The 232,204-nt window shown below is 47.1% G+C and overlaps 1 protein-coding gene across 10 annotated transcripts; it reads left to right on the top strand.

Moving 5' to 3' along the window:
• The first annotated feature begins 8,186 nt into the window (after window positions 1-8,186).
• Window positions 8,187-219,157, top strand: slco4a1 (solute carrier organic anion transporter family, member 4A1). Of its 10 annotated transcripts, XM_038803499.1 has the most exons (17): window positions 8,198-8,262; window positions 8,747-8,853; window positions 50,549-50,662; window positions 65,946-66,052; window positions 73,842-73,942; window positions 152,831-152,880; window positions 156,437-157,335; window positions 172,516-172,606; window positions 180,727-180,848; window positions 191,383-191,494; window positions 197,958-198,112; window positions 201,212-201,407; window positions 205,581-205,746; window positions 209,132-209,304; window positions 214,361-214,425; window positions 215,359-215,507; window positions 216,609-219,157. In XM_038803499.1, the coding sequence occupies exons 7-17, from the start codon at window positions 156,603-156,605 to the stop codon at window positions 216,747-216,749; spliced, it is 2,103 nt and encodes a 700-aa protein (XP_038659427.1). In that variant the 5' UTR covers window positions 8,198-8,262; window positions 8,747-8,853; window positions 50,549-50,662; window positions 65,946-66,052; window positions 73,842-73,942; window positions 152,831-152,880; window positions 156,437-156,602; the 3' UTR covers window positions 216,750-219,157. The 10 variants fall into 10 exon arrangements, with proteins under 10 accessions (XP_038659428.1, XP_038659432.1, XP_038659433.1 ...); XM_038803500.1 differs by lacking the exon at window positions 8,747-8,853 and having other exon boundaries at window positions 8,187-8,262; XM_038803501.1 differs by lacking the exon at window positions 50,549-50,662.
• Window positions 219,158-232,204: the final 13,047 nt, after the last annotated feature.

Here is a 232,204-nt window from a genome sequence, read left to right as displayed (position 1 = left end):
TTCCAGGTGAATGCATTATCGACGCATTACACTAGAAAGGGTGGACCATACAAATATAGAGTGACTGAGCATGTTCCTCTTCAGATTGTATGTACTGTGTCTACGTGTACTTCACTGATGGAAACAATTGCCGCATAATATTTGTGTGGAATTGTCTTCAATCTTGAATGTGTTGTTTCTTTGCAGAAGGCTGGCTGCATTTGCATGTAGAAGAAAACAATAGCTTACTTATTAAAGCTTAATTTTCTCTCGTGTGATCGTGTGAAATTATGCCACACAGTGCTTTTCTTGTTCTGTGAAGAACAAGATGCGAAGCACTGCTGTGGAAATGATCAGTCCCTTTTTAGCTCTGACTATTATGGAAGAAACTAAAATTATGATGAGAATATTGTAAGGGATATTTACTGTCTGGCATGGTGTCTGGAAGCATGTTACCAAGACCGTAAGCAAAGGATACACAACTAGATCACTGTGTCAGCAAGCAAATCAATTACTGAAGCTTTTCTTCAAAGCTAATGTTTAAAACTAACTATGTTGCAGTGGTTATAATGTTTTAAAAAAGATTTAGAGTACCCAATTCATTTTTTTCCAATTAAGGGGTAATTTAGCGTGGCCAATCCACTATCCTGCCCATCTTTGGGTTGTGGGGGTGAAACCCACAAGAACACGGGGAGAATGTGCAAACTCCACACGGACAGTGACCCAGAGCCGGGATCAAACCTCGGCGCCGTGAGGCAGCAGTGCTAACCACTGCACCACCACGCTGCCCCCAGTGGATATAATGTTTGATGTACAGTGATTAATATTTCATCTTTTGAGAAAGGTCGGTGTGGTTATTTCCTAGTGGTTATAGAAATGTTAATGTCTCAAAGATTCATCAGTGCATGTCTGTACCTCTCTTGAAAACCAGATTCCATTTACTGTGGAATGACTGAATCTTAATAGCATAGGAAAAGGTCATTCAGCCCTTTGAAAGACCTTTTCAATTGGTCCTACACCTCTGCTCTTCCCTGTAGCCTGCCAATTTTGGGCCTTTCGAGTGTTTATCCAATTGCTTTTTAAAAAATAAATCCGCTTGTTCCACCTCTTCAAGCAACGTGTTCCAGGTCATAATAACACACTTCATAAAAATAAAATTCTCCTCTGATCACCTCTGGATCTTTCACTGTCACCTTAAATCTGCGTCCACTGGTTATCAACGTCTCTACCAGTGGAGACAGTTTCTCCTCATTGACTCTCTCAAAATGCTTCATGGTTTAGAATATTACAGCGAAAACCTCCTTTTAATATTTACTGCTTTAAGAAGAACAATCATAGCTTCTCCAGCCTCTTCATGCAACTGAAGTCCATCACCCTGACACCAAATCTAGTAAATGTCTTCAGCACCCTTTCATAGGCCTTACATCCTCTCTAAAGAGTGGTTCCCAGAATTGGGTACTCGCTGAGGCCTAAACAGTGATACATCAATTTTGTTTGGTAAGGCTCCTGTGAAACACCAAATCTTTAATCTTGTTAAAGTTGCTGCAGTACAAAAGTTACTATTGTCAGTTAGTCGTTTGGAGTACAGAACTTGAGTATTGGTGAAAAAGGAGACATGTCGAAGATTTTTGTCTTGTGTTCATCAGGACAATTAGCAAGGATAACCATATGAGGGAAACAACAATTTATACCGTGTGGGAAGAAAGTGCTGATTGGCTGATAAGTGGACTCTGATTGGTCCATCTTGTCATGGAAAATGCACTAGGGGACTATCAGTAAACTGGCAAGTATTGTTTGAAATTTAAACCAGGCAGTTTGACACTGATTGGTCAAGGCATGAGGTATAAGTCAGCGAATGGCTGTCACTTATTTTGTTTAGTATTTAGTTATTTTCCTTTAGTTATTAGAGTTGGTGAGCATAACTTTCTTGCTTTTGTGTTCAATGCCTCTGTTTAAAAAGTCAATGATCATATACGCTTTTAAACAGCTTTATCAACTTGTCCTACTGTCTACTTTGCCTAGCTATGAAGAAGAATTCTATTCTGAAGAAATAATTTCTCAATCACCATTTACTTTAAAATCACTGCTCTGTTTAACATGTCTTTACTTTATCTGTTTTCCCTCACTTTTAGAAGATTTCTCTTTGCGCGTTGCATTCTGACAGATTATGAACGAATGCCTACAATTGGAGAATGCAATAAAGCAAAGAATTATTATATTGGGTTGAGATGGTAGAATCACTGATAAGCTTATTAACTGTATCTTACCTCAAGTTACTGCAGATGGCTTATGCTCTGGAGTTTCGGAGGCAGCTGAAGCAACTTCCCCCATGACATTTACAGCTCTTTTCTATTTATATTTATTTGACTAACATTGCATGTTATAATCATTTGAATAATGCACTAAGCTAACATTTTAACTTCCAGAACCCAATTTCTACATTACCGTAACCTTTTGGGTAGTGCGGCCACAAGAATTGAAACAAGTTAGCTTTTAGACAGAATCAGATGTAACGATAAGTCTTTTTTTGGTGTAAGTTACACAATTGCTATTTATTTCTGTGTCATTGAGACTTTTGGCAGAGATTTCTGCATACCTGCTGTTACTTTGGTGTAAGGTTGCTGGAAAACCTTGAAGGTGTGGAATAAAATAGTGGAAAATATCCAGAAACCCTGCAGAAATTCAACACCACGAATTATACTTTGACCTTTTCACATGATAATACATATGCAGATATTTAGCATACGCCTCTACCTAGTGTTTACCTGATTTTGTGGCCTGTGCTGTTCTGACAAACAGCTTAGAAGCCGATCAAGGATTCACTTTGGAAGTACATAATGATCTTACCATTCTGTCCTTTTGTGCTGGCTCATTGATTCGCTCGTTAAAATGTCTAGGATGGGTTTTTCCTGGCTTTCCCATTGACGGGATCTTCCGATGCCATAAATGGTGACCCCCCCCCCCGCCGTGTGACAGGATGGGAAGCCACGCAAAATTTTGTTCACATCAGCAGGACTGGAAAATGCCCCCTGTAGCCAATAGCGAGCCGCCTCTGCCGCCATGGGGTGGGACTGGAAAATCTCACCCTATCTCAACACTTCTAACACAGAGAGGCAGTGCCATATTAATGGCAATTTCTCTTTCAGGTCAACATATATTAGGTTTATTCATTGAAAATTAGTGCTATTGAAATGCATTCAGACAGTTATCCAACTGTGCCATTCTGTCTCCTAGTTGTGGATGGTGCAGGTCTTCCTGTTATTCCATTGGAATGTGGCGTTTACTATTCTGTGAGTCTTTGGAAGTCTTCGCCCCTGCAACTGTGAAGGCTGAGTCATTGAATGTAGACTAAGACAGACAGATTTTTTGAATTGTAGGGGAGTCAAGTATTATTTGCCACAAGCAGGGAAGTGGGGTCGAGGCCAGGATAATTCCAAGCATGATCTTGTTGGATGGCAGATCAGGCTCGAGGTGCCTCATGGCCTTCTCCTGCTCAAAATTCTCATGTTCCTCTGTTCAGTGTCATCATTGGCCATGGACTCTGCAATGGCTGTCCTAATAAACCATCACCTCCATTGGTGTGAGGGCTTGCAGCCTCAGCTGTCCCCCTCAGTTCACCAGCTGCTGCCTCTGGTTGTGCGGTGCCTTCTTCTGCAAGAGTGGGATAAGTATGAAGCTAGTATTCTGCCATCTGTTTGTCTGATGTGACTGTCATGAGACAATAGCTGGCAGCATGTGCAAGCTGTGAGTCATGGGTGTGAGGCTGACAAAATTTGTACGTTTGTGAGAGTGGGGTGAAGCAAATGAGTGTTAGATATGTATCCTGATTGATAGAGATTGGCAGTAGGTGAGTGATGAGGGTATGGCAACTTGAGCAATGTATGAGGCTTGTGATGCAGTTGCTGGAAATAACATTTGAAAATGCACTCACAGACTCTGACCATTTTGTGCAGCACTCACTCAAATCGTCTGGACTTGGCTTCTGGTATTCACCTCAAAGAGCTATCTGCTCCAGTTGACTTCTACAAATACATCTGGACAGCCTCCTGTCCCTCTGTGATTGCAGGACATAGAATCATAGAATCCCTACATTGCAGAAGGACACCATTCAGCCCATTGAGTCTGCACAAACCCTCTGAAAGAGTACCCAACCTAGGCCAATTCACCCACAATCCCGTAACCCTACCTAATGCTTGGACACTAAGGGGTAATTTAGCATGGCCAATCCACTTAACCTGCACATCTTTGGACTGTCGGAGGAAACCAGAACACCCAGAGGAAACCCACAAAGACATGGAGAGAATGTGCAAACTCCACACAGACAGTTACCCAAGTTCAGAGTCGAACCCAGGCACTGTGAGGCAGCAGTGCTAACCACTGTGCCGCCCATCTCTCTTATTTTCTCCCTCCTCCATCCTGGCCTCCAGTGCAGTGTCCAAAACCCTTGAAGCTCACTCTGCCCCATGTTGTGCCATTCTTCACTGTTTTTTCTGGTCAGATTCACTTCCTGAATAACTGCTGGCACCTGATCAAACGCCACATAATTTCTTTAAAATGTGCAGCCTAGTTTAAGCACTGCCGGCTAACTTTAAGTTGTGCAGGCTAACATAAGTGGTGCAGGCCAGCTTTAAGTAGTGCAGCTGGTACAAGTGCTAGCAAGTTGCAATTTTAGTCCTGCACACGGCAATCAATCAAATAAGCAGGCACCGTGAAGTTGACCTGCTGCCTATGTTACATTGAACTAGCATTGTTGACCATGCACTAAAATCCCAGCAGCCATTTCTATGGGCTATCCAATTTTGCACCCCCAATGTCTGGAAAACAATTTCATATGAAATGGCACATAACATACAGTCGACTTTATTTATAAATCAGCTTCAACAAAAGGACTTTAAAATTCACTTCAAAAATATGTAAGGTATGCAGAAGGATATAGGTGTACGACATTGTGTCGACAGTAATATGACACCAGAAATAGTTGAACCGTGATATTTGATGTAACCAGCCATTAAGAATTGCATTTGAATATTCTGTACTAATGGTTATAGGCATAAAGCTTCCTGTCTGAATTTTCTGAAATGGTTTTTGAGGTTTATGGATTCAGCAAGTTAGTATTGTTGTAGATTTTTTTTTACATATGCTGAATGTGAAAATGTTACCAGAGGGCACATATTGAAGGTGATTGATTAAAAATAAGTAATGGCAAGGTGAAGAAAAATGTTTTTACATAGCGAGCAGTTGGAATCTGGAATCCACTGCCTGAGAACGTGGTGGGGGAAGATTTGATTGTGGCTTTCAAAAGAGAATTGGACCCCGATCTGAAGAGGAAATATTTATTGGGTAAGTCAGTTGCTCATTGGTAGCAATCATGAGTCAGAAGGTTGTTGGTTCAAATTCCACTTCAGGGACTTTGGACAAACTCCAGGTTGACATTTCAGTGCAGTTCTGAAGGAGTGCTGTACCTTTCAGATGAAATCATAGAATGCCTGCAGCACAGAAGGAGACCATTCGGCCCATCGAGTCTGCACTGACTCTGGACCAGTCCCCCACCCTATCCCTGTAACCCCACTGACCTTTGGACATTAAGGGGCAATTTAGCATGGCCAATCCATCTAACCTGCACATCTTTGGACTGTGGGAGGAAACCGGAGCACCCGGAGGAAACCCACCTAGACACGTGGAGAATGTACAAAGTCGACACACACAGTCACCCGAGGTCAGAATCAAACCCAGGTCTCTGGCATTGTGAGGCAGCAGTGCCACCGTGCTGCCTTACTAAAAGCTAAACAGGGGTCCTGTCTATGTGTAAAAGATCTTGCAGTACTATTTTGAGGAAAAGAGGAATTATGCCTGGTGCCCAGCCAATATTTATCCCTTACTCAATACCACTGAAAGTGATTATCTGAACATTATCACATTGTCGTTAGTAGGAGTTGCTGAGTACAAATTGGCTGTCACATTTCAAATGTTACAATTGCGACTACACTTGAAAAGTACTTAATAATAATAATAATAATAATAATAATAATAATCTTTTTATTGTCACAAGTAGGCTTACATTAATACTGCAATGAAGTTACTGCGAAAAGCCCCTAGTCGCCACATTCCAGCGCCTGTTCGAGTACACAGAGAGAGAATTCAGAATTCTCAGCTGGTCCAGGAATTGAACTCGCACTGCTGGTCTTGTTTTGCAATGCAAACCAGCCCACTGAACTAAACCAGCCCTAACGTCATAGGCTGTAAAGCACTTTGGGCCTCTGACTCTGTATGAGATGCTATGGAAATGTCAGCCTATTTTTAATGTTGGTGGAGAGGAGTTGGATTCATTCAGTAGAGACACAAGAGCACATTAAAAGAACTGCCCATGAACTGTACTAAAACAGCCTGCAATACTAGAAAAGCAAAATACTGTGAAGGCTGGAAATCTGAACAAACTGAAAATTCTGGAAAACCTCAGCTGTTCTGGCAGCAGCTGTGGAGAGAGAAACAGAGTTAACGTTTCAAGTCCACATGACTCGCGTCCAGCCTACAATATTTATTGAGCCTTTGATAAAAAACGAAGTCAGACTATAAGACGGAAGAGCAGCATCAACTTTAAAACTGACTTTAATGCAAAGAGCTAATTGTTATTTCTTTTTGGGCAATACAATCAACTCCCTTTTAAAGCTGAAGGCTTTAATGGTAACTGGATGAACTATTTTGTTTTCTTTTTGTGGATAATACTTCCTGTGTAATTTTCCACATTCTCCAAATGACCAGAATTATCGAAGAGACAAGTGCTCTTCGGGTCCTCTGGTCAACATCACATTGCTGTTTGTGGGAGCTTGCCAATCGCAAATTGGCTGCCCTGCTCCATATAACAGTGATTACACTTGAAAAGTACTTCATTGCAAAAGTACTCCACTGGGCTGCTTTAGCTCTGGGCTGGCTTTGAAAGCAGACCAAAGCAGGCCAGCAGCACGGTTCAATTCCCATACCAGCCTCCCTGACAGGTGCTGGAATGTGGTGACTAGGGGCTTTTCACAGTAACTTCATTTGAAGCCTACTTGTGATGATAAGTGATTTTCATTTCATTGGTTTATAATAATAATCTTTATTAGTGTCACAAGTAGGCTTACATTAACACTGCAATTAAGTTACTGTGAAAAGCCCCTAGTCACCACACTCCTGCGCCTGTTCGGGTACACTGAGGGAGAATTAAGAATGTCCAATTCACCTAACAAGCTTTGAATCATAGAGTGGCTAAAATACAGAAGGAGCCATTCAGCTCCTCATATTTGTGCTGACCCTCTGCAGGAGCAATTCACCTTGTGCCATACCCCTGTAAATGTGTCCTTCAGATAATGATCGGGTTCTCTTTTGAAAGCCTTGAATCTGCCTCCCTCAGTGCATTCCAGATCCAAACCACTGGCTATGCAAAGACGCTTTTTCTCATGCCACTATTGCTATTAGTGTCTCCTGGTTCTAGATCCTTCCATTAATGAGAACGGTTTCTCCCTGTCTACTCTATCCAGGCCCCTCGTCATTTTGAATACCTCTATTAAAACTCTTCCTAACCTTTTCTCTGAGACGAACCGCCCAGCTTTCCCATTCTATCTAACCAACGTTCACCTTCAATTCTGGAATTATTTCTGTGAGTCTCCTTTGCCCCACTCGCATCCTTCCTAAAGTGTGGTGCTCAGAAATGACGCCATACACAATCCAGTGGAAGCCGAGCCAACATTGAATACCATTTATGATAACAATAAATCTTGATAAAACACTGGAGTGCCGCTGTCCAATTCTGGGGGCGTCATGCAAATCTTTATTTCACTGAAAGAAGCTAAATGAGGTTTGGGGCAGGTCCAAAACTGTGGCTGAAAGTCTTTACGACTGGAATTTCTTGGTTTTTGCAGATTATAGGATAACTTCGGTTGAAACAAAGGTAAATCAAATCCATTACATGAACAACTGCCACCGTGCAACAGGAAGTAACAATTTCATTATGCGAGAATCACACTGACTAGGGCATAAAAGATTACCCCCTTGACAGCGTGGGTTCTTGAAAAGCAAAGGGACAGGCATTTCTCCCTCGTTTGCTGTGACTGGGCAATGTTACTGTCACTTCGCCGGTGTTGCAGCCTCTGGTTGGACACACTGCATAACGCCACAACCCGATAGCTAACAGCAATTGGTCCAGCCGGCTGTCAATCAGCAGACTCAATTATTCCTTGCTTCATGAATGAGGGTTTGAACCTGAACATGGACATGGGCAGAACGTGAAGACGGGAACAAACGTTACATGTGAGTCTCTATCTTTTTTCTTACTTTTCCAGATAGTAAACCGTAGACAGTTACACGCATTAACCTTCCTCCAAAAAAATGATCCAAATAACACACCCTGGGATGAAAGCTGACATAATCAAACCCAGATCTCCCCAGTCCAATGCATATAGAATTATGGATTACAATTTGCAACGTGAGGTCTATGCGAGCTGATCTATCTGATCCTTTGTTTGTATTTTTGGGGGGACATGGTTTGTTTAAAAAACATCTTACGCCCTTATTTTGTTGGTAGGATTGTATGAAAATATCCAGATACACGTTGTTACATATTGATCCTTAGTCTTCTAATACATCGTTATCTTTTGTGATCTTTAGGAAGGTTTTATGTAGAAATGGTCGTTTTAAAATACTGCCGGTTTTAAAAACATCAATAGGAATAAAATGCGATCTCATCTAGCGGTATCAGAGTCATCTAGCCCTCATTTAATTTTTTTTTTGCAAGGTTGCTGTGAGCGACAGGGCAGTCACTGGGGTTACTACAGGTCACACCTGCTGTATATTCGTCCCAAGCCCGACTAGCAGGTGGAGCAGGGTGTGCTCCAGATAATGGTGACCAGTTCCTGATAGCACTGCACAGCGGAACAGTTGTAATCACCTGGAGATTGAACACGCTGTTGAGGGGCATTTCTGTATGTCTGACAGAAGGCACTACACCACGCACATGTTCCCTGAGAATCGGCAAATTGTGATGATCTCTGATTTACACAGAGAGATTTTTTGGAAACCGCGTTGACGTTGCATGAGTCATCCCGAGCGTGTGTAAAGTACTCTCTTTATTTCCCCTAAATCAAATAGAGCAGGCGTTAAGGTTTTTTTTTTGAAGGTGCCTTATTCTCTTTTCCTGTGGCATCATTTTATTTTCTGGCTGGGGACCTCCCCAGTCCAAAAGATAGAATTAACCTTTTGAGGCATATTTCACCCGTCTGGGTGGTTATACGGATAATATGGGGGCGAATTCTCTGTTGGCCGACACCAAAATTGGGAAAGGCGATTGGGCGAAGAATCGGTTCCGATCCCCAAATCGTGGCAGGCGTTGATTTGACGCCAAATCGCAATGCCCCAGCACCTCGACGGTGCCGTCAGTGCGTTCCAGAACGCACGTACAGTAAACACTGTTTGTATATCATTAGCGGGTCCGGCCCGGTATCCTCCGGGGCCTCCGCGATTCTCCACGTCCGATGGGCAAGTTCCCGACGGCACGGTTCACTTGCGCTTTTAAAAATCGTGAAACTAATGTTGTGGTTGCTGAGGGAGGGAGAGGGGGTATGGAAAGTGTCCAACATTACTATAGTTTGCTGACAGTTGTGCCGCTGGCCGGGGTTCTTCTGCCAGGGCCGGGGGAAGTAGCGGGTTGGGTGGGGGGGGGGGGGGCAGGAGGTGTGCTGTGGGGGCGGGGTGGAGGAGCATGGACTGCAATTGCCGCAGTTGGCAAGGTGGCTTTGCAGCTGCGCACACTGCCAACAGCCCACTTTGAACTTAGTGCCACAGGTCGTATAACCGACCCATCAGCTGTATGGGCACCCTCCAGCACAGCCAGTGCCATCTTGTTGGCTGGGATATGTGTGTGTGGGGACTGTAATGTGTATATGCAGCTGCAGCTTGTCAGCCTCCCGAGTGTCAATCACGGACCCGGTGAATCCCGCACCGTTTTTCATTGGAATCGATTGTGTTCCACGCGGCACCGGTGCTAGCCCCTCACCAGTAGCAGAACTGGTCCAGGTGTGGTGCCAGATTTTCAGTCATGAAAGTCCACGAATTCTGAGTTGGCGTCAACACTTAGTCTCAGAAACGGAGTATCCCGCCCTCCATCTTTCCTGCCCTGAACTCGCTCTTTCTCTTCTCTCTCTCTCTGCAGTACACGGTCGACGATATGTTTGTAACTTTAGAGTGGAGTTGTTCAAACTCAGATTTCTAATTCAAGTCTTATTAAAAGCTCAATGTTATCCATCTTTCCAATTTAGGTGAATTTAAATGAAGATGTGGGGGGTAGGGAAAGACACGTGGATTAGCTTGTGAAGTATAAATAATGTCTACTGATGAATTCAATCAAATTCTAATCAGGTTGTTTAAAAACAGAATCTATTCCATGTAGCATGTATTTTGGAAATAAATTTGGCAAAGTATAGACTTCGGAAAAGAACAATTCTCTCGGGTGAAAGTCACGCTGGTTTTTGCTTGTACAGTGGCTTCCTTGGCCATTCTTTCCACTGGCATTATAATTCTCTGTTGGGCTGCTGCAGTCACTTGCTGCTGAGGCTCTGCTTTCTCTGGTTGGAATTTTTCTAAGTCTGCTTAGACATTTCTGATTTACTCCTGTATGTTCCAACCTGTGCTGGACGTTTGCTCCCATGCTGCTGTTGAATGATCTCTGCTTTTTGCCGCTGTCTACTTGCTTCCTGGCCCTTGACTGAAATTTGATTCCCAGGTATGGACACTGTGACCTAAACTGAAGCTTTATGACCTTGGCTACACTTTCCTCTGGCTGCCCTGCCCAAACTCCCACACTCGGGGAGTCCTCCTTTGTCGCCAAGTCGCACCTTAGTCTCTCCCCCTTCTGACTGGCTGCTCTGGTAACTTGTCATTTTAATTAACTCACGCTGTACCATCTCTCTTCGCCTTCCTTTCAAACATTTGTTCTAAACTGACACCAGTTTCCATACCCTCCTCCCACAACCCATCCTTAGATCTTTGTCCTCCTTTTTTTTTAATCAACTTGTGGATCTCCTCATCCTCTGATTTTCTTCGGCTGCCCATATGCTCTCTTCTGAATTCACTGCTTTTGTATCTTCTCTAAACCGCTCCCTTTATCAGATACATAAAAATATGTTGCAATCTTCTAGAGTCATGAGTGCTGACAAGGCTATCTCTCATCATTTCCTTCCTGCACATATTATGCACAGCCTCACCTTCCCTCTAGCCCCGATTCCCTATTGTGCCTGCTCCTCGAAATAAACATTTTCTCTTGTCCGTTCACTGGCACCCCTTCACTTACAATGTACTTTCCAACTCCCCATGGCCTAACCTTTGGCCAACCATGCACATTTATTGACACTTCTCCAGCCATTGATTAGCTAGCACAGCTACCCCCTTGGAATCACAGAATGGGCGCAACACAGGAGGAGGTCAGGAGGTCCACTGGATACATAAGAACATAAGAACTAGGAGCAGGAGTTGGCAATTTAGTCCCTCCACCATTCAGTACGATCATGGCTGATCTCATCTTGGTCTCAACTTCACTTTCCTGCCCGTTTTCCATAACCCTTCAACCCATTGCTCATTAAAAATCTGTCTATCTCCTCCTTAAATTTAAGTTGGCTCGCTGCATGAACAAGTGAGCTGGTCCTACCCCTCAACCCTTTCCCTATAGCCCTGCAATATTTTTCCCTCAGGTGCTTAACCTTTTAAAAGACACGATTGAATCTGGCTCTGCTACCCTCTCAGGCAGTGCACTCCACTCAAAGTGGGATTGTCACTGGACTAGTAAACCAGAGACCTAAGGTGCTGCTGTGGGGATTGGAACTGAGTTCCAAATTCCACCACAGCAAATGGTAAAATTTGAATTCAATAAAAATAATGACCATGAAACCTATTGTAAAGGCCCATCTGGCCTCCTTCTGAACTGTCGTGATTCTATGATTCTAATGTTATTTTGAGAGAGAAATCTGCCATCCTTATCCAGTCTGGCCTATATATGACTCCAGATCCACAGCAATGTGGTTGGCTCGGTAGCACGGTAACACAGTGGTTAGCACAGTTGCTTCACAGCTCCAGGGTCCTAGATTCGATTCCCGGCTTGGGTCACTGTGCGGAGTCTGCACATTCTCCCCGTGTCTGCGTGGGTTTCCTCCGGGTGCTCCGCTTTCCTCCCACAGTCCAAAGATGTGCAGGTTAGGTGGATTGGTGGATTGCTAAGTTGCCCTTAGTGATCAAAAAGGTTGGATGGGGTTACTGGGTTATGGGGATAGGGTGGAGGTGTAGGCTTTCCAAGAGCCGGTGCAAACTATTCAGCCCTTTGAACCTGCTCCGCCATTCAATCAGATCATGGCTGACCTCTTCCTGGTCTCAAATCCACCTCCCTGCCTGGTCCTCATATCCCTTTAACCCGTTTTAAAATCGGAAATATATCTATCTCCTTCCTGGAACCATTTAATGATTCAGACTCCACCGGACTGTGGGGCAGCAACTTCAACAAAATCCACCTTCTGCGAGAAGTAGTTCCTCCTCATCTCACTTTTTATTGTGTGCAGTTTTGGTGTCCTTATCGAAGGAAGGTTGTCCTTGCTATGGAGGGAGTGCAGAGACACACTTTCAGCAATTGATGCACGAGGACACCAAGGTCTCGATGAGTATCTACCTCATACATCTCATAGTCCAGAACTATGGGTCAGTTTAGGATCAAGAAGCCTTTTCGGACTAAGGTGAGGAGAAATTTCTTCACCCAGACAGTGGCAAATCTGTGGAATTCACTACCACAGAAAGTAGTTGAGGCCAAAACGTTTTGTAATTTCAAGAAGGAATTAGATGTAGCTCTTGGGGCTAAAAGGATCAAGGAATATGGGGGAAGGCTGGATCAGGATATTAAACGTGATGAGCAGCTATGATCATAATGAATGACGGAGCAAGCTCGAAGGGCCAAATGGCCTCTGCCTGCTTCTATTTTCTATGTATGTTTTTATGTAAGTGCATTTTGTCATGTTAAAGTTGCTATATAAATGCAAGTTGTTGAAATATTATGGAGGTTAGGAATGCGGTCCAGTGTTCAGTCCAAGTATTATTCCTGGGCCACAATAAAGTATTTTCGGCGAGTAAAATAGTTAAATTTGCATCTGTTATGAAAGATGTGCTATTCCCATCCTTTCTTTATTGCAAATCTGCCAGAGGGGATCACACACCCTCTCGATAAGGGTTGCATGGTGACAGTGGTTAGCACTGCTGCCTCACAGCTCCAGGGCTTAGGTGACTGTGGAGTTTGCACTTTCTCCCCGTGTCTGCGTGGGTTTCCTCCGGGTGCTCCGGTTTCCTCCCACAAGTCCCGAAAGACATGCTTTTCGGTAATTTGGACATTCTGAATTCTCCTTCTGTGTACCCAAACAGGTGCCGGAATGTGGCGACTAGGGGCTTTTCACAGTAACTTCATTGCAGTGCTAATGTAAGTCTACTTGTGACAACAAAGATTACTGTTATTATTATTCTCGTGCAGCTGTTGGAGAATCAGATACATTCATGCAACATTCCCGATTTTCACATTTACCTGCTCACGTGGGTTGTCACCTGAAGTTTCGCTCTCTCATTTATGTTTTAGGCATTAGCCTAACCACTATTTCTACAGCGCAATCTGGTCCATTATTTTTTTGGGCATAGTTTGCTTTTATTTTGGTCGTTGAGGTTCAACCAGTGTTATTAAAGTGGCCAATTACTTGATTTATTGTTTGTAATGCCCTTAGATGTTAGAAAGCACATTACTTCCTCTCAACAAAAAAAACAACATTTTATTTTTAAGGGAAAGGAGCACTTATCAGCCCAAGGACAAAATGAGAGAGATCACAATGGATAAATTATTATGGCTTGCAAGTTAACATCGTTGACCCATTGGTTAAAAAAATAATTCTTGATCATGAGAAGAGAGAAGTGGCTTTGTGGTAAAGTGCTTCCCCTTAACGTTTGGAGTAGTGAAAAACAAATTTTTTAACTTTTGAGGAAATAGTAATTTTGATTTAACCTTCAAAATACTATGAATAATTTTGCATGCATATGGAAAATGAAGAGCTGAGTGTGAACACCTGAAACAATGCAGTGAAACTTAAAAGGGGATAACAACTGGAGAATATTTAATCTTCCTCCTACCCTCTCTCCCAGCATCTTACATCACTGCTTTCAGTGGCATCACTGCTTTCAGTGGCCTTAGTGGTTTCCTCTGTACTGACAGGTGTTCAACGCAACAGCAAAGGCAGCAGAGCCAACTACATTGTTTGATTATGTAACCTTCAAAAAAAGAAACACAACCAATTTTACCGTTGTGTGTATTTGTACAGTAATGAGTCCTGCACCCATTCTGGGGATTAATGTGAAGGTGGAGTTTCCAATCAGTAACCTAAAAAAGCACATACACAGTATCTTAACTGTTAAGATCTATCACAGAGGAATGACTCATACCTCATTGTAGTAAAATAATAAGGGCTTTGAGATGGGAGAGAATAGGGTTGTAAGGAGGCTGTGGAGGCACTTAGCAGACTGGCTTAACCTGACGTGAGATATCAGAACAGCAGGGGCATAGCTGAGAGTGAAAAATGGCAGGAGTGGGTACTCCTACAAATACTCCACAGCTAGAATATTTGGTTGTCTTTGGTGGCAGTGAGATCAGAGGTAGAGCAGAGAGGAGGCAGATCTTTGACGGACAAGACGTGAGCTGCAGGGCACTCGGTGCGTCACACCCACGAAGTGGGGAAGGAAGCCTAGCTCAGAACTGTTACATTTAACAAATCATATTTCTCGGTTGAAAAATGAGCAGCTACATCTGGCGTAAAACACAACACAATTCCCAAAATATGAGTTTCCTCTGATCCGCTAGACTAGCTTAACATAAATAAAAACAGAAAATGCTGGATAACCTCAGCAGGCCTGGCAGCATCTGCGGAGAGAAGAAACCAGAGCGAACGTTTCGGACCTAAATGATCCTTCTACGGAAGGATCACTTCTCAGTTGTGCAGAAGGATCATTCAGATCTGAAACTTTAATTCTGGGTGCGATTCACCAGAAACATTTCCAAGCCCAGTTTCGGGAGTGTTTGGTGAAGTGTCTCTCGGTGGCTGCAGTGCCGGGTTTGACACTGCTATTCAACGGCACTTTGCCGTTTTTGGAGTGTTTCGGGGAGGTTCTTCCCATCGTGGCCACACTTAGGGAGTTTTCCTACACTGGGAAGCTGACCTTGCCACCAGCACTGGCTCCTCAAAGATTGGGGTGCCATTTATTTTTTAAATTTAGAGTATCCAATTCATTTTTTCCAATTAAGGGGCAATTTAGCATGGCCAATCCATCTACCCTGCACATCTTTGGGTTGTGAGGGCGAACGCCACGCAAACACGGGGTGCCATTTTGAACGGCTGCCACGATCTCTTACCCCCCCCCCCCCCCACACACTTTCAGGACACCTCGCTTTAAGGACCACCCCCCCCACTTCATCCCCTCAACTTTTCTTTGGCTCCCTCAGACTCTCCCCCCTTTACATGGCCCCCCAGACCCTAAATCCTTGACAGTGCCAACGTGGCTCAATGATACTGCCAGGATACCAGGCTGGCAGTGCCCGGGAGTGCCAGGGTATAGCCTGTCCTGTTTCTGACCGCTCAAGGGGCTTTAATGGCCTGTGTGTGATCCTCAGAGGTGCCACCACGCCTGGTCCACGATTGTGGAAACCAGTGCCACACGGCGTCTGGTTGAGGCCTCGCAGACTAGGCAGTTAACCCCCGGCGCCGGGCGAATACGACGTTTGGACATTCAAATTAATCACACCCAGCAAGCGTGTGATCCAGGTGGCGCCGAGTTTGCAACTGGCACGGAGCCTGATTTGGGGCTCTCCCGTGATTCACTGGGCGTGACGCGGTGGGAAAGTCACGCTCTCTGTTTCTCCACAGACGCTGCCAGAGCTGCAGAGTTTATCCAGCATTTTCTGTTTTTATTTCAGATTTCCAACATTCGCAGTAATTTGCTTTTATTGGAATAGTTTTAACAACCTGGCTGATGTTTGAGACATTAAGGATTTGCACAGAGTCAAGGGAAGGTCATATTTCCTGTACATATCATCAACGTTGAATTGTTTGCTTGTCAAAAGGTGGTTTTGAATGATTGTTTCAAGAGAAATGAGGAAGTTGCTGTAATTTTAAAAAGATTCCAGCCATTTATGCCCTTGAATGTAATAACCAGCTACCAGAAATTCACAAAACTATTTTTGTCGATTTTTCTCAGCAGTTTGTGAATATTTTGAGTTATCAGATCATTAAAGGGAAACAGATGTAAATTGAGCGCTGACCTCGCAGTACATTGCCCAGAATGACTCTGGTTGTTTTTTAAAAAATTATTGATTCACAGAATGTGGGCATTAGTGGCCAGGCCAGCATTTATTGCCCTTTTCTAATTCCCCTAGAGAAGGTGGTGGTGAACCGCATTTTGAACCACTCCAGCCAAATGTGGCATTGATACACCAATAGTGCTGTTACGGGGGTGGGGGTGAGTACCAGGATTTTGACCCAGCGACTGTGAAGGAACATTGATGTATCTCTAAGTCAGGAGGTTGTTTGGCTTGGAGGGGAACTTGCAGGTGGTCATTCTCCCAAGCATCTGCTGCCCTTGTCTTTCTACATGGTAGAGGTCACAGTTTGGAAGTTGCTGTCGAAGTAGCCTTGGTGAGTTGTTGCAATGCATCCTGTAGCTGGTACGTACTGTTGCCACTATGCATCAGTGGTGGAAGGAATTAATGTTGGAGGTGGTGGATGGGGTGCCAATCAAGCAGGTTACTTTGTCCTAGAGTGTTGAGATGCTTAGGTGTTGTTTGAGCTGTACTCACCCAGGTAAGTGAATAATTCTAGTCTTTATTATTGTCGCAAGCAGGCTTACATTAACAGTGCAATGAAGTTACTGTGAAAATCCCCCAGTTGCCACACTCCAGCGCCTGTTCAGGTACACAGAGGGAGTATTCAGAATGTCCAATTCACCGAACAGCACGTCTTTAAGGACTTGTGGGAGGAAACCGGAACACCTGGAGGAAGACACGGGGAGAACGTGCCCACACCGCACAGACAGTGACCCAAGCCCGGAATCAAACCCGGGAACCTGGCGCTGTGAAGCAGCAGTGCTAACCACTTTGCTACTGTGCTGCCCAAAGACTTGTGTCTTGGGGATGGTGGACAGGTTTTGAGGATTCAGAAGGTGAGTTATTCACCAGTGGAGTCCTAGTCTCACACCTGTTCTTGTAGCAACAGTATTTACATGGCTGGCCCAGTTCGGTTTCTGGACAATGGTAACCCCCAGGGTGTTGAGAGTCGGCTATTCAGTGGCAGTAATGCCATTGAATGTCAAGGGGTGATGATTAGGCCCTCTTTTCTTCAAGGTATTCATTGTCTGGCGCTTGTGAGGTTCAAATGTCATTTACCACATCGCTTCCCTCTTTTCGGCGATAACTCGCTACCGAGTAAGAGTGTCCAACTGAGCTACCCCGTATTACTGGCCATCAGTTCTGTGGGTTCTTGCATGGCTGATGAGCTTGATTCTAGCTAAATCTTTAACTGCGCACTTGGCAGGTGTTTCCAGGAGGTAGGATCACTCCTTGGACTCCAGATCGCTGGTATTCCTTTCCCAGGTTCCTTTACTGGGCCCCTTGCCATTGCATATCCTCAAAGAATTGTGTCCCTTCAATCAGGAGGTCTCTCCAAATGGGTCTCCTCTGAGCAAGGTCTCAGGTGTTGACATCTATGTTGCGTTCTTGAGATAAGCCTTCAGGGTGTCTTTGAATCGCTTCCTTTGTTCTCCTCTTGTTTGGAGCCTTCCTTGAGCTGGATAAAGAAGATTAGCTTTGGCAGTTGGGACTCCTAAGCGTATGGCTGGCCCAGCGGAGTTGAGTTCGGATGATCATGGCTCGATGCTGATGCTCTTGGCTCCTTCAGAGATGCTGATATTAGTACGCCTGTCCTCCCAGCTGATGTGGAGAATCTATCTCATGCAGTGTTGATGTTACCTATCCAGGGCTTTCAGGTGGAGTCTGTATGTAGTCCAGGTTTCTGAGCCGTATAGAAGAGTTGGGAGGACAAACACCTTGTAGGCGAGGTTCCTGGTGTCAGCACGGGTGTGGTAGTCGTCAAAAACTCTCTTCCTTAGGTACCCGAAGGAGGTGCTCATGCCTTCTCAGCCCACTTAACAGCCTCAGCCTGAATGTTGCCCAGGTCTTGCTGCAAATTAACAGGATGTTTCAGTATCTGAGGAGTGACGAATCATCAACAAGCATCCCCACTTCTGACCTTATGATGGAATGTTGTAGCCGTACTGAACAGGGAAGGGGGCAGCTAGTTCTGGAGCAGTTGCTGGAATGTTGTCAGGGTCCATAGCCTTCGCAGTATCTAATGCCTTCAACTGTTTCTTGTTATCACATGCAATGGATTGAGTTGTTGAAGACAGGCATCTGTAATGCAGGGGACCCCAGGAGAAGGCCTAGGTGGACCACCCACTTCCGAAACAAATGAAAACTCCTTCTGTGATCAACGAGACTGGAGAGGGACTTGAACCCTAACCCCATCAGCTCAGTGGTAGGAGCAGTAGCAGCTAAACCAGTTGGGCTGTAGCAAACGGGGTGTGAAAATAAAATATAGGTAGGTTTTCAATATGTTTTGAATGGCTTTCTTTTCCTTCCAGTGCATGACAGCCAGTCTTTTTGGGTGAGACATTCAATAAGTTCTTTCCCAATTGGATGCCATGGCACCTTCAAGGAAGATCGGTGCAGTTCCCCTCATGTGTTGACCAATATTTGTCCCCCAAACAATACCATATTTCAGTCATTGTGGTTTGTGGGACCTTGATGAGTGCGAATTGGCTGTCGTGTTTCCTATATTCTAACAGTCACTACATCTCAAAAGTATTTGATTGTAGATTCTATGATTCTATAGAGGGATATGGACCAAATGCAGGCACACAGGTTTAGCTTAGATGGACTTTTTGGTTGGTATGGATCAGTTTGGGCTGAAGGGCCTGGCTCTGCGTCGTAAATTCTCTGATGTAATATGTTTCTGGGATGTCACAAGTCATCCTTTATTTTTATTAACCTAATTCCATGTGTCTAGAAATAGTACTAGGGAATTAAAGCACTAAATTGAGTGGAATAAACTCACAAATGTTTAGGTGGGACATGTTATGTTTCTCTTCCTGTGCCGAGGATGATCCCGAATGACTGGGGATCATGGACACGGATCAAGGATTTCATGTTGTAATCAATTTTTTTTAAGGCACTTGGGTAATGTTTATGCTTAACCTGAGAATTAATTGAGTGTAAGGTCACCTCTGAAGTACTTGTATTCACACACAAGTAACTGACTGTAAATAACGCAGTTAATTTTATCTGGTTGCCTGGTTATTGCCTTCTTGAAGGACAGGAGAGTCAATCTTGTGTTAGCCCTGTTTATTTAGTTTCCAAAGTGCGTACGTGTCGCAAAACATAAATTTGAAATAAGAGTACAATAATCATTGTCTTTACTTTCCTCTCAGTTGGAAACTCCTCCCTTTTTGCTCCAATCTTTCGCAAATATTTCAGGAAGTGCAAAATTTCACCAAGATAATAAGATCAAGGTGATCGCCTCCTTATCTTCTGGATTTTTGTTTTTGAAACAAAACGTTGTTTGAAGTGCAGACAATATACTGTGCAGTTGCGTTCTAATGCTCAGAGGTCAGACTAATTAAATATACAGGCAGAACTTAGTTCGCATTGCTGTGCTTTGTTCAAGGAACAATTGACCTTGAGACTGAAGGCTTGGTATTTGATTACTTTGGCCTCAGTTCATTCCAAATAGTTGTTTATTGCATTGTTAGTACATTTCTATCGAATAAATTCAGGGTGCGCAATCTTTGTGAGGAAGGAATGGTTGTTTTAGATTTGTAGATATTTACAGCACAGAAGGAAGCCACTCGTCCCATTGTGTCCACAAAGATCTGACCACACTAATCCCATTTTCCAGAGCTTGGCCCATCGCCCTGGAGATTATGGCAGCGCAAGTGGCGATCTAAATACTTCTTAAAATATTATAAGAGCTTCTGACTCAACCAACCTTTCAGACAGTGAACGTTGAGGACAAACTTCCTCAAAGGTACTACAGGTCTCAACCCTGTACTCTTGAGCACCGCTTTGCTGCTGGGAGCTTGGGAATCCCTAAATATACCCATTTATGTGAACTTGTGTACTCAGTTTTTCGCTCTCCTCTCTTCGCAGCTTGGAGATGACTACATGCCCTAGTTTACTGTCTCTCTCCTATAGTGCGACTTCTTTTTATGAACTATGTAAGTTGTCACCAGAAAGAGTTAACAGATGATTCTGCTCATAATCCAGTTGGCTGATAGTGCACGCACATTCCATTGTGAGGACAACAAATTGCATTATTATACTGCCATTAACTCGGATAAATGTCCTGAGGGATTTTGTGGACGTTTGGTGGAAAATTGACACTGATGAAAGACAGATTGTGAGCAAAGGCCAAAGGAAATGGTCTTTGCTTGGATTTCAAAAGGTTTCAGGGCAATGGGAGAAGTGCGAGGGAGCTCAAGTGTGGGGATAAAGGAGAGTGAAAGGGTGGCTGTCAACAATGGGGCAAAGAGGCAGGGATATGTACAAGCAGCCAGTTAGAGGAACAAGGAGCCTGAGAGGATTTGTAAGGCTACAGGGGTCATAGTGATTGGGAGTGGCAAGGTCAGGCAAGGACAAAGTAAATAATATTAAACTTGGGACTTTGGTAGGTTAGATTTCAAGGCAGGTTGGCGAGGCCAGGATTGATGCGAAGGATTGGCATGTGATGGGACGTGAGTAACAAGAGTTTCTATGAGCTGGACTCTTGTGGAGGATAGGAGATTCACAAAGAAACCTTTTCAGCCTTAGATTCTGGAGGTGACCATGGCATAAATGAGGGAGGGGTTCAGCAGCAGATGGTTTAAGTAAGGGGAGTGGAAGAGATGTTTTGGAGGTGGAGATGGCCCTGATGTTGTGGACATTTAGCTTGGGTTCAATGAAGACTCAAATTGCAAACAGTCCCGTTGAGATTGAAGTTGATAATCAACAGCGAAGTAGTAAAATCATTGTCAAGGACCAAATAGTGATGCCTTCAATCTTAAGAACATAAGAAATAGGAGCTGGGGTAGACCACATGGCCCAGTGAGCCTGCTCCACCATTCAATGCCATCATAGCTGATCTTGGGCTGCAACTGTTATGTCCCAGAATCTCCTCATGTCCCTTAATTCCTCAAGAGACCAAAAGCAGATCTATCCACACATTGAATATATTCTTTTTTTTTTTTTTAAATTTAGATTACCCAATTCTTTTTTACAATTGAGGGGCAATTTAGCGTGACCAATCAACCTACTCTGCACATTTTTGGGTTGTGGGGGCGAAACCCACGCAGACACGGGGAGAATGTGCAAACTCCACACGGACAGTGACCCAGAGCCGGGATTGAACCTGGGACCTCAGCGCCGTGAGGCGGTTGTGCTAACCACTAGGCCACCGTGCTGCCCTCACATTGAATATATTCAACATTGGAACATGTACAACTCTCTGGGGTAGAGCATTCCAAACATTCGCACTCCTTTGAGTAAAGAAATCATTCCTCATCTCGTCCTAAATGATCGGCCCCTTATTCTGAGACTGTGGGCCTGTATTTTAAATTTCCCCCAACCATTGGAAACAGTCTCACAGCGTCCACTCTTTCAAGCCCTCTCAGAATTGTCTAGATTTCAAGAGATCGCCTCTCATTCTTCTGAACTCGAGAATATAATCTCCGTTTACTCAGCCTCTCATCACAGGACAGCCCCCTCATCCCAGGGACCAATCAGTGAACCTTTGTTTCTGATGTAAGTATAACCTTTCTTAATTGTAGAAGCGAAAACTGCGCATTGAGGGCAGAATTCTTCCACGCCCCCGCAGGCGGGTTCAATGGCGGGCATGGGGGGAGGCCCAAAAAAACGGTTTTACGACAGTGTGAATTTTCCACGGGATCTTCCAACGGTGCCTGCCATGGTGGATTGGGAAACCGTCTGTTGGCCATCGTGAAACTGATTTTTACCCCACTGGTGGCGCGACTGGAACATTCCCTCCACGTTCATTTTCCACGATGCCAGCGGGAAAATACGTTGGTCCAGACCACATCTGGAACAATGTGGCATGCAGATGCCTGGACTTACCTGAAGAATGCTTAGGCCTGTCTCCAAAGTTCGGAATGGAGGATGCCAGCAACCCTGAACCTTGAACACCACAGCTGTGGGTGAGTGAGCATCTATCAGGTGGACCTTCCAGCTTTAGTGTCATCGAGGAGTTCCATCTTACAGCCTCAGGGTGTTCCTGGAAATTCATCTTCTTTAGCAGGAGGCCCATCTTCTTTCCTCAGGAGGTCTAGCTCTTTCTTCAATGATGGGTCAGTGATGTTAGGCACCTTTTCAATATGACACCCAGATATGATGGCAGAATGTGAAACTCAAGCCCTCCCCACCACAGATTACAGCACTAAACCACTAAACAATTAATGAGTGAGGGACTGGAAGATATGGCATGGTTTCCTGTCACCTGCACCGGGAAACACTCCCGACCCCGCCTCCCCCATGGGAAGTTAGTTGCAGATAGGAGAATTCCGGCAAGTATTCCAGATGCTTCCCAACATTTACCGGGAGGAAATTGCACCATCAGGATCGGATATCAAGTATTCAGTCTAATCGACAAGAGGCATTAGAGAGATTGGGAGAAATGATGGAGTGGGAAGCTTTAATCTACTCTTTCAGAATCCAATCCTGAATCAGGCAAGCGATCCTGAAACCAACTCAATCCCAGTGATGCAGTCCACCTCTTCCTCCCCTTTCCATGGTGGGTAACCACTAGTTGTTAACAAGGAATTGAATAAACCAGTTTGAGGAACTCTTTCCGAGAGGCATACTGAACAGCACAAATGTTCAAATATAACCCTCAAGATAGATCATAAACCTTGGATGGTATGTCACTTGGAATAATTGTCAAGATCTTTTAGAAGGAATTCCAGGACTACTTTCAAATGTAAGCAGCATTGTTGGCATACCTGTTATAGGAGGTAACATGCTGCATTTACTAATGGGTTAACCAATGAGAGATGATGGGTTCCCACGTCTGACATGGTTTGATACAAATCAACAGAATCCTAATTGAAGGATTATGGGGTGGAGAAGGTTGTGTGTCAGTTCATACCTGTACTTGTCCTGGTAGATGCCAGCTCTGACAAATTTAGAAGAAACAAAGAGTTCTTTGATTTTTCTTGTCTCGCTTCAATGATCTAACCAAGACCTAAATCAGGTTAGCTTGGGACTTATCAGCAGAGTATCAGAAAAGTCCTTGGGGGGTCCAGAAGTCTGAAGCAGACAACTGAAGAGGTTCTCATGTTCTCAGGTGAGATCTAAGTTTTGAGCAGAGACAGAGTGCAGGGAGTTGAGACTTCAATTCAGCTACCACCCAGCAACAACGTAAACATGGAATAGGTCTCTCTGTCTCACCTCCTTTAGGTGAGGGCCTGTATTGAGTTAGCTTGTTTGATACCTTTGTGAGGGCCACAAAGAATCCAGCACGAGTTTGTAGAGTCAAGCTGAAAGTAACTTTATCGACAACAATATGTACACAGGGCCAGGAGTTCACTACTGGTTTCCTCACTAGCCGGTACCACACTGGCCAGCTCTATTCATGCAACTGTACTGCTATTGATTATAATATAATAATAATCTTTATTGTCACAAGTAGGCATACATTAACACTGCAATGACGTGTGAAAAACCCCTAGTCGCCACATTCCGGCGCCTGTTCAGGTACACAGAGGGAGAACTCAGTATGTCCAATTCACCTGATCGCGCGTCTTTCGGGACTTGTGAATGGGAACCGGAGCATCCGGTGGAAGCCCATGCAGGCACAGGGAGAACATACAGACTTCCCAAGCCGGGAATCGAACATGGGACCCTGGAGTTGTGAAGCAATAGCGCAAGACACTGTGCTACCATTCTCACTGGGGGAGCTCATATTACTCAAGTTATATGGGGGTAACCAATTGTCGCCAGCCAATTATTGTCAGAAGTAGGCTTACATTAACACTGCAGTGACGTTACTGTGAAAAGCCCCTAGAATCCGGGCAGGTTATAACAGATACCCAGAACTATGGCATAACATGCCAAATAAATCAAGGTGACCAGTACATCACATAGACCTATCTGTCAAGCTGAAAGTTATGTTCTTCACACTGCTGAATAGGATGCTCTGATGGTCAGGATGGTGGAGGCTGGAAGATGCTGTCTATGCACCAGATGTGGAAACAGAAGCCCGTTGTGACACGGCTGCACAGGGAAATCGGTTTTCTTTTTGAAACTGGTTTACCCAAACCATCAGCGCACCTCTGAGGGTGAATATTAAAATGTATCCACAGCCGCCCTTGAGGCTTATCATTTTAATTATAAAGCTGTGACTAAGGACTATTGTGCGCTTTTCAAAAAAGAAAAAACAGATTTGCAGCACCATTTCCAACGCCTGACCACCGATGATTTCACAATTGAGCTGACAACAATTATTCAATTCATTTGCTGAATTCATTTCAACAAGATGTTTAAATTCCTGTACGTGCTCCTTATAATTCTCATCCCAGAGGATATACAGTTTATACGCCTGTGAGCTGGCAAAATATCACACCATGCCCTGTTTCTGCTCCCATAGAAACACACCAGATTTTTATAGGGATGTGATGCTTGCCTGTTCAGTAATTGCTGTCTTGCTTGTTTTTTTGTTTCGCTGTGAAAAACATAAGAATTTGCATGAATATGTGACTTGCTGGGACTTTTCAAAGGGAATGATCTTCATGACCTTTTTGAAAGAGTTCCAGCTTTTAAGTTCCCTTTTCTTGGAAAAAAAAAAGTGGAATAGTTCCACAAGTGCCCGTTACCTTGAACTTCATTCTTACAGTCGAGGATGATTTGCTTCCACACTAAAAATGAGTTCTCAGCTGACTAAGGAGCCCAATGTGCAGCCGACCATCTCTGTCACAGGTGAGGCAGGCAGTGGTTAGACGACCAGGTGGGTGGGGTGCTCGGGTTGCCGTGCGCTGCTTTCGCTTGGCTTCACCTTGCTCTCAGCGATATAACCCGAGGTGGCCGGCTCCTTCCCGGATGCTTTTTCTCCACTTCGGGTGGTCTCGGGCCAAGGATCCCCAGGTGTCGGTGGGGATGTTGCACTTTTTTCAAGGGGGCTTTGAGGGTGTCCCCAAAGCCTTTCCTCTGCCCTCCAGGGCCTCGCTGCTGGTTACAGTGGTGGTTACATTACTGGACAAGGAATCCAACCCCCCATGACAGCTGGCGAGTTTAAAACCAATCAGCTTGGGGCAAAAAAGCTGGTATCGGTTATGGTGACCCTGAAATGATAGGATTGTTCTAAAAACCCATTTAGTTTACTAATTTCCTTCAGGAAATCAATCTGACACCCTTACCAGTTCATGGATTACTCTGATACATTCTCCACTGAAGTGGCCCAGCAATCCACTCAGTTCCATTCAAGAAGATGGCACACCCACCACCCTCTCATTGGTATCTAAGGATGGGCAATGGGCCAGGTCCGCATCCCACGAATGAACTTTTAAAAGTATATTCTTGATGTGTGAGTTGCAGTGAGTAGAAACTCAGAATGGTTACCTTCCTCCCTCAAACTAGGGGTACAGAAGCCGATATATTTCCTGCTATCTTGGCTTAAACTGGTTGCCTCAGCACAGATCAACAACAGGACTGGAGGTCTTTGCTCCACAATGTTTTGCTGACCAAACTACTGAGGGAGAACTGGGGACAGTTTTACTCTCCTCCTCCTTGAGGTATTCAGCTATCAGTTGATTCCACACAGTGAGCATAGCAGTTGTTCCCAGGCTCCTCTTGTGCACCCTGAAGTACATGCTAGGCTTTTGCTACCTTGATCACAATAGAATGCCAGGAATTAGAGAACAGATAGTAAACCACCAAAGAGTGAGGCATCAGAGCTGGCAGGAAAACTAATCACTGGGCAGCTAAGGTCAGCATTAAACATTTCTCACCCACCGACAGCACAGCCTTGCACAGCAAACCTTTTCTATTCTGTTCACATTTGATGTGTCCCATTCGCAACTCAGAGTAGCACCCCTAGCAGTCTGACCTCTCTGTCCTCCAATTTCCATTGTTAATGGGAACTTTGAAGAACGTTACCAATTAGAATTGAATTTGGAAGGTCTGCACAGCACTGTTGGTCTGCTTGTGCCAACCAGGAACTGGGGCAAGACAACATAAGTTTGTTTGTCTTACAAACCTGAACCTTGTAATGTGCAGAGAGGGGAATGTTTCACACTCTCTCAGAGGTGGTATCATACCCAGGTGGCACAATGAAAGAGGCCTGTGTTCATTCTCTCTCTCAGAGGTGGTATCATACCCAGGTCGCACAATGAAAGAGACCTGTGTTCATTCTTTGGAACCATTCAGTTTTTTTGAATGTGTGCTATTTTAAACAAAATAAATGGTGTATACTGGATTGTTTCAAATGCTTTCTTTGTTAATTCTTTTTAATCCTCAGGATCTTTACAGCAGTCAAATATAGACCAGAACTAACTGTGTTATGGTTAATGGCTTTTTCCTCTGTTTCCATATAATCTGGCACGGTAGCACAGTGGTTCGCACTGCTGCTTCACAGCGCCAGGGTCCAAGGTTTCATTCCCGGCTTGGGTCACTGTCTGTGCGGAGTCTGCACATTCTCCCTGTATCTGTGTGGGTTTCCTACAGGTGCTCCGGTTTCCTCCCACAAGTCCCGAAAGACGTGCTGTTAGGTGAATTGGACATTCTGAATTCTCTCTCTGTGTACCCGAACAGGTGCCAGAGTGTGGCGATGAGAGGAATTTCACAGTAATTTCATTGCAGTGTTAATGTAAGCCTTCTTGTGACAATAAAGATTTTGATTATTATTCTGAGGAGTGCCGGCACCTGGTGGGCCAGCGATTGAGCATGGTCACGCCCATCCCCTTGATGATACTGCTGGGGAATGAGGGTTTCCAGTTGGAAGGGCTGGGTGGGTTTACACATGACCAGAAGCCCTCAGAGCATTTTCAGGATACTGTCAGCTGTCAACACCCTTAACAGCCAGGAGCCTGTAAGTTGCAGCTAGGGGTGGGTTTAAATTAATTTATGCAGCAATAGGAGTCTCAGCCAGGACACTCCAATCCCGAGGGGGACACCCCAAATCCACGCTCTTGCCACCAGGTCATTCGCCGCTATTCCCTGAGGTCCAGGCATAGAACCCCCACCAAGGCCGAAAAATTTGAACAGTTTGCTTACCTCTTTGCTCCCATACTTGCACCAATTTTTGTCCTTGTGACTCCCAGCTGAGAGGGCTGGAGCATCACGAGAGGGGTGGGGAGAATAGGGCTTCCAGCCTATTAACCATATTAAAATGCATGGTAATCGCGCTTTTACATGGTGTCGCCATTGGCAGGCGAACAAAGAGTTGGAATGGGGTTTGTACCCGGCACCGATCCCATTTTTCAACTCATACTCCATTCTCATTGGATGGGGAAATCCACTACCGCCTTCAGGCAATGGAGAAGCCACCCCCTATTCTTCAATGCTGACGTGTTCCCCATTTCAGTAACTAACTCTGGTGGTGCATTCTGAAACCTTACAGCCGCTTGTTTATTTTATTTATTAAACAAGTTTTCATTCTACCCAAAGTGTTCTAGAGGCAAGATGGCACAGTGGCTAGCACTGCTGTCTCACAACGCCAGGTTCAATTCTGGCCTCAGATGACTGTCTGTGTGGAGTTTGCACTTTGGCCGCATGTCTGTGTGGGTTTCCTCCGGGTGCTCCGGTTTCCTCTCAAAGATGTGCAGGTTAGGTGAATTGGGCATGATAAATTGCCCCTCAGTGTCCAAAAGGTTAGGTGGGGTTACAAGGATAGGGGCAGGGCATGGGCCTAGGTAGAGTACTCTTTCCAAGAGTTGGTGCAGACTCGATGGGCTGAATGACCTCCTTCTGGACTGTAGAGATTTTACGATTCTTGCATTTAATTATCTATGTTCTCACATTCTCGAAAATTAATGCATTTCGAACCACCCTGTCTGATATTTTCATAATTTTAGATTTATCAGACCGCTCTTTCTTGATGTGTTTTTAAAAATTTCCTCACCCCAGACCACATCCTACTGAATCTATCTTTTCTATCGCTTTAACATCCACAGAATCACAGAACCGTTAGAATGCAGAAAGAGGCCTTTAGACACATCAAGTTTGCACTGGCTCTCCGAAAGAGCATTCTATACGTCCCACTCTCTGCCTTATCCCTTTAACCCTGCACGTTTTTTTATTTTCAGATAGTAAATAATTCCCTTTAGAATACCTCGATCAAACCTGCCATCCACCACCCTCTCTGGCAGTTCGTTCCAGATTCCAACTACCTGCTGAGTGAAAATAAAGTCCTTACATCGCTTCCAAGCCTTTTGCCTATTATGTTGAATGTGTGCCCCTTAGTTCTTGGTGTTTCCTTGCGAGGGAACACTTCTCACTATTTACCTTGTCCATGCCCCTCAGGATCTTGAATACTTCTATTCAAATCTTCACTCAACCTTGGATTGGATTTTGTTTATTGTCACGTGTACCGAGGTACAGTGAAAAGTATATTTCTGCGAGCAGCTCAAACAGATCATTTAGTACATGAAAAGAAAAAAAAATACATAATAGGGCAACACAAGGTACACAATGTAAATACACAGACACCGGCATCGGGTGAAGCATACCGGAGTGTAGTATTAATCAGGTCCTAAGACCACAAGACGTTATAGCAGAATTAGGCCACTCGGCTCATCAAGTCTGCTCCAAAAGAGGGTGGTTTAGGAGTCTGGTAGCAGCGGGGAAGAAGCTGTTTTTGAATCTGTTTGTGCATGTTCTCAAACTTTTGTATCTCCTGCCCGATGGAAGAAGTGGAAGAGTGGGTAAGCCAGGTGGGAGGGGTCTTTGAATATGCTGCCCATTTTCCACAGGCAGCGGGAGGTGTAGATAGAGTCAATGGATGGGAGGCGGCTTTGTGTGATGGACGGGGCTGTGTTCACAACTCTCTGGAGTTTCTTGCGGTCTTGGGCTGAGGAGTTGGAATACCAGGCTGTGACGCAGCCAGATAGGCTGCCTCCTTTTCTCCAAGGAATACAGACCCAACCTCTCCAATCTATCCTCGTAACTACAGTTCTTTATCCCTGGAGTCATTCTTGTGAATCTCCTATGTTATCTTTCCAATGCCTTCATAGCCTTCCTCAAGTATGACACAGAAATGGGTGCATTCCTCCAGATGAAGCTTAACTAGTGTCTTATACAAGTTCAACATGATCTCCTTACTCTTGCACTCAATGCCCCTAGTAATAAGACATAAGGTGCTATGTGTAACATTGACCGTTCTCTCAACATTCAATGACTGATGTACATATACACCGAGGTCCCTCTGTTCCTGCACCTCCTTTAGAGTTTCTCCTATTATTTTATGCTGTCTCTCCACATTCTTCCTGTCAGAGTGAATCACCTCACACTTCCTTGGGTTGAACTTCATCTGCCACTTCTCTGCCCAATCCACAGATATGTTTAGGTGCCTTTGACGTTCAAGTCTATACTCATTGTTTTTTCCAATTAAGGGGCAAGTTAGCATGGCCAATCCACCTACCCTGCACATCTTTGGGTTGTACGGGTGAGACACACGCAGACACGGGGAGAATATGCAAACTCCACACGGACAGAGATCCAGGGACGGGATCGAACCCGGGTCCTCAGCGCCGTGAGGCAGCTTCACTAACCACTGTGCCACCATGCCGCTCACAAGACTGTACCCATAACAATTGACAACTCTTTCAATTTTGGCATCATCTGCAAATTTTGAAATCATGCACTGCACACCACTGCTATATATCAGGAAGAGCAAGGGCCCCAACAATGACCTCTGGGGAACTCAGGGGATCTCCATTGCAAATCCTCCACCAATCTGAACAACAATTAATTATCACAACACTGTTTTCTGTCACTCAGTCAATTTTTTGTCCAACACTTTACACTATCCTTTAGTCCGTGAACTAGAATTTTGCTCACATATCTGTTGTGTGGCAGTATATCAAGTGCCTTTCAAAAATCCATCTGCACCATGTCAGTGGCATTGCCCTTATCAACCTTCTCGATAAACTCCTCAAAAAACTCCAGCAAGTTAGTTAATCATGATTGTCCCTTCATGAATCCATGCTGGCTTACCTTAATTATCCTGCACTTGTCTAAGTGACAATTGATTTTGTCCTGAACTATAGTTTCCAGAAGTTTCCTCACCACTGAAGTCAGACAACGGGCTCATAGTTGTCGGCATTATCCTTGCACCCCTTTTTGAACAAAGATAAAGCACTCGCAATTCTCTGGCACCACCCTTCTTATATTGTAAAATCCAAAACTGGATGCAGTACCTCAACTATAGACCACAAAGTGTTTAGAAAGATTCACCATTGAGAAACCATTTTCTGACCTCCGGTGGCGAAATGCACATGGTGAAGAGAAGAAACTGCGGGTGTATCAAGGCCTGGGAGCAAAGCTGGCCAAGAGGAGGGCCAGCTTCAACCGGGTCAAGGTGGCCATCTTTAAAACGGGGGTGAAAGTCGGAGTAGTGTACCCGGCCCATCTGTGGGTGACCTTCCAGAAGCCCGAGTACTATTTTGGCATGCCGGAAGAGGTGATGGGGTTTATGAAGGACACTGGACTGGGAGGAGAGTGAGGACATTGAACTTTGAAAATGTTTGTGTGTTTTTTTAAAGCTTTTTTTCCTTTTAAAAAAAGTCTTTGAAGGCAGGTTTTCTGGAGGGCAGGCCTTCCAACGGGGATCATCGAGGGTGAGTGCACCTTTTGTTGCTCTTCAGGGGAGTATAGCTAGGGAGGGAAGTGGAATTGGGGTGATGCACGATCAATCACTACTGAAGCGAGATTGTAGTACAATTGAAGGCTTTAATGAACAAGTAGTTACCCCAGCAGCTCCGGTACAGAATGACTGCTGTGGGTGAAACACAGACTCTTATGCTCCGCCTGCTGGGCGGAACCAGCAGGCAGGTTCTACCACTCATACAACAGTATAAGGTACATCCCACCGAGATACCGCGATCCCCCTAATATAGCCTACCACATGGGGGTGGTAGGGAAGTTGGAGGCCTTGGACGGGGACCGCTATGTTTGCTGGGCAGGCTAATTAACAGGAGTGAAGTGGGGGGTTGTCAGGAGGCAGACATGGGGGGCTGGGGGGAAGGGGTTGGTGTTTTGTTCAAGGGTGGGGTGGGAGTGTTGTTGACAAGGGTGGGGTTGATGTGGAACAGTTGGAAAAGGATCGATGAGGGTGGACATCCGAGGATGGGCCTGGAGGGTCGCGTGACTAGGGGCTGGCCCAAAAAGGGATATGGCTGATCGACAGGGGAGGGCGCATGGAGCCCTCCCAACCAGGATGGTCACGTGGAATATGAGGGGGCTGAATGCACCCGTCAAAAGTTCACATGTGTTTGCGCACCTGAGGATTCTGAAGGCGACGTGGCCTTTTTGCAGGAGACGCACCTGAAGATAGGGGACCAGACGAGGTTGAGAAAAGGATGGTGGGGCATGTGTTTCATTCACGACTGGACATGAAGACGAGGGGTGTGGTGGTGTTGGTGATTAAGCGGGTGGCATTCGAGGTGGGGGACATTGTGGCAGATTCGGGGGTGGGGGGGGTGAGATCCGTGATGGTTAGTGGAAAGCTGGGGAAGATGCTGGTGGATTTGGCAAACATTAATGCTTCAAACTGGGATGATGTAGATTTTATGAGGTGAGGTGTTTGGGAAGATTCCTGACTTGGACTCGCATCGGTTAAATATGCGAGGGGTGTGGTTTAATACGGTCCTGGAACTGAGCTTGGCCCAGTGGAGTCTGAAGTCGGTGAAGGTGTCGGCAGTGATGAAGGAGCTGGAGGAGTTCATGGAGCACATGGGGGGGGGGGGGGGGGGGGGGGGGGGTGGGGGGGGGGGGGGGGGGGGGTGGACCATGGAGGTTTGAAGGCTGAGGGCGAAGGAATTTTCCTTCTTCTCCCATGTGCACCGGGTGTACTCCCGGAATTATTTTTTTCGTGTTAGACAAGGCAATGCTGGTGGGGTGGTGGACTTGGCATATTCGGCGATTGTTTCCGACTACGCACTGCACTGGGTGGATTTGCGCGTGGCCGGGGGGGGGGGGGGGTCAATGCCCACAGTGCCCGCAGTGGAGGTTGGATGTGGCGTTGTTGGCGGATGAGGAGGTGTGTGAGCGGGTGCCGGCTGCCATTCAGGGGTACGTGGAGCCAAACGACATGGGGGACGTCATGGCTGAACACTGTAGGCAGTGGTCAAGGGAGAGTTTATCTCAATTTGGGCACATAAAGAGAAAGCAGAGTGGCTGGAGATTGCAAGGCTAGTAGACGGGATTTTGAGGGTAGACAGGAGGTACTCGTAGGCCCCGGAGGCAGGGCTGTTGAAGGAGAGGCAGAGGCTCCAGATGGTGTTTGAGTTAGTGTCTACGGAGAAGGTGGTGGGGCAGTTACGGAGGGCCAGAGGGGCAGTATATGAGTACGGGGAGAAGACGGGCAGGATATTGGCACACCAGTTGAGGAAACAAGAGGCGGCGAGGGTGATTAGCAGAGTAAGGGATGGTAAGGGTAAGGACCCAGAGGGGGTGCATGGTATGTTTGAGGTGTTCTATAGCAGGTTATAAGAACAAAGAACAATACAGCACAGGAACAGGCCCTTCGGCCTTCCAAGTCTGTTCCAGTCATGATCCCTTCCTTTGCCAAAACCCTCAACAGTCCCTCAGTTGAGGGACGAGATAGAGGAGGCGAAGATGTTCGAGGTCCACGAGGAGTTGGTGGATTGGGAGGGGGACCCTGGTGGGGGATACAAAACGTAAGTGGGAGGAGGAGCTGGGAGGGGAGGTGGGGGCCGAGTCGTGGGCAGAGGCCCTGCGGAGGGCGAATGCGTCCTTGTCGTGTGCGAGGCTAAGCCTCATTCAGTTTGAGGTAATACATAGGGCACATATGCCAGTAGCAAGGATGATTAAGTTCTTTGAGGGGGTGGAGTTGGGCAGTGTGCGGGGAGGCCCGCAAATCACATCCGCATGTTCTGCGCATGTCCAAGGCTGAAGGGTTCTGGCTGGGGTTGGTGGGCATAATGCCGAGGTGCTGAGGGTAGTGGTGGGAGAAGTGGGCGGTATTGGGAGAGCGGCGGGGGGGGGGGGGGGGGGGGGGGCGGGTAGGGCTGTTTATCATGTTGTTTGGTTGTTGTTCTGCTTTTGTTTGTCCACATGAAGAAGCCTTGAATAAAATACTTTTAAAAAGACCATTTTATATTCTACATTTCTTACAATAACATTGAGTATTCCATTGCTTTTTTAAGGACCTCATCCAGGCGAAGTGCTGCTTTTAATGTCTTGTTGACCTTCCTTAGCCCTTAAATCCCTTTGTTTTTTTCACATTGTCAAGTATTCCATCATTCATAGAATGGCTACAGTACAGAAGTAGACCATTTGGCCTGTCGCTTCCATGTCAGTTAGTCCCATCGCCCCCGCCCTTTCCCTGTACATTTTCTCTCAATGTGTTTATCCAGATCTGTTTTGAAGGCCGTGATTTAATCTGTCTCCACCACACTCTTAGGCAGTGAATTCGAGATCCCACCCACTCGCTGCACAGAAAGGTTTTCCTCATGTCGCTGTTTCTCCCTTTGCCAGCCACTTCTAATTGGTGCCCTTTGTTTCTTTACCCTTCCCATCTGCTCCGTCGTGATTTTGAACCCTTCTTCCAAATCTCCACTCACCCCCCTCGAAGGATAACAACCCCAGCGACTTCAATGTTTCTACAAAACTGAAGTCCCTCATTCTTGGTAACCTCAGAAAATAAATCAAACGTAACCACCTCACATTTGCTGGTGTTGAATGCCATCTGCCACTTGGTGGCTTTTCCAACATCTCATCACTGCCCCCTTGCATCAGCTTTTGGTCTCAGATTTATTTTCTGGCAGCAGACTGACAACAATGGAGAATAGTTCATACGCAGCAGCATAAGATGGAGGCTGCCCCCCTAAAACCTGGTGCAATAAGGCATTGGATTTGCTGACGGGCAAGTAATGAATCTAGGTCATCATCGTTGTTTTCAATGCATAGCCTCACGATAGCTTTGACAATGAGTGGACTAGTAATTTGAACAGTATTTAGATAATTGATTGTACTTCAGATTCACTGTGCTAATTTGTGGTTTAAGGCTTTAATCCAACATTTCAGTCGATACTCTGGGCACTATTTCACAATGAATAATATCATTGAGGATCGCTTTTAGTTTAGAGTGTGCTGGGCCTTCATTGCGGATTCACTGAACGTAAATTGAGTTATGTTCTGAAGTAATCCTTCTGAGAATTTAAAAAATATATGTGTCAGGCAGTACTCGTGGGATGAATGTACAAGTTTCTCCTCCAATGCATAGATTCATGCTTTCAGATTGACAGAGGCCTGTTTGCCACGTCAAACCCTTGCTGTGGTCTCTGCATGTGGCTCTGCGACATCATGCCCTCATTAGCTCCATCCCTTTCATCGTCCCCATCGTCAGAGGAGATAGCTTGCTCCTCCATGCCTCCTTCAGCCAAGGCATCTCCTCTTTGTAGTGCTAGCTTCTGCCAGGTGCAGCAGATACGCTGATCCAGGACATCCTCTGTGCTAAGTATTGCAGAGTCCCGCCTGAGTGGTTCAAACATCTGAACCTCACCTTTATGGGGCCTAGCGTCTGCTCAATCATGGGCCTATTGAAGGCATGTGTGGCATTGTAGCTCTCCTCAGCAGCACTCTGCAGACAGTGAATTAAAGCCATCTGCTACGTCTTCTGGGGGTATCCCTTGTCCCCGAGGAGCCAGCCCTACAACCGGCAAGATCCTTCAAAAACCTGTGGCATCTGGGAATGGGTCAGAATGTAGCTTTTGTGAGAGTTTCCTTGGAACCAAGCACAAACATGCAGGATTTATCTTCTGTGATCACATATGAGCTGGATGGTCAAAGAGTGCAACCTTTTCTACTGACGAATGTGACTGGCTATTGCCACAGACCTCTTTAGGCCTCGCTAGTGCCCGACACGAGCTAGAACCTAAGATTGCTGTAAATCCCAATGCTCCTGTAGCCTGGCTTTCCGGCAGAATTGGACAAATCAATGTACTGTCCTGGACAAGGCATCTGAGGCATCCTGGGTGCATGTGTGTGTAGCTGATCGGGAGATGCTGCACAGACCTCCAATAAAACCTAGAAAGAGCCACTGGCACAGAAGTGACATTCAATGCCACAGGCTTGGGATTCCCTCGTTGTCTTTGCAGCCACAGGTCATCGTGGAGAAGTTGGCAGCTGAGTACAGCCTCACTCTGGGACATCAGAAGGCACCTCCAGCATTGACTTTTGCTCATTTGTAGATAGCTGTACTGCCTGTGATACACCCACGATTGGGGCTTTGCTCACCATTGCAGTTGATCCTCACCTCTTGAAGCCCCTCTGCCTCTTGCTGCTCAGGTTGTTGCTCCACCTGGCCCTGGGCCAACATGCAACAGACCCTCCTTCTCCTCATCTGGAAGAGAACCAGCAGTACAGCAGGTATATTGAATTATCAGGCCTCAGTGGATATGTGAACTAATTGAAGTAATGAATCTAGTGAGCATATCCTTTGCAGGTTTGCCTCCAGCCCAGAACCATTAAGCTAAAGCTAAGCCCTGTGCTCAGCTTCTGCCTAGACATGACAGCTTCACTCCATGCCTTGTAGGTTAAGAGCATCCTGTGGAACCTGAGATGAGAGCCTTGTGCCAGAACCCACCGTCTGATACTGTTCAGTTTGCCTCCATTACCCCTCGAGACTCTATAGGGCTGTTGCCTTGGTACCATAGAAAGACTAAGCACATGAACTCTTGCCAGCCACGACCATTTGCCAAGGAGGACGGAGGTTTGAGGTTGGAAGTTTCCTGCACTCCACAGGCCATGTCCTCTGCGCTACCTCTGACTGCAACACAGAATGGACGCAGCTCCACACCTTGCTGGAAACGCAATGTTATGAGACACACGAGTGAGGGAGCAAACCTGTTGCTGAGTGGGTTTCACCACAGAGAGGAGAACACAATTGAGGATGGTTCTCATCCAGTTACCTCATGATTATTAGTCAGCACACTATGATTACCTTGAACTCCACTGACCCGAAACAGATCCTCATCCTAATTTAAGGAATCACACTCACTGACTAAACTTGCTCCACCACATTCTAACCCCCTACCCCACCCTGTTACCCACTAACTTCCCCATCACCCTTGACCCACTGAGTTAAACCACTCTCCTCCCCTCTGTAACCCTGATCCTTCCCCCGTACACTTGCACCAATATGAAAGTATGTCTGCTACAGCTGTGATTGAAATTGAGGTTAATCAGTGATTTTTGCAGGGAAACTGTTTTGCTGATAGTGAAAAGCCATTTTGCAGAAAGAAAGCTAATGTAATGTTGTCACAGTTATAGAATAGAACAGTACAGCACAGAACAGGCCCTTCGGCCCTCAATGTTGTGCCGAGCCATGATCACCCTACTCAAACTCACGTATCCACCCTATACCCGTAACCCAACAATCCCCCCCCTTAACCTTACTTTTATTAGGACACTACGGGCAATTTAGCATGGCCAATCCACCTAACCCGCACATCTTTGGACTGTGGGAGGAAACCGGAGCACCCGGAGGAAACCCACGCACACAGGGGGAGGACGTGCAGACTCCACACACACAGTGACCCAGCCGGGAATCGAACCTGGGACCCTGGAGCTGTGAAGCATTTATGCTAACCACCATGCTACCCTGCCGCCCCATTGAGCTGATTGTTGCCAACTAGCCAGTTGAGCCTGGCTAAACAAATCAAGGCACATCTTGTATCAGGAGACAAAAGAATGCTGTGTGCTTTGTGTGCAGCTGGTGAAGCTAATGGGAGGGGTCAGTTGTGTCTGGAAAAATTGAGTTACTTCCAGGGTTTTAAACTGAGCAGAAGGTTTTCACTTGATCCTAAGAAAGGTTTCTCTCTCCAAGGATTCTGCACCAAGATAAGCAACTAAAACCTGGTTGTTAACTTTTTAAATTCGTGGTCAAATGTGGAACATTTCCCATACCCAGGGAGCCACCTCTCCTGTAAGACTAACATCAATGAGGAGATCCAACATCTATCCAATCCAGTGCCTCGTTTGGACACAGAAGGATGAGAGTTTTTGACAACCGCAACGTCTGTGCTGGCACCAAGATCCTTGTGTACAAGCCATCCTACCAACTCTTCTATACGCTCAGAAACTTGGTATACATACAGATACCACACCAAGGCCCTGTAGAGGTATCATCAATGCTGTCTGAGATGGATTCTCTGCATCAGCTGGGGGCACAGACCTACTAATGTCAAAGTCCTTCAAGGAGCCAAGACCACCAGCATTGAGGCCACGACCATCTAAAACCAGCTTCCTGGCTGGCATTGTGCGTAGGGAGCCCGAGCTCCGACTTTGCCCAGCTCAATGAAGGCTTCCGAACAAGAGGAGGACAAAGGAAGCACTTCAAAGACACCCTGAAGGGTTATCCCAATAAATGCAACATAGACGTCAATGAGTGGAAGACCCTTGCTCAGAAGAGACTGACTTGGAGGAACCTCCTAACTGAAGGGACACAATTCTTTGAGGCCATCTGATGGCAAGAGGTGGCCCGGTAAAGGAGTCTGAGAAAGAAACACCAGCGATCTAGAGTCCAAGGACCAATCCCACCTCCCGGAAACACCTGCCAAGTGTGCAGTCGAAGATGCGGCTTGAGGATTGTGATCATTAGCCATACAAGAACCCACAGAACATAGAGTATCTTAGGTGAACAATCATACTCATTAGCGAGTGATCACCGAAGAAGACATAAGTGGTATTTGAAATATATGGGTTGCTTAATTGGAATATAGAGGCAGGTTTCAGGAAGCAAGTTAAGATGTTATACCTGTTAACTGCAAAGCTTTTTTTGTTGTTAATGTGCTTAAGTTTGTGTTCAAATTAAAGTTTGTTTTAAAATGAAAACTGATGACTGGTCAATGTTATCACTCCCATGGTGCAGTAACATTTCCTCACAGTTTAACCAAATAGTTGGGTTCTAGTAGTTTGTACTGGAGTGCTGACTTCGGGCTACATTAGAGGGCTAAAATGGGAGTTTGGTGACTGGGAAATTGAGGGTTAATTCGGTGTTCATTTTTATCAAAAGTCTAGCCTTTATTTAGTAAATTAACTTAAAAGTTAATTTAAAAGTTGCTGTTTGGGTTGGAAGAAGATGAGTTTTAAACAAGCTTTAAATGGAGTTCACTCAGGCTCTGCTTGCAACTGCAACTTGTTAATTTCAGAGGCTAGAGTCAGACAGTATAAAAGTGATCTTACAATGCTGACTTCTTTTGCATTAGAGTGCTGACTTTTGGCTGCATTAGGGTGCTAAAGTGGGAGTTTGGTGACTGATGGAGTTCGGTGAGTAGGGAGCAAGGTGTTCCTTTCATTTCCTATATTTCCTCAAAGAGTGTGAGGGGAGCCAGGAGTTTACAAAGAGTGCAGCTGACTGGGAGTCAGAGGGTGGAGTTCCAGCCTGTGAGTGTATAAACCTACCTTAGGGACTTTCAGGTCCAGTTCAGGGAGCAGGGTCGGAGGGCGGAGTTCCAGCCAGGAAGAAAACAGAGGACTTGATGTCAGGTGAGTGTACAAACCTACCTCGGGAATTCTCAGGCCCAGTTCAGGGAGCAGGGTCGGAGGGTGGAGTTCCATCCGGTGAGTGTACAAACCTACCTCTGGAATTCCCAGGCCCAGTTCAGGCTGCAGGGCCGGAGGGCGGAGTTCCAGCCGGGAAGAAAACAGAGGACCTGATGTCAGGTGAAAACAACTGAAAAAGTGACATCACAGGAAAGCTGTGACCTGGTTGGCTGGCAGGGAATCTGCACTCAATTTGAAAATAAAACATTGTGAAACTAATTAAACCTAATTAATTAATTACTTACTCATAAGTAAAGGGGTATTTAAACCAGAGGCAGGAGATTACTGTATTTAGCATTTTACATTTCGAATAGAAATCTAGTGCTAGGAAGCATATAGTTAAATATAACTTATTTTAATTTATTAAGTATTTATTTTAAAATTAATTTATTAATGATATCTAGAAATGGCAGTTAGAGGAGTAAAATGCTTCACTTGTGAGATGTGGGATGTCCGTGAAGATTCCAGAATTCCGGACAATGACATCTGCAGGAGGTGCATCCATTTGCAGCTCCTCACAGACTGCATGGATCGGTTGGAGCAGCAGTTGGATGCATTCAGGAGCATGCAGGTGGTGGAAAGCGTCATAGACAGGGGTTTTAGAGATGTGGTTATACCCAAGATGCAGGAAGACAGATGGGTGACCCGTGAGAAGGAGCAGGCAGTCTGTCAGTGCAGGAATCCTCTGTGACTGTACCCCTCTCTAACAAGTGTACTGCTTTGGATACTGTTGCGGGGGGGGGGGCCTAGCGGGGAAAACAGCAGCAGCAGCTAGAGCAGTGACACAACGGCTGACTCTGTTGTTAAGCAGGGAGGGACAAAGCACAGAAGAGCAATAGTTATAGTTTTGCCTGCCTCCCATGTCCAGTCTCACTTCACCCTTCCTTCCTACCCCTCTTCCACTCTTCACCAACCTCCCTTACCCTTTGTGCAGTTTCTCCTACCGTCATGCGATATGAGTCAAGTTGTGTGCGGCCTCCAAGAAGATGGGATCAGCTTCTATTCACATCAAAGTCATGGAAGTAGTCAAGCTTACCAGGTGCACGCCACCTGTGTACAGTTTTAAAAGTGAAGTTACTAATTTCTTGCTGGCGGGGATCTTCACTTGGTGGGGGAGCTTATAATTCTGGCAAGGTGGCCTTTTAATCAGCATGCAAAGTACAGGAACTTTCCACCGCCCAGGCAATGAGAGGATGTTTCTGCAAACTAGTCATGGTGCTTTGACAGCAACTTTGATTTCCAGGATAGATTGTGCCAGAAGTTGCTGCAGCATTTTCACTGAGGAGCGTTGGGATGCTTCAGAAGATTGAAGGTGCTTTATAAGTACAAGTTACTGTTGCACTTAAATAACGACAATTGCGATTAGTCCCACTATTAGTTTGATTGCAGATTTTGGGACTCCCTCCAGTTTTGGTCATTTACGGGGGGGAATTCTTCAGCACGTCCCGCTGGCGGGATTTTCTGGCCCTGACAGAGTCAACCCCGCACGGACAAGGACTGTAAATCGGCATCGGCTCCAGCAGGACCAGAAGATCGCGTTGAGGCGCCACCTCTGCCATGGGAAAAAGCTGCTGTGGGGGCAGGGGGGCTGGAGATTTCCGCGTTACATCTTAACTTGCACTACAGTATAGTAAAATATTGTGCAGAATGGACATTCTCTTGCATGCAAGAAACACAAGCTGCTTCCGAGAGTGATCAGCACTGTTGTACTTCAGGGGATATCGAAGCCAGATCCAAATGAGTAATATATGTGTCTTCAGTACACTCGCTGTACATAATCTCACTTAGAATAGTCAGCACATAGAATCCCACATCCACTACCTCCACTTGAGCTAAAATACTTCCAACAACCTGTTATATTTTAAGGGGTTTTCCTTTACTTCACAGTAGAGACAAAGGATAACCAGGTTGCCACGCCGTAGGATATTTTACCAGTTGTCAGAGTTCATTGCAGAGGTCGCTCACAGTACTCAGAGAAAATCTCGCAAATGCCTCTGGTGATGTCGCCACGTATCATGGGACATGCTTTCCAGAAGGACATTGGTTACAATATTTAACACAACCCTTTTTATTGTCATAGCTTCCCAAGCCGAAGGACATTTATGGACGGGATTCTCCGAACCCCCTGCCGGGTCGGAGAATCGCCGGGGGGGGGCGGCGTGAATCCTGCCCTGCCGCCCCGATGCCGGCTGCCGAATTCTCTGGTGCTGGGGTTTTGGCGGGGGCGGGAATCGCGCCGTGCTGGTCGGCGGCCGCGGGCAGCAGCCCCCCCCCCCCCCCGCCCCGGCGACTCTCTGCACCGCGATGGGCTGAGCGGCCGCCCGTTTTCGGCAGGTCCCACCGGCGTAAATCAAACCAGGTCCGTACCGGCGGGACCTGGCTCTGTGGGCGGCCTGCAGAGTCCTCGGGGGGGGGGGGGGGGGGGGGGGGGGGGGGGGGGGGGGATCTGGCCCCGGGGGGGTGCCCCCACGGTGGCCTGGCCCACGATCGGGCCCCACTTAACCGCATGCGGGCCTATGACATGGGGGAACTCTTTCCCCCCCGCACTGGCTGCTATCAACCTCCACCATGGCCGGCACGAAGAACAACCCCCCTGCGCATGTGCTGGGATGACGCCAGCACACGCTGGCACTCCCGCGCATGTGCCAACCTGCACCTTTGGCGCTGGTTGGCGCGGCGCCAAGCCCTTCCACACCAGGTGGTGTGGCGCCAACCCCGCCGGCGCCGGCCTATCCCCTGAAGGTGTCCCTCAAATGTAAAAAATTTAAAAATATGACATTTTTTAAATACTCCTCGGCGACGATACGGCCCGCCCCGCCGGGTAAAGGAGAATCGCGCCCCACATACAGTGAATGGTAGAACCCTCAAGAGTATTGACAGTCAGAGAGATCTCGGTGTACAGGCCCACAGGTGGAGAAGGTAGTCAAGAAGGCATACGGTATGCTTACCTTCATTGGCCGGGGCACTGAGTATAAGAATTGGCGAGTCATGTTGCAGCTGTATAGAACCTTAGTTAGGCCACACTTGGAGTATAGTCTTCAATTCAGGTTGCCACACTACCAGAAGGATGTGGAGGCTTTAGAGAGGGTGCAGAAGAGATTTACCAGGATGTTGCCTGGTATGGAGGGCATTAGCTATGAGGAGAGGTTAAGTAAACCTGGTTTGTTCTCACTGGAATGATGGAGGTTGAGGGGCGACCTGATAGAGGTCTACAAAATTATGAGGGGCATAGACAGAGTGGATAGTCAGAGACTTTTTTCCAGGGTAGAGGGGTGAATTACTAGGGGGCATAGGTTTAAGGTGCGAGGGGCAAGGTTTAGAGGAGATGTACGAGGTACATTTTTTACACAGAGGGTAGTGGGTGCCTGGAACTCGCTGCCGGAGGAGGTGGTGGAAGCAGGGACGATTGTGACGTTTAAGGGGCATCTTGACAAATACATGAATAGGATGGGAATAGAGGGATACGGACCCCGGTAGTGCAGAAGATTTTAGTTTAGACGGGCAGCGTAGTCGGCGCAGGCTTGGAGGGCTGAAGGGCCTGTTCTTGTGCTGTACTTTTCTTTGTTCTTTCTTTTTTGTTCATTTCCCATTTTCACTCATAAGAAATATCATGAAACCAGTTGCATTCCACATCCATTAGGGTGATTAAGATGGGAAGCATCACTAAAATAACTAGCTTTGTATTATTTGGTTCACCGAAGATTGTAACTTAAGTGGGCATGTCTAGGCGGCACGGTGGCACAGTGGTTAGCATTGCTGCCTACGGCGCTGAGGACCCGGGTTCGAATCCCGGCCCTGGGTCACTGTCTGTGAGGAGTTTGCACATTCTCCCCGTGTCTGCGTGGGTTGCACCCCCACAACCCAAAGATTGGCCACGTTAAATTGCCCCTTAATTGGAAAAAATGAATTGGATATTCTAAATTTATTTTTAAAAAAGTAGGCATGTCTCCAGATTTAATTTTTAAAATATTTTGTTTGCCATGACAACGTTCTTGACTTTAGGTGTTTCATCACAGCACTTTACCCTTGGCCATCAAAACTAGTTTCTGGTCTAGTCTGATTACCCAACTAGTTCAACAGGCTTCATATTTCTTTGATGACGGAAGACACTTAACCAGGATGCAAGTGACACATGAATTGGATTGTTGATTTAAAGTTACTGAAGTCCAAACATGCTTAATATCAAAACAAATATGTTGAACAGCACCCCAGGCCACACTCTCAATTTTAAATTTGACTTGATTCTTTATTAAAAACACATTTCTAAAGATTCCATTGTACCACCCCCCTGAAGAAATCAACATGCAACATGGAGATGCTTGAAAGCCTTCCATTAAATGATGCCAAAAAAATATTGTGCCATTTGTTTTGAGTTGGACACAACTCATCTTCTCTGAAATGTCAAAATCAAAATATTTGTCTTTGTGATTCATGTACCAGGACACTCTGAACCCTCTGCAACACAGATCTCACTGAAACATACCACACCCTCGAAACATCATTCGGCTCGTAAATGCACTTGTTTACAGAATCATAGAATTTACAGTGCAGAAGGAATCCATTTGGCCCATCGAGTCTGCACCGGCCCTTGGAAAGTGCACCCTACCCAAGCCCACGCCTCCACCTTATCCCCGTAACCCAGCAACCCCACCTAACCCTTTTTGGACACTAATTTAGCATGGCCAATCCACCTAACCTGCACATCTTTGGACTGTGGGAGGAAACCGGAGCACCCGGAGGAACCCCACGCAGGCACGGGGAGAACATGCAGACTCCACAGACAGGGGCCCAAGCCGGGAATTGAAGCTGGGACCCCGATGCTGTGAAGCAATAGTGCTAACCACTGTGCGGCCGTGCCACCCCAGTTTGCGTTGTTTTCCTTTGAAAATACCACCCGGGAGAAATGTGGTTTCACATTGATTGATCCAACTTTCATGAATTTCAAGATTATTTTTCAGCTGTGGGATAGTCCACTTTAATACGTGTATTCACCCCCCCCCCCATCCCCCCCGCCCCCCCCCCCCCCCCTCCCCCCCCCCCCCCCCCCCCACCCCCCCACAACACCACACACACACACCCAACCCGGTTGCTCTTCAAAGCCCCCTAGCAACCAGTTTCCCTTTAACCTATCGGTCCTAACTTCAAGACCTGTAGGACAAGCCGCCTGTCTAACAAAACTGATTGCTGCTTACTTGATACCACAGAATAAACACTCCCTTCAACACTCCCCTGGGCAATGTCTATGTGGAGTTTACACATTTCTCACCAATTGGTCTGCATGGGTCTCTCCCGGCCACAACCTCAAAGATGTGCAGGGGTAGGTGGGATTGGCCACGCTAAATTGCCCTTTAATTGGAAAATTTATTTAAACGGAACATTCAAGTCACCATGCCAATGGAACACATATAATCACTGGTGGCGTCATCAAAATTTGTGTTTTAGAGACAGGCATTACGTTCTCAATAATATCTTCTATTAGCCTAATTTACTCTTCGTCTACCATAGTGGATCTTTTCACAGGAATTTTATCCTTTGACAGATAGGATAAACAACTGTCTATATAATTTTCAGACAGCTTGATTTTTAAAATACATTTAGAGTACCCAAATCATTTTTTCCAATTAAGGGGTGCTTTAGTGTGGCCAATCCATCTAGCCTGCATATCTTTGGGTTGTGGGGGCGAAACCCACACAAACACGGGGAGAATATGCAAACTCCACACGGACAGTGACCCGAGCCGGGATCGAACCTGCGACCTCGGCGCCGTGAGGCAGCAGTTCTAACCACACACCGTGCTGCCCGACAGCTTGCGTTGTACTCCTATTCTCATCTCCTGATGCCATTAAAAATCATTTAACACTCTGATGAGAAACATCAGGTACTGCTGGGAAGACACAATGCCAACACTGGGTAAACTGCAGATCCACTGACCCTTTAAAATAATTGCCTTAGCATGCTCCATCTCAAGTTTCACTTGTGCCCTTTTAATAGAAGGTTTATTCATTGGTATATGAGTATACAAGTTAAGAGCAAGAGTAGGCCGGTTTGCCCCTTGAGCCTGCTCTGTCATTCAATAGGATTATGTCTGATCTGGTTGTGGTCTCAAATCGACATTCCACCTACCCTCAATAACCTTTGACCCCTTGTTAGTCAAGAATCTTATCGATCTCTGTCTTAAAAATATTCAGTGAGGCACTGCCTCTGCCGCTCTTTTGGGGAGGGAGTTCCAAAGATTCACAACCCCCAAAGAAAAATAATTTCTTCTCATCGCCATCTTAAATGGGAGACCCCTAATTTTTAATCAGTGACCCCAACTTCTAGTCTCTCGCACAAGGGGAAATATCCTTCCAGTACTCACCCTGTCAAATCCCTGTGGAATCTCATATGCTTCAATAAGACCACCGTTCAATCTTCTAAACCAGTAGATACAGGTCCAACTTGTCCAAAGTTTCTCATAAGATAACCTCCCACTACACCCCCCCCCCCCCCCCACCCACAAGATATCAGTAGAGCGAAACCTTGCTTAAATACGGAGAACCAAACTGCACACAGTGTTCTAGATGTGGTCTCACCAATGCCTTGTACAACTGTAGCAAAACATCCCTACTTGCAATAAGCAACATTCCTTTGCCTCCTGAATCACTTGCTGTACTTGCATGTTAACCTTTCTGATTCATCTAACAGGACCTAACGACGGGATCCCTATTTCGCCAACGAGCGGGTCGGTTGCATTGCAAATAGTTTGTCACCCGGCACGGTTCTCGTTTTGGCCTCTCCCGTTATTCACCGGTCCCGTTGCACACTTGCTCGAGCGAAACAACCGCTACTGAATCGCACCTATAGTTCCAAATCAGGATGAGTGTGACTGGAGGGGAACTTGCCGGTGGCAGTTGTAGTAAGGACACGGGGATGTCCACACCGAGTAAAATAAAGAAACGTAGTTTTATTTACAACACGGTATAATACACTGCCCGGTAGATCCCTACTGGGCTCATTCTGGTTGGTGGCCTTCATGGCCGGCCTTTTGTACAAGGTTAATAGAGACCCCGTCCCTCGCTGGGGAACTCGTACTCCGCGAGGGTACGGGGAGATAATTATTTCCAACCTGTGCCGTCTATTACAGTGGTCTTTCACGGCATCCGCTGCCCTTCTCCTTCCAGGTGTACTCGGAAATATCTCCCTAAATGTTCACAACTACAGCTGTACATAATCTAATCTCCCAGTTCACTTTACCCAGCTCTGTCTTCATGCCCTCATGATTGCTCTCCTTTAAGTTTAAACACCACTGTTTAGTACACCCCCTCTGCCCCTTATACTCAGTGTGAGATTCATTCATATTATTTATGTTTACTACTACCTCGGGCCCTTTTGTTATAAAGTCATTAATTAATCCTGTCTCATTACACATTACCAGATCTAGTATACCCTGCGATCTGGTTGGTTCCACAACGTATTGATCTAAGAAACTATAAGAAAATACTCTATGAACCCATCATCCGAGCTGCCTTTGCGAATATGATTTGTCTAATCTATATGTAGATTTAAATCACCTATGATTATCACTGTACTTTTCTCACAAGCCCCCACTATTTCTTCCTGTCCACCCCATCCTACAGTGTGGTTACTTTTAGATGGCCGATAAACCACTCTCCAAAGCTGCTCCTCGTCTTTTTTTGTCATCTCTACCCAAACTGATTCTACATCTTGATCTCCAGAACTAAGGTCATCTCTCTGAGGTATCTCACTGTGACTACATCAATGTTTCGGAAATAGTTGACTCCAGCTGTTTTACTTGGAACTACAACCTCTTTACTATCGCAGTGTGTGTTGCCAACATCCAACGAGGGAAGTAGTGCTTTCCCTAATCTTATATTGAGCCTCACAACTTAGTGAATCAAGTGTTAACCAGCCTGCTCCATGAATTGTTGATACGCAAGCAATATCTAGCATTCCACAATTTAGAGTCTGTGACCAACACATTCAGCATGGAATTAAAACTCATTAGGAGGAGTATAATTTTTTTTTCCAGTTTCATTCCCACTTTCATCCTCTTCCTCAGAATTCTTTGTGTAATTTCGAGGACCTCTCTGTTTTGGGCACGAGACGTTGAATCGCACCTGAAGCGCCTGATAACCTTTCCTTGTGCATTCCTGCGATTCATTTGTTTATTATTGCTGTTCCAGCTCTGACTTCTACTTTCACAGTCCAAACTGCCTCTTAATTCTGCTTTGCTTTAATCCTTCCATGGTATTCTCACCGACATCCAGTATGTGGACAATTTTGAGACCTTGAGTGTTTGTGTCACTGAAAAATGGGCTATTTGTGTCATTAAAGGGCTGATGTCAATGATTAATTCCCCAGGAATGTTTTTCTTGGCTGAAGACATCTGATCCAGAAGGAACAGATCTCTCCAAGAACCAAACACTCGTAGAATGATGAGATAACCCGTAGGAGACATTTTAGTGTCATCCAACAATTAAAGCGGAAGTACTGACCCAGCAATGTCCACACGGATTTTAATCAATTCTTGATACAAGCTATTAAAGTCTATGATATATTCCTCCAAGGAATGATCATCTATTTTTCCAAAATCTATTGAAGTCCAACCGTGCCTCGAACATGCAACAAATGACCCTTCTTTTAAATTTCACCCAAGCCTACATTGCTATCCAACTGACATTAATAAGGGGATCAGGGGTTATAGAGAGGAGGCTGGAAAAGGGGGATGCGAAACTATCAACCTTGATTGAATGGCGGAGCAGACTTGATGGGCCGAATGGCCTAATTCTGCTCCGATGTCTTATGGTCTTATGACCGACATCCATCTCTGAAAATAGGGGATGAACCGATTCATCTCCCTGTGAGCCTTGTGAAGTTCAAGCTCCCCAGCTTTGGGGCAGGGATCCATCAGCGAGATATTGGACTTGGGAAGTAAAAGTCAGCCTGGGTAGGAGCCGTGTTGTTGTGCGCAATCCTGGCTGGGCTTGGAGTTGTGCTTGTACAGAGTTTACTTTGACAATAAACCTTTTTGTTGAACTCTTTACCGGACTCCTCTGTGACCAATAAAAACACCAAGAGCGTACGTTGTTTCCTCACTGCTAGGGACATAGTGTCTACTCAATTATTGCATTGGTTACTTGGGTCAGACTCTGAGGACCTCAGAGGATCATCATAACCTGACAATTTACCTTATTTTTCACAATGTCTGCTGGGATTGTATTTTTCTGTCAGCATTTCCTTCTTCATTTCCAGATTTTGTCGCAATCAAACTCTGCTATCATGTTTTGTTTCAGAAAAGCGGTTGGTGAAGGATAACGTTTCTGGCCATCTTTACGCACTCATTTATTTATTTGCACAGTTATATACTATAAGCATACACCTCCTAACCTAGCAACCGCAGTTTTAGCCTGTGTGCATTTCTTGTCTTTCAGTACACTTAGCTGTTTAATATTTACATGTACCATTCTGAGACAAAAACAGCAATGCAGCTGACTAAAACAGCAAAGTAGAAGGAGTGAGTTTGCTCTTTTCCATTTTCAGCCATTTTTCCTCTTGCTTCTTCTTGGTTGGAGGAGTACCAGAGCGTCTTTCGCCGGCTTTGTTTTGACACCTCGCCCGTTCCGAAATGAAATGGATAATGTGTGCAGCTTCAAGCCACGCCTAACATCAGGGATGCCTCAGGCCTCAGCATTCTAAAAACAAAGTAGAGAAACGTCTCCTTCATTTGACCAAACTGGTTCAAACTCGGTGGCGGGAATTGTGAAGAAAGAGTCGAGACACCAACCCTGCTCCTCTCTTCACGGATGCTGCCATGACTGCCGAAACTTTGATTTCCACGGCTCGAGCGAATCTCCAGTTAATGGCCACTGTTTGTGTACAATTAAACACCACTTATATGCAGTAAACATACTTATGTAGGTCAATAAAAGATGCACCTGTGTGTTGCTATCAATGTGTGCTTGTGCATGTATCAGCATGGGATTAGAAGTGAAACTGCATAGTTCAAAGCTTCAGGTCTGCAGCTGCAATATCTTTCAGCTAAAAATCTCTTAAATTTCAAATGAGCTGGAGGAGGCGAATGACTTAAAAGCATCCTCTCCCCTTGCATTGCCAATAACGCCTGATGAAATCATTATTTTAACAATTCCCAAAGCAACTGGATTAATAGAAAACCATATTTATCCCAATCACCCCTTGAGAGTTTATCTTGACAAAGCCGTATTAACATAAGACACACCTGATTGTTGCCTAAAGTAAACCACAAATTTGCAAGGTTGTAATCTTCCAATGCTGAGGAAGCTACCAATGACTGTATTTCTTCAGTGTCTATTCAGCTTGCATTTTATTGCTCTTTGCAGTTTAGTGCAAAAATTTCAATGATCAGTTTAGACCCATAATTTGGTGCTATTCTCACCTCGAAGAATTTTTAGGACACAATGGAGAATAATTCACCGTGCAGGAGAATTACAGAAGTGTTACTTCTGCCTTCGGCTCTTATGCACACGTATTTTCATTCTGCTGTGTTCCTGAAAATGTTTTGTAGTGTAATATTAAACGCGGTGTTAAATATTACTGAGCGTTACTCCCTGGCAACGGAAAGAAAATGCAATTTCTGAAAAACACAATTGCTGTGCAAAGCTCAAAATACCATTTGTGCATAATTGCAACACAATTTATTCCATTATGGCACAATTTTGCACCTATCAGCAAAGGTTCAATGAGTAGTGGCTGTGCTCTGTTAATCTTTGTTGTTAACCTATAAACAAGACTAAAGCTAGCTATAAGCTGCAAGACTCTGCTCACCATTAGTGCCCGCTGAACCGGCCTGGCTAACCACACATAGTTGGAAGCGCATGGCAGCAGATTTCAGTATTAAGAAAGTTAGACAGAACGATTATCCATGCAATGAAAGTCAGCTCCTTCCACAAAACCTGCCTCACTAGCATTTCGGGCCCAGTCCCATGTTGCAAAGATTGCCCCACAGACCAATTAAACAACAGCCTGACGCTGTTGCACTCTCACTCATATCTATAAATCAGCGTGTCAGATTTCACCATCACCACCCTTGGGTGTTGCCCGTCCCACTGACTAGGTAGACAAACCAGAGAAGCGGTGGGGAACAGTGAAATGTAGCAAAGAAGGTTAGATTTGACATTCCTTCACATTGATTGTGAGTCTCAGTAAGTCTTTTGACTTCATGTCTAACAAGGCCAAGGAATTCTCACATTGATCTCTACAACATTCTCTCCCCTTCAACTGGGATGAAGGCCTGGGACAAGCAATGGCACTGAATATTTAGTGAATATTTAGCAGCAGAAAAGTCCATATATGGAAATAGAAATATCCCAAATCTACTTAGATGTCAGAGTAAATCACACGTGTATAAATAAGTTAACTGATGTGGCCTAATGTAAAGAATGTATGTTTTTGAAAAGTAGAATATGTGCTCAATTGAAGAAGTAGACAAGAGAAGCCTTTACCTCCAAGCATAACACCTAGGTCAGAGGGAAATGCTTTACAAAAGCATTGAGGTTATTTTGCGGCACCCATCTGCTAAATGATATTCTCATTGTTGGCAGTGGTTAGAGTGTGTGTATGGATAATAGTTTGAATTTCGGCAATCTTGACTGTCACTTGACTTTCGATTGTTGACCCTGTAACCAGGTGGCGAAATCATCCCTACTTCCGTTGAGAAAATCTGCCAGCAGAGACACACATTGTGACCTAAATGCCTGGGCGAAACCAGCAAAGCTTCCAACCGAACCCAAGCTAAAACAGGTGATATGACTTTTTAACTGACAGATGAAATAGAATTTTGAGCAGTGCTATCTTCAAAAACCCCTTTGAGCTATTACATTAAGAAATCTAGCACGGTGTTTGAGTTAGGGCTAAATTCAGTACTTGAGCATTTTTTAAAAATCTATTTTTAAATTTCATGTTTGGACTAATATTGGAGAATAATACTTCACTAATTTCATACAGGATCTCATTTAATATTCTTGGATGCACCTTTTTGGATGGAGTGCTTTTTTCAATTTAAGAACAGCCCATTTGTCACTAATATTTTTTTACCGACCACTTCCCCTGGCTTTACTGGAACCTTGCACGTGGGGAAGTTTCTCTTGTTTCCGTACCTACTGACAGTGTGGATTCCTGATGGGTACAGACACCCTATGACCAGATACCAGGTGACCACGGGGCCCTCCGCGAATGTCTCTGACTCTGAGCTAAAGTCGGCGACTTGGGAGAGATCTGCGGTGCCTACCTGGGTACTTGCTCAGGAAATGTTAGACAGGTTAAAACCTAGTTTAACACCTGGGTAGCTTCACAATTGAAACCCCCAATCATCCCCCCCCCTTCCCCACCTCCTCCCCTCAGCAACAGGCCTACTTCCCGATCACCGGATTACACTCCTCCCCATCCTCCCCATCCTCCTCCCAATCCTACCTGACTACCGATCTGACCCAACCTGTTAATCCCCTTGACTTGACTATAAATCCCTGACCCCTAACCTGACTACCTCCCCGAACCGATTATCCTCCGATCACCCAACTATCCCCTGACCGGCCTGACTACCTTCTGACCACCTGACTACCTCCAATTCGACTCGACCCAACTACCTTCCTCAAGAACCCAACTACCCAATTACTACCTCACCCACCTACCGCCTCCCCCACATGCCACTCTACCTACCTCACCCACCAACCCTCAAACCAATTACCCACCTCCCTCACGGACTCATTCATCCATCCACTCACCCACCCACTGACATTCAAGCACTAACATTCAAACTGGATCTTTAATAGTACCAAATAGCAGCTAGTGTCATTAGATTTAGATATATTGTCACGTGTATCACGGTACAGTGAAAAGTATTGTTCTGCGTACAGTCCAGGCAAATCATTCCATACATGAAAAACATAGGACATGCGATAAATACACACTGTAAATACATGGACGACAACATCAGGTGAAGCATACGGAGTGTAGTGCTACAACAGTGGAGAGATCAGTTCAATCTATACGATGGCCATTTAGGAGTCTGGTAACAGCAGGGAAGAAGCAGTTTTTGAATTTGTTTGTGCGTGTTCTCAGACTTTTGTATCTCCTGCCCGATGGAAGATGTTGGAAGGGTAAATAAGTCGGGTGGGAGGGGTCTTTGAATAGGCTGCCCGCTTTCCCAAGGCAGCGGGAGGTGTGGATGAAGTCGATGGATGGGAGACGGGTTTGCGTGATGGACTGGGCTGTATTCACGACTCTCTGTAGTTTCTTATGGTCTTGAAAATGAAAATGAAATGAAAATCGCTTATTGTCACAAGTAGGCTTCAAATGAAGTTACTGTGAAAAGTCCCTAGTCACCACATTCTGTTGAATGTTCGGGGAGGCTGGTACAGGAATTGAACCGTGCTGCTGGCCTGCCTTGGTCTGCTTTAAAGGCCAGCTATTTCGCCCTGTGCTAAACCAGCCCTATATTGGCCGAGCAGTTGTCATACCAGGCTGTAATGCAGCCAAATAGGATGCTTTCTATGGTGCATCGGTAAAAATTTGTGAGAGTCAATGTGGACATGCTGAATTTCCTTATTTTCCTGAGGAAGTGTAGGCGCTGTTGTGCTTTCTTGGTTGTAGCATTGACGTGGGTGGACCAGCACACATTGTTGGTGATGTGTACACCTAGGAATTTGAGGATGTCAAATTCTCCACCTCGGCTCCATTGATGCAGACAAGGGGGTGTACGACACTTCGCTTCCTAAAGTCAATGACCTGCTCCTTAGTTTTGTTGACATTGAGGGAGAGGTTATTGTCGTTGCACTATGCCACCAGGTTCTCTATCTCCCTCCTGTACTCTGATTTATCGTTGTTTGAGATCCAACCCATTGTGGTTGTGTCATCAGCAAACTTGTAGATGGAGTTAGAGTTGAATTTTGCCACAAAGTCATATGTGCATAGAGAGTATAGTAAGGGACATTAAAAAGAGGTGTGTCCTGTCTTGCCTCGACTCTACTCCGTTCCGATGTAGCTCTCCTGGGGACGCTACATTGCGCATTTCTGTGAAAGCGGGGCTCGGAAGTTCCCAGTTGAAATGTGCAGTAGCGTCAAATGGGGGAAGTTTTGATTGCAGTGGCAATCTGACTATCATTGCAGCTGCTTTGAAGATCTGAGCCTTTGTGTTCAAAATTCACTGTCCAGCCTGTAGTATTTATGAGTATTTTGGTTAGCGACACAGGCAGTCAGAAAATTGTCTGTCTTTAACACAACATAATTAATGGCTTTAAGCCACTAATTAGGACATCCCAAATGAACAGGTTAAAGATTGCACTCTACCAAAATCTATCTATTGAAACCTAGCATCTCATTGAGGGCAACCACAGATTATACTGCATGTTGTTTGTACTTTAGTCAATAATTCAAAACATATTAGCAGTGAATGCGCTTTGACTGGTACTTTTTTAAGACTAATTTCAGAAATACATACCAGATCACAAGGCAGGCCAAACATTCTGCCCCAAATTTGCAATGGAAGCATTTTGCAATAAACTATTACTTACATTTTGCTTGATGCTGAATCTCAAATTGGCATCATACTAAACCCCCCAGTATCGGCGTTACTGTAAAGCATAAAGTTAATAACACCATTTTCCAGGTTACATAAGAAGCTATACATACAGTACAACTGATGTTGCTGTGAGATCACCTGATAAACTCCATGGGTGCGATTTAATAGCCGTATTGCGCTTAAGCGAGAGCGTGACGGGGCCATTAGATCGCGGGAGAGGCCAAAATCGAGAACCGCACCGGCCGCTACTCTGCAATCTAATCGGCCCGCTCCGTAGTGTGGCTAGAAACCAATAATCACCACTTAAACTCAATCTCCATACAACTAACGGGAGTGGCCCCCTATCTAACAACCTCCCAAGTAAGTGGTCACGTGGGCGCCGATTAGTATCCGTTTTAAAAATGTGAAGCTGATGGAAGGGGTGCTGTGGGGATCCGAGGAGGTGAGTAACCATCTTCACTCCCGGGCAATGAGCTCGGGGCACTGGGGTTGCTGATCTGGTGCCCGGAGAGGCTGGGGGGAGCCCCCAGGATGCCAGCCTCGGTCGGGGTGGGCCGCCATGGGGTGGGGAGGGGGTTGCCCATGACCTTAGTTGGGGGGGGGGGGTGATGAAGAGGTGGGTGTCTTAGTGCCCCTGGATACGCCATGCCACCCCCTGGATTGTGTGCTCCGATTTCTGGGGCAACGCCAGCCACATAAGTCACACGGAGGCCATGGCTGTGCGGCTGAAGGCTATTGCTGATAGGGAATTGGCAATTGTAGTTAAGTGAGCACTTCACACAACCAAAAGTGGATGGGCGAAGTCCCACTGCTGTCGTGCCGGTCCCAGAGGTGGCAATCAAACCACCTACCTTACTGGCGGGACCAGGCGGTGCGGGCGGGCTCCGGGGTCCTGGGGGTGGGGGAGGGGGATGGGCGCGGGGCGATCTGGCCCCGGAGGGTGTCCCCACGGTGGCCTGGCCCGCGATCGGGGCCCACCAATCGGCGGGCGGGTCTGTGCCGTGGGGGCACTCTTTTCCTTCCGCATTCGCCATAATCTTCACGATGGCGGACGCTGAAGTGACCCTCCCCTGCGCATGCGTGGGGATGATGTCAGCAGCCGCTGATGCTCCAGCACATGCGCGGACTTCCACCGGCCGGCGAAGTCCCTTTGGCCCTGGCTGGCGTGACGCCAAAGGTCTTTCCCGCAGGCCGGCGGGGCGCCAACCACTCTGGTGCAGGCCTGGCCCCTCAAGGTCAGGCGTGGCCCCTGAAGGTGCGGAGAAATCCGCATCTTTGGGGTGGCCCGACACCTGAGTAGTTCATGCCACTCCATCCCGCCGGGACCCCCCGCCCAACCGGGTAGGGGAGAATCCCGGCCAAAGTTCAGGAAGCTCACCTCTTTGAAAGAGCTGCATTGTGTTTCTTGTAAGACATTTTGGGAGGTTGTTGAACAACACTGATATCTCATCAGCAGTGAAGCGATAAAGACATTTTATGATGATTTGTACTCAGCTGCAATTAAGGAATGAATGGCATTGCGTAGTTATCCAGGCAATGATTTTTGACAAGGGACTTCTGGTGTCAAGGTATAATCAACACTGTGACATTATCGGTACTTCCCAGTGCTACTTTCTGTGTGAAGCAAGGGCTGGGTAAAGTTCTTTGAGGAGGTAACAAGAAATTTAGACAAAGGAGAACCAGTGGACGTGATTTATTTAGATTTCCAGAAGGCCTTTGACAAGGTGCATGGGAGACTGTTAAATAAAGCCCATGGTGTTAAGGGTAAGATCCTGGCATGGATAGAGGATTGGCTGATTGGTAGAATGATGTGGAGATGCCGGCGTTGGACTGGGGTGAGCACAGTAAGAAGTCTTACAACACCAGGTTAAAGTCCATTCACCTGAGGAAGGAGCAGTGCTCCGAAAGCTAGTGTTTGAAACAAACTTGTTGGACTTTAACCTGGTGTTGTAAGACTTCTTACTGTGACTAGGAGAAGGCAGAGAGTGGGAATAAAAGGGTCTTTTTCAGGATGGTAGCCGGTGACTAGTGATGTGCCTCAGGGGTCTGTGCTGGGACCACAACTTTTCACAATATACATTAACGATCTGGAAGAAGGAACTGAAGGCACTGTTGCTAAGTTTGCAGATGATACAAAGATTGTAGAGGGAAAGGTAGTATTGAGGAAGCAAGGGGGCTGCAGAAGGATTTGGACAGGCTAGGAGAGTGGGCAATGAAGTAGCAAATGAAATACAATGTGGAAAAGTTTGAGGTTCTGCACTTTGGAAGGAGGAATTTAGGTATAGACTATTTTCTAAATGGGGAAATGCTTAGGAAATCAGAAGCACAAAGGGACTTGGGAGTCCTTGTTCACAATTCTCTTAAGGTTAATGTGCAGATTCAGTCGGCAGTTAAGAAGGCAAGTGCAATGTTAGCATTCATGTCAAGAGGGAATACAAGACCAGGGATGTACTTCTAAGGCGGTATACGGCTCTGGTCAGACCCCATTTGGAGTATTGTGAGCAGTTTTGGGCCCTGTACCTAAGGAAGGATGTGCTGGCCTTGGAAAAGGTCCAGAGGAGGTTCACGATAATCATCCCTGGAATGAAGAACTTGTCGTATGAGGAACGGTTGAGGACTCTGGGTCTCGTTGGAGTTTAGAAGGACGGGGGGGATCTTATTGAAACTTAAAGGATACTGCGAGGCCTGGATAGAGTGGATGCGGAGAGGATGTTTCCACTTGCAGGAAAAACTAGAACCAGAGGACACAATCTCCGACTAAAGGGATGATCCTTTAAAACTGAGATGAGGAGGAATTTTCAGCCAGGGCTGGTGAATCTGTGGAACTCTTTACCGCAGAAGGCTGTGGAGGCCAAATCATTGAGTGTCTTTAAGACAGAGTTAGATCGGTTCTTGATTAATAAGGGGATCAGGGGTTATGGGGAGAAGGCAGGAGAATGGGGATGAGAAAATATCCGCCATGATTGAATGGCGGAGCAGACTCGATGGGCCGAGTGGCCTAATTCTGCTCCTATGTCTTATGGTCTTATGGGTATGTTCCATCCCTTAAAGGATATCACCATTGTTTCCGCAACATTGAACTCCCAACTGACAGGAGCTTCCTCAGATAAAACCTCTTGATTCTTCGAAAAACCATGAGCAACTAGATTCCATTGTGTTTTCTTTCCTGCTCGTGAAATCACAATTAGGTAATTGTTTTCATTCTGTAGCCGCTGGCCGAGTTTTTATGTTACCTCGCACAGAATACAGGAAGTTGCAAGAGTTATTAAATAGTGGTTGGATGGATTTTTGAGAAGCTGCCATTTGCAGGATCAGATCATTCTATGAAAGCTTTCTGGACGTCACTCCATTGTTTTATATTGAATAACAATGCTTCTTCATGAAGCAATTAATGCACATTTTTCAACCATTACTCACCAGATTTAGCTGCAGTGCACACGCATTGCCTTTGGCAGATCGATTGTGACAGATGTGCGAATGGCTTTCATACAAGAGCCTTTTCCGACTCTGTTCCTAATTTTGTGTTACTCTCTTTAAGTTCTTTAAGCATTTGGGGTACATGGGAAGAAGAGGCATAAATTACCTAGCTGTTCGTGTTTTTATTCTTGGAACAATATGCATCTTCTACCCCATGAACATAGAACATAGAGTGCAGAAGGAGGCCATTCGGTCCATCGAGTCTGCACCAACCCACATTAAGCCCTCACTTCCACCCTATCCCCGTAACCCAATTACCCCTCCTAACCTTTTTTGGACACTAAGGGCAATTTAGCATGGCCAATCCACCTAACCTGCACATCTTTGGACTGTGGGAGGAAACCGGAGCACCCGGAGGAAACACACGCAGACATGGGGAGAACATGCAGACTCCTCACAGACAGTGCCCCAGCGGGGAATCGAACCTGGGACCTTGGCGCTGTGAAGCCACAGTGCTATCCACTTGTGCTACTGTGCTGCCTTCAATGGTATCAATAATTGATGCATGCAGGGTAGTGCAGATTCTGTGGAACTTTGCTTTGGAGGATAATTTGGAGGTGTGTGTGAATATTAACTGACACAAGGCTCTATGGGCTTGGATGGAAATAACCAAGGTAGTTCTGGGGGTGGAAGGCCACATGTATTTGAATAGCAAGAAAAGTTTGTAATCTGGTCAGTAAATAACATGGGCGTGATTCAACTCAATGGGAACAAAGTCCCACAGCAATTGCGTTTAGCCATGTGTTTCCCAGCACTCGAAGCGCTGAGAAACACAAGGGTCTACTCGCATTAAATAAGAGGCCTCAACGGAGAACGCACCGACTGAGGTCGCACATAATCTTGTTTTCTACACCGAGGAGCTCTGCTCGTCGGAACTCCTCAGTATAGCAAGAGGTCTATTTTTAAATGGCTTCCCGGTCTTCGAGGCCCCTGACGCGACCACTGAGCCCCACCACACTGTGGGAGGGTTCCCGCCTCCTCTCCTGCACCATGCAGGGCACCACCAGCCCAATCACAGGTGTACAGAAAATGCCAACCTGGCACCTTGGCAGTACCCCTGCCAACTAGCAGTGCCAACTAGGCACTTTGCCAGGAAGACCCACCCAGGGTGCCTAGGTGGCAGCAGCAGTGCCAGGGTACCACCCTGCCTCCGGTCACCTGGGAGACCCCCACAAATACCATTCCATCTGGTCTCCATTTGTGGGGTCCAGTGCTGAACGGCGCTCGTCCGAGGTCTCCAAGGCAAAGGAAATAGATCCCAATGCCTTGGTTACCTCAGGGAACTGCATATTAGAGTGAGACTAGCTGCTCTGATATGCAGATTTGCTAAAACGTGATGCCGTCCACAATGTGCCGGATTTACATCGCAACATCTCGCAAGATCGCGTTAGATCTCGCGAAGCATGGCAACCCGGGTAGATTTCCGGAGCGGGGCGTCCGGCTTTTATCAACAAAGCTGCTTTTCAGGTGCAGCGTGGCCGCTGGATTGCGTCCATTGAATGTAATTTATTAGAATCATAGAATGGTTACAGGACATAAGGAGGCCATTCAGCCTGTCATAGCTGTACTGACATTGAAGAAGCAATTCAATGAGTGTCACTTCCCTCTAATTTCCCTGTTATCTTGCAAGTTTTTATTTTGTTTTTGGGTAATTCTCATTTGAAAACCTAAATTGATCCTATCTCCACCACACTGTTGGGCAGTGCATTCCTGACCCTAAATGCTGACTGTGTGATGAAGTTTTTCCTCATTTGCTAATTACTTAAATTCTGTGTACTCTGGTTCTCGATCCTTTCACAAATGGGGGTAGTTTCTGTGCAGGCCTCTCATGATTTTGAAGTCAAATTTCCTCTCCGCCTTCTCTTCCCAAGGGGAACAGTCCCAACTTCTCCACTCTATGTACAGAACTGAAGTTCCTCATTCCAAGAAGCACTCTCGTGAACCCTTTCTGCACTCTTTCTGATGGTTTCACATCCTTCCTCACATGTCGTGCCCAGGACTGAACGCCACATTCCGGCGTACACGGAGGGAGAATTAAGAATGTCCAGTTCACCTAACAAGCACGTCTTTCAGGACTTGTGGGAATAAACCGAAGGACCCGGAGGAAATCCACGCAGACACGGGGAGAACATGCAGACTCCCCATAGACAGTGACCCAAGTGGGAATCGAACCCGGGACCCTGGCATTTTGAGGCAACAATGTTAACCACTGTGCTATCGTGCCACCCATATAATAATAATCGCTTATTGTCACAAGTAGGCTTCAATTAAGTTACTGTGAAAAGCCCCTAGTCGCCACATTCCGGCACCTGTTCGGGGAGGCCGGTACGGGAATTGAACCCGTGCTGCTGGCCTTGTTCAGCTATTTAGCCCGCTGTGCTAAACCAGGTTGCATATCTCTGCATCCTCCCTACCAAACTGAATCACTGAATCACTTCACACTTCTCTGTATTCAATTTCATCTGCCTTTTGTCTGTCCATTCCACCAACCTGTCTGTTATTTTGAAGTTCTACACCATCCTCCTCATGGTTCACAATATTGAGAAGTTTCATACCATCTTTGAATTTTGAAATTATGCCCTGTGCACTAGGGCCTAGGCCATTAATATATGTCAGGAAGAGGAGGGTTCCTTACACCGATCCCTGCTGGGGAACTCATCTACAAACTTTACCCCAGTCCAAAGAAACAACTGTTCACCACTCGTCTTTGTTTGCTTTCACCCCGCCAGTTTCATATCCATGTTGTTACTGTCCCTTTCAGTCCATGTGCTCACAAGGCTGTTGTGCTGCACTTTAGGAAGCCCCCGTACACCAGCAGCATTACCCTGGTCAACTCTGTTGTGTCTTCAAAAAAATCTCTGGGCAAGTTAGTTCACCACGATTTTCTCTGAACTATCCATACAGGCCTTCCTTAAGTAACCCACATTTGTCCAAGCGACTATTAAGTTTGTTTCGAATTCTTTCTTCCAAAAGCTCCTTCGCCACCAATATTAAACTGAGTTTCACTGAGATGAGTATGGTGGATGACTTTGTGCACTTCTTTGAGATTGAGGCTGACGATAGGTGAGGTGCTGTTGATGAGATTTTGCATCCGATAAATGCATTATGTGTATGTTTGCGGCGGAGGGAGTGGATGATAGGACCATTTGCCGAATCAGGCAAATTGTTTTGTCCCGGATGCTGCTCAGTTTTCCCATGTTGCCGCTGGATCCATCCAGGAGTGCAGAGAATACGCCATCACATCTGTCGTGTGTACAACATTGAGGATTCAGGAGTTGAGTCACCCATTACAGGGTGAGCCCCTGATTATTTTGTTGGCGTTGGTTGCATTGATTGAGTAAGCATGTTGTATTGCAGCAGTGGGTTGACCACTTCCGCAGAACAACAGCAGACATCAGTAGCCACCTCCTGGATGGCTCATGAGTAGTGTCACAGACAAACAGTTTTAACATCAACGTAACAAGCAGAAGTAGGTGTTAGAGAGTAGTGAAAACAAAACAAATGCTGGAAATACTCAGCTGGTCAGGCAGCATCTGTGGAGAAACACCCATTTCATGTCAAGATGACCTTTCAGCAGAACTGAAAGACAGAAAGATAGGGGACAGGGTGGAGCTATGAGATGAAGTACGGCTCTCTCGGGGCAGCACGGTGGCACAGTGGTTAGCATTTCTGTCTCACGGTGCCAAGGTCTCAGGTTCGATCCCGGCTCTGGGTCACTGTCTGTGTAGAGTTTGCACATTCTCCCCTTGTCTGCGTGCGTTTCTCCCCCACAACCCAAAGATGTGCAGGATAGGTGGATTGGCCACGCTGAGTTGCCCCTGAATTGGAAAAAATGAATTGGGTACTCTAAATTGTTTTTTTAAAATAAGTAGGGCGCTCTTTCCTAGGGTCGGGGCAGACTTAATGGGCCAAATGGCCACCATCTGCACTGTAGGGATTCTATGATTCTCTGAAATGTAAGAGTTTATAAGGCAGTGGAATGGGGATAGTGGGCACCTCACCTGGAAACAATCTTTGTTTCTTTATTATACTCATTCCCACACTCTTTGGCATTGCATCATGAAACCAGTTGTTATTTAATCTACCCTGCCCTGCACCCTATCACAGACCTTCCCCATTGTTATTCCTACCCTCATCCCCTTCCACTGGCTTTAAAAACTCTTACCGTGCTACTTTTCTTCAGTTGTAACAACGGGCAGGATTCTCTGACCCCCCGCGCCGGAATCGCGCCCAGCGCGGGGGCAGAGAATAGCTGTTCATGCAAGAAATCCGCGATTCTCCACGGACCCGCCAGTTCCACGTGCGTCGTCGATGCGCCGCCGGTCAGGGGCCGTTGAAACAGGCCCCCATGGCGATTCTCTGTGGTCGACTGGCCGAACTCCTGCCGACGTGGTTTACATGTGGTACCATCCGACGGGAGCTGGGACCTGCGGCCGCGGTGGCGGTCCAGATGGGGGGGCGGGGGAGTATCTGACTCCGGGGGGGGGACCCTCCGCAGTGGCCAGGCCCGCAATCGGGAGCCACCGATTGACGGGCCATCGCAATCTGGGAGGCACCTACCTTCCTCCACGCGAGCCCGCTTTGTGGCTCCGTCATGTCAGCGGCGCCCGCGCCGAGTTGGACTGCCGTGCGCGGCCGTGCAGTCTGGCTAGCAGAGCCCCACTGACAGCCAGAGCTGTGGGACGCACGCCGGGGCTCTGCTAGCCCCCTGGAAAACGGAGAATCACCCTGGACCTTTGAGGAAAAAGACCGGAGTGATTCTCGCCCGTTTTCCGGCGGGAGTGGGGACTTAGTCCCCAGAAGGGAGAATCCCACCCAACATCCTGACCTGAAACGTTACCTGTTTCTCTCCACAGGTCCAGATTGACCTGCAGTTTTTGCATAATTTTTTTAAAATTGTGCCGTCGTAGGTTAGTGCAAAGATTTTGAGCGATGCCAACTTTCTCCCGGATGTGTTCTCGATTCCATTCAAATTTGAGATCCGCCCGGCTCTCACGGATTAGCTTATTGTTGTGTGCCTAAAAATACCCAGGTTCTTTATTTTGCCAACACACTTAAATACAGGGTAATTGTTACAAAAACCTCCACTTAAATAAAAAGATCCATGGCCAGAGATTTACACTATTCGGCCGAGTGTGCGCCCGACCCGGGAGTGCTTAAGATCTCAATGTTATTTCCACACGCGCGATTTCGAGTTTGGCGGGCATGTGCGCAAAGCAGATGCAGGCCCACCAACAATGGAAGGGTTAATTAAGGCCATTAAAAGTCCAATTTGCAGGAATTTTGCGCTGCCTGTGGTGAGCTCTTCATGCGGGCAAAACGAGTGAACGTTCGTTACGTGTTTTGCTTTTCTCCACCCAAGGGTGGGACAAAAGGCCTCACAGAGCAGCACCAGTTTCTCTCTGATAGATTCCGTAGCTGAGTGAGCTTAGAGTTTAGCTTAGGGGCGGCACAGTGGCACAGTGGTTAGAGCTGCTGCCTCACGGCGCCGAGGACCCAGGTTCGAAACCGGACCCGGGTCACTGACCGTGTGGAGTTTGCACATTCTCCCTGTGTCTGTGTGGGTCTCACCCCCACAATTCAAAGATGAATGGCCTCCCTCTGCACTATGTTCTATGTATCTATGTATGTATGAAACCATTGTCAATTGTTGTAAAAGCCCTTTAGGGAAGAAAATCTGCTATCCTCAGGCCTACATGCAACTCCAGACCCTCAGTAATTTGTTTGACTCTTAAATGCCCTCTGAATTGGCATTCAGGGCAATTAGGGATAGGTGACAAATGCTGGCCCAGCCAGGGATGCACATATTGATGCACGATCAATTACACAAAGACGAGAGTTGGATGCAATCGAGGCTTTATTACACTAAGATGTATGGCCTCCGACAGCAGCTGGCAAAATGGCTGCTGTACAGGGAGCACACATATTTATACTCTGCCTACTGGGCGGAGCCAGCAGGCAGGGAACTACCCCCGTACCATAAAGCACCTACATCGACATCCTCTATATACAATATATACGCCAGTGGTGACTACCACACATATCCCTTGAACAAATAAAAAAAAGTCTGATTGCCTTATAGAGGGCTGGAAAATGGCCTCAGTGTGGGATATGCTCATCTATGATAGCATCTGTGAAGAGAGAAACAGAGGTCAGTGACGTTTCATCAGAACTGGTGCAAACCATGGACCTGAAGCGCTGACTTAGTTTCTCTCTCCAGATATGCTGCCCGGCCTGCCACGTATTTCCAGCATTTTCCATTTATATTTCAGATTTCAAGCACCTGCAACACTTTGCTTTCCAATTCTAAACTCCATGCAGTGCATTTGTAAATGTGGTTAGTATCAATTCAAAATGAGAAAATATTTTTCACTTCATGTAAAGTGTAATTTTTCTGTTAACAAAGCCCTGTTTAGTGCGTAGAAACAGCAGGTCATTGCAGATGAATTGGTTGGTGCTAATTTTACTGCAAGGTTTTGCCACTTTTTAACTTGGAAGTGAAACCAGGAGCCATGTGCCAATGGAATAAGTCACTGATTGTTCAAAATATTCTCATTTATACATGGGATTGTTGTTTGTAGTGCTTGTGAGGTTCAAGCTATTTGGATATTTCCGTCTGGATATCGCACAGGGTCAGGTTCAAAGAAATAAAGCTGGTGTAAAGTGTATCATACTGAAACCTGAACTTCGAATGGGCTTCATAAATGTAGGCACAGAGTACAAAAGCCAAGGCGTCGGATTCTCTGCTGTCGGGATTCTCCGTCGCGTGGCAGCCCGGGGTTTCCCGATGGCGTGGCGCTGCCCACAATAGGAAACCCCATTGGCCGGCTGGCGAGACGGACAATTCCGGGGGCGCGTCGCACCAGAAATGTGTGGCGGAACAGGGAATCCCGCCCAAGATGTTTTTGCGAAACGTTTGACCCCACTATGAATTTGCTTTCCAATTCTGAAGGATGCAAGGAGGAGGCTTAAAGGGGGTGAGGGTGGAATGAGGGGGGCCAGAAACAAAAGAAGCACCGGTGCCCATTATTTCTCTCCTGTCCGTGTCTCAGAGACGAGCAATCCGTCTATCCCAGCTTTAAACATATTCCATGACAGAGCATCCACAATCTTTGGGGTAGAGAATTGCAAAGCTGCATGACCCTTCAGTGACGATGTTTCTCCTCTGTCCGAGCTTGAGGCTGTTGTAGATTCCTGAGCTGGGAAAACAATCTCTCAGTGTCCATCCAACCAAGCCCCCTTGGAAGTATAAACTTTAGCAATTAAGGTTCCATTGTTTCAAACTAGATGGCATATTTGGAGGGGTCATGGAAGTTCGATACCCAAGTGGTCTGCTTTACCTCTGGACTCAAGTAGGCACAGTACCTTATTCTCAGCATTATTCCGAACAATTTCATTCAAATGAGAAGAGGAAAAATAAATTGTTTTTATGCATGGAGACTCATTCAAAGATGATAAAGTTGATTTGGTAACTTGATAATGTTACACATCTTGCTACTTAGGATTAAAGCACATAGAGAAACTATAAATAAATCTTGCTGTTTTCTGCTTGGAAAGTGGCAGTTCTTACGAATGCCCAGTGCTTCTTTTATTTTTCACTTGAGAACATGGGCAACTAAATTGAACTTTTCCTTCTATTGAGCCTGTCAGCACGCAACTTTACTCCCAGTTACATTCATGGATTTTAAAATAGCGAGGGCAGAATCTGAAGAAGCTGGTACTCGTATCAGCATGGGTTCTATTTACAGCTCAGCATGATCTTGGTCTTGCCAGAATCCACATGCGTACTTTTCATCAGCGACCATAATCACGAATAGGGAAACGAGTTGTGGAAAGCTAAGATTGATTGTAATGCCTCCACAACTGCCTTGAAGATCTGCTCATTCAGCATGGTGTTATTTTGAACCTGGGATATTGGTCTGCATGCCTCCATACTTCATCACTCAGCATTCACATTTGTTCACTGAACCATCAGGGTGTTAGCTTAAAAAAGATTTCCAGTAATGGTTAAATTGCAGAGTTTACTCCATAACTGCTCTTCTGTGAGCAATATTGAGATCTAAGACAGAGGTCTAGATTTGCGAGCAGTCTGTCAACTTGAAGTAATATGGGTTTCAGGTTTTCCATTCGCTGCCAAAACTTGAAACCGATCTTGAAAGTGAGCTGCCACTGGTGTGTCCACCTTCCCCCATTACCCCCGCCTGTGCACACAGCCATTATAAAAACCCAATCAAATCAGTCTGTTTCTGCAACATCAGTCTCACATCCGGATTGTAAGTTGCAAATTAACCGTTGTTTACAGAGTCATTTGCAGTCTTTGGTTTGCAGTCTGCTCCTTCCAATTTTCCATTTAGTCCTGCTCTGTTCGGAGTCTGGCGTCTATATCGACTGAATGATTAATAATTGGGGAGAACATGAGAGTTCAAGATTGTCACATTTAGAGATTTGTTCCAATGTTATTACCTTGTGGTAGCGGAGGCAGTCCAGCTATGCAGTATGAGTTAGAACATGTGTTCACTGGCACCTCGGGATGAGCAAATTTTGATGCTGAGTAATCTTGCAACAGCTATTTCCGATAACACTTATTTGAAATGAATCAGATAAGATAGAGTTTGGGGCTGGGATGGTGGGGTCCTGGACGAGATGGAGGCTTTTCTTGTCTTTACAGATCTGTTTGTTGCTAGCGGGTAGGGGAGAGGGGGGTGAGGGGAGGGGGACGCGGGGGTTTAGGGAAGAAAAAGGCAAAAAGTGTCAAATTAGGGGGATTTTATTTTGTTACTGAATGGTTGTTCGCACGTTGTTATGTGTGCCCTGAGTTGAATTTGAACATTGTTTTGCAATGAAATGAATCAGAAGCAATTCCATTGCAGATTAGGTACTTTATCAAAGCTATTGATGGGCCTATCCGATAACATACTGGTTAACTTAAGATTTCAAGTGGTTATACGGTAAAAGTCATAGATGTCGGATCAAATATATTTTAAATTAAGAATTAATGTAACTACAAAAACCCTGTGTGATCTTTTTTAGGTACAATAATGGTGTTTTCAGAACTTGGCAAATGGAAAAACAAACCTCAAGTCACTAGTTTCAAAACATCTCTTGCGTTACCTGGAAGTATTGGCAAGGCATAGCAAGTATGAAACCTTTTTTTCTCTCACCCCAAATATTTAGAACGTGGTGAGTAAAATAAGCAGTTCACAAATTGGGTGTAACATATACATCTCTGTTCAGCAAATTTGACTGCTCTAGATGATGTCATTACTCTTGGCATGATTGTTTAAAATTGAGTTTATTTTATTTTTCTGATTTCCATAATTTAAAATAATGTTACTCAGGAAAACCTAACTTTTCCTAAATCTAGTATATTTTATAAATATTAACTATTTTATTTTCCAGTTGTAATCATTCCCGCCCTGGCATGTTGGCATCCTAATTAGTTAACCACATTTTCCACTGGGGAAATAACTTTATTATTTCCTTTCACACATATTTGTTTTGCTTTAAAGAGCACTTGGCTTGACAACAGCAACTTCCATTTACATAACAAAAACAGAAAATGCTGGACAATCTAAGCAGGTCTGACAGCATAGAACCATAGAAAAGTTACAGTACAGAAGGAGGCCATTCAGCCCACCTTGTCCATGCCAGCCCGAGGATACCCAGGTTCCCTTTCTAATCCCACCTTCCTGCACCCGGTCTATAGCCCTGTAGCGTATAGCATTTACGGTGCAGATCCAGGTACTTTTTAAAAGAGTTCAGGGGCGAAATTCTCCGACCCCCAGCAGGGTCGGAGAATCGCCTGGGGCCGCCGAAAATCCCGCCCCCGCCGCGACAGAGATTCTCCGCCACCCGGGAAGTGGTGGTGGCGGGAATCTCGCCACTCTGATCGGAGAGGCCCCTGCGGTAATTCTCCGGCCCGGATGGGCCGAAGTCCCGCCGCTGGAAGACCTCTCCCGCCACCGACGTTTGAACCACCTCTGGAACGGCGGGATCAGCAGCGCGAGCGGGCCCCGGGGTCCTGGAGGGGGCGGGGGGGGCGATCGAACCCTGGGGGGTGCCCCCACGGTGGCCTGGCCCGCGATCGGGGCCCCCCGCTCAGACTCCGGGCCAGTGCCCTGGGTGCACTATTTCTCCTCCGCGGCCGCCACGGCCTTCGCCATGGCGGAAGCGGAAGAGAACCCCACATCGCGCATGCGCCGACCGGCGAAAGCCTTTCGGCCAGCCCCGCTCCCGGGGGCGCCGGTTTTTGCGCCAGTCTTCTGGTGCAAACTGCTCCGGCGCGGGGCTGGCCCCCAAAGGTGAGGTTTGGGGAGGCCTGACCCCTGATTGGTTGGCGCTACTCCCCTACGCCGGCACCCTCCGTCATGCCGGGTAGGGGAGAATGCCGCCCCAGGTCTTTGTCTCCACTTCCAACTCAGGTCGCTAATTCCAAACTCCCACTACCCTCCAGATAAAAAAGTTCTTCCTCATGTCCCCTTTACACCTTCTGCCTCCTATCTTGAATCAAGGTCCCCTGGTTCTATAATACTCCACCAAGGTAAATACTGCCCACTCTTATCTTTTCCCCTCATGATTTTGCACACCTCAATTAAGTCACCCCTCAGCTTTCCATGTCCAAGGAAAATAACCCCAACCTATCCAATCTGTGCAGAGAGAACGGAGCTTTGGGTTTTGAGTCTGGGTGACTTAAAGAGATGCTGTCAGGCCAGCATTTTCATTTTTTGTTTCAGATTCCAGTATCGCCAGCAATTTGCTTTCATCCGCTTGAAATTTTATTATGCCGTTGAGGGTAGTGCAAATGGACATCAGGGCAAAGAGGGAGCTTTTTACTGAGGTGATCAGAAGTTTGGTCAAAGACGTGAGTTTCGAGCAGAATCTGTCAGGGGAGAGAGGCAGTTGGAGGGGTAGAGGACTTTGAGGAAGAAAATCCGGAGTGTGGGAACTAGGTGACAAAAGCAGTTGTGGAACCTGGGAATTGTTAGTGAGAGAGTATGGCTATGAATATGATTGGGGTGGTGGGAGGGGTGGAATATTTCTGATGAAGGAAGAAGTTTCACTCAAGTAGCACCAGTGGGACTAATTAATTAACTTTTGGAAAAAGAATGGGCGCGATTCTCCGCAAATGCGGCGAGTCGTAAAGGCTGCCGTGAAACTGGCCGTGTTTCACGGCAGCCTCCGCGCCCCCTCCCGGGACCCGATTCTCCCCCCCGGGCGGGGCTAGCAGCGCGGCCCCGTGAAGCACGGCATCGCGGGCTTAGCGACCGTCGCTAAGCCCGCGCACCAAGCGTCACGGCGGCTGACGCGCACGATGACATCAGCCGCGCATGCGCGGGTTGGACGGCTCCAACCCGCGCATGCGCGGATGACGTCATCACGCATATGCGTCAAACCCGTGCATGCGCGGGCCGTCATGCCCCTCAACCGCCCCGCGGACTGATCCTGCGGGGCGGCGGAGGAAAAAATAGTGCGCGGGTATCGGACCCGCTGCCCGCGATCGGTGCCCACCAATCGCAGGCCCATGCCACCCTTGGCACGGCCGCACCACGGCCGTGCCAATCGGTGCCATGGTTGTCCGGGACGGCACTTTGGGGCCGTTGTCACGAACGGTGAGAGCAGGTGTGTTTGCGTTCGTGAAAACGGGCGTAAAGGCCTGGGAACTCGGCCCATCGGCCTGGGGAGAATCGCTGTTCGCCGTAAAAAACGGCGAGCAGCAATTCGTGTCGTGGGGCAGCCGTGGGGGGGGGGGTGGAGAATAGCGGGAGGGTGGGAAAAATATTGGGAAGGCCCTCCCGCTATTCTCCGACCCGTCGTGGGCAGCGGAGAATAAATAACTTTTTGTTATCACACAGGGTGGAATCATTTACATTTCCCCCACAAATCTTTGCTGCCATACTTACAATTTTCTTTGCTTTCAATGTTCTGATAAACTGTGGTCACAGGTGAGACTTTTCAAAAACTCAGTTTGTTTTTACCAATTCTGTCATTTTACACCATTGAAATTATGGACGGGATTCTCTAAGCCCGGGGCCGGGCCGGAGTATCCCCGCGACGGGGGTGAATCGCGCCACGACGCCGGTACGCGATTCTCCACAGAGCAGAGAATCAGCACCATTGGCGCCAGCGTGGTTGGCACGGCGCCGGTCGGGGGCCACTCTATACGGCTGGCCCGCCGATTCTCGGCCCGGGATGGGCAGATCGGCCGTCGTGAAAACGGCGAGTTGCACCGGCGCCATCCACACCTGCTCTCAGCCGGCGGGAACTCGGCGTGGAAGGGTCAGGGGTGGCTTGTGGGGGTAGGGGTCCGATGTGGCCCGCGATCGGGGCCCACCAATCAGCGGGCCGGCCTTTCTGGCTGGGGGCCTTGTTTCTTCCGCGCCGGCCCCTATAGTCCTGCGCCATATTACGTCGGGGCCGGCGCATTGAAGGAAGGCATGTGCACGTTGGTACCGGTGCCACTGCGCATGCGCGGATCCCGCGACGCCCAGTTCACGCTACGATCAGCAGCTGGAGCGTCGTGAACTGCTCCAGTGACATGCTGGCCCCTTTTGCAGGCCAGAATTATTCGTGGGGTCGGCCCATTCACTCGTCGTAAAACGCGATGCCGTTTACGATGGCGTGGACCCTCTGCCGCGGGATTAGAGAATCCCGCCCTATATTTTAGTAATGATAATAATAATGTTTATTGTAAGTAGGCTTACATTAACACTGCAATGAAGTTACTGTGAAAAGCCCCCAGTCGCCACATTCCGCCGCCTGTTCAAAATGGCAGATGGAATTTAACCCTGATAAGTGCGAGGTGATTCATTTTGGTAGAAAAAATTTGAATGCGGATTACAGGGTCAACGGCAGGGTTCTGAGGAATGTGGAGGAACAGAGAGATCTTGGGGTTCATGTCCACAGATCTCTGAAGATTGCCACTCAAGTGGATAGAGCCATGAAGAAGGCTTGTAGTGTGTTAGCATTTATTCACAGGGGGCTTGAGTTTAAGAGCCACGGGGTTATGCTGCAACTATACATGACCCTGGTGAGACCACATTTGGAGTATTGTGTGAAGTTCTGGTCACCTCATTATAGGAAGGATGTGGAAGCATTGGAAAGGGTTCAAAGGAGATTTACCAGGATGCTGCCTGGTTTGCAGGATAAGTCATATGAGGAAAGGTTGAGAGAGCTAGGGCTTTTCTCTTTGGAGTGGAGGAGGATGAGAGGCAATTTAATAGAGGTTTATAAGATGATGAGGGGGATAGATGGAGTGGACGTTCAGAGATATTTAGAATTTAGAACAGTACAGCACAGAACAGGCCCGTCGGCCCTCAATGTTGTGCCGAGCCATGATCACCCTACTCAAACCCACGTATCCAAACCCAACAACCCCCCCCTTAACCTTACTTTTTATTAGGACACTACGGGCAATTTAGCATGGCCAATCCACCTAACCCGCACATCTTTGGACTGTGGGAGGAAACCGGAGCACCCGGAGGAAACCCACGCACACAGGGGGAGGACGTGCAGACTCCACACAGACAGTGACCCAGCCGGGAATCGAACCTGGGACCCTGGAGCTGTGAAGCATTTATGTTCAGAGATTATTTCCTCGGGTGGATGTAGCTGTTACAAGGGGGCATAACTAGAAGATTCAGGGTGGGAGATATAGGAGGGATGTCCGAGGTAGGTTCTTTACTCAGAGAGTGGCCAGGGTGTGGAATGGACTGCCTGCTGTGATAGTGGAGTCGGACACTTCAGGAACTTTCAAGCAATTATTGGATAGGCACATGGAGCACACCAGAATGACAGGGAGTGGGATAGCTTGATCTTGGTTTTGGATAATGCTCGGCACAACATCGAGGGCTGAAGGGCCTGCTCTGTGCTGTACTGTTCTATGTTCTATGTTCGGGTACAGGGAGGGAGAATTCAGAATGTCAAAATTACCTAACAGCACATCTTTCGGGACTTGTGGGAGGAAACCGGAGCACACCCAGAGGAAACCCACGTAGATACGGGGAGAATGTGCAGACTCCACACAGACAGTGTCCCAAGCTGGGAATCGAACCTGGGACCCTAATGCTGTGAGCCACAGTGCTACTGTGCTGCCCTGTCATGGTTTTATAACACTGATTTAATCAATGAAACAGACAAGACAGTTTTAAATGATACGTAGTTCTAGTATTTATATTTCCATCTGTCAGAGCTATTGCATCTTTTAAACATCCTAAAATACTTCAGGTACAGTAAATGACCAGTTCTTGGAACCACATCTTACGAAGAATATTTTGACCTTTGAGGGAATGCAATGTAGATTTACAGGAATGATACCCGGACTACAAGAGTTAAATTAAGAGGAGAGATTACACAGATTAGGCCTGTTTTCGCTAGAATCTAAGAGGTTAAGGGGTGATCTGGTTGAATTCTTCAAGATATTAACAGGAAAAGACAGGGTAAATAAAGATAAATTATTTCCACTGATTGGAGATTCTAAAACAAGGGGGCATGGTCTAAAAATTTGGGCCAGGCCGTTCAGGAGAGATGTGAGGAAGCACTTCTTCACTCAAAGGGTGGCAGAGGTTTGGAACGCAGTCCCACAAACAGCAGTTGAAGCTGGAGCAGTTGTTAATGTTAAATCTGAGATAGATTTTTCTTAATCAAGGATATGAAGAGATATGGGTGAAAGTTGATGTATGGGGTTAGGCCAAAGGTCAGCCATGATCTTATTGAGTGGCAGGGCAGGCTTGAGGGGCTGAATGGCCTACTCCTGTTCCTATCTTCCGCTGAATTTTCAGAGCAAATGGTTGGTATGCAGGTAAAATGCACAGATCATATTGACAAAATATTTTAGTCGTCATGGCGAGGAAGGTCAAGGCAGGCGAAAGACACTATTTGGCGGTTATCCTGCTCCATTTTAGCATCACACCCCCACTTTGCTCGGCAAACAGAATCAGTTTAAATACCCTCTCTGACTGTTCACTCCTCATGGAGGAGAACAACCCACATGACAAGTAATTGTCGGCTGGCTATTAAGTATCTGAATAGTAATTGTAGATACATTTTACATGAGCACTTAGATCACATTGGAACAGATTAATGCCAGAAAGAGCTGAGAGAAAATAAATCACTTGATAGGAGATACAATGAAGCCTTTGAAAACGCAGAGCGGGGGGGGGGGGGGGGGGGGGGGGGTTAGACTTTGTTGTACAAATACTGTGATGCACGAACAGGAGGAACATGGGTGTACGGACAATTTAAGGAGGCAGTGCGTCGTGGTAATCCAGATACCCAGGGTAATGCTCTGGGAACCCAGGCGTATATCCCTGTGGTGAAGTATACTGTATTGTAATTCACACTGTATTGCATTGTGTTGTATTATGTTCTTGTGGGATCCGTATGTGAGCCGTTGTGCGGCTCTGCCCATAGGGGGAGATGAGGAGCTTGTACTGGGCTTCACCCTTGGCTCCGCCCATGGCTCCTGCTACTAACCGGAAGTATAAAGTGCTGCAGCCGTAAGCCCTGCTCTCAGTTCCTCTGGTCGCAGGCTGGCTCAGTTGTAAGACTATTAAAACCACAGTTTACTTCCAATCGTGTGTCTAGTGAATTGCTGGTCACATCAATCCCAAAATGGCAGATGGTGAAAATTTGTATTCAGTAACATCTGGAATTAAAAAGCTAATGATGACCACAAAACCGTTGTCGATTGGCATAAAAACCCATCTGGTTCACTAATGACCTTTAGGGAAGGAAATCTGCCGTCCTTACCTAGTCTGGCCGACATGTGACTCCAGACCCACAGCAATGTGATTGACTCTCAAATACCCCCTGAAGGGCAGTTAGGGATGGACAATAACAGCGTGCCCCTAGCACATGAAAGGATTTTTAGAAAATAAGATAAAATATGTGCAACTGATAATAGATCCAACAAATTAGAACATCCTTGGCTACTCTTCAATAAACAAAATAACTTGGAGATCGCCTCATGTGGGTTTGAAATACAGCAGAGCCCTTCAAAATGCAGAAAGTTTGCTTTTCCACTAGGCGAAATGAGAAAATTTACAAAGACATTTTGTTTCTTGTCTGCATTAATCAGCCCTGAAGAGGTTTGGCCGCAATTATTTCAGTTATGATTTGCGATACATCTGTAATGGAGTTTGCCATTATAAAACATTTGGGAACATGAGGTCAAACAGGTTAAGATTTGCAAATGTTAATTGCAGTAACTGCTTCGTGCTCTAGAATCAATTGATTTTATGGGCTACGCTGAGTTTCTGTTGCCTGCTCATCTCCGTGATTGCGGTATGCAGCCCACCACTGCACACACTGATGACAGCATGAGTAGATATCAGCAGGGGGCTCAGATGTGGGTGTGGCTAGCACTACCTCCAGCTAGCCTGTACTTCTTCAAAACAGCCTGCACCTTTAAGTGGAGGTGCATTCTGGCTACAGCAGTTGCAAACTTTTATCGGAGAAGGAATGAGAGTGCCAATGGAGCAGCAGGCCAGAGAAAGGACTCCGAGGTTCTCCGATGCAGAAGTGGAGGCCTTCGTCTAGAAAGGTCATTTTCCCGTACGGGGTCTGGAGGCCCTCCAGGGATACGTTGAGAAGGGAATGGGAGCCAGTAACCGCGGAGGTCAATGCAAGGAGTCTGGCCCCACAGCCTTAGCTGCTATGTCATCAATGGTTCAGTGAAGTCACGTGAGTGGCCAATAAGTCAGTGAATGCAACTGCAAATGTCATTGTCACATGTTGCACAATGTTCCACTGCTCCGTCACTCACCCATCAGCAATCTATAGCTATTGGGACTCATGCTGAAACTTCAGCTGTTCCACCTTACCCTCACAAACCTCAGACCCATCTCTCACAGTTTTCACGTACTTCTAGCGACTTCAGCCAAACGCAAATGCAACACACTCACTAACACTGTCCCATCTCTCTTATAGCACAAGATCCCATGTAACAGGAGAATTGGCGGAGACAGACGTGGCTGCATCTCCGTAGCTCATTGGAGGAGACGGTACCGATGCAAACACCCAGACTAATGGTATGCTCTGATCTTATGACCCTTTGCAAACGCCCACCTCACCTTCATCCTGCAGTCTGGTGTGAAGTGCAAGCTGTACCCAACCCTCCCCAGCCCTTAGCTCAGCCATTCTGCATGACTGGGATTTTCCCGTCCCGCCTGCTGACTGGAAATTCCAGCCCAACGTCAATGGACTCTTAGCTGATCCGTCAAATAATTTTCCATTCCTCCCGTGACAGTTTCTGCCGAGACAGGAAAGTTTCGGCCCACCTATTCTTTCAGATATCTGAGACATGCCATCTGACCAGCCAGTGCAGCCTCACCACGAAGGCTGTGAGCAGGAGCACACGTCTGACGAAGAAGCACCATCACTTAATCTGATGCATAGGGCCACTAACTCAGATAACTGTGGGAATTTTGAAGGTTTGCAGACCTGTGGGGTCAGCACCCGGTGAGTCACTGGGAACAAGTGGGCTGCAACCAGACCAGGGGGCAGGAATAGTACCTCCCTGGGGCTGAGACCAAGATCATCTGAGGGGCAGATGCTTCAGGTGAAGACTTCTCTGGGATGAGCACAGTAAGAAGTCTTACAACACCAGGTTAAAGTCCAACAGGTTTGTTTCAAACACGAGCTTTCGGAGCACTGCTCCTTCCTCAGGCTTCCTGAGGAAGGAGCAGTGCTCCGAAAGCTCGTGTTTGAAACAAACCTGTTGGACTTTAACCTGGTGTTGTAAGACTTCTTACTGTGCTCACCCCAGTCCAACGCCGGCATCTCCACTTCTCTGGGATGGGCTACAGAAACATCAGAGATGCTTGTTGCATTGGCAGATCTGCCATTGTGCAGAGTCCCGCTCCAACTTGGCAAAGGGCTTTGTGCAGGGCTTGCAACCCATTTTTTCCAGTGTGTGGAAATGGTGGCCAAAGCCATGACAGTACCTGTGCACCTAGCAATGCTACAACATCTACTGGCCAGTGTCTTCTACTGCAGCACAGGCAGAAGCCATCCATTTCCTCAGTGGTGCCGTGGAAGATCAGACTGAGGTCCTGAGATATAAGCTTGCTGCCATGCAAGCCCAACTTGGTGTCATGCAGGTTTAGACTGCAGTCATTAACGTTGCAGAGTACAAGGAGGGGCCTGTAGATATCCCCAACAATCTGTACTCCAGCAGATTATATGGATTGTTGAGGCCTACCTCTGGAGAAGTGTCAGGAGCTTTATGATGCCCGAACCTGCTATCCTCTCTCAGAAGGACAGCACATGTGCTCCACTCCATGCCAGTGCACCTGTGCCCCTGCTGATGTCTGTCATTCAGTCAACCAGTCCAGACTGCTGCCGCCCATGACTGAAGATTGCCTCTCAAAACCCCGAGCTGTTCGAAGGAATCTTGTCAGCAGTGTTCCACCAACCATCTTGCTGCCATTAGGGTAATACTGCACAAGGCCAGGCAAAGACTCCTGCAACATAGGTACTAAGAGAATACACAAGGGTGAATGGTTCAGTTTTGTATGTATGATTGGAAGTTCTATTGGGTGAAGTTACTGTGGACTGCTATCTTTTATTTCAGTAATTTGGCTAAGAGGATACTGGTATGCAGCAAAAGGATGGAAAGATGAGAAATCACGCAGCAACAGTGATGCGGGATTTTTTGTTTAATGGAACCAGAGTTTGTTTAACTGCTCACAGACAGCTTCCTTCTGAGGTGTTTGTTGCAGACATGGTGGGAAGGGCTATGCCCTCGTGAGAACTGGATTGTGTAACATTTAGCAGACTGATACTGAAGGCAAGTACTGAGGGGTTCTCTCTCATCCCTGAGCAGTCCAGGAAGTGTAAATGGTTTGATTCAGTAGCTTGTCAATGGCAGGAGTGGATGATCAGAGAAGGATAAAAGCATCGGGACAATCGCCAGGATAACAGGCATTCACTTGCATTATCTTCTGTGCATGGTCGCACAGGAACTTGATTTGAAGTAGAAAGGTGCCTGTCGAGGTTCCAGTGTGTATCTCCATTGATACATGGAGCCACATGCGTGTAGTTGGTGGTTCCCAAAATTGGGAGAGCTATCCCACGTACAAGTAAAGCAACAGCTTGCCGTGATCATACTTATGAGATCATACCTTACAGATAATTTCCCAGACACCACTTCATCATCCATAGGTATGCCCTGTCCCTCCAGCAGGACAGACCCGGAAGAGGCGGCGGTATAGTGGTATACAGTCGGGAAAGAGTTCCCCTGGAAGTTCTCAACATCGACTCCAGACTCCATGAAGTCCCACGGCATCAGGTCAAACATGGGCAAGGAAACTTCCTGCTGATGACAAAGTACACCCTCACTTGAGGAATCAGTACCACTCCATGTTGAACACCAATTGGACAAAGCACTGAGGGTGGCAACTCACGACTGGGCATCCATGAGGTGCTGGGGGCCATCAGCATCAACAGAATTGTATGCAACCACAATCTGTAACCTTATAACCCAGCATATCCCTCACCACCATTTCCACTAAGCCTGGGGACCAACCCTGGTTCAATGAAGACTTCAGGCGGGCATGTCAGGAGCAACACAACCATACCCAACAATGACGAATCAGCCTGGTGAAGCTACAACACAGAGCTACTTGCATGGCAAACACTGAATGCAGAAAAACCATAGACAGAGCTAAGCAAGCCCACAGGCAATAGATCAGATTTAAGCTCTGCAGTCCTGCTGCATCAAGTCATGAATGGCGATGGACAATTAAGGAACTCACTGGAGGCGGTGACTCCACAAATACCTCCATCCCTAATGATGCGGGAGCTCAGTATATCAGTGCAAAAGACAAGGCTATTCAGGTGGGCAATGGCCTAACTAGCAACGCCCACATCTCATGAATGAATATTATGTTCAGCTGAGAGTCATAATCAACAATGCAGAAGGAGACCATTCGGCCCATCAAAACTGCTCTGGCCGCTGAAAAGAGCGTCCTACTTAAGCCCACGCCTCCACCCTATCCCCGTAACCCAGTAACCCCACCTAACCTTTTGGACACTAAGGGGCAATTTAGCATGGTCAATCCACCTCACCTGCACATCTTTGGACTGTTGGAGGAAACCGGAGCACCCGGAGGAAACCCACACAGTCACAGGGAGAAAGTCCAAATTCCACACACAGACAGTCACCGAAGGCCGGAATTGAACCCGGGTCCCTGGAGCAGTGAAGCGGCAGTGCTAACCACTGTGCCACCGTGCCGTCCCAGTGTTTGTGCAAGGGCATTAACAGGAGGCCCACACTAGCAGGTTGGACGCCAAATCAGCATTAAATGCTGGTCATTGTCATGATCTTCCACTCTACCTATTTCCTGCGTGCAGGTATCGAGGGGGAGCGATTCTCCAATATTGGGTCCAAGAGTTTGCGCCGTCGTGAACGCCGTCGCGTTTCATGATGGCGCGAACCGGGCCCAGTTAAGTATGATTCTGGCCTCCACAGGGGCCAGCACAGCCCTGCAGCGGTTCACGCCGCTCCAGCCTCCTTACGCGGTGCCAAATGAGCGCCTCGCCAACCCGTGCATGCGCAGTTGGGCCGTGCCAACCAACATGGGGTTGGTGTTCAGGGGCCGACCGCGCCAGGAAGTAGGTCCTGGGGGGGGGGGGGATTGCTGCAATTGTACGGCCCGGCATGGGGCTTGGAGAATCCTTCCCCCCCCCCCACCTCTTCATACCACAGTACACCATGTGGGCCAGTGCAGAAGTGCTGGAAGACAATCAGCCAGTACTATCAAGGTTACAGCTCCGCACAGTGTCAACACCAGCAGTGCCACGGGAGCCCAATCTTCTGGTTTATAAATGAACTTGGTGAAAATGCATGTTTTTTTAACGTTTATTTTCTGTGAAATTGTAGTGCTTCTTCCTAAAACTCATAGAGAAGTCCCTTTTTCTATAATGCACCTGCAGAGTATTGATTGTGGTCTCCCAAGGTAATAAAGCGCTGAAATTATTGTCTCATTAATTAGCTAATGACTTGCATTAAGTATAGAGTCGCTCGGAAGCTCAAACGTTAATGTATAAAATGCACAAATGAGGCAGCTGGCATTAAACTGGGATTGGAATTTTGTCTGATGTTTCCTTCAAAGGGTTCAGTCAAATGGCTTTGAAAATGTTTTGGTGCTGAAACACATTTTCGCATTTGGCAGAGGAGGACAAGAAATTTAATCTGACGTGGACCAAAGAAAAACAACTGAATGTGGGTCACGAGGTCTTACTGGATTTCTCCAGCAGAATTTGTCGATTTTATTTAGAGTTGGTGAACAAGGAAGTGTGGGTGACCATCTACCTGTTGGTTTATATTACCTGTAACATGGTTTATAGGTTTCCCAAAACAACATTCCTGTTTTAATGCAAACCATATATTGGGACTGTTTTAGCAGGCAATTAGTCTTTTCATCAGTGAATTTTCCTAAATTAGAATTTTCTGTTTCAATTTTTGCTGGTACCATTGCGGAGTGCGTGTTTGTATGTGTGAATATGTATGTCTATGTGCATGTCTGTGTCTGCGTGGTTGTGTGTGTCGCTTTTACGTCTTTTGAGTTAATGACAGTGTTGAAGCAGCTAGGCCCACATATGTTTGTGTGCTGAGAGAGTAACTGATGCGGCAATTCATAGTCTTGAACATTTTCAAACTGGCCTTTACTATTTATTAATCAACTTAAAAAAGATTTCTGTAAATTGATTGTTAATTACAAATTGAGAGTCCGAAGAGTTTCAAATTCTTAAGAAGCTTGTATTTTGATGCAGAAATGCTGTCCTGAGCTCCTGGGCCTGGCATTTTAATGCGTGCTTCAGGATCTCAATGCTGGGACCAAATGGGGGTCCTGGACCCATAACTGCTGAAAGCAGCTCTCCGGCATGGCCTTCTTTAGACAGGTCGCATACCTGATGAAGGTCCAATGTGGAGGCAGCCTCTGGATAATTGAACAATCAAGAAAATAAACTATGGCCATAGTTGCCAGTGCAGAGGGTAACCTGTGGTCATGGCAGTGGCCCTCACAGCCTAATGGATGCCACACCCACACCTGCCTCGAAACCGTCCGCCAATCCCATCGCTAAACCCCACCTCAGGTGTTCGGATCATAGATTTTGCCATGTCAAAAACCACCAAGTGGCATCTCGTTCATCTTCTATCATCCTGATCACCCTATGCTGTAATGATAATGCAGTTTTTGACTAATCGTAGCAATTAGTCTCTATCAATTAGTCTACAATAGACTCAAACATTGGGTTAGGAAGGCCCCCCCAATGGCAGGAAGAGTTGGGAACCGTGGGTCTGAAGGTATCTGTTTCCCTCGAGCATACATGTCATATCTCAAATTGCACATTCCATATCCCCAAAAATATTGCTTTTTTTTTTGTAAATTCTTTTTATTGATTTTCCAAATGAGGAAAGGAGCGGGTAAACAAATTACAAGCCAGTACCATGATGCAGCTTGCCCCCAATAAACAGACAAACACAAGGAACAGTGAAACTAACAGTCAACAGTAATTAACTTTTTAAAGGAAGAGACACGTGGTTGACATCTGCAGAAACATTTCTCAGTGGATCCTGATATGGCAGACTTCATCTTCACCAAATGTAGAAAAGACATCTTCCAGCCAAGATGAAGCACTGGGTGGCTTGGAGAACTTCCAAGGTTCATAAAATCTGCCTGCGGGCTGTTAATGAAGCAAATGCAATGACGTCTGCCTCAATCTTAGTGAAACCGACCAGTGCAGATGGAACTCCAAATATGGCTATCAAAGGACAAGGCTGTAGGTCTATGTCTTGAACTTTGGGAAGATTGTAAAAGAAGGATGACCAAAATCCGGCCAGCTTCAGGCATGACCAGAACATGTGGGTCTGGTCTGCAGGGGCTGAGCGAGCATCAGTCGCATTTGTTGCTTGTGTTAGAGAAAAACTTGCTCTCCGAGCACATTCGGGTATGAACTTGACCCAAAAATGGGCTTCCTCCCACCAGTCGTCCCTGAGGTCAAGCCAAAGTTGCTTCCTAATCATTTGCAGCCCAGACCACAGTGTTTAGCACCGTTGCTTCATAGATCCAGGATCCCAGGTTCGATTCCTGGCTTGGGTCCCTGTCTGCGCGGAGTCTGCACGTTCTCCCTGTGTCTGCGTGGGTTTCCTCCCGGTGCTGCGGTATCCACCCACAGTCCAAAGATGTGCAGGTTAGGTGGATTGGCCATGCTGCATTGCCCTTAGTGTCCAAAAAGGATGAGGTGGGGTTACGGGGATAGGTTGGAAGTGTGGGCTTAAATTGGGTGCTCTTTCCAAGGGCCGGTGCTGACTCGACGCCCGAACGGCCTCCTTCTGCACTGTAAATTCTATGATTCTGTGATTTCTATGAAAAAGGTAGCGGGGCATAAATTAAGGCAGGAAGAGCAGCAGGACACAAGACACCAGTTTGAACTTGGATCGTGACACCAGGTTAAAATCTTTTGGCTGCCAAAAAATAGTCCGGTAGCTCAAAAAGAGCTAGGCCTCCAGACCATCTCCCTCTCTGAAGTATCACTCGACAGACTCGAGGGGTTCTGCCTGCCCAGATAAATGTTGCTAAGTGTTGCTTGTTAACAATAACAAAAATTGATTTTGGTTGTAAAATAGGGAGACATTGGAAAAGAAATAAGAATCTGAGCAGAATGTTCATTTCTATTGATTGAATTCTGCCAGGTAAGGAAAGAGGCAAACTACCCCGGAACGAAACACCGCTCTAATTTTGGAGACCAGGCTTGTAATGTTGGTTCTATGAGGCGTCGCAAGGGAGTGCATTATGTTCACATTTAAGTAGCAAGAACCAGCTCAAGATATACGTAAAGCTCTTGGGGGGGGGGGGGGGGGGGGGGGGATTTGTTGTTGACATTCAATTTAACGGCTAAATTATTTGACCGAAATCCTTCAAAGTTGAACTTAATAAATCAACACAGTCGACTTCCACCACCTTCCTTGAGAATCTGTTCCACAGATTTTCAACTTCCGGAAAGAATTTTCCTGCAGATTAGGAATTAACCCCTCGTCAACCATAGACCTGTCCTTTGGCGCTAGTGTCCTGGACGTGGTGAAATGGCTTGTTATGGTCCACATTTATCGAGGGTGCAATCTGACAACTGCACCGCGCCTGACTCGGGACACAACGCAGCTGGTAGCTCATCATGCCTTGCAAGATCGAATGAGATCTCATCAGACGTTGCAATCTGGATCCACAATGGGCGGGGCTGAGATTTGCATATTCAAGTCAGTCGTTAGGCTCACTTGAATATGTCTACGCCGGACCTACTCAGTGCCTGGGATTGAATCCCCCTCACCTCGGAGACCCCAGCCAGACTCTGTTTAGCACTGATCTCCACAAACGTGGACCAGGCGGAATGGCACTTGAGGGGGAGTCCCCCAGATGCTCAGAGGCCAGCAGCACGGGTTCAATTCCCGTACCGGCCTCCCCAAACAGGTGCCGGATTGTGGCGACTAGGGGCTTTTCACAGTAACTTAATTGAAGCCTACTTGTGACAATAAGCGATTATTATTATTATTATGGCAGCCAGTCTTTCAAGCCATTTGAAAGACCAGCTTAGAAAATCGACCTGACCGTGTGAAGCAAAGAATTGTGGAAAGGGTTGCTAAAAAATGTCTCTATTCATCCACGATCAGTTAATTAAATAATGGGCTCTGACTGTCAGTTTTCTGGGAAATTGAGGATAGAATGATCAGCCTGCTATCCCTGTCTGCAGGTGGTGAAATTGCTAGCAAAGCAAGTAACAAATTGATTGCTTGCGGAGATAAGGGTCCATGCGGTGAATCATGTGGGGTAGTAATTACCATCGTGCTCAGCTTGCACATGCCTTGCCTCCACTGCACATTTATAAGGCCTCATTGGGAATTTTGTTTTGAAAGATTAGGAATGTTTGAGATGATAAAGTGCTCCCTTCAGTAAGCCGTTGGGTCAAAGTGCTGGAACTCCTTCCTAGACAGCACTGTGTGGGCAGACACCCCTGGGACTGCAGCAGTTCAGGAAGGAACCTCACCACCACCTTCTCAACGGCAATTAGGGAGGGGCAAAAACAAAATGCTGACATAGCCAGTGACACCCCCCCATCTCGTAAATTAATTTACAAAATATTCATTTGATTGGTTTTGAGCAGATGGCATCTGTACTTGCAAGTGGTAATGTGAAGACGTATATATTTGCTTCACTGTGGGCTCTAATTGGGCGGTAAACCTGCTCCGTGAAGCCATATCCTGTTCAAGATTCCCATTCCTACTGATGATCCCAATGGGAAATTAGAAGTGTAATCACAGTCTGCATGAACAGAGTTGTTAGCTTGTAGTAAAAAACATTGCCAATTCAAAATCTTTGGCAGCTTTGATTGAGTTGTTTTTTAAAGTTTAATTTCAAGCAGCTTTTAAAAAAAAGTTAACTCTGTTCTGGTGATTTTGTTGTCAGTTTTCCATTGTGTATAATGGGGGGGGGGGGGGGGGGGGGAGCGGAATGCTGCAACTGAGAGAAATGTCAGGATAAATAGGGATGTTTCTGAAAAAGCAGGATTCTCCGAGCACGCGCCGGGTTGGAGAATCGCGGGGGAGCGGGGGATGGGGCCGAGCGAATCCTGCTACACCGAGTCCAACACCGGGCCGCCGATTCTCCGGTCACCGCGAAGCGGTCGGGGCGATTCGCCACGCTCGACGGGCCAAGTGTCCGCCGACTCCTGCCGGTGTCATTCGCGTATGATCCTACCCGGCAGGACCTCGGCGTTCTGATTGCAGGGGACGTCCTGGTGGGGGGGCGGGAGGAGCCGACTCTAGGGGGGCCTCCACGGTGGCCAGACCTGCGATCGGGGGCAACCGATCGGCGGGCGTGCTCATTCCAGGGGGGGGCTATGTTCCTCTGCGCCAGGCCCCTGTAGGGCTCCGTCATGTTATCCGGGGGGCCGGCACGGAGACGGCCGTGGCATGCATGCGTGGACCCGCGCGGCCATGGCGCGCATGGACGGACCTGCGCCGGCTGTGTAGGGACGGCTTTCCGCGCCGGATCAGCGTTCAGCACTCCGGCGCCGAGCTAGTCCCCGAGGAAGGGGAGAATGACTGACTGGGCCTGGAGGCCTGTTGACGCCAGCATCAACAGTTGGTCGGGATTTCGGAGAATCCCGGCCGGAGCTTCCTTTGTATTTGCACGCAGAGATATATTAACTAGGAAAACCAGTATTAACGGTGGAAAATTTATAATTATTTTAAGATTCCAAGCTCTCATTTTGGCATAAATAGTATGCAAAATGAATCATTTCCTGAACTCATGATCTGCTTTATCACTAAAAATGTAATATTTGACAAATGAACACCCTTGGTGTATTTTACCACAGATTTGTGAACCTGCCTTGATGAGTAGGATTTTCCTCATGTTGCGATGCCAGTTCCAAAACATATTATTTTTCAATCAAGGTTTCCACCCTGTTGCAACACTTGGAACTTTCCACGAGTACCGCTCCAATGTAGTTGGTTTTGTTTTCCCATAAATAATGAGATGTTGGCTCTAGTGTTTTGTGGTGTCACAATTTGAGCCATTTTGGACTTGTTTCTTAGCGGATTCATAGAACATAGAACATAGAACATAGAACAGTACAGCAGAGAACAGGCCGTTCGGCCCTCAATGTTGTGCCGAGCCATGATCACCCTACTCAAACCCACGTATCCACCCTATACCCGTAACCCAACAAACCCCCTCCCCCTTACCCTTACTTTTTATTGGGACACTACGGGCAATTTATCTTGGCCAATCCACCTAACCCGCACATCTTTGGACTGTGGGAGGAAACCGGAGCACCCGGAGGAAACCCACGCACACACGGGGAGGACGTGCAGACTCCACACAGACAGTGACCCAGCCGGGAATCGAACATAGAACAGTACAGCACAGAACAGGCCCTTCGGCCCTCGATGTTGTGCCGAGCAATGATCACCCTACTCAAACCCACGTATCCACCCTATACCCGTAACCCAACAACCCCCCCTTTAACCTTACTTTTTAGGACACTACGGGCAATTTAGCATAGCCAATCCACCTAACCCGCACATCTTTGGACTGTGGGAGGAAACCGGAGCACCCGGAGGAAACCCACGCACACACGGGGAAGGACGTGCAGACTCCGCACAGACAGTGACCCAGCCGGGAATCGAACCTGGGACCCTGGAGCTGTGAAGCATTTATGCTAACCACCATGCCACCGTGCTGCCCTGTGGTTTACTGAAGGAAGTCAATGGGCGCTATCCAATGGCCACGCTGCACCCGGAAAGCAGCTTGCCGTGGCATGGCGTGGCCTATAGAAGCCGAGAGACCCTGCTCCCTGGATCTACCCAGCAGCCAATGCCTCGCAAGATCTAACGCGTTCGCGTTTTGCAAATCTACATATTAAAGCGTGACAGCTAGTCTCACTTTAATGTGCAGACTTCTGAGGTTACTCGAGGCGTGGGATCTATCTCCCTCATCTTGGAAATCTCAGGCACGCGCTGTTCAATACTGGTCTCCACAAATGGTGACCAGACAGAATGGCACTTGTAGGCAATCCCAGGGGATTGGAGGCCCCTAGGTGCATGCCTGTTGGACCCTGGGACTGCTGGTGCCACCTGAGCTGGCACCCTAGCACTGTCATGGTGCCCAGGTGGCACAGCCAGGGTGCCAGGTTGACACTGCCAATGTGCCAAGTTAATTTTGTGTGCTGCCGAGTGAGCTGGATGTCCCCTGTGTTGGGGGCTCAGGGACATTCCCGTAGTGTATTGGGGCTTGGGGAGGGGTTGGGGGCCGTGTCGGAGACCTTGGAGATTAGGGCGCCATTTAAAATTGGTGTTCGGATCTCTTGCTGCACTGAGGAGTTACGGTGAGCAGAGCTCTCCATAAAATAGGGCTATTTGCAGCCTTTGCCATGCGTTTCCCACTTAGGTCCCTGATCTAACTCAGGTGGCGTTTGAAAGCCATGGGCGCGATTCTCCGCTCCCCACGCCGGGTGGGAGAATCGCGGGAGGGCCGGGTGACTCAAGACACGCCCACCTGGCACCCCCTGCGATTCTCCCATCCCCGCTCGGATGAATCGCCGCTCGCCGTTTTTCATGGCGACTGGCGATTCTCCCACCCGGATGGGCCGAGCGGCCTGACGTTCCCGACCGGTTCACGATGGCAGCGACCAGGTGTGGTTGCCAAATGCTCGTTTGTGGCTTGTGTGGGGGGGGGGGGGGGGGGGAGACGGAGGGGGGAGTGAGCACCACGGCCATGCTCGGGAGGGGACTGGCCCGCGATCGGTGCCCACCGAACATCGGGCCGGCGTCTCCAAGCGACGCACTCTTTCCCCTCCGCCATCCCGCAAGATCAAGCCGCCACATCTTGCGGGACAGCGGAGGGGAAGTCGGCAACCGCGCATGCGTGGTTTGGAGCCGTCAGCCGTCGTGACGCCGTATGCGGCTGATGTCACTTAGGCGCCGCCGTTGCGTCAAGGTGGCGCGCTGAGTTACGGAGCGCCGCTCCTAGCCCCCCGGGTGGGGGTGAATAAGGTGCGAGGAACGGCCTCCGAGGCCGTCGTGAAACTTTGCCGAGTTCACGACGGCCTTCCCGATTTCGCGCGGGAGCGGAGAATTCCGCCCCATGTGTTTCTTGGTGCTGTGAGTGTTGGGATACACAAAACTAAATGTGCTTGCTATGGGACTTCGTTCCCTTTTAGTTGAATCGCACCGTAACATATTTGTCTTTACATATATCTTTCAGGTACTTGGGACGTACCATTATTTGCTCTGTGTCCCAAAGTGCTTCAATTAATGAAGTAAGTTTGAAGTGGAGTCACTGATGCTTTCTATTCAAGCACTGCACCAAGGTTTTGCACAAGTTTACATACCGGCACATGAGGTGAAGGATTGGTGAATCTGTTTTTGATGGTGCTTGAGGGATAAATATTGGCCCAGATAATGGAAGCACTTGCTGCCTCTCCAATAGTGTTACTGGAGTGTTCACCTTATTTGTAATCGGAGGCTTCAATAATTGCTTTTTCAGAAAGATAACACCACTGACAATGCAGTACTACATTCAAAGCCAGCATAGATTATTTACAGATCACTTTTTGACTATAATTCAACACGGTACATTGTTATTGCACAGTTGTGCCACTACGGCATACATATGATCAGACACTGTCCAACTAGATTCGATTCCCGGCTTGGGTCACTGTTTGTGCAGAGTCTGCTTGTTCTCCCTGCATCTGCGTGGGTTTCCTCCAGGTGCTCTGACTTCCTCCCACAATTCCCGAAAGACGTTCTGTTCGGTAATTTGGATATTCTGAATTTTCCCTCAGTGTACCCGAACAGGCGCCGGAATATGGCCACTAGGGGTTTTTCACAGTAACTTCATTGCAGTGTTAATGTAAGCCTACTTGTAACAATAAATATTATTTATATTATTATTATTGATCTTACAAAGGACAGCACGTGGCACATAGAACATAGAACATAGAACACTACAGCGCAGTACGGGCCCTTCGACCCTCGATGTTGCGCCGACCTGTGAAACCATCTGAAGCCTATCTGACCTACACTATTCCATTTTCATCCATATGTCTATCCAGTGACCACTTAAATGCCCTTAAAGTTGGCGAGTCTACTACTGTTGCAGGCAGGGCGTTCCACACCCCTATTACTCTCTGAGTAAAGAAACTGCCTCTGATATCTGTCCTATATCTATCACCCCTCAATTTAAAGCTATGTCCCCTCGTGTTGGTCATCACCATCCGAGGAAAAAGACTCTCGCTGTCCACCCTATCTAACCCTCTGACTATCTTATATGTCTCTATTAAGTCACCTCTCAGCCTTCTCCTCTCTAACGAAAACAACCTCAATTCCCTGAGCCTTTCCTCGTAAGACCTTCCCTCCATACCAGGCAACATCCTAGTAAATCTCCTCTGAACCCTTTCCAAAGCTTCCAGATCCTTCCTATAATGTGGTGACCAGAACTGCACGCAGTACTCCAGGTGCGGCCGCACCAGAGTTATGTACAGTAGTACAGTAGTGCACAGTGGTTAGCACTGGGACTACGGCGCTGGGGACCCGGGTTCGAATACTGGCCCTGGGTCACTGTCCATGCGGAATTTGCACAATCTCCCCGTGTCTGCGTGGGCTTCACCCCCACAACCCCAAACATGTGCAGGTTAGGTAGATTGGCCATGTTAAATTGCCCCTGAATTGGGAATAAAGTAATTGGGTACTCTAAATTTATATTTTAAAAAATTATTGACTTTACAGATTAAAATTCGATCAGATTTTACTGTTAAAACAGATATTAGGCAGCACGGTGGCACAATAGTTAGCATTGCTGCCTCACGGCGCCGAGGTCCCAGGTTCGATCCCGGCTCTGGGTCACTGTCCATGTTGAGTTTGCACATTCTCTCCGTGTTTGCGTGGGTTTCGCCCCCACAACCCGAAGATTTGCAGGGTAAGTCAATTGGCCAAGCTAAATTGCCCCTTAATTGGAAAAAATGAATTGGGTACTCTAAATTTATTTTAAAAACTCAGATATTGTTGTTGTATACAATTAAATTGATATATGAAACACAAAAATTAATTAATTAACTAATAATAACATTTGTGAAATATCGCAGTTGGAGACAATAAAGGCCTTGACACTTGTCCAGTGACACCAATTAGCACACAGTGACAAACGTCTGGGAAGGACGTAATGAGAAATCCATAGAAGTTGTATTGGATGGCATCGGTGACTAGTTGTCAGAGTATGGTGTGTCTGACCACAGGTTGCCCATTGTTCTACAGGAACTTACTGTGATCTTTGTGGTATCAGATAGAATTTGTAACTTGCAAATCTGTGTATATCTGTAAAGGTATGGTTGGGATGAAGGAGTAGTGTATTAATAGTTAACTTTTTCTTGTTTAATAAATGACTTATTTATTTGCTAAAAGGTCATCAGCAGTCCTGTGACTGTTCGTGCATATATGTAAATAAAAAATAAAAGTTTGAACTTGGGATCTGACTTGTCTAGTGGTAGCATCAGCTGGAATTGTAACAGTGGAGAAACAATTAAAATCAGGGATGCTCTCAGAAGCGAGAATTAGATGAGTGTAGCAATCTCAGAGGATTAGAGGAGATTACAGAGATGGTGGGAGGGAGACCAGACCATGGAGGGATTGGAAACAAGGGTGAGAATTTTAAAATCAGTTGCTGCCCCGGAAGGCATTGTAAATCAGCAGTTTAGGGAGTGATAGGCGACGGGAATTTAGTGTGAGAAAGGACAGGAGCAGATGAGTTGAATCATTGCCTGCAGTTTGGGGCTCCTATTAACTTGTCCCCTCCTGGAGATCAAAACTCCTCTGACACGTGATCTCGGGCGCGATCTTCCTCCTCCTCTGCAGCTCCTCAGTGGCTGACAGCAGGATCTTCGGGTCCCGCCATTGTCAACGCGGATTCTTGTTGATCGTACCCCTCGTCACCTGAAAACCCGCAGCAAGGGGTGCGCCGTCGGCAGCCTGTTAATATGAAGAGTCAGACACCCCGCCCCTATTTTAAGCCTTTGCTGTTGTGAATAAATCTGTGCTTCAATATTGTGTGAAAACTAAACATGCAATCTGCCTTTAACATTGCAAAAAAAATAGTCTGAACCAAAACTCAACATGAAGCCACATTTGACCATTCAAAATTCATTTGACAGGAAGCACTAACTATGCTGAGTTAAGTTGTTTAGTGAAAATGGTTAGGGGTCACACACTCGAACTGGCAGCTCTTTTCTTGATTTTCATAGTGAAGGTGGCAAAATGCTGCTTGAAGGGTTTCAGAAAAAAGTACATCAAATTTATTTGGGATATTTTAAAACACCAATATACATGTTGTCAGCTCTTAGGTTTTAACTTAAATCTGTACAAGGGACGAGCATTTAGCCCCGTGTGTTATTTCCACTATTCATTAGATCATGGCTGATCAGGAAGCTAGCTCCGAATACCCACCTTTGCCTCATTAGCTTTAATACCTCTGATTAACAAAGATCTATCAATCTCAGCTATAAAGTGAAGAATTGAACCAGCATTCAATTCCATCTAAACTTTCTTGTCAAAGTTGTTTCCTAACCTGTGCTTTAAAGTGAGGCAGCTTGTGGCAAACCTTTACAGCTTGGTTAAAAAACACCACACAGGGACAAGCAGCACTTCGCTGGGGCATCAGCAAAAACTTAATGTGAGGGTTGCGAATGGGCAACTGAGCTGAAACTTTAGAAACTTACATTCTCTCCTCTTTTAAAAAAAATAAATTTAGAGTATCTGTAATGAACTCCAATTGGCTTTATTGGTTGGCCAATTGGAGTATGAGCTCCCTCAATGATAGCTCATTGAGGGGGCCTATATAATCACCTGTGTAGGCTTTGTGAAGAGTCTTAAGTTGACTGGACTGCTAGCAGCACTGTTTGTAGCTGCTCCTGTAATATCGTTATTGTAAATAAATATTGGTGTGGTGACGGAACTCCTGCCTCCCGTGGATTACTACAGTATCCAATTCAATTTTTGCTCCAATTAAGGGGCAATTTAACCTGGCCTATACACCTACGCTGCACATCTTTGGGTTGTGGGGGTGAGACCCACGCAGAGACGGGGAGAATGTGCAAACAACACACTGACAGTGACCCGGAGCTGGGATCGAACCCGGGTCCACGGCATCATGAGGCAGCAGTGCTAAACACTGAGCCACCCACCGTGCTGCCCACAATCTCCCCTCTTATCAACGCTGGCTGTCTGGTGTCTCAAAGTCCCTGGTGTCCAGCATTATTAAGTGTGTAAATCGTGTATTTCCCTCATTGACTTTGAATTATAGTACAGCTGCCCTTTTTATGCACAGGGTTATTATAAACCAACCCTTTAAAGAGGCAGGATTGCTGAAGAGCCAATTTGCAACCCACTGCCATCGCACCCAAAATCCAGTCCCTTCAGGGACTTCTAGGTCACTTGGCATGAAACACTCGATATTGTGATGGTAAAGCGGGAGAATTGATGTCGTAGTGGGCTTTGTCAACCTAAAGGGCTCTTTATGTTCTTAAAGAATTGTGTAAGATTACACATGGTGCAGCACAGAAACAGACTGAGCCCATCAATCCTTTTCAGGCGTATGAGCCACTTAACATAACTTTATTCTCCCTACGCCCTGTTAATATTCTGCTTTGGCAAGCAACTCTTCTACTCCCTTTAAAATAATTGACAGCCTCTGTCTCCACAATGGCTTGTGGTAGAGAACTCCACAAAACCTGAGCCATATGAGAGAATGAAAGTCATAAACTCAGTACATTCTTCACAGATAATCCCAAACATTTGGCAGGTCAGAGATCTATACTGCTTTTGTGGCATTGTGGCAATCAAAAGACAAAAGCTCGCCTTTTAACCTCTTACAAGAATTGGTTACACAGTGATCTGTACGCTGTTGAACATCCATTTTAAACTTTGGACTGAAAAGGTCTGAAAAACTACAAAATATGTATCGATGTTATGGAGCTGGAAAATAATTGGGGGGGGGGGCATTGCTAAATAGCATCTTATATGTTGGCATCAAGAGAAGACTATTTAGTCCTTCAGGTCTGTTCCAGTATTCAATGAGATCATGGCCAAAAGCACGTAACCTGTGTTTATTGGGAAAGTCCCTGTTTTTTCCCCATTTATCTGGCAATAATTTGTTGCATAAAAAAATGTTGGCTTGAATGGAACATTAAACCATTTGGTCAGCTTATTCATTGAAATGTTGCTTTTTTAAAAAATTCAAAGTGCCCAAATGTTTTCCCCCAATTAAGGGGCAATTTTGCGTGGCCAATCTACCTACACTGCACATCTTTGGGTTGGACACAGGGTGAATGTGCAAACTCCACAAGGACAGCACTGTAGCATAGTGGTTAGCACAAATGCTTCACAGCTCCAGGGTCCCAGGTTCGAATCACAGCTTGGGTCACTGTCTGTGTGGAGTCTGCACGTTCTCACCGTGTGTGCGTGGGTTTCCTCCGGGTGCTCCGGTTTCCTCCCACAGTCCAAAGATGAGCAGGTTAGGTGAATTGGCCAGGCTAAATTGCCCTCAGGGTCCAAATTGCCCTTAGTGTTAGGTGGGGTGGCTGGGTTATGGGGATAGGGTGGAGGTATGGGCTTGGGTAGGGTGCTCTTTCCAAGAGCCGGTGCAGACTCGATAGGCCGAATAGCCTCCTTCTGCATTGTAAATTCTATGAAATCTATGACCCGGGGCCGGGATCGAACCCAGAAACCCGGCGCCGTGAGGTAGCAGTGCTAACCACTGCACCATCATGCTGCCCTATTGAAATGTTATTTATTAGCATTTTATGAATTATCTGCCTCTATTTCTCTGTCCAGTCCCGTGAACAGCAAGCAGCAGCAGTTGAATTTAAATCGAGCACCTAAACACTGCAGAAGCCTGATTTAAATATGTTAACAAAATGCCCTCCTCTCCAAGATGGCACAGTCAAGCAGCACGTCATTCACCACTGTAAAAAGAGACAGCTGATGCTGTGGGGCTGGGGTGTTTCTTTTGCCTCTTTTTGGGGGCACAGCCAACCCACCAATCTCTTCCCATCTCTCATGGGGAATAATCAAGGCCTTTAAGTTCAAATCAGTTTAGGTACCTATTAATAATCAGGTAAATGAATATTTTACCTGAGAAAATAATATTGCTTTGTTTGAGTAAAGCCAAATTAAACTTTTGAAATGACTACACTCAGAGCCAATTGTAAATTTAAATTCAGAAGTGACTTGAGTTTCAATATGTAGTCATATTCTTAGGATAAAGGGGTAGCAAATTTAAAACAGAGTTGAGGAGAAACTACTTATCCCAAAGGGCTGTGAATATGTGGAATTCATTACACGAATGGTGTGATGGATGCTGGGAAGTGAGCAAATTTAAGGAGGAATTGGGCAGATTTTTAATTGGTGATGGGGTGAAGAGTTATGGAGAATGGGCAGGAGTTAAGGCCAGGATGAGATCAGCCAGAAGCGAATGGGCAGACTCGATGGGCCAAATGGCCTAATTCTGCTCCTGTATCTTATGAACTTATGAAATAATCATATATAGTTTTATGCAAGTTCGACAGAATCTTCTCCTGTTCCTCCCAAAAAATGCTTGTCCTGCTTCTATTATAACAAACAACAAAGAAAAGTATATACTCTCCCATATATTTCAATGTGTACCCCTGATGTCCCATTTCTGATCTAACCCCTGCATGTATCTGCTGTCTTTTGAGGTACATTATTCATTATTGCCAGTTGAAGGCATTCAATTGATACCGAATCCATGTGCATTTCAAAACCTCACACTGTCAGTCTGTTCCTTTCTACTAACCTGAGCTGGTCCTTATTCATATCAACGAGACTGGCTAGCTTCCAGTCCAACACGACTGATGGGATGTAGAATGTAGATTTGAATCTTCCTGTTTCTCCCAGTCTTAGGGATAGCTGAATTTTCTGGTACCAAATAAAGCTATTCTAAATTGCCTCAAAACTCCACCTTCTTATTCAGTCATCTTTTAAAATGCCATTAATATGGTAACAGATCCATTAATCTTCTATGCTGACGCACCCTGTCTGGGCACGACAACAATTTGAAAACTTAATCTTCTATGACTATAATCATCCCTTTTAATTGATAAGGTTATTCTTCTTTTCTTCTTTATCTCTTAACATTGTAGAGCAGGCTCGAATGGCTGAATGGCTTCCTCCTGCTTCTATTTTCTATGTATATATTTAGCTCCCAGCATTCTCTCACTGAATCAAAGCCATCACAGCTACACTATCAATCCATGTTAAATAGGTCACTTAACTCCATGACTTAAATACTTCTCTGTATCCTTGTTTCTATTTTTCTCTTTATTATCTTTCTCACTAACCCCTCTCCTACCTGTCCTCAGGTATATTTCCCATTTCCCCTCCTTGAGCTTACCGTTTTACATTAAGTTTGGTAGATTGGAGGCAGTGATGATTTTAGTCGTCTACGTCTGCCTTTGTCATGAAGAGACTCTCAGTATCGGTAAAATGTATCATGTTTCCAGGATTTTGCCAGCGATATTAATCAACAAAGGGAGCTGCTGTGGGAGCCGGTTAGAAGAGGACCTTAGTTTTCCAAGTGATGAGTGAAGGGCCTATTTTCCCATGTGCTCCATGGGAGCTGACAGTGATCTGGAACTCAGTTTCTGTGCTCTTGGTGCCTTTACAAGCCTCAACTGATGATTGCAGACAGAATTGAATACTCACTGCCAGTTGAATTAATACAAGTTTATTGAAGCAATGTGCTCATTTAAACAGTTACATAAGTTTCAAGACTCACAACTTTAACAAACATATACTACCCCAGTGGAGAGAACTTGGCCAGGTTTCCTGTGGAGGTCTACGTTCTGAGCCTTCAAACTCAGGTCGGAGGGTACGACAGTTGGTCCCCGGGCCATCGTTCTTGAAATTTCGGTGATACAGTATTATACTTTATAAGATTTCACTTAAACAATCCTTTAGTTTCCAGACATCATTTAAGCCTGTCCTCCATGTTTCCAAACAAAGCCTTATGAGTGATGTTGTGCGAAATTACTTTAACTTTCCATGAAAATAATTCTGCAAAGAGCTGCAGTTTTAGTCATTGTCCTCTTTTCCCATCATGCCTTATGGCACAGTGTTACTCATTGTCCTCTTTTACCATCATACTTTACATTTAATATTGGCAATTGTCCGACTCAACAGAGTCAGCACATGCGTAAGCACAATCTACATGCTGAAGCTCAATGACGAAGCTTGGGGTGGTTTTGGTTTGGGGTTGAAGGTGGCGTAGGCTGAAATGATTCCTGTCCGTTCTGTAGATTATCTCCACACCTGTGGGTAATTTGCTGAAGTGAAGTGCAGTCTTGCAGTGAGTAAAATAGTGAAGAGGGTTGGTGCAATGCCCGCAAGCTTGTTTGATCCCCGTTTCCACTGTGATAAGAGTTTGTAGTGGTTCCATTGGTGAGGATCATGGCTTTATCTCATCTTGGAGCACGTGGAGCATGGTGACAGATTTCTGAGGGCAGCCAAGTTTCAGGAGGTTATTCCATAAGTCTTTGTGGTTGACAGAGTCACAGACTTTTGCGAGGTTGGAAAAAAAAACATATACAGTGGTTGGTGCCATCCCCTGCACATTCATAAATTTGCTGCAGATTGAAATCATGGCCGGTATTCTCTGTTGTGAGTCCGCTCTGCTACCACTGCTAGCGAGGATGAAGAATCTCCCATTTGTTGCAGGGGAGCTGGAGAATTCCGCTGCCGTGAATGGACGGAGAATCCTACTGCCGTGAATGGGCAGAGAAACCCGCTCGTATCTGCGACTGCCTCTTGAAACTGCACTGCGACTCTGGAAGGAGTTTCTCAACTTTCGGAAGGGGGGGGTGGTTGAGGAGGCCTCTTGCAATATATAAGAACATAAGAACTAGGAGCAGGAGTAGGCCATCTGGCCCCTCGAGCCTGCTCCGCCATTCAATTAGATCATGGCTGATCTTTTGTGGACTCAGCTCCACTTTCCGGCCCGAACACCATAACCCCTTTATTCTTCAAAAAACTATCTATCTTTACCTTAAAAATATGTAATGAAGGAGCCTCAACTGCTTCACTGGGCAAGGAATTCCATAGATTCACAACCCTTTGGGTGAAGAAGTTCCTCCTAAACTCAGTCCTAAATCTACTTCCCCTTATTTTGAGGCTATGTCCCCTAGTTCTGCTGTCACCCGCCAGTGGAAACAACCTGCCCGCATCTATCCTATCTATTCCCTTCATAATTTTAAATGTATCCTCCCTGTGGCACTGCCACAGTTACTGCAATCAAACCTGTAACCTTCCTTGAATATAGTCACAATTGCAGCATCCATGAGATTTCCTGGCATTCCATCTTCTTCCCAGGTGAGCGATGTGAAGTTGTGCAGGAGTGTATCTCCACCATGTTGCAGAATGGTTCCATCTGCTTCAGTGCTTTGTTGTTGTTCAATTTGATGGTTATTGCACCATGCAAATTGTGAACCTTAATTCAATTAACCTGACATTATGCAAGCTTGTATCAGGCAAAATGATCATGAAAGCTGACAGATGGTTCGTCAAGCACAACTTGTTCACAGCAATCTTTCACGGAAAGGAACCTGCTTGCTACATGGCTGGCTTACGTGTAACTCCAGTCCCACACAATGTGCAGTTGACTCTTCATGTCTTTAAGGAAACTAAGGACAAACTTATTGAGCAACCTTATCAAATGTTTAAGGAGGTAACAGAGAGAGTAGATAATGGTAATGTAACAGATGTGATTTATCTGGATTTTAAAAAAAAGACCTTCAGTAAAGTGCCCACAATGAGCTAATAAGTAATGTCAGGAAATGTGGAATCAGGGAAAAAGTGGCAGAATGCATTGCTAGTTGGCTTCAAGTCAGAAAGCCAAGAGTGCAAGTGAAAGGATAGTTATTCAGCGTGACTTTTCTCAATTTCATAGAATTTACAGTGCAGAAGGAGGCCATTCGGCCCATCGAATCTGCACCTGCTCTTGGAAAGAGCACCCCACCCAAGGTCTACACCTCCACCCTATCCCCATAACCCAGTAACCCCACCCAACACGAAGGGCAATTTTGGACATTAAGGGCAATTTAGCATAGCCAATCGACCTAACCTGCACATCTTTGGACTTTGTGACATATGGTGGGAGCTGGTGTTCTGGAAGGGTAAGTGCTGGGACCACTCATGTTCACACTTTACATTAATGATTTGGACTTAGAAATTGTGGGCGAGATGCTCTGGCGTTTCTCAGCAAAGTGGATTTCCCATTGAATCCACCTCATGCCGCTGTCAGCGGGACCAGAAGATCCCGCCCGACGTGAACAACCGGAAGATCTCGCCTTGTGTGTTTGATTTGAGAATTGGCGGACAAAATCAAATTGGGGTGGAATAGTCAATACTGAGGAGAACAGAAACAAATTACATGAGGAAATTAGTAACTTGCAGAAGGGTCACATAATGGGTATGAAAATCCACAGAGATAAATGTGAAGTAGTACATTTCGGTAGGATGAATAGGAAGATCACTCATTATTTGGAAGGCGCAAGTCTAAGCAGGATAGATAATAACAAATAAATCTTGGAATACAAACACACCAATCATTAAAATTGTGCCACAGGATAAAAGCAGGCCAATCATGATGCTTTACTTTAAGAGGGACAGAATTGCAAAGTGACCTGTATCAAACCATTGTTGGGCCCCACTTAAAAAGGACTGTATGGAGTTCTGGTCACCATTATAAAAATGGAATGGAGAGACTGGCGAGGGTGCAGGGAAGGTTACAGAGATGCTATCAGAAATGCAGAGGTCTACACATGAGAAGGGGATCGACAGGCCCTCTTTTCTGTTGTAAAAAGGAAGCTGAGGGGTGGCCTGATGGAGATCTTTAAAATTCTGAAAGGATTTAAGGAGTAAAAAATGGAGAGAATGTTTCCTTTTATGGGGAAGAGCATAACTAGAAGCTGTCCATTTAAGACAACTGCCAAAAAATCCAATAGGGAATTCAAAAGAAACTTCTTCGTCCAAAAAATATTGAGCAAGCGGAGCTCGCCACCACAGGGAGTGGTTAAAGCAAATACTGTAGACGCTCTATGTTCTATGTTCTATTAAAAAGAAGCTTGACAAACAATTGTGAATGAAGGGGATAGATGGTTCTGATGATAGATTTCGATTAGGAAAGACGCGAGGAGGCTCCAATGAAGCATAGAAGACCAACATTGTCTGGTTGGGCAGAATGGCCTATTGCTGTGTTGTATACCCTATGTTAATAAATATTCCCATGCTAGCATTGCTACAAGCTAAGACCATGTGTTATAATCTTTCTGGCTAGAAAGTTTAATTTAAAACGTATGGGCAAAATAGAGGGTGGCATTTTCCCAGTTCTTCTAGCCAGCTGGATCTACTGGTCCTGCCAACGTTGACCCCTGCCGCAGATCCCCCGGCGGTGGGACGCGCAAGGAATGCAAATTGCCATTGACTTCCGCAGGGCTGGAAGACCCCGCCGGTGGCCAATGGAGAGTCACCTTTGCCATGGGAAAATCTGCCGCGGGGGAAGGGAGGGGGGTGGCTGGTTGGAAATTTTCAGCCATAGTTACAGTATTTTATGGTTGGCCACTATAAGCTGGAGAGTTGAAATGTTGAGCTGGTGATGGATTATTTGTGAGGTATCATAGGCAACTATTTGACCAATTAATTGTTGGAAATGTGCAGTGATTAAAGATGGTGTCAATGTGGCAGATGAGGCTGTAGCTTATCCTTTGCTTCACTGCAGTTAGGATTTAGTTGTGAAACAATTCTGGTTTATTGCTGGACCAGGCCAGAGCTTGATTGAGTATCCGTTTTGTAGCGTAGGATGATGTTTTCAGAGTGTTTCGGGAGGACCTTGTACCCACTGCTCTGGCTTTTCTGATCATTTTTTTTTACTTTGCCAACAGCAGAATTTTCAAAGTCCCTCCACAGTATCATAATCTTGCTTCAAAAGGCGTTTGCCCTGCATCACCATCAGTGCCATTGGAAAGGTTTGAGGCTGCAAAACACACTGTCGAATCATAGAATTTACAGTGCAGAAGGAGGCCATTTGGCCCATCGAGTCTGCACCGGCCCTTGGAAAGAGCACCCTACCTCAACCCATACCTCTACCCTAACCCCGTATCCCAGTTTTTGGACACTAAAGGCAACTTAGCATGGTAGCATGGTCAATCCACTTAACCTGCACATCATTGGACTGTGGGTGGAAACCAGAGCACCTGGAGGAAACCCATGCAGGCAGGTAGTAGTTTAGCTTGCAAATGTTTGAATGCTAAATGGTGCCTCAATTAACTTTTCTATGAACATATATTTTAGACTAAATAAATGTCTGAACTTGTGTTGTATACTTAATGGGTTAATATCTCCATATTACTGGTATCTCTTATTGTCCTTTTGCCCTCCACAGTTTTTCCTGTCTGCACATCATGCATTGCCAAGAGATAAACAGGTATCGGCCATAATGCTGCAATATAGGAAAGGAGTAAGAACATCTTAGTTTGATTGACTTTAATCTGTTTTTTTTTGCTCCCAGTGAATATAGCTTGAGTATAGCATTAATTAGTGGTTCACTCGCTTCAGCTGGCTAGCAATGTCCACTTTGCTATTCATTAAGATTCCTATTGACTGGGGGGGGGGGGGAGAAAATTATTTTCAACATTTACTTCTTATTCCAAGTGAACTGTTCTCTTGCTGATGATGTATTCTGTTTAACGGTTTATTTTGGTTGGAAGTTGTTCAAGAGGATAGAGGCTTACTGGCTGGTAGCTGACCCAAATAGGATGTTGCTGATTCTGCTTTTCATTACAACACTCATCTGTTGTTCAGCTCGCAGTTCTTATAAATACATGGTTTATAGGAAATGAGTAAAATGAAATGAAAATCACTTATTGTCACAAGGAGGCTTCAAAGAAGTTACTGTGAAAAGTCCTTAGTCACCACATTCCGGCACCTGTTCAGGGAGGCTGGTATGGGAATTGAACCGTGCTGCTGGCCTGCCTTGGTCTGCGTTCAAAGCCAGCGATTTAGCCCTGTGCTATACCAGAATGGAGAAAAACAGTCAGGTTTTCTTTCCATTGCACCCTCATCTATCACATGGCCTTGCTCAATTTTTCAATTCCCTCAACCTTTGATGTCTTTGTTAACTAGTTGCGTTGTGGAAGTGATTCCCCCAGCCCCACGCTGGGCCGGAGAATCGCCGCAACTGCGCCACGCCGCCTCGACGCCGGCCGGCGATTCTCCGAGGTGCGGAGAATCGGTGCCATTTGCGCCGGCGCGTTTGGTGTGGCGCTGGTCGTGGGCCGCTGTCTGCGGCCAGACCGCCGATTCTCCAGCCCGGATGGGCCAAGTGGCCGCGCGGAAATGGCAGAGTCCCGCCAGCGCCGTTCACCACTGGTCGCTGCCGGCGGGAACCTTGCGCGAATGTTCGGGGGGGGCATTGGGGGGTGGGGAGGGAGGCTCCGTCCCCGGGGGGGGCCTCCGATGGGGTCTGGCCCGTGATCGGGGCCCACCGATCGGTGGGCCCGCCTCTTCTTCCCGCCCCCCCCCCACTCCCCCCCCCCCCCTCCCCGGGCCTACTTTGTTGCGCAGCCGGACCCTGAACCCCCCATGCCATGTTGCGTCGGGGCCGGCGCGCTGAAGTCCCCCACGCATACGCGGGTTGGCGCAGCACAACTGTGCATGCACGGGTTGGCGTGGTGCCCATTTGCCGCTGGGAAGGGAGGCTGGATCGGCGTGAACCGCTCCAGCGCCGTGCTGGCCCCCTGTGGGGGCCCGAATCGGTTGTCTCAGCACCCGTTTCGCGCCGTCGTTAAACGTGATAGCGTTTCACGACGGCGCGAAAACCTCTCCATTTCGGAGAATCGCGCCCGTTATTGGGTATCAAAGTGGGGTATTAAATTAAAAAGTGGGGGTTTTGTCAGATATGTGCTCCCTTTTAAAACTGTAAGGCAAGTGAAAAGTTAGTTTGTTTACGTGAGATGCCTCGAATAACTTCTTTGTTGAAAGTTGGTAATACCAGCAAATCTCACTCCAGTTGTGTAGGTTATGGTGAGTAGGATAAACTGCAATTGTGTAATGAGCATTATACCATGCAAGGATTGGATTTTGATTTATTGTCATGTGTACTGAGGGACACTGAAAATTATTGCTCGCTGTACAGGCAAGGTACATATTACATAATAGTGGAATTGTTCATGGGCAAATATGGTGGACGCCAGTTCAGGCTGTGAATGAATGAAGGGCATCTTGAAAGTTCCTGCGGTGTCGAGAATTTATGAAAACGAGGGACAGATGCTTCTGATCACAATGTAACACTAAGATGAAACTTGCAACCACTTGCTGAAGGAGTGTCAAAAAAAACAGTTTTGTGGGGGTCTGAGGCTGTTTACTGGGCCATAAAAATATAGCAAAGGATGGAAGAGAATAAAGGTGGCACGGTGACAGTGGTTTGCGCTGCTCCCTCACAGTGCCAGGGACCTGGGTTCAATTCCTCTGGCCTCGAGTGACTGTGTGGAGTTTGCACATTCTCCCCGTGTTTCTGTGGGTTTCCTCCGGGTGCTCCGGTTTCCTCCCACAGTCACAGTGATGTGCAGATTAGGTGGATTGGCCATGCTAAATTGCCCCTTAGCGTCCAGGGATCTGCTAGTTCCGGGGTCATGGGGGTTGGGTGGGGGAGCGGGCCGAGGTAGGGTGCCCTTTCAGAGGGTTTGTGCAAGCTCGATGGGCTGATTGGCCTTCTCCTACGTTATTCAGATACTTTAAGGAAGACTTGGGTTTCAAAAATCTGCTGGGAGGCTCAGCCAATGCGCGGAAATCCTTGAGGATGCTTGAAAATGAAATATTGAGGTGGGACATTGCATGGATGTGTAAAGAATGGATAATTTGACATTGCAGATGGCGAGAAATTTGGCACAAGGGGGAAAAGGGGGAAGAGACTGAAGTTGGGCTAGAGCTGGTGTGAGAAACCATAGGTAATACATTCGCAGTCAGGGAATGAAGTGGGAGAAAACTAGCCCATGGCGAGTTTTCTTCGAGAGCGAAGTAGATTTGCTAAGGTGGGCGGCACGGTGGCACAGTGGTTGGCATTGCTGCCTCACAGCGCCACAGATCCGGGTTCAATTCCAGCCTTGTGTGACTATCTGTGTGGAGTTTGCACTTTCTCTCCGTGTCTGCGTGGGTTTCTCCCGGGGTGCTCTGGTTTCCTCCCACAATCCAAAGATGTGCAGGTTTGGTGGATTGGCCATGCTAAATTGGCCCTTAGTTTCAAGGGATGTAAAGGTTAGGTGGCATTGCGGCAATAGGGTGGGGGAGTGGAACTAGGTAGGGTACCCTTTCAGAGGGTCGGTGCAGTCTCGATGGGCCGAATGGCCTCATTCTGCACTGTAGGACTGCTATGGTTCTGTTCTTTTACAGCATTATACATTTTTGTCTGTTAACTTGTGAATTTTAGGTTTGGATATACATTCTACACACTCTGGGGAAACTAAAGCAATGCCAAATTCATATTTGAGTGATGCTATTGTCTGTTTTTGTCCCATCTGCGGCTTCTTCATTGGTGCCCTTTTTAACATATTAATTCATTTTTATTTTGCGACTTGTGCACTCATACCCAACATGATAAGCATTTGCCTGTTACCTGACTTGCTCTACTTCAGTTAATCAAAACGTCCTGACCAAAGACACTGTCCGAATTTGGCATTGCCTCTGTGTCTTGTGATAATCCCTAATTTGGAACTTTGGGCAGTTAAATATATTCCTGATCCAGAGGGCACAAAGGAGGAAAGCTGAAGAGTTATGTTTTGATTTCACAGAATGTGGAATGAATCACGCATGGATCCAGAGATACGCATTGTATTGTTCTTAAGTAGATGTTAGTGATGTGTTTAGATAAACATGGGTGTAGGAGTCAGTTTAAAACAGATAAAGGAACTGGTTAGTGCAGTAAGTGTTACTGGAAGCTGCTTTAAGTTTAGTTTCTCGAAATAGATTATTCTGGAGTCAATGGCAGCTGCGGATAACCCAAAAAGGGACCTGGTCAAATGAGGCCTCTGTAAGTGAGCAAATGGATAAATGCGCAAAACAAATAACCATTCTGCAAAGATGTGTGAGGATTTTCACTTAACCTAGCTTAATTAAGATGCTTGCTGGAAAGTGAAAGTTTATCGGTGTGTCTAAGTAGAATAGAGGCAAATCAGGACATGGTTCAATAGCCTAATAAGAAACCAAAGCAGTCATTATGAACAGCTGATTAACTCTGAGCATAGACAGCTGGCCAATAGACAAATACAAACAATGAGACCCTGGAAGAATGCCTGAAAGTTGACGATGGGTACTCGAGCGAGTTGTGGAATTAGCCACGAGAAATGGAAAGGAGTAAACAAAATCGGTCATGAGCAAGTTGTACCTGCAAAGCCTAAAGCAGGCCACGGAAGGTATAAGATAACTCGTGGGCTGACTTTTACTCCGTGGGTTAAACATAGAATGTGACACGCCACATTTCTACAAATATTTTACGGGACGGTTACATTTTGCAAATTTGACACCCAATACCCTCCCCAAAAAAGGTGATGAAGTATAAATGGTGGATAGATAGGGCGGGATTCTCCCCTACCCGGCAGAGGGGGGATTCTCCCCTACCCAGGGGGGGTGGGTCCCGGCGGGATGGGGTGGCGTGAACCACTCCGGTGTCGGCCCGCCCCAAAGGAGCGGTTTAGGGGCCAAGCCCGCACCTTTAGGGGCTAGGCCCGCCCCGGAGTGGTTGGCGCCCCACCGGCTGGCGTGGAAGGCCTTTGGCGCCACGCCAGCCGGGGCCGAAGGGACTCCGTCGGCCGGCGGGAGTCCGCTCATGCGCGGGAGTGTCAGCAGCTGCTGACGTCATCCCCGCGCATGCGCAAGGGGAGGGTCTCCTATGCGTCGGCCATGGCAGAGGCTGACGGTCGCGCGTAGGAAGAGTGCCCTCACAGCACAGGCCTGCCCGCGGATCGGTGGGCCACGATCGCGGGCCAGGCCACTGTGGGGGCACCCCCCATGGCCAGATCGCCCCCCCCCCCCCCCCAGGACCCCGGAGCCCGCCTGCGCCATCAGGTCCCGCCGGTAAGAGACCTGGTTCAATTCACGCCGGCGCGACTGGCATAAAAGCAGCGGGACTTCAGCCCATTGCGGGCTGGAGAATCACCGGGGGTGGGGGGGGGGGGGCGCCAACCGGTACGCCGCGAATTCCGCCCCCGCCGAATCTGTGGTGCTGGAGACTTCGGGAGACGGCGGGGGCGTGATTCACACCACTCCCCCCCCCCCCCCCCCCCACCCCCCGGCGATTCTCCGACCCGGCGGGAGGTCAGAGAATCCCGCCCATGGTTACTTTGGTCTAACATTCGTGGGTAGCTTGAGAAGCTGTGAAGGTGTGAGAAGAAGGGAAAAGAAGAAAAAGAGCTGTCTGCACATGTCAGCCGTCCTTCTCAACCTGGATCGGTCCTCCCAACTTGTCACAATCATTTCTTTCACTCCATCTGACATTGGGAAAGGTCGGAATTGCAACAGTGCCGCACTTGTCTACTGGAAGTGGATGACTAATTGAGGAATTAATTGTCCTATTAACAGCCATTCTGTGTCACCACCATCATTTTACTGGCATCAAAACAGCCCCCTCCCATGTGAGGAAACTGTGGTTCCCCAGTGTTTTCCTGGGGAGCCTTCCTTCGTGTAGTCTCCATATTTAACTGCATGGGCCCTGACAGCAGTTGCCATTCTTCCCCGCGGTTACCAAGCTCCTAAACCACCCTCATATGGACTGACCTCATTAACACTACACCCCTGTATGCTTCATTCGATGCCGGTGCTTATGTAGTTACATTGTGTTCCTTGTGTTGCCCGATTATGCATTTTCTTTTATTTCCTTTTCTTCCCATGTACTTAATGACCTGTTGAGCTGCTCGCAGAAAAAATACTTTTCTCTGTACCTCGGTACATGTGACAATAAACAAATCCAATCCAATCCAATCCATTGAACCCCAACCCGCCCCTTGACTCTGCTGTTACCTCTGGAAGCTTCACCACCGCCCCCCCCCCCCCACCCCTCCCCCCCGATCTCATGGGCCTGACTGCCTGACCCAGCGACGTGCCCACTGGCACTTCGACATGGAAGCGTTCTCTCCTTCTCCTTGTGGCATCTGCAGCGACCAATACCACCCCCCCACCAACCTGTGGGCAGCCATTTTTGAAAGTTGGGTTCATCGAGCCGGGAAATCTCCTGATTCTGAGACCCTGACCCTGGGACGAAGACTCTGGGTGGGATTCTCTGAAATGGAGGCAGAGTGTTTGTGCCATCGTGATTGCCGTCGCGTTCCACGACGGTGCGAAACGGGCGCAGGCACTACCGATTCTGGCCCCCATAGGGGGCCAGCACGGTGCTGGAGCAGTTCACGTCGCTCCAACCTCCCTTCCCGGCGCCAACTGGGAGCCGCGCCAACCCGCGCATGCGTAGTGGCACTGCGCCAACCCGCGCATGCGTAGTTGGGCCACGCCAATCCGCGAATGTGCAGGGGACTTCCGCAATGCGCCGGCCCCGGTGCAACATGCCATGGGGGTTCAGGGGCCGGCCATGTAATAAAATAGGGCCAGGACTGGGGAGGTCGGTCCACCGATCAGTGGGCCCCAATCGCGCCCCCCCCCCCCCCCCCCCGGTGTAGGAGCGCTTTTCCCTGCCCCACAGGCTGCCCCCCAAACCCAGGTGCAGAGTTCCCGCTGGCTGCGAGCAGGGGTGAACGGCGCCAGCGGGACTCTGCCGTTTCCGCGCAGCCGCTCGACCCAGCAAGGCCAGAGAATCAGCGGCCTGGCCGCGGACAGCGGGCCGCGACCGGCGCCGCTCTAAACGCACCGGCACAAATGGCGCCGATTTTCTGCTCCTCGGAGAATCGCCTGCCGGTGTCGGACTGGTGCCACGGGAAAACATGGCGCAGACGGCGATTCTCCCATACGGCGTGGCATGGGAGAATCCTGCCCCTAATGCCAAGGTGTATGTGGAACACAAGAGATGAAGACAAACTTGGGGAGGGGGAAATAGCAGAGAAAATCCACGTAAAAGCAGAAGAGAGAATAATTTTAGGATGCAACATTTTAAGCAATACCCTTTGACTCAACGTTTGCAGCACTGCGTATGCTACATTTTGGCCCGTTGTTTTTAGCCTGCTCTGGGCCTCCTCCCATTTCACCTGCTTCATCTCAGCCTTTCAGCATATATTACGTTGCAAATTCCTCTTGTGCTTGTCCAGTTTCCTTGTGAAAGTATCTCAGCTGCACCACATCCTGTGGTAGCGAGTCCCACATTCTAACTGTGCTCTTTCTAAATAAAATTTTTCCTTATCCCCCTGTTGGATTTATTAGTAACTCTCATGTATTTATGGCTCCTGGTTGTAGATATTCCAAGGAAACAAAACATTCTCTCCATATCTCACCTGTCCAACCCAATCAAAATATTTGGTGTCCACTAAGTCATCTCGTTTTTCAAATAGAAAATTCCAACGTGATTAATTTTTTCCAGTTCTGGTACCTTGAAAACTTTTTTGTCTCCAGAGCATCCACATCCTTCTCATAGTATGGAGACCAGACTGTACACAGTTGGCTTAATGCCAGCCTGATCTAGGTTCTACTCAAGTTCAACATCATTTTCCTATTTTTGAATTGTATACCTTGAGGAATGAGCCATTGTGCTTTGCTGGGATTTGAATTGATTTTGGAGACCTTACGATACTGCTTGAAATTATTTGTTTGCCTGTATTCCTCAGTCTCTTTTCTTCTTTCTCCTGCTTGATTTCTATAATTGTCTAAGGTGACGGGCGTGATCGGATGGCCTCGTTGCCCCCGCCTCTCGGACGCAGCAAGGCCGTTAAGTCGTGCAAGAGGCCTTCCCCGACATTTTGCGACGGTCGGAACGCCTCGTGAGACGTCGCGATCTGGACCTCTCGCTCGCTGGGCAAGATCCACATTAACATATTTCAGTGAGCTATCCTGTGGGCCTGGAACTAATGCCCGCACCTGGGAGACCTCACTATGCGCCGTTTAGCATGGTCCACACAAACGGCGACCAGGCATAATGCCACCTGGGGGAGGGAGTCTCCCAGGCCATTGGAGGCCCCTGGGTGGTCTGGCGCTGGGCAGTGTGGTACCCTGGCACTCCTGCTGCCAGTCTGGCACTTTGACGCTGCCACCTGGGTACCCTGGCAGTGCCATCCAGGCACTGCCAGGCTGGTGTTGCCAAGGCACCAGGGTTCCAAATTGCCAGGGGTCGGGTCCGGGGTGTCCTGCCCTTAAGAGGTGGGGTGGGGGGGGGGGGGGGGGGGGGAGAGTGGCACGAGGACCCCCAAAGAGGTAAGTTGGGTAGTGGGGGGTGGGAACTGGAGGCCTCTGAGCGGTATCCGAGGGGGGTCGAGAGATCGGGACAACATTTAAAAATGCGCCCCGATCTCCTCCTACACTGATGAGCTGACCATCAACGCAGGAAAAGGGGGGTAAGCGCAGTCTCAACGGGGCATTCCGGACCGAGGCCAGAAAAAAAACGAGAGTCCTGTTTGACAGCGGGCTCATTCTCTGCGCTGCAGACGCCAGGAAAGACTTTGCTGTACGCGCCCAAAACGTAAATCGCGCCCCCCCCCCCCCCCTCTCCCGCCTCTGTTTTTCCTGTCGGAGAGCTTCACCTCACTTTATCTATGTCAGAGTTCATTTGTTACTTAACTGCCCAACCTGCACGTTTCCAGTGGTTATCCATTCTCTCTGGAGGGAGCATAAGTACTGAAATTTCTGGCGACACTGGCCACAATTCTGATAAACAGCAGAAAGGAAAACGATTTAGTGTCCAAATTCAACACAATTTTTTTTCCGCGAGTAGTAGCATTCTTGCATTCCAAGAAAGCTTGCTCCAATCAGCTAACACTTGGCAGTGGCTGTAGATGGCTCGTAGCAAAATGCTTGAATGACTCAAAACCCACGTGCTTGATCATGCTAATTTAAAAGGCTGCAAGGTGGAACCGTTAATACTGCGCTTCCTAAGCTTTCAGCAAATATACAGCAATAATTTTCATCGGCTCTGTAAGTAGCACTGCCGCTGGTTAGTTTTCACATGAATTACTTACTACCTTTGCTGCTGACAATGTGTTTGTGATGTTGTGATTTTAAAAAATATCCCATTCTGCTTTTAGTTTTTGGCTGAGCAATGCGACCTGACATTGCTGAGTTGATACCAATTTAAGACCAGAGTGTAAAAGATTTTTTTTAAAAATGTTTTGGTCAGGGAGATTATTTTTTGCGATGCTTGCCCTGATCCAGTCGTATCTCGCTGAGCGTCGGTTTGTAACGTGAGCCTGTTACAGATTTTCTGAAGAAAGATAGAACTGGAAAAGTTTGAATGCAAGTTGTAAAACAAAAACGTTGCTGCTTGATGGGGCGCTAGCGGAAGGCAGGGCATGGTAAGGCAGCACGGTAGCACAGTGGTTAGCACAGTTGCTTCACAGTTCCAGGGTCCCAGGTTTGATTCCTGGCTTCGGTCACTGTCTGTGTGGAGCCTGCACGTTCTCCCCGTGCCTGCGTGGGTTTCCTCTGGGTGCTCCGGTTTCCTCCCACAGTCCAAAGATGTGTAGGTAAGGTAGATAGGCCAGTATCCAACAAAAAGGTTGGGTTGGGTCACGGGGATAGGGAGGAGGCGTGGCCTTAAGTGGGGTGCTCTTTCCAAGGCCCGGTGCAGACTCGATGGGCCGAATGGCCACCTTCTGCACTGTAGATTCTATGATTTCAGCGAATGAACAATATTGTTCCTCTTTGGTACTACGTGTGCAATATGTTGGGCATACGAGTGCATTGAAGTCACCAGAAGTGTTACAGTCTGACCAGGCACATGACCCTCAAATACTAATTTTATGTGCATAACCAGCTTTCGCTGCCCTGGGGAGTATTGCAGAGCAGACCAACAACAGGCATGTGGGCTCCTTGTTCCATATGTAAACTTTAATGCCTGTTTTACCTGTGTGTTTGGACACTGGATGCTTTTCTTTTTCTCCTGCAGTACAGCAGGATTCGCATTACCAGTCTGCTATTAGCACGTGCACCCTACCTGCCACATTCAAGGCTACCCAATGCCCTAAAAATGGGACCTGTGTGGATACATTTCTAGGTTGTGGAGTTATAGTCCTTTTTTAAAAAAAGTATATTTATTAGAAGTTTACATTTTAGAAACAAATGCAACAAAGTTACAAAATAATACCATACGTAAGGAGAAGCGGAAAAACCCCGGCTCAATGTGCACGTGCTCTGGATGGAACAGGAGAACGACTGACTCGGTACAATCACCGGACAAAACCCAATATTCCCGCGACCCTACCAGGGACCGAAGGAAGACCAGGATGAAGTCACAACAAGATGACCGGAATGCACGCACCCTCCTGCACTGCACTTACCCCAGTCAAATCGGGTGCACACCTATTTCCCCCCCCCCCCCCCCCCCCCCCCCCCCCACCACTCTCACAGCCCCCTCACAACCACACCACCCTCACCACTGGAAGCATGCAAGGCCCAGGGCTTCGGTTGCCAACTCACAGGCAGTCATGTGCCACCTGGAAATTGCAGCGGTACTCTTGAGTGTGGCCCAGTCACAGTGGGCCATGGCTGGGAACATTGGCGGCATTGCCCAGGCGCTGGCCGTGGCCCAGGCACAGAGGAAGGTGCCGCAGTCACTGGCTGATGTGACACAAACCCAGGAGGTTGTGGCGCAGTCCCAGATGCAGATGATCCACTCCCTGTGCTCCATGGTCGCGAGCATGCACACCCTGGTTGAGACCAGAGCCAGGACCGGCAACGGCAGGTAAACGGGGGTGCCACAAGGGATAGTTGCACTCACATCCCCATCTCATGGGAGTATCCCAGAGGTCATTGGGCACCCGGGGGGGGGGGGGGGGGGGGGGGGAGGAGGAGGAGGTGCCGGAACACCACAGTACCTCGGACTCCCCCCCCCCCCCCCCCCCCCCCCCCCCCCCGCTGAGCCTGGTGCATCTGGTGGGCAGCAGGCAGAACAGTGCAGCACAATGTCATGTGGATGCCTGAGCAGCAGCCAGGCCCATCCAGGCCCGGTCGCCCCAGAAGACACCCGCCAACGGGGACCCAGGTCGCAGAGTGGGAATCACAGCTGGCCGCCTCCACTCCTGATACCGTCTGGGGAACCACCAAGACGTAGTGTTAGAGCCCGCAAGGCCAGAAAGTTAGTTGGCATGAGTGCAGGGCACAGTTTAGTTATAGGGGCTGAGGGACAAATCTGTATCTATATTGTCAACACCTGCTCACACTGCTACAACCTGTCTCGGTGCTGTCAGATGGCTGTGAGGGGTGGGATAGTCTAGATGTGTGTGCAAAAGTTCTGGTAAAGAGTAAAGAGATGAATTAGTTCTGTCAGGGTGAGAATGTCGCATCTTTCCTTTCTGAAGATGATTGTGGTTCATTTGCTGCGGCAATCTAGTCACAATGACTGTATTGTACAACAATAGGGTCGACATTGAATTTTGTCACCAGGCAATGGGGAACCTCCTGTTATAATCCTCACAAGCCCTACATGGAGGGACCGATTAGCCTCCCCGTAAGAGCTCCCCAGTGAGGGGCGGGGGTCCGTCAGCGGGGTAATTGGTCACGGACATAAAAGCCGGCCCAGGTTGAAGCCTGGGCAGGAAGTCCCAGCTGGGACCAGGATTGTGACTTGTAAATAGTTTGCTTTAACAATAAATAATTTTCGTTATATCTCATTCCTGACTCCTCTGTGACCTCTAAACTGGCAACGAGGGCAAAGTGGAACTACAGTCGGCGCTGTTAACCATTTGAAGCACGGCCTCCTCCTCCCTTCATAATCAAATAAGGTTTGCACCATTTCAAAAATGCCGCACTTTGGAAGGCTCGTGTGTTTGATGCGAGCCTGGAGGACTGGACGCAGTATGCACAGCGTATGCTCTATTTCTTCAAGGCTAGCACTACAGTTGGAGATGAGCAACAGACGGGTGATCCATTTGATTGCCTGTGGGGGCCTCCACTTCCAGCATTACAAAAACCCTGAAGTAACCCCACAGCCCTGAACTCCCAAGGCATTCGAAGAGCTGGTGACAATGGTGGCGAACCATTACAACCCTAAGCCATCAGTCACAGTTCAGTGGCACTGTTTCAACATGGCTGAGAGAACCCCAGGGAGTCTATTACTGAGTTCTTGACAAGCTTATGAGAATTAGCTGAATTCTCCGATTATGGCCTATCCCTTCCTAAGGATGCTGCAGGACTGACTGATATATGAAGTGAACAACATGGCAACCCAGCAGAAGATACTGGCCGAACCATTGTTGGACCTTAAAAAAGCTGAGGCGGGGCAGCACGGTGGCGCAGCGGGTAGCACAGCTGCCTCGCGGCACCGAGGTCCCAGGTTCGATCCCGGCTCTGGGTCACTGTCAGTGAGGAGTTTGCACATTCTCCCCGTGTTTGCATGAGTTTCGCCCCCACAACCCAAATATGTGCAGGGTAGGCGGATTGGCCATGCTAAATTGCCCCTTCATTGGAAAAAAATAAATTGGGTACTCTAAATTTTTTTGAAAAAAGAAAAGCTGTGGCGATCTCCCCTCTACAGTAAGTGAGGAGAAGGGAGTCAAGGAACTCCAGGGGTCATCGAGGATGGAGGTAACCAGCGTAGGATGTGCATTATCCTGGCGTATGGTGCCCCCCCCCCCCGGACCCACTATGGACTTAGCAATGCGGATACCAGCTCCGTGGTTCTAGGGCCGTGAATGCTGGCAGGGCCCCTCCCCCCGAATCGGTAGAAGGCGGCCCCAAACAGTGCGGCACTTATCACCGGAGTAGCCGCAGGGACAGAAAACCCAAGGGCAGCCAGCCAACGCGCTGCCCCACCCGAGGCAGACGCCAGTCCAGAGCCTGGACTTTCCACATGGAGCAACTCGAGGATGAAGACGTGCATGCAGTTGAACTGCATTGCGGCGCCAAGAGTTGCGCCCGTTTGGATCAGCGTTCAGGTGAATGGGCACCCCCTACAAATGGAGTTGGGCAAGGAAGCCATAGCTTTGGTTGATCTGGAACAAATCCAAAAAAAGCTCTGGTTCCAGTGTTTGCACCCTGCGGGTGTTATCTGGGGAAGACCACTTTAGTTTGTCTACCATATCCCTGTGTTCTGTGCTCCCATTTCTTCCTGCAGGTCCGGTAATGATTGATTTATGAATTACTGCAGTGGCGTGTGTCCTCCTGATGGATGGAGAGCATTTGGGGAGCACAGGGGAGGTGGTGACATTGTGGTATTGTCGCTGGACTAGTAATCCAGAGACCCAGAATACTGATCTGGGGACCCGGGTTCAAATCCCACCATGGCAGGTGATGGAATTTAAACTCAATAAAATATCTGGAATTAAAAAGTCTAATGATGACCATTGCCGATTGTCAGACAAATTCATCTGGTTCACTCTTGTCCTTTAGGGAAGGGCATCTGCCATCCTTGCCTGGTCTGACCTACATGTGACTCCAGACCCACGGCAATTAAGGATGGGCAATAAACGCTGGCACAGCCTGCGACACGACACCCATGTCCCATGAACGAATAAAAAAAAAATTTGATAAGGGTGAGTGTAAAGGGAAAGCATCAAATTGCATAAGCATGAGGTGAGTGGATAGATGGAAGTATGAGGTAATAGAACATAGAACATAGAACAGTACAGCACAGAACAGGCCCTTCGGCCCTCGATGTTGTGCCGAGCAATGATCACCCCACTTAAACCCACGTAACCCGTATACCCGTAACCCAACAATCCCCCCATTAACCTTACACTACGGGCAATTTAGCATGGCCAATCCACCTAACCCGCACATCTTTGGACTGTGGGAGGAAACCGGAGCACCCGGAGGAAACCGGAGCACCCGGAGGAAACCCACGCACAGGACGTGCAGACTCCACACAGACAGTGACCCAGCCGGGAATCGAACCTGGGACCCTGGAGCTGTGAAGCATTGATGCTAACCACCATGCTACCGTGAGGCCCCTAATGCATAGAAAACAAATGCCGTACATAGAACATACAGTGCAGAAGGAGGCCATTCAGCCCATCGAGTCTGCCCGACCCACTTAAGCCCTCACTTCCATCCTATCCCCGTAACCCAATCACCCCTCCTAATCTTTTTTGGCCATTAAGGGCAATTTGTCATGGCCAATCCACCTAACCTGCACGTCTTTCAACTGTGGGAGGAAACTGGAGCACCCGGAGGAAGCCCACGCAGACACTGGGAGAAAGTGCAGGCTCCGCACAGACAGTGACTCAGCGGGGAATCGAACCTGGGACCCTGGCACTGTGAAGCCACAGTGCTATCCACTTGTGCTACCGTGCTGCCCGTACATACGTGGAGGGACAAAGAGGGAGGGAGCTTTAAAATGCTCACCTTTCCTCACCTGGTTAGGTCGTTAAAGCACTTCGTGCACTGTGCCTAAGAGCAATGCACAAAGTTCCTGCTACTGACTGCCTTGCCCACCTCCAACTATACCTTTTTGTCAACAACCTTCCATCTATAAATGGGAAAAAGTATCTGCCTCTGGCTCCATGCTCTCCCCAGCTCCATGCTCTCCCCATCAAGTGAGATATCATTACACTTAACCTGAGGCCACATTGTGGAATTACTATATCCATATCAAAAAAGATTTGCCCTTTAAACACTGGAATTAATTTACCTTCTTGTGGTCCCCATCATGTTGCACTGCCTCTCATTTGATGCCAAGCCCAAAAGTAAAATGATAAGGAAGTGACTGCATTAAAATGCCACAGATAGACAGGCCGAAATTATTTGCATGCTCCTTGCGTGCTTCCAAGTTAGACAAGAGCAGAATACTGCAGTTGCTGTAATTCCTCAGCAGCTTTGGCAGCATCTGTGGAGAGGTCGATGACCCTTCATCAGACCTGGGGAAAGTCAGAAATTTATAAGTTTTAAGCACGTGAAATGGAGGAGGGTGGGGGGGGGGGGGGGGGGGGGGAACAAAGGGGAGGTCAAGGGGGCGAGACAGAATAGATGGAGAGAAACCTTTTCTTGGCGTAAAACGATCAAAAATGAGAGGGCACAGATTGAAAGTGATTTTCAAAAGAAGCAAATGTGATGAGGAATATACTTTTTCACGCAATGCGTAGTTTGGATCTAGAATGCTCTGCCTGGAAGAGGAAGGTTCAGATCGAGGCATTCGAGAGGTCATTGGATGATTACTTGAAAATAAATAATGTGCAGGGGTATGGGGAAAAAGACAGGGGAATGGCACTAAGCCATGATGCTTCTTTGGAGAGCTGGTGAAGAAACAATGGGCCAAATGGCCTCTGCACAGTAACAATTCTGTGATGATAGGGTGGAAAGCAAGAGTGATTACAGGACAGTAGAGTTAGCATGCAGACCCAAAGGGGGTGATGATGGGTTAAGAAAAAGAAAAAAATAGTTGGCATTGGTATAATGTTTCATTCATTCTGTAGTTGGTTAGATGACGTTATGAAACTTTGGTTTTGAATGAGTTTTGGGAAACCTTGAACAATTTTGGCTTTGTCATATTTTTAAATTTGGATGTTGATGGGTGTGTGGTGCTTTGGTGCAAGGTCTTAAGGGAGGAAAGGAAATGTGGCCATGTCTGGGTGTGGCCTTGCTACCCGTAACTTAGACAGGACGATTGACAATTGGACTAAAACGTTGTCCTGTATTTCCTTTTACACCCATTGTTTCCAGTTAACTGTTATAAAATATTTTTATTCAAGGCATTTTTATATATACAAACAAAATGAGAACAACCAACACCCACCCCTTCACACATCCCGCTTTTCCCATTTTAACCCCCTCATCGCCCCTCCCCTTGCTGACCTCTCAAACATCCTTGAAGAAATCTCTAAACGGCGTCCACCTCCAGGGTTAACCCATCTGCTGACCCCCTCAAGGTGATCCTGACCCCCTCCCAGCCTCAGGGATTCCAGCAGGTCGCTCACCAACACAGTCGCTTTCGGCAGCTCCGAGTCCCGCCACCCGAGCAAGATCCGTCTCCGGGCTATCAGGGAGGCAAAGACCAAAACATCGGCCTCTCTCACCCCCCTGGACTGCTGGGTCTTCCAACACCCCAAATATCACCACCTCTGGACTCAGAACCACACCTACACCCAGCACCTCGGACATCACGTCCGAGAGCCCCTGCCTGAAACCCCTCACCCTTGGACACACCCAGAACGTGTGGAAGTGATTAACAGGCCCCCCCCTTCGGGTTCTGCCCACATCGAAAGGGCTGGTTTTGCTCAGTGGGCTTGACAGCTGGTTTGTAATGCAGAACAAGGCCAGTAACGTGGGTCCAATTCCCGTACCAGCTTACCCGAACAGGCACCGGAATATGGCGACTACTGCCTCCCCTTCACAAACCCTGTTTGGTCCTCGTCTATCGCCCCCGGGACACGGTCCTCATATTGCGAGGCCAACACCTTCACCAACAGTTTGGCGCCGACATTGAATAACGATATCAGGCGGGACAACCCACACTGCTCATGATCTTTGTCCTTTTTTAATATCAGAGAGATGAAAGCCTGCCACAATATACGGGGGAGTTCCCCCCTCTCCCTTGCTTCATTATACACCCTCACCACCAGTGGCCTCTTATCCACCTTTTTATAGACCTTCACCGGGAACCTGTCCAACCCCAGGTCCTTACTTGCCTGCATCTCCCCCATACTGTCCATCACTTCCCTCAACCCAATTGGGGCTTCCAGTCCTTGAACCAGTCCCTCCTCTACTTTGGGAAACTCCAGCCCATCCAGAACGTGCCGACTCCGCACAGACTGTGACCCAGTCGGGAATCGAACCCGTGACGCTGGCACTGTCAAGCCACAGTGCTAACCACTGTGCTACCATGCTGCCCCAAGTTCATTGGGGCCTCATTGCCCCTCATAAATTCTATCGCCTCCTCTGGCACGTCGAAATACTACTCTCGCTTCCGGAAAGTCACCCACAGGTAGTACTGTAGCCCAAACTCCACTCCCTTTTTAAAGAGGGCAGCCTTAATCCCATTAAACCCGACCCTCCTATTTGCCAGCTCCGCACCTAAGCACTGGTACACCCGCAGCTTGTTCCCTTCCCAGGCACATTTCCTGGTCTGCCTCGCCCATCGAAGGATCTTCTCCTTGTCCAGTAAGTGGTGCAACCAAACCACCATCACCCTCAGCGGCTCACACACCTACGGCCTCCTCCTCAGTGCCCTGTGTGCCCGGTCCACCTCAAGGCCCCCTCCCCCATCAACTTCTCCACATCTTTCGCAGCCTCCACATCTTCAATGCCTTCAAGCATCCCGACAATCCTTAGATTTTGCCTTCTGGAGTGGTTCTTCAAATCTTCCATCTTCTTCCTCAGCTTTTTCTGGCTCTCCTCCATCACTCCCATCGCAGCCACCAATGAGGCCAACTGTGTCTTGTGCTCCCCCACAGCCTCCATCACTAGGTCCTGGGACTCCAGTCTCTGCTCCACTCGCTCAATCCCAGACCTCAGCGGTTCAACCACCTTGGCTAGGTCTTCCAGGGGCCTCTTTCTTCTGCTGCCGAAACGTATCATTCAGAAACCCCACCAACTGCTCCGTCAAACACTGAACAGGCAGCGCAGCCGCCTTGTCCTCCACCATCTTTCCTTGTGGCGCACCAGGAAAACTCTTCTGGTCCTTCTCTTCTTTCTTTCTCTTCTTTCTCTTTGCGCCATCCGTCTGCTGATCCATGCACCTGCCACACCAGAGGAATATTACCTTCCCCAGGCACTCCTGTACCTTTTGCCCTCAAATACTTTGCCCTTCAAGCGGGCAAAAGGCCAAAAAAAACCTTGCCTTGAGCAGAGCTACTAAATGTGCAACCACGGGCAGCACGGTAGCACAGTGGTTAGCACAATTGCTTCACAGCTCCAGGGAACTAGGTTCGATTCCCGGCTTGGTTCGCTGTCTGTGTGGAGTTTGTACTTTCTCCTCGTGTCTGCGTGGGTTTCTTCTGGGTGCTCCGGTTTCCTCCCAAAATGTGCAGGTTAGGTGGACTGGCCATGATAAATTGCCCTTCCTGTCCAGAAAAGGTTGGGTGGGGTTACTGGGTTACGGGGATAAAGTGGAGGCATGGGCTTAAGTGGGGTGCTCTTTCCAAGGGCCGGCGCAGACTCGATGCGCCGAATGGCCTCCTTCTACACTGTAAATTCTATGATTCACTCACTCCATGGCCACCACTGGAAATTGCTTGGCTTGTTTTATTTTGAGCCGTGCTTATTTTAATAGTTTGCATTTCATATCATTGATGTAAATCTACTTCATCATATGAGTAATTTTGATATTTATCACAAGGTTTATTTCAGTGTGGCAGCAAATGAATCAAAAGCTTAAAAAGTGGATATGGAAGTTCATCCAAAGAATGATTTATTAACTGGCACTTTGAAGGGTGTGGTGATATGATTTGCATACCTGTCTGCCATTGGGGCAGAACACCGGCTTACCATTGGCACTGGTCGGTCATGTGCCTCTCGACCGATTGGTCGAGAGGCTGAGTTAACCACGCCTCCTTGCCGAGGTATAAATAGTCAAACGCCCGGCGGTCGTCCATTTTATTGTAGACAACCGCAGGGCTAAGTTCTAGTTTATTAAAGCCTAACTTTTGTAAAGCAACTCGTCTCTCGTCCAATTGATGGCACATCAAAGGGTGCTGGGATAGATATTGCCCAATGCTGTATTACCAACAGTAGTAAAATGCTGCAATGTTCTGTAAACGTGAGCCAGGGTAATGCACAGAAGTTAATCAAGGTGAGTCACTGACATCCATCTGCTGACTACTTACTAGGTAATCAGTTGTTCTTCTCTCCCAAGCACTTCCTAACTATTTTTGCATTTGGCAAGGATAAGGATTAGAGCACAAATCCACGCTGATATTCCTGGTGCTGCTACCACCTTCTTATTTATCCTGTGGATACCTCGCTCCGATACAAATCGGGAGCTTGGGGATTCTCCCATCTTAACCGCCACTTGCCCCCCCCTCCAACGCCCCTCACCACCTGGTATGACTGGTGCTGCAGAACATTGATGGTATTTGATTAGCTGATTAACTATTGACAAAGGCAGTGATTCAGTCCAGGGACCTTGTGTTGGGGAGAGGGGGAAGGGCAAGGGGAAAGAATCAAACCATAAAATCATAGAATAGAACCATGGAATTCCTACAGTGCAGAAGGAGTCCATGCGGCCCATCGAGTCGACACCAACCCTCTGAAAGAGCACCCTACTTAGGCCCACTCTCCCACCCTATCCCCGTAACCCCACCTTAACTACACATCTTTAGACATGAAGGGGCAATTTAGTATGGCCATCCAACTAATCTGCACATCTTTGAACTGTTTCATACTTTCAGATGTCAAGTTTCTACTTTGCAGCCCCTGAGTGGTTAGAGACATGGCTAGACAGTGCTGCGGCAATGCCAACCTGTCTCAGGGTGCCAGGGGGCATTGACAGGTTGTCACTGTCAAGGAGGGCGGTCTTTGGTGGCCTCGTGGTGAGTATTGCTCACTGGAGCGGGTGGGGGGCATGACCTTGCCGATTGGGGGCAGGAAACCGATGCCTGCGTGGTGTGGGGGGAGTCACCAGAATAATTGGGGGGGGGGGGGGGGGGGGGGGGGTTACCCTTCGGGGGTGGGGATGTCACTTTACAATGGGATTGTGGCACCCTTTAAAAACTGCGCCCTGATCTCTGAGGAGCAGTAGCTGCCGGCGTCTTTAGGTCCCGCACATCTCATTCATGGCGCACAGCACCCCATGCTCCAGAAAAATGTCTTCAGTACGGGTGGATTGCGACTGGATGCCGCCAACCCAACTGGCGGGAGTCGCACCGCATTTCCCACTGGATGCCTGCCCATGACCCTATTAAGGCCCTTAAATGGCCACTTAAGAGACTTTTCCTGCTCAGGTTTTAAACTGGTGGGTGCGCAATGGCTGAGGGCTGGGAATTGAAAATGTTCTTCCCCTCATTCGGGACGTTGTGGGGGGGGGGGGGGGGCCCCAGCCGGTGGACAGATCTCCCGCTGTGACCATTAAATTCCATCTGGTTTCTATGTTAGTGGCGCGACATCAAGGAAACCTCTCGCTCTTGGATTGCTCTTTGTTGGTGCTGTTTCCTTCCCACTCTCTTGTGGCCAATAACTTGGTGGCCTTTGTTGAGGCATTGTTTGCTCATTAGTCATATGCCAGTGGTTGCTTTGCAGTGTTTTTAATTTTCTCAGTTTGGATGTGGGTGTTTGTGGGTGTTTCCCTACGGAAAGCTTGCCTGGGGCTGGGATTAACAGCAAGAATCAAATGTTCTGTTAAAAGGCCACAGTAATGGTGAAGGATTAAATCTAACAGACTGAGGAGGGAGCATTTAGAACTTCAGAGGAAATTGACCCTCAGATGCTTGGACACTGTCACAATCGATCATGCTGCAGGTTTGAATGATCTTTGGTCCTCGGCCTGTGCCATCCACCCAGGCCTCCATTGCTCTGAACTTGTCCCATGCACCTGGAAACAATGCACACGCCATTGTTCTTGGCATAATGAGCAGCAAGTGTTGGACTTTCTGCAACCTAACTCGACCACAAGTATAGGCAAGCCTAGTTCTGGTCAGATGGTAAAAGTTTCAAACTGATTAGCAAGAGAAGATGGCAAGTGGTGGTTTGATGGAGGTTTGGAATTTTGCAATGGACGGGATTCTCCAGTTTCCCCAGTGTGTTTCTCAGTCAGCTGGTGGTGGGATTCTCTACCACCCGCCGCTTGTCAATGGGATTTCCCATTGAAGTCACCCTAAATTGCCAGGAAACCCACGGGAGGATGAAGCTAGGCTGACGCTACTGGCGGGAAAAGAGAATCCCGATGGCTAGAGAATTCTGACCAACGTATCCGGTGATTAGAGTTCACACATTAGAACCTCGATAAACCTCTGAGTTTGGTTGTCAGGGAGGACCAAGCAGTACCAACGGCAGGGGGCGAGCAGCCGCTTCCTTTATCTGGAAGTTCTGTTCCTGGCATGTCTGAAGGGGGCAGCATCTCCTTCCATAAGTCATAAGCACAAGCCTCAACCATTGCAACGGTGACTGAAGACTTGCATGCGTCTCAGCAACAGTCTCCTGGAGTAGCCAGCTGCTCAAGACCACAGCCGCACAGAGGGCACTCACCAAAGCCATCCAGGGCAAGGGAGGTGGCAGATCAGACACCTCTATTCAGTGCAGCTGTTAGCGAGGGGGATGCACTGCGCCAGAGCGCAGTATTGGTTATTATTTGTTCATGTTATTGGGCTTCGAAAGCTTGTGGATTAATGCAAAAATCACATTCCCTCATGCTGATGTTCTTATTGATTGTTGGGGTGATGGATAATGTTTGGATGTACTGGACACTATCACTGAAACTGGGAAAGGAAGGGCAAGATTTCACCAAATTCCTTCTTTAGCAGTGGCAAGGTGGACTCTGGAAACCATTGCCACATTAAGGCATCCTTGGTGTCACAACCATGCACTCAGCCATGTCCCGGGCCATCTGCAGGTGTAGTGCCATAGTCCCTGCACTCATTGCCATCATCCTCCGAGGATTGGCCTCCATCTGGCCTGTCTTCATCCTCCAAGGCATCGCTGTGGAGGGCGATGTTGTGGATGAAGCGCACTGCAAACCACGACCATCAAGGACATAACTGAGGGAGAGTACTGTGATGTCCAGGCATCGGAATCACATCATCAGGGGACCGATGGTCTGCTGTACTAAGGCCCTGGTACAAGCATGGCTCTCATTGTACTTGTTCTCTGCGTCAGATCTTGGCACCCTTGCAGACATCTTTAGACATCCTTTGAGTGGAGAGTCTTTTTAACCGAGTAGCCATTCCACCAAAGAATCCAGGTTGATGAAAAAGTCTGGAATCCCTGAGTTCTGAAGGATGTCTGAGTCGTGACTGCTGCCCGGGTACCTGGCATACACCTTCATAATCTGCCAATTGGGCTCATACACTAGCTACACGTTGATCAGGTGGATGTTCTCTCTGTTCATTAAGGTGCAGGAGCTTTAATGGCTACATACATGCAGTCAATGGTTCCCTGCCCCCTCTGGAAACCTGGAATCATTGCAAATGCTCAAGCTTCATCTGGCTTTGGACAGCCTGCGTGAAGAGGATGTAATTCCAAGCCCTTTGGAACTTTGCTGAGCACCTTGATGTGCAGCAGGCTATGTTATCCCACTAAGGTCTCCACAGTCTGTCCGGAATGAGACTGCTGTAAAGAAGGTCAGCACCACTGTCACCTTCAGCATGACAGGCACTAGCTGGCCCCCATTGCAGTGAGTTCTCCCCTGTGAGCATTTCTCAAATGTATGTCACCGTGGCAGCACGGTAGCACAAGTGGATAGCGCTGTGGCTTCACAGCGCCAGGGTCCCAGGTTCGATTCCCCGCTGGGTCACTGTGCGGAGTCTGCATGTTCTACCCGTGTCTGCGTGGGCTTCCTCCGGGTGCTCCGGTTTCCTCCCACAGTGCAAAGACGTGCAGGTTAGGTGGATTGGCCATGATAAATTGCTCTTAATCACCAAAAAGATTAGGAGGGATTATTGGGTTATGGGGATAAGGTGGAAGTGAGGGCTTAAGTGTGTCGGTGCAGACTCGATGGGCCAAATGGCCTCCTTCTGCACTCTATGTTCTCTGTTCTTTGTGGCTCTTGAAAGCCTGATTCCTTTTCTCCACTGACTCTCGCTCAGTTACAAACAGCTAAATCTCTACCTGTACACCCTAGGGGTCCCCATAAGACCATCTGCGCCTCTGCTGAGGTTTTCTGGGTTCTTCCTGAGTCTTGGCATTCGGTACTGCTCTGTCCTTGTTCTGAAGAATCACGTCTTCCTCACGATTTTCCTCCGCCTCCTTCAGATCCATCTCCCCTTCTCACTGCAGGTTGTGTCTCCAACTGAGGCCACAATCCCCGTCTGCCTCACATACTTTTTCGCCTCTCACACCTGGGTAATGACAGGAAAATATTCAATCAAAGGAGCCCTCTGAATCAATAGGAGTGGACTCCTCAGGAACAAAAACACTCTAAAAGGTTGTTCTGCTCATTCGCAGGAACCAGTCAGTGCAGTCAATGGAACTGCAAAGCTGAGGCTCTGGTTTCAGCTTCAGTTTTCAAACCTGCCCAAACAAGCTTGTCCTTGGGAGAAACAGACTGTCGTGAGTCCCACCCTTAAGGCAATCCCATTGCCTTCTGAGCGCTGGTACAGCACAGGGCTAAAGAGCTGGCTTTTAAAGCAGACCAAGGCAGGCCAGCAGCACAGTTCAATTCCCGTACCAGCCTCCCCGAACAGGCGCCGGAATGTGGCGACGAGGGGCTTTTCACAGTAACTTCATTTGAAGCCTACTTGTGACAATAAGCGATTTTCATTTCATTTTTCATTTTTTCATTACAGCAAGCAGTGCGTTGGAGCGTTAATGACTCTGTAATTGGCTTGACTGTAATTGCAATTTAAATAATGTGAAGTGGTTTCTGTCTTTTTAAACCACCCGCATTCCGTATTATCGAAAACCGGTGTGACGGCGTCATGAACGGCACCTGACAGCAACACGTCCATAATATGCTGTGTGATGCGACGATCGCTTCTGGTTTGGGAGCATATTATTCACTCCCTTCTGTGAATGGCAGCAGTTATCCCACAAGAACCATTCGATAGCGATTGGCTATCTTGGGGGCTATACTTTCTAATCTTCCCTTGTCCAACTATATTTCTTATTTTGCCCTCACCAACACTGCTTTTATGTTCAAAATCATTCTTTTTTGTTTGTCCTGTTTTAGCTCACTCCACTAACTGGAGAAGAAAGCCGTTGTGCAATATTTGAGTCCAGTGCAATATTCGAACCGTCAAGAGTCTCCTTAAGTATCTATTTATCCTTGTGCACAAGGTCTTAAACATTAATGCTAACCACACCTAGAAACGTTAAGTGCTTTAAAAATAAGTTGAGAGACGCCTTGTAAATTTCCCACAGTCATTTAAAAAAATGAAAAGCAGCATTGTACTGATGCAAACTGGATTAGAAACAAGACTTTTTGTTGACCTCTCCCTCTCAAGATAATTCGTGAATCTTTCAGGTGGTTGTTATTTCTTTAGTCGGGTTTCCAAGGCCTGGATCTTTATCCCCAGGTTGGCGCTCAGAGTCGGGAGATTTCCTAGCACGACGGGCCCACCCTTAAAAACTGTCTGGCTTCAGGTTGGATTTTCGGTCAATGCTGGGATGGTTTGAGGTAGGAGTCAGGGTGGACGACTTCAAAATTAATTTGGAGGCAGGCTGAGCAGAAGGCGCTGCATTGAGATAATTACAATAAAAAATAAAACACCGCCCTTCAATCCTATGCCCAATCCTGGTTAACCTATCCAAACCCATGCCACTTTAATCACCGCTATGGGTCCTCAAACCCCCATGTCACCATGCCAGCTTCATGCAAATCCATGCAACCCCAACTCCACCCCACCACTCTGTGCCGGTATCCCCTTTATGCCAATTTAGCAAAATAAGCTTTGACAATTCCTTTATAGTTATGACAATTCCTTGACAGCTTTGAGAGTTCTTTCATAGTTCTTTGGCAGTTGGACTGTGTGTAAAAAGTGCATAATCATGTTCACTTTTAACAATCCCAAAGGCTACCTTACCTCTCTCAAAGGGGTCCTAGGGCACTATCCAAACAGTACCTTACCTCTCCAAAGGCTGTCCAACTAAATCCACCAAGTTCAGGCCTCCTCTTATTTGGTCTAATCTGCACACTCGGTGTTTCAAACACTTAGCCTTCCAAAATCCCACTTCAGCGAGAGCAGCAGGCGATTTAAATGGCTAGCTGCCTCCGGGAAACACGCCTGCGCAAACCCCAGCCTTTTCCCAGTCTTGCCCCCGCAAAGATGGGGAGTGCTGGGATTGAGGGTGCAACTTAGAAATTAAGGCCACTTCCAGAATGCCGGAGAGTCTCTCCCTCACAGAATCACAGAATGATACAGCACAGAAGATGTCCTTTGGCTCATCGAGTCTGCACTGCCACATGAAAAACGTCTGACTTTCCTACCTAATCCCATTTGCCAGAACTTGGCCCGTAGCCTTGAATCTTATGATGTGCTACCTGCTCGTCCATGTACTTTTTAAAAGATGCAAGGCAACCCGCTTCTCCCACCCTCCCAGGCAGTGCATTCCAGACCGTCACTACCCTCTGGGTAAAAAAGCTTTTCCTCGAATCCCCCCTAAACTTCCTTCCCCTGACCTTAACTTGAGTCCCCTCATAACTGACCCTTCAACAAAGGGAACAGCCGTTCCCCATCCATCCTGTCCATGCCACTCAATTGTTTGCACCTCGATCAGTTCGCCCCTCAATCTTCTTTGCTCCAGTGAAAACAACCCAAGCCTATTGAACCTCTCCTCATAACTTAAATGTTCCATCTCAGGCAACATCCTGGTTAATCTTCTCTGCACCCCTTCCAGTGCAATCACAACCTTCCTATAATGTGCCAACCAGATCTGAACACAGTATCCATTGAATACTTCCATGTCATATTACTCCTTCCAAAGTGTATCACCTCACACTTTTCAGGGTTAAATTCCGTCTGCCACTTTTCTGCCCGTTTGACTATCCCATCTATATCTTCATGTAACCCAAGACACTCAACCTCACAGCCGGCCAATCGTTGCGCCATCCGCAAACTTACTGATCCTACCCCCACATAGTCATCTATGTAATTTATACAAATGAAAAACAATAGGGGTTCCAGCACAGATCCCTGTGGTACGCCATTGGATGCTGGCTTCCAGTCACTAAAGCAGCTGTCTATCATCACTCTGACTCCCACAGCTAAGCCAATTTTGTATCCAACGTATCAAGTTATCTGTATCCCATGTGCATTGCCTTCTTGATAAGTCTCCCATGTGGGACCTTGTCAAAGGATTTGCTGAAATCCATGTAAACTACATCAACTGCACTTATCGACACACCTTGTCACATGCTCAAAACATTCAATCAAATTTGTTAGGCATGACCTCCCTCTGACAAAGCTATGCTGATTATTCCTGGTCAAACCTTGACTCTCCAAGTGGAGATAGATTCTCTCCTTCAGAATTTCCCTACCACTGAAATGAGACTCACTGGTCTGTAGTTCCCTGGAGAGAATCTGGGCCAAAGTTTCCCAAAGGAATTAAATAATGTGAACTGAACTTGGTGACTTGGGTTTTCTTTTAAATCAGTTTGCACATTATCGCATTCCCACATATCTGGATTTTTGCATTGCAATTTGCCTTATAGGATAACATGCTTTTAAACAAATTAAATTGAAAATACTTCCTCCTGAGCTGACAGGTTTTTAGAATGTTGTTGATCACCAATACTTTGTGACGTAGATCTCTTCAATAGCTTAAGAAGATATAAACAGAAAGTTTAAACCCCTCATTGAGTGATTAAGACAATTGATTCTCTATATTTGTTTCATGCAATAGATTAAGCTCGATTAAAGATTTATCTGAATTGGGAGATGTACACTTGTGCATCTATGGTGTCATTATGTTGTTACTGACAGATTTAGCAGTTTGGAAGGCTGCTAATGTGGTAGAACTAATTTGAACCGTAGCTTTGCTTTAATCTCTGGTCTCTGGCAAAAAGGGAGGAGGTCTTCCCGTTAGTTCGTTCACCCCCAACGTTCTCATCAGCCGTTCAAATGCTGGCTACATTTTTACTCCAAGCAAAACTAAAATAGGTTAAAATGAATTTTATTTCAACGTGTTTTTCAAAGCGCCGCCTGTATACTTTCAGGAAATGTTACAATACTTGTTAAGAGTTCAGTCTCATGTCATCAAAAATGTGGGCGTGTTAGAGCGCACACTGTTTAAAGGTGTTCCCTAGGTTGCACTGGTTTAAAAACAATATATTTTAATTGGTTTCACATTTACTCCTAATATTGCAAGGGCAAAGGATATCAAATAACAATAAAGGGAAATCTACAAAATGGGTACAAAATAGGAAATATAAACAGATATACATTCACTAGTAACATATATACAGATTTGAGGCCCCTAATTTTGGGCCCCCAGTGATTGGTCGCCACAACCATATTGTGTTAATTATATACATGTTGCCTCCTGGTATTAAAACATACCAGAGGAGTGTTTGGTGCCTACCAGATGTATCTTGTTGTTGTAGTTGTGGTTTCCCCAGTGTGTTTCCTTGCCCCTTGTCCCCTCTGAGTCCTCTGCCCTCCTTGTCCTGTATTCTGATTAGTGTTCTCCCCCTCCCTTCCTTCTATCATCCCCCCAACCCTCCCCTTTTCCCCCTCCATTATCTGTTTCGGTCCACCCCCCTGCCCTTATTGATTGCTGGTCGGAATAGTTTCCACGTGTTGTGGAAGCCTTCCTCCAATCCTCGAATGGTAGATATTTTTTCTAATTTAAGGTACTCTGCCAGGTGGGACAGCCAGTGTGCGGCCTTGGGTGGCGTTGCTGATGAGCAGCCGAGCAGGAGTCTCTGGAGGGCAATCAGGGAGGTAAAGGCTAGAGTGTCTGCCCCTCACCCTGTGAAGAGTTCTGGCTGTTCCGATACCCCGAATACCGCCACTAGTGGGCATGGCTCCATCCTCACCCCCACAACCTTGGACATGGCCTTGAAAAGGCGGTCCAGTACCCAACAAGACTGGGACAGGATCAGAACATGTGGGTATGTTTGGCCGGGCCTCCCTGGCACCGTTCACATTCTTCTCCACCTCCGGGAAGAACCCGCTCATATATATTCTGGTCAAATGCGCTCTGTTAGGCTCAGCCCTGTGCATGAGGAGGTGGAGTTCGTACAGTGCTTTGATCCAGAGTCCTCCCCCTATCTCGATGCCTAGCTCTTCCTCCCACTTTCCCGTATCTCATCCTGCAGTGACCATACGTCCTCCAGTAGTCGTTCATACATGTCAGCACAGTTACCGTCCACAAGTTCGCCCGCGGTTACAAGTCTGACCAGTAGGGAGTGTCCAGCTAGCTGGGGGAACATTGCTGTCTCCTTGCGGAGGAAGTTCCTTACAAGCATATACCAAAGCTCGTTCCTTTACAGGAGCTGATACTTGTCCGTGAGATCCCCCAGGGTTGCTACATATAGGTCCCCTACCATCAGTACCCCTTTGTTCCGTCTCCACCTTTTCATGGAGGCATCTATTGTTGCAGGGGTAAATCTATGGTTCTTGCAGATGTGGGCTACGGTGGACATTGCAACCAGACTGAAGTGGCCCCTGGATTCATTCCACATCTTCAGTAGAACCATTTACACTGGGCTTCTTGAGTCCTTGACTGGGGAAAATGGGATTGGGCCAGTGCTCGTAGGGATGTCCTTGTACAGGAGCTCTCCTCTATTCTTACCCATTCTGCCTCCGGCTGTGTGATCCATCCCCGTACTCGTTCTATGGTGCCTACACAGTGTAGAATAGGAGGTTCAGAAGGGCGAGGCACATCCATATTCCTCCTTCTCTGTAGTATGCCTTTGCGAATCCTTGGGTTCCACCCCCACTCTACCCCACCGCCAATCCACATCCAATATGGAGTTGATTAGCCGTTGCATCGCCGCCCTTTCCTTCTTGCCCCTGAGTGCCCTGTACACTACCATTTACCCCCCCTTATCACCGCCTTCAGTGCCTCCCAGAATGTGGAGGGTGAGACCTCCCCATTCTGGTTGCAGGCTACATACCCGTCGATGGCTTGTGATATTATTTCACCGAATGTCTTGTCGGCGAGGAGGGCTGTATGCAGACTCCATGGGGGCCTGTCTCCAACCTCACGTCCACATAATGTGGTGCATGGTCCAAAATTACTATTGTGGAGTATTCCGCCCCTATCATGCTTGGAAGCACCGATTTGCCCACTAAAATAAGTCAATGCAGGAATATACTTTGTGAACTTGGGAGAAGAAGGAGAACTTGTTCTCCTATGGTTGGCTGAACCTCGTGGGTCCACCCCTTCCATCTGCTCCATAAAGGCGTTCAGTTCCCAGGTCTTCACCGATTGTTTCCCTGATTTGGGGCTGGATTTGTTTGTTGTCGGGTCCTGTACACAGTTAAAGTCTCCCCCATGGTGAGTCGGTGGGAGTCTAGATCGGGGATTTCTGCCATGGTGTTTTTGATTCATTCCAATTGGGGAGCATATATTTTCACTTGTACCACTGGTGCCCCTTCCAGGAAACCGCTGGCCATTACATACGTCCGCCTGGGTCCATCACCGTGTTCGTCGTCACTCTGAAGGTTATCGTCTCACTGAATAGTATGGCCACTCCACTTGCCTCATACTGTAGCACGCTTGATAGGTCTGTCCTATCCAGCTCTTTCTTACCTCAGTCGGTCCTTCCCCCTCATGTGTGTCTCTTGGAGGAAGACTCTATCGGCTCTCAGGTTTTTTAGATGGGTGAAGACTTTGGATCTTTTCACTGGGCCGTTGAGTCCCCTGATGTTCCAGGTGACTATTCTGATGGGGGTGTCTGTCCCCTCTCCCTCCTGTGTGATCAGTCATACTTACCACGTGGATGTGCCCCTGCATGTCGGAGTTTCCCTTTGTTTGAGGGCTATCCAAGATGGCCACCATTCTCTTCTTTCTTCCGCTGTCCCCATGTGTGGCCTGTTGTGACCAGTGTCCAACCACCCCCTCCTCCCCTCATTCCCCCCCATCCCCTCCTACCCTGATTTCCCTCCTCGCCTGATTTCCCCCCCTCCCCTGATTCCCCCCCTCCCCTGATTCCACCCCCCCCCCCCCAGTTCCTCTGCCCCTGTTGTTCTCTCTTCTCTCTCCCTGTGCTCAAGTTGTCTCCCCCCTTTCATAGCATTTACAGTGCAGAAGGAGGCTATTCGGCCCATCGAGTCAGCACCGGCTCTTGGAAAGAGCACCCTACCCAAGGTCAACACCTCCACCCTATCCCCATAACCCAGTAACCCCACCCAACACTAAGGGCAATTTTGGACACTAAGGGCAATTTATCATGGCCAATCCACCTAACTTGCACATCTTTGGACTGTGGGAGGAAACCGGAGCACCTGGAGGAAACCCACGCACATCCGGGGAGGATGTGCAGACTCTGCACAGACAGTGACCCAAGCCAGAATTGAACCTGGGACCCTGGAGCTGTGAAGCAATTGTGCTATCCACAATGCTACTGTGCTGCCCCATAAATAACCTTTATTGTCACAAGTAGACTTACAGTAACACTGCAATGAAGTTACTGCGAAAGGCCCCTAGTCGCCACATTCCAGCGCCTGTTTGGGTACACTGAGGGAGAATTTACAATTCTCAGCTGGTACGGGAATTGAACCCGCGCTGCTGGCCTTGTTCTGCATCACAAACCAGCTGCCTATCCCACTGAGCTAAACCAGCCTCAATTTCTCGGTTTGTTGTTTTGTACCATCTTCTGCCAGACGCTCCTTTCCTTGCGGGAGCTGTGCTGCACGCCCTCATTGAACTAGCCAGTGTAGTGGCTCCCCGCCTGGGAGTAGCTCCCTCTGCCCTCCACCTGTCTTGTTCTCTTTCCCCCCCCCCTTCCCCCCCTTCTCACTTCGGTGTGCCTCTGCTTTCTCCCCCCCCTCCCAACCTCGGGTGGTGCAATTGATCAGTCCAGAGAATGAGAAGTTACGGTTATTGGTTCCTATGTGTCACTAGAGCTGTCTTCCCAGCCCATTCATCTGGATGAACTTGTGCGCATCCTCTGGTGTGTTGAAATAATCCTTTTTATCGCATGTTACCTGAAGTCTCGGTGGGTACAGAATTCCGAACCGCACCCTGATCTTGAATAAAGTTGGCCCCATTGAACTCAGCCCGGTGTTTCGGCAGGTTGGCCTCACTGTCCTGATAGATGCGGATCATATATTCCTCCCATCGACAGCACCGCGTGCCTCTTGCCCAGTTCAGGATCCGCTGTTTATCATGGAATTTATGGAGCTTCGCTATGATCGCCCGCGGTGGTTTCCCTGCTTTGGGCCTTTGCCAGACCGACCTGTGGGCCCAGTTTTACTCTGGGGTCTTGGGGAAGCTTTCCTCCCCAACCTGCTTTCCAAGCATCTGTGCAAACGCACTCTGTCGGGTTTCTGCCCTTTGTGCCCTCAGGTAGCCCGACAAACCTTCGCTTCTGACAGTGGGACATCTTCTCCTGATCCTTCACCTTCCCCTTTGGCGGTCACTTGATTATTACCAATTTTGCAACTTCTGCCTCGAGCGCGGTGATCCGGTCGCTCTGTTCAATGGACATTCACTCCCGTACCGTCTCCTCCTGAGTCTCCAGTCACCCCTCCATCCTCTCCAGTGCCTCGTTGAAGGGGGCCAAGGTGATCTCTATGGCCGACCACATGGTCAGCGTGAGGTCCTCTTCAGTGGAGTCCCTGTGCTATTGGAGCTCATTTGATGGAGCTCCATTCACTGTTCCATCGGGGGGGCGCGGCGTTCGCGATGGTCAACCCGCTCGGTCCACCTAGCTCTGCTGTGCCTCACTCCGTGTGTCCGAGATCTAGATCTTCCTCTCCTCGCTCTTACAATTGCTGTTTTAACGGGTGATGCACTATCAATTACGCAAAGACGAGAGTAGGATGTAATCGAGGCTTTATTACACTGAGATGTGTGGCCTCCTACAGCAGCTGACGAAATGGCTGCTGTACGGGGAGCACACATATTTATACTCTGCCTACTGGGCGGAGCCATCAGGCAGGGATCTACCCCCGTACCTGTAGTACAGGGGCCTTACTGTAATGCACCTATATATACAATATATACATCAGTGGTGACTACCACATTCACCCCCTGTTAAAACAATGAGTCCAGCGGGGGTGGTGGAGAACTATGTACAGAAAGTTGTGTTTTAAAAGTACAGATAATATTACAAATTCAGGCGGTCCAGTGCCTTGATCTGTTATCGAGAGCCCCGCAGTGCTGGTGGCGGTTTGGTCTTCGGTGACTCCGGGAGCGTGTCGAAATCCTCTTCATCCCCGGGTGTGAGCAAGGGGAGGACGGATTGTTCCGGGGTGGGGGCTGCTGTGGGGTGCGCAGGGGAATGGGTGGCTGGCGCCGGGTCGGGGGGGGGGGGTGTGTGGAACCACCTGGTGCCAGGTCGCTGAGGGAGACTGTGTCTTGGCGGCCGCCGGGGTAGGCGTACTGCGGGTTGGCGTGGAGTAGCTGTACCCTCTCAATCAACGGGTCCACCTTGTGGAGTCGAACGTGTCTACGGAGGAGAACAGGTCCTGGAGCCGCCAGCCATGTCGAGTGTGAAACCCCGGAGGTGGACTTCCTAGGGAAGGCAAAGGGACGTTCATGGGGGGGGGGTTTCATTAGTTGCGGTGCACAGGAGCGACCGAATGGAGTGAAGTGCGTTGGGGAGGACTTACTGCCAGCAGGAGGCAGGGAGATTTCTGGGTCGTAGGGCCAGCTGGACGGCCCTCCAGACTGTCCCATTCTCCCTCTCCACCTACCCATTTCCCTTGGGGTTGTAGCTGGTCATCCTGCTCGAGGCAATGCCCCTGTTGAGCAGGTACTGACACAGCTCATCGCTCATGAATGAGGATCCCCGGTCGCTGTGGATATAGGCGGGCAAGTTGAACAGAATGAAAATGGTGTTGATCGCTTTGATGACGGTGGCAGACATCATGTCGGGGCATGGGACGGCAAAGGGGAATCGGGAATATTCATGGACCACACTGAGAAAGTACGTGTTGTGGTCAGTGGAGGGGAGGGGCCCTTTGAAGTTCACGCTGAGGCGTTCAAAGGGGCAGGTGGCCTTCGGTCTGGCCGGTAGAAGTGTGGTTTACACTCCGCACAGACCTGGCAGTCTCTGGTGATCGCCCTGACTTCCTCGATAGAGTAGGGCAGGTTGCGGGCCTTTATGAAGTGAAAGAAAAGGGTGACCCCTGGTGGCAGAGGTTGTCGTGCAGGGTCCGGAGTCTGTCCACTTCTGCGCTGGCACATGTACCTCGGGATATGTACATCGGGGGGCTCGTTGAGCTTCCCAGTGTGATACAAAATCTTGTAATTAAAGGTGGAGAGCTCGATCCTCCACCTCAAGATCTTATCATTTTTGATCTTACCCCGCTGTGTGTTGTTGAATATGGTCGCCGCGAGGTCGAGCGTGGCCCCCTCTAAGAGGCGCTGGCGGATGTAGTCAGACCCTATGCCCGTAACAAATGCGTCTCTCATTAGAAAATTTGAGTGTTCTGTGGCCAAAACGGCCTGCCAGTCACAGTCTCTAACTAGGGCGAGCAGGGCGCGCCAGAAATCTTCCACCGACTCACGGGGAAGTTGGTGCTACGTGGAGAGGGGGTACCTGGTGTAGATTGTGTTAGTCCGCTAAGCGTAGTTTTCCTTTAGTAGCGCCATGGCCTCGGTGTGTCCTGGACGAGTGGAAAGATGTTGGAGCTCAGCCGCATGTAAAGGATCTGGAGCTTCTGTGCTTCTGGAATTGGGTCTGGTGCAGACCGATGTACGCTTCAAAACAGGCTAGCCAATGTTCAGTCCTTTTTGGCGTTGTTTGCTTCAGGATGCAGCTGCAGGCGATCCGGCTTGATGCGGAGGTCCATCTTCTGAAAAACTCAGTGTAATAAATTGATGCACTATCAATTAGTCAAAGACGAGAGTAGGATGTAATTGAGGCTTTATTACACTGAGGTGTGTGGCCTCCTACAGCAGCTGATGAAATGGCTGCTGTACGGAGAGCACACATATTTATTCTCCGCCTACTGGGCGGAGCCAGCAGGCAGGGATCTACAGGGGCCTTACCATAAAGCACCTATATCAACATCCGATATATACAATATATACATCAGTAGTGACAACCACACCGGGTCCATGGCTGATCTACAGGCATTTCCTCAGATGGCTGGCAGTTTAGGATGAGGGTGTTTTTTTTGTTATTTTGGAGTCCGATTTACGGGCTAAAAGAGCCTAAGATCCCAAGGGAGATCCATCTTTCGTACGACCACTCAGCACTTTGCCACCACCAGAGCTCTCGGTTGCCTTGATTGACCTGTGGATGAAACATTGTCGAGAATAAGCACCATTATTTGTATTAATCTGTACCGTCTTGCTTCATGGGTGTAACCAGACTGAATTATTTTTCATCAAGTTTGCAAGTTTTGTGTTGGTGCCAGAGAACTTGTTTAGGAATAGTGGTTGCGCAAAGACTGTGAATATTCAATTTTTTTTCATCAGGCTGATCTTTCTCATAAACATTTGTGACGTTGCTAAGAAATGCAGAGATATTGTTAAATCCTAGGACTTAGACATTTGTTTCTAACAAATGTGGCCAATATTTAGGTTGGAACCTGCAGCACAACATGATTAACTTTCACGAAGCAAACTACTGCGTGTGAACTGCGTAGTGTGATTCAGAAACTTTGGGTGGAATTTGACAGGCTCCTAAATGCAGGTTTGAATGCGGGGAGGGGGGGCGATAAAATGGTGGGGAGACTTGGCCGAATTTCTGACATGTTCCAGCCGCTGGTCTGTTTCCACAGAGGGGGTGCGGGCAGCAGGGCTGGGAGTTTGTGCAGCAATAGTGGACAGGAATTGAGGCCAAAAAGACCATTGTCTCATATTTTGAGGTGCTTTTAAAATTTTCCTGGGGTACCCATGGCATTGGCAACTTTTGTGATATTCACAGCTACGATTTTAGTATTATGAATCCCATTCACCTTGCCAGACCACACAATGTCATTGAATCTCTTCCAGAACACCTTTGCAGCCTTCAACCATGCCTTCTTGGTGATATTTGCGGACATTAACCTCTTCCTTCGATCAACTGGGACAAGTGTCTCGCTCTCTCTCATGTGCCCTTGTTTGCTGAAGGGCCACCTCCAAGAAGGCATCACTAAACCAGGGAACCACCCTTCCTCTAACTGGATACTACAAAGTCTATGGGCCCTGACAATGTTCCAGCAATAGCACTGAAAACCTGTGCTCCAGAACATGTTGCTCCCCTGAGCCAAGCTGTTCCAGTAAACCTACAAGACTGGCATTTAGCCAGCAATGTGGACAATTGCCCAGGTATGACCTGTACACAAAAAGTAGGGCAAAACCCAACTAATCAGTTACTGCCCCCTTTCTCAATCATTGGTAAAGTGATGAAAGGGATCATCAACTATGCTTGCTTAGCAATAACCTGCTAAGTAATGATCAGTCTGGGTTCTGCCAGGGCCACTCAACTCTTGACCTCGTTACAGCCTTGGTTCAAACGTGGAGAAAAGAGATGAACTCCAGAGGTGAGAGTGACTTCCCTTGACATGAAGGCAGCATTTGACCGAAGGCATCAAGGAGCCCGAGCTAAACTGGAATCAATGGGACTCAGTGGGGAAACCCTCCACTGGTTGGAGTCATACCTACCACAAAATAAGATGTGGTTGTTGAAGGTCACTTATCTCAGCTCCAGGACATCACTGCAGGGGTTCCTCAGAGTAGTGTCTGGGCCCAACCATCTTCAGCTACTTCATCAATAATCTTCCTTCCTTCAAAAGGTCAGAAGTGGGGATGTTTGCAGATAATTGCACAATGTTGAGCACCATTTGCAACTCCTCAGATACTGAAGCAGTCCATGTCCAAATGCACCCTGACACCGGCACGCGATTCTACGAGGTGTGGAGAATCGGCGGCATTTGCGCCGGCGCGTCTGGCGCGCCGCCGGTCACGGGCTGCTGTACGAGGCCGGGCCGCCGATTCTCCGGCCCGGATGGGCGGAGCAGCAACGCAGAAAAAGCAGAGTCCCGCCTGCGCCGTCCACACCTGGTCATTGCAGGAGGGAACTCTGTGCGAAGTGTCAGGGGGCGGCCTGTGCGAGGGGGGGGTCCTCCGGGGGGGCCTCCAATGGGATCTGGCCCGCGATCGGGAGGCCGGCCTCTGCGCCCCCCCCCCCCCGGCCTACTTTGTTGTGCGTCCGGCCGCAGAACCCCCGCGCCATGTTGCATCAGGGTTGGCGCTTTCCGAAAAGCCACCGTGCCTGCGTGGGTTGGCACGTCGCCAGTGCACACCAGGAAGTGAGGCTGGTGCAACGTGAACCACTCCAGTGCCGTGCTGGCCCCTTGTGGAGGGCCAGAATCGCTAGCGCCCGTTTCGGACAGACACTCTGTCCCACGATCGGAGAATCTCACCCCTGATGTCCCACTGTCCGTGTGTGCAGACATTTTTTTTTATTCGTTCTTGGGATTTGGGCGTCGCTGGCTGAACCAGCATTTGTTGCCCATCCTTAATTTCCCCCTTTAACTGAATGGCTTGCTCGGCCATTTCAGAGCAGGGCAGTTAGTCAACCACATCGCTGCGTGGGTCTGGCATCACATGTAGGCCAGACCGAGTAAGGGCGGCAGATTTCCTTCCCTGAAGGACATTAGTGAACCTTATGGGTTTTGACGACAATCGGCAATGATTTCATAATCATCATTATACTTTTAATTCCAGATTTTATTGCATTCAAATTTCACCATTGGCCATGGTGGGATTTGAACCTGGGACCCAAGATCATTATCCGGGGTCTTTGGATTACTAGTTTAGTGACAATACCACTATGCCACCACCATCCCTCTTGCACCGAGACTTCCTCCCTTTCAATGAATTTAGTCTAGTGTGTGCGTGTATTTGTGTTTGGTTTCATCTGCTCTGTGTTTCTCTGACTAATCTGCCTCCGGGTATAATTATCAGACCTGTTTGGGGATGTTACCAAGCTGGAATTCCATTCCTCCCATACTTTGTGCACAAAGGGCAAGAAATTGGCTCTGACTGCTCTTCATTATTTACTGAGATGAAATCACTTTGTTAATAAGGTTGTCATGTTAGCACCAAAAATTCAGGTAAAACCTGGGTAGACAGTCATTGCCTTATTTATCTTTCAGCAGAGGAGATCCCTGAACTTAGTCAAAAATTAGTAAAAACTATTTCCAAACAAATTATTTTTTTCCCCCTCGAGCTAAATACAAGCAAAATGTTTGCAAGTAATTTTGGTTGGAATAGATACATAGTAGCGGTTGGATTTTCCCATTGGAGGTGGTAAATGGGATTTTTCCAGCGGAGGGTGGCGCGGTAGCACAGTGGTTAGCACTGTTGCTTCACAGCGCCAGAGTCCCAGGTTTGATTCCCAGCTTGGGTCACTGTGGGAGGGATTCGGTGATCCTGAGGCTAAGTGTTGACGCCGTCGGAAACGCCGTCATGTTTCTCGACAGCGTCAACACGGCCTCAGGATCAGCACGGCACTGGAGCGGTTCACGCCGCTCCAGCTGCTGATCCTGTCGTGAACTGGGTGCCGCGGGATCTGCGCAAGCGCAGTGGCACTGGCGCCAACGTGCCCATGCTCAGTGGCTCCCTCAACCCGCCGGCCCCAATGCAACATGGCGCAGGATTACAGGGGCCGGCACGGAAGAAAGGAGGCCCCCAGCCAGAGAGACCGGCCCGCCGATCGGTGGGCCCCGATCGTGGGCCAGACCACATCAGAGCCCCCCCCCCCCCCCCCCCCCACCACCACCACCACCACAGGCCACCCCCGACCCTTCCACACCGATTCCTGCTGGCTGAGAGCTGGTGTGGACGGTGCCGGCAGGACTCGGCATTTTTACAATGGCCGCTCGGTCCATCCCGGGCCGAGAATCGCCGGGGGGCCCCATAGAGCGGCCCCTGACCGGCGCCGTGCCAACCACGCTGGCACCAATGGCTCTGCGGAGAATCGCGTGCTGGCGTCGGGGCGGCGTGGCGCGATTCACCCCGGTCACGGGGATTCTGCAGTTCGGCACCAGGCTGAGAGAATCCCACCCTGCCTGTGTGGAGCCTGCACGTTCTCCCTGTGTCTGCGTGGGTTTCCTCCGGGCGCTCCGGTTTCCTCCTACAAGTCCCGAAAGCTGTGCTGTTCGGTGAATTGGACATTCTGAATTCTCCCTCAGTGTATCCAAACAGGCGTCGGAGTGTGGCAACTCGGGAATTTTCACAGTAAGTTCATTGCAGTGTTAATGTAAGCCTACTTGTGGCAATAAAGAATACTATTATTATTAAAACAGGAGCCAGTTTATGAATAAATAAATAAATAAATAATCTTTATTTTTGAACCTGTGCTGCTGGCCTTGTTCCGCATCACAAACCAGCTGTCTACCCACTGAGCTAAACCAGCCACAATTTGATTTTGCATCAGAAACCCCCGCTGGTGGGAACCTGACTGTGTTTCGGATTTTCCTGGGGGTGAGCCCTTAATTGGGAAGGAGATTGTGTTTCCTGACCAAATAAATCCTGAAGGGACAGGAAAAGAGAGAGGTTTCCCAAGGCAGCCATTTCGGAAGCCGCTGCGTGTCCTGTGAGAGAGGGTTTGTGCCAAAGCGTGCCGCTGCACAACACGGACCCACGGTGGCATGACAAAACCAGAGCTCCAGCAGCCACGATGGTAAGGAGGGAGGTACTCTTCCCCGAGGGTGCCAGGAGGTACCTCCCCCTTCAGTTCCATCTCCCTCTGCCCGACGGGACCACCTTACTGGTCCAGGCAACGGACTCCGTGCCCTGTGAACCTGCGATACCCCATCAGCAGTTGGAATTCCGATGTGTTGTCCAGCATCTGTCACCTGGATGATGCGCTGGTGTGCAGCGCTTGTGAGATGCTAACGAGGGCACAGGTATCTCTGACCATCTGCCTGGACAGTCACAGTCTCCTTTGCCACTAGTTCACAGTCATTGCCATTCCAGATCAAAAGTGTTCTCAACATAATACCCAGCTATGTAAGGAACAAACCATTAATATAAATCACAAGCCATCACAGATCCTTTCCTTATGATGATGGTGTAAATAGTGCACATTTTTCAGCCACTCCAATAGAACTACAAAGGAGTGCCTGAAAAGCGGATGTGTCCAATTCATTAAATTACTTACGGTGGAAACGTCCATTATCTGCTTCTGGAGAAATATGGGGTGTAGTTTAACAGTACTAAACCACATTTTGGGCGTGTTTAGCGGGGATCAAACGGGACTCTTTCTTAGCCTCGGAAAGGAACACTCAGCCGAGGCCACAGGCCGCACTTAACTTCATTTCCTGCACTGCCAAACTCAACCATTTTTAAATGCCACGCCGATCTCCCTCGGCATCCCCACTATGACATCCGGACCCCCAATACCCCAACTTACCTGTTAGGGGGTCCTCGAGCCCCCTCCTCACCCACCTCATAAAAGTGCAACCGGGCACCAGGATGCCTTGGCACTGCCAGCCTGGCACCCCTGCCAGTATGTCAGTGCCACCCTGACACTGCCACAGTGGAACTGCCTGGGTGTCAGATTGGCAGTGCAAAGCTGGCCGGGTGCCAGTGGCAATGCCGGGGTACCACCCTGCCCAGAGCCCGACCACCTGGAGGCCTCCAATGGCCTGGGCGCCACCCCTCCCCAGGTGCCATTACACCTGGTCCATGTTTGTGTGGACCTGTACTAAGTGGCACCATGGCGAGGTCTCCCAGGCGCGGGCGTTCCTTCCCGGGCCGCTGGAGCATCGGGCGCCGACATATTTAAGTGAGCCTAACTGCTCACTTAAATATACAAATCTGGGTCACGCCCAGTGAGGGGGAGATCCAGATCGCGATGTCTCGCGACGTCTCGTGAGATCTCGTTAGATCTCGCGAGGCGTTCGGAGCGTTGCAAATCTCACGAGAGGACTCTCCTGGGATTTAATGGCCGCATCGGTCAGGAGCGATGAGGCCATTCGATCGAGCCCATGATTAATATTCTAGATGAATGCCAAATAAAATCAGCAGTTACCTCCTGCTAATCTGACTCTCACCCTCATTCATTGTCTCTTTTTTAAAACTTATTTTTTGCTCGTCATTTTAGGCCTAGTATATACTCAGCTCCGCGTTTTTACACCTGGGAATATGACACGGTCGCCTACAATCTGACAGTCAAAATAGGGTTTTATTTTTACTCACCTTGTTAAGATGGGAACTCGATCAACTGGAGTAATGTCTTGGAATTATGAAAACAGACACCCTTTGGATTAACTGTAGTTTATTACATCTCCGCTAAATGGGATCTGTCCTCTGCGATTACACTGATCTACCGATCATAAACTGTAAATCCAGCGCAAAGCGCAATGAACTCAGCTACAGAAAAAGGAAGAGCTTGCATTTATATATTGCCTTTTGAGACCTCAGGAGAACACGATGCACGTGTGCCCAAACGCACACCAACAATATTAGCGATGCATAAACCTTGGATGGTGTTTGTGTTCTCGCTATTCTACCTATGTCCTCTGAATTATTATTGTCTGGCTGCAGCAGATTGACCACCAGGCATGCCTCTTTGCAGATGCAAGGAAGCAAAAGGAGCTTGGAATCTTCAACGATGGCCTGCTTATTATGCTTATCGTCACTGGCTGAATGACACCCTCATCAAGGATTCTGTTTTAGTTTCGCAATTCATCCCAATATTAATACTGCGCCTTGCTCATTTCACCCCACTATCTGAACTATCATGAAATGCTATGAAGGGGTTAATGCTGGTTTGAAAGGCACGGTGCTCAGTGGATGTCAACATTAGAATCATGGAATGGATGTAAACACCTGGGGGAAAAGAAGTACGAGTGGAAATCCTGTGCGACAATATTCTCTTTCGAAAAGAGAAAATTAGAAAAAAAACTTCTATCCAATGAGTTGCAAATGTATTATTAATATATAAATAAATATTACGCACGGCAAGATCCCACTAACTAATAACAAGATGGATTAAAAGTCCTGTGCAGGTCTGACAGCATCAGTGGAGAGAGAAATAGTGTTAATGTTGGTAGGTCTGTGAGCTCTGGTCAGAATGTGAGATGCATGAAATTAACAATTAGCTTTTCATTTTGGAAGTGCTCAGGGTGGAAACTTTAGGCAGAATATAAGAAAGCAATCCCTGTTACTTTGCAAATAAATGTCGCAGGGTCTCCCACCCCCCCCCCACCCCCACCCCCCACACACACACACACACACACACCCACCCCCACCCCGAACCATCAAACAGAGATGGTCAGAGCTTCAAGGATGGCCCCTTCAAGTGGAGCTGCAGTGCCTGAGCATCTTTTAAGATGTGCCACTCTTAAGGTAGAACCTTTACAAATTGTGACGGGTGAACCTGCAACGTGTTGTGTAGGCTCAGGACATTCCCCCCCCCCCCCCCCCCCCCCCCCACCCAACCAAGCCAGGTTCCTGACCCAGATTGAAAATTCAGTCCCTTTACTTTGACATCCTTTCTAAATTTGGGTGCCTGAGATGGAACAAAATATTCCGACAATAACCTGCCCAATTATTTGTATAGAGTCAACATTCCATTCTTGTGCTTGTGGTTAATGCTGCTATTTACAAAAATTCTGATTACGTCATATTTTTCTTACATCAGCACGCAGTATAATTTGGTTTTATAGCCTTCATGTTGGAATACAATCCTGGATTCTGTCTCATGTTAGAGAAAAAAGATCCTTACTGAGTGCCCAGACTATTAGCCCTTGTTAGTGATGGGCAGGTGACCAAAACCAAAGTTACCTGGACTGTATGGAACAGGTAATTCCAGTTAGCTGCGTCAATGGCCTTCTTTGTAGCTACGGAAAGTGTTCTTCCTGATGCCCCATATCATGTGGCCGGTAAGTGAGGTTACTGAAATGTACACATTTGTGATTGGGAGGATAAAACTCGTCTCTTTGAGTTGTGAACTGCTCCAAAGGCACCAGTTTGGCTTGCCTTTCAGCCAGAATTTTGACTAAAATCTACACATAATAGAAAGACCTATCAACCTTGAATACAAAAATAAGCTGGCAACGTCCGCGTTGTTCAGATTGTTATCTGTCTGTAAAGGAAGGCAAGCAGAGCTGAAAGATCCATCATTCTTGGTGAGAGGGACATCAAATTTATCTAATCATGATATAAAAAAGTGTAAGATTCAACTTCCAATTTAAAGGATCCTTATTGTGCCGTGTACAGTTCACTTGATCTGTATATGACCTGTAATACAGAGTTGGTTCTTTGATCAGATATACCGGATATTTTCCTGTGCATTTTCCTCGTTTCTAGAAAAGCAAATTACTGCGGACGCTGGAATCTGAAACGAAAGAGAAAATGCTGGAAAATCTCAGCAAGTCTGGCAGCATCTGTAGGGAGAGAAAAGAGCTAACGTTTCAAGTCTGATGACTCTTTGTCAAAGCAGACGCGAAACGTTAGCTCTTTTCTCTCCCTACAGATGCTGCCAGACTTGCTGGGATTTTCCAGCATTTTCTCTTTTGTTCCTCGTTTTTAGACCAATTTGAACAAACTGCTGGCTCTCAGTCACCAGTCTCCGTTAACACCTTCCATTTCCTTCACTTTTATGCCTAACATGTGGAGTAATGCATTTTCTCAGTGAGACCGTCTTGGTGACGAGCAAAGCAGGTTTCTGATGGTGTTTTTTGCCGAAGAAACTTAATTTTCATTAACAAATAATTTTTCCACGATAGGCTAATGTTCAATCTCCAGCAAGGGGCATAAAGGAACACAGGGAACTTAGCTAAAGCATGATCTGGTGTATAATAATTTCTGCACATGCACATCAATAACCCGGTTTACTGATATTTTAGTGCTATTAGATTATTATTCTCAGTTTGGAGAGTGAAACAAATGCCCAGCCTCTGTGGAGCACTCAAAAATGGCAAAGTGTTGGGTTCTGACTGAAAACCGCCGTGTTTCTCCCTGTCTGTCCAGATCTTCCCACACGTTGCTATTTTTTAGGCGGGGGATGGGCGTATTTTGTGCCCTCATTGCGGTGGGAGGGACCTAACAGGCAACCGATTGCAAATTGAAGTTAAATGAAAGTGGGTGTGAATGTGGTGACATCGCCAGTGTGAGGGGGTGGGGGCAGGGAATATCACATTCTGAGATCTCCCTGTCGCAAATCCTTTTATAATGACCCTCCCACGAGAATTTCCGGTCATAACGGGCAGCACGGTAGCCTTGTGGATAGCACAATCGCTTCACAGCTCCAGGGTCCCAGGTTCGATTCCGGCTTGGGTCACTGTCTGTGCGGAGTCTGCACGTCCTCCCCGTGTGTGCGTGGGTTTCCTCCGGGTGCTCCGGTTTCCTCCCACAGTCCAAAGATGTGCAAGTTAGGTGGATTGGACTTGATAAAATTGCCCTTAGTGTCCAAAATTGCCCTTAGTGTTGGGTGGGGTTACTGGGTTATGGGGATAGGGTGGAGGTGTTAACCTTAGGTAGGGTGCTCTTTCCAGGAGCCGGTGCAGACTCGATGGGCCGAATGGCCTCCTTCTGCATTGTAAATTCTATGATAACAGCATTTGCGCCGGGGCACAATTGGGCCGGGAAATTTCCCCTCCTAATAACTACTCCCTAATTTAAACAAAACATACTTGGGCAACTGTTCAAAGCTATAAATACATACCAGGATCCAAATGGAATGATTCACCTAACTACAAATGTTAGGAATCCCCTCCGGCTCCAAGTGCCTATTTATAACTTTTGAAATAACTTCTCGCTTTAAAAAAAACCACACTGTAGCTCTGGGTGGTAGAACATGACTGACGCATTTTTTCTGATTTCTGATCGACAGAATGGTCTCGTGGAAAAGGTTTGACAGCTGTCTGACTTTTCCTCAGCAAACTTTCCTTCTTAGTAACACCACATCGAAACTAGATGCAAGAGGAGGCTATTCAGCCCTTCGAGCCTTCTCCTCCATTCATTATGATCGTGGCTGATCATTAAATTTAATACCCTATCCCGCCTTTCCCCCCCATATCCCTTTCGCCCCAAGATATCCAGCTAATTGTTTCCCTTGGTGGAGAATGCTAGAACCAGGGGCCATAGATTCAAGATAAATGGCAGAAGGTGCACAGGGGACATGAGAAATAACTTTTTTACGCAGAGGATAGTGAGAGTCTGGAATTCGCTGCCCAAGTTGTTGGTGGAGGCAGAGATCCAAAACTCGTTTAAAATGTACCTGGATCTGCACCTTAAGTGCTGTAAGATACAGGGCTATGGACCGGGTGCAGGAAGGTGGGAACAGAAGTGGGCATCTGGGTGTCCTTGGGCTGCCATAGACAAGATGGGCTGAACGACCTCCTTCTGTGCTGTAACATTTCTATGGTATTTTCCTTCTTGAAATTACAGAACGTTTGGCCTCAATTACTTTCTGTGCTAGTGAATTCCACAGATTCACCACTCCTGGGTGACGAAATTCCTCTTCAGCTCAGTCCTAAATGTTTTCACCTTATCCTGAAACTATGACCCCGAGTTCTGGACTCCCCCCCCATCAGGAACATTGGGCGGAATTCTCCGCTCCCACGCCGGGTGGGAGAATCGCGGGAGGTCCGTTCTCGCACATCCCGTGATTCTCCCCCCCCCCCCCCCCAAATGTTTTTCACGGCGGCCCGCGATTCTCCAACCCGGATGGGCCGAGCGGCCTGCCGTTCGCGACCGTTTCACGACGGCGGCAACCACACATGGTCTCTGCCGTCGTGAACACGGCGTGCGATGCCCGTTTGGGGCTTGTGGGGGGCGTAGAGGGGACTGAGCACCACGACCGTGCTCGGGAGGGGACAGGCCCGCGATCGGTGCCCACCGATCGTCGGGCCGCCGTCTCAATGGGACGCACTCTTTCCCCTCCGCCGCCCTGCAAGATCAAGCCGCCACGTCTTGCGGGGCGGCGGAGGGGAAGACGGCAACTGCGTATGCGCAGGTTGGCGCCGGCCAACCCGCGCATGCGCGGCTGACGTCATTAGGCGCGTCGGCCGCGTCATTCTCGGCGCGCCGGGCCTTGACACCAGCGACAAGGCCCCGCGGCCGAGTTTCCCGGCACGGCACTCCTAGCCCCCGGCAGGAGGAGAATAGGGGGCCAGGAGAGGCCTCCGACGTCGTCGTGAACCTCTCCGGGTTTCACGACGGCATCGGGCCTTTGGGAGAATTACACCCAGGCTTTCTGAATCTACCCATCAAATCCTGTTAGAATTTTATAAGTTTCTGAGATCCCTTCTCACTCTTCTAAACTCCAATGAATATAGTCCTAACCGATTTAGTCTCTCCTCATATGATAGTCCCGCCATCCCAGAAATATTCTTGTCAATCTTTGTTGCACTCTCTCCATAGCAAGAACATTCTTCCGGTAATGACATCAAAACTGCACACAATATTTCAGGTGTGGACTCACCAATGACCGATACAATTGAAGTATAACATCACTCGCTATGAAACCAACATACCATTTGCCTTCTTTACTGCCTGCTGTACCTGCGTGCTTACTTTCAGTGACTGATGCACATGGACACCCAAAGTCTCGCTGAGTATCCACCTCTTTCAATTTACATCCATTCAAATAATAATCTGCCGTCCTATATTTACTACCCAAGTGGTTACCCTTACATTTATCCCCATTATACTGCATCTGCAATGCATCTGCCCACTCATTCAGCCTGTCCAAATCCCACTGAAGCATCTCTGCATCCTCACAGCTCATCGTCCCACCCAACTTTACATCATCTGCAAATTTGGAGATAATACATTTTGATCCCTTGTAAAAATCATTAATATATAATGTGAACAGTTGGAATCTTAGCACAGATCCCTGTGGTACCCCACTAGTCACTGTCTGCCAATTGGAAAAAGACCCATTTATTCCAACTTTGTGCTTCCTGTCTGCTAACCAACTTTCCATCCATTTCAACACACTACGTACAATCCCATGCATTTTAACTTTACATGGTAATCTGCTATGTGAGACCTTATTGAAAGCCTTCTGAAAGTCTAAATGAACCACATCCACTGGTTCTCCCTGGTCAACTCTACTAGTTACATCTTCAAAGAATTCAAGTAGATTTGTCAAGCATGATTTCACTTTTATAAATCCATGCTTACTTTGTCTGATTATACCACTGCTTTCCAAATGTTGTGCTATGAAATCATTGATAATGGACTCTAGCAACTTCCCTTACAGTGCGTGGGTTTCCTCCGGGTGCTCTGGTTTTGTCCCACAAGTCCCGAAAGATGTGTTTGTTAGGTGAATTGGACATTCTGAATTCTCCCTCAGTGTACCCGAACAGGCGCCGTAGTGTCGCGACTTGGGGATTTTCACAGCAACTTCATTGCAGTGTTAATATAAGCCTACTTGTGACACTAATAAAGATTATTATTACTGTATTACCACCAACATTAGGGTTAGGGGTCTATTGTTGCCTGTTTTCTCTCTACCTCCCTTTTTGAATAGCAGGGTTATATTAGCTAGCCTCCAATCTGTAGGAACGATTCCAGAGCCAAAGAATTTAGGAAAAATGCCACCAATGGATCTACTATTTCTAGGGCCATTTTCTTAAGTAATCTGGGATGAAGATTATCAGGCCCTGGAGTTTTGTCTGCCTTTAATCTCATTCGTTTCACCAAAACCATTTTTCTGCTAATACTAATTTCCTTCAGCTCCTCATTGAAAATTGTGTTTCTCAGAACTTCCAGTACATTATTCATGTCTCCCTTTGTGAAGATAGAAACAAAAGTACCAAGTTAGTTCCTGAACCATTTCTTTGTTCCCCGTTATGAATTCCCCCATTTCTGACTGTAAGGGCCCTACATTCGTTTTTATCAATCTTTTTCTCTTTACATACCGATAGAAACTTTTACAGTCAATTTTTATGTTCCCTGCTAGCTTACTTACATATTTTATTTTCCCCTTCTTAATCAATCCTTGGCCCGCCTTTGTTGAATTTTAAACTGTTCCCAATCCTCAGGACTATTGCTTTTTCTTGTTAATTTGTACCACTGACATGTTTCATTATGACTTTGAATAAGAAAAATGCAAGGTAAAAATGCCACCAAGCACAAATTCTCGTGCAACCCAAAGGAAATTTGAACTGCACCATTCTTTCCTTCCTCTCTGACCATGAGAATTGGAATTTTGGATGCAAACGATATTGTGACCATTAGCTACAACAGTTCAAAAATCAGCTGTAACATTTGCCCGAACGTTCAACATATGCTTCTGACGAGAGAAGTTCCCTGACCACAAGTTTTTCTGATTCCTGTCCTGAATATCTAATGCTTCCTGATATCCAGATTCCTAGATTAGAACTTGTTAGTCTTTGACCCGATAGCTTCCACCAGACAACAGTGCAAAGTCTCTCAGCCTTCATCATAAATTAAGTCATGAATCGACTCACAATTGAAAGCTCCCATCATAAAATTTATGAAATGGTTTTAACGCCAATCAGTAACAATTAAATATTTAGGGCGGAGAACGGCACTGCTGTGTCACAGCACCAGGGGGCTGAGTTCAATTCTGGCCTTCGGTGACTGTGTGGAGTTTGCACTTCAACCCTGCGTGGGTTCCCTCCGGGTGTTCCGGTTTCTTCCCACAGTCCAAGGATATGAGGGATAGGTGGGGTTATGGTCATTGTAGGGGTGGGGGGGTGGGGGTGGGGGGGGGGGGGGGGGGGGGTGGGGGGAGTGGACCGAGGTAGAATGCTCTTTCGGAGGGTCAGAAAAATGGACGGCAAAAATGCCACCATGCACAAATTCTATTCAGCCCAAGACTCTATGGGCTGAATGGCCTCCTTCTGCACTGTCAGGTTTCTCCGATAACGCAATCTGTTCAAACAGCTCCAGTTCCGCCGTCCCTATTCTCCCGACTGATCTGTTTCAAAACATTGCAGGCATCATCATTTGTCGTCATCCTCGGTCACTTTGGCGCAAAATCGTTGATTTTCCTTTCATGCTAATATGCTGAAATACAAAAAAGAATCCACACTTAATCCCATAGCTAGTTGTTTATCAGATTGAAAGGCGCTCGAATCTGAGCGTTGGGAAGATGAAATACTTTATGTGAACTAATGTTTTCTATGAAGCTCCTTGTTGGCACTTTCCTATTAGCCCTTAATATTGGTATTTTCAACTATTACGTATGATGAGTATTGTCATACTGCACCATCCAATTCTGTATTGAATTTATTTGTACAGCCTGTGATTCAGGAGTTGCGATTATTTTCTTTGTTGACATTCACATTGAATAAGAAAGCAGACTCCAGTGCGTAATCAAATACGTGTTTGGCCTGCAGAGCCAAGTGACCAATTTAAACATAAGTTTTGTTTAAAAGATAAACAAACAAGGCAGCTGATCCGTAGACCCTATCCGCTGTTAAGCTCTGATGGTTACTCTGCAATAAGAACTAGAAAGCAAATCTTGACTTCTTCAACTCTAATTTTACTGTGTTCAACAATCACGTCTTCTCCAACCCCACTTGTATCCCATTAATGTGTAGTCTATCAAACAATAAGTGTGGTTTATTAGACAGTTAAAGCTCCAAATCTAACTTGAGCACCAGGGGGCATTAACTTTCTCCGAACAGATTCCCCCTCTTAAAATAAATCTTTAAGTATGACGTAAATTTCCATAACACAAATGTACATATTTTCTTTTCCACAATAAATGCACCCTATTCCCTCTTCCACCATCACATTCTCTCCTTTATAGGAAGAGGCACCTCTCTTTAACAATTATGAATAACTTCGTCGAGCTAGCCACTTTTTTCGCTGGACAGTCAGATAATTCGCAAACGCTATCAACCCACTTGACCTTGTCATTCTCCCTGTTCTCTGGCATCTGTTTTCGGCTCGCTATGCCAGTTTGTAGTCCCTTTTCATTGACGTTTTCAGTAGAGTGGACATTTTCCCGAAGGGATTTCATTTTCTCAGAGGGATTGATTGTCTGTGTGACACTCTATACTTACTGTTCTTGAATGCCATGTTCCATTCAAAATTTCAGTCAGGACCCTGGATGGAAAAAATACCTCATTGACTGCCTCCACTGGGGCAAATGTCTCTGCTGCCATTGTACCTCTCTTCGTTTCTTGTTGGTTCATTTGCTTTTCTCTCTCAGGAAGAAAATTATAAATCCTCCCAAACTCGCAAAGCCACCACAGAGTTATGCATAAGATGCATTACTATAACCAATCAGTTTGAGTTGTCTAATATCACCTGAAAATGGGAATTTCAAAACACACTGCTCCAATTTTAATTTTGCCAATGTTTTGCTTGCTCGAACAATTTCTTCAACTTTGGGATTGCCCATTTTCGTGCTTAATTCTAAAACATTAAAACTGTCATCCATGTAATAATATGTATACATGTAGATAACTGAAGGGTTAATTATAACATTTAGCTGTAACACTACCATTAGAAAGCACCACTACAACCGACTGTAAGTATCAGTTCCCAGAGGTTTTTGGTCTCTTTCAACCCAGGAGTGACTAGACAGCAGTAGTGTATGATAATAGATCACAGCATAGTTAGAACGTGTAGTTTTGAATCAGTTAATACATTAATATTTAATTACTTGATTACTGGTGATAGTTCTGTAAAGTGTCAAACTCGATTAGAATTAATTGTTACTTAATAAATTAGTTTGCTTTAAGTTGAAGACTCGTGATTTCTTCAGGATGACATCATCAGACCTTCTGGATATACAGCAACTAGTAATGATACATATTACTGAACCCAGTAATATAACAGTCCAGTCTTTTTGGCGAGCTAACCAATTAGGGCAGCACGGCCGCACAGTGGGGAGCGCTGTTGCTTCACAGCTTCAGGGTCCCAGGGGCATGGCCCCCCTCAGCCCCTGACCCTTGGCAGTGCCACTCTAGCAGTCAGGTGAAATGAAAATGAAAATCGCTTATTGTCACGAGTAGGCTTCAATGAAGTTACTGTGAAAAGCCCCTAGTCGCCACATTCCGGCGCCTGTCTGGGGAGGCTGATACGGGAATTGAACCGTGCTGCTGGCCTGCTTGGTCTGCTTTAAAAGCCAGCGATTTAACCAAATGAGCTAAATCCGCCCCTTGCACCCTTGCACTGCAACCCTGGCACCCAGGCAGTGCTCCTGCCAGCTTGGCAGTGCCACCTCGGCACCTTGGCAGTGCCAGGGTGCCAGTTGGGCAGTGCCAATTTTCCCACGTTCCAGGGGGATGGCCTGGGGGGGGGGGGGGGGGGCACCCTGCGCTATCCCTGCCCACCCAGGTGTATCAGCTGGACCAGGAGACCCTCCGGGTGCTGTTCTGCCTGGCTGCGGCCTCACTGGGAAAGCTGGAGAATCGATGGAGTCTGGCGGAGCCCAGGAAAGTAGGTCATAAGTAGGTTTAAGACCAACTTCTGAGAATGTAATTTAGTCACGCCCCATTTCGGCGGAGTTCTGACTCCGACGTCTTGTGGGACTTGGGTGAATTCCGCGAGGCGCGGAAGTTGTCGGGAGATCCGCTGGAGACCTCTTCAGGGATTCTCCAACTGTGTGTGCTCTCTCTTGAGCTCACGTGACAAGAGAATCGGACTCTAACTCTTTCTTAACATCTGCGACCTTACACTTTACTATCATTAGCCAGCTCCATTTGTAGATTTATTCACATTCATACCCCTCTCCCACTGCCACATCTGCACTATGTACATGCACACACACAATATGCACACCCATCTTAAACCACACACACTTAAACCACGCACACCTTAAACCACACACACACACACACACAAACCACGCACACACTTAAACCACGCACACCTTAAACCACACACACACACACAAACCACGCACACACTTAAACCACACACAGGCCTCTCAAGCAAAATGTTGGAAGTCAGCCATTGAACTGCTCCCTTTGTTCAGGTTTCATTCATCTTAGATCAGATGCTTTTATTTCCAGGGTAATTGAATTCACAATAGATCAGTAACCCAAGCCCTTTGAAAAAACAGGCTCAATATTTTATAGAGAATGATTGTTTTTAAAAAGAGCATTTTAACGTGGGAAGAAAAGTACTGACATTGGGGTAGATTTTCATCTTCCCCACCTTGGCAGCAATCTGGCAGAATATTGCCATCAAGACAATGGGCAGGTGATGCAGTCCAGTAAAAACAACTTGCATTTATATAGCAGTTTGGAAATTAAAGGAAACATCATGGGGAGGTGGTGGCACAGGGGTATTGTCATGGGCCCAGTAATCCAGAAACCCCAGGTAATGTTCTGGGGGTCCCAAGTTCAAATCCCACCATGGTGAATGGTGAAAACTGAATTCAATAAAAATCTGGAATCAAAAGTCTAATTGTCAATAGTCGTAAAAACCATCTGGTTCACTGATGTCCTTCAGGGAAGGAAAACTGCCGTCCTTACCTGGTCTGACCTTCGTGTGACGCCAGACCCGCATAGCGATGCTGTTGACTTTTAACTCAATTTAAAGGCAATACATGCGATCTATATTGAAAAAAAAATACTGATGGAAAGTTGTCACTGGATTGGTTCAAACAGAGCAACATGGATGCACAGTGATTGTCACAGTGGCTTCACAGCTCCAGGGTCCCAGGTTCGATTCCCGGCTTGGGTCACTGTCCGTGCGGAGTCTGCACTTTCTGCCCGTGTCTGAATGGGTTTCCTGCGGGTGCTCCGGTTTCCTCCCACAGTCCAAAGATGTGCTGGTTAGGTGGATTGGCCATGACAAATTGCCCTTAGTGTCCAAAAAAAAAGATTAGGTGTGGTTACTGGTTTGTGGGGATAGGATGGAGGCATGGGCTTAAGTGGGATGCACTTTCCAAGGGCCGGTGCAGACTCGATGGGCCGAATGGCCTCCTTCTGCACTGTAAATTCTTTGATTCTATGAACTGAGCTGCTACTGGAAATATGTCTCCCAGATCCTAAGAAGCCCCCGGAGGCAGGACATCGGTTATTAGGAGCCTCAAGGCAGTGGAAGCTTCAGCTGCCAATGGGTGGTGTATTTTTAGACTCTGACTCTCCTCCAGTGAGAATGTGAGTGGCCCAGAGATGGACATGCCACCAACTGTTGCAAATTTGCAGAGGCCAGGGGAGCTCCGCTCACCAGCGTCAGCTATTGGAGGTGTGCAAGGAGGGTGCATGTGGCAACTCGGGCAGCCTGGTCACAAAAGGTGATATTCTACTTGTGCATGAACTGGAAGAGCTCAACTTCATTGAGATGTCTGAGCACCAATGGCTACGCAGACTACACCTTTCCAAGGAGTTGGTGGTGGAACTCACATTGAACAGGAGTTGAGGGCACTGGGAACTGGGGAGGGTCACCCAATATCCATTGTCTTAAAGATGACATTGGCATTCAATTTCTGTCTTCCAGCTGGTGATCTGTCTCGGTCAGTGGCTTATTGCTGCAAAAAGGAGGTCACAGATGCCATGTACCATCGGGCTGGCCAATGTATCCAGTTTACAAAAGGGGCTAAAGTTGTGTTTCCCCAAGTGCAGGGGTCATTGACTGTACACATGTGGCATTAAGGCTCCTTCACCAGCAGCCAGGTACTTACTCAGTGTTCACTATTGGTGCTGCTGCCTCACGGCGCCAGGGACCTGGGTTCAATTCTGTCCTCGGATGACTGTCTGTGTGGAGTCTGCATTTTCTCCCCCTGTCTGCGTGGGTTTCTTCTGGGTGCTCCAGTTTCCTCCGACAATCCAAAGATATGCAGGTTCGATGGATTGGCCATGCTAAATTGCCCCTTAGAGTCCAAAGATTTTCAGGATAGGGTGGAGATGTGGGCTTAGGTATGGTGCTCTTTCCAAGGGTCAGTGCAGACTCGATGGGTTGAATGGCCTTCTTCTGCACTGTAGAGATTCTATGATTGTGTTGCCATCATGAACATATCATGCAGGTGTGCGCAAAGATTAAAGGAAGCTGTGCGACTAGAACATTCATCGACAGTACCAATTGCCTCAGCTCTTCAAGCCACCCAGGCACCTCTGTGGCTGGGGGACAAATGCTACCTTATGAAGACATTGGCTGAAATTTTCCAATCCTCCCACCAGCGAGATCTTCCATTCCCACCGAAGTGAATGGACATTTGAATGGTTTGCTGCATTTTCCAGCTCCACCTCACCCTCGCCTCAATGGGGCCAGAGAATTCCACCCATTGCTTTTGACCCCTGTACACAATCCAACACATAGTCAAAAGACAAATTTGACTGCATAACCACAAGAGCCACCTTTGAGCAGGTCATTGGCCTCTTAAAGATAAGAATTTGATGCCCCATTAGATTTGGGGAGCCCTGCACTATGGATCCACAGTGGTATCCTGCATCATGATCATCTGCATCGTGATCATCTGCATCATGATCATCTGCATCATGATCATCTGCATCGTGATCATCTGCATCGTGATCATCTGCATCGTGATCATCTGCACCATGATCATCTGCATCATGATCATCTGCATCATGATTATCTGCATCGTGATCATCTGCATCGTGATCATCTGCATCATGATCATCTGCATGATGAGCCAGGCGTTGCCTTCCCGGCAGTGTGGATTATTCACCTCTGTTCGAAGACCCACATCATCTATGTGTGCCCTTGACCACTCTGTGGAAAGTCCCTCATCAAGGCAGGTGCTCTAGAAAGCCTCACCTTTACAGAGCATCCATTCATTGGATTCAGCTAATGTCAATTATTATATTGAAATGAGTGTACAAATCATTTCAGTTCACAGTTCAACAACATTTTCTCTCATTAAACATGACACAAGTTTGCAGCAACAAATTAATGTCACCCAATGAATCCCCAATGCCAATCCATGCATCTATGCAGAAACCTACGCAACTTCTACAATGTGCTCCCCCTGTACCTCAAGCTGACGTAGAGGCAGACTTCTGCCTCCTCGCCTGGGTGCAGTAGATGGTCTTGGCCTGTGTAAAAGCCCTATTGCTTGGACCCTTTCCCTCCTCTGCCCTTTGAGGCCTCACATTAACTCCAGTGGTTGTCTGGAGTAGTTAAGCTCCTGCCAATTGGGGAGATATGTGACAGATCCATCTCCTCCACCTCCATTGTCTTCAATGGATGAGGCCATATATTGGATGTATTCTCACAATCCCTGCATGCAGTCGGTGCTGTGTTCCATGTATCTCTCCAGTAGGGTTGCCTCCCTCTCAATAGGGGATACCATGCATTCACCTGCCAGAGAAATGAAGCCACTCATGTCAAATGTAGACTTTGTGCATCGTTTGCACATAGGACTTCACTGCCTCGGGAAACATTGACAGATCGTCACACATTTTTTTTTTCTTTTTAAATTTAGAGTACTCAATTAATTTTTTCCAATTCGGGGACAATTTAGCGTGGCCAATCCACCTACCTTGCACATATTTGGGTTGTGGGGGCGAAACCCACACAGACACGGGGAGAATATGCAAACTCCACACGGACAGTGACCCAGAGTTTGGATCGAACCTGGGACCTCGGCGCCGTGAGGCAGCAGTGCTAACCACTGTTCCACTGTGCTGCCCTAGATCATCACACATTTGATGCATCCGTTGGAGCCTCTGCCGCTTTGCTGATGACACCCGAGGCTCACCATCTACATAGAGATGGGCATTGCTGGGCCTCCCAAGAAGGGTAACCACAACTGTCATTGACTCAGCTACTTATTTCTGTGTGTCTCTGAAATGCTCAGCAGATGGTGTCCCCAATCCTACACATCCAGCAGAGCCCATTGACGTGTGTCAATGCTGGTGGAGGCTGCGCAAGAATGTAGTAATGCAGTGTCTTCTAATGGTCGTACATCCTGTGAGCATTTCAAACTGGATGTGTTACTGGCCTGTTCCTCATCTGATACTGGAGCTAAAATATTCAATTGAAATGCAGTTCTTCACCCAAATATTGGTAGTTGAAGCGAAAATGCAGGGCAAATTCGCACTGTCCACATGTGTGTGTGTGTGTCGGTAAAACGCACTTCCTCCTGAAGTCCAGAACTCAACACAAGCAGTAAAACCCTGCCTATGATATGATCATTAGTTGCCAGTATACAAGACAGTCTCTGTCCATTGTCTGTGGATAGGTGGAAGATCCTAACCCAGACTGTGCAATTAATAAAATCTACATTATTCTCATTGCTGTGTGGTCCTGGTTATTCACAAAGCTGAGGTGCTGTTTTTATTTTGTGGTTGTCAAGGTGAGGAATTACCGAATGATAAATGGTGAACGCATTTGCAATTTGGGCACCCTCCCAAATTTAGTATCAAGCACTCCCATGTCGAACGTAGCAAGGACAATGTGCAGAATAAAGCTCCACCTACTGTGCTCCACCAGTGTGGACTGCAGCACAGTTAAGAGTGCAACTACCTTAGTTTATTGAACACTCTTTGAAAGTAAGTAAAGATGAACAATCTCACGGACTGTTTGACTTGTTTTGACAAGTCTCTTATCAATCTTTTAATTGCCTTTGTAACTTGCACAGCAGAAAGACTGTGCTTGTTTTGAAGGAAAGATTTTCAACACTCATCGATCAGTCCTGTTATTAAATCCTTGTTCTTTGCTGCTCCAGTTAGATGCAGGACTTTCTCAACTGACCCTAAAGACACTCAAATTACTTTGGTAAGTACATTTTTTATATTTGACCAACGGTATTAATATTATTTTATAACTTCTGGCCAAGTCAATACTAAAGGTCATCTCTGTAGACTTTTTAAGTGAGTCGAATAATTTTGATGTCAACAGAAGCTTCAGGTGCATTTTTGTTTTAGATCCTCCTGTATGTTGTTTTGAAGAAAATGCTAATATTATTTAAAATTTCTAAGAACTATGTTTCCTATTTCCAGACTCCAGTTCTATGTACAACTTACACTTTCCTTTCCCACATTGTGGATCGGATTTTCGAGTGTACACGTTTATCAAAAGGTCTTTTGAAACCCAAGCTTATTCTTGCCTAAACCACAAATATCTAATCTTGTCTCCAACTCTTGTTGACTTCAAGGCTTTGACAGAGCTTTAGCATTGGCGTATTAAGATTTGTTCCTCTTTGGTTGCATTTTGCTTTCTTTGGGCAGATTTCAAATTGGCTCCTGTTGCACAGGATGGCTGCAGTAGTTCCTCGCATGAATTTCAGTTTGAAGTGTATTGCGTGGGGTGTGTTTGTAATTTGAATCCTACAATTTTGACATTCAATCCTTTCACACAGCGGTCCTGTTATGAATAAGTGATTAGCGAAACTATTACCAACAGAATACCATTGTCAGATTCAATGCCCACGATTGAAATGTTGAGCTTTGGCGCGATATGTTTGCAGCATTCATTGGGGTTTTGTTATTATTGCCGAGGTGTGCTGTGTACTCTGCGATTTTTCGCTTAATCTATTCTAGGGTGAGGTATAGAGGGACTGTTAGTCATAGAAATAAGCCAATTCTCTTGGTAAAACTTATTAATGTTTTTAATAGCTTGTGACTTCTGATAAAGCAAGCAGTTAACAATAACACAGTGCATCTTTGACAGTACACTGGGTGCATTGGCGCTTGCACAATCATGCATACCTCCAAATCCTAAATTCCTAAGTCCTTATTCACGTGTGCAGTTTTTGACGTTGTCTGTGGCTGTAAATCATGAAGGCTGAGATTTTCAGGCCCTTTCGGCCAGCGAGAAATTCTCATCCCGCCAACGGCGAACACCAAGGGCACGTTTCTCGGTGGTGGTGGGTGCAGCGCACGCAAAACCCTGGAGACATTGGCAGGACCAAAAGAACCTGTCGCTGCCCAATGGCTGCCCACCTCTACACTGGGAAGGGGGGGGGGGGGAGTGGGTGCTCAGAACTCAGGCCATTAGTATGATCAGCACCATCTGTTTTCCATATTCTGTCATCTCCTTTGTTTCAACTAACACTAAACTTCACCGTTTCCTTATTTGATGGTGACATTACACTGCTCTTAACTTCTTATTGAGAAACCGGTCCAGAGTACAAATTGTGACCTTCATACTTAGGTTCTGTCCTGTCAAACTAACTTTTTCCAATAACTCTTCACTACATGGGTTGAATCGAGAAATTGAATGGATCAAAATAACAAATATTTACATGAAATTGATTCCATGAAATGCATGTGGTAGATTTTATTTTAACTGCCTGGACAGAAATCAAGCAGTTTCTATAAAGGGCCCAACCAGATTCCCACTTGGTTGATTAAGTTGAAAGTGTACCCCCAGGACTGAGTTTGTGCACCTCTCTTATTGGATTCTTTACAATGTTAAAGGTACTATATCAATCTGAGCTGTTGTTTTGTTGTTGTTTATCACCCTAACAATGGATCTTAGCCTGTCACCTCAATTTCTAAATGCAACAGAAGTGTATCTACAGCTGTGCTGCCTCCACCTTTTTTATATTTCTAGTCACTCTTAGGCCGATGTTCTTTGGCATTTATTGCACATTCCTCGTTTGCCTGAGATGATGGTGTTGGGCCTTCTTGAATGAATGACTCACTGAGGTTGCTTCGGAGGTCCGACCGATCAACCACATTGATAAGATTTCATAGATTTCATAGATTTTACAGTGCAGAAGGAGGCCATTCGGCCCATCGAGTCTGCACCGGCTCTTGGAAAGAGCACCCTACCCAAGTCCATATCTCCACCCTATCCCCATAACCCAGTAACCCCACCTAACACTAAGGGCAATTTGGACCCTAAGGGCAATTTATCATGGCCAATCCACCTAACCTGCACATCTTTGGACTGTGGGAGGAAACCGAAGCACCCGGAGGAAAACCACGCACACACGGGACGAACGTGCAGACTCCGCACAGACAGTGACCCAAGTCGGGATTCGATCAGGTCAAGTCAGGCAACAGAGACATTAGCAAATCAGTTTTTAGTCAATCCAACTATTCCCTGGTCATTTTTACTCGTGCTATTTTAATTTGTTTGAAAGAAAATTACACACAGAATTCCAATTCTCGGAGTGCCATGATGGCAATTAAACCCCCATTCTCTGGGGAGAAGGCATTGTGGTAGTGTCACTGGAATGGCAAGACCCAAGGTAATGGGGTCCCGGGTATGAATTCCACCATGTCAGGTGGTGGAATTTGAATTTATGATAAGTCTAATGATGACCATGAAACCATTGTTGGTTGTTGGAAAAACCCATCTGGTTCACTAATTTCTTTTAGGAGGGTGAAAGTTACTGTCCTTACCTGGTCTGGCCGAAAAGTAACGCCAGAAATGTGGTTGCCTTTTAAGCGGAAAGGGGGCGGCACGGTGGTTCGCACTGCTATATCATGGCGCCAGGGTTCAATTCTGACCTTGACACAGTCACTATCTGTGTGGAGTTTTCACATTCTCCCCGTGAGTGCGTGAGTTCCCTCCAGATGCTCCGGTTTTTCCCACAGTTCAAAGTTGTGCAGGTTAGGTGGATTGGCCAAGATAAATTGCCCCTTAGTATCCAAAGTTTAGGTGGGGTAATGGGGTTACGGGGATGGGGTGGGGGAGTGGGCCTAGGTAGCGTGTTCTTTCAGAGGATCGGTGCAGACATGATGAGCCAAATGGCTTCCTTCTGCACTGTAGGACTCTGATTAGTTCAAGTCTCTAGATTTATGGTCCAGCAATACAATCAGCGCACTCGTCACAATTTTTCATTCTTTTCTATTAAGAGTAAAACATATTATACGGATATGTAATATATTACAGATAAATATGTTTGATTAAAAGTTAGGGCATAATTCAGAGTTTTATTAAAAGGGAAAATAGCTGTTGTTAGCCCATCTTCACACCCATATATTTTTTTTATCCCTTGGGGAATAGTGAGGGAAGGATTTCCGAGCTCCTTATCAGCCGGTTGAACCGTGTTGAACTCTCTTTCTATGGCCAACAAGTCGAACTGCAATTGGACTCGAACCCGGAGCTTCTGGTCCAGCAATGGGCCACAAGACCCTCTGGGGGTAAAGCGCTATTGTTGGTGCAGGAAAAGCAATAGCAAATCCTGCATTTGATGATTTTGGTACCACAAACTATATTAAGCAAATAAATTTGAATCCGGTACATCAATGAGTGGAGTGGTGCAAATCAGTCAAAGGTTAGTTCTTCTGTCGTAGTGAACAATATCAGGGCTTGAGATAGTCCTATTAATAGCCCATGTAACTGATGGAAATTATTATTTTTCTTTTGCATAATGAAGAACGTACGATTCACATAAGAAGATCCTGAGGATGTGTCATCGGCCACCACAATGAACTGTTGAGTGGAACTCTGAAAAGGATAATTTTCCGTCTCCTCATCTTCTACAAGAATCGCACATTGTGGGAGGATCTTTGAACAGTGGTAACCTTCCGAGTTGATTGGAAATGTCGAGCCATTTAACAGGAGATGCTTCATTCAGCTCCAGACAGGAGTTGCTGAACTTAAGCGAACCCAGCCCAAATATTAATGACTCAGACACTCTAACTTCTTCAGAAACCAACAATAAAATACAGTGCAATGGGACAAAGATATATGATAACCAGTACAAACAAACCCCAAGTAAAACTGAAAATATGTGTGGCTGGGGTCTGCTGAAGCCCAAGTTTTTACAGGTTTTTAACCAACCAAAAGGAGTGCTTGTCTTCCTCTGCAGTGCGTCCTTTCTCCAAGGAATGATCGTAAATGGATTTATAAACACCGTGATTACCTCAATCGAACGGAGATTTGATCTGCGCAGTTACCACAGTGGAATGATTGCCAGCTCCTACGACATCGCAGCATGCGTCTGCCTGGTTTTTGTCAGTTACTTTGGCGGCAGTGGTCACAAGCCGCGTTGGCTGGGCTGGGGGGTTCTAATCATGGCTTTGGGATCGGTCGTGTTTGCCTTGCCTCACTTTATCTCTGGTGATTATGTGGTGAACGTCTCTGAGCATATTGGCCTGTGCCACTCTAATCAGTCTACCCGATGTAGTGAAGGTTCATCGAGTTCATCCAACTACCGTTTTTTGTTCATGCTGGGACAGTTCCTGCACGGCATTGGAGCGACTCCACTCTACACCCTGGGGGTAACCTATCTGGATGAAAACGTCAAGTCAAACTATGCTCCTGTTTACATTGGTGAGTTGAGGTGGAAACAATGATGGGTAGTTTTGCTTATGCTGCACTTGCTAATGCCTTTGTGAATCACTGGCGTGATCGTCACAAAAGCAATTAGACTGGTAATTTTGCATGCGTGTGCATTCTTAAGGCAAGGAAACATGACCCAGTTTCTTCAGATAACCACTCATACATCTTTGGGAAACATGAATGTGTAGGGAACTTCCTTGGGGCTCTTCCTCTCTGTGGCAATAACTTTGGCAGAAGTGCGGAGGAAACAGCGATTCTGTCTCGTTCTGTTCATTGGGAGAGCAGGAAGAGCCTGAGGGAATTCTTGCCGATGCTATAAACTAAGATGTGAACAGAGGTCAGAAACATCTAGTCCCAACTTTCTTACTTACTTGTGGGATACAATGAACTGCGCTGAGACCAGCAAAGTATGGTTTGAGAACTCTATCTTTGACAGTGACTTGGTGAGAATGATCCAGTCTTTCAGATATTTTGCACATGTTTGAGAAGATATCCAAGTTTTTTTTAAAAACACACATTCCCCATCAGATCTCCCAATTTGGAAACATGTAATTATGCCTTTAAAATGAGACAAACCTTGTTCTTGAGATTTGATTTTATGGAGCTGGAAATGTTCTAAATTAAGTAATTCTGCTTGTTTGCCTGCATACAAAGGTCATTAATTTGTACAGACCATTGTGCAGATTTGCTATATTGCACATTCCTCAGTCAGAACAATGGTTCCTTGTACCCCCACCATCCCCCTTAAAGCATTTTTTCTCTGATTGGAGAGCCCAGCTGAAATAGATTGATGAATCCTGGAGCACGAAGAATGCTTACTTTTGTGTGAAGACTAGTACAGTCTTGAAAGCTCTTGCGATTATATCATACCACTGCAAACTGTAGTCTGTACATGTGAAAGTGGGATTGACGCAATGGGGAATGAAAATCTCTCACAGTCAACTGGAAAGTGACATTGGCTCACCTAGGCATTGCTCGACATATGTGTCAGAGTCATTTGTATCATAGTTGTTACCAACTAAATTGAATTTACCCTGTGATTCCGTATGACACGGTTTCTACCTAATGATTACATAGAACATACAGTGCAGAAGGAGGCCATTCGGCCCATCGAGTCTGCACCGACCCACTTTAAGCCCTCACTTCCACCCTGTCCCCGTAACTCAATAACCCTTCCTAACCTTTTTGGACACTTAAGGGCAGTTTAGCATGTCCAATCTACCTAACGTGCACGTCTTTGGATTGTGGGAGGAAACCGGAGCGCACAAAGGAAATCCACGCAGACACGGGGAGAACGTGCAGACTCTGCACAGATGGTGACCCAGCGGGGAATCGAACCTGGGACCTTGGCACTGTGAAGCCACAGTGCTAATCACTATACTACCATGCTGCCCTTTTAACAATTCATGCTGGATGCTTTCATCAGCACCGTGCGCATACTCATTTTCCAACCCAAGGATATCACCGTCCTATTCACACTGAAATGCTTTTCAAATGAGTGTCTCAATGGAGGCAGTTTACTGCTAAATAGGTGAGAATCTGCTCCACTCAGACCTCGAGTTGACTTTAATAATCAATGGGTTGGGCACCTGTCATCAGTAATTACTGGATACAATTAGCTTTTAGCCATCTGTGTTCTTTTTTCCATATTCAACAACCTGTCAGCTCTGTTGGTGACTTATAGCCAACAAAAACTAATACTTCTTTGCAAATCTATGCTTGCTCTGCTTCAGCCCCAGCGTCCCTGTTTGTATACCCCAAATCCTTACTCCATCCAAACGAGGATGGAAAAACGTTCCTGTTTCTCAACAAAAACATATTTTTTTCCTGTGGTAAGCACTAAATGGATGACAACATTTAAGTTAAGTTAATTAACATTACATTGTTCACTGTACCAAAAAAATAAGCCTTCAGCAATTTGATGTCACTCAATGCTGGTAATGTGTGGCCCTTTAACACAAACCTTTCTTACATAAATACCGAGTGAGGTAATTGTTACTGTATTGAAATCTTTGATCCCATCTCTTTGGAATCACCTCATGATAGGTTCAGGATTCTAAAACCTTTATTCCAAATAATCTGTCTTTTTTTGTATACTTAGTCTAAACTGGAATACACTTTGAAGTATGAAGGATAGTATGAAAACCCAGGAGGCCCATGTAGGTGAATAAATGTGAGTTTATTGTAGACATAGAAGACCGGTGCTATGGCGGCATACGCACAATAATGTCCCGTCAGGACTACCAGAATGCCGCACCCTGTGTGGGCCGGCTTTTACATAGTCTGCTAACGATCCCCAGCTAGTTGGTCTTCTGCTCATGAGCGAGGGAGCTTATAGTCCCCGGGTCTCACTGGGAGAGTGATTAGGGCATCTCCGTGGGCCTGGTGAGGGTTATTACAGATAAGAAGTGTCTGTTAAATATACCATTTTTCTCAAACCGACAGGGGTACCACTCCATGAACGTGCAGCTGGTATGTGACCACGAGGTGCATATCATGCACGTCAGAGCTCGATACCCAAGCAGATGCCCCTCGGCCAACCACGCCAGCAACAGGACCGGCAGCCCACGGTCACGCCACTGGAAACATGACCTACCCCCGCTCTCTCCCTCAGCGGCCACGATGCCTCTTTCCCGATATTTAAAAGCACAAGTCAACCTCGCCATCGGTAATCCCTCCTGGTGGAGGCGGAGCATTGCTGGAGCCCCGGAGAATACCGGGACGGTCCCGTTAACGATATGCCAATGCCGTTTACTGTACGTGCTGCTGTCGATGCCCCAGAGCATGGCATTCCAGCGGGCACCCGGCACCAACCTCGTTTCTCAGCTGACGCCGAATTCTCCGCCCAATCGTGTCTCCCATTTCCGGCGTCGGCCGACGGAGAATCCCGCCCCTTGCTTTTTGGCCTCTTGTGACTATGACATGACTTGCGCCCGTGGATAGCACAGCAGCTAAATCGCGACCCTGACGTTAAACCTAGAAATTCCTCTGGCCATTCTTGCTCATGTCAAGTTGCACTCAAATTCTCTGGAAATCTCTTTTGGAATATAAACAAGCATAAAATAGTGGTAAATCCGGGAAAAACAACATGAAAAGATCAGGCCTAAAAGTGCAGAATCCACACTATATTGCTTCTTAAGCTCCGAAGGTTTGGGCCTCAACTCACTTAATTATTAATCTACATCCATCTGGCACAGCATGTTTAAACCTTAATCAGAACGAATCAAATGTAACTTTTTTTCTGACTTTAAACAGGTTAATTCAACCAGAACATCTTAAGGGTCACAATACCCTGCATTTCTGTGAGATGGTTTCTACTGAATGATTCTTTTAACAGCTTCAATGCTGGATGCTTTCATCGGCACCATGGACATACTCATTCTCCAGCCCAAGGGTATCACCATCTTATTCACACTGAAATGCCTTTCAAATGAGCACACATTGCTTTTCAGTTTTCAACAGGGATTATACAGATGCCAGAAGAATGTATTCAAAGAAATAAACATTACAGTGCATGTTTCACGAGGACTGCTCTTTGGATGGTGTTAAAACACCTCAAAATGACATGCCATCGACTACCTGAATATATGGTTCGATGTCGAAGAGAGTGCCTGAGCAACACAGTCACAGGAAACTCACTTATCAGTATCCATAACTTAGAGGCAGCACTCAGATGTGCCTAGGAACTTGAAGCTGTCAACCATTTCCACCCCAATGCCTGTGTCTATGTGTTTACACTGTGTATTTTGTGTTTGCCCATTACGTATTTTCTTTTCATGTACGGAATGATCTGTCTGAGCTGCACGCAGAACAATTCTTTTCAGTGTACCTCAGTACACGTGACAATAAACAAATCCAATCTAATCCAATCCAGAATGCAGATATTAGTCTGTGTTGCTGACCCAACTAAAGCAGAATTATTATTAAAGTGGAGATCCATTCGGGCAGACAATTGATAGCCAAGGAGATTAAGTGTATTGTACTTGCATGCATAACTCAAAATATTCCACAGTCTCTTACGGCAGTGTATTTGAATTGTGTCCCATTGCTTGTGCTGAGGGGCATCAATACGCATTAAATTCTAGGCCTGGGAGTTTGCAACATGATTTTGAACTTCCAAAATTTGCTATTATCTGAATCACTCAATTGTGCTGCTGTTTGTTAAATGCCCCCGAGTTCCTTTCCCTTATATTTACAGGGCAAGTTCCAAAGTTTGATTTTTGCATTGGTTGCAAGTTATTGAGATCAGTCATGATCTCATTGAACGGCGGAGCAGACTCGATGGGCCGAATGCTCCCACATCTTATGGTCTTGCTTGTTCTGACAAATGTGAAGAGTCCGAACTTTTGAGTGGACAAAAATGCTATTGTTCAGGATCCTGAACTGAAAACATCAGTGTTATTTTTGTGGTCTGTCATAATGTTAGAGGAATCACTTCTGCCTGCACCAGCATTGTCTAGTAATCCCACCTGTAATTCATTCTAACTGGCTTCATCATTCTGGTTGGCTTTACAATGGATGGAATTTTTTGAAAAGATGGCAAAGTTCCAGGGTCTGACTGAAAACCAGGCTGATTCTCTCCAGAAACACAGCTGAGTTTTCGGGCCAGATTTTCTGGCACTTGGCGCACCGAAAATCTGGAGGTGTGGTTTGTGCCGTCGCAGGGCGGAGCCTGATACAGCCAGCAAGGGTATCTTTAGAGGGCATCCCGATTTGCGTTTAAATAGACGTTCCCCCAGCCTCTGCCACGGTCACTGAGGATCCCTTCCAGAAGCTTCAGGGCGTACCCGCTGCCCCCCCCCTCGCCCGACCACTGGACTGTCAAGGGCCACTCTCCCCCCTCTTTACCCCCACCACACATCAGGGGAGCAGCTCCCCCACAATAGAGGAGCGTTACCCCTTTGTCAGAGCCCACTTGGCAATGGCCACTTCTTCCAGGGTGCAAGGGGACAATGCCTGGCTTTGACCCTCAACCCCCGGGGCCGACAGGCACCTCCGCACCCCTGGCGTGGTCATCGTGACTGGTTTTCGCTTTTGAAACCAGCAGCGTTTTGCGCCGGTGTGACAGCGTGCAGCTGGGTGGCGGGTGCGGGAGGGCAGCATGGGAATCCATCATGGGCGGACGCTACGCAGTAAAGCCATTTAAGTAGATTTGAAGTTATTAAAATTGATGGGAGTCAGGGGGCGTGGACCTGATCATGTCACCAGCGAGGTGGGGGAGGGGGGGGGAGGAGGGGAAGGCAGATCTAAGACCGCGACCTTGCCGGCACACATCCCGTTATGGCCCTCTCGTGAGATTTAGCAGCCGTCTCTGAATTTGAGTCCGCAGCGAACGAGCCCCTCTAAATTCCACCCAATGTGTCAGCTGAAAGCTAGCACCATTGACAGCCTCTAAGGATTCACTGCCTAGAATGTAGGATAACACTTGCTTGTAATATCAAATAAGGAGTAGACAAATAGAACAAGAATAATGTAAGTAGTTTGTTTACTAGATTCAGTTTCACTGGCAACTCCTCAAGTAATGAAGTAGTGTTTGACTACGTGCAGCAAGACCTTGACAACATTCAGGCTTTGATGGATTAGTGTCATTTAACATTTGTGTCAGGCTGTAATCCTCTCCAGGCAGAGAAAGTCTAACCACCTCCTCTTGGCATTCCGTGTATTCTAAAACTTGGAAGGGAACTTGCAAATAGGGCGCTGCATGTTCTGTTGTGCCAACTGCCCTTACCCTTCTACATAGTAGAGGAAGCTAATTTGGGAGATGCTATTGTAGAAGCCTTGGTGAATCGCAGCAGAACATCTTGCAGATCGTACATACTGCAGAGACCATGGGCTGAATTCTCCGCCATCAGGATTCTCCATTTGCCGACAGCCCGGGGGTTTCCCGACCGCAAGGGGCTGCCACACAATGGGAAACCCCATTGACCAGTAGGCGGGACGGAGAAACCCGTCTCCTTTTGCTTGTGGTGGAAGGTCTAAATGTTCAAAAATGCCAGTCAAGAAGGCTACTTTTTCTTGGATGGTGTTGAGCTTCTTGAGTTTTGTTGTCGTTGCACTCAGGAACTGAACAACAGAACATGCAGCAACATTTGCAAGTTCGCTTCTTAAGTCTTAGACCACCCTGACTTGAAATGATGTCACTATACTGTCATCTTTGCAGAGAGAAAATCTTGGAACTTGCTCCACAACAACACAGTGGGAGTTCCTTCAATGGTTCAAGAAGAAAGCTCACTATCATCTTCCTGAGGTTAATTGGGAATGAGCAAGAAAAAAAAATGAAATGTCACCAAAACAGGGATATTGCAACCTTCTTCGTCCAAGGAATCAATCTTCGTGAACCTTCTCTGAACTGCCTCTCCTGCAACTATATCCCACCATAAGTAAGGCAAATTAAATAATAAGACGTAGGAGCAGAATTAGATCATTAGGCCCATCGAGTCTGCACCGCCATTCAATCATGGCTGATATGTTTCTCATTCCCATTCTCCTGCCTTCTCCCCATAATCCCTGATCCGCTGCAGGTATTCATTTCACGTTTTTGGACTTGTGTGATACCAAACTTTTTTAAAATAAGAGAGTCGAAGTACTATATATAACTACATCGAAGCCTGATTTTTAACAAAAAGGGAAATGTGATTTACTTGGCTGAACAACTGTTCCATAGCATTACTGTGAGTACATGGGCTACATTTCACATGCCCCCGTCGGGTGTGTTTTGGAGCAGAGGTGGGGCTCACATAAAATAAGACCTGTCCAACCCACCACCTTCCCGATCACCCCAATAATACGGCAAGGGGGTGGGAGGGGAGAAAAATTGGCAGCCCACTCACCAGGTTTAAATAGGTAATTAATGGTCAATTTGTCTTATCATCAAGTTAGTTGACCCTAATGATGTGCTGCTCAAGCCCCAAAATAGATGGTCTGGGCAGTCAGATGGGAGCAGGGAGCCTAATTGCTTTAAAAAAGTTCTTCAATGAATAGGAAATGGGTTTGGGGGGAACATCAGTCTCCCACCCCCCTCCAATTCCTTCCGACCCGCCTTAAACCCCACCCCTGGACCCCCGGTGGCAGGCTCCAACACTCCCCGCTCAAGACCCCGGACGTATCTGCTCTGGGAATCCATGGGCCTTCTTCCTTCTTCTCTTGCAGTGCCAGCCGTTGAATGCTCACATGTTGGCATTGCCTGGGCGGATGGAGCTGCCAGCCAATCCAGTTCGCCGACATCTCCAGAGGGTGGAATCTCTTTCCCAGTGAAAGCCCCGCAGCTGAATTCCCACTTTGCCCTCATTTAGCCCCACGTGGAGTATGTCGGCTCCATTCCGATTTTCATTCCTGGGGGTGAGGGGGAGGGTCTGAGCTGCCCACCCTTAACCACCTCTCCCTACTCACCCTCCCCCCCACCCCATATTATTCTGTACCACATTTTACAGACCTTGGGCGGGATTATCCGCCCCGCCACACCACTTTCTGCCCCAACCCGCCGACGGGATTCTCCGTTATGCCGGCCGGTCAATGGGTTTCCCATTGTGGGACAGCCCCACGCTATCGGGAAACCCCCGGGTGCCGGCAAAATGGAGAATCCCGCTGGCAGAGAATCCAGACCAAGATATCTGCCCCAATCCCAGCAAAGCTTTAGTGGCCACTGGAGGAAGGAATATCACCAAAAATGAAGCAGAAATGCTTTTCGAAGATCCCCTTCCCGAAATCATTCCAGCACTTCTACAACATTGAACTGGATGTGTTCTGCGAAGGACACCGTGGAAATAATCAGCTGATGTTGAGGAAGAAACACATTTGCACGGAATTTATGTTTGGATATTAATACAATTTGTGCTCCCTTATTCAATGCTGGTTATTAAAGCTATCTCCCTCCTCGCAGGTTAATTTGTGTTAAACTTTGGTGTTGAGCTGAGCAGTTATCATCATGGTCTGGTTATATTCTCGGGGAGGGTTAGAAAAAAACAATACCTCAGGCAAAACCTGAAACCTTTGTTACGAGCTGTGATTTTTTAAATTTTTGTTCTTTTTTTACTCTTATGGAATTGAAACTGTTTCTAAACGGATTGAGGTGGATGAATTTGGATGGATCGCAGTCAGAAACTAATGACCCATTGACCTGATCACGAAATAGGGGAATTCAAGAGAAACCACAACTATTCTCTCTGTTCTATTGAGGTTTCAGACACAAAAATGAACAGACTAGGAAAACCAAAGTAGTTGTTTCCAGTAGGAACGCCCACCAGGGTGTGGCGAGGTTCTGCAGCAAACATATCTATCTCTCACGGCATAGAATCCCATGCATGAATGGCCACTTAAATTGGCTGTCCTTGCTCGCTGATCAGACGGCTGAGTTTGACAAACTCTGCAGATTTCGGAAAACCATCCAAATTGGCTTGGCACTATTCCACAATTTGTATTGAGCTGCAGGGCTAGATTGAGCCCTGTACCTGATTATGAGCAATTATGATTGTTTGAAATTGGAAACTTTTGGTTCCCTCGTCACTATGCTTCTCACTGATGCTGACAACAAAATCATTTCTGTGCCACAACTGAGAGTATTCCAAGAACTCGGTTTGAGAGAGATCAATGTGCTCAGCCTCTCTGCCAGCTCCTGTGGTTGAACAAAGCACTTCTAAAGCTTTGCTCCACCGTCCTACTTAAGAAAAATAAGAAATTGAGCTCCATGAGATGCGTCAAGTGCAACAGTGATCTTTAAAGACACATGACATTCTTTACTCTCTTTGCATTTCTAACAGTGAAAATATTGTGGTGTTTATCAATTACTCTAAAGACTTATGCAGAAGGGGTCACATGATGGCGAAAGTGATTAGGATAATTTCTACTGTTAACTCTAGATTGCTGAGCACCTTCCCCATTCTAACTTTCAGTACAACTGTCAGGCATCGTCACCAAATTTATTTTGTGTTGTGCGAATACCTATTGGAAACTGGATTGTGGAAAGTTACATTCATTTCACTAAGATCCTTTCATTCTGTACGGGCAAGACACTCTCATTCCGATAGTCTTAGTGATAGAAGGCCATTGAATAAAGTCACCCCCCCCCCCCCCCTCAGGCTTTCTGTTAATAATGAAAAAAGAGAGTTCAAAGAATGAACAATGAACAGGGGCAGCACGGTGGTGCAGTGGGTTAGCCCTGCTGCCTCACGGCGCCGAGGTCCCAGGTTCGATCCCGGCTCTGGGTCACTGTCCGTGTGGAGTTTGCACATTCTCCCCATGTTTACGTGGGTTTCGACCCCCCCCCCAACAACCCAAGAATATGCAAGCTAGGTGGATTGGCCATGCTAAATTGCCCCTTAATTGGAAAAAGTGAATTGGGTACTCTAAATTTATTTAAAAAACAGAATGGACAATGAACAGGAAAGTTCCTCAATATGATCAGGCATTGTCTCTGCTATGACAAGAAAAATAAACAAAATGAATTAACACGGTGAAATTAGAATTCCCATGCTTTGGAGAACTTGAACATTATCCGACAAAAGACGGTAATTGTGTTTGTCAGACTTTTCGAGGGCTGTGCGGCACACTTCCATATGATTTAAGTAGTTGTGCACTTTAATTATACGAATTCTTCTGAAGTGAGCTCCTGGAAGACCCACGCACCTTATACTTTTCCTTAGCAGGACTGTTTGGATTCGGAATGCGAGTCATCAGCCACCGCTTAAGAATGTAACCAGTGGCCTCCCACCCTCCATCCTCATAGATCCGTGTGTTTCAAACCTATTCAGTGAGGATTGGGGCACAATAGACGAGTCATGACGGGACCCCCAGGTAATTAATCAATGCATCGCTGATGGTATGTTTGACATCACATACTAGCTGCATGTTTTCAGAGTAGTCTTTAACGATTACAGAAAGAGATTTCCTGTTTGAAAGGTACACTTCGTTCTGCTTGTTTGCTGTGAATTTCAGCTCAAATCAGCAATGATGGGATGCTGTATTCTCCTGGTTTTCTTCAATTCTCATCAGAGTAAGTAACTGTCTACTCAATATGGTATTATCCTAACTGTCAGCATTTCAAGGGTTAATGTAGTGCTGAGAGTAGCCACGAGAGGGAGCTACAGTTACAACTATATAAGGCAGTGATAAGACCATAAGACATAGGAGCGGAAGTAGGCCACTCGGCCCATCGAGTCTGCTCCACCATTCAATCAAGGCTGATATTTTTGTCATTCCTATTCTCCTGCCTTCTCCCCTTAGCTTCTGGTCCCCTTATTAATCAAGAACCTATCTATCTCTGTCTTAAAGACACTCAGTGATTTGGTCTCCACAGCCTTCTGCAGCAAAGTGTTCCACAGATTCACCACCCTCTGGCTGAAAAAATCCCCCTCATCTCTGTTTTAAAGGATCGTCCCTTTAGTCTGAGATAGTCTCCTCTGGTTCCAGTTTTGCTTGACCTTAGGGGAGAAGTGTATGCAGGAGTTAGCTAGTGAAGGTCATAAGAGCAGATAGTGTGAGTAAGGTTAGATTATAGTTTATACCAGTAGTGAGATTAGCAATAGTTGAGTGTAGTTAGATGTTATTGATCAGTTGTGTAATCGTAAGGACTACGGGCGGGATTCTCCCAACGGAGTAAAAACCGGAGTGTTTTACTCCGGTGTCGGCACCTGTTCCCAGACCCCTATCCTCCCCCCTCTGTGGGGCTAGCAGGGGTGGTGCGCGATTTATGGGGGTGGGGCCTCGGCGTCAGAGACCCGACGCCGTGTAAAAGACGCGGCACCTTGGGTCCCACGCTTGCACAGTTGGGCCGGCGCCAACTAGCACATGCGCGGTTGCCGTCCTCCCCCAAGCCGACCCACACAAACATTAAATTTTTTAATATAAATTTAGAGTACCCAATTATTTTTTCCAATTAAGGGGCAATTTAGAATGGCCAATCTACCTATCCTGCACATCTTTGGGTTGTGGGGATGAAACCCACGCAGACACGGGGAGAATGTGCAAACTCCTCACGGACAGTGACCCAGGGCCGGGATTCGAACCCGGGTCCTCAGCACCATAGGCTGCAGTGCTAACCACTGCGCCACCGTGGTGCCCCTGACCCGCACAAACATGGTGGATAGATACGGGCTCGCCGGTGGAAGAAAGGAGGCCCATCAACAGAGAGGCCGGCCCGCCGATTGGTTGGTCCCGATTGCATACCAGGCCACTACGGAGGGCCACCCCGGGGTTGGGACCCCTTCCCCCCTCCCACAGGTCGCTCCCGGCCCCTGAATGCCCCAGGTCCCGCCGGCCTGGCAGCAGGTTAGAATGGCACCGGCGGGACTGTCATTTCTTCGCCGGCTGCTCAGCCCATCCGGGCCGGAGAATCGGCGCTCACCGTTTGCGCCGAATCTCCGAGCGGCCCGACGCGATTCCCCCGGCGTTGGTTTCGGGATGGTGGGAGAATCGCGTGTGGGGGTCGGGGCGCATGGCGCGATTTGCGCGGCGCCCCGGCGTGGGGGGGGGGGAGAATACCGCCCTACATGTCGAATCCCAGTTGAGCAAAGTAAATAAAATCATAGTTTTGTTTAAGTTAAAGCTCTGCCAACCATCCTGAAATAAGCAATACAAAGAACACCACACTCAGTAAGCACAGTAATTTACCTACATATATCAGGCAAGCAATTATGCCAGAAAAGTCTCTACCTAGTAACAGAAAATGATTTGCAGTAAGAAACTGGTAAGTAAGATCTTCAAAGTATAGCCAATATTGTATTCAATAATTGGCCACAAGTCCCTCTCCAGTATCTTGGGGAACCTATATCTCACTTGTCCTGAGCTTCCCTCCACACTTTTTGGGTTCATGTAGAGCAAAAATCACTTTTAACTTTGGAGTCGGAATTGAGTGTGATTCCAGAGCAAAGTGGAGTGGAACTTATTTCTCTGAAAAGCCACATTCTGCATTGTTCTGGGATCACAGATTATATGCACTACAGCCTGTGGAGTGAAGTCAAACTGCATCACAACAAAGCTATACTCGCACTTTGCATGCACCCTTCGAGATTACTAACTCCAGAAAGATCAGGAAACTCCATCTTGTTTCTTATTTTGGGCTAAAATTATCATCGCCTTTCTTACTTCTGGACTTGACTCCTCCAACATATTCCTGGCCAGTCTCCCATTTTGTATCCTCCACTGAGGAAGTAGCAGCAGGACATTTGGAAAATCATAAAACAATCAAGCAGATTTCACATGATTTTATGGAAGGAAAATCATGTCTGACAAATTTAATAGATGTAACCAGCAATGTGGATAAAGGGAGCCAGGAGATGTTGGGTATTTAGATTTCTTTCCATAAGTTTCTACAAGTTAAGATTTGATTTGATTTGATTTATTGTCACATGTACCGAAGGACAGTGAAAAGTATTTTTCTGAAGCCGAGGAACGTACACAGTACGTACATAGTAGACACAAGAATAATCAACAGGGGACATTGACAAAACAGTGATTGGTTACAGTGCGGAACAAGGGGCCAAACAAAGCAAATACATGAGCAAGAGCAGCATAGATCATAGAATTTACAGTACAGAAGGAGTCCATTCGGCCCATCGAGTCTGCACCGGCTCCTGGAAAGAGCACCATACCCAAGGTTAACACACCCACCCCATGCCCCATAACCCAGTAACCCCACCCAACACTAAGGGCAATTTTGGACACTAAGGGCAATTTATCATGTCCAATCCACCTAACTTGCACATCTTTGGTCTGTGGGAGGAAACCGGAGCACCCGGAGGAAACCCACGCACACACGGGGGAGAATGTGCAGACTCCGCACAGACAGTGACCCAAGTTGGAATCGAACCTGGGACCCTGGAGCTGTGAAGCGATTGTGCTATCCACAATGCTACCGTGCTGCCCGTGCTGAATAGTGTTCTTCCAGGGAACAGATCAGTCCGAAGGGGAATCGTTGAGGAGTCTTGTAGCTGTGAGGAAAAAGCTGTTCCTATGTCTGGATGAGCGAGTCTTCAGACCTCTGTACCTTCTGCCTGATGGAAGGGTCTGGAAGAAGGCAATTCCTGGGTGGCAGGGGTCTCTGATAATGCTGTCTGCCTTCCTGAGGCAGCGAGAGGTGTATACAGAATCAATGTGGGGGTGGCAAGCTTGTGTGATGCATTGGGCTGAGTTCACCACAGTTTCTTGCGATCTTGGACTGAGCAGTTGCCATAACAAGGCTGCGATGCAGCCGGATAGGATAGAGCTCATTGTGTTGGGGTAATATATTAACATGGATGGAAACCTCCTTATCCCAGCAAGGAGATAGTTGCATTTGAGGCAGTTCAGAGAAGATTTACAGGGTTGATTCCTGGGATGATATGAGGAAAGGTGAAGCAGGTTGAGCCTATAATCATTGGAATTTATAAGCATGAGAGGTGATACAATTGAAACACATGAGAATTTGACGAGCCTTGACAGAGTAAGTTCTGAGGAGATGTTTATCCTCAAAGGGAATCTAGAACTAGGGGGCAAATTTTCAGCAGAAGTGGTGACCAGTTAAGACCAAGAAGAGGAGGATTTTTTTTTCTCTGAGGTTCTTGAATCTTTGAAATTCTCTTCTGCAGAGAGCTGTGGAGGCTGGATCATTGAATATATTCAAGGCTGAGATAGATGGATTCTTGAACTATATGTGAGCCAAGGGTTATGGGGAACATGCTGGAAAACACAGTTGAGACCAAGATAAGATCAGCCATGAAATTATTGAACGACAGAGCAGGCTCAGGGGATCATATAACAAACTCCTCCTCCTGTTGCTTTTGTTTTAATAAACTTGAGGTGATTCAAGAAATCTGCTATCAATCTCCTTGCTCGCCGCAAGTCCCATTCATCCAACACTCCTGTACTTGCTGACCATTGTTGGCTGCTGGTCAGGCAATGACTTGAATTTACATTTTTTATTCTTGTTTTCAAATCCCTCCAGGACCCCATCCCTCTCTATCTCTATAATCTCCTGCAGCCCCACGATCCTCTGAGATATCTCAGCTCAATAACTTCTGGCCAAATGAGCATTCCCAGGCTCCATCATTAGTGGCCATTCATTCAGTGACCTCCTGCCAAAGCTCTGAAATTCCCTTACTTAGCCTGTCTGCTTCCCCTTTCTCCTTTAAGATGCTCCTTAAACCTTAGGTCATTTGCCCTAACATCCCGTATGTTGGTCAGTGTCAAAGTTTGCTTCACACCACTCCTGTGAAGCACCTTGGGATGTTTAATTACATTGAAGACGCGATATAAATGTAAACTCTCGCTGTTGTCAGGATGTATGTTTCTGTAGAATGAACAACTGGATATCGTCCATATGATTTTGAAGTTGATTAATTGACAAAAGGCCTTAGCATTGAGGTGTTGAGACAAAATAATGCCTGTTAGTGCACCCAAAATGACATTGATTTTTGGGTACCAAATTTTAACCCATGGTCTACAAGTGACATAGGCCCCATCGATCGATACTTCAAAACCAAGGCGATATGATAATAATAATAATCGCTTATTGTCACAAGTAGGCTTGAATGAGCCCCCAAGTCGCCACATTCCGGCGCCGGTTTGGGGAGGCCGGTACAGGAATTGAACCCGCGCTGCTGGCATTGTTCTGCATTACAAGCCAGCTGTTTAGCCCACTGTGCTAATCCAGCCGCATATGATGCTGTTGACTTGGTTGTTTGGGTTTTATAGGCCTGGAGGTTTGGAATGGGCTGTTCTCAGCATTGTTTATTTTAGCAACTTCAGATATATGTCATTTAAAGGCAACGTAGATATTTTTTTTTAACGTGACCCCCAAAGGCTATGTGGTATGAATCTGTTGTCCAGAAAACAGGCCAAATAGAATTGGATCGTATCCTTCACAGCTAGCAATCGTGACAGAGGAAATGTGGTGCGAATGCAAGTTTTGTGAACAGATTTGGAGAATAGTGGCATTTGGGGTCAATGTATCATTCATATTTGTTGTCATATTTGTGACAGAAGAATGCAGACATGGTTGCATTCCAATGATCTAATGGGAGTGAAGGAAAAGAATATGGAGATTGTGTTCGTTTAGGAGAAGGAATCCCTTTGGGAACCTTTATTAGGCAATGACTTGAGATAGAAACAGACTTGGAAAATAAATGAGAGGCTTTCAGTTGAGCAATATAGTGTGCATCTGTAAGAACTGAGTAATGTGCTTTTTGCTTTTGTTTCAAGGTATTTTCTACACGGCAGCGATTATTGGTCCGGCAGCTGGTTACTTACTCGGAGGTTTTTTCCTGAAGGTCTATACTGAGATCAACACTAAGTGAGTTGCAGTTTCTGTTCTGATTTTTTTCCCAAGGTCAATGCATTTAAGGTGTGGCTTATAATCCAGAACCCCTTTGAGAATTTGATTTTGTCTTTGCGCACGCGTGGACTTTGTTTCAATTCTGAGACTGTTTTACCAATCCCTACAGATGACATTTTTCTGACTGCTTTCAAACATTTGGACCCTCACATACCACAGCAAGGCAACATTTTGATCAACATGCTACTGAAAAATAGAGGGCGCGATTCTCCCAAAACGGGAGAAATCGTAAAGCTGGCGTCAAACCCGGGCGGGTTTTACGGCAGCGCGCCTCTTCCCGACCGGGGACCGATTCTGGTCCCCGGTCGGGGCTAGCAGCCCGACGCCGTAGGCTCCGGCAAGACGGGCTTAACGAAAATCGTTAAGCCCGCTTGCCGGAGTTAGCGCCGGCTGACGCGTCATATGACGTCAGCCGTGCATGCGCAGTTTGGAAGACTCCAACCCGCGCATGCGCGGGTGACGTCATCGCGTTTTTGCGCTAAACCCGCGCATGCGCGGGCCGGGTTGCCCCTCAGCCGCCCCGCGAATGGATACTGCGGGGCGGCGGAAGGACAAGTAGTGCGCGGGCATCGGGCCCGCTGCCCGCGATCGGTGCCCACCGATCGCGGGCCCATGGCACCCTTGGCACGGCCGTGGTACGGCCGTGCCAATCAGTGCCATGGTTATTAATAGCGAGTTAGTCACGCCGTTTTTACGAACGGCAAGACCAGGTGTGTTTGCCGTTCGTAAAAACGGCGTAAAGGGCTGGGACTTCGGCCCATCTAACAGCTGAGAATCGCTGCCGGCCATAAAAAAACGGCGGCAGCGATTCGGGTCGGGACTTCGGCGGGGGGGGGGGAAAATAGCGGGAGGGCGGAAAAAATGTCGGGAAGGCCCTCCCGCTATTCTCCCACCCGTCGTGGGGGGGCGGAGAATTTCGCCCAGAGTTTTTCCCCCCCCTGTTGCTTTCTCTTGTATTCCTATTTTTTTGCATCCATTTTCTCTTGCATCACTGCTCCTCAAGGCTTTGACGCCGTGCTGTGGTTCAGTTCCCGAGGTGCTTCCTAGAGACCATTCTGCTCGTTGAGCCAAGATAATGTCCGGCTACTCTTTCCTCGGAGCTTCACATCTCAGCCAGATCCTGAATCAGATACTCCCCTCATGTCCAGACAATGATCAGATCCAGAAATTGAGGTCCTCCATAGCCACTGCCCCGAAAGAAGCAAAACCTCTGCTGCACTGCCATAATGAGCTGCTTCAATTGGGTTCCCTGCCAAAACATGTTGCAATCGCTTTTTTCTGAAGCCAATTTTGTGTTCTTTGCAGTGAGAAAAACAAAAGGCATTTCACGATTTCCACTTGCTAGCATAAAGAACTCCCAGGGAAAAAAGAGCATGATTAAATGGTGCATGAAGCCCCTGCCATCTGCTCCAATAACTCCATTCCAACCCGGACCCAGTGATTCACCAGTGTCCATTGGTTGCCTGCACTCCTCACATGGGTTAAGATAGCACGAAGTTGAGATCTATAAAGAGTAGCTTTTGTCACATTTCAATACCTGTTCCACGGCGAGTTAATTGATGCCAGGGCAGGACAGTGGGACTGGGGCTCTTGATGGACAGTTGTCAAAAAATACTTCTATATAAAAACTGATCAACATGTGAACTAGATCTCATTGTAGATTATGAGGTCAAGACACTTGCAATAATTTAAGAAATATTTGGATTCTCCAATGGCCTGTATTCAGGATCTTTCAGTATGGATGAATTAAGTTTGAGCAAATGGCCTTTCATGTCTGAAATTATAATTATGAATTCAAACTATGGACCTGGTATTTTACCCCAGCAGATGAGCCAGTTATTTTGGATAGGTTCCGGTTTAATAAGAAACCTTCTAATGTATCATGCACCATCTCCGATTAGATTATTTTTTCTATTTTACTGAGGGTATAAATTTCTCTTCACTTTTTTTTGTCCTTTGTTACCTTCTCAGCGGGCTATGCACGTCACATGACCATCTCTTGGGCTTCAGGCAATGCTGTTCTCGAGTCGGAAAAGTGACTTGGTAGATGATATCACTCTCATTGTTTGTTTTCCTTTCCCATCCAAAAGCAATTGGGCAAGAAAATCATGTCGGCATGGGAAAAAGCTGAGCTGTTTCAAACCATAGAATTCTTACAGTGCAGAAGGAGGCCAATTGGCCCATCAAGTCTGCACCGACCTCTGAAAGAGCACCCAACCCAGGCCCACTCCTCCGCCCCATCATCTAACCTGCACATCCCCTGGATGCTAAGGGACAAGTTAGCAGGGCCAATCCACCTAACCTGCAGATCTTTGGACTGTGGGAGGAAACCGGAGCACCTGGAAGAAACCCACACAGACACGGGGAGAAAGTGCAGACTCTACACAGACAGTCACCCAAGGCCGGAATTGAACCTGGGTCCCTGGCGCTGTGAGGCAGCAGCACTAACCGCTATGCCACCATGCCCACTTCCTTGATACAGCCTGTTTGAATTTTGCCTTGTATGTTATATAAATCCGAACACAGCCAGTGTGTTATTCTCCCCAACTCAGTTTCCCCCTTTGCCTCAAAACGTCTTGATGGTTTCTGAGACGTTTCCTTGGCTACATTCTTAAAACTGGTAAAATTATAAACAAGAATGCCCTCTAGTGGAAGTGGAACGCACAGTTATCATGCCGAGTCGATGCTGTTTCAAACCAGAAATCGATTCTACTCCCTCTGCCTCCAGCTGGTGAGCAATTGTAGTCATCGTTTCATGCAGATCAATGTCCAATATCTTGGCAACTGTCATGATACCTTCCTGGAAATGTAATAGAGTTGGAAAATTGGGCTGGACTTCACCATTCTCCTTGACATTGACCACAGGCAGCCCACCCAATCAAAGTCCTCATCCGATTTTCCTGCAGTAGAACCCGTGTACAATCTCACCCTCCGCTGTGCCGGTACTTGCACCATCCTTGTGTCAGACTTACTGACACTGGGGCAACGAGGCTGATTCTGATCCCAGGAAGGGTTTCTTTCACCCTCTTGCCTTTCACACGTGTCCTCATGCACTTCTCAAGAAGGCAAATTGAGAAACAGTTTGTAACCTAAGACCAGCTGTGAATTGTTCACATGCTTTCCTCTGACAAGCACCATGGGTGGTCAACTATCCCTCGATGCGAGGGTGACGTTTACATAGTATTGTGAGTTTCTGCCATAGGTCTGCATGTGGTGAACATTTGAAATCCCCATTGTCAGGGCAGCACAGTGGCGCAGTGGTTAGCACTGCAGTCTCACGGGGCCGAGGTCCCAGGTTCGATTCCAGCTCTGGTTCACTGACCGTGTGGAGTTTGCACATTCTCCCCGTGTTTGCGTGGGTTTCGCCCCCACAACCCAAAAGGTGTGCAGGGTAGGCGGATTGGCCACGCAAATTGCCCCTTAATTGAAAAAAATGAATTGGGTATTCTAAACTTATTTTTAAAAAGTAATCCCGATTGTCCCTAGCTTTGCGATAACCTTGTCCAGAGACACAGCAGCTGACTGGGACTCGGCTGAGTCCTGGGATCCAGCAGCCCCCTGACTGCTGCCTCCCTTGGATGTTCCTGCCACCTCCTGATGTGCATCAGCAATTAAGTGGTGTTCACCAGATTGTGCTCCAGATGCCTAGCCACTAATATTGCCCACCGAGGTGTGTGTCTGTGCGCTGGTGGAAGGTGTGGGTGAGAGCTAAACAAAAAAACAAAGAACAAAGAAAAGTACAGCACAGGAACAGGCCCTTCGGCCCTCCATGCCCGTGCCGACCATGCTGCCTGATTAAACTACAATCTTCTACACTTCCTGAGTCTGTATCCCTCTATTCCCATCCTATTCATATATTTGTCAAGATGCCCCTTAAATGTCAATATCGTCCCTGCTTCCAGCACCTCCTCCGGCAGCGAATTCCAGGCACCCACTACCCTCTGTGTAAAAAAACTTGCCTCGTACATCTACTCTAAACCTTGCCCCTCGCACCTTAAACCTATGCCCCCTAGTAATTGACCCCTCTACCCTGGGGAAAAGCCTCTGACTATCCACTCTATCTATGCCCCTCATAATTTTGTAGACCTCTATCAGGTCGTCCCGCAACCTCCGTCGTTCCAGGGAGAACAAACCAAGTTTATTCAACCGATCCTCATAGCTAATGTCCTCCATACCAGGCAACATCCTGGTAAATCTCTTCTGCACCCTCTCTAAATCCTCCACATCCTTCTGGTAGTGTGGCGACCAGAATTGAACACTATACTCCAAGTGTGGCCTAACTAAGGTTCCAAGTGTGGCCTAACGACTGCGACGCATCGTCACTGTTCCCCTCAGAGTTCTCCTCCGAGATGGTCTCTTGGGTGGTGGGGACACGGCTCTGGTGATCCTACAACTGTGTGGTGCCCGGCAGTTTGTGCCTCAGAAGCCTGTCCACTAATGTTGCTCACCCAGGTGTTTGTCTGCACTGGTGGGAGGTGGGGATGACAGCTGTGACGCCTCGATGATGGTCTCCTTGGAGCTCTCCTCCAAGGTGTTCTCTTGGGTAGTCAGGGGGGCAACCCCAGGGGGGTGCTGGGTACCTCGGATGTCCTAGCCCCATCAGATGGAGATCCTGTGAAACAATGGGCATGTGGTCAGTGAGAGGGAAGGATAATTTTGTCTGACGTGAATGACTCACTTGAGACAGGTCATCTGGGTGAAGGGGCAGTGGATCCTGACCTCTGCGGCGCAAGCCAACCTTGCTGCCGGTGACTGCTCTCTCCTCGATCAACCCCATGACCTCCAGGGCCCGTTCCTCAAAGTGGGTGAGGAGTCTGTTGTCCTGAACTTCACCCCCATCTGGGCTCTTTCACACCTATTATGGACTAACTTCTCCTGTGGGGACAGAGAGCGGGCATTGTGAGTCATGTGCTTCCTGCATCGGGGAGGGGGTGGGGGGTCTATGGTGGGTGGGTGGCATGTCTGGGCACAGCACCTGGGCATGGAAGGGTTGTTCTGTTGTGTGCCAGGGTATGCTAGGGCACAAGCGCAGTTATCGGATGTGGGGGAAGTTGTGCGAGGTGCCAGCTGCTGACTTGGTGAGGGGTGGGTCAGGAGAGGGTGGTTGGAGGTCTGGTGAGTGCCAGACAGAGAGCCGGTGTTAACTTACTCTTGAAGGTTGGCGGAGATCGTTGGTCTTCTTCCTGCATCGTATGGCAGTCCTTCTGGTCACACTGACCGCCGTTTCTACTGCCACCCAGGTAGCATTAGCAGCCCTGCTGCTGGTCCTCCAACCCCCTCGGGGGAACAGATGTCCCATCCCGAATCCACGGTGTCCAGAAGCCTGGCCAGGTTGGCTTCGCCAAAGCGGGTTGCAGGTCTGGATGGCGCCATGCTTCTGTGCTGACTGGGAGTGAGATGTGAGGGAGCGCTTACAAGCAGCTCCCCTTGTTAGTGGGGAGTTGCTGAGGCTCAAGTCCTGTGAGTCAGATGGCGAGGGAGCCAATACTGGTGTGAAGCTCTTGGGGGCTCATTTTCGGCACTAAGTGCCATTAAAAATGGGCTGCAATCTCGCCAACACGGCTGCCTGGAAAAACCCAGCCTATCGCGCCCAAATTGACACTTAGAATTCTTTCTGTTAAATCGCGTCCAAAAAGAGAATAAAGCCTTCTATCCTTGACATTGAATGGCATTACCATCATCTAATCCCTTGCTATCAATTCCCAGGAGGTCACTATTGACCAGACACTTATGTGGGCCAGCCAGATAAATACTGTGGCTATAAAAGCGGGGGTGGGGGGGGGGGGGGGGGGGGGGGGGTGGGGGTTGGGGGGGGGGGGTGGGAGGGGGCTGGACATTCTGTGACTTCATATGGATTATACTGCCATGTTCCTGGATGAGTGCAAACCACAAAAAAAAACAAAGTTGCTTGACACCATCCAGGCAAATGAGGAATATTCCACCACACCCTTGACTTGGAAATATGTTGCAGACCTACATCGTCCCAGAGCTCACTGTGGGGGTTCGTTCACCACATTGACGACCGCAGTCTAAAAAGGTGACTCACCACCAACTCTTCAAGGGAAGTTAGTGATGGGAAATCATTGCTGGCCCTGCCAACAGCACTCGCACCACATGAATGAAAAAATTAAGGAACAACATTATTGTGAAAATGAATTTCCACTTGCTTAATTGAATCTCACTGCCCTCCTCAAAAAAAACAAGAGCGTGGGTGGATGGTGAAATAAATTATGCATATCTTCCCTTTTGTGTTCTGGCTTTTTGTGAAAATATTTTGATTTGTCATTCTTGGGTCCAAATTAGATGACCACACTATTTTCCATGCTGAATTCCGTCCATCAGTTTTTCCCACTGATTTAGTCAGTCTCTGATCCTTTACCACTTCCAGTTCATATCTCCACAATTTGCTCCTAACAGAGTCATCTGTAAACTTGGACAGACACCATGGACAGCATGGACACCAATCATCATCTTACAGCCATCAATGTTAGCGATCTCCTCAAAATAAAATGGGATAGATTAGTGAATACATGAGCTGCCCTAACGCTCTTTGGTTGACTTGTATTTGTCCAATTGCTCCGCTACCTTGGCCTTTGTTGTGGGGATTGAGGAAATGTGTAGAATATCAAACTGTACCAGTATGTGTAGGGCAGAAAGTGTCCAAGCCAATGAGATTTTCTGTCTCCGAGTTACAGCAAGGACACCGAGTATTTATATCAGCAAACACTTTTCTTACACTCGCAGTTTTTTTTCCCCTCAGATACAGTTAGGATAGCTTCAGCCGTCAATCTTAGCCCAATTAATCTTAACTCAGTTAGTCTTGATCTAATTACTCTTGACTCAGTTAATCTTGGCCAAATTAATCTTGACCCAATGAATGGCCGTATGTGTATTTCAGACTTATTGGGGCAACCTAACGGAAATGAAACAGAATCCCCAACGAGAGCGTTTAAACGACAAAGCAAAGTACAGCACAGGATCATGCCCTTCGGCCCTCCAAGTCTGTGCTGATCATGATGCCCTAACTTTAACAAAAACTCTTCTGCCTTTACTTGGGTTTAGCTGGGTGTTTCCTGGCGCTCGCAGGGCTGAGAAAGACCCCGCGGTTCACGCCCATTACCAATGTTACTTCACCCTGAGGATACAAATTCCACTTGGTTTATAAACATCCTTAAACACAACTCAATTGTACTACTGGCCTGGATTTTCCAGCTATCCCTAGATGGGTTTTCCATGGGCGGAGAAGGCTGGCGTTTGGCCACCGGTGGGGCCTTCCAGTCTCATCGAAGTCAATTAAGTTAATTCTGTATTGTTATTTCTAAAATTCACAGCACTAAAATCCCAAAAGGTACATTTTACCAGAGTTCTACAATGAGTGGTGAGAACGACATTACCCTAAATTCAGCGTATAGGTTAACCCCATTTTTTCAAACCCAATAATCATGCTTTGCCAATATGTACTCATCATATGCTGACCCCCACTTTTTAGCCCCACAGGCAATGCTTGTGTCGGCCTTAACTTGCCACCCCACCAATGGATATTTTACTTACTGGTACCTTATAACAGGGTGCAAGGGGTGAAGCAGACAATACGGGCTATGCTGCAAAGATATGCAGGAGTTTAATACTCGCCCACTGTTTACATTGGATGCGATGACATTCCAAAATGGTGATCGCCCAAACGAGCAGTTCTCGGTTATACTTGGCGTTTTTGGAGGGATTTTTCGAGGCTTCAACTTTTTCGCCAACATGTGTGGTTTCTAAAAGTTAAGGAATGCTGAAGTTAGAGATGATTAGTAATTTGGTAATTGATTCCGCATTTACTGCAATACATTTCACTTCGCCAGCTTCCACTGTACAAGTTGGTATCTGCACATTATGTCTGTGATTCGCAATTGTCAAAAGGATCAAGCTATCAGTTAATTCTGAAAGGCATTCATTGATGACCTGGTTACTTTCCTTTCTAAACGTAGGCTCGATCTAACTGTCTACAACTTTCATAAATATTTTATATGCCATGAAAATGTCCTCTCTCGTTTGAGTCATTATGTAAATGATTTGAAACTTTGTCAATGCAGGATTAACCTCACCCCTGAAAATCCCCTATGGGTGGGAGCATGGTGGATTGGATTCCTTGGAGCCGGAGCAGCTGCGTTCCTCGTATCTATCCCAATCCTCGGTTACCCTCGGCAACTTCCAGGTACTGGATCCATGACTAGAATTCATGCTACAAAATGTTAGTTTGCTATAGCTGAATGTATTTCCACATAACTAATTTGTGGCTATTGTAATTGTTGTGTTTGTTTAATTTTAAATAGGTTAATTGTCATTAAAGTATCAAAGTAGTTTTGTACATTAAGCGCTGGCCAATATCATACATGATAATTTTGAGGTGCTTATCATACTTGGAAAAGCAAGATGTTGAGGGGTGATTTTTTTCTTCTCTTTTTTGTAAGTTGGTTGGAGAATATTAAACAGATATGTGTGTACTGATGATTGCAAGATTTCACCAACATCCTGAGAGTTAACATTGACTAGAAATTTAACTGAACCAGCCAAATAAAGAGTATGATTACAAAAGAAGATCAGAGGCTGGGAGTTCTGCAGCGTGTCACTGGCACCTGCCGCTCAAAAGCCTGTCCACCAGCTGCAAGGCCAAGTCAGGAGTGTGACAGAAAAGACTCCATTTGTCATGATGAGTGCAGCTCCAAAACACTTAAGAAGCTCAACACAATTCAAGGCAAAGCAGCCCGTCCGATCAGTACCCCATCCGTTATCCAACACTCCCTTCACTCTGACATACAGCAACAGAGGTGTGTTCAATCTACAAGATTTAGGAAGGTAACGTGCCAGGGTGTGTTCACCAGTAACTTCCAAAGTTTCATCCTCTACCCCCTTAAAAGAACAAGGGGAGCAAACACATGTGAACATCACCACCTGCAAGTTCCCCTCCAAGCCACACGTCGCCTTGACTTGCAACTGTATTGGCGTTCCTTCACTGTCACTGGGTTAAAATCCTGAAGTCTGTTCCTAACAGCACTGTGGATCTACCTACGCCTCAGGGACTGCAGTAGTTCTAGAAGGCACTCAACACCACTTTCTTGGGGGTAATTAGGGATGGGAATAAATGCTGGTCTTACCAGCAACGCCTACATTCCATAAACCATTTTTTAAAAATCCCTCAATAATAGACCCATCAAGTGTTGCTTGGAACATGTGAAACCGTGCTTCTGTTACAACAGTAATTTTTCCTTTATTTGAACTGATTTACTCTCACAAAGATGTCCAAGATTGTTTCTATGAAGCCAGCAAATATGTTGCACATGTTTCAATACTGCCTAGTCCTTCAATACTTCGTCTGCTAGGTCGGCAGGGTGGATTTACAGTAAGCTCCATTAGAAGCCTTGTCTTAGGGACTGAGACCAGGGGGGCAATCAAACGGCCTCGTCACGCTCGATTTGAGACCGTTAAATCATGAGATTTGCGACGCTTGGATCGCCTCGCGAGTTCTGACGAAATCTTGCGCGATGTCACGACCTGGGTCTCTTCGTCACAGGTACTTGGGGGTTATACCAGGCAATTGGAGGCCTCCAGGTGGTCGGGCTCCGCGCAGGCTGGTACCCTGGCACCACCAATGCATATGGGGAACCTTATTACTGCCAGCATGGCACTACCAGGGTTCCAGGCTGACAGTGCCAAGGTGCCAGGTTGCCCGCGTTGGGGTTCGGGCCCGGGGCGGTGCCCTGCCCTTATGAAGTGAGGTGAGAGGGGTTTTGAGGACCACCTAATCGATAGGTTGGGGTGTTGTGGGGGAGACCAGAGGCCACGGTGAAGGGGTCGTGAGATCGACACGGCATTTAAAAATGGCGCCCCGATCTCTCATTGCACTGACGAGCTGAGCTCATCAGTGCAGCAAGTGAGGTGAGTGCGGCCTTGACGGAGTGTTCCTCTCGGAGGCCCCCCACGTCCTACTTGATAGGGGTGACTTGCTTAGCATCGCAGGCTCCGAGAAACACCCCTATTCGCGCCCACAACGGTACTCTGTATGTTCTTCCTTAAATTGCATCCTAGAGAGTTTAAAATAGAGAAATACTTCTGTTAAGTTGAGTATTCTGTGTTACAATCTGATTTATTCCCACATTTGATCCTGCTCTGTGTATGATTGGCTTCATCTTGGTTTAAATATCGAGAAACTAAGTAATAGACAGAAGGAATAAATTATTGTAAAAACAGAAATGTTTAATATTGCAGGTTGGGTAGCTTCTGTGGAGGGAGTAACAGAGTTAATGGGCATGGATGGGGGTTAGGGGAGGGCCTGTAACAAAAAGTGAGTGGCCCTCCAAATTCGAGACCAACCATTGAAAGGCACTTCAAAAAGCGCAAATTGATCCAACTCTGAGCAGAGGGCAGGTTTCAGGCCTACGGTGGTGAGAATCTTGTCCAACCAGTGTTGGAAAGCGGGTTGCCAGCCTTGGATGTCGTTGGTCGTGATCAGAATGGGATCACGGCCATTAATTTAAGGGCCACCTGGCACGGGACAGGGGCACGGGACCAGTAAATGTCTGCACTGAGCAGAGTTCTACAGTTTTTTAGAACAAGAGAAATTTGCAGGCCTCCAAGGTAAGTGTGCATTTGTATGATATCTGATGTGCCTAGCCTTTGAGCAGAGGTGGCATTCCTTTCCGACATAAACAGATTTTCCTCATCTTAGCATAGAGGAGTTGCCTGGTTGTTTCGTGTTCCCCTCTAGAGATGTCAGAGCCATTGGAGCGAGGGGGGTAAAGAACCAAACTAGTCCCTTGATATATACTTGAGGGGCTGCAGAACTCTTTCTATGCCTGAGGATGTATGACACCTTCATCACCCTCAGGGTCTGGCGGAGCTGTGGCCCCTTCATGTACCATCACTGCACCCTGCACCTTCCTCTCACTCGCCTTCTCCTCCTCACACTCCTCCTCACTAGCAGTTGTGTCTCCCGCAGAGACGTCAATCTTCATTTTTGTGACTGTTTTAAAGCCTAGAGTGATGGTCAGGGTCTAAATGGTCCTCAGCAGGAGGAATAAGGCACCAAATGAAGATAAGTTTGAAATGCAAACTCTGCTTCTGCACTTACAGCAGTCCCTGAACTCTGAGCTGCTAATCTGAAACTCGGGACTCAGGCGAAGCCGCTGAACCCACCCAAACAAGCTGTCTCATTATAAAACGGGAATCCTACCACCCGGTGTGAAACAGACCCTGCAATCGTTTTACTGCAGGCATTATGCATAGCCTCCTTCTGCACTGTTGTGATTCTGTGATACTCCAAGTGGAGTCTGACCAGGGTTTCGTATAGCTGCAGCATAATCCCTGAGTCTTTATACTCCCAATCTTCTACATATAAAGGCCAGCATTCCATTAGCCATTTTGATTATTTTCTGCACTTGTTCCTGGCATTTTAAGGACCTATGCATCTGAACCCCCAAGTTTCTTTGGACATCCACTGTACCTAACCTCTTTCCATTGAGTAAGTACTCTGTTCTATCCTTTTGTGGGCCAAAATGGAAAACCTCACACTTGCTTACATTAAATTCTATCTGCCACAATATTGCCCATTCACCTAGTCCAGGGGTGGGCAAACTTTTCCGTGCAAGGGCCACATTCAGAAATTCACAATTCACAAAGGGCCGCATAGTATATTAAGTAAAATAATTACGTCACCCGGTTATGATTCTGGGCGCCTCATATAGAACATAGAACAGTACAGCACAGAACAGGCCCTTCGGCCCTCGACGTTGTGCCAAGCAATGATCACCCTACTCAAGTCAACGTATCCACCCTATACCAGTAAGTAACCCAACAGCCCTCCCACCCATTAACCTTTAAAAAAAAATTTTAAAAAATAAAAAAAAAATTTTTTTTTTTAAATTTTTTTTTTTTTTTTTAATGACTTGGTGGGCCGCAGAAATACCTTTGGCGGGCCGCATGCGGCCCGCGGGCCGTAGTTTGCCCACCCCTGACCTAGTCTGTCAATATCTCCTTCCAGTTGTGTGCTTTCATCTAGGCTGTCGACAGTGCCACCTAACTTTGTATCATCCACAAATTAGAATATATGACTTTCTATGCCATCATCCAAGTTATTAATGAATAGTGTGTACAATTACCACTGACAATACCTCCATTTTCAGCTTTTAATGGGTCTGCATTGCTCCTCACTTCCTGTTTTCCCTTTATGTAACTATAAAATCTCTTTTTATTCCTTTTGATATCTCTTGCAGGTTTCCTTTCATAATTCCCTTTAGTAGCTCTTATAAGATGCTTTGTGAACCTTTACTGGTCCTTGTGCCTATCCCATTCGGCCCGATCTCAGCTCTGTCTAGCATTTTTGAAAGCCCTTTCTTTTAGTTTTATGCTATCCTTAACCTCTTTATTTGTCTGTGGCTGTTTTTCTTTTGTGGAGCAGAGCCTTTTCCTCTCAGGGGCATATACTTGCTCTGTATCTCGTTGAATGTTTCTTTAAATATTCCCCACTGATCTTCATTCATTTGACTATGAACAGATTTTCCCAGTTTACCTTGGATTGTCTGTGCCTCATCCCGTTCAAGTCCGCTTTACCCAAGTCTAAGATTCTATAGCATCTGAGACATGTTGAAACGAAGAAGAGTTAACATTTTCAGATCGATGACCTGTTCTGAAATGGTCCAGCATTTTCTGTTTTTATTTTAGATTTCCAGCGCCTGCAGTAGTTCCCCTTTGTATCGTGATGCCTTGTTACTTTCGTAATATCTGAAGTTAATCCTTTGGACACAGACCCAGTTCCTGTTCCCAGGATCCGCATAGTTTTTCCACATGATCACATTGGCACACAAGGGTTTCGGCATTGCTTGTGATGCTCAGTCAGAACTTTTAAGTCTTTTGATTTAAAAAAATTCCATTTGTCTACTTATGTGGGGGGCAGAGGCAGAATCACGCTATGAGATACTAACCCACGAACGCATATTTGTCTGAAGTTTTGTCTCCCCTGTGATAGAGAAAACGTGAACCAGTTTAAAATTAATAGGGTAAGACAGCTGCTAAAATAATGGAGAGAGAAATTTCAGATAAAAGTTAAACAATCATGGCACAGCATAATCGGCACATCTGTGCAGTGAGCCACAACAAGGTCAGCAGATTCTTGCAAATAATTTTCTTTTTCAGTTATTCACCTGATCTCTTGTGCGAAAAGCAAAATTCAAGTCGGTTAAACGGATGAACGATTTATGCAAACTGGTGTCTAAAATGATTGGAAGAAAAGTTAAGTCTGCAGTTCCATGTCGACCAGCATCAATATTTGTGCTACTCCAATGAGCAAGAGGACATGTTGGCAGAATTCTCCCATTTTGAGAGGGGTGGTGGGCAACTCTGGCGACGCTTTTCCCGCTGGCTGGAATTGCGGGAACCCGCCGTGCCAGATTCTGCGCTTGGGACCTCATTGATTGTCCACAGGCAAGTTCCCCTCCGAGTCACCTAGTGAGCCAGCTGCTGATTCATCAGGTGGCCGGGTCGAAGGCCATGGCGCCATATTTAAACACCAGTCCAGTCCGCTCATATCACTCTCTCCAGCCCACCTGTCTCCACCAGACCTCGCAGGACATCAGCAGCCCAGAGAAAAGGGCCAGCAGCCTCCAGAAGGAATCTGTTCCTCAATTTAACCTGCCTCCCCTGAGCCCATCACCTGCAAGAAGCCCCTGCCCCACATGGACCTCCCGTCAGTCTTCCCTCGGCCTTCCATTGCTCGTCTCCTACTTCCACCTCCTTGCCCCTCTGCCTGCCATTGTGAGCTCGCTCCCTTCCCCCACTTCCTCGCACAGCCTTCCTTCCATATTGCGCCCACCCTCTTGTCTTTGTCAGGCCAAGTCCCCCCACCCCAGACACCTCACCTCTCACTCCACATACCCCCCCCCTCCCCCCCGGTCAAACTTTGGACCTTTGTCGCATTAACTGCATGAGTCCTGTGACACAGTCTTTTCCAGATAGACCCTGGTGTATAGTACTCGGGAGGAGATCCATGTACTCCCCACCCCAGGCACTGTCGTGATCCGAGATACTGGCACAGGAGCGTCCAGCAGCAGGGTGCCGCTCACAGCAACTAGCATGGCTGAGGATTGAGGGAAGGAGCCAGTCTGCCCCAGCAGAGAGCTGAACAGTGCATCAGGAGCAGTGCAGCACTCTGGCAGAAAGTATTGTTGCACTCCCCTCAAAGTCTCTACCCAGCTGAGGACCGCCATGTGCACACCACTTATTAGCCATTGGGTTTTAGACCGACGTAATTTCACAGTGGCATGATGCAAGATTGGAACGTCTGGCGGACAGCTATTAATAAACATTCATGAGATGCAACTGAAAGCGAATGGGGTTTATGCTACTAGCCAGTGTGAAGATTGACCCAGCATTAACTTGCCATTGGCATAATTGCTACACGATATTACCCAGCGGGTTTCCGAATATTTGGCTCCCGCTACATTCTCCGCTCCCACCCTCCGCCAAACCAGTCATGGGCGGGATGGAAGAATTCCCCCCACAATTATTTTGGAAGCAGGAATATACCTCTAGATCGAGGTGCCCTGGCGCACTTAACCACAGCGTTACTATGCCTGCCGCACTTTAATCATTTTATTATCCAGTTGGACAGTTTAAATTGCTGATTGAGTTTCAGGTTCTTCAAACTGATTTCTTCTGGAAGAAACAACAGGCTGGTGGCATCAACCCTTTGCCATGTTCAATATGAAAATCTGTTCATTGGGGTAGCAGTGCAAAATTTCTGCAATAAGCAAAATGTGGACTACCCCGCGCACCATAAACTACTTCTTTGTACTGTTGCAAGTAACGGAGATGTAGAAAGCCTTAATAAAATGTTGAGTTTCCCCTCGCCATCACCTCCACCTGCTTCCATGTTCCTCTGAAAGTTACACAGATAATCACGACAAACCGCAAGGTTTTATTTCTCAGTTTGTCCTAAGTTGGTGTGACTACTTCAGTTGTCTTTGGCACCCGACACTAGGGAGAGAAACATTGACAATGATTCCTAGTCCAGGATTTAAATCCCACAAAGCAATTATTAAACTGTTTAGAGGTTTGTAGTTTGTTTGCTACAGGTGGGCTGTTTTCCTGAGGCTGGGGGGGGGGGGGGGGGGGGGGGGGGAACTAATGCCATGTATTTTTCAACATTTGCATCACTCACAAATCAAACTTTTTCAGAACATTTTCAGGGCTTCCTGTTTACGCAACTGGATAGTATAAGCCAGGGGTGGACAAACTACGACCCGCGGGCCGCATGCGGCCCGCCAAAGGTCTTTATGCGGCCCACCAAGTCATTAAAAAAAATTTTTTTTAATTTTTATTATTTTTTTTAAGGTTAATGGGGGGGGGGGCTGTTGGGTTACTTACTGGTATAGGGTCGATACGTTGACTTGAGTAGGGTGATCATTGCTCGGCACAACGTCGAGGGCCGAAGGGCCTGTTCTGTGCTGTACTGTTTTATGTTCTATATGAGGCGCCCAGAATCATAACCGGGTGAAGTAATTATTTTACTTAATATACTATGCGGCCCTTTAAAATTGTGAATTTCTGAATGTGGCCCTTGCACGGAAAAGTTTGCCCACCCCTGGTATAAGCTGATCTAATTGTCTGGACCAGTTTATGTGAATCGGGGTAAAACCTTTGTGCTATGCACTTTTAGACCACAGGGTGTCATCATATCTGTGTTGCCAACACCAATTTACGCCGCCTTGGAAATGTTTGCATCTGCTGCTCACATCACCACAGTGGGCTGAACATAAAGAAACTCGATAATGAATGAATTCCGAATGATTCATACAGATTTCCTAATCGCTTTGTCAAGTACTAAAAGGAACCGACACAAAAAAAATCAATTTAAAGCCATTTATGGTGAGATTTATCTCTCTCTCTCTCTCCCTTGACTCCATTGTCGGTTATTTTCTTCATCATCCTATTTGTTTTGATGTCTTTTTACTAAATCCCACTCTATAATTCAACAGGAAACCTGTGCCTTCTGCCCCAGGCTACTCATGATTCACCTGCTCAAAGATCCCCAGGAGTGGGCCGCAATTTTACAGCTGTTTTTAATCTTGCTGTGCTGAGAGAACTTTGCTACCGCTTCTGAAATAGCTGAGATCAGGGCCTCACCATGTCAATACCTATGCATCTGAATTATCACCTGCCACTCCTCGGCACAGTAACTAGAGGCACCATCCATCTTGTTATCTTGCTTCATTTTTCCCCTGTGGAAAGCAAATTCATTTGTGTCATTCTAAATGGGGAGAAGTAAATATTCTTATAAAGTGTTTAATCACTCGGAGTTTCAGTCAGTATAATGATCAACATGTTTTGCTATCCCGCGCTTTCTATTTGATCCAAATTGAACTATAATGGAGAGGAGCAGTTATATTGCTTATGATTATGCCGCTTTCTCAAGGCAGACCCACAACCTAATAGATGCAAAGGATTTCGAACAACCACAGTTCCAGAAATGATTGAGAACCGCAATCTTTTTCTTTCAAGTTTCCTTCAGCGGTTCATTTTAAGATTTAATTTACAGTTCTCATCAAGCTAATGCCTACCCCAGTGTATCACAGCAGGAGGCTATCACCCCCTCAAAAAGCAATACCAATCATGTCATATACTAGCTGTGTGTAATCTTCCATTAAAAAGATGCAGTCACACTACGCGCTAAGACAGCTGAATTCACACTGACACTGCAGTTACAGGGCATATGGAGCCTGCATCCAGCATGAAAGATGGACCTGTCACGGGGAATGGGTCTTGGTGAGATTCCTGAGATAAGAAGGCCTCGCTCTGCATCAATCTGGAGTCAATTTGGGCCTTGGCATCCAAGCTACGTTGTTTGAAAGTGATGCACAGTAGTTCCATTGCTGAACCTGTGCCATGTGAATGCATCCAAGTTCAATATCAAAGCAAATGCAAAATACTGCAGATGTTGGAAAACAGGAAAATGCTGGAAATGCTCAGCGGGTCTGGCAGCTTCTGTGGAGATAGAAACAGAGTTAACGTTTCAGGGCGATGACCTTTCATCAGAATAGCAAGGCACTGTACTCAGCTCTTCGGTAAGATACAACCAGACATAACCATTGGGAAAGTAAAATATTTAGTTTGCAGAACAAAACACAATGTGGATGGGAAGTAGCAACAATATGGCTTGGGTTCTGCTGATAATAAACCATCAAACTGTAACATTCAGATTTTAAGACTTAATAATTCTCTCCCTGGTGCTGAGTAGCCCATGAGACAACCCATTTTCTCGCTGCATTGCATCCAGCAGATTGTGCCCAGTGGTTTTCTCTGTGGACAGGTCACTGTGCTCACGGTAGCACAGTGGTTAGCACTGCTGCCACAAAGCGCCAGGGACCCGGGTTCATTTTCCACCTCGGGTGACTGTGCGGAGTCTGCACTTTCTCCCCGTGTCTGCGTGGGTTTCCTCCAGTTACGGGGATAGGGCGGGGGATTGGGTCTAGGTAGGGTGCTCTTTTGGAAGCTGTGCTCCCATTGGATGTGAGAAACCCCATGGATGCATTCAGAGGTTGGGCCCCGCGCCGGCCGAAGAATCGCCGCAACTGCGCCACACTGCCCCAACGCCGGCACGCGAGGAGGAGTGGAGAATCGGCGCCATTTGCGCCGTCACGTTTGGTGCGGCGCCATTTGCGGACTGCTATCCGCGGCCAGGCCGCCAATTCTACAGCCTTGATGGGCCGAGCGGCCACGCGGAAACAGCAGAGTCCCACCGGCGGCATCCACACCTGCTTTCAGCCTGCGGGAACTCTGCGCACAGGGTCAGGGAGTGGCCTGGGGGGGGAGGGGGGCTCCTTCACCGGTGGGGGCCTCCGATGGGGTCTGGCCCGCGATCAGGGCCCACCGATCGGCTGGCCGGCCTCCCCAGCCCCGGCCCTATTTTGTTACGCGGCCGGCCCCTGAACCAACGGGCCATGTTGCGTTGGGGCCGGCGCGTTGAGGAAGTCCCCCACGCATACGCGGGTTGGCGCGACACCACTGCGCATGTGCGGTTTGGCGTGGTGCTCAGTTGGCACCGGGAAGGGAGGCTGGAACGGCGTGAACCGTTCCAGCGCCGTGCTGGGGGCCAGAATCGGTAGTGGCCACGCTTGTTTTGCACCGTCGTTCACGATGGCGCGTGCACTCTGCCTCCATTTCGGAGAATCCTGCCCAGGAACTCTTACTTGCGTTTGCCAGTGTTAGAATGGAGTGGGGGGCCTGAAACAGTATACATTTATTTTCTTGTTTCTGAATCCAAAGAGTATTTTTGCTGGCAACTTTTCATTTTTGGTATCAGTTGTTCTATAATCGTGTGCTGTAACATAATTTTCAAACTTCATCACAAATAGTCACCTGATTAAATAAATCACTGCAATGCAATACTTCCTGGTAATGAGAGCCAAGGAAAAGAATGAGTTTATTGAAAATAATGGGGGAAAGTATATGCTTAGATTCTGCGTAACATGGGTTTGTTCATTCCTAATCTGTTCTCTGTGTTCATGACAAAGTAGTTGTGAAGTAAAAGCCAATATATTCTTCAATAAAATGTCTATATTTATGTATATATGTACATATTTTAAAAATGTCTGCTTAAGCATAGCTGCCCATAAAATGTAGAATTGGTATCTGATGGGTAACTGCATACAGATATGGTCTTGATAATGTCCCAGATAAACAACTTTTCTGCATATTAGGATCACAACGTTATGTGAAAATGCGAATCTCTGAAGCTCACCAGCTGAAGGATGGAAGCCAGCAGACAGCATTGGAGCCTGAATTTGGGAAAACATTAAAAGATTTGCCGAGGTAATGTGCAAGGCAGAATTATCATACCTCCGTGTGCCGGTATAGAGCAATACTTGTGGACAAAAAAAGTATTTGCAAAGATCCTGCTACCTCGACAAGTTCTACGTCACTCACTAAGTGATTCCTGTGTGTTTTGAGCAGTTTGTGAGGAGTCATCTGGGACTATGGTGACTTTACTTTCATATTGGGGAGCGGTTCAGCTCACTTGGCTAGACAGCTGGTTTGTGATGCAGAGCGTGGCCAGCAGCGTGGGTTCAATTCCGGTACCGGCTGAGGTTATTTATGAAGGCCCCCGTCTTCTCAGCCTTGCCCCTCGCCTGAGGTGTGGTGATCCTCAGGTTAAACCATCACTAGTCAGCTCTCCCCCTCAATGGGCAAAGCAGCCCTTTGGTCATCTGGGACGATGGCAGCTTTGTCTATAAGGGGAAATCATCAGCGGTCAATTCACCACACAGGCACATGTGTTCTTATGTTATACCTAGGCCAACTGAGTTGACATGATTACACTTGTATTGATTTCAACTTAAGTCCTGTAAATAAAAATTACTAAAATCTCCAGTTTTACATAAAAGTTCTCCACTCAAAACCCATTCATTAACACAGAGTTAAAAATTGCTCCAATGTATCTAGGCAGGGTATTTGACCTTGGGGACAACCAAGCTTGAGACTATTTCCCATGCCCCTCATTTCCCCATGTTCCCTCCAAAGGTAGCTGAACAGATGGTCAGACATATGTTTTATGGGATGGCTTCATTATGAATGCTTGGCTGAGCTCCAGTATTTACTAATGGATTCAGCCCAGCATGCATTTGTTTATTCAGATGTAAAGGGAACCACTAGCTTTTGTTGATTGGCATTTTATAACCTTGTAGTAACTTGATATTTCTTGGAAGTGATTTTTCAAATGGCTGTGTGTTTATTTGGTCAAGATTAAAGGCTCCTTCGGTAGAAATGTCACTGCCTTTGTTCGACTGACCTATTTATTACCTTGTAATAACTCGATCTTTTAAAAGCATTTCCTCTCTTAGCCTCAGACATTGAGAAACCACTTTTTAACTTTTGATTCCCCACTCTGGACCAGGGCCCCTCTGACGAATCATGAATCATATCTGCTGGAAAAGCCAACCCAACACCATTAGGCTTTCAGGGGGATGAAATGCCTAACCTGACAATGGAGGCAGATAGGGCAGGAGTGTTGTGTGTGTGCGCTTGTTATCTGCACCCTTATTGTGCATTGGTGAAAATTGAAAAGTGGAAATGGGGCCGGAATCCTGGAATCAGGTCCTGCCCACAATTTCTAAACCTCTTCTATCTCTGTTCTGACAGAGCCATGAAAGTCCAAGCCTCTGGGCTGGATTTTCACCAAGTCGGGATGACAGTGGAGTAATTTTAAATAGTGGGTGGGTTACGATTCCCGAGCTGTCTGATTTTCACGAGTGACTTCAAGCGATAAGGGCTTATTCCTGTTAAAAGGCCATGCAGGAGACTCCCACCCTGACCAGCTCCATTGTAGGGATGGGCATCTCCCGCTTCTCTGCAATTTTCATGGAGTTGGGCCAGGTTTTTAAAGAGTTGTGGTTCTCACCCCCTCAGAGGAATTGTGAACCCTTTTAAGATGAGTTCAAAAGGTCGTCCCCATGCCCCTATGCAAAGAAAATGTCCCCACCCATCCCCTACGGGCCCTCATTCCTCCAATGCCAAACAATGGCACTTCCATGACAATTGCCCCACCATACGTTGTACAGAATCAATGGAGCCTAGGATGTGCAAAAGAAAAGCTTTGTGGGGAAAAAAAACTAATTCATTGATTACTTTCAACTGCTAAAAGAAGTCATTTCAATACAACACAATAACAGTGTCAATCATCCAGACCTTTTGAAATGTCAATAACAGAAAGCACAACCCCTTAAAACCACTGAACCTGTGTAAATAAATATCACGGAACTGATAGCAATCAGAGGGCCAGAGATGTCAATCAAGCAACAATTGCCCTAGGCACAGCAAGAATAATGGGCCGCAGCACGGTAGCACAAGTGGCTAGCACTGTGGCTTCACAGCGCCAGGGCCCCAGGTTCGATTCCCCGCTGGGTCACCGTCTATGCGGAGTTTGCACGTTCTCCCCGTGTGTGCATGGGTTTCCTCCGGGTGCTCCGGTTTCCTCCCACAGTCCAAAGGCGTGCAGGTTAGGTGGATTGGACATGCTAAATTGCCCGTAGTGTCCAAAAAGGTTAGGAGGGGTTATTGGGTTACGGGGATAGGGTGGAAGTAAGGGCTTGATGTGGGTCGGTGCAGACTTGATGGGCCAAATGGCCTCCTTCTGCACTGTATGTTCTATGTTCTGGGCTCTCAACCAAGCATAGAGAGATCTATGGGCACGTAACTGTCGTACCTTGACATTGGGGGCATAAGTGGCCATAGGGGGTTGGTGGTGAGCCACAGTTTGGCATTGGAGGGGTGATGGGCCATATGGGATGAGTGGGGGTGGGTGGTATGAGGCGGCATGGATGGCGCATGGGGAGTGAGGGTGTGGAGGACTTTGTGTTTTTATTATAACTGAGTCAAAGTCCCTTGGCACTGGGTTTGAAAAACATGCCGCTGAACCCAGCAACCCTTGTGGCTGCCTCTGACCACTTTCCCAGTGGCCCGGCTGCAGCCCACACCAACCCCCCCCCCAGCCCCACCCCCTACCTCGGCACTCAACAGCCTGGCCTCCCAGGCTGAGCCCAGAATTTTCTCCACTACCAACCACGGTGATGACAATCTAGGCTTATATCTTTAATAAGCTTCCTTCATAATTTACAATGTTTCTAAAAGTTTTGTTTGCTGATGACAGAGGAAGATGAGGTAATATTTGTTGCGAGTTAGACACTCAGCACATCGCTAGAGGTCACTGGTAATACTCCACCTGCCATATTTCAAAAGCAAAACACGTAATAACTTGAGGCAGAAGCAAACATCTGTGAGTACTTTCTGTGGAGTGTCTCTGAAGCAATTCTCTGAGTTTTAAACAGCCAGATTTTATTCGGTGATAGCTGCAATGAAATGTCAAACTGTAAAATTAAAGATGCGCTGACTGGCAAAAAGCAGAGGGTCAGGGTAAATGGGTCCTTCTCTGGCTGGAGAACTGTAACTAGCAGGGTGCCGCAGGGGTCAGTCCTCGGACCTCAACTGTTCACAATTCATATAAATGATCTGCAAGCAGGGAGGGAGTGCAACATAGCAAAATTTGCAGAAGGTACTAAAATAGGTGGGAAATAGGTGGTGAAGATGAGATAAGGGGCTGGAATCATCCAAAAATGTAACTGTGTCCACAAGCTGGCGTAGAAACGCTAACGTTTCACTCCCCAGTTTCCTTCAAAACATAAACAGCGATTCACCCACCTGCAAGGGGCTAACAGGGACCCAGGGAGCTTCTCGCAGCTTTGGCTGCAGATACGGGCTCCCGCACTTCCGGTTCTGAGTCTGTGCATGCGCACGGCGGCGGTCTCCAGTGACTGCACCGAGCGCAATAGCAGATTCAGACCGCAACTAAGATCAAAAAACAAGGTCCCCGCCAGATCAGCCGCATGCCACTGCATTGGACCGGCCCGATCGCTGCCCCAGCTGCCCATAAGGCCCACCCCTCTCCTCGGTGCTTGATCCTGATCCCCCCGCCCTCCATTGGGGCATCCGCGGACTCAGTCCACAGCCACCACGCAAGAGTACCGACAGGCCATACCATATTAGTTCCAATCTGTCAGGAACTCGGCCAGTCGGGATCGGAGTATCACTTGGAAGGCCTCTGGCAATGGCTCCCTAGCAATGCGGCATATTTCGTGGACGAGCGATTCTCGGGGGCGCGCCGGGCCCAAATCGGTCGGGAAAATCACGTTTGGCGCAGGGCTGCTGTGAATCCAGCCCAAGATTTTACAGACGGATGTAGATAGGCTAGGAGAATGGGCCAATATTCGGCAATTGGAGGTCAATGTAGATAAGTGTGAGGTTATCCATTTTGGCCAAAAGAATAGAAAGGCAAATTATTATCTGACTAGAAAGCAGATTCAAAATGTATCTGGGCAGAGGGAACTGTGAATCGCAGAAAGTCAGTATGCAGGTACAAAATGTAATAAGAAAGGCAAATGGAATGTTAGCATTTATTGCAAAAAGGACTGGATGGTAAAAGTAGAGATGTGTGGTTGCAATAGTAGGGTGTTGGTGAGACCACATCTGGAGTATTGTGCCCAGTTTTGGTCTCCTTATTTGAGAAAGGATGTGGTGGCATTGGAGGCAATTCAGAGGAGGCTCACCAGAATGATTCTGGGGATGAAAGGTTTGACGTATGAGGAGAGATTAAACAGTTTGGGCTTGGAGTATAGAAGGATGAGAGGGGACTTGATCGAGGTATGTACGATACTAAAAGGAACTGATAAAGTAAGCATAGGCCAAATGTTTCCACTTGTAGGTCAATCTAGAATGACAGGTCACAGTTACAGGTTGAGAGGTGGTAGATTTAAAACTGAGATGAGGAGGAACTACTTCTTGCTGAGGGTGATGAATTTGTGGAACTTTTTGGCCCATAATGCAGTGGAGTCTGAATCATTAAATTGCTTCAGAAAGGGGATAGATATATTTCTGTTTTTTTAAAAATCGATTAAAGGGATATGGGGAACAGGTAGGGATGTGGATTTGAGACCAGGAAGAAATCAACCATGATCTGATTGACTCAAAGGGCTGATTTTCCTACTTCTGCTCCTAATGGGTAGCACAGGGGTGGTACTGTTGCTTCACAGCGCCAGGGACCCGGATGCGATTCCCAGCTTGGGTCACGATCTGTGCGGATTCTGCACATTCTCCCCGTGTCTGCTTGGGTTTCCTCCCACAAGTCCCCAAAAATCGTACTTGTTAGGTGAATTGGACATTCCAAATTCTCCCTTTATTTTACGCGAACAGGTGCCAGAGTGTGGTGATGAGAGGAGTTTCACAGCAACTTCATTGCAGTGTTACCAGTGCCTTGTGCACGTGGGTGCACGTGGCAACTGCAGATTGGTGGTGAGGGGACTGGCTTTGGTGGTGAGGAAAAAGACAGCAGAAAGTTATCCCAGTTGGAGAGATTGGGTTGGATTCTCCGCACCCCTATGCTGAAATCGTGTTTGGCGGGGGGGGGGGGGGGGGGGGCAGAGAATCTAATTTCACACTGAAATCGGGCCTGGCGCCGGTCCGGCGATTTTCCCAGACCCGAGAATCGGCATGATCACTCCATGCGGCTGGGGGGCCACGGACAGAGGCCCGCCTAGCGGTCCTCTGCTCCCGACCGGCCGAGTTCCCAAAAACGTGATTCTAACCACCTATTGCCGTTGAGGAAGCTCACGTGAAGGCTGCGGACTCCGCCCTGGTCGGGGGCGGGGGGGGATCGGACAGCCGGGGGTGGGAGGCGCCTTATAGACGGCCGGGGGACAGATTGGGGTGATTGGATCTTCGGGCGCGCAGCCGATTGGGGGAGGCCTACATTCTTCACCTGCCTCCGCAGTCCGAGTTTGCCATGGCACTCGGCACGGCCGCTGGAGGCTGCCGCCGTGCGCATGCACGGACTCAAAACCGGAAGTGCGGGGGCCCGTATCCGCAGCTAAAGCTGAGTGAATCACTCTGGGTCCCTGCTCACCCCCTGCAGATGAGTTAATCGGCTCATCTTTTCCCGAGGAATCTTGAAAGTGAAACGACAGCGTTTTTACGCCAGCATGGGCGAATCCAGCCCATTGTCTCTGGGAGGGATCGCGATAGCAAGAGCAGGATGGGTATGGAAGGAATGGGATGCGGATGGCATGAGAAGGGTAGATTGGATGTTAGATATTTTTGTGTGCAGCAAAATTGCAGTGATAGTTTTTATACCTCGAATAATATTGAACCCATCAGATGTTAGCCACCCTCCAGCTGCTTTGGATCTCCAAGCCTTCCTTACTGTGCACACATGGTGATTGGGTGCCAGCTGCCCTCGCATTCTGTGGCACTGAATCACCCTCCCACCTGCTCACTCTCCCTAAATTGACGGTGGTCCCTGACACCCTCATAATTGGACGCCTCCTGAAGCTTGAACCAGTTGTCCCACTTATGCGGGCGATCGGGTTTGTAAATCCTGTTGCCCAGAAACAAGCTAAGGTGGGAAAGTTCAGCCCGATATTTCTAAGGATGCCAGATGACAGAGGCAGTGGAAGTGTTGTCAACCAAACAGAACACGTGGAACCTGATAAATGTCGCTGCAAAGGGGCAGCATGGAGATGAGAAATAGAAAGGAGCCACGGATAAATCCTCAGTCACTGTGTTTACTGCTGCATTAAAAATTATATATTAAATCTTAATTTTAATAGGTTCCCATTTATTTTGCTTTTGCTTTATTGTGTAGGATAAGAAGAAACAATGAGAGAATTGATTTTTGCACTCTTTATGCATCTTAAAACCAAGGGCTTTGACCAAATCTGTCTATCCGCAGGTCAGCATTACTATTGCTGAGGAACCCAACTTTCATCTTTCTCTGTCTGTCAGGAGCAACCGAAGCTACTCTGATAGCTGGCATGTCTACATTTGGGCCCAAGTTCCTTGAATCCCAGTTTAGTCTGAGTGCCTCACAAGCTGCAACCCTATTTGGTAAGAACGGAATTTTACAAGATCCTTATTGATGTTTAGCTTTTCATTTGCAGCAATTTTCTCAATGGAGTCTAGCGCAAACGGAGAGTTTATGGGCAGGAATTTCCAGTCCCAGGTCAGACTAGATCGGTAATTTCTGCCCAAGGTCCACGGACGTTTCAATTGCCCACCAAATTATCCGCCCCGCCCACAGCGAATGCTGAGCCGCGTGGAACCGGAAAATGTACCCCAATGTCTTCCCAACCCCCACCCTGTTACTTATGAACAATCAAACGAAAATGATAGTGAGGTACAACCATATATATATATATATATATAATACATATATATTATAATATATATATATTTGTTTTAATGCAAGATTTTTAATGCGCTTCCTTTTTTGGTGAATATAAAGAAAATGGCTAGAATTCTCCAGCGGCGGGATTCTCCAGCAGTGCACACGTGGGTTTCCGTAGCACATCTCCTCTAAACTTTCCCCCTCGCATCTTATACCTGTGTTCCCTAGGAATTGACTTTTCCAACCTGGGAAAAAGCATCTGACTAACCACTCTGTCCATGCCGCTTATAATTTTGTCGAGCTCTATCAGGTCGCCCCCTCAACCTCCGTCATTCCAGTGAAAACAATCCAATTTTTCCAACCTCTCCTCATAGCTAATACCCCCCAGACCAGACAACATCCTGGCAAACCTCTTCTGTACCCTCTCCAAAGTCACTGCAACCTTCTGGCAGTGTGGCGACCAGAATTGTATGTAATAGTCCAAGTGTGGCCTAACCAAGGTTCTGTACAGCTGCAGCATGTCTTGCCGATTTCTAGACTCAATGCTCCGACCGATGAAGGCAAGCATGCCATATGCTTAGGGGCAGCACGGTAGCATTGTGGATAGCACAAATGCTTCCCAGCTCCAGGGTCCCAGGGTCGATTCCCGGCTTGGGTCACTGTCTGTGCGGAGTCTGCACATCCTCCCCGTGTGTGCGTGGGTTTCCTCCGGGTGCTCCGGTTTCCTCCCACAGTCCAAAGATGTGCAGGTTAGGTGGATTGGCCATGATAAATTGCCCTTAGTGTCCAAAATTGCCCTTAGTGTTGGATGGTGTTACTGGGTTATGGGGATAGGGAGAGGTGTTGACCTCGGGTAGGGTGCTCATTCCAAGAGACGGTGCAGTCTCGATGGGCCGAATGGCCTCCTTCTGCACTGTAAATTCTATGATATGCCTTCTTGACTACCTTATCCACCTGCATTGCCACTTTCAGCGACCTGTGGACCAGGTAAGAGGAAAAGAAATCAGAAAAATATGCACTCACTCGGCTAAATCGCTGGCTTTTAAACCAGACCAAGCAAGCCAGCAGCACGGTTCGATTCCCGTACCAGCCTCCCCGGACAGGCGCCGGAATGTGGCGACTAGGGGCTTTTCACAGTAACTTCGTTGAAGCCTACTCGTGACAATAAGCGATTTTCATTTTTCATTTAATTTTATTTTCAGTTATCCAACAGAAAATAAATATAAACAAGTGGATGAAAACACTTGAGGTCGAGGGAAGCGACGTCAGTGGTGGTCAGTGACAAAACACTGTGCAGCACACCTGATCCTTTTCCTGCACTCATACCTCTTCCTCCTTCTCTCTCCCACATCTACACTCTAGGCAGCTTTATAATGACCACATTTCCGGTTTCTGGTCATGTGTCTGTCACACTAATCGCAAATCATAATTTTCTATTCAACGATACCGACTTTCAATGGCGGGTCCCTTACCCAGCGTTACCTGCAGGGTAGAAAGTGCCCTATCAAAACTGCACGATTTCCGAGCACAAGCTCTGTGACGAGCAGCAAGGAGCAGGAAAGAAACAATCGAGCAATGGAGCCAGCGGCTATGTGGGGAGGAATAGAGCCAGCTATTTGCTCACATGTCCATCACAATAGTTAAAAAGAGAACAAAACAAAGAGTCATGATAGCGTACCTTATCAGTCTTGTGCAGTGCCTTGTTTCATGATGTTTAGATGTTAATTTTAATGAATGAATCTATATTTCTGACATTTCCCCTTTTTATGCCAAAGATGGCTTTGAAATCCAGCAAGGAGCTCCTCCTGCTTTCCTCTCGGAGGCTCACTTCACCTGCAGCAGACTTCTCCCAACCTTCCGTGTCTATATTCCAGTGCCCAGCTGAAGAAATATCAGTGTTTCTTCTGTTGCTGCACCTTCCCTCAGCCACTCCCTGTGGAGGGCACTCGCTGTAGAGTCTGGTGGATGGGCGCAGTGCAATTTGTTTGCGAATTCCAGATTCAGAAATTAACATCGCATGACCATTACGCAGCTTTGGGACTTTACAAAAGCGCAGATGCCCACTCGGAGTCTGTTCGGGAAACTTTAGCCGGGGCTCTCCTGAGCTCTCATACACATCCAAAACATTTTGTATCCTGAAGGTGTCAGGGGTTTGGGTGACCTCAGTTAAGTGAATATATTCATGGCTTCTGGAATAGAGCTTAATTCAAAGGAGGAGGTTCCATGTGAGTAATCTGACTACTTTATTATCACGCACTTGGTACTGTCTGCCCGAGAAGAATACGGGTGTGATTCTCCAGTCCCCCGGCCGGGTGTTCTTGGCGGCACAGCATAGAATTTACAGTGCAGAAGGAGGTCATTCAGCCCATCAAGTCTGCACCGGCCCTTGTAAAGAGCACCCCACCCAAGCCCAGAAACCCAGTAACCCCACCCAATCTTGTTTGGCACTAAGGGCAATTTATCATGGCCAATCCACCTAACCTGCACATCTTTGGACTGTGGGAGGAAACCCACGCAGACACAGGGAGAACGTGCAGGCTCCGCACGCATTCGTCAATGAGATTTCCCACTGAAGCCACCACAGGGAAACCCGTGGGCGGGGTTACGCTGCCAGCGGGAAAAGGGAATCCCAGCGGCCGGAGAATTCCGGCCTGCAATCCCATCTGACAGCATGAGGAACTTTGAATTATTTGAATGAAGTTCAGCAATAAAATATCTGAAGTGATCATTTACCGCGTTAGCACAGAACGGTCAGACACCTGGTGAATCTAAAGGTGGATGGATTTATAATAGCTTTTTATTGCTTTCCCCAATTCCAGGCTACCTTGTGGTCCCAGCAGGTGGAGGCGGCACTTTCCTTGGCGGATTTATCGTGAATAAATTAAAGCTCCGTTGTGCGGGGATCATCAAGTTTTGTCTGATTTGCACAACCTGTGGTCTGTTAGCCATTTTCATCGTCTGCATTCACTGCCCCAACATGCCTGTAGCTGGAATCACTTCTACTTTCAATGGCAGGTAGGACCACAAATCTAATTACAACATTTAAATCGTTCAGGAAATTAGGCGTATCATAGTTGAAACAAAAATATATTTTGACCAACGATCAACAAGATCAGTTAATACAACAGTTGTGAGAACTGAGCTCAACGTTTTGCACGCAGTGAAAAGGTTCAATGAATATATTTTGGACTCTCCATGTTCCTGACGAAACATCTAACCAAATTTCCGAAGAACAAGTACAAAAAATTAATTTCCCATTTTGTTAAAATTTGTTCAAGTACCGTCCCATTGACTTATTCCTCGACGCATCTGTGATGAGCTTCATTTCTCATCCACTCTACATATTTATCATTAGCTGCTTAATTTTTTAAAAAGGTAACAGCAGCTAGCACATGTTTACAGGGCGGAAGCACCTTATGAGCCTGTGAGCACGATCTAACCAAATTCGTTCTAAGTGTGGTAGTGAGCGGGAATGCCGGGTATTTCACGACAGCCAACCCACCCAGCGAGACCATCACCGGTACCTAACACTAATTGAGCCACTTAATGAGGCCCCTTGGGCTCCATGTCCTCAATGACGGTCCCACGGTGGAATCAAGACGGGACACCCGGTTCCCTCGAGGGTCAACCACAGGGCTGCCAGTGTGCCACCTGGGAGGCAATGGCAGCAGCCGTCAGCCTGGAGAGTGTCACACAACGCGGCAAGAAAGGCAACAACCTCCAACAGGCCACATGGATGAGTTGGCATCAGCCACTGGCACCGGTCCCGCCTGGTACACCAAGGGACACTCCCGCATAACCTCCCCTCCCAACACAATACTGCCACATGTCCCAGCACACCCTGGCATCCACTGGTACACCCCACCCATGCCCAACAGTGGTGGATCGACCTGTCCCCCATCATGCCATCCCCTGCCGGACCTCAGGGTCCTCACCTCCTTCAAGTAACGGGCCCTGGAGGTAGCGGGAGTTGCCGAGGACAGATGGATCACAAACGTCAAGATCGGCCTCAGCAGCGGAGGTGATATCCACTGGTCTCCGCCCAGATAGCCAATCTAACTTATTCATGCCAGCATGATGATCCTTCCTTCCAATTCTCCCGCAGGATCGCAACGCAGCAGTGCTGGCCCATCCGGGGTGGGCACCCCTTCAGCTCCCCAAGAAAACACCTCGGAGGAGACCTCCGAGGATGCCACCATCATCTCGTCATGGCTCTCATCCCCATCTTCCAGAGAATGCCCCACCAGGGGCATCAAAGGCCACAGAACGTGGTAAACAGCAGGCTGTCTCCACCTCTGGTGTGTATCATGGGGACACACCTAAACGTAGCAGTAGAGCACAGAGGGTTAAGGGGATCGGCGGTCACTGAGGGTGGTGGGTGGCATCATCAGGGCAAGGGACTGGTACTCCATGAAACAGTCATTGCACTCGAGACATGTGGAGCCTCTGTCACGTTATTCCACACTGCGGGCTGGTGTGAGCGCACATTCAGCAGACGGACAGGTGTCAGGCTGTGGCATAGATTGAGGAAAACCAGAGCTCAGCTCCCAGCAGGTTGTCATCACCCTGGAGTGATGTAAAATAGACCATGGGAGGGGCAACAGGGTGATGAGGGGGCTGGCAGGGGGGAGGGAAGGAGCGGAGCACGGGGGGAAAGTGAGGCACACCGGTTTGGAGGATGGGAAGGTGAGAGGGGGAGGGATGACGGACGAAGCCATGTCCTGTGTGAAACGGGTGAGGGCTTCCCTGGCCCTCCGGGAATGCCAGACCCTCGCCACTGCCACCAGTCCTCCATCCTCCAGCTGGTCCCTCAGGTCCACCCCATGCTCATCCTCCAGCCTTTCCCGATCCGGCTCCTCCTCGACCTCCTCCTCGGAGACAGTCACATGTTCCTCCTCCACCTACAGCACGTCACCAGCTGCTGTGTCAGGTTGGGGAGGGCACAGTAGACCACCTCAGAGCAGGCTGTGCACCACTGGAGTGGTCAGTGCATTGGAATCACATTTTCAGCAGTCAGATGCACCGGTCAATGACAACCCGTGTGGCCACATGGGCCTCATTATATTGGGTCTCCGCATTGGTCACCGGCCTCTGTACTGGCCATTAGCCTGGTCCTCTGCTGGGACCCTTATCCCCCGAGAGCCAACTGACCATCCTGGGGTGTTCCGCGAAGATGCCGGGGATCTCTGACTGCCCCAGGATGTAGCTGTCGTGCACACCTCCGGGGAAGCATGCACACAGTGCATGATCTTCATGTGGTGGTCGCACACAAGCTGAATGTTCAGGAAGTGGAAGCCCTTATTGTTAATGAAGGATGGTCCCCGTTCCGCCGGGTGCGTGCAAGACGTAATGCATGCCATGTATTACATTCTGGACCTGGGCATCGGGGAATCCTGCTGCCCGGACATCCTGTTGGGCTTTGTCCAGGTCAAAGTTTAGTTGCCTGGGCTCACAGGGCACCGTAACTTCATGGATGCACTTGTAGACTGTTGGTTGGTATAAACCACAAATATCCCCACTCGAGTCCTGGAGTGATCCAGAGGCATGCAAATTCAGGGCTGCGGTGACCATGACGGCCAACGGGAGCAGGTATCCTCCTCCTCCACGTGGTGCCAGGTCCATCCCCTGGTTGAGGTGGAGCCTTCTGCGAAACATACTGTCCGTCAACTGTTTGAAAGACCAGCGTCGCCAGTCCCCCTCTGGGTCCCTCCCTGGCCTGATGGGCGGCCGGTTCCTCAGGGTGTGGGGCAAGGCCATGCACATGGAACACCACCTCGAGCCTCTGTTGCTGCCACGTTCTACAGTGTCTGGCCACTTGGCCAGCCACCAGCATTGCAATGGCAGCCTCCGCTATCTGTGATATCTCTGAGGAATTAAAGAGGGTGAGGGGCAGACAATCAACTATGGCTTCCACCTCGGACCCATTGGACCCTCCAACCCCCACCCTCACATCCCCTGCCAACCATCACGGTGTCATCCAATACGCCCTGCACACACCTCTGGTCACAGCAGGGTCCCCTGGGCACCTGACCCCAGACACCCGCTGGTACCGTTACCTGGATCAGGCAATGGTTCTTGCCCTGGTTCACACACCCACCCTCTGGTCGTGGGGATGTCGCCAATGCTGTGGCCCAGCTCCTGGGTGTGTGAATGTTGGCTGCTGCCTCTGTGGTGTTGCTGCCTCTGGGGTTCGGACAGAGTGTCCAGGCCTCAGAGATGCTGGGCTTTAACAACATATCTTCATGGCACATGTCCCAACGGGAATCCACTTGGGAGCTGTGAAATACTCACATTGCTAGAATTGCAAGTTCCCCATTAGCAATGGCCTGCAAGCGGACGCCACGGTCAGTGGGAGTTAAAGTGACCATCACCGTCTTACCACAGATGGGGCTCTGTCACGGAGGGTGTTTGGTCAGATGGATAGGCAGTGTCTGGACCCCACTATGAATAAACACGATCCGAGGAGTGGCATACCGGGCTCACCGGCGCATCCCTCCTGCCTGGGGGTGATTCCCCCCCCTCCCCACACCCAACGGTGGTAGCCCACCCCCGACCCCAAGCACTGGGGCAGTGGCCCCCATGCCCCTGGGCTGACAGCCCAATTCCGAAGATGGCTACTCACTTCCTTGGATCTCCACCACAGCTACTCCGCTAGTATTGAAGGTGTGCTGAACGGCGCCCATATGACCGCTCGCTGGGGAGGAGGTTAGATCACGAGTGGCCGTTCGATAAGGGATCGTTCCCATTGATGGGATGGAGATTGGTCTTAATTGCTGATTATTAATTTTGCACCACGCCGCGGCAGGATCCTCATTTCGCCAACGGGAGCGGGATAGTTAAGATCGAAAACCCTTCGGCGCCCGGCGTGGTTCCCGATTTTGACCTTTCCCCGCGATCCAACCGGCCCGCCTGCTCTCACGCCCCCGCGCGTCGGGGCCGGTAGATCGCACTCTGTGTTTTTAGATTTATTGTTTATTGGACAATTTTGCAATTTGCAGAAAGCTTCCTGATTATTATTGATCGCAATGTCATGAACATGCTGGCACCTGCTCAGAAGCACAGAAATACCGTAAAACCATCTTTACAGATTGAATGTGAAAGATGCATAAATTGTTTGATTTCTAACTTTGAAGTCTTTCATGAGGCAGTAATTGTGCTGATTGATGCTGAGACATTTGTTTTCCACAGTTTTTATGATGGTGCAGTTAATGTGACTGCAGCGTGCAACGCTGAGTGTAATTGTTTAATGGAAATATATAATCCAGTTTGCGGAGTGGATGGTTTAATGTACTACTCTCCCTGTCACGCTGGGTGTACAGAATTCAACACAACACTGCTGGCCAATGGCAGAAAGGTAACTTTTATTCTTGTGCTTTGCATTTACCTCAGTCGCCAGCTTTGCAAGGGGCTGGACATTTTTTTAAAAGTGCATCTTCATCTGATTTATTGACTTTTAAACTGAAAGAACAAATACTCTTTTTAACTATTTTTTAAAAATCATTTGGATTCTTGGATTGATGGATAGATATTTTAAGCACCCACATTGAGAGAGAAAAGAGCTTTTTTGACAAGCCCAACATGTGGGGCGCGATCTGATGGAAACATTTCCAAGTGTAATTTGTGGCGGGTTTTGCTGGGACTTTCTCGCTGGCTCTGTCAGCGAGTTCCTCACCGCTATCTAACCACAATTAGTCACCTTTTTGGGCCCTGCGGAATTCCTCTCCCGACTAGCCCACACTTTGAATTATTTTTATCACTGGGGAGCTGAACTCGCTTCGATCTCTAAGAGAGCTTGTGGGTTCCCCACACCCCCACCCATGGGCAGTGTCACTCCACACACAAATGGACATTGCCACACACACACACACCCCCAAGTGATGACACCTTTTTATGGAGTCGCTGAGGGCCCTCCCTTCAAAGGCCTTCCCACGCCCCTTCCAGAACCGCCAACCTTCACCCCCCTCCCCAACCTTCCAGAGGCCCCTTCATATCCACCCTGAACCCCCAACCTTCACACCCTCTCCACCCTCCTTTCATGGATCTGGCTCCCACAGGCCCTGACGCTTGGCAGTGTCACCCTGGCAGTGCTCCCACTGGCTTTGCAATGCCACCCAGACACCTTGGCAATGCCAAGGTGGCAGTGCCAAGGTGCCAGCCTGCAGTGCCATGATGCCTGCATTCCAGGGGCAGGGCCACGTGCCTCAAATGGCCCAGGAGACTCCCCAAGTACCATTCCACGTTTGTGTGGACCGGTACTGAATGGTGCCAGGTTGGGGACTCCCTGAGGAGGCCATTAGATGCCGGGAGCTCAGTAGATCCTAGCTGAGCATGTCTAAGTGAGTTTAAAACCGACTTAAGTGCACGTGGCTTGGTCATGCCCATTGTGGTCAAGATCCTGATTGTGACACGTCGCGAGATCCAAGTAGATCTCGCGAGGTGCACCGGCTGCCGGGAATCCCGCTGGAAGCTTCTCCCGGCATCTCCCAGCCACAGCGCTCTCCTGTTCAGGCGCCACGCAGCCAGTAGACCACACCCGTCATTTGCATTCATTTTTGTTTTACTTTCTTGCACGTTCAATATGCACCCAAGCAGTTTGCCCTCTCGTGATTGTCATCAAGATTTCCTTAGTTACGCACTGTGGATGTGTTACCTTTGTCTAGTTCAGAGGTAAAGTCAGAATGTGCTTCTTCATAGAAACCTGGAACTTTACACCCCCCCCCCCCCCCCCCCCCCCCACCGCCACTACCCGCCCCGCTGACCAGTTGAAAATTTCAAAATCTATTTTTCCTGATAAATCAACCTGCTGACACTAGGGGCCACCTGCAACAGTTTCTGCGTCCAGAAACCAATCCCTGAGACAGTTGAGTACTCTTTCCTCACCAGCTGAACAAGCACCTGCTGTTTCCTTTCTTTCAGCCACTTTCTTCCACACGTTCAGCCTTCACCTTGATTCATACCGCTTTCAATTTCAATAGCAGCTTTCTCACTTGATGGCTTTCTGCATTTTTAAAGAAAGAAACGGTAGTGAGATTAGGACAGGCCAGGCTTTTCCTCTTTCTGAATCTGTGCGAAATGTTATTTAATAACGGTGTTTAATCTCTCCATGATTACATTCATGGGAAAAACACTTTTTCTCCTTTGTTCCTAAATGACTATTGAAATAATATCTTACGTTGGCATTGAATGTACAGGACTGGGGTGGTTTAAAGGCTCATCATGCTGCGCTTTATTAAAGTATGCAATTTATCTCTGAGAGCAGGGAGCCAATGTGAGGGATCATGTACTTAAATAGGTTGGAATCTTCTGAGTTTTGGAATAAAAACTGGCTCAACTAGCCATAACCTGCAGAAGACGTGATATGCATTATCTCTAGCTCCAGGAGAAAGAGAATAGAGTGTGCAGTGTGTTTCTATTTTTTTTTGTTCATTCATGGGTTGTGGGTCAAGCTGGCTGGGCCAGCATTTATTGCCCATCCCTATTAGCAGTTCAGATTGATTCCAGAGATGAGGAGCTGGATTCTCTGTTCCGCCGCGCCACATTTCTGTCTCGCCCCGCCGGTGGGATGCTCCCTTACGCTGGTTGGTCAATGGGGTTTCCCATTGTGGGGCAGCCCCATGCCGTCGAGAAACCCCTGGGCGGCCGGCAAAAACAGAGGATGCGCCGGCGGAGAAACCAGCCCGGGGCGTTTCTCGTATGTGGAGAGATTGAACAGTTTAGGCCGATACTATCTGGAGTTTAGAAGAATGAGGGGAGATCTAATTGAGGTGTACAAGATGCTAAAAGGTACGGATAAATAGACGTGGAGCTAATGCTTCCTCTTGTGGGGCATTCTAAAATGAGAGGTCATCATCTTAGAATAAGAGGTAGCAAATTTAAAACAGATTTGAGGAGAAAACTACTTCGCCCAAAGGGTTGTGAATCTGTGGCCAACGTGCGGTGGATGCTGGGACAGTGAATAAATTCAAGGAGGAGTTTAACAGATTTTTAATTGGTAATGGGTTGAAGGGTTATGGAGAACGGGCAGGATAGTGGAGTTGAGGCCAGGATGGGATCAGCCATGATCACATTGAGGGCGTTTAGGCTTAGGAGGCTAAATTACCTACTCCTGGGTCATGTGTTCTAGGGAGGAGATGCTCTGGCTGATTTTGCAATTCAGCTCTTTGCCTGTAACATTGTAGGTAGTAGATGATAGAATGGCGGAGCAGACTCGATGGGCCGAATGGCCTAATTCTGCTCTTATACATCTTATGTACATTACCAGGGGGGCATGGTAGGACAGTGGTTAGCACAGTTGCTTCACAGCTTCAGGGTCCCTGGTTCGATTTCCGGCTTGGGTCACTATCTGTGCAGAGTCTGCACGTTCTCCCCGTGTCTGTGTGGATTTCCTCCGGGTGCTCCGGTTTCCTCTCACAGTCCAAAGATGCGCAGGTTAGGTGGTTTGGCCATGCTAAATTGACCTTAGTGTCCAATAGGTTGGGTTGGGTGGGGCTCCTGGGTTACGGGCATAGGGTGGGGGTGTGGGCTTGGGTAGGATGATCTTTCAAAGAGCCGGTGCAGACTCGATGGGCCGAATGGCCTCTCTCTGCACTGTTAATTCCATTATGCAGTAGCCCTTGGGAAGGTGGTGATGAACTGCCTCTGTGCACAAGTTCCATTTTTCTTTTCCAATCAATGAATTGAACAACAGCAAATTAACATCATGAGCTGAGACATTGCACGATCGCTGTTTACTTTTTCAGGTTTTCCACGACTGTCGCTGCGTTATGGAGAACTTTCCGTCTGGAATGGGTACCGCAGAATCTGGAAAATGCAGCTCCTTGTGTACATACATGCCGCTTTTCCTCGTGCTCTTCTTTGTTGTGATTTTCTTCACATTCCTTGGCAGTATTCCAGCACTCACTGCAACTCTGCGGTAAGTATCAAACCACTTATCAGCTGACCCATCGTGCTCACTTTTCCTGTCCCCCAGTATCACAGAAAATGCTACCGTGCAAATTCATTTTTTTTTAAAATCTGCAATCGAATGCATTTTAATTTGATTATTGTCACGTTCCAGGTTTGCTTGTCAACATTGTCAAAGTTATGAAACAATAAATCCATAAGTAACGGAAGCAGAAATGCTATGGGTGGGAGTCTCACTCCCCCAGCCGACCAATGTGGTTTCCCATTGTAGGCTGCCCCAGGCCGTCGGGAACTGCCCCGGCTTGGGTGCGCTGCTGGCGCAATGGAGAATTCCGACAGTCCAGTGAACTTAATTTGTTATAAACGTGGCCAATCATTCCCAAAAGGTAGAAAAATAACAAATTGTTGCATTCGAGTAAAACCTGCTCAAAATATTCCGCAAGTCAGGTAACATCTGTGCAGCCAATCTGCCCAGCCAAATGAACATTTCCAGCATTTTCTGTCCATAATGCAGATTTCCATCGTGTCTAATTCATTTGCCTTTTGCGACTATTGCACCTTTTGCATTAAACTGTATTGTAGGTTGGAATGGAATCAGAGCTCCTGAAAGTTACCTTTTTTGTGGCAGTTGGTTGCTAACCGTTAAGGGAGCCACTCCTGTCTATCTTCTGATCACTTTGGATGGCCTACTCAATATAAACACGACAAGACGAGTCCTTTTCGAAAAGCACTGGCAGCAATGACATTTAAATATGTTCCTCTTAAATTTAGAGCTGTCGAACAAACATCGATACAAATAAAACAACAACAAGCATCCGTAGGTGCATTTAATGACATAGCACATTCCTAGGTGCTTCAAAGGAATATTGTCAAATAGATTTGGCTCTGAGTCACATAAGGATGTTTTAGGACAGATAAGTAAAATCTCTTGGTCAAAGAGATAGACATTAAAGGAGGCAAGCGAGGCAGAAACATAGGAAGGATTAGAGAAGGAATTCCAGAATGTGGGCCCAGGCAGCTGAAAGTAGAATCACCACTGGTGAAGTGACAACAGGCCAGAATTCAAGGATGTACAACAGGCCAGAATTTGAGGATGTACAACAGGCCAGAATTCGAGGATGTATAACAGGGCAGAATTGGAGGAAACACAGAGATCTCACAGAGATCTCACAGAGAACTCACAGAATTCCTGCTATTGGAGAATCGCAGCAAGTTGGCGCTGCCACTGGGAGTGGCACCCAGGTGTGGGATTCACTCCTTAACCATGTAATCATATGCATGGTGGAGAGCTCGGCTGATTCCATCAGAATCCCAGTAAAGTAGCCATAGTCCCAGATGGCCAGAGGCTGCTTTCCCCTCACTGAGCCTCAGGTGAGATGCAAAGTTGAGAAGGCGGGGCCTTCATGAATAACCTCAGCCGGATTGGGAATAGAACCCGGGCTGTTGACCTTGCTCTGTATCACAAACTAACTGTCCAGGCAACTGAGCTAAACTGGCCTGGTTCAGGTGGTCCAATCAGAAAGTCCACCAGCAGGCCCCTCTCACCCCCACAGTCGGATCCTGACACACCCCTGCTGACAGGATGGGGCATCCTCCCCTCCCCCACCCACAGGAATAACGAGCTGCACCCCCACACCACACTCACATGAGGGTGACCCGACCCTCAGCACCTCCCCCAGGCCTCTCATCAACCAACCTCCTTCAGTCTCCGCGACCCCCCACTCCCGGCATTGCCAATGGTGCACTACCGCTAGTACCTATCAATGAAACCGCATCTGGCGGGTTAGACCCGGGGGGGGGGGGGGGGTCAAGGGGGTTACGGCTTCCTTTAAAGCCCACAACACTTGAAAAGGCTTCAAATCCCCTGAGACTCTTTAAATTGCACAACAGCCATTCAATTTCACAGAGCAATATATTTCACTGGCCTGTGATTGACAGTTTAATGTTTCAGGCATAGCTGCTTTATCGATTTTTTATTTATCTTTTCCTTCACGCTTGAATGCATCTCTGGTGTCCTGTTTTGATGCTAACCACAATGTTTAGAAACATTCTAGCTATGATTGACAGCTAACTGCCACCCCAAAAAAAACATCACCGGCTTCAGTGCGACTATCCCCTCAATAGCGCTGGCATCGGGGCTTCAGTGATTCCCCCAGAGTCGGGTTCCCTGGAAACGCTACCGCCTGGCAGTGCCAGGGGGGCTATCCACATCTCTCACCATCCGGAGGCTATAATCATCTCTGAGCCCCCAAGTGTGGTCATCACGACAGGTTTCCGTTTTTCAAAACCATTAGTGACTGCCGCCGGTGTGACATCACACCAGCGGGGGAGGGGGGGAGGTCTCCGGAAGCAACAGCATTAAGCTGTTTAAACATATTTGACAAAGAGTCATCAGACTCGAAATGTTAGCTCTTTTCTCTCCCTGCAGATGCTGCCAGACTTGCTGAGATTTTCCAGCATTTTCCCTTTTGTTTTAAATGAATCCGGTTCACTGCTGGGGGTGAACCTGATTATATCAGCGGGGAGGGCCCGGGAACGTAAACCAAGCCTGTCAGCCGAGTATTAGTGCTGGGCGGTTAGTGGAAACCATTATCAGGGACAAAACTGCGGGGCTGATTTCGCTCAGTGGGCTAGACAGCTGGTTTATAATGCAGAACAAGGGCAGCAGCACGGGTTCAATTCCCGTTCCAGCTGAGAATTCTGAATTCTGGAATGTGCCGGCTTTTCAAAGTAACTTCATTGCCGTGTTAATGTGTTAATGCAGTGACAAAACTGCGGGGCTGGTTTAGCACAGTGGGCTAATGCAGAACAAGGACAGCCGCACGGTTCAATTCCCGTACTGGCCTCCCCAAACAGGCGCCGGAACGTGGCGACTAGGGGCTTTTCATAGTAACTTCATTGAAGCCAACTTGTGACAATAAGCGATTATTATTACGTAAGTCTACTTGTGACAATAAAGATCATTTATTATTAGTTATTGAAACAAACTTTAAAATAAAAGCAAAATACTCTGGATGCTGAAAATCTGAAATAAAAATAGCAAGAGCTGGAAAAACTCTGGCTGCATCTGTGCAGAGAGTAGCAAAGTTAACAATGCTGCCAGACCTGCAGAGTTTTTCCAGCATTTCCTGTTTTTATTACAAAATAAACATTCATCTGAAAAGGCATTGGTTAATCAAAGTGTCCAAGGATGGGTGTGATAAAGATACACAATTTGCACGATTGTACGGTGTTGTCACAATCGGCTTGGACGCGCAATGCTGTTAAATCTCACTGGAGGCCTCTCGCCCAGGTGGCATTGCCAGGTTGCCCATGCCAGGAATCAAGCCCGAGGTGCCCGACCTTTATCGGGTAAGGTCACACCCTGAACGAGTATTTTTTTGGGGGGAGGGGGGGTCTGCTGAGCATTTAAAAATGGTACTCCAATCTCTTGCTGTACTGAGTACAGGAAACAAAGGTAAATGTGGCCTTGGTGGGCCCAACCCTAATTCGGTGCAGGCAGAACGGTGGCGCAGTGGCTAGCACTGCTGCCTCACAGTGCATGGGTTCGATTCTGACCTTGGCCCACTGTCTCTGTGGCGTTTGCACATTCTCCCCGTGTCTGCATGGGTTTCCTCCTGGTGTTCTGGTTTCCTCCCACTGACCAAAGATGTGCAGGTTAGGTAGATTGGATGTGCTAAATTGTCCCTAAATGGGGTTACAAGCATAGGGTGGGGGATTGGACAATGGTTAGGATGTTCTTTCAGAGGGTTGGTGTAGACTCAATGGGCCGAACAGCCTCCTTCTGCACTGTTGGGATTCTATGTATCTATAAAATACCCAGCTAAACATGCCCAAAACGGGACTCAATGTCTGACTAATTCTACTAAATTCTTTCGTTTAATAACAAATAGTTGATCAAGGTAGTGCAGTTGATGGATATGGACTTTTGGAATGCACTTCACAAAGTGCCACACAGCAGGCATTGTGAGCAGGTGGAAGCCCATGGAATTATGAGGATAATGGCAGTGTGGATACCCAAATTGGTTCAGGCTGCAGAGGAAGGGTATCCCAATGGTCCTGGGGGTTGAGCGAGCTCAAGCTGGGGGCAATGGGCTGACGTCAAGACTCTCTCCTGGGATGGGAGTCTCATGACTGGATTGTCCCTTCCAGCCCTGGGAAACCTGAAGATCACTCTTGACATAGTGATTTCAGGAAGTTTTCTGGTCAAAATCTTCAGTCTTGTCTGTGTCCTGTGAAAATGTTGTAGTCGTCTCGTCACTTTAATCTCCATGCCTCCTGGACACCTGGAAGGCTTCCAAATCACAGAAGGATTCTATTCTCCGATAGGGTTTCCCTTTTCTCTGTATCAGAAACTGCAGGTGTGAGAAGACTGACAGGAGAATTCACTTTCACTTGGAGATTCCCTTTTGTAGCCTGTAGGAGCAGCAGATGCAGCCTGGTCATGTTCTTGAGTTGGGGGGTGGGGGTGGCTGTCTGTGAACGCTGGGATCATGGCGTCCTTTAAAAAGGGGTCCCGAAGTTGGTGAAGGCCATCTGGTCGGCAAGCTTCCCGATATGCGTATTTATTAATACAAAATATGGGTAAATCCCACCTGGGAGGCGCAGCCACCGTCAGCGGGAAGCACTCGGCACTTAGTCGGCAATTGGAAGAATGGCGCCCCTGGTCTCTTTATGTATGTAAACTTCTGTGACTCTGAGGTAATGGAAAATGCTTCATTTCAATCACACATGCAACCTGTGATCCAACACTACTCTGGTCAATGAATGTTGCATCTGTGGACCACCAGGTCACTTCTCAAGGCACTTCTCAATGTTTAAGGTGGGTTTGTGCTGTAAGTACAAGAGAAGTTCCCCACATTAATATTGTATCTTCAGTGCTCACAATGGAGCATTTCTTTACTCCTAAAAAGAAATCTACTTCCCACCAGCTGGATTGAGGAATTTTTTCCCCCAGGTTGGACAGTGAGCGAACCAAACTTGTTGAAAGGGCTGAAAGATTTGGGGGCAAAAAGTTCTGTGATAGTTCTGCATAACCTTGATTTTTATTATTTTAAATTAATTAGGTGTGTCCCCGATAGTCAGCGATCATTTGCACTTGGAATTCAATGGGTCTTGGTCCGAACTTTAGGTAAGGATACCTCGTCAGCCTTATCAATGTGTTTATGTGCTTTTTGTGACTGCTACCACTTATATTGAATAGTTAATCAACAGCTTAAAGTCCAAAATGTGTAACTGTTATTGTTTAACTGAGACACTAACAATCTAAGTATATTTGAATAATTGAATGCCTTGAAGATTGCATCATTTTAATTTATTTATAAAGGTATTAAATGTTAATGACAGCATTTGAATAAACCTAATCTACAAATTTAACTGAAACATGACTAATTTATTTCTTTTTGGATCAAAACCATTACTTCAGAAAATGTTCTAAGCATAGGTTTTTCAGAAAAGCAAGGCGGAATTGCACAACGAATGGGGAACCATAATTGCTCGTGACAAAAAAGAACTTAAATTAATTTCTAAGTAACTTATAGCCTTTTTCTTGATACTTCTCTTTCCTAATCATTTTTTTAAATCTACTTTTGAAGCAAGTGCAATTACAGAGCAGAGGGGTGGAATTTATGTTTAACCTTGTACCTCGATGACTTTACGTTATGAAAAGTATTTGTGAACTTATTTAATTTCTTCAATCAACTTTGCATTATTAAGCAGCGTAAATTCACTCAATCTGCAACAATCATCAGCTGGATAGGAACTTAACGTTGATCATCCTGTCTTGGGAATGCGAATGGTAAAATGCCGCATTCAATAATGTTGATATCGAATTCTGTGGATTGTGTTTTTCTGCCATCCCAACCAGCGGAATCTTCCGGTCCACTGATGGCCACCCCCACAACGGATCCCCCAGTGGCACAACCAGTGAACAAGACCATTGACACCGACTGGTCCGGAAGACATGGCTCAGGGGAGAGGGGGTGGAAAATCCCATATTATTTCTCTAGGACAACTGTGAATTATCTGCTTCTAGTATTTGATCTACCTTCCATTATTTCAACAGGTGGAATCCCTGGCCCCATTGCCTTTGGCTCGGTTATAGACATCTCTTGCTTGTTATGGCAGGATCAGTGTGGTGAGAGAGGCTCGTGTTATATCTACCAAAATTCAGCTATGAGCAAGTATCTCCTGATTGCTGGAATAACGTACAAGGTAATACATATGATCATTTATAGTTCATGGGTAATAGGACACAATGGCCACTGTCATCATTTGGCATTTGCACTATTTGTCACATACTGTGCGGATGCTGTTTTACAACATGAATCTTAAAGAGCAGGGGGGTATGGGCCTAATAATCCTTCTTTTACATTATTGGCACAAGCGTGATGGGCCTCCTTCTGTGCTGTATCACGATGATTATGTAGCCCATTGATGCTTCTAGGATAGAATATTAATATGGATTTTAACGTTTTGAAAAAATGGTTACATTTTACAATCCCAGCAGCACAGAATGGAGGATTGAGTAGTTAAGGAGGCAACCCACATCCCAAAGTCTCTTTATCCTTTCATGGGATGCGGGCATCGCTGGCAAAGCCAGAAGTTATTGCCCATCCCTAATCCTCATTAAAAATGTTATCCCTTTCTCAGAGTTACAAAGCCAGTGTGCAGAGTGGACAGGGCAAGCTCTTAATCCACCTCTTTACTTGCTGCAAAAACTAGCTCAAATTCAAATTGATTCCAATCCATGGTCCCCCACATAAGAGACACACAAGTTCCAAGCTGACCAGAACACGCTTGACCCTATTGCTTGACCTTAGCCAAAAGGCCCATCCATAATCACCCTTGGACTTTGTGGTTTACTGGGTCTTTTCTGAAATGGATTAAGAGTCAACAGCATTGCCATGGGTCTGAAGTCACATGTAGATCAGACTAGGTAAGAGTGGCATATTTCCTTCTCAAAAGGGCTCCAGTGGATCAGATGGGCTTTTGCAAAAATCAGCGATAGTTTCACCATTACTGAGACAAGCTTTCCATTTAAATTCCACCAGCTTTGAACCCATTGTCCTAGCGCAATAGCCTGGGCCTTTGGATTACTACTCTATGACAGTACCACTGCAACACCATCTCCCACAAATTCTAGTTGGTGTCTGTAAACAGACATGAATAATTGAGAAAGTGGACCAGTAACCATTTTCCTGACGAAATGGAATTATCGTCGCCATCTTGCATGTTTCCCAATAGCCAAAAGATAGCCAAAGCTGGTCTTTGGTGCTGACATCAATGAGGACTATTTTGTTTTTCTCTTTTCAGGTACTGGGGACACTGTTCTTCTTCATAGCCTTATGGCTGTACAAGCCACCACATTCAACACTGAATAGTTCAAACGTGGACAATGGAGAGTCCGAGCTACCAGCAAAGGATATGCCAGTAAACAATGTAATTACAACATAGTGATTAAACACCACTCAAGCGACAGCCCACATCCTCCAGGATTGAGGATGCCTGCCATTCTACATTATTGCATGTCACCCACCACTCACCTAAGTAGCCAGAATAACGACACAGCCTGAGAAATCTCTGGCTGGCAAAGTTCCGTTTGCACTTCGGCAAGGCTGGGCCTTTGTGGAAGCCTGTTATGTTACAGACTCACAATCAACGAAACACGTGCGAAGGGTGCCCGTGTGAAGTGAAAAATGCCTTGCGAATGTGAATAAAGCACACGGTTCAGTCACAAACCATCCTACTTCGGTTCAAGAATCTGAAAGAAGTACTCACCATTGTAACAGGCTGCCTTTAATAAAGGGCTCAGAGAAAGGCTGGAGAAGATTGAAAATTGGAATTATTCTCCACATCTCCAACTCATATAGCTGTGCTTAAGTTATTTTGCTTTGACAAATGTTTTAAACAGCCTTCTGCTCTGTTTATTTAAAATACTTGCACCTGGACAAACTCTTTTTGGGGGGCAAAGTACCAATTAAATGCTGAATTGCAAATTAAGCTTCAGGTTCACCAAACAGTTGCGACATCTATATGTAATATATTTGATGATAATTGAATAACCGTTTACATTTTTGAGGTATAAATGGAGAGGACATTCATTAATCCGTGAACCTATAAATTACAAATGCAAAACAAAGCCATCATTCTGCTGGGGGAGTTATGTATTGCTAGTAATTAGAACACAAAGACTCAACATTTATATTTAAAAGAAAAAAGAATTCAAATATTTTAATGGAACTTTTTAAAAAAGGATTCTCCGTTCCCACAGTCCCTTGTTTCCGGGTGGTGTATCGTTCCCTGGTGGCAGGTGTCTCCATTCCCGCCACTTGTCAAGGGCATTTCCCATTGAAGCCACCCTACGCCATTGGAAGACCCGTGACGGGGGTGAGCTGCGGACGGGAAATGAGAATCCCCCTGCCAGCGAACGGTCGGAGAATCCGTCCATGATTCCTGCAAAACTATGTTGGGGGGGGGGGGGGGTCCTAAGTAATTTTATAAGGTGTAATCTTCACACTGAGAGCGGAATTGTCCCATGGGTTCTCCCAGAGGGATCAATGGTGGGGCGCCTGCTAATGCGATGCAGGTGAAGGCCCACGGCACCAGCGAGGAAACACGCTGGTGAAAAACACATCTGGAACAACGTGACCGATGTCAAGACTCAACTGAACAGTGCCTGGGGCTACCTCCAGAGTTCAGAATGAAGGCCGCCAGCCACCCTGGACCCCAGAACACTTCAGCAGTGGTTGGGGAGAGCAGCTGCAGGTGGATTGTTCACATTCAGTGTCATTGAGGAGGTCCATTTTCCACCTCAGAGTGCTCCCAGTGATCCAACCTCATTCTTACATGGTCCATCCTCTGGCCTCAGAATGCTCCTGGTGACCCAACTTCATTTTCAGGGGGTCCATCTCTTTCTTCAATAGTGGGTCAGTGTTGTTGGGCACCTTTACAACGTGGCGCCTGGACACGGCAGCAGGCTATGCACCATCAGGCCTGTTCCGCCACAAAATATGGCACGTAACACCCAGTTGTGTAATTAATTAGGTACTTTCCAGGAAATATCGTGTGGTTGCTTATAGGCCTCTACCGGCGGGAAACACTCCACATTCCTGCCCCACCTCAGGACGAAGTCCGCAGATGGGAGAATTCCGTCCTCAGTGTTTGATGATCTAGTGCTGAGGTTGATCAGTAGTGGACCAGAGAAGTTGAAAGTAACAAATATTATGTCACATCTTTATAAATAATTAAATGATTGGTGTACGGAGTGGTACACTTGATTGGTATACTGGATTGGTACACTGCATTGACCTGGCAGCAATCTAAATGGCGTGAAAAACTTCAGTTCCACATGAGAGCAATTTATTTCTGTAAAATTGCAGTTGTTCCTGAATGCTATTGACTATTTGCACTAGAATCTACTGGACAGCCATATATTTTGGGAATTAAAAAGTTGGCATTGTGTTTTGTGCTTGAAAGTATAGTGAGGTATGCAATGTCTTATGCACTATTTTGTATTTGTCACCATAAATAGACACGACAAAATTACCTTTTTCATATTACTGGCCTTGAAATGATGCTGAGATATCAGTGCACAAAAATCTTCACTCAAAATATAGAGCTATATAAAATAAATGGGAGAGTGCCACATCAAAAATAACCGGAGATATTAGTGTTTGCACAGTTGTATCCCGTGGCATGAGCTCAGTATTGTTGCACTTACGAGGAAATTTGGCTCACTTAAGCCTTGAGGTGCGATATGCCATTTCTAACTTAATCAAATTCTTTTGTATCTGTGATCAAAGTAACCTAATTTCAGTAAATATTTTGTATATTTCAGAATAAATAAGCTTTATGTGATTGTAGCTCAGATGTAATTTTTGAAAAGCCTTGGGCTGGATTCTCTGAGCCACTGCGTCAAAATCACAATCGGTGTGGGGGCGGAGAATGGGCGTTTATGCCGAAATCCAGTCCGACACTGCCTACGCGGCACGGGTAGGGGGGCCATTGACAGAGACGCCCCCAGCAATTGTCCGAGGAAAACTGGCCGAGTTCCTGACGGTGGGTTCTAACCATGTTTTATCTGTCAGGAACGGCTGGTGCCGGCTGCAGATACCACCGCCACCCTGGTGGGGGGCAGGGGGGATCCTTCACCGGGGGGGGGGGGGCCCTCATGGATGGCCAGGCAAGCGATCAGGCGGCACTGATCCGAGGGTGCGCGCAGTCACGTGGGGACCAACTTCTTGCATCAGGGTGCGTGGTTCAAGTCCGCCATTTCGCACGGGGTGGCCGCCCTGTACGCATGCACGGACTCCGACCGGAGGTGCAAGGCCCCGTATCCGCAGCCAGAGCTGCGAGAAGCACCCCGGGGTCCTGCCAGCCCCCTGCAGGTAGGAGAATCACTCTGGACTTTCTTAAGGAAAGTCAAGAGTGAAACGCCCGGGTTTTGACGCTGGGGTGTGGACATAGCCCTATTATTGGAGAGTACCGCCCCTTACATTTAAAAGGCACCATTATATCACTGCAGTGATAGAAGTTCAGTACATTTTATCACCCAACAGTTAATGTCGATGTCAGCTTCGATGTCACATGGCTCAATATTCTAAAGGATATTGAATTTTCAAAACAAAATATGAATCGAGATCGATAGGCTGCTCCATTTCTTTTAATTACTATAGATTACATGATATCGCCAAAATCTCTGAGGCTGGCTGAAATTGGCATGTAATTATCTTAAGGTTGATTCATTCAAACCATTCAGATATTTATTTGAGCGATCTTCAAAAGGTTCTTTTAGCACCCCGTCCCACCTACCTTCAGTTTTTTAGTCTCCGAATATTTACATTTTTCACTCTGTACATTACCCATTTCCAAGCGAGAACTTTGGACTCCAGTCTGTGGGCGCAAGATTTTTATCTGAACCTGTGGCCCCAGATGTGCTGTTATTGAGTGCAGGGAAGGACTTGCCAATTAGTGTCTCTTTCAGTGCCTTGAAACAAATCTGAAACTTTAGGAGGTCCTTCAATGGTAGCAGTCCGATCAAAGGAAATGCCCCCAGGTTGGTCACTGACATAGATTTGAACCCGTCCAGCATGGATAACTTGGCTCAATGTAAGATCAGGGGCTGGATTTTCCGTCCTGCCGCGCCAGATCTCTGTTCAGCACACCGGCAGAATGCTCCGTTCAGCCGGCCGTTCAATGGAGTTTCCCATTGTGGGGCAGCTCCACGCCATCGGGAAACCCCCGGGCTGCCGGCAAAACGGAGCATCCCGACGGCGGAGAATCCAGGTTTTCCGATTTATGATCCAGTGGAAGGGCTTAACCAACAGCCACTGGTACACCCTTTACAGAATATAGAGTTAATTCCACCAAATTGTTGCGCCAAACTTTCTATGTTGGATCCGAGAACAGAGGTAGATAGTTACTTAACCACATCACTAGAACTGATTTTGCATAAAAGAGAGCTATGTGGGCTTCATTCGCACCAGCACAAAGTGACAGTATAATTAGAGTATCTGCTTGTCACTCTCTGACCCAACAGAGAAGTAAATTTGAATTTGATAACTAAATAGCCTGCAATCTTAACTCAAAAGTGTCTTCAGTTATCTGATAATTCAGATATTTCAATAAATTCCCCACTTTGCTAATAATTCAGATCATTTGATTTTTCAAAAGTAACTTTAAAATGTGACGCATGAGTTACGCAGCGTGGTGTCAAACTGATGTTAAAAATGCTTCAGGGTCCTGGATCACTTGAACATTGCATAAGCTGCGGCAGAACCCATCAATATATTTAAAGAAATGTGAGCTCCTGAACATACACATTTGAAATGTAACAGCTGGGAACTCGGACAAACGTACAGAAAGCTTTTCTGTTGCCGTACTAAGTCAATCAGAATACACTAAGCACTGTTGGCTACAAATAGAAACACTAACGATCAGAGATTGACCCGATGAGCACAGCCATTTCCTATTTCTAAGCAACCTGAAGTTAATCTCACTGGGGTAATTCTCGCAACTGTAAGTGGCGGATAAATGAGCACAAAATGATTTTTAAATGTATATTGTGGAATCTAATTGTCATCTAAAGGGGATTTGACCATATTTTAGTTTCTGAAGAATGGACATGAATAGTACAGTATGAGTATAAGCTAACATTCTTACGATACATTGAAGAACTCAAAATGTAGCCTAGCAATCATTCTGTTCCAAATTTAATGTAGCCGGATTTGAGTACATGTTTGGTGGCATGCAGTGACAGTGCGCCAGAATGGAGAGGCCCGAGGAATATTTTACAGTAGTCCCGTGACCTCAGTATCATAATTCTGGTAACATGTAGGTCTCAATTTTCAAGGCCCAATGCAGCTCGGAAGCCGGGGCCTAACCAATTTCATCCAGCCTGAGCTCCCATGGAAGTTCAGGCAGAAAGCTTTTTGGATCCTGGAAATGGTGCAAGTCAAGATCCATTGAATCTGACTTGATTTAGGAACCACGTCATAAATGGATGCAGAAGTTTAATTTTAATATTGAAATGAGGCCTGTGCACATCTCAGGTGACTGCCAAGGTTGCCTAAAATCAAGATCCGATGAATTTAGAAATGGTCCACATGGCCATGCAGATCTCTTGCCTTGCTAAATTGATTATTACTACATTTCTCTGACAAATATAAAATGGACACCAAGTGTTGGATCTATTCCCCACAGTGAAGTAGTGGTGCTGGATTATTAATTGCTACTTGTCATGGAAAATCCTGACGCCATGGGAAATGTACAAGAAGTATCAGTAGATATTCAGTCACTGCCCACTATTTCCGATTGTCTTCACTATTGCGGAAGATTTGAAAAACCTTGGTTAATTACAGTCACAAAACATAAAGTACGCAGAATTGTTGTATGAACATTGAAAGGCACAATGAAAAACTCTGGTATGCACAAGTGACGTGTTTGAGAAAGTCCTCAAGAGAAATTAAAGGAGTAAATATGTGCTACTGTGAACTCAAAACTGGAGCAGTATTTACTGGAACCTTGAGCTGCTTTTCCTACAGAAAGAAAATATTTTCTCACCTACTTTATTCAGGCTTTGATTGGTAAAATATTGAAGTTGCATTTCTGACATTGGTTACGGAAGGCTACAGCTGCTGACTGTCAATTGGCAGTAAAAACTATTCACTTCTAAGGCTTCAGTCAACCTTACAGAGTTGAACTCAAGACAATGACGTTCATTCCTCATTTGTTTCCTTCTTCAAGAGCAAATTGGCATGTAAAGTGAACAATACTATGTTGGACTAACGTTTTTGACTTGTGTTATTGTTCTTTCCTGAACATTATCACTAAATTGGCTTAATAGGGACATGCTGACAGTAGCAAAAGTCTAGAATAATCTAAAATGATCCATCCAATGCCATAAATAGGAAAGTATACTCCACGAAGCTATAAATGCATTACTCATTTGAGTATTTTTGATATTTGCTTAGCTTGAAACTATTACAGTACTACTGCAAAAAAAAAATCACTCATATAGCGCAGAGGAGATTCTAAACAGAATGAAGTTTTTCCCCCAAAATATTAAATAGATGTTTTATGGGACTTTATTCATAATTCTAAACATTTTTAAAATATATGGCAAAGTTTATTAAGGAAAACTAAACGTTAACTTTTACTGCAAGCGTATTCTGTTTCTTACTTTTTATACAACAAAATGTACTTTTTTATGGATTGTCTTTTTCTGTCAGAGCGTCTGAGATTTAAATTCGCGTTATGTATACAATTGAAGTGGTTTGTGCAAGAAGGTGTTTGTTTATGGAAAATATGCATTTAGACGAAACAAGAAACAGAATATTAATATAATTTTGTACCACTACATGTGTGGTGCTTGACTATTTATTACATTGCATAAATTATATTCATCAGTTTTGACGGTAAAGCGTATGTCCTGCTGAATTAACATGCTAAAATTAATGCAACCTATAATAATTTACAGAACATTAGTTAACGGCTATAAATGTATTTGCTGAATTATATTGAAATGTACTGTCAACTAGAGCTAAATGATGGTGGTAGAGTTATTGGCATTTGTATCAATTTTCAGTTGTATTTTCATAACTTGAGTTCACTGTTTCATTGGCCTGGATTTCAACATCAGCGACGACACTCATCGATAGATAACCTAGAAGGAAACTGCCCACAGAGGTCTATTGCTCTCTGTGGTGTAGATTTCCCCTTCCTGCTGTCATTTTAAATCTGGCCTCCCCCGCCAAGGAGACCTTCAAGCACCCAAAAGCAATGATGTCATCGCACAGTGTTAGCCGACCAATCACATGCAATTATTCTCACAGAATTCAAGCCTGGGAGTTGTAAACCATTGAATTTTTCACGTTAAAGTTTACAATATACATATGGGATTATGGTCGAAGCCAAAATATCATAATTTTGAAATAAATGTTTTAAAAATGTATGGACTTTTAAATTATAACAGCAAAATATTTTGTTCCACAAATAAAATTACTCTTTCAGGACCAGTGACGGTGTTTAACAATAATTATGAAAATTGTACACAGCTTAAAGACCAGTTACACCTCATTCAACATGGTCCAACTTTTTCAAGGATATTTATAGCAAGAATGGTTGCATAAAAAAAGGAAATTGTTTTGTCATTTCAGAGATTTCTACTTGATTTCAGTCTGGGGGGTGCGGGGGGGAGTCTTGAACAGCATATCCTACAGAGAAGTGTACAATCACTGATTGTACAACTTCTGGATTTAGGTTGTTGGTCTCCAGAGGTCGCTGTGCTTTTCAGAGGAGGAATGTTAGCAGTTTTTACCATTATTACTGCAGCATCGAGGCCATTGATTGCAACCCTCAGCAGAAATGAGAAATTATTAAATTTAAATAAAGACTGCACTACATTTTTAGATACCTGTGAGTCAGTCACCTGGAAAGTTATCTATTTCCTTACATAACATACATATAACTGTGAGGCTTGCTTGAAATGTTTGCGATACAATCTTGCAAATTGTTCTTAAACAGTGGAAAACCAAAGTGATTACCATTTTATAAACGTTTTTTAAATTTTCATGTAGGACCAGATAAATAGCTTATTAACAGCGGTAGGAGGTTCAGATAAGACTTATCAGTTACTTCAAGTTATAAAGTGGATATGGAAACAACTTACATAGGTGTATTTAAGGTATAAAACGTCCAAACGTGCAACATATAAAATATTTAATAATCCTGAAATTATGTTCTTAAATGATGAGGTTTAAGGGCGAGATTTTCCAGCCCCGCCCTCCACTGGGATCGTCCAGTCCATACAAACGTCAGTGGAAAAATCCCAGCCTGAGTTTAATCAGATTAAACAGTTGAGTTGAAACATTGCCCATGATGTTTAGTGGCTTTTCACCTTAACTGGGGATAACATTTAGCTTTGTTTATAACCGAATACGTGTCAATAGATTCAATATCCAATCTATTCAGCTTCACTCCTCTCTCTCGCCCTTCGAGACAGTAGAAACGAGCAGCTTCTAAATATTTGGTGCTCATAATCACATCACAAATGAACAACAATAAATTGCAATTGGGCATACGGTCCTGAATTGCCAGTCTAGCCCCAAATAAACCCAAGTCCCCTCGTACAAACGGCTAGCCCATTTTCAGTTATGTTACTATGTTGAAACCAAGAGACTTGCAGCAAGAAGTGCGGATGCAACAGCACAATTAATGTTACTGGAGCAAAATAAAAGGAACATTTGCTCGTCCTGATGTGTGCGCATCGAGGTCAGCTGATCATTTTCAGAAAGTATTGTGCAAACCTGTCGCCGAGATGTGCAAGTACTGTTTTCATGGTGCTGCCCAGTGAGGGTTTGATCAGTGTAGTGAAACAAAAGTTGCCAGTTTGCTGTGCATTCGGTGCTCACTTACAGCTAAGTGTTTTCTTACAAAATGGTTTGATTTATAATTGTGCTTTTGTACAAATGGAAGGTGGCGTGTCTAAAATGAGAAGTGGATGTGAAATTAACATTGAGTGAACGTGTTTACAGTGGGATGCAGGTATATTGTAACTGTCAATGGAAAATAATGTTCATGTTTTCTGTACAAAGATATTTGGATTAAAAAAAAGACTTGGGCTTCAAATTCAAATTTTTTGTGTCATTCCTTAGACTGGATCTGCCATGGGAAAGGCTCCTCCTTTACTTACTGCGCTTTAATCATTTCTTCTACTCACACTGCGTTACTTTGCTCTGCATTCTTTACCCTGTCTGTCCTTCCTTGCACTGGGTATCACAAATCAGAAAGCCTGGATAAAGATTTTTTTTTATTGGTTCATGGGGCATTGGAGGCTGTGCCAGCATTTGTTGCCCATCCCGTATTGCCCTTCAGGGGGCAGTTAAGAGTCAACCACATTCCTGTGGATCTGAAGTCACATGTAGGCCAGACCAGGTAAGGATGGCAGGTTTCCTTCACTAAAGGACATTCGTGAACCAGATGGGTTTTACGACAGTCGACAATGGTTTCATGGTCATCATTAGACTTTTAATTCCAAATTTGTATTTAATTCAAATTTCACCATCTGCTGTGGAGGGAATTGAACTTGGGTCCCCAGAGCATTACTCTGGGTGTCTGGCTTATGAGTCCAGTGACAATACCACTATGCCACCGCCTCTCCTCCTGGTGCAGATGAGTGGCGCTGCGGATGTTTGGACAGCCCCGGGGTGTGTGCTGTTGTGCGGCTAGACAGATGGTCAATGTGCTGCGATCTCAGGACAGGGGCAACATGTTCAGGTATGCTGGTTGGCATGTTCGAACACAAAAAGCCAATTGCAATTCCGTGGGAACATTAGTTTTCAGAAATCTGGAAGGGGAGTAGGTTTCTGTCATTGTCACTGGGCTCTCTGATATTGAGACTGCATTGGTGTAACAGCTTCTCCGATGCATTTTAAGTTGATTCATCATTCTGGATATACCCAGCACTGTTCTTTGCTCTCTGCTGCCATGGTCATTCCCTACAATGTTCAGATCGTGCCTCCCACCACAAATATTTCCGCCTTCCATCCCCAACTTTGGGATTCATACAAAATCTATTCCAAAAAGATATTTCTTGGACAGGAATCATAATTCACCAGTGTTCCGAGTGTTGACACTAGGAGGTTATGTTGAACAGGGAAAACAGATCACTCGCCTTTATGTTGTGTATCATCAACTCTGGGTGTCCCAGAGTGGTTTATGGCCAATGGGATGGATACATTTGGCAATATAATTTCTGTTGTACTGGATTTTCACCCGGGGCATAACAATCCTGCGGTTTGATTTTTGACGCGCCAGGTCCAGAATTGGAGGTAGGCCAGCGGGCGGACGGTCAGTCACTGACAGGGGTGAGGTCGGCTTTCGTGCCAGTTCTCCGCTCCATCCCACACTTGGACCATTTTCACCGAAGGGAGATGGTGGGGATTGGGGCGGGGGTTGCTACCCATGCACATGCGATGAACAGCCAATCCAATTTGTTAACAGCCCCTCAAGGTCATAAATCCATTCCTTATTCGCCCCCCCCCCCCTCCCCCCTCCCCCTTCATTTAGATGCTATCACCTCAGTTTATTTGTTTCGTGCCTGCAAGGGAGAGGAACGTTTGTCAGTGAGTGTGGAGCAATGAATCTCGGTGATAGGGTGGCACAGCGGTTAGCACTGCTGCCTCAAACCGCCAGGACCAGGGCTTGATTCATCCCTTGGATAACTGTATGTTCACCCGGTGTCTGTGGGTTTCCTCCGGGTGCTCCGGTTTCCTCCCCCAGTCCAAAGATGTGCAGATTAGATGGATTAGCCATGCTAAATTGCCCCTTAGTGCCCAAAGGTTAGGGTTACAGGATTGTGGGGATAGGGTGAGGGAGTGGGCCGCGGTTAAAGTGCTCTTTCAGAGGGTCAGTGCAGACTCAATGGGCTGAATAGCCTCCTTCTGCACTGCAGGAATCTATATTCTGGTCATAGTTAAATAGCTAACAGTGTCTGAATTCTGTGAGAAGTGGAGTTGAGGCTTACACTTAAATATGTGAGGGCGAGATGAGGTTATAAATGTGAGGTGTGAGACGCGGTTGATAACATTGGTTTTAGATGAGAGACTGACTTGGATTTATACAGCGTGTTCTCCCTGCTCGATTTTAACAGCCCTCACCTGGGAGATGTGGGGAGATTAAAGTTTGAGACTTTGCAGTGAAATTTCGATATGAACAGACAGATGAGTGGATGAAGGTGATATGTTGAAAGGAGGAGAAAGAGTGAAGGGAATAGTGGAAGAGGCCAAGGTGTTTGGTTGACACCGTGGGAGTGGCAGGTTGTGGAAATTACAGTCAGATAGGGAGGCTTCAGTGTGGGCTAAAGGGGTCATCACCAAGTGTCAATCAAAGCCATGATATTAATGCACAATAAGTTGGTGGATGACAAGGGTCTTGTTTGCAAGTGACTGGAAACCCTGGCAGCTCAGTGTGCAGTGAAAAGCTCCAGTCGGGAAACACAAACTGAGTTCTAATGTCAAGGCAGGAAGTGGATTAGGAGCAGTTCAGCAGGTAATACCTTCTCCATAGAAAGCAGCAGTTAAGATTGAGGAAATAGTAAACTTTATCAGCTAATATTCCGCAGCGGAGAAAGGATCACAATCGATAATAGCACGCTGGCTCAGTGGTTAGCACTGTTGCCTCACAGCTCCAGGGTACCGGGTTCAATTCTGGACTCGGGTGAGTGTCTGTGGGGAGTATGCACTTTCTCCCCGTGTCTATGTGGGTTTCCTGCGAGTGCTCTGGTTTCCTCCCACAGTCCAAAGATGTGCAGGTTAAGTGGATTGGCCATGATAAATTGCCCCTTAGTGTCCAAAAGGTTAGGTGGGGTTACTGGGTTATGGGGATAGGGTGGAGGCGTGGGCTTGAGTAGGGTGATCTTTCCAAGGACCAGTGCAGACTCAATGGGCCGAATGGCCTCCTTCTGCACTGCAAATTCTATGATTCTATAGCAGCAAAATAAAGCTAAGGAACCGGCAAGGGAGTGAGGAGAAAATGCCCAAACCATGAATTCAAAATTAGTCAGAAATTACCTTGAATCCAGAACTTCTGAAAACTGTGGTCTGGACCATCCCATGTCAGTTGAATTCATGGATCCCGTGGAGAGTAGAGAATGAAGAGGGGGAGGACTATAAAATAAAGGATACATTTCAAAACTGGGTGCAGGAACAGAGGGACATGGGGATATCTGTACACAAATCGTTAAGGGGAGGTAGGCCAGGTAGTTTGAGAAAGCAGTTAATAATGCATACAGAATCCTCAGTTTTATAAATAAAACCATAAGAGTAAAAAAGCTGGGACGTTGTGGTGAAATTTTAGTGAAACATTTATTTGGCGTGAACGGGAGTATTGTGCTAAATTATGAGCACCATACGTCGGAAAGGATGTGGAGGCATTGGAGAGAGTGCAGGCCTGTGGCGATATCACCACTGAAAGATTGCCTTTCCAGAGTGGCATCTGGAAAGAGGGTGGGGGCGGGTACATCCACGGCGTCAGCACAGTGGGAGGTTGTGAGGTCCTTGGGTGGGGTCCAGTGAAATGCCAGGCTGCGTGGGCAGAGTCGTGGACTCTGACAAGAGATGTTGAGCAGCTGCTTGAGGGCAGAAGATCCTCACGCAGTGGGGAGAATGAGTGCAGTCAGAATGAACTCCACCATCAGGCTGCAAAGGGCATCCTCAGCACATGAGCTTTCTGGAGGGAAAAGCCACAGGTTATGGAGGTCAGGACATGAGGGAATAAAGTCGAGATGGCTGGCTATTCAACCTGGGAGGTTGTTTAATCCACAGCTGGGAGAATGTGGGGGCCTCAAAGGATGAAAGTGACTGCAAATTGCTGTCTTAATATGAATCAGGTGTTCCTCACCTGCCACAGGGGGAGGCAAGTTGCCTGATTAACTCCCTGCCTTGACGAGTCAATTGTGCCAATTTAGCCTGTCCTGCAATGCTTGAGTCCACTGATTGATGCCTCAGGTGTCCCTGGAGAGGGAGCACGCGGTGTTCACTGGCACCCTTGAGACCTTCTGTCACTGATAAACTGATAAACACAGTGCGAGGTGTTTATCAGTGAGTGACCCAGAAGCCTGACTGCTGGTTATTCTCACCAAGGTGTAAGTATCTGCGCTGGTGGAGGGTGGGGCTGAGGGTGGCGCCTCATCAATGCTGGTCTCCGAGATATCTCCCTCGGTGCTACTTGGGTCTGTGGTATCCAGGGGCCACGCGGATGGTCCAGGCTGGTCTGCTGATTATCTGGAAATGGAAGGGGATGACATTTGTGTGAGACAGGAGAACACTGATAGGAGAAAGATCACTCACGTGAGGCATACAGCATGGCTGGATGTTCTGAGGGTTATTGTGTCTTTGACCCTCACTTCATCCTCTGCACAGCTGCAGTGCTGCTCCTCACCGGCAAGCTCAAGGGCTCATTCCCCAAATGGGGTTTGGGTCACTCTGGCCGGCTGCGCCCGCTCATGTCTGTTGAGCTTGAGTTTGGCCTGCAATGAGACAGATGGGGAGAGGGTAGGTGTGAGTCGTTCCAGGTCGGATGGCAGTATTGTGTAGCATGCGTGTGGTGTGAATGGTAGCGAGGATGTGAGGAGCAGAGGGGGTACTAGAGGATAATAGGGACGGAGAGGGTTGACATCGCAAGTGTTGGGGCCCCATTGCGGTATTGTGTGAAGCAAATAATGGCATGATGGGAAAACTAGTCAAGTCTTCTTGGTACAATTGAATTTAACCTAAGACACAGATTCATAATACACATAGACAGCATGTCCTGAGAGTCTAGATAAGGCTTGGAACTAGTAGTTTCAATACATAACAAGCTGAACAAGTGTCTCTTTCTGTATGTAAACAACTTCTTCCCTTTCTTAAAACAAAGACAAGATAATGATATGAAACTCAAGTCCCCTAAAGGTCAGAAGGTGACGCCATTGTAACGATTATTACTTATGTTTTACTTTCAATCAAATTCCTGACCAAGCTGTATTCATGTTATCTTGATCCTATAATGTATAAGAATCGCCTTCTTTTCCTGTAATATCGCAGACTTGGGACGGACTCCGCAGTTTGTAATTGACTGCCTTCCGACTCCAAGTATCAGCCATTTTCTGCTAGCAGTTCTGATTCGGGAATAAAGTTCAGTTTTGCTTATCTAATGAATGCTGTTTGAATTTCTCTATCACAGTCAAGACGCGGGGAAAATATAAAATACAACACCATGGGGTGAGTGGGAGTGAGATCACCATGGAGGCGTGAGGGGTGTGTTAAGAGGTGCTGCGGGGAGACATGAGGAAACAGACTTACCCTGGCTACACGAATATGGGGTGGGGTTCACCCCTTCCCTGGGGGGCGGGGGGTCCCGGCGGGACGGAATGGCGTGAACCACTCCGGCGTCGGGCCACCCCAAATTCTGCACCTTCAGGGACTAGGCCCGCCCCGGAGTGGTTTGCGCCACGCCAGCCGGCGGGAAAGGGACTTGGCGCCACGCCAACCGGCGCCGAAGGGCCTCTGCCGGCGCGAGTTGGCGCACGCGCGGTAGCACCAGCGTGTGCTGGCATCATCCCTGTGCATGTGCAGAGGGCTTCGCTTCCGCACCAGGAAGGGCGGAGGACCGCAGCCTCCGGTGCAGAAGGATAGAGTGTCCCCACGGCACAGGCCTGCCCGCAGATCGGTGGGCCCCGATCGTGGGCCAGGCCACTGTGGGGGCACCTCCTGGGACCAGATCCCCCCACGCCCCCCTCAAGAACCCCGGAGGCCGCCCGCGCCTCCAGATCCTGCCGGTACGGGACCTACTCTAATTTAAGCCGGCGGGACTGGCAAAGAACGGGCGAGACTTCGGCCCATCGCGGGCCTGAGAATTCGCGGAGCCCCGGGGCCCATTGAGTCGCGCCGGTCCCCGCCATTCTCTGAGGTGGGCGGCGCGACTCACGCCGGGTCAATTTTTGGGGGGCAGGAGAATTTGGAGGATGGCAGGAGGGTGGGGGCGGGATTCACGCTGACCCCCGGCGACTCTCCGACCTGGCGGGGGTGTCGGAGAATCCTGCCCAAGGTCATTCATTTTCTTACGACACTGCAGCCTGTCCTCTTATGGAGTGAGCTGGCGCTCGCAATTGCGACCACAGCCTCCCAGACGAGGTTGGTGACTCTACTCGCAGGATGGCTCCCTGATAAAGGATAGAGGGTCTCCCGCCACTGCTGGACCCCATCCAGAAGCTTACCGAGAGCTCCCTTGGTGAAGCTTGGTGCAGCCTTTACTGGCAGCCACCCCAGACTTGCAACAAGTGCTGGGGAGGCATTTAAATGGCGAGCCCCACTTATAACAACCATTAATTGGTGGCCGGGCTGGTGAATCAGGGGCACAGGCGTGGCATAAACCCGTGGGGAAAAAAAACACCGGCAGGATTCTTTCGTGTTTTCTCGCAGAGGCCGACACTTTGAAAAAAATATCGGAAAATTCCGCCCCTGGTCTCCCCGTGCTGTTACCATGCTATGCTATTCTTTTCTAAAATTAGCACCTTTCAGGAACATTTTTCATTGAACAGAATCCTTTACAATGTACATACCTTCCTAAAAGTGCTCTGTAAGTTCCATGGAATGCATTTTAATGCTGTGCTGAGCTATGTTCGACAACTACATTTGCTGAAGTTCCTTGACAACATTCAGCAGACAAATGCTGATTCATTCGATGGTTTCTGGATTTTTAGGTGTCTAAGTTTGAGACCAGCAGATGGCAGTGGCTATTGGCTATTTCTTCATGCGTCCTCGTGGTTTATTGTACAACCAAATTGAAGAATTGCTGACCAATGTTTGACCAGTGCTTTGTTTGTTTTTTGCACTTAGAAATATGAATATGTCAAAGTGTTTTGAAACTGCAGT

Source organism: Scyliorhinus canicula, chromosome 7 (assembly GCF_902713615.1).
Source record: "Scyliorhinus canicula chromosome 7, sScyCan1.1, whole genome shotgun sequence".
NCBI classification, from domain to species: Eukaryota; Metazoa; Chordata; class Chondrichthyes; order Carcharhiniformes; family Scyliorhinidae; genus Scyliorhinus; species Scyliorhinus canicula.
The sequence above is the reverse complement of the archived record's forward strand: the minus strand, read 5'-3'. Positions and strand labels throughout refer to the sequence as shown.

Excerpts from the sequence above, each read along its gene's own strand:
- slco4a1 (XM_038803500.1), top strand. The coding sequence starts at position 156,603 with ATGTCGAGCCATTTAACAGGAGATGCTTCATTCAGCTCCAGACAGGAG. Across the intron at positions 180,849-191,382 it reads TTACCCTCGGCAACTTCCAG|GATCACAACGTTATGTGAAA; the intron begins GTACTGGATCCA and ends TCTGCATATTAG. Across the intron at positions 209,305-214,360 it reads GCACTCACTGCAACTCTGCG|GTGTGTCCCCGATAGTCAGC; the intron begins GTAAGTATCAAA and ends TAAATTAATTAG.